We start from the raw sequence: 288,358 nt of genomic DNA, 5'->3' as shown, positions 1-288,358 counted from the left end.
CAATACAAAGTTACAAAATGTTAGTAATGAGGTTGCTTTAATTCAGTTTTATATTTAGATATCTAAACATAAGTAGAAAGAATCTTTCCCTGGATGTTCTCAAGGACACTCAATTTATCCATTTATAAAACACTCATTTCAAGAGAACTGAACCACTAAACAGCCAAAGCTAAGGCACAAACTGTATCTGTTATTTACAGCAACTGGAACTCATCCTGTGACACTGTCTTCGTTGACATAATCAACTGTGTCACTCACTTAATATCTAGTTGGGGAGGATGTTCATTTATTATTCTCATTATTCAAAATGTGTGATGTAAAGCCTAGTTTAATGTACACTTTTCAGACCCTGTTCCGGACACTAAGTTATTCATCTTATCAGAGACTGTTTTGTCTCTAGAGTCTCAAACACTGAACAACCAATATGTCTTCACTCCTGCCAAGCTGTGTTAATGGGATATTATATTACAGGTGAAGTCCAGCAGAACAAGAACATTATACTCAAATTTCCAATTTGAGGCAGCCAGGATCTGATTATTCAAAGTACTTGGCATTGTACATCTTGATATAGACCTGGGGAATTACAGGCCAGTCAGTCTAACTTCTGTGCCCAGCAGGATCATGGAGCAGATCCACCTGGAGACTATGGTAAGGCACATGGAAAATAAGGAAGTGATTGGTGACAACCAGCATGGTTTCACTAAGGGCAAGTCCTGCCTGACAAATTTGGTGGTCTTCTACTATGGGGTTACAGCACTGGTGGATAAGAGACGAGCAACTGATGTCATCTACCTGGAACTGTGCAAAGCTTTTGAGACTGTCGTGCATGATGTTCTTGTCTCTAAATTGGAGAGACATGGATTTGATGGATGGATCACTTGGTGGATAAGGAATTGGTCACACTCGAGGAGTTGTGGCCAATAGCTCAGTCTCCAAGTGGAGACCAGTGATTAGTGGTGTTCCTCAGGGGTCGATGCTGGGGCCACTGCTGTTTAATATCTTTGTTGGTAACATGGACAGTGAGATTGAGTGCACTCTCAGCAAGTTTGCTGATGACACCAAGCTGTGTGGTGTGGTTGACATGCTGGAGGGAAGGGATGTGCCATCCAGAGGGACCTGGGCAGAATTGAAAGGTGGGCCCATGCAAACCTCAAAAAATTCAGCAAGGTCTAGTGCAAGGTCCTGCACATGGGTCGAGGCAATCCCAATCACAAATACAGGCTGGGCAGAGAATGGATTGAGATCAGCCCTGACGAAAAGGACTTGAGGGTATTGGTGGACAAGAAGCTCAACATGACCTGGCAATGTGCGCTTGCAGCCCAGAAAGCCAACCTGATCCTGGGCTGCATCAAGAAAAAGGTGACCAGCAGGTCGAGGGAGGTGATTCTGCCCCTCTTCTCTGCTCTTGTGAGACCCCACCTGCAGTGCTGTGTCCAGCTCTGGGGCCCCCAACATAAGAAGGACACAGACCTGTTAGAGCAAGTCCAGAGGAGGGCCATGAAGATGATCAGGGGGCTGGAGTGCCTACCCTATGAGGACACGCTGAGAGAGTTGGGGTTGTTCAGCCTGGAGAAGAGAAGGCTCCAGGGAGACCTTAAGAAGTTGTGGATGCTTCCTCCCTGGAATTGTTCAAGGCCAGGTTGGATGGGGCTTTGAGCAACCTGATCTAGTGGAAGTTGTCCGAGCCCATGGCAGGGGGTTTGGAACTAAATGTTCCTTAAGGTTCCTTCCAACCCAAACCATTCTATGATTCTGTGATTAAACTTTTGTTTTATGAATTCAGACCACAGCTTCCAGACCTTCTGCAAATCAGACACAGATATTGAATCAGATATGCAAAAGTGAGGCAAGAGATGCTACAGCCTAGGATGATTGAGTTTTGCCAGGATAATTTCAGAGATTTATTCAGTGGCCATAATAGAAAATGCAGAAGTAGGCTAACATCACAATCTACATCTTCTTACTCAAAATGTTGCTTTAATGAGAAGTTAAAATCTCTATTTTCCATTCATTATCATAGAGTCCACTTTTAACAGAAGTTCAAAAATAACTTTTGCTTTCCTAAACTGTAAGAATTGTTCAAATTCTCCCCAGCTTGAGGTTGGGACCAAAACTGTCTGTTTCCTGCATAAGTAGCAGCACACTATTATGAAGAAAGCAGTAATCATCAGTTCATTTTTAAGTGAAAATGTCTGTATTTTGTGCAGTCATAATTGTTATGCATGTATATTAGGTATTCTCAGGACATACCTGAAAGACTTATCTACACTTACTCTTCACTTATACATCCCAAATGGGTTTAGGTGAGCACTACATAGATGCTCAGGTCAGCCAAGACAGTGGCAGTTCCAGATGTTTTCCACAGCAGGACTAAGGTGAATAAGGGTATTTTGTAGAAGAAATGAGGACTCTCGGGCTAGTTTTACTGTTTTAAATTTAGATATCTAAAGATGCACTTTCCAGATGAACAAGGAACTGCAGCAGCAGACTTCTCCAGGAGAGGATAACAGCAGGGAGCCAGGGATGACCCTAGGGCATGTAGTGCTCTCACTGATGTGATGCAGTTCTACAGGGCCTAGGCACAGTGGGCAGAGCTGGAGGCTAGTAACAACAAAGGTCCATCAACAACTCCCAACATGGCAAGCAACACATTACGTCCAGAACACATCCACAGGATCCCATCAGTGGCAGCAAGACAGAGGGACAGAGACAGTGCCTGAAGCAAACTGAAGAATACATCCAAAGGATCCATCTACAAGACAAGATACCTACAGTATAGGCACGAGATCCATTCAGGAGACAGGGCTAGAGACAGGTACCTCTATAATGTAGCCCAAGCAGTGTCTGCAGACCCAAGGCTGATCTGGAAATTAGGTCCTGGGCCTGTGGTCAGAGCACCTGTGGAGCGGCCAGGTGAAGCTGCTCCAGGCTGTTCAATCCTATTAGTGCACCCATGACACAAATTTAATATTTAAGATAATTCTGTGCTGGTTTTGTCCTCCCTCTAGCAAACTTACTTCTTTCCACTATGCTTTATGTGATTTTTTTTTCTGAGTTCTGGTAATTGATGCCTTTCTTCTACATGCTTTCATTCTGCAATAATGTTTCTGAGAGGTGGTAATTTGCACAGCATTCACTAGGTAAGGCCACAATACTTATTTATGGAAATGCTTCATAGCTTTTACCATATTAATTATTTCTTACACTATTCCTCCAAACACCTTCATAACTTTTTTGATCCAAGTATTTCATTTTATTTACAGAGATGCCCAGGTCTTAGGAGTTCCTGAGTTCCAGCTGAGACTCAAACAGATCCCAAGCCATAGAGAATGTGCTGCAGCACATTCTTCCCATTTCCACCAGTATAGCCTCTGTCTCCCACCCCTTTCCATGATGGTATCTGAGCCCTCTAGGAATGCATCAACTTAAAACCAACTTAACAATTGGTTTAGGTAGTTTTGAAACAATTATCATCTGTGAATCCAGAAACTGTAAAACTAGATAGCAGGTAGTTTTCCTTTGCTAATATTCTTTAGAGTATCTTCTGGTATTGATTGACAACTTTGTGTCATCTTTCTACCTCACTGCACAATCCTCTCTTACAGATCATTAATAAAATGTATTAAAAAGCGTAGAGTTTAATGTGAAACCTTAAAGCACCCCTCTGTTAATGTGCTGGCATTTTTTAAAATCCTCCTGTTTTCTGTTTCTTAGTCAATTCTGTCAGTTTTATCTCCCTTACTCTATCTTTAATATTAAAAATAATTTGTGCTACATCTATCACCTATAATTCTCCAAGCTTTTCTTTTTTTTTTTTTCTCTTTGAAACCTCTTTCACCTGGTTTAATAGAGGCAGCTACAGTAGTCTAGATGTTGATATTGATCGAATCAATGAGAAGGTGCTAAGCAGCCTCGTATTACTGATGCCTCATGTTGGAAAAAATTGCATGAAAAGAGGTGGTGTAAGTGTAAGTGACATATAATAAATACTGTCTGTGCCAATGAATCTTGAGTTTCTTCCTGATCAGCATCAACAGTAAGAATGTCTGTACCAATATTTCAGATAGACTATATCCCATTAGTTAAGGACTTTGGGGTGGATTATGACAGAATTGTGTTAGAAAGCTACTAGACTTGAAAGAATTTGAGCCCACATGTCTTGTCTCTTAGGGAAAGGAAGTGTACTACTGTTTAGTCCATTATAAACTAAGACTGGGGCTCTGACAGCAGCTTTTGGGATGAAACTGATCCTGATGGGATGTGTTACTTGTGCTCTTTAGAAAGATTCTGAACTGAACCTTTTCTGGAACATAATAGGAAAGACATCTAACACCTGAATCCCAGCTCCAAGGTGTGATGATTTTTTTCAGCCACATTGAAACTGTTCTGTTTTAACACAGAGAATCTAAAGCTTAGGAGTCTGACTTGTTTTCTGTGGGCTTCTATATCTCCTCAACTTATAAAGAGGATACCTAAGGTGAGTAGGTGCTTAATTTTGATGTTGAGGCAGGCAGGATGAACCTGTTCCTAGATAAACAGGAGAGTTCGTCATCTAGCATCTATGGATGTTGTGTCACCTCCGAAATCAGATGCAAACTGAACTGTGATTACATTTTTATTATCTAAACTTTCATTGATGTCCCACTTTAGGCACTTCAGTTGGTTTGGATATGTCCAGGTGAGACTATAGGAGAAAACCTAAGCTGAAGTCAGCTGGTGCAACTGAACCAGATAATGGAAATAATCCCAGTTCTTCTAGCAACTAAAGTTCAATCTATTCCCTTCACAAGTAGCAGTGCACCAAAAGAATCCTGAATATAGTTTTAAATAGCAAATTTGAAACTAGAAAATCTAGTTTTCTTGTTGACCTCGATGCTGTGAGGGAGGTTTACAGAGGCCTATCACTGTTGTTCTGCTTCGTTTCCCTTCAGTTTCTTCAATTATCCTGCAAGGTCTTCCTCCAATATTGCTTTGTAAACTACCTCCCTTTTTGACATAGAAATTATATATTTCAAGACATAACTGAATACATTTTTAGCAGGCATTTTTAGGAAAGATTCAAAAGCCTAGGAATCCTTCCTCCTTGTCTGTGGTACACCCCTTTTCATGTGACCTATGAGGGACTCCCAGAGTGCTTGGTGCCTTCAAGACCATAAATTTGTTTTCTTTGATTATATCATTCTTCATTAACATAGGTTCAGAAGTTCAGCACATCAATTCTTTTGATATTTTGCAAAAGATCCAAAGTAGCTTATTAAAAACACTAATAGTTTGGATAAACTATTATGAGGGTATCTATATTACAAAATTATAGAGTTTGTTAAAATGTTATTATATGTCTAAATTAAAATCTGCAGCCTATGTTTATGAACAGTTTTGACTGACTGTAATGTGTGTCACTCGTCTTTCTCATCCCTGATTTATGCACAGCCTTAAACACTTGGATTTATTTCAGTCTGAGAGTCACTTAATGTTAAGTGACCCAGCCTCAGATTGGTTGGGTTGTCTCCTCCAGCTTTTCCAGCTGCAGATCTGGCCAAATGTATCTAGGAAAGCCAAAAAAAAAAAAAAAAAAAAAAAAAAAAGATAAAAATAGACAAAAATAGTAAAAAAGAGCAACACAGCATAATATTATCTTAATTATATATTTAGTGAATTAATGTCATCAGAAGAAGCTAACTGCAACCCGAGATGAAATTAATTTTATTGTTCTCTCTGAACATTTGTATTCTTACCTTGATTGTACAGGTTATATTGTAATATCTGTAACGGTCCTCAGAATCAGTTTTATATGAGATTAAGATACCTATATGTTTTTGAGAGTTGAGCCATACTCTCCTCTAACACTTCTTTCTGCTTTCTTCCAACAAAAAAAGTAGAAGTCATAAAAATTATTTCTTGATGTCCCTAGGTTCATACACACTTCTTTTTTACCACATAAGAGCTGCCCTTTCCACCTGGGCTCGTGATCACTACTTATGGGACTCTTCTGAACTTGTATAATAGCACACTCAAAAGATGTTAGCAGTTTGTCAACATAATAGCTTAGGGTAAAAATGCTCTGGGTAAAAAAATATATAAGAACTTATCAGAAGTGGATGAAACCAACTGATTTGCCTACATATTATAGAATATTGAATGCCCCATTGCTGGTTTTTCTTTTCATTATGGTGTTATAAGTATTTCGGCACTGAGATCAGTTTTGCTTCTCCTTTGTAGAACCAGTTTCACTGAATCTGTATCAGAACACTCATTCCCCATCTTTCCACCTCACAAATAAAACCAGACCAAACCTTTTAAGCTGTGTGACTTATGAACACAAAAACCAGAATGTCATTATCTACATGCCTCATTGTAGCCCAGGTTATTTAAATCAGGAGACTGAGAAAAAGATAACATACAGTTGTGTCCAATGAAGAACTAATCGCTGTGAAAGGTACATGTTCAAATCTAACATCTTAGTTATGTTATAATCTTCTCATAAGTAATGTTAGAGCAGAGAGACTTAACAGCCTACTTTGTTGAAGAGATGGCTTCTTCTCATCAAGAAATGTCCGTAACTACACTTAAACAGAAAAATGGAAATCAGGTTATGTGACTTGTGAGAGTGATTTTGGTGCTGTGTTATATAAACTGAGATTTTTTCGGGTAGATTTTTACTGTGGACATAATTGTTACTTTAACTGTCTTAGATCACTATTATGATTTACCCTGACAGCTGTTTTACTGCACTGATATGATAAAATTGTAGAATTAATTACTTGTTTATTTTATTTTATTTTAGTCATGCAACTGGCTGAAAATCTATGCCAATCATTTGGACAAAGTCTAAAACACTACAAAAATATCTGCTCTGAATTAAGGACAGATTACAATAACTAATCTGGTTGTGTGCTTCCTTTTAGCTAAATCTAGATTTCAAAACAAGCAAAGAGATCAGCCCAACTCATAATTCTTTTTAAGACAGTTCTTTGCTATGTGGGGGTTTGAGATTGTGGCTTTGAAATATGAAGTTGGAAAAAAAAAGATGTTAAATGCTTGAAAGCCATAAACTGTAAAGACAGAAGCTCATATCTAATTTAGAAGGTTTGGCAAGTGTTGTATCCATTGATTTTTATGGTTAATTTCTGTCCTTTTCTTTAAAGTTAAAATGTCACATGGAGTGCTGTAAAGCATTACACAGGTTCTTTCTGTTCTCTGGTGTGGATATATTCTGCTTTTGGGGCATCCTTTCACTGTCAATACTTACATCTGTTGCTTAAAATGCTATTCCTGGTACAATTGTTTTTTAAATGCAAACCCATATGTGTGATCTCAAGAGAAACTGGTAAATTTTAGCAAATGGGCATCCCTAAATTACATGCCATCTGCAGCTAGTGATGAGAGGACTAAACCCAGTCAGCTGTGATCTTCCACCACTGCATCTATCATTTTGATTGGCTCTAGGGAAATCAACAGCTTTTGGCTTGAACTTTTCCAACCCCAACAGGTTATTATGGACTGGTTGAGATGTACTGGCTAAAGAATGATCTCTTTTATGTGCAGCTAGGCCTCAAACTGTTTTCGAGTGGAAATCATCAGCAAAACTGCAAAATTCAGCAAAGCAAATGTAGGAGCATACTCTAGCATTGATTCAGATTTTATGAGGTGTAAGTGTGCAGCCTTAGTAATTCAGAAAGACTTTTGAAATATGTAAATTCTGAAAGAAAAATTTAAGAAACATTATTATTGCCTATGTAATCATAAATTAATAGTACTAGAAAAAACAATGAACTTTTCAGAACAGCATATTCACATTCTGAAGGGATAATTGCCACAGTGGGAATTACTTTATTATAGCATGTGAGACTTTAGGATCATGTTAGAGAGAGAGAAAAAAAAATTAGGAAAATAATACATAGATGCTACCTTACTGAGGAAAAGTGCTTCTGAAATCCCTTTTATATCGCTGATCTTCCACTATTAAGTGTCCCACCCTACAATCCTACCTTACAGCATATTTCTTTGAAGTAATAAAAGTTACTGTGAAGTAACTAAAACTGCAGTTTAGAAATCTAAGTGAAAATATACTGAGATGCACGTTGCTCTTACTAACAAAAGGCTTGGCAAATGTAAGTACTTAAACCTCATGAGCCTAACTGAACACTTGATAATTTGTTTTTATTTACTCCCTAACTAGATGTACTAATAAAGTCAGAAAACAAGATCTGAGAGCCAGCTCTGAAAAAAAGCAACAAATGCCACCCCAAAACCAACCATATCATTGCTGCTCTTCTACAGAGCTCCAAATGCTAAATATAGCATGAATTCATGTTCACCCATAAACTTGCTGTAGTATTTAAATGGTTTGTAGGAATGAAAGGCATAACATCCAGCATGTTAGGGAGCAGGATGAATGAGGTACACCCTGGGAGACACTGGAAGAAGGGAACATCTGCAATCCCACTTCTCTTTTGATCTGAAAGATGTGTGTGTCACTGGGATTCAAGATTCTGAATCGTTTTTGAAAGACAGTTGTAGGTATCTGTGTGCAGAAGAGCAATCTGGGTAAGCATCTCCAGTACAGACACCACCTCAGAGCCATGAAACTGATCAGGTCCTTGTAACAGAGAGGATGACAAATCATCTTGTTTATCTGTTGGCTATTTTCATGTGGCATCATATTAGACAAACAAGATGCTAGAAAGATTGCACTCCATCTGACTACAATTGCTTTGGTGGGATTTAGATACCTCTTCGTGAATTAGGCATCAAAAATTTAAGGCATCCAAATTCCCAGTGTTAAATTAATCTTTTGGTCTTTCAGCTATGTTTGTTTTCAATTTCTGTCCTCTATGCTAGAATTTTAATATGCACATTTGGCATGCTCTGACGGTGTCTGTAAGATCAAATCCCCCAGGGAATTTAAACAAAAGAATGGCTGGTGTCTCTAAATAGTTTTATTTAATGGATAAGTGCTGTATTCACAGAATCATAGAATCATTCCAGTTGGAAAAGACCCTTGGGATCATCGTGTCCAACCATCAGCCCTACTCTACAAAGTTCTCCCCTACACCATATCCCCCAGCATCTCATCTAAATGACCCTTAAACACATCCAGGGATGGTGACTCCACCACCTCCCTGGGCAGCCTATTCCCCTGTCTCACTGTCTAGCACTGTGTTCCTCAAGCCTGTTAGAGTTTAGGTGCCTAAAGTACATGTGCTACAATTCAGCTGTTACCTAAGGAGATTTTTTTAAGGTCTCAAAGTAATATCATTGGAATTTGGGAACTTCTAAGATACACTGAATGGGAGTCCTAAGGACAACAATTTGTGGACTTTTATTTCCAAATTACATGTGTATTCAAAGTTAGATGCCTGGATTATATTTTTGGCCTATTCATTAGCTTCTCAATGCTTTAGTTTCCCATGTGTGAAATGTAAAAGATATCTTCCATAGCAGAGGACTGTGAAAAAAAATACTTTAAGGACTATATACTCTCATCTCCTATAAGAGCCTAGTTGGTAGGATCTCTGATAAATACTTAAAGTTTGAGATAAGATAACGTTTAAGATTTTGACATATATTATGAAAGAAAAGAGAACAAAACAATAAGATGGAACTAACAAGATAAATAAACCGGGAGATAAGGCATCATGAAAATATTTTTTTCTGGAGTTTTATGGTCCTCTTGTTCACTGATTTTCTTAAAAACTTCTGCGCAAAAACTTAAAGGTAATTCAGCACTAATCATCTTTCCGTTCCACTTGATGTCTTAGGAAATTAGATGCCTAAGTAACTTTTAATTTTTTTTTTCTCCCATAAGTGTCTAAAGATTCAAAATTGAGAGTTTCTGAACTTGCTTTTGTAAAATGCTTTGCATAACATTTTCCCGCTGAAGCCAATACACAATGTCAGTTGTCTCACTTCACCTGATTGCTCAGTGGTGTAGCGTCAGTCGCCATATCATTATAAGCATTAATGTTTTAACAAACATGTAATTTTGGGGGAAAAAGAAAAACCAATTGCAACCAAAATTATAAAAGAAACAAATAAAATTTGTTATTATGCTAGACTAACTTACTGTATAAAATTCTTTCATTATTGTAACAATTACAGCCAGAACAAAACCCCAAAATTAATATTGTGAGGCAAGAGAAAGCAGAGTTACTAGCAGAGAGCAACAAACTCATTTGTAGTAGTTTATGCATAGTTTGCTATCACCAGTGTAGTTTACTAAAAATATATGAACTGATGGCAGACTCTGACTATAAAATCCATCCAGCATTTGATGTAAGTGCTTAAACATGACTCTGCAAACAGCAGAAAACAAGAAAAGGCCTTTGGATTTTGAAAAATCTGCTTTAAAATAAGGCATATTATTTTATTCCCCCACTTGAAAGAGCCACAGGACTGTCATGGTGACTTTTCCAAATTATATACTTTCTCTCCAAAGTATTGTTCACTTAGATGTCTGAAGAAAGGCAAGACCTTTCTATTGATTTTTTCAAGTGTTTTTGATGGTGTGCATTCCTCAAGACTAATGTTAGGACCCTCTCACAGCTTTGCACCGTTACCTGTATTTATTACATTTACCAGAAACGTTTCCTCTTTGATGTCCACTACTCAAAATTCTGAATAGCTGTGACAGCTGGAAAAAGATCAACACTCTAGTACTACCACCTGAAGCTTGCAATAGGTGACATGAAATCATTCTCTAAGTCAATGCTGAGAAATGTTTATTAGTATCTATTTTTATATAAAGAAGAGATATGAATGGTAGAAATGTTGAGTGATTTTCAGTTTCATATTGTCAAAGGACAAAAATATCCCCCTGTGATGTCAACAAGGACTTTTGTTATTGACTTTGGTGAAGACAGGATTTCACTCAGAATAATTTTGTTTCATAAGGAGAGATGTAGGGAAAAGAGTGAGAAGGGAGGCTTTCAATTATATTTTATTTGAACTTTCTGCAGTTGGTGAATCCATAAAACTTGCCTACGCATGCAAAGGATGAAGGCTGGTTCCTAACTGAACAGGAAATGACATCCAATCTATCAGAGAAGATGGGTAGGATGGCAAATTTTAGCTAAATGAAAAATTTCAGCTTATGAAAAATCCCTTTGTGGCCCCAGTGTTCATGCAGAGAAGCCAGGAGCTGTTAGGGTTTCACATCATAGTCCCATAGCCCCACACTACATGAAACTCAGATATACTTGAGAGAGATGATGGATGAATTGACACTGCAAGCACTTGAACAATGATCTGGAAGGAATTTGAGTATTTTAAACTCTCATTTATTGCATCATTTTTCTGCCTTACAAGCCCGACTATACTTAAGATAAGTATTTACCTTTCAGCTTCTATTTGAAGTCAATTCAACAAACCTACTTGTTTTGTAGGTAAATGCTAGAAACTACAGGGAAATGGTGCTTTCAAGACTGTATGGAGATGTACTTCTTGGCCCTAGTACCCTTCCTATCAGTATGAATATCCTGTTTCTGAGCTTTTATAGTATTTTATTGTGACAACTTAGAGTGAAATCTTTCCTTTATCTGTATTTTTGAAAAAGGTATTGAAGAACAATGGTTTTCTCTATATATCTTTTTCTTTCCTCTTCTAATTGTGTATCTGCCAGAGAAAAAGATTAAAATATGGAAAAGAAAGGGAACAACTTTCACAAAAGTAAAAACTACAGTTTTGTTTTCTCTAAAATTTGAAACACCAGAGAATGGGGGTGTATGATTTTATGAAAAGTATGATTATGATTTTTTTGTTTGCTTGTCACTGAAGTTTTTTCTCTTTCCTTTGGTGGCACATCAGGTAAAATCTAATTTGCATAGTTTATTGTGTGTGTACATAGAAAATACATACAGAACCTGTAGTTGTTTCCATACATGTGGTGCATTACACCCAGGCTGCTCTTCTGAGATAGGAAAACTTGCCTTGTCTCCCTAACCTACCATCAAAGAAGACATCATTATTCAGATTCTGGTTTTCGGGACACACACAGAAGGGGTGCAGTGTGAGCTATGGAGCGTGGAAATCCTTTTCCACTCACTTTCACACAGAAGATGGAGACCCATTTATAGAGTGACTGAAGTGAAGAGCCAGCAGAGTGAATACATAGCACAGAGAATATAAGAAATAAAACTGCAGGGGGAGGTGGGGGGCAGAAAGAGACACTGGCTGACAACTCCTCTGCTTTGCCTTCACTCTCTCAACTTTGCCCACTATAATCTGGATTTTGCTTTTATTCTTGTCATTGAATATACCTTTTGGAGTGACCCAATCACAGTGACTCTTTTGGAGTCTGCAAGCACAGCAGACGCCGGCTTGTGCTGCATACATTCTCATTGTTGCATTCTAAAGACACTGCTCTTGCTGGTTCAGATAAAATGAGAACCAAACATAGTCTTCACTTATGCCTTCATCCAAATGAAATAATATTGTCACTGTTTGATTAATTTTCCATAATGTAGCCTCATCTCTGATTTTTCTGGTTATCTACACTCATAAAGTGTGTTCAAGTGCATTCATAGCCATTGCAAGCAAATCAATTGTGAATTGTTCAGGAAAAGTGCTAGATGGAGAAGACCAAACATGCCAGAGAATCTTTTAAAATTTAGTACTGTAGATGACAATGACCAGCACCCAGACATATTACCAGATAGACACAAAAAGACTGGGATAGACATAGTCACTGGTTCCCCTTCTAACAGTTCTGACCTGTGATGAGAAGTTACCTCCCTGGAAAATTTTTTTTTTACCTGTTAATATCAATTCTAAGTATGAAATCTGTGATCTTTTTCCCAGCCCAGATAGAATATGGTGAGGCACCATATCAGCAACATCTAAAAATAAAGGAATAGCCTTTGACTGAATTAACTTTTGGTCTTGAAGCACTTTATAGCTTCAAAACATGTAGGAATCACCTTATCCACCCTCAGATATTTACAATATGAATATGTACATGTGAGCTACTATCTGCAAATTTCTTCAGTGACAAAGGAGAGAAATAGGCACACTCTTCAGATGTGCTTTAACTGCCCAATTTTAGCTGTCTGCTGCAGGCTGACTGGACTCAAGCCCTAAAAGTGTCTGCTTCTTTTTTACTGACTATAAGGGTAGACTATTTCAGACACAGCAGCAAGCTAAGGTGCAATTTACTGATTGAAGAGACAGATACAGCTAAAGCACAGTCTGATTAACTCCCTCTGCCTTGAAGAAAAGGCTTACTGAGAAGTAGGAAACTAGCACAGGTGAAGAAATCTGCCTTTGGTCAGATGAATCCTACACTCGGTAAGACTTACTGACTTGGAATGTATGATTCCTCCTAAAAACAAAGAAACAAAAGCCCTAAAAAAAAAAATCAAATGTTTTTTGTATTTTGAGTAGGTAAATTCACTTTCACAGTGGTTTCACAGAGTTTATGCTGTGGGGTTGCCATGCTGATTCAGCTGTGATTGCACTTTCCACACTCACTAGAGCAGAATGAAGCAGGTTTTGTCCTTATTTAGTCCAAATTGTATCTGTTCATATAGTCTAGTCATGTTGTCCTTGTTTTGAAAAAGGTTTCACCTCCATCTGGAAATGTTTCTCCCATACCTTTTTGCAACTCTTTTTAGAAACCTCAAGGGAATACTTCCAGGTCTTGGAGTTCCGTTAAGCTTCAGATGTTATAATTCCTTAATCACCTGTTCTGGCTGAATCTTACCTCCTTCGATATTTTTTCTTGTTCTCCTGGGAAATTTATGTCTGTTTCTGACATCTGTCCCCAAACCTTCTGTGTGAACACAGAGGCAAAGAATTCATTTGATTGTGCTTTAGTTATGTCTGTCTCTTCAGTCAGTAAATTACCCAGGCCGACTCTTAGAATTTCCACTGTCTCTTCCAATGACCTCTTGTTCAATATGTTCTTGAAAAAAAGAAAACTTTGTTATTTATCTTAGCCTCTTCTGCAATTTTCCTTTCATTTCACATCTTTACTATTCCTAGCAGATTGCTATGTTTTCTACTGTATTATGTCATCTCTTCAGTTATCCTCATTCTTTTAATACTTTGCATCAGCCTCTTTTGTGCTGAGTCCTTCAACTTTTACTTTCAGAGGCTGGTATATTGGTTGGATAATTCTGACAATGATAGAGCACACAGTTTGGGTACTGTGTGCAGTTCTGGGGCTCACAATTTAAGAAGGATGTGAAGGTCCTTAAATGTGTCCAGAGGAGAGCAACAAAGCTGGTGAAGGGGCTGGAAGGCATGTCCTATGAGGAGTGGCTAAGGACTTTGGCCTTGTCTAATTTGGAGAAAAGGAGACTAAGGGGCAACCTCATTGCTCTCTACAGCTTCCTGAGGAGGGGAACTGGAGAGGAAGGTGCTGAGCTCTTCTCCCTGGGATCCAGTGACAGGATGGAAGGGAATGGTTCACAGCTACAGCAGAGGAGGTTTAGACTGGACATTAGGATTCATTTCATTACTGAGAGGGTAGCCAAACACTGGCAACAGGCTTCCTAGAGAGGTGGTTGATGCCCCAAGCCTCTCAGTGTTTAAAAGGCTTTTGGATAATGCCCTTAATAACATGATTTAGATTTTGGTCTGCCATGAATTGGTCAGTCAGTTGGACTGGATGATCATTGTTGTTCCTTTCCAACTGAAATAGTCTTTATTCTATTCTATTCTATTCTATTCTATTCTATTCTATTCTATTCTATTCTATTCTATTCTATTCTATTCTATTCTATTCTATATTTACTCATCAGTGGTTTCCACTTCCACACTGTGGTTTTTGGTTTTTTCTTTTTTTTTTCTATTATTTTATTTAATTGGATTACACAAAAACACACTAGCAATCTTAAAATGTGTATGGTGGAAACAGTAAGATGCTATTTCCATCTTTACCACTGAGTTGCTGTGACCTCAGAAGAAAGTCCTGAGAGCTAGACATAAGCTAGATGATATATCTGTGAGTGGCAAAGTGGTAAAAGTGAGAGAGTGGGCTGGCAGACCTTGGTCACATAAAATGGTAGTTTGTGGCAGTCATTGCACCTCATTCTCTCAGATCCATGGGATGAAGTGCTATAATCCTCAACAGAGGAACATAATATATAGGATGTTTTATAAAACTGTCTCACTTTTCTGAAGGATGCTTCCCAGGCGCTCTGGAGGTATTTAGGGTGGGTCACTATAATCCTGTTCAGCACCACCACTGGTCTCCAACTATAAAACTATAAGGAAATTTTCTAATAACTTAAATAACTATCTGGAGGTTATACTTACAAGAAACTGAAAAATGGTTCTGTGTATGAAATAGAGGCTCCACACCTGGTTTGTCACTTTTGTTCTTATAAAGCATAGTCAGAGATGCCCAAGAGCCTCCTAGAGCTTCATTCTGAGGAAGGGGGGAACTTGGAGCACAACAGAAGATACAGTTTGAACACCAAGCACTCTTCACATAATAGAAATGGAGAATGAGAGATTACATATATGGCTTCCACCAAAATCTAAAGCAACATTTTTGAAGGGATATTTTTTGTTTCGAGACAAAAGTTTTTAGTTAGGAGTCTTTTTCAGTTTTTAAATTTTCAGAGAAAAGTCAGCATTTTCCACAGGGAAAGAAACAATATAACATAATCTTCCAACTAGTTTTGGTTGTAACAAATGTATGTTTTCATAAAGTGCTTTTAGACCATCAGATAAAGGTCACTGGGGAAGTGGAAAATGTCATTAAGAAATTCACTGACTTGATTTTCCACAGGTTTAGGCTTCATTTGCCAGCTAAATACTACACTTCTTTGTCTACAGTGAAGTCTGTACAAGATTCAAAATGAAATTAGATTGCATATTCTAGTTCTCTGTTGGTATTAAGGTCACACCAAACTACATCTATAAATTACCCAGGCACAGGCATGTCTTAATGCAGCCCCTAAGGACACTCCAGTGCAGTCGCATGAAGAGAGGATTTCTTTGGTTTAGCATTACGCATATTCATTCCAGGCTACACTTTCCCTCGAGCAGTTTTACAATACCCCTAAATTGAGGACAATCCACCTGATGCAATTCTTCTAAGACCCTGACTTGCTACAAGTCTTGACAAACCCAGCCTGCTTCCTTGCCCTCCCCCGATTGTTCTCAGGCTGTTTGTACCCCCTCAACCCTCTGAAGCTCCTCTGAAACAAGCCCTTTACACTGGTCATTCTCTTTCCTACACCGGAGATAAACCCACCTGATGAACATGGGTGGTATAGATCACTAGTACCCACTAAGGAGTGAACGATTTGAAAACATTTACTACTACATCATTTCTGAAGGTCTGGCAAATGTTGTCAATCCCTGTTAGATATGGAGGAATTTGGTTATGGGGGACATACTCTCAGGGGTAGAAGCTAAATGAGACCTTGAACAGGGAATTAACTCAAAGCAGCCTGGAGGGCATTCTGGCACTGACAGTAGAAACATTAGGTTATTTTGATCTTGAAACTGCCCTGAGAAGCTCTGAATAGTATAGCAAATGGATCTAGAAAGGTTGGATTTAGCAGTCAGACACGTAAATACTTCTTAAGAGCATTTCTGAGAAATTCACTGATGATAGTATATGAAGTAGAGCAGGAATCTGAAACCTAAGCTAGTGCTGTAAATGCTGAGGTATTCCACAAACAACTGATGTATTCTTTATGAATAGTCCTTGATGCTGCATGTCACATGTTCTTGCTTAATGTTCTGAAGAAAAATACACTAGGAGTTTCACAGTGAAAAAAGCTTTCATTAAAAAATGTCAATTTATGAAACTCTTCTAGTGCAGACTGGATTTTATGATGAAATAGAGATTAACCTTAAAAAGTCCAATAATCAAAGTATCTGGGCATTTATCTACAATGTAGAAATTCAAGTTAAAGCAATTTTTTTCTGCGTTTTTTCCACAGGGCAGTGAACACCTTAGTCAAATTCTTATTAGCTATTTTGGGGTCACTATCCTCTGTTCATTTATACTAGCTTGTTCCTTTCTGTATGGATAATTAAATAATCATTGGAATGGAACTACAGTTTTGGCAATACAGAGCTTTCTGAAAATTCACTGACAAATTCCACCCAGCTCTGATAAATAGTCCCAGTGTATTAAATTGGCCAACAGTTACAGCTCAGGTGCAAATTTGGACCAGGCTGGGGCCTGTTCTGTGTTGGTCCTGGTGAATACTGGAGTAGATTGGAATCAGTTTCTTACGTGCAATCATCTTTGTTTCAGCCTTGGGATTTTCCTGATTGCTTGATTTATTTTACAGTACAGGAAGTCTTCTTATTTTTATGCTGTTTGTTTAATTCATCACTGGGATAATCAATAGTAAATTTCTAACACCAGTTTTCTCCCTTCATTATCTTCAAAATACTTCATTGTTGGCAGATCAGATTTAACCCAGCTTCATCTCTGTTAAGGTTCTCTGTGCCTTTTTCTTTTCAGTTACACTTAGGGAAAATGCCAAGCACTCTTAACTACTGTGTTCACTTGGAAATTATTTCACTGGCACTTGTCTGGGAACACAGAAGAGACACAACATAATTGATCCATAAAGGTGAAAATAAGACCTGTGTAATTCAAAATATATTTTTATGGTCAAAGGAATTGGAAATGCAAAACACACTCAAAGTCAGAAGAAGGAAGAATATGCTTTTGCTAAAAAAACTAAGGCTGATATTTAAAGTCCAGAAAATAAGGAAAATCAAAATGATAGGTGACAGCCACTTTCCTACTGTCCCTTAGATAAAGTCTTCAACTTACCCCAGGTGATCCAAAGAGTTACAATGTCTGGAGCTTAATAATGGAAAGAGGTTATATATATAGTACTGTAAATAATTAATACGAAACTTGTCTTACAAAGTCCAGCGGAATGGTTAGAATCCTTATTCCTCCAGCCTTGTAATTGCATTAAAATAACTGTTCCTATTGCAATACAGAGGCAGAATTTATTTGCAAAAGTCAAATTTATTAATCTTGCTGATGAGTTATTGATGACTGTTAAAGCACAGATCACACAGTGGCTCTCTGGAACCCACACCCACCAGCTAACACAAGCCAGAATTACATAGGACAGGGACTACAATCATGCAAAAAGCCCATTGAAACTTGTAATGAGGAAAAGAATCCTTTTTATGAGGAATCAGTGGTGTATTGACACTACACAAGAGACAAAATGGATGGTATTACTGACAAGATGGAGTGGAAAAATACATGAAGCAAGTCCAGACCTCTGAACTTGTCAGACCTTTACTCTCAGTTCACCATTTTGAGTATTTTGACAATATAGTGCTAAGCATCCATTTGCCATAACAACAAAAATCCCCTCAAACCAATTTTTCAGCTATTTTCTCCTTTTTTTTCCCACTAGCTTATGGATAGCTGTATTGGCAAAGTGTTGGCAGCACGGCTGCAGGGGTGGCCTCTGTGAGGAGAGGCTGGGGTTGCCCCGTGCCGGACACAGCCGGTTCCAGCCGGCTCCAACCCACCCACCGCAGGGCACGGCTGAGCCCCTCAGTCATGGTGGTGATAGCTCAGGGAAAGTGTGTTTAAGAAAGGGCAAAACACTTCACAGTGGTGTGAGGAGTGAGTAAAAAAGTGTGAGAAACAGCCCTGTAGACACCAAGGTGAAAGAAGGAGAGGAGGAGGTGCTCCAGGTGCTGGAGCAGAGTTTATCCCTGCAGCCCCTGGAAGAGGCCATGGTGATCCAGGTTGTCTGCCTGCAGCCCAAGGAGAAGACCATGTCGGAGCAGATATCCCCACTGCAGCCTGTAGATGACTCACCAGAGCAGATGGATATTCCCTGAAGGAACTGCAGCTCATGGAGAGCCCACTCAGGAGCAGGGGAAAAGTGTGAGGAGCAGCAGAGAGAAACTGTTATGGACTGACTCATTTCTCATCCTCCACTGCTCATAGGGGAAGAAGGTAGAGGGGTCAGGAAGGAAGGACTGAGGTTGAGTCTGGGAAAAGGGGAGCAAGGCTGACAGAGAGGTCTTTTATTTTCTGTCTTTGTTTCTCACCATCCAACTCTGTTTTTAATTGGCAATAAATTAAATTTGTTTTCCCCAAGTCGAGTCTCTTTTGGTTGTGACGGTAATTAGTGAGTGGTCTCCCTGTCCTCATCTCAACCCACAAGCTTTTAAATCTTATTTTCTCCTCTTGAAGAAGGGAAGTGAGAGAGCAGCTGGGTGGGCATCTGTCAGCCAGCCCAGGTCAACCCACCACAATAACATATTAAACAATCTGTAATAATATACTTTGTCTTTCTTGCACCTTCATTGCTAAATATGTGTCTCAGGAAAATGTGAAGTATTCAGGTGGTAATGTGACCCTGGAATCTTCAGTGCCACTGGAACACGAATCTACATCTTGGGATGTCACCCAACATAATATTATTTGGGAATTTAACTTAATTTATTAGATTTGTCTCCTCTCAATTACTCATTTTATATCTGTGCTAATCTCTTCTTTTTTAACCAAGGTTATTAAAATTATTCCAATTATATTTCAGTACCATAAAAAGTGGTACTGACATGACTGAAGGAATGGTAAATAGCAGTGAGAAAGCAGGAACAAGCTGCTGAAGGTGGGGAAATCTTAAGCTCACCTTTACCACAGCAACAAATGTATGTGGAATAGGACCTGGATCTCTGTGGCAACCTTGAGTTCCCTCATGTAGTTATTGTAGGTTGACTCTCTGTAACAGCATTCTGTGTAATTGAAATTGTTAATGACCATGAAATCTGCCCTCATCCTTTCAACCTGGAAGATCATCCTGGGTGTGAAATATACATGTTACCAGTTGAAGAGTAGTAATATTCTTCTTTATAAATTCCTACACTAGCAAACAATATAAAGTGTCAGAAGGTTCTTTAAACTAATGGAGAAATTCTTAACAAGAACCAAAGCCTCAAGGTAACACTAGAAACATTAATGTAAAAAAAAAAGAAAGTTTAAACATTTCAACAGTTCTGCCACATGTTGTTCAATACTAAAAAGCCTGTTTCTGGGAATCTATACTAGATAAACTTCAGTAATAGCAGCCCCAGTCCTCACCAAGAAAAGTAGGAAGACAGAGTAGCATATTTGGGGTTTTTTTTCAAGAGGAGAACTATTTGTTTATCCACCAGAAATGACAGTCCTGCATTCAAGAAACCAAGCTTTTCTGGAAAGAAAAAGCTAATAGTAAAATAAAAGCAAACCAGTAAAAAATTAATAGAAATGGACAGTAGGCAAGGGTATCACCTGTGTTTTATCTCAGTGTGGTGGTTTAGTCCCTGCCAGGGTCTGAGACCACGCGGCCACTGTCCCTTCCCCACAAAGGCAGTGAAATACAAAGCCCCATGTCTGAGATAAGGAGAGGTTTAATACAACAGTACAACAGCAACAAAACAAACAACAACAATAACAATAATAATAACAGTAATAACAATGAACAGAGCAAGGTATGTACTGATACAGCAGTGAGAGGACCGGCTGTACAAACCCACGAACTCACCGATTCTTCCCGCGCTATGGCACCAGGATGTGACTTCAGCATGGTATATGAATAACCCGGCTAGAGCTTCCCCCCACTGCTGGGGAAACTTAACCCTATCCTAGCTAAACCAGGACACTCGGCAACAATATGTCTAGTGAGAACAAGGTACTCAGCTGCTGATCTTTCCTGCTGGTGAGATCTCTTTCTCTGCTGAGTATCCAGGTCATGAGGACACTGTGCAACTATTGGGTCCGCTCATCTGTTCTCACTATGAGAGCACCTCTCAGAGGTTTCTTCCCCTCCTAGGAAAGGAAATATCTATGGGCATACGAAGAGAGCTGATGTTCTGTATGGATGCTGCTGATGTAGGGCCTGGCCTAAGCTCCTTGTTTTTGCTGTTTCTGCTCAAGTTTTCATTGCCAAAACTGCCTCCGTGCTGCATTCACTCTTGCTCAGATAACCAACTCATATTTTTCAACAGTACTTCTTGTAACTACTGCACTGCAAGATACAGTGCTTCCATTCCTGTATTTATCTGAAAGAAGTTTCTGAGTGCACCTGGGAGAGGAATCATATGGCACTAGAATTGAGTCCTTATCACTAACATCTTATCACTCCATTCCTGAATGGAGACATTTGGTTTTTTCCTTGCCTTTCCTCATCTCAGTGTCATGGATTACTATATTGACATGGGTTGCAGCATTCTGGGAAGGAACAACGCTCCTACATTTCATCATATTTTGACCAAGATGTCCCAGACTACAACCTGTCATACAACACTTATATAAATATGACCTATCACAGCTTAGCTTCCCTCACTTGATAAAAGATGCTGACAGACTGTCCCCTTCCCTAGGAACACTTCTGTCTGCCTGAAGTTCTCAGAGAGCTCTGAGTTGCTCTCATCCCTGTAGATAATTCTCCCAAGACTTGTCAAGTGACAACTTTTGAAGATGCTTACATCAGAATAAACTCCAAAGGTGAGATCTCCAACTCTTTTTATTCCGACATCAAAAAAACACATTCCTTTCTGAAAAAGACAGACTAGACAAATGTATGTTTTAGTATCTGTACAAGAATATTAAATTCTGTGTGTTGCATAGGGATAAGAGGCCAAATATTTTTCTGGACAAAACTATGAAAAATGTATGTACATTTATGAAAAAATGTACAAATTACTCCGGAGAAAAGAAGGCTGAGGGGAGACCTTATCACTCTCTACAACTACCTGAAAGGAAGTTGTAGCAAGGTGGGTGTCAGTCTCTTTTCCCAAGTAATAAGTGATAGGACAAGAGGAAATGGCCTCAAATTGCACCAGGGGAGGTTTAGATAAGATATTAGAAAAAATTCCTTCACCATAAGGGTTGCCAAGCATTGGAACAGGCTGCCCATGGAAGTGGTTGAGTCACCATCCCTGGAGGTATTTAAAAGATGTGTAGACATGGTGCTTAGGACTTGGTAGTGTTAACTGTTGAACTCAATGATCTTAAGGGTCTTTTCCAACCTAAATGTTTCTATGATTCTGTGGCTCTAAATCACACTTTCCACACTTTCTCTTCCCTTTCTATAGGAAATTTTAAAAGTTTCCTATTTTTCAAAGTTTCCTGGTATTACACAAAATATTCTTTCAGCAAGAAACCATAGATATGATGTTTTCTTGTCTTGCATACCTGTGCATCAAGAGACATATCTATAATGGATTTGAAATAAGTATGCCTTTCTAGATACTACAGCACATGCTTGATGGACAAGTCTGTGGATTCACACCTCTGTTGGACAGAATAGCAATGCATATAGTTGTTTTCAGAGCTACCTCAGAGATGTATATGTGTCTGATTCCACACAAAATATATATCCTCTAATCATATCCTTGTCCGTACTGACTTTGCTCTGCGTATAGATGCCTGCAAAACAAATCAACCAGACGTCAAGGCAAGACAACAAGAAGAGAAGTAAGAATACTTTGTGACTAGCAACCACAGAAGTACCCCAAGGAAAATGAAAAAGTCTCTCAGAAAACCTTTAGTGTAGAAGTCAAATTAAATATAATGCTCTGGATTTGCTTAATAATGACATTGACCACGATGACAAATACACTAAATGAGATTCTTCTGTTTATTTACCAAGGCGAAGATTCTTTGACTGAAGTGGCATAGATGTAACTGAGGACAAATTTTTGTTGAATAACTCCTATAGAATGCATACTGCCATATAATATAGTCATGTATAAATAGCTCCGGAAGAGTGTAACATGTTACAAATGAGTGGGAATGATTAAAAATGACCTGGTATACAGTGGCTATGGAAAAACACTTTTCTTTGAATGAAAATGATGAACAGTTCATTTTTGCCTGGCTGCTCACATAGAAATAAATTAGACAGAAAAGAGCAGTATTTTAAACTGAAATACAATATTTGAATAAAGTTTAGTTGTTATGAACACATCTGCAGTCATAAGTGCAGCCTTTCTAACCGTTCAATACAAAGATTCTGTAGGTATCGACACGTAATAACTGCTTTAACATATTTTTAATTTCTTTAATTGTCCATAAGATATATTTGATACTTTCTTTACATTTTTTTAATCTTTGTATTCACAGCAAGTGTGTTGCTTAAGGCTTGACCACACAGGGACACATCCTGAGGTTAGAGTTTGCAGACCCAGCATGAAGAAGGTGAAATGATGAAAATGCATCAGGCCTACTCTACATGTACCACACAGCTGTGTCGAGTGTCCATCAAGAAATTCCTCATCATTCTCATTGCAGTTGTTTCAGTGCTCTGTCTGTTGCTTAGTAATCCTCTGCAATGGGCTTACATGACATCTGTTCTGCTTAGTTTAAATTTCTTTTACCATGATCAACCTCTGACAAATCCATAGCAAAATCACTGGGGAGTTTTCCTGAAACACAGCTCTACACTGCTTTATGAAACCCTTTGTGCTCACATCATTTTAATAGTCTGTGAGTTTAAATGATAACCCCTTCCTTAAAATGGAAGGACATGTCATGTGTGCCCCTGCTTTCATACTTCTGCTTTCATACAGTGCACAACCTATAGCTCCAGGGCCTGATCCTATGAGCTCATTCATGCCTTGGGCAGAACCAGTTTCATGAACCTAGTGTCTAGTTTAGAGAGGTAATCCGACAAGGCTCCCTACAGTACCAGTGAAGAGAGATTAGTTCCTCCAGAACAACTGAGATAAACTGCTCTGATTTTTCCTCAGGAAAAGCACATTTTCAACTGCAAGAGAATCATTACTGTATTTACCTTGAGTTACTTTTAGTTGTATACTTAGAATTACCATAGTACTTACCTATAGTCTGAACATACTGAATCCCTGAAGATGTAAAATCACTGAGAGAGTAATGAAAATGCAGGTTTGATGGCTTCGTTTCCCTAATATGCTAAAATATCTTCAAATAAACACTTAGAGAAAATGTGTTCTAAACATATTTATCCAGAGAGCTGCATGGTCAGAAGGCCTCCTTTAAGCTTTTTTTCCCCCATGTATTCACATAGTTTATTTCTCAGAAGCTCTGGGGTAACACAGAAGAATTAATAGGAGTAAAAAAAGGTATTTTTATTCCACTGCTGCAACTGAAGAGAAAGAACAAATGATGTTGAGAAAGTGAAGGCAGAATCAGAGATTAGATGGTGAACATTCAGGATATGGGAAGCCAGGAAAGAGAAGGAAATAGACCAGATGGGAGTGAGAGATTAAACAATGAACAGAATCAGACAGTATGACTAACTTGTTCCATAAGGACAAAACACTTACATCTCAGTTGCATATGAGCTTGGTTAACATGCTTTACCCCTGTAAGCAATTTCTACAGTTGTCCTAGAGTTGTTATTGATCACAGCTAAGGAAAGTGTCTATTAGAAAATCATCTTCTGAAAATACAGTCCACATGTTGGAAAAATTTGAAGACCTTTGCTATTGATAAAATAATGGGCTCAGAAACTACACTACAGTGAGGAAAACAGGAATAGCTGTAAATAAAAAGAAGCACAGATGGCTCTTCTGAAGATGGGGATCTCTACAAGATTCCTCTCACAGGGTTTTCTCTGAATCAGTTTGTCACAAGGATGGGAAAATTGCATTTTTTCTCTATCACACTTTTCTCAACATCTCCATTCTTTCCCAGAAATAAATGACCAAACTTTTGATCAATAGATCTACAGGTTTAGCATGTCTCTCAGCAGTCATACACTTTTTTGTACTCAGCTGGTTCATTGTGAATGCCCTTATCTCAATGGTAAAGAATTTTTTGGAGTTAGACAGTTAGGATGTGCTTTTGATAGAATCTTTTCTTGGAGTGGTGAGAAGGAACATTATCAGAAAGACTGTGTATATGCAAAACTTCTGAAAGTTTAAGTTTAAACCCAAATACTTTGACTGAAACATAAGACTTTTCAAACTGTTTAAAAAGCAAATTAAGATTAAAGAAAATAACAGGTTTTTCAATGCTTGAATTCTTACTAGACATAGAGATTCTCTATGTCCCTGCGGCTCTTGTTACATGAAGAAAAAAGAAACTGTCAGAATCAGTTGAGGGGGTATAACTGGGGAGTCCGCTTTGAGTGGACGGGTCCCTTTGACATCTCAATTTGGGTCCTGTATCTCTTTCTACTCCACAATATTGAGAAAGAGTTCACATCAGGGCAATAGATAGGGCCAGAGAGAACAGAAGTCCTTTGGGACCTTTAAACATGGTTTGTTCAAAAGTCTGCCACCAAAAGCAAAGGCAAAACTAATCAACTGTATTTGACTCTTGAGTAGTATAGTAGAGGACAAAGACATTCTGATTCCACATGTTGATTTTCTGTATTTTTTTATTTCCATGTCACAATTATTCTTTACTTTTCTGTGGTTTACTGGTGTGACTAGATCAATGGACTGTCTTTTATTACTAGTCAGATTACTAGTATGCTTAAATTAAATTAAATATGAAAGTAACACTGATGGGATAAAATCTCTTCCCAGGAATTTTTTAACTGTGGTATACAAATAAAACTCTAGGCAAAAGTAGCTTTAAATGAGCAGTGGGGTTTTTTTTATTTTTAAGAAAAACATTTTCAGTTCTATATCTTGCTTTATAGCTTTTTGCAAAGCTCTCCTGACAATTTATCTATATAAGTATATACAGAGAAATTTGCTACAAGACACATTTCTGTACTGTTATATAGTGAATCCCCATCTGTAAAATAAGTATTTGCAAGTTCTAGCAGTGATCCTCTACCTAAGCAAGTCACTGTGACTCTGAATGCAGCAATCATTCTTCTAGACTGTGTTTCTCAACCTGCCAAAAGCTATTGAGAAGTCTTTCACAGAAGTTAGTGGTAAGTCTGACAAACTAAAGATAAACATACACCCAAATCCACAAAACTGATTTCTAGTTGTCTAAGAGCTTGTAACCAGGTGAGAGAAAACCCAGTTAATAAACATGAAGGGTCACAGTTAAAGTTTCTGCAGAAACTTCTGTTCTCAGTTTCCTTTGGGTTTAAGTTTCCCCCATCTGGTTGCAGTGAGGCTGGAAAGAAGACTAAAAAAATAGTAGGAAATGAAGCTATTTTCATCCCTATCAATGTGCAGGGTACTGATGCGCATGTATGGAACAGAGAAGATTTGGGGTAATTTGAGGGGCAGAACTGAGAATAATAGCTTCAGATATTTCTAAAATCCAGAATCATTTGTTGTTTCATAAATGCTTGAACATTTAACTCAAAGAATTTTTCAAGCCTCTCTGCACACATAAAAGAATTGTCTCCTGCTCTGGTACATTTGACTCAACATGCATTCTCAATTTTGTTGCAGTTGTTATATAAACAACTTCCATTTTGTTTTGATGTCTCTGTGGCTTTGCATAACACATTTATTTTTGTTTATGTTTTTACGGTGAGCTATTAAAAAAAAAAAAACCTAACATAAAAGCATTACACTAAAATCTGGAGAAAAAACATATTTCTCTGTGAGGGTCTGGCATTCACTTTTCTGACCAGCTACTGCCAGTTGAAATACAGGTGTCTCAAGCTGTCATTCACTCCTATTTTTATTGCATCTTCAGTTTTGCTTCATCTTATCTTCGCCTTTTCCTATTGTAGCTTTAGACAATAAAGTGGCCATGGGAATGCAATGGGGCAGTATAGCCAAGCCAAAAGGGAAAAATGCAGCTTTGTGATATCTGAATTATTTCAGTGGCTCAAAACTCTGATTTAGTGTTTAAATATATTTGAATTAAACACTTCAATCAGCCAAGCATTTTCATTTTTCAGATAAAGTATTTGTATTTTTCAATTATAAAAATTAAATTTTCAGCTCCAGAGTCAATCTAGCACATTTCTGGTGTTCTATCTGAGCTGTAAGAGGCCAGGCTAGCTACTGCAGGTACAGCACTATTCTGCTTTGGGGACCCAATTTGGCATTTCTGTCTTCTGCAGCTCTGCACTGTGTGGACTTCCAGACACTCTGGAAGCTGCTTTGGAATTATCTGCATTGCACTCAGTTGCATGTTGTAGCCAGATTTTGATACAAAAGTATTAAAAAACTTTACTTCTAATGCAGATATGTGAATCTTAGACAGAATTACACTGTCCTTCCTATTGCATTATGCTGTCAACAGTTGGACAGCATTGTCTCGTAAGCATCAAGTTAAAATCTCTGTGAATTTTTAGTCTTTCCAATGCCTTTGGGAGGGCTCTTTATGTGCAGCGTATACATTGTATTTTGTGGTTTTTTCTTCTGTGTTCTTTGAGGTTGTCTGTGTCAAACCAGTAAAAAATTATCACTTCCTTTCATCCTTCTCAGTGATCAGAAAAGGGCACAGCTCTCTATAGAGCTCCTATATAAAGGTGTCTAAAGTTAAAAGTTGCTAAAAAGAACAGGAGGTAGAATTCCTGCTACTAATTCCTGCTACATCACTTTTTTTTTAAGATGTTAGTAGCAATGGTCAGTTCAAGCAGGAAGTTTTACCTTGTTCTTCTGGTCAATTTCCATTTTTTAGTTTTTCTTTTTAACTATAATTTATACATGTCTACATTAGAATATCTATAGCAGTTGACAATTGATTTCTAACACTGACATCATCACAAAATCAGATGTATTGTATAGAATAATTGATAGCAATTTTATCACGGTCCATTTTCAACTATAGCTTGTACTTCCTATGATACAATGATTTCTTTGTAGGTTAATTTATTCATGTGTTATAGAAGGAATGCACTTAGACTTCTGTACTATATTCAGAAATAGAAAGGGGAAAAAAAACCCCTTTATTACAAAGACATATGAGTGGAAAAAATAGCTACACCAGAAATTAATTTAATTTCCTGTAACTAATTTCAAAAAACCACTATGAGCAATCTTTTACATTTTTAATACAAAAGCAAGTTTAATGCAACAAAAATAAATTTATTTGTGAACAACATTATAAGAATGGAAAAACTAAATTCTGCTTCTGAATTCTAGTTTCATTTTTACACCAGTGTAAATTCATTAATCTATAACAATTATTCCTAGCTATTGAGCAGAAAGTCAGAACTTCTCTTTCACATCTGTTTAAATAATTATACAGATGTACAAATTTGTCTAGTTAGGAGTCTGAGCTCAGTTTATGTGCTCACAGCTAATTTGAACTATGAAACGGCTGGGTATTTAGTTAAAAGTAGTCATCTAGCTTTGTCACAGCCGATGAAGAGAGGTGCCTTTCTAATCTCTTAGATGTCTCTCATATTGGGAATTGTTCTCTGAAAAAGCTGTGAGAAAACTGATTATGCAATGCAGAAATATATACACGTATGTATATACACAAAGAGACAGAGAGATATTTTTATACATACACACATTCACATGCACTTGCAAAGTAGAATATAAGTTGACATATACATCCTAACATTCTTCACAATCTGGTATTGCCACCTTGAAAATGAAAATTGCTACAGTATTGTATAAAAGGTAGTCTAGTTTAATATTTCACATCAGTGTGATGTCTAGAATTGTGTGGACCAGACTCTCCCTCTGGGTGTCCTTGTTCTACTGTTTCTTTCCCTTCAGCTGTCTTTCCTCCTCTTGTACATTTACCTGTCCCGTTCCTCCAGGTACCTTTTTCTTTTATCTTGAACTTTCTAAAGCACAACAAGACAAACTGTGGTTTTGCTCAGTTGGCTATTGCTCACTATATCATGCACTCCCTTTCCACTGTTGAATCAACAGCACAATATAAAACTATTTGGATGATAGAACTACAGCCCTGAAGTTATGAGAAGCTGACAATGTATTACCCATTTGCAGAGCTAATGAACATGTCCAAAGGTGTTTCCTCTCCCATGAAAATCCATCCTTCACCCAGGTTGAGCTGTGCAGGCCAGTGCTTTCCTAGGCTGCATAACTTGGTGAGGGCTGCACAGATCTACCAGTATTGATAGGAATTGTATCAGCCTGATGTTAACAGCTCTCACAGTTCATGAATCAGCCTCATCATACCACAAACTCTGCCAGAAGCAAAAACACTGAAGTATTTAAAAAAAAAAAATTCAGAATTTGGCAATTCTGCAGAAAGAATTGTAATGAGTATGTATGAGTGCTTGCATATGTGTTGCACTGAAAAAAATGACAATGGTTTTTGTTAGTCTGCAACAGCCTGAGAATGTTTTGTGGTTAATACTGTAGTCTGTGGTAAATAGATATACAAATATTTCCTAAAAAGTTATTTGTAGGTTGAATTCAGTCTTAGAAACTTGACTGAATTAGTATATGCTGTTTGAAATTGTTAAACAGAGGTTTCTCAGTTCAGAATGGGTAGTATTTTTCATTGTCCCACTGAAAGCATTATACTGAACATACTTTTCCTTTTATGCAAGTATGAGGGTCAGAATTTTCTCTTCTGCTGGGAATTATATTCATACGATTTCATATTGAGATTACATTCAATCTGTGAGTATTATGATATGATCTTATTTCCATGTTGCCCTCAGCAACCTCTCTGCTCAAATTCCTATTTCTTCCATCTTGTGATGCTTCTGAGATATCTATATTCTGTTTTTTATCACATGGAGTGTTTATGTCCTTGAACACTTACCTTCTCATGAAGCTTCATGGACAGACAAAGATTTCACCACTTTATGTGAAACTAGAATGTTTTATCTATAAGAAAAGTAATACTTTATTAGCGGATGAAACACTGTTCTTAGGACAGTTTTCCATGTATGGCTGCAAATATTTGTGCCATGGACCATAGCACTTCCTAGTATCCAAATAAAATTAGCCCACTGATTTAACAAAAAGAGGTTTCCTAAATTTATATCATTTCAGTAAAACCACAGGTATCTTTTCGCCTTGTAAAAAAATTGCTCATATAATACTCAAAGAAAGAAGAAAATGCCCTTTGAAATCAGAATCTGAACACTATCATTCAAAACACACTGAAACTAAAATTGTTAACCCCTGAGGGAAGTGGTTGAATGGATGAAGACTACTTGGCACAGCAAGTGCTTCATGAATACATGAAGCATGAAAACATGACATGGTATTAATTAGAGGGACAACACCAACTAGTCAAAAGCACAACAATGGTATTGAATTGCTGATTTGTTATCTTGTGTTTATTAATTAGCATTACGAATGTTCAGGATTTCATGTTGCTTTGTTTCTCTTAATTATGTAAAAAAGAATGCCAGATATGCTTAAAAGCATTTGCTTTACAAAATAGAAGACTGCCTGTGCTCTAGCTCTGACATTCATGCCCCTAGGAATACATTAGTGCTGGATTTAGGCACTATTTGTTGACATGGGTTGTAAACTACTATATTATTGTTGCAGACTATTTGATGTGTAATGTATTTTTCTTGGAGGTGGTGAGCCAGATATCATGCAATATTAATATTTTCACATACAGGAAAACTATGCAAACTGGATGAGAAATACCAAGCACAGAAGCACATAAGGCAGAACTTTTTTTTTCACATATTTATATAAAAAAAAATCTTCCTGTTTATGGCAGAAAGTATCAGTGCCTTTTGGATAAACATCTGCAGTAAGTTATATATATAATAGTGATGATAATGTCAATAATTATTAGCAGTACCAATAGTTTTCATAAAGCATAACCTTACCCCTGATACATTTCCTATGTATTTATATAGGAAATATAAAAGCATTTTTCAAAAAATACAATAATTTATCAAAAACTATCATAAAACCACCCTTATAAAGCACCCTAAATAGATGGAGGGGACACATTAATAAAAGAAATGGGGCAGAACAAAAGCAATAATCATTTAGGTCAACAGTGGCTGTTCTAAAAATATTTATTAGAAAATGAACAGAAAAGATGGGGTAAATAAACTTAGATTAATGTCAGAGGAGAATAGGTCAATCACAAAAAGTATCTAATTGCCTTCTCAGCTGAAATACACCAATGGAGTCATAAGAAACAATTCGTAACTACACATAGACACCCGTCAAGAGAAGGTTCAAAATAAAGCACTCAGCAAGTATGAATCAGCAAAAAAATGCATAAGATGCATCTTTATTTTGCAAGAGCAGACAGAACTCTGACTAATTCATTAGACAAAAAAGTCACACTAACTTTGGTGTTGAATGATTGAAATACTTTTATTTTGATAAACTTTGCTTTCACTTACATGCAGATAAACCCATTAAATTAATTGGAATTTGTATGACAGGTCATGCCAGAAATGGCCCAGTCACCAGTTTTTTTCACCAAGAAAAAAGGAAAGCCACAACATTCTCTTCTTGTAAAGTTAAAAGTTCTTGTTCAGACACTTTTGATGATTGGTATTCTTTTAATCTTAAATACATTGCATAATAAAATATTTTAATTTATTAGGTGAAGAACATTCTCTTCGTTATGTGCTGTTGCATTTAGAGATAGCAGAAGGCCTTCCAAAGAAAAGTTGCACCATTATTTGTCTTCCAAATATAACCCAAATTAGAACATTTATTATAAACAATAGACTTCCATGTGATTCCATGTGAGGATTTGATTAACATCAGTACTAAGACTTTGAGGAAGCATCTGAAGGTCACCAGGAAGAAACCAGATACAGATTTTGTATTTTAAATGTTTTTTTTCTTCTGTGTAATAGAGGACATCTGGGAATCCACAGTGAGAAGAGCTGGAATACAAAGTCTTTTACAAAACAGAAATAAGCCATGTTGGTAGGCTTGCACTGGGAGCTTGTACAGTGCCTGTTTGCATTATGTCTGTCTTTAACCTGTGCTGCTCTTTCTACAGGATTTTAAAGCAGGACTTTATCTGACATTTCATCCAAAGTCCAATGTCTGTCCTTGGAAGAGTGAGCTGACCCTAGGAAGCAGCAGACCTCAGGGTTATTGCAGATTCTGAGTCACAGTTGTTGATCTATAGGATCAGTTTCTAATCCTTCCCACTCACTGTGACAAAGAATCAACCAAGGTTCACAAAATATTGTGTAGCAGATCATCTCTTCTCTGAGCAGTGCTTCTGGACACCAGCATCCTTCACTGAAGGTGAGAAATCAGTGACTGTGAATGGCTTGCTTGTTCCACTTCTATCTTTTTCTCTCCTTGCTAAACTATACTGACCTACAGGAATTGTTAACTTAGCTTTCAACCACTTGCTGGATGACCTACAAAACTATTTTGAAAAATGGAAATTAGGTTATAAACTCTGGCTCTTATCACAGTGTGTCATGCTGGTAATTTATTACAGGATGGAACAGACAGTATGCTGGAATTTCTCTGTGGAAATAGCTTCAGGGTTTTCAGTCCTGTGTCCAAACTTCAGTTTTATCATTATTGGTTCTCTGGAGAATTATTCATTTATAATTGAGAAAACTTTCCTTTCCCTCTAATCACAACAACAACAACAACAATAATAATACAAAATGTAATTTAATAAAAGGAAGCATGTGAGATTTATTGCTCAAAGTACTGAAATAGGATTCAGACTCATGAACTCAAACCATAGGTCTGTATTGATTTGCTGCACTAATTTGTTTGTGGCATTGAGCAAATTAATTGTTATTTTTGTGCCTCAGTTTTGTCATTTGTAGAACAGGAATAATAAAACTATTTACTTCATAAGAACTTTTTGGAAGGTTTAATTACGAATCTTAATGGCCCTTAGGTGCCTTGGATGGTAGATGTTGTGTAAGTTGCAACACACTATTGTTCCCATTTGTCTTCTCTGTCATGGGAGTTTCTCTGCTTTCAAAGTCTTACAAATGTGAATTATCCTTAACAGTAACCAGGCCCTTACATTGGATGCAGTCTGAGGAAATATACTGTAACAGTTGTTTCCGAGAGCTATATATTATGTCACTAGATAGATTTAGATCTAGAAATCTGGAATAAACCCAAAAGTTTTCTCCATAACAGAATAAAAATGGTGAAAACTGTATTTTATTTCTGCAGGTGTGAGAAACTGGCTGTAATAATATAGCATTCTGTAGCATAGCCATATACTCATAGAAATGGAAGAATGTAATTTATGGTATTCAGCTCAAGATAAAGTATCATCTAGATATGTCATTGAGGTAATTTTTACAAAATGGTTTTATGTTAAATATTCTGAAGGCCAAAGCCATTAAATCTGCAATCTTAATTATCTTGTCCAGTACTGGTGTAGATCTCTTCTGAGATCATTAACTAATGTTTATAATGCACTATTGAACATTATAAACAGTTTTATTTTTCAAGGGATGACTCATTTTCCCTTCTTTTTCATGAATGAATCATCTTGCAAATCCTATGTATTTGTTCATTGGGAGACACATTAAATGGGCATACGGGTGCAGTCAGTTGCCTCTGTAACATTAGAAAAATCTAGCAATCCTAACAAATCATTTTCATGTGTTGCAGGTGCTGCCTATTAGAAGAAAAGATGTACTTTAATGTTCTTTAATTAAAGTTTCCATTTCTTTAGTTATTATTCTGAAAAGAACTGAATTAGAAATTCTGCTACTGAGTGGGAAGTTGGAAAGTATTGATGGCCACTAGGTCAGTGCTACTAATATCTGTACATGCACACAAGTGATACATGAGTGTCTTGTGCTGTGTTGTAAGCCAAATATCACATTTTACAAAGCTCAGAACATCTTCTTTAGGTAAGCCTTTTCTTCTCTTTCTGCTTAATCTTCTTTCTTTCCCTTGTTGATTCTGTCTTGCTTTGTGCATTATGAGCTATTTCAATAGACTGAAATGACCTGTGAGAATAAGTTTAAATTAGTTAAACACTTCCACAGACAACACACTCAATTTTGTGTCCATCTTCTGAAGAATGAAATTGGTATTGTTACCCCTCCTTGTTCATGGATAATACAGGGACTTAAAATTTCAATGTCAAAAATAAGCGAAGTGAACACCTTCACAGCAAGTGTGTAAATATATTAGTATTACAAAAGGGTATTAGATTGCTCTAAATTCATACTGGCAAAAAAGCTAGGAGTAAATGACTTGTAATAAATCAGGGTTAGCATGGAAAGCGTTTTTATATTTGGGGCTTATTAACACCTAAGTTTTGGTACACCAGTGTAGTTTCCATACTAGTTTCTCATTCATATAATTATAGAATCATAGAATATCTCAAGTTGGAAGGGATCCATAAGGATCATCAAGTCCAATTCCTTGCTCCTCACAGGACTACCTAAAAATAAATCATATGACTAAGAGAGTTGTCCAGATACTCTTTGAGCTCTGGCAGGCTTGGTGTTCTGACCACTTCCCTGGGGAGCCTGTTCCAGTGACCAACTACCCTCTCAGTGAAGACCCTTTTCCTAATGTCCAGCCTGAACTTCCCTGATGCAGCTTCATTCCATTTCCTCGTGTCCTATCCCTGGTCATCAGAGAGACATCAGCACCTCCCCCCCAGCTGCCTCCTCAAGGAAGTTGTTGACTGTGATGAGGTCACCTCTCAGCCTTCTCTTCTCCAAGCTGAACAAACCAGGTGATCTCAGTCACTCCTCATAAGTCTTACCCTCGAGGCCTTTCACCATCTTGGTCACCCTGCTCTGGACACACTCAAACAGTTTGATGTCCTTATATTGAGGCACCCAAAACTGCACACAATACTGGAGATGGGGACACACCAGTTCAGTGTAGAGTGGGACAATCACCTCCCTCGACCAGCTAGGTATGTGATGCACCCCAGGACATGGTTGGCCCTTTTGGCTATCAGGGCACACTGTTGACTTATACTCAACTTGCCATCAGGCCAAACCCCCCTATCTCTTTCCACGGGGCTGCTCGCCAGCCTCTTGTCCCCCACTTTCTATGTATAAGCAGGATTGCCCCATCCCAGGTACAAAATCCTGCACTTGCTTTGTTAATTTTCATATGGTGGGTGGTTCCCTAGCTCTCTAGTCTATCCAGACCTCTCTGTAAGGCCTCTCTACCCTCAACAGAGTCCACAGCTCCTCCTAATTTAATATCATCAGCAAATTTAATGTAACATTCGATACTGCATCCAGATCATTTGTAAAGACATTAAAGAGCACTGTCCTTAAAATCGAGCCCTGGGGAATCCCACTGGTGATCTAACCCCATTCACTGTAACTCTTTGAGTCCAACCCATCAGCCAATTTCTCACCCAATATATTATGAATCTATGCTGGACATTTTGTCCAGAAGGCTACTGTGAGAGACAGTATCAAAAACTTTGCTAAAATTAAAAAAATCCACATCAACTAGCTTCCATTGGTCAACTAGATGAGTGACCTTGTCATAAAAGGAAATTAAGTTGGTTAAACAGGACTTTCCCTTTGTGAACCATGTTGGTTATTACCAACGACTGCATTGTCTCTCATGTTTTTCAGCACCTTCCAGGTTAACCTTCTCTATAATTTTACCAGGCACTGAAGTGGGACTGACAAGCGTGTAATTACCAGGGTCTTCCTTCTTACCCTTCTTGAAAATTGGAACAACATTTGCCAGCTTCCAGTTGACTGGGACCTCTCCAGACTCTCTCAAGACTGTTACAAATTAACAGAGAGAGGTCCCACAATAAACATTAGCCAGCTCTTTCAGTACCGTTGGATGAATCCCATCAGGCCCCATAAATTTATGTGCATCCAGCTGAAGCAGTAAGTCTTGAACAAGTTCAGAGTTGGCTGGGAGTTTATCATCCCTCCAGTCATGGTCTTCCAACACAGGGCTCCGGGAGTCCCAGAGCCCATCATCAGTGTTAAAGACAGAGGCAAAGAAGGCATTAAGCATCTCTGCGTCGTCTATGTCCTTATTTGTGAGGTGATCGACCTCATCAAGTAACAGTTCAATTTGCCTCTGATCCTCCTTGAGCTGTTAACATATTAACAATTCTTGGAAGAATTCTTGAAAGAAAATAGGAAATTGGATTACTTTCCATTATTGCTTTGCTAATTGGTAGCTGCAAATATTCACATTAAATTGTCAGTTCAATGAAGGGATTTAGGGGCTTATTTGTTCTTTTACAAGGCAAAATCCAACCCATAGGAACATCTGACATCCCCATAACATTTATGCAGCTACAGCCCAACTTCCAGTTGAACTGTGTCCACCTCCATTCTCATAAGCATTTTTGGTACAGAAAATCTGTTTTCAGGTTCTTGTTCTGCAGCAGCTTTAGCAGCAACTATAAGAAGATTCCTTCTCTGCTGGGTAAACTGCAGCTGAAATGAGGGTCCTGGGCCATGGGCAGGGTGGGGGGAAACACTGATGGGCTCTGGGCACAGACAGTAAGACCTGTCAGCACCTTCAAGGCTCTGACGCTTTCTCTTCTATGAAATCGATGGAAAGTCTCAGGAATTATTTTGGCCAATTGACACTATCCCATATATTTTCACCATGTTGAAAAATTACAGTGGGCCAAGGGTTACAGGTTGTTTGAATGTGCCAACCTGTTTAGAAAGCAACACAGTAGTTATATGGATAATAGCTTAAAAACTATAGTTGTCCCATGCCAGTTGCCTCAGTGCCAGACTCAGAGACATATCAGTGTAGATAAAGCACAGCTGTGTTAGGACAAGTCTGAACCAGTGCTGGCAGTGCTCTGTACAGGCAGTGATGCTCTTTCAGGTGCTGAAAGCAGTTCAGCTGAAACACAATGAGGCCAGCTAACTCTTAACATGGTTTTATCAAGCTAAAGGCCTTTATCTCTCCCCTTCCCACTAAAACCGTCCAGTATAGAGTAAATACTTCTGATTTTGTGGTGTTTTAGTGGTCTCACAACAGTGCTCCTTTCCACACAGCTGGACTGGATTGACCCTGCAGTGGACCTTATCATTTAAAAGTACTGATAGGTTGATGGTGTGGATGAGATTCATCTGGCCTGATGAATACATCTGCATCCAGAGCAGTCACCTTCAACTTCATTTGTAGTCACTAGAAGGAAATAGAAACTCCTGGACTCAATTCATCTCACAGTAAAGTAATTGTCTAAAATAGGTCAGGAGAATATTGCTCAGTAAATTCTTTTATTTCCCTCTCGATATATGTAAAAGACCCAAATGTAAATAGTTCAGAAGTAAATGTACAAAGCAGCTATCTAAACTTTGGTTAGATGGCTTTCAAACCATTTTTTTTCTGTTGGCTTATTCCTAAGTCCCTATTTTTAAATGAAACTCATATTACCTGATGAGTTCTAAAATAGATCTGCATTGCTGTAATAAATATCATTATTATGATAATTATTTGCAATCTCCAATAAAGTTAGAATGCTGTATAATAATGCAAGGAGAGAGGAGGTCACCAGCTGTCTATGCTTCTGAAAACAGGAAGAATTCACTCACTTCCATGCTGAAGGATCTTCCGGAGTGTTATGAAACTATAGCAGCAACTGAAATATATTCTGGGCTGTTCCTCTACACCGGGAGACCATTATAATGATAATTTAACACCTGTATCACTGATTTTTGGTAGTGCAACCTGTAATCAGAGTCTGAAGCGATCCCTGAAGCAGTTATAATTTAGATTACAGTTTAATATACAACAGTGTTAGTTCTGAGCATTTGGATCACAGAATGTGGAACACCTCACTAAGCAATGATTGCATTAAGTAGGATTCACCATGAAGGAGGGCAATCTAATAATTCTATAGTCTTGGAATGTAGCCAGGTTTGACTGAGCTTGTATCTTGAGCAGGATGGCCTATTTTTTTGGCAGTGTGATACCATACAGGATGCTTTCATGAGGCATCTTTCTGGTAGTTTTGTTTAAAGTAGGCCCAGTAGACACTGCTAATTTACCTCCAGGCCGTGATTTTGAAAGGCAGTCAGTATAACTCAGGAAATAGAAGAGTGCCAGGAAAAGAAAGTTTTATCAATGCGACATCTCAGGTATTACACGTGGGGAGAAATAACACAGCCAAGCAGAGCTGTCAACACTCTGCTGTGTACCTTCCACCTCTACTGTCTCACCCAAACTGACAGAGTCTAGAGGACAGTAGGAACAGCATAGATGCCCATAAAGCATTCTGTCACAAGAGATAAGGAGGGAGAAGGTATCTAAGCTATTCTCCCTGCGTATTCCTTCGGAGCTGATTAGGAAAGGAAAATTAAATCATATCTCCCAAAATGATTATTTGTTGTCTGTGCTGACAACGTTATGAGCAATGTAGGTTTTGGTGCTGCTAGAATATGATCTATGCTCTTATTTTAAACAAAATACTACTGTTTTTTTTTTTTTTCTTTCCTCCTTAGGGAAACTGCAGCCTATGTAAATTTTGCAGGTCCATAAGGCTCTGGGACTGGCTAGAGGGTCTGGCAGCTGAACTATGAGTTAGGTTCAGGTGAAAAAAAGTCTTGGTCATTGCACTTATTCATTGTGATAGGTTCCAGGCCAACCATCATGTAACATCTCCACATCAAAATAATACAAGAGGAAAGATAAACAGATCTTTTTTTTTTTTTTTTTTTTTTTTTTTTTTCCTGGACAGGACTGAATGCTTGAAATGGAAACACTGTGTGAAAATTTATTTATTTTGACCTTCCTGCTTGACTTTTGAACAGCTTAGGAAGGTGATAAGGATAGTAGCCACATTTACGTAACCCTGGTACTCAGATCCCCTGGGTGAAGGTTTCAGGTATCACTGTCATTGTTCAAAGGTGCTTCTGCCACACTGCAAATCCTCCAGCACATCTGACACATGATTCTCACTGCGACCAATGACATCGAGATGCCTAAATAGTTGGAACGTTCTGGATCTTAATGACTTGTCTTAGCTCTCTTCCATTGCTCAGTGAAGTCAGTGTAAATTTGTCACTGAAATTTAATAATGGTTCAGATACATACTTGAGGAGGAAGTTCTAAACTTGCATGGCTGGACAATGGCCCAAGGCTTAGTATGGAGAGGGGCCATATAGGTATAGCAGATCTTTAGAGTAGTGTCATACTGCTGGATTTCTTTAAGTAGAACATAAAGAGTAGTAATACAAAACTTTCTAAAACTCTTATATAACATTTTCAGTTACAGCTAAGAGATTTCACTATCACTTGAATACCTTCAAATCTCTTTCCACAAAATTCCTGTTCACCAATGACTGTAGCTGACGTGTCTTATTGCCTAGTTTTCTAGTGATAACACTCACTGCAGAATCAAGTTTGTGCTAAAGCTGTGTGGATTCAACTAACCATGTCCTGACATTACTGAGACATTCTGAGCTGAAGTTCATACTGCAGCTCAGAGGCAAGTTTCATGCTAATTATTTTGCTTCCAACAGAGTCTGCTGTGATTGATACACTGAAAGAAAATACTGCCTGCGCTATTAGGCTTCACAAAAAAGCTCTGAAGAAGGAGGGATGTTGAGCATTCATTTGTGATATAAGTGTCCCATGATTAAATCTCTCATTTGTCTAAAAGAGATAAAAATGACATAAGAGCCTGATACCTTCACTGACAGAGGGTTTCAGGGAAGCTGTGTTGAAATCATAACCTTAAATGATGCAGTTGAGGGATGTTCTAAGCATCTCTAAATGCTGGATCACTGGATGTGGAACTAGTGTCATTCTTGGTCCAACATTAATTTTCAGACCGAATCCATTCACTCAACTTAGTAAGAATCTTGGACTGTGTCAATCCCACTGTGGTCACTGCACTCAATGTTTTTCACAACATTAGAAGTCTGGCAATAGAAGTTTGTACTGACAAAAAAATTATCTAGACAGTTTAGGCAGTATACCTCCAAAATTAGGTGGTAGCTGATACGAGGTTAGTAAATTATGAAGAGTCTGAACTAAGGTCCCTAAAGTCCTACAGTTTGTGGATCTGACAGCTTATGTGTCTGCCTCCCATAATTCTTGTCATGTCATTTCAAAGGAGAATAAACAGAAACAACAATGGTTTCATAAATATTTTGTTATTTGTACGTTACGAGATATCAGTGTCTTGCCCAAATAGGAAAAGCACTCCTTTTGTAATTTCTACTGATAAGCAGCTTGAACCCATCTCTTATGAATGCAGAAAAGAGCTGTTTTGTGTATCATATTATCAGTAGTAGCAGTAGCAAATGGCCCAGTTTTATTTTATTTTTCAGACTTTTCCAAATCAATCCTAAAATAAATATTTTGGAGTTTGAAATTACTTTAACAAAGCTTGACATGGTAATAATGGCTCACACTTGTGTTAGTTATTCCCCAGCCAGGCCCTTAGCCATATTATTTGCATTTTGTCTTTGCTCACAACTATCCTTCTTATGTTCTTGTCAAAGCTATTAAACTTGCTGTTGCAAAGAAAGGAGACTATCCGTATTCCCAATATTCTGGGACAGAATAAAGGAGCAAACACTTCTGCACAAAGCTCCTTTGAGCTATTTAATTTACTTTCTGACAAAAGGAAAGATGACATTGAGCACTCAACAAAGAACAAAAATTATTTCTTAAAACATGAAATACAAATGATAATTCAATCATTAGGAGAAATTTATTACATTCAGGAAAATTCTATTATGCCTTCTTCATTACAGATTGTGAGCTAGCCACTGTTGTAGTGGGGTCCAAAAGTTACATTTGATTTTGGTTTTGGTGTTTCTTTGCCTACTGACAAAAAAAATCTACTTAAAAAAGTAGATGAAAACTTTCCTTCTTCTATTTTTTTAACAATAATTAGAAAAAGCCCTCGGCTCAGGAACAAATGGGACATTTTCAGTGGGAATATAACAGAATAAAGCTGTTATTCCCTCTCTACAGAATGCTTGTATCCTCCTTTTATTTATATATATTTTAATAAACCATTACTTCCTTTTAATAAAGATAATACCATATTGAAAGAAAGTAAGTTAAAACCATGAGTGACAACTAACAATAGCCTGGAGGGTCTGGCTTTTGATATCCTTCAAATCCAAATTTTTTATAAATGCAGTCACACTTGGTGCTATTTGTTGGAAAAAAAAAATGTAGCTGCAGGTTTTAGTCAACCTGAAGTCTGAGGATGGACAATTTGGAATTACAAGAGCAGCGAAGAGACCAGGCAGATCACACAGTGACATATTACAACAGGTAAGCTTAGATGTTGCTTTAATGTTTGCAGTTACATGAGATTTGAACAACAGATTTGTAAAATACAAAGCTGAAATATTCTACTAACATTTTTATGCTGATCACATAAAGGTTTAAAGCAAACATATGGAGAATCTCAGTTATCAATTCCTTACAACATCACTTAACAGAATTAATAGGTAATTATATCAACATCTGTATTTAAAAAAAAATAGAAAAAGAAAAAAATATAATCTCTCAACATAAGTGCAACCTCAGTGGTCACAAACTACACAGATTATATTGCACACACATAGACTGAATTATCTGAAAGGTTTCTCTCCTGACAGATATTACTACATGAAATAGGTGACCCATGACCTTCACCTGTATTAATTTGAACCTGTCCTTTCATAGAAACAGGAGGAAAGAAAAACTGGAGAGTGAGGAAGGCTATTGTGTGATGTTATACTTCAGCATCTTATTGAGTGGAAATCTAATTTGAGATACACATGAAATAGTTTCAAAAAATTTTCATACATATAAATTCTTGTTTGGTGGGGAGAGTGTCACTATAAATAAAACAGATCCCACCCATTGCAGAGTGAATGGAATAGAAGATTGCTTTTGCTAACATTTCTTTTTTATTAGCTAGAATTAGAGAGAGACTTCCTTGTAATAGACAATTCCCTGTAACATTTAGATGCACATTAATATGTTCTTTTATTAAATTGCATGAAAGACCACAAGTAAAAGTGATCAGTCCTCACTCATATGACAGGTGTGTCCTCTATGTACTGGTGATTGTGGCACTCATGCACCATTACACCCTCCTGTTGTAAAATTTCTAGGAAATGCTTCCGATATTCCAGTCCAAAATAGTTCTATCTTGACTTAATTTTGCAGACACAGCACTTGATGTGTAACTATTATACACCAGCTAAAACATTATTCTGATGAGTGTCCTTAACTTTGCAATAGTTGTGCAACATGCTCACCTAGCATAGCATTTATTTAACTAATGTATACTGTAAGTCAGCAGTAAATACAGCTAAAATGTTTAGAGTGGGTGACCAGGACATGAGAATTTTCTTTATTGAGAGGATTTAGAGACAGAAGAGCAGATGAACTGGAGCTGAGAGTATGGGACTAGAAGAAGGGAAGCTGTGAGTCTGTGAAGGTGACTGGAAGACTAGGTAGCAAGGCAGATGAAATGCTGGAGGGGAAGGCATCTCTAACCTTCATCATCCCCGTGTTTTGGGATTTCAGATCCTGTCTGTCTTGAGAAATAAGTCCCTTCTGCTCTTCCATGCAAACCGATATCCAAGGAGTTTGTTACATCCTCCTTGTCTCATATGTCCCCAGGGTATCATGCATGTTTTCTGTGGCACTCTGTCCCCTATATATATTGGAATACTTGTGTCTCAGAGAGCAGCACTTGTAAGGTGAGGGAGGTTACCATTTGTGAAAAAGTGGTGGTGATCAGGTTGTCTTCATATACTGGGAAATGATGGATGGGAGAAACAGAGAGAGTCGGTAACTCTCTTTAAGTGTCTGAATCATCCCTCTTGTTTTCTAGGTGGGATAACATCAAGGTAAGTCTCTAGACTGCTTGTTGATACCAGCAAGATAGCTTCAGTCCACATGACAGGTTCTCTACGCTTAGCTACGGAGAGACAGGCATGGATGAAACAGTTTTCCTATGTTCTGTCCTCATTACTGGGATGCTTTCATACAGACTTCATCCACTTGGACTGTCTTTATTTAGTATTATTCAAAAGGATTCAGTGATCCACATCTGGCTTAATTTAAAGACGTCTGGGTTTTTAAAGACTTCTATGTTTTTAAAGACATAAGTCCAGTCTGTGTTTTCTTTGCATCATTCTTGAAATTATACAAAATAAAGTATATTTTTTTCATTTGACAAACAGAAACTAATGTTTAAGGTTTTTTGAGGTACAGAGTGTGAGAAGAAAGAATACCTGAGTTCCCAAAACTTGAGAACTGGAGTTCAAGGGAGAAACATTTTGTTCCTATGTTTTTTTTTTCTGCTTAAATACAGGTTCTGATATAAATACATGCCCTGCCTAGTTAGTGTTAACAGAAACCTAATCTCCTCACATGCCCCTCTCTTTCTTCCTCATCCTACATGAACTAGAGTATTTTCTGTAGAAACTCTGTGTGTGGAATTCAGTCTAGATTAAGACAGCTATGCTTAAGTGTATATGTAGATGTCTGAACTAGGTGTCTACGCCATCATTGTGGTAGGTGAAGACCTAGAGTGGGACTTGCTTGTCCAAACATAGACACTTAGTTCTTCTGAGACGTACTAGGGTTATCTGAGACATCCTGAATGGGCTGGTGGAGATGACGTATGACCTAAGGAAGATACATCCTTCCATACCCTTGTGACTTTAGACGACTCATTCTCTTGACTTAATTAATTGTATTTAGCAAGAGAAAGTGTCTTAACCTTGAAAGGAATGACACCTTCAAACTCTTGATTTAGTAGCCCAGTCTATATACAAGTACCATCTGAGAGGATATATTGGAGATGTAGGACCTTCTGGAAAAACACATGGAGGCCAGACAGTGTATCTTACACATTCTTAAGTGGCATTTATCAGGATGACTAATTGGATACATTTTTTTTGAAGTTAAACTTCCCTGCAGTATCTTGTCATTTCAGAATATTACAGAAGTATTTTGAAAAATAAAACTAAACATAGTGAAAAAACTGGCATAACTCTAGCTCTGCTTTATTCAAACTATGTCCCAACATGCCCCACACAAGTGTATGCACATTCTGCTCTTGTACCGAACAAGGGTTACTAGTACTTGTGCAGAATACACATTTGGCTAACAATGTTAATGAAATCTGATAATGTTTGCAAGCTGAAACCTGCTTTTATAATCACTCCATTCGGTTTCACTGGTACAACGCTCTCACCCATCACTAAACCTATAGCCACATTTGTCTCACTCAAAACTGGTACTTTTCTCCATAGAAAGATCTACAATTCCCTTCCCTGTTCTTTCCTTACTGAACTGCATATCATTCCAAGGACAAAGATTTCAAATGGAAATATGGAAAAAAGACAAAAGGTCTTTTCCCTGCTCTGGGACTCTGTCACGTCTCTTCCAAAGCACTCCAGTGAATCTCATTGCCATTTAACTCTTGAATACCCTTAGGTTATTTACAGTTAATTTACTACTCCAGGGGCGTAAGGTGGTGGAGAGACCACTACAGGTAAGGTGGTCTGAGTACACACTATGAATACATTCAGGTGACTGGAAGAACTTAGATCACCCTTTTCTATTTTCAGAGGTATTAATGTTTCTGAACCCATATGCATAGTACAGATTCATGTCAGTGAAGTTATATCTAATCAATATTGTATGTATTAGAAATATTTTAAGTACCTTACCTAGAAACCAGAGGTTTATTTTCTATCTCATTGTCTTTTTCAACTTGATGGCTAGGCTGTTTCTTTTTTTCGTTTTTTTTTCTTTTTTTTTTTTTTCCAGAATAAGTTGTCGGCATTTCTGAAGGTAATGTGATTTCAGTTCTTGGAGCAGTGAGTCCCACAGCTGAAGCACAATAATTGAGAGAGTTAATTCTGCTGTACTCATGAATCGTCCTCTTTGGTTAACATGGGAGGCTCACATCCCATTTTCCATAGGAATTCATCTGTCACAACAGAGTAAGTCAAGAAAATTACAACAGTATTTGAAACAGTGATCCAAGATTGTCCTCAGCAAGGCAGAACAATTGAATATGAGGCAATATTTACTTAATGATCTGAAAATATAGTAATTTTAAATTGCATTATTGTAAAATTTTACTTAGAAACCTTGTAAATATTTCAGTTGTTTTAAGTATAAGGACCTGGGCAGTCATATCAAATGCCAGTACCATGGTACTGCAAACTCAGTAGTTACTCCAGTGACATAACAAGTTACATTTCTTAAATAAGTGTAAGAAGTTCTTAAATAACATTTGCATTGCATTTTCTTCAAGGACTCTTTAAGGAGTCACAAACAGTGCAGAACCATTTTCTCCCCTATATCTTTTGTGAACAACATGAAAGCTGTAAGTCTTTCAAAACCATGTCCATATGCTAACTGTATACATTTTGTATTTATTTTTACTGTGATGGTATAGGAAACAATGATGTGGTGGGCAATAAGTGCAGTATGTGGAAATAAACAAGTAGAAGCTCTGAAGCTCTGTTACTGGGGAGATTAAATGGTAATTGATACTTTTATCTTTCTCATTCTTTAATATAACATTTTGATCGTGTTTAATGGTCTACGAAAGAGTTATATAGGATTATTGTCAGTCTTTGAAAAGTCTATTTAGGGCCTATAATTAAGAAGGTGGAGGGAAGGCCACCACTGAAAGAGTGACTTTTTTTTTTTTTTTTTTTGTGATTGTATTTAAACTTTTCAAATGCTGGATACTATTTTGACTAGCACTATAAATTATATACAGCTTGATAGTGCTCAGAAGGAATTAATTAAAAACTTTGGATTCATTTTGGTTTAGAAGTTTTGTTATCAAAACAGATGTTAATGACAAAAGAAGTTATTTGTTTTATCAAATGACAGAGTCAGCTTCAATTAATTTTGGACTACTGAAAAAGCATGTTTTATAAAACGACCATATTACAAAAAGATTCTCTTCCTTCGCTGTTTCTTTTCTACACTCCACTGTTAAAATGAGGCTGAACTTCTACAAGCCTGGTTATAGGGAGGTCTCAACTTCTCGTTGGAAAACCACATCACTGTATTAACAGGGCATTGTCTTCTAGTTAATAAACAGAGGCTTTCAGAAATGGTTTCCATACAGAGACCTTTTGCTGTATCAAAGTAAAATGTCACTTGTTGTATCAATATGGCAACTAAATTTATTCACAGTTTAACTTTAGTAACATGAATAGAGAAGTGAATTTTGCAAAGTATTTTGTACACATTTCTCTGCTTCATAGCCTTTTCCTATTTTCTGATATATAATTTATAATTTTAAAAATTTAGTGACTTTTTAAAAATATATTTTCACCCTTATTATCCACTGTCTTAAATTTCGGTTACTCATGCACAGACTGCTCACAAATTGTAACCAACCAAACTATGAAGTTATTTTTCATCCACTTTTCAGATACGTAAACGACCTTAGATAGCAGAAGGCAAAGGAAAACTTGATCTCACTGTGAAATATCCTTTCCTTTGAGAAGGAAAAAAACCAAAACCAGGATATGTCGTCCATGCAAAATAAAAACCAAACCCAAACAAAACCAACCCTTCCAAAACAAAACAAAACAAAACAAAACAAAACAAAATCAAAAAATGGTGAAGAATTCTACCTCATTTTTTCACCTGAAGACTTATATGAGTAAAATGAAAATGGCAGTTAGTGTTTTTGATTTTTTTTCCATTCTCTGAAAGGAAACATTCACTTTGACAAAATCACTGGTGTTTACTCCAACATAAGAAGATTTTTTTAATGTGCTATTTCTGTATACTTGAGGAACTTCAGACTGTCAGGTAAGGGACAGCCCAAGACTTCAATCTCACTGAATATAATTCCATATTGACAGAAACCTGTGGAATTTGTCCTTTACAGCAGTTTTCTGTAAAAGCTGTTATAAAGAATAACATCTTTAATGTCTCTTGTTCTGGCTATGATAATCATATAACCATTTTATGTTTGTTGACTTTTGCCTACAGCAGTACGGATTTCAGAAAGCTTCAGAGGTGACTAGAGATTTTGCAACCGTAAGTTTTTTTAGGAATTCCACATAAGGCATCTGTGGAGACACTGAACATTGAGACTTCAACAATTCTTTTAAAACCAGATTGTATTAAAGGAGTTTGTGTTGGCAACCTATGGTGGGTTTACACTTTGCTAATTAGTAATACCTTGGTGAAAATTGTCTGTGCAATCCTCCAGCTCCCCACAAAGTGGGGAAAAAGGAGACACATAGCAGTGTTTCATCCGTATCATCCTGTATCAGCTCAGTGTTTTACTAGCCAATCTGCCTAGAACCAAAGAACATCAAATGCAATCCCCAGACACGTGGATTGTATTAGGGATGGAATAAGAAGCCTTAACTCTGTAGTTCCAGGCTTTTGTTGGATTATTTTTACACAGCTTTTGTATTTAGGGAGGATTATGACACACATGGTCAATAAGATCACACAGTCTTTTTAGACCCTTATAATACTTCAAGGTGCAATGAAATGAGTTAAATATGGAGAGAAAAGCCAGTTTGAGTCTCATGGATTTTGAAATTTTAAATGAAAACTTGTTGTGCATTTTAACAAGGATCTTTCCATAATTTTTAACATTAACAGAAAAAAAAATGTAGAAGAGAATAAAGAAGACCTCATACTAAAAGACATGGTCTGATTATAGTGACAATTATTCTTCATTTCATCCATGGTGATCATAGGAGACCCTTTAGAGCTATTATGATTTTGGTTGAAGTGCATGGGACACTGCTACGTAATTTCCATGAGATCTTAATGTAATTGTTATGATTCCTCCTTCAAAAAGCATAATCATGCATTCTACAGTTGTCATGGTGTATTGTGCCAATAAATACTACTAAGGAAATTCTTCATGCACAGCTCATTGACATAATAGACCATAATGATTTTTTTTAGTGCTGCTATGGTCTACTGTATCAATGCCTACTGAGGGAGACTTTAAAGCACTCATCCAAGCACATAGGGTAACTATACATAATAAAAATCTTTATGAAGGTTTTGGAAATAAGCAATTATTCTGCACTGCATTGTTCATTTTATTTATAAGTGCCAAAATCATTAGCATACACAAGGGACTGATGTGGTATTCAAATTTTCCCTTAAAGACTGAAATAACTTCACTTTCACAGGCTTCAAGAACCTTCAAGAAAGTATTTTTTTTGTGTTGTCTTTCATTTTTCGTAATGTCAAAGTGCAAAAATACAAAGGAAAAACTTAACTCTCTCTCACTTAATGATCTCATGCTTCTCTATAATTTTGTAAGAAAAGGTTATAGTTGCCTCATCTTCCTATCTGAGAGCTATGCCTCTAATCTAAAACCCTGTCTAAGTATTCTATCTATGACATGGACAGAGAGAAGTGCCTCCAGAGAACAATTCGGAGGAACATTCATAAACTAGGTACCTAAAATGAGTGGGATGAAAGACTCATGGAAAGATTTAGCCCAGTTTCATAAAATTTTTAGACCTTGATTCAAGACTACAGGAAAACCAGGTGAAATATATCTCAGCTCTGATGTAGAAAATACAGACACTGTTTTTAGAATTTCAACTAATCTAGATGAAAAGGGATTAATTTAGGACAATATAAAGGACCTCTCATTCTAAATAGGATGCAGTGCTGAATAACTACCACTTTCTGACATGAATACCAAGAGACTCAACAGGAAGTTCAAGAAACTATGCGACTGTCACTGATACATTAACTTTGCTAGAGGGCTGTGAGGAAAGTTTAACCACCTCCCAGAGATGTACTAAAGTGTGCTCTAAATCATCAAAAAACTCTTTTTTCTTTATTTTTATAGAATATTGTGGTGGGTTGACCTTGGTTAGTCGCCAGGTCCCTACCAAACCACTTTATCACTCCCCTTCCATCAACAGGACAGAGGAAGTAAATATGATGAAACTCTTGTGCATTGAGATAAGGACAGGGAGATCACTCAGCATTAACTGTCATGGGCAAAACAGACTTGAGAAAATTAATTTAATTTATTGACAATTAAACAGAGTAGGATAGTAAAAAATAAGAACAAATCCAAAAACACCTTCTACCCCATCTCTCCCTGCTTTCCCAGGCTCAACTTCACTTCTGACTCTTCTACCTGCTCCCTTTGAGCAATGTAGGTGGATGGGGAATGGGGTCTGCAGTCAGTCCATAACACTTTGTCTCTGCTACTCCTTCCTCATGCTCTTCCGCTGCTCCAGCTTGGGGTCCCTCCCACAAGGTAAAGTCCTTCACAAAATTCTTCTTTTCCTTCTATGATAAGGTCACCTGCCTAGTGAATGAAGGGAAGGTGCTGGATGTAGTTTTTCTAGATTTTAGTAAAGCTTTTGATATTGTCCCTTACAGCATCCTTCTGGACAGGTTGTCCAACTGTGGAATGATCAGGTTCACAGTGAGATGGGTGAGGAACTGGTTGAAGGGCAGAGCTCAATGTGTTGTAATGAATGGGGCTACAGCTGGTTGGTGACGAGTCACCAGCAGTGCTCCTCAGGGTTCCATTCTAGGGCCAGTTCTGTTCAATATATTTATCAACAATCTGGAGGCAGGAGTTGAATGCACCATTAACAAGTTTGCTGATGATACCAAACTGGGAGGTGCTGTTGACTCTCTTGAGGGACAAGAGGCCTTGCAGAGGGATTTAGATGTATTGGAACATTGGGCTATGATTAATGAGTTGAAATTTAACAAGTCCAAATGCCAGATTCTGCATCTAGGATGGAGTAACACTGGGCACAAGCATAAACTGGGAGACGAGTGGCTGGAGAACAGCCCTCCAGAAAGGCAACTGGGAGTGCTGGTCGACAGCAGTCTCAATATAAGTCAACAGTGTGCCCTGGCAGCCAAGAGGGTAAACTGCATCCTGGGGTGTGTGCAGTTCTGGGCCCACAATTTAAGAAGGATGTGAAGGTCCTTTGATGTGTCCAGAGGAGTACAACAGAGTTGGTGAAAGGGCTGGAAGGAATGTCCTATGAGGAGCAGCTAAGTATTTTGGGCTTGTCTAGTTTGGAGAAAAGGAGGCTGAAGGGCAACCTCATTGCTCTCTACAGTTTCCTGAAGAGGGGAAGTGGAGAGGGGGGTGCTGAGCTCTTCTCCCTGGGTTCCAGTGATAGGACACGTGGGAATGGCTTAAAGTTGCACCAAGGGAGGTTTAGACTGGACATTAGGAAACATTTCTTTATTGAGAGGTGGTCAAACAGTGGAGCAGGCTTCCTAGAGAGGTGGTCAATGGCCCTCAAACCTGTCAGTGTTCAAAAGGCATTTGGACAATGTCCTTAATAACATGCTTTAACTTGGTCAGCCTGTTGAATTGGTCAGTCAGTTGAACTAGATCGTTGTTGGTCCTTTCCAATTGAAATAGTCTATTCTCTAACATCGGCCGTTCCCACAGGCTGCAGCTCTTCAAGAACTGCTCCAGCATGGGTCCTTTCCACAGGATGCAGACCTTCAGGAACAGACTGCTCCAGCATGGGTCCCCCATGAGCCACAGTCCTGCCAGGAGCCTGCTCCACCATGGGCTCCCCATGGGCTGCAGATTCCTTCAGGACACATCCACCTGATCTGGCATAGGGTCCTCCACGGGCTGCAGAGGGACAACCTTAATAACCATGATGTTCACAAGCTGCAGGAGAATCTCTTTTCTGGCACTTGAAGTACCTACTCTCCCTCCTTCTTCAGTGACCTTGGTGTCTAGAGAGTTGTTTTTCTCACCTCATCTCACTTCTCTCCCAGCTGGTATTGCACAGTGTTTTTTGCCCTTTCTTAAATATGTTGTCACAGAGTTGTTACCAACATTTTTGACTGGCTCAGCTTTGGTCAGCTTCAGGTCCCTCTTGGAGCAAGGTGAAATTGACTCTGTCTGACATGGTGGAAGCTTCTGGCATCTTCTCACAGAAAACCTCCTGCAGCAACCCTCACCCCCTGCTCCCCACTACCAAAACTTGCCACATAAATTCAACACAAATATAAAGTAGATTTAAAAAAAAAAAAAAAAAGGATCTTTTCCTTTTTTTCTTGTCTTTTTTCTCCCTTTTCTCTTTCCTTTTACCTTTTTTCCCATCTCCTTCTCCTTCTCAGAATCAATCACAGAATCACAGAATCACAGAATCACAGAATCATCTAGGTTGGAAAGGACCTTGAAGATCATCTAGTCCAACCATTAATCTAACACTGACAGTTCCCAACTACACCGTATATCTAAGTGCTATGTCGACCCTACTCTTAAACATCTCCAGGGATGGAGACTCCACCGCCACCTCCCTGGGCAGCCCATTCCAACGCCTAACAACACGTTCTGTAAAGAAATACTTCCTAATATCTAGTCTAAAACTCCCCTGGTGCAACTTCAGGCCATTACCACTTGTCCTATTCCTTATTACTTGGTTAAAGAGGCTCATACCAAGTTCTCTGCAACCTCCTTTCAGGTAGCTATAGAGGGCGATAAGGTCTCCCCTCAGCCTCCTCTTCTCCAAACTAAACAAGCCCAGTTCCCTCAGCCGCTCCTCGTACAACATATGCTCCAGACACTTCACCAGCTTCGTTGCCCTTCTCTGGACACGCTCGAGTAATTCAATGTCCTTTTTGTAGTGAGGGGTCCAAAACTGAACACAGGAATCAAGGTGAAGCCTCACCAGTGCCGAGTACAGGGGTAAGATCACTTCCCTGTCCCTGCTGGCCACGCTATTTCTGATACAAGCCAGGATACCATTGGCCTTCTTGGCCACCTGGGCACACTGCTGGCTCATGTTCAGCCGGCTGTCAATCAACACCCCCAGGTCCCTCTCTGACTGGCAGCTCTCCAGCCACTCCTCCCCAAGCCTGTAGCGCTGCTGGGGGTTGTTGTGGCCAAAGTGCAGCACCCGGCATTTGACCTTATTGAAACTCCTACAGTTGGCCTTAGCCCATCGCTCCAGCCTGTCCAGATCTCTCTGCAGAGCCTCCCTACCCTCGAGCTGATCAACACTCCCACCCAACTTGGTGTCATCTGCAAACTTACTGAGGGTGCACTCGATCCCCTGGTCTAGATCATCAATAAAGATGTTAAACAGGAGAGGCCCCAAAAACGAGCCGGGGAGGACACCACTCGTGACTGGCCGCCAACTGGATTTAACTCCATTCACCACCACTCTTTGGGCCCGGCCATCCAGTCAGTTTTTTACCCAGAAAAGTGTGTGATCGTCCAAGCCTCGGGCAGCCAGTTTTGCCAGGAGAATGCTGTGGGAAACGGTGTCAAAGGCCCTCCTGAAGTCAAGGTAGACAACATCCCCAGCCTTTCCCACATCCAATAAGCAGGTCGCCCTGTTGTAGAAGGAGATTAGGTTTGTCAAGCAGGACCTGCCTTTCATAAACCCATGCTGACTGGGTCTGATCATCTGGTTGTCCCGCAGGTGTTCTATGATGGTACTCAGGATGAGCTGCTCCATCAGCTTCCCGGGCACCGAAGTCAAGCTGACAGGCCTGTAATTTCCCGGATCATCCTTCCCAACCTTCTTATAGATGGGCGTCACGTTGGCCAGTTTCCAATCTGCAGGACCTCCCTGGTCAGCCAGGACTGATGGTAAATAATGGAAAGCAGCTTGGCGAGCACTCCAGCCAGTTCCTTCAGCACTCTCCGGTGTATCCCATCCAGTCCCATAGACTTGTGTGTGTCCATCTGATGCAGCAGGTCACTGAGTGTCTCCTCCTGGATTGTGGGGGGGTCGTTCTCCCAGTCTCTGTCTTCTGGTTGAGGAGGCTGGATTCCCTCAGTACAACTAGTCTTGGTATTAAAGACTGAGGCAAAGAATACATTAAGCACCTCAGCCTTTTCCTCATCACTTGTTACCATGTTTCCTCCCGCGTCTATCAGGGGATGGAGACTCTCCCTGGTCTTTCTTTTGCTACTGACATACTTATAGAAACATTTCTTGTTGTCCTTGATTGCTGAAGCCAGATTAATTTCCAGATGGGCTTTAAACCTCCTGATTTCTGCCCTGCACAGCCTCACAGCATCTTTGTAATCACTGTGAGTCACTAGCCCCTTCTTCCAAAGGCCGTAAACTTTCCTTTTCTCACTGAGTTGGAGCCAAAGCTCCCTATTTAGCCAGGCTGGTCTTTTCTGTTGCCGGCTTCTCTTACAGCACCTGGGGACTGCCTGCTCCTGAACCATTAACACTTCCTTCTGGAAGAGCGCTCAGCCTTCCTGGACCCCTATACCCTTCAGGATCGTCTCCCAAGGGATCGTTTCAAGCAGGTGCCTAAAAAAGACAAAGTCAGCCCTTTGGAAGTCCAGGTTGTCAGTTCTGCTTAGCCCTCTCCTGGCCTCTCTAAGAATAGAGAACTCTATTATTTCATGATCGCTGCGCTCTAGTCGGCCTCCAACCGCCACATCATCCACCAGTCCTTCTCTGTTCACAAAGAGGAGATCCAGCAGGGCACCTTCTCTGGTCGGTTCACACACCAGCTGTGTCAGGAAGTTATCTGACACACACTCCAGGAATCTCTGGGACTGGTCCTGCTCTTTTGTGTTGTATTTCCATCAGATGTCTGGGAAGTTAAAGTCTCCCACAAGAACAAGGTCAAGCGATAGTGAGATTTCTCCTAAGTGCCTATAGAATATTTCATCCACCTCTCTCTCCTGGGTGGGTGGCCTATAGTAGACTCCTACGACAACATCTGCCCTGTTGGCCTTCCCCTGATTCTAATGCAAAGACACTCCACCCTGTCTTCACCACACTTGTACTCAAAACAATCATAACTCTCCCTAATATACAGCACCACCCCACCACCTCCCCTTCCTGTCTGTCCCTCCTAAAGAGCTTGTAGCCCTCAACAGGCACACTCCAGTCTTGGGAGACATCCCACCATGTTTCTGTAATAGCCACTACATCATAATTTTCCTGTTTCTTCATGGCTTCAAGCTCCTCCTGTTTGTTACCCATGCTGTGTGCATTGGTATACATGCACTTCAGATGGGCTGATGTTTTGCCCCCTTCCCCCTTCAAATCTAGTTTAAAGCTCTGTCAATGAGCCCAGCTAACTCCTGTCTCAAGATCCTTTTCCCCCTCTGGGACAGGTGCATTTCATCTAATGCCAAAAGGTCTGGTGCCCTGTATGCCAACCCATGATTGAAAAATCCAAAGCCCTGATGGTAACACCAGTCTTGGATACACAAGTTCATCTGTTGAGTTCTCCTGTTTTCTTCTTCATCCGTCCCCCCAACTGAAGGGATGGAGGAGAACACAATTTGTGCTCCCAACCCCTTAAGTAGTTTCCCCAAGGATCTGACATCTCTCTTCATTGCTTTAGGACTTCTCCTGGTAATATTGTTGCTACCTACCTGAAAAACCAGGGGAGAGTAGTAGTCCTTGGGTCTCACTAGAGCAGGGAGTTTAGCCATGAGGTCCTTGATGAGGGCCCCAGGGAGGTAGGAGACTTCCCTATGAAGCGGGTCTGGTCTGCATATTGGGCCTTCGACACCCTTCAGAATGGAGTCACCCACTACAATGACTCTTCTGGGGTTCTTTTTAGAACTCATTTTAATACTTGGTCTAGAATGACCCGGCCTTGGTGGACCTTGGTCTTCCTCCTTGTTTGTCTCTTTCTCTTCCTCCTTCTCTTCTTCACTCAAAAGTTCCAGGGCCCCGTGTCTATTGTTGAAGGGACACCATGGAGGGTGAGGGAGGTCAGGAGAGGATTTTCCTGCCTCCGTGAGCAGGGACCTGTTTCCAGCCTCCCCCATCTCTTAGGTCCCCTCCTTCTGCCTGGCAGCAAGAGGATGAGGGATTACCTTCCTCCTTTGGAGCCTCCATTTACTCCTGTTGCGGGGTGCTAGGGTATTACTCCACCTATCAATTTCCCTTTCACACCCCCTAATACTTCTTAATCTCTTGACCTCTTCTTTGAGTTCCTCCACCAGGCTGAGCAGGTCATCCAGCTGATCACAGCACACACAGATGTTGTCACTGCTGCCCTCCAACAGGATTGACAGGCTCAGGCACTCCCTGCAGCCTGGGACCCTGACCGCTGCATGTTTGCGTGGCAGCTCCGTCTGGGTCTCCATGTTCTTTCTGGTGGTGGTTTTGATGCGAGTGAAGACCATGGTTCAGTCTACTCATGGAGGACGACAACAGCTAGCTCAGATGAGATCTAGAGCCCGGAGAGGGACTGCGCCCTGTCCGCTCGCCCTGCCTGCGTGAACTGCTGCGCAAACTGATGCGCCTCACCCTTCTGACGTGCCACACCCTGTTTGCCCGCCCTGTTCGCCGCTCCCCTGGTCGCTCGCGCTCCCTGGGGGCTGCTCTCATACGTGATGGGCGTTGGGCGCCGTCACTCTCGTCTCCGCCCATTCTGAGTCCCCGCTGCCCTCCTTAGCAGCTCACTCTTCCCGCTCAGGTGGAGGCGGCTTGAGGCTCTCCCTCTTCCCTCGGCTTCTGCCTTCATGTCTTGCAGTTTTGCCGTGGGTTTTTGATGCTTTCAGGAGGGTCCCCCACCGCTGTTCTCCTCTTTGGAGCTCCTATCCTCAGCAACTGAGCTGAAAAGGCTCCTTCCCCGTCTTCCTTACCTTCTTTCTCCTTTCCTGATTTTAACCCTAAACAGTCTAACCCTGCTGTACAGTCAATGGTGACATGACATTGCTTAATTATGAGACAAAAAAGTGTGGTGTTTTTTTTTTTTTTCTTCAGTTGGCTGTGGAAATTGCAGCCTGAGGTAATTTGCTCACATTTCTTCTAGATTTCAGTACGGTTTTGGCCTGCATGATACAATCTAAAAGTTTGGAACTTGACATTTAGCAGCCATAAACATTAGTGTGATAGATTTTTGAAAGTGTCCTCACTAGTAAAACTTGAGTCCATAAGCATTCTCCAAAGGTAAATGAAAAAAGGATGCAAACTTTGCCAAAATAATAGTACAAGTTGAAGCAAATCTTAGTAGAAAATATTTACTTTATTTACAACAGATTTCTTTCCTAGGCCTAATGCCTAACATGTCCAAACCTGAAAAGGACCTGTAAGAAAAATGTGGACCATTTCTTAACTATTTTATTACAAGCAGAGACCCTGATTAATGCAAAAGAATTTCAACATGTTTCTATGGCCCACTTTGAAACAAAGGTCAAGCATTAGATTGTTTCATAATTAACTGAGCTTGCCGGTTATGTGATCCTTCAGAATAGATTCTTATCTATACTCAGGGTCTCTAGTCACTCCTAAATAATTTGAAGGTGCCTAACAGATGAATCACATAAAAAAATCTGAAATATAAGACTAGAAAGTATGGAAGCTGTAACATAAGTGATGACAATCCCCTCTATTTTTAAAACTCATGAAGATATGTCTTTCATCTTCTTCATTGAGAACATGGTCTGGTCATGGAGTGCTTTGCCACAGTCTTCAGTTGTAACATCTCAAAGTTTAGCCCTTGTTTTTCATGGCAAATCACTGCATCATTCTAGACCTTATTCTTTGAAAAATTCTAGGGATGATGTTGACATTTTGTATACTCATTTGGGTGTCTAAATAATGCTTTAAGAGTGGGATTCCTCTCATCTATGTTTAGCTATGAACTAATCATCTTTAGTTTCAGCTACTGTTAGAGGGGACACATGAGCACTTTTAGAGCAAGATTCAGCTGACCTCTTTTAAAATATATTTTAAAATCATACTCAAAGTATGTATTTGTTTCTACTGGTTACAAAAGAAGTCTATTACCTTGTTACATTGTATTTGGATGTCTTGACTGTTGAGCTGGTCACATGATTCCCTACTGCAAGAATTTCCCTGATTTTGGCTAATATCTGCACAGGTGCTTTGTAACCTATATCATACGGAGATAAACTATGCATGTGGCATCTGAACCTAACTCCCTTAAGCACTTGCTAAGTGGAGCTCTACTGGGAATTTCATTTTTAGATGAGACATGGGCATGTATTGGGCCACTTTCTCTTCTTGCTCCTTGTTTTATGTTTAAGGGAGTTGATGTATGTGCACTAGAACCTATGAGTGCACAGCAATGCAGACTGACTGTTCACTACAGACACAACCAAGAAGGATGTCACATGAAGAATTCAAACTCTAATGTACTTCTCAGTTTCCTTAGAATGTAGCAGTATTTATACCAGATGTTTGCTTTTGCTACAGAATATTTTATGTGAGAGAGGAGGAGTACTTAAATTAAGTCCATCCTTCCCAACAAAAAACATTTTTCTGCCAAAGACTTTCTATTAGCAATGAAGCTTTGGTCTCTTAGTGAAGTCTTTAGTGAAATAGGAATTTCCACCATTGAAGTGTTCAGTCCAGTTAGAAACAAAGCCAAAGCTATACTGCTGCAGATTGCATTTTAAACCAATGAATATACTGTATATTGGTGCAAAAATACCTGTAGAAAAAAATCCATGACATAGACAAACCTTCTTACAATATATTTTCTTGACCATTTGTCCTATAAAGATAACTCTCTAAACAAGCCTTTTGGCTCAATAACCAAACTAGAAGGGCGTAGTGATTGTTGTGTACTTCAGTCAATATTCCAGTTTCTGTGCAAAGTTACAGATATGGATTGTCTTCACACAAAATGTATTATCTTAGATCCAGTAAAATGTACAACAATCAGCATATAAATGCATGTATACAAAAGACCCAGACTAGTTCAGAGTTTGGGAAAAAAGCTCTAGCCAGTCAAAGTAAAGTTTAAAATAGAAATATACCTTTTGCTGTCAAATGAATCTAAATGAAAATGACAATTTATAAATATGTATTATATAATAAATTATATTGTTATGTGTGATAAATCATTACTTATAATAATAGATGATGTATAGTATATTGCTTGTAATATATTTTAACAACATTTTACTATAATTTATAATATATCTATTATATTTAATTTACTTCGCAATGTGTATAAGATAAAGTTTCTTTGGACATTTCAGTCAGCTGATAGCATAAGCAGTGGTTTTGTTATGGAGGTCCATAAAACACTAGTCACTATTTCTGAGTGATGAAACGAACATACTGAAGATCAGTGATAACTGCCCAAATGTTAAGTCCCCCTTTTTACCCAATATAGTAATCTTTCCCCATAAACCAAACAAATCTTCAGTAAATTCAAACAAAACATCAAACAAAAAGATTGACCAAAAGCCTAACCACATAAAAGTTCTATACAGCACACTGAAGTGAAACAGAGTTTCACTTGATCAGTTTATCAGCCAAACTCTGGAGAGTGAAATGCAAAAGCATCCTCTGGAAACCTCTGTAACTGAGAAGTAGGATTTATTCCCTGAGGCTGAACTCTGGGCTGATATGTTTACCTGTTACAGCTCCCAAATTAGTTAAAAGCTAGCTTGGGTATGTTGACAGTATAGAGTACTAACAGCAGCATAAATGATCCAAGGGACTTCTTACTTTTTGTCTTGTTCTACCTGAAAATGTTTTCAGCCACTTTCCAATCTTGTTGCATAGGCCTGTTCTGTTTCAAACTTGCTTGAGGCTTTAAAAATATTCAGGAGTAAGCTGATCTGTACATAATAGGTGACATGGAAACAGTGTAGAGGTTTACGCACAAGTGCTATTTGAACATGTCTTTTCTTTGTACCAGGGAAATCTGTAGCTGTTTGTGTTGAAATTTTCAGCCTTCACATGTAGCCTGAGAAGAGCCACTGCAACATCTTGATGTCTTAAAATGATAAGAATCATTATGAACTCCTATTTGAAAATCCAAGGCTGTCAATAGTAGCAGTAAGACCTCTGTAGCCAATGAGCTAGAGGTGAACATGCACTTCTCAAAGATATATGTATGTCAACACAACTTCAGGCAAGAGGTTTCTTACCTCAGCAAGTGTTTTGTCAATGAATCACATTTAGTTTGTTTTCACTCAGACTGTGCTCTGATTCACCTGTTTTGAATGTACTGAAACTCTGGAATCTAAATATAATGAAAAGGTAAACATAGACTGAACGATCTCAAGAGGGCTGATAGCATATGTAATGCCCAATCTTCTATAATTTGCCTCAAATTTGCTCACAGATATTCATTGGGACAAGCAGTGGTGATTTACTTGACAGCACTTCCTGTTCTTTTTCCCAGCAATATTAATCAGTCTAGACAAGATTTCATTAGGAGGGTTTTTCACATGAAAGAAATAGTGAAACTCAAGAGAAGTTCATCCCTGAGCAATAATTATTTAGAACTGAGAAGGAATTGGAAGGGTAGGTTCTGGTCTTTCTTTCAAAATCAAGTAAAATATACAATGATTATGAGTCTCTTAGACCATGACTGTATATTTTAGCCTCTGAACTGGAGAAGCATGCCAAAGAGAATGTATCAAAAAACCTGGATTTTAGAGTCCCGAGGTTTGATCATTTGCCTGAGATATGAAAGACAGACTGAAGACACATCCTTATGCAGCTTAACTTGGCCTTTCTGCTTCTCACTCCAACATCTAAACACAGAACTAGTGGCAAGTCTGCTTTGGATATATTGGTCTCTACCTCGAAGATATATCTCTTTGGTACATTGTTTAAAAATCTTAATTTTGTTCCAGCACTGAATTAAAATTAAACTTGGAAACCTTAAACTTTTCCAAAAAGGATTTATTTTTTTTAATTTCTGTTCATATCTTTAAGCATGAAACATTATGAGACTGAAATATCCTGCACTCTATGTGTGGGCTGTCATTAGTAGGATCACTGGTTATGAAACAGTTCTCTGAGATCCTTCTGGAGGTAAAAAATAGAGATCTGGGAAATACAGCCATCTCTGATAATGGTTTCCATTTCTTTGTCAGGAATTATCACACAGGGAAATATGATATGAAGGAACAGAATCTTTTCTGATGGCAAATTTGATATTTTCTTATCATGCTGAAGGTGGACTCTGAAACAACTGACAAAGAAAGAGATGAACCAGTTCGAGCACCTCAACAGCCTCTAAGAGAGAAATGTGTCAATAGGCTATGATATGTGCTCCTACTATTAACTTAAGATGCTGATTTTAATTTCTTTTCCTTCTTCCAGGGAAAGGCTGATGAGCAATATTCACAGGAAGTTCTCATCACAACAATGTTTAGTAATGTCTAAAATTCTCTGGAAAAATGGTCTGGGAATCTTAACTTCTGAGAAAGAACTGTCTGCTAGTCCTGTTTAGTTTATTTATATTTTCATGAAATTAGTTTCTTGCACAAATCTATATATAATTTCAAAGCACCAAGAATGTGTCCTATTAAGTTACATGCATGCATGAACATGTACAGACACACTCATACAAAACCATACTTTTTCCTACTGCATAAGGGCTTGCATAGTAATATGAAATTTTTTTAGATGCTTAAAAATAAATGATGCAGTGATAGGGACATTATAGTTATATAGAAGTGTAGATGCCCCCTCTTTACTTCATCTTGCTTGCTCTTAGTTTCACATGACATCACAACTGAAGTGATTGGCATTGATATTTTTAATGGTTATGTCTATAAGCAAAGACGGGATTAATCAAAGTTGGAATCTTTCAAATCCAAGGGCTTACAAAGAGGCCACCAATAGTCTATTCTATTAGGTTTGATAACACCAAACCTATGCAACATTATTTCTAGGAAATCATCAACAGACACTGTAAAGACAATATGTGATCCATTTATAATTTACAGATTGATATAAATTAAATCTATGGCATCCATATGTAACTGTCTGATTCCTGCATTGCTAAATTTATAAGATTTAAGAGGTTAAGCTCTTCTAGGATTTATTGATAAGATTACAATTGTCTGTGGCTTTTGGATCCATCACGGTAACAAGTATAAAAAGTGATGACACAAAGCTCTTATAGAAGTTTTTAAGTAATAAAGAGGGTCAAAACCACAGGGATCTTATTTATTTGTACCAAAGACTTATTATGTAACCATTGATATTTCCTAAAAACATTATAAATACTGTAGACTCTAATTCTAGCCCAAATGCTTCATTCAGCATCTGCACATAGCTCTCAATGCCACTAATTTTCATGTGTTGTTATAGTTATTAATTCTTAATATTTTATTAATTTTATTGCCTCTGTAAATATCTAGTCAATCAAACAGACAACACAGAAAACAGTCCCTATTATAAAAGAACATCTTCATGAAAATGAAAGTGTCAATAGGAAAGCCACAGATGAATGAAATGGTAAAACGGCACTTTCAGTAAAAGGATAACTTGAATATAAAACAATGTTTACTCAAGTAGCTTAAGAATAGAAGACAATAGAAGTAGAAGTTTCCAAATATTATAGATATTATTAAAACCAATAATGATTTAGCAGCCACAAAACCTCTTGTGAGGTGGAAAAGGGTTGTAGCCCATATTTTACAGATGGAGAAAATGATGCACAGTAATTTTATACGCCTCCATCTTGATGTGCCAAAGTTGAAGTACTTGTGCTTTGATTTTAGAGTTGGTGAACACCTACAGCTTTAAGTGAAGCTAATCATGAAACAGAGTAGTATCTGGAAGCACTATGAACACATTTTTTTCAATCAAGATTATTTTTATTTTAAAATATTTAAACTATTCTTCATCCACTTTTACATTTCCAAGATTAGACCTTGGCTTTTGTAGCGAAAGATGCTTTTTGTCACATTATGTTTGTTATTTTATCATTTCCACTACACTGCCTGGAAGGAACATTCAGCCTAAAAGTCTTTATTTAGTCTTTTGTCAGTCTCTGACTAACAACGTGCTTTTTATGTCTTCCTTTCTATTATGATTAATAGTTTACATTCGTGTTTGGAATGTTTCAAGCTACAGTCATAGCAATCCCTTTCACAATTTCCTTCTATGTCTTCTGACACTACATGAATATTTGTGTTTGATCATTTCTTCTTATGGGTATGAAGTGAAGGTAGTATGTAGGTGTAGTTTCTCAGTATATTTTATATCAAATGTTTTGCTTCTTTCAGGGGTGTGGAAATCTCTGCCAACATAGTACAGTGTGCTGGACTCAATGACTGGAAATGCTTTCAGACCTCACACTGGGAAATCACTCAGGAAAAAAAAAAAAAAAAATTGGGATTCTCCTATCCACAGGTTTTTTTTAATACTAGATCTATCGCACAGGTGTTACGACTGATCTAATCTAATTGGCCCACCAATCACCAGTCCACCCTTTGACACCAAAAACAAATAATTTTTTTAGCTAAACTTAATCTTTCAGAGGTAAGACTTCTGAATGTAAAACAAGGGTTCTGAGGAACTACAGTAATGGAATGGAGATAAAATCCTTCCCTGTAACAATATGTTGCATCAGCACAATTCATGCATGGCTCCTCTTTCAGAGTTTTCTGATGTAGCTTGCTGACACTGACATGTTAATGGTTAAAATATATAAAATAGTTCTTCTCTTAATGAAGACATTTTTTTAAAATGAAAAAAAGTTTAAAAAAAACATTTGTAAAGCAATGATAACTTTGGAAAAGGATTTACATACACTGTTAAAAATATAAACAGTAGCTTAGAAAAGTCAGTAGTTTTACCAAATACCATACAGAACAGTATCAGTGACTGTAGTTTTACAGTGCCTCTGAAACATAACACACCTTGAGAACATCCTTAATGGGATGAGTGACTTCCCCTCTGGACTTTCAAATAGAAGTCTCTGTGTAGGACAAAATTCTTTTTACCCTGAATGCTGATATCTCTATTTCTAAGAATATACTGTGACCAGGCTTTTTAAAATATTTAGAGACTAAACTCACCTTAAATTCCTTTGCCTAGTGAAAGGCAATAGAGAAGTCCTTTGAAGAGATTTCTGAAGAGCAATACAGAGGGCCTTAGAAAGAGGCTGACTGAGAACGAAGAAATGGATTTGAGTTAGCTCAATGTTAGGTGCAAGTTAAACTATCTAATATGGTCCTTTCCTAAAGTTACTGAGTAACATACAGACTTTTTCCTGTATGAGAATTCAGAAATTCTAATAAAAAAAGTGATAAACAAATCTTGCTCTTCCTAGAATCAGGAGCTCTGAAGGTTTATCATTACAATTGGAAAAAACAGTTGGATAAAGAAAGTGGAGCAGAAGTAAATTCTACGCAAAATTTCATCTTAGGGGACTAATGTATCTCACCTAACCTACCTGCACCTGCTCTGTTGTGTGTACTTATAGACAGAAGAATAATTCATTGTGTTATAATGGCAATTTATAAATTTTCTGTACAGTTAATTTCAGGACAAGTTGTATTGTAAAGTGTCTTAGTACTGGTAAATAAGACTTGTCTGTTGCTCTGTGCTGAGACTAATAATATATATCAATATCTGGAAATTTGGATGAAGCTTTTTAATATTGCCTTCATCTGTTGTATATTGTTGTGGTGGGTTAGCCTTGGCCAGCAACCCCACTCAGTCGCTCACTCGCTCCCCCTCCTTAATAGGACAGGGGCAGATAGTAGGAAAGACAAAGCTTATGGGTCAAGACAGAAAGGGAGATCACTCAACAATTACTGTCATGGGCTGAACAGACTCAACTCAGGGAAACTTAATTTAATTTATTGCCAATTAAAAATAGAGATGCATAGGGAGAAACAAAGACAAAAATTAAAACAATACATCCCAGACTCCCCTTGTGAGGCTCAAATTCATTCCTCACTCCCACATCCTCTCTCTCCCCAGCCCTGTCCACCTGAGGCTCCACGCACAGGGGGATGGGGAATGGCAGTTGGGGTCAATCCATAACAGTTCCTCTGTATGGCTCCTTCCTTCTCACACCTTTCCTCTTCTCCAGACTAGGCACTACAAAGGTTGCACCTTCATTTAAGTAATACATACCTGCTCTAGTGTGGGGACCTCCATGGGCTGCAGGTGGATATTTGCTCCTCTGTGGTCCTCCATGGGCTTCAGGGGGACAACCTGTATCACCATGGTCCTCACCATGGGCTGCCGGGGAATCTCTGCTCCAGAATGTGGAGAACCTCCTCCCCCTCCTCCTTCTCTCACCTTGCTGTCTGCAGGGCTCTTTTCTCACACTTTCTTCCTCTCTCATCATTGCCTGTATAGCATATACTTCCTAATATCCAGTCTAAACCTTCCCTGCCGCAACTTGAGGCCATTCCCTCTTGTCCTATCACTTGTTACTTCATTAAACAGACTCATCCCCAGTTCTCTGCAACCTCCTTTCAGGTAGTTGTAGAGGGCGATGAGGTCTCCCCTCAGCTTCCTCTTCTTCAGACTAAACAACCCCAGTTCCCTCAGCCGCTCCTCGTACGACATGTGCTCCAGACCCTTCACCAGCTTTGTTGCCCTTCTTTGGACATGCTCAAGTAATTCAATGTCCTTTTTGTAGTGAGGGGCCCAAAACTGAACACAGGAATCCAGGTGCAGCCTCACCAGTGCTGAGGACAGGGGTAAGATCTATTCCCTTTCCTTGCTGACCAGGGATATCAATGGTATCTGATACAAGCCAGGATACCATTGGCCTTCTTGACCACCTGGGCACACTGCTGGCTCATGTTCAGCCGGCTGTCAATCAACACCCCCAGGTCCCTCTCTGACTGGCAGCTCTCCAGCCACTCCTCCCCAAGCCTGTAGCGCTGCTGGGGGTTGTTGTGGCCAAAGTGCAGCACCCGGCATTTGGCCTTATTGAAACTCCTACAGTTGGCCTTAGCCCATTGCTCCAGCCTGTCCAGATCTCTCTGCAGAGCCTCCCTACCCTCGAGCAGATCAACACTCCCACCCAACTTGGTGTCATCTGCAAACTTACTGCAGGTGCACTCGATGTCCTGGTCTAGATCATCAATAAAGATGTTAAACAGGAGTGGCCCCAAAACCGAGCCGGGGAGGACACCACTCGTGACTGGCCATCAACTGGATTTAACTCCATTCACCACCACTCTTTGGGCCTGGCCATCCAGTCAGTTTTTTACCCAGAACAGTGTGTGATCGCCCAAGCCTCGGGCAGCCAGTTTTGCAAGGAGAATGCTGTGGGAAACGGTGTCAAAGGCCCTCCTGAAGTCAAGGTAGACAACATCCCCAGCCTTTCCCTCATCCAATAAGCAGGTCGCCCTGTTGTAGAAGGAGATCAGGTTTGTCAAGCAGGACCTGCCTTTCATAAACCCATGCTGACTGGGCCTGATCATCTGGTTGTCCCACATGTGTTGTGTGATGGTACTCAGGATGAGCTGCTCCATCAGCTTCCCGGGCAAAAAGTTATTGTCACAACTTTCTTTCCTTGAGCTTGGGCCATGTTATTATTGATAAAAGTTGTGTGGTTTTAAGTTGTAAGATAGTATTTCTCATGAGTGATGGGTGGACTTAACTTTTTACAACACTCATATGGTTTTTTCCCTCTGAAAGTGTTAACAAAACTAAGAATAATTAATATATTTTGCATATATGTAAAAATTCATTATAGTAAATAATAGTGATAGTAGAGATGCATAATTAAATTTTCATTACATCTTCCATTAGAAAATCTGTCTTCAGTTGTTTATAGCTTTTCTGAATTTGTATAATTGGTAAAACAGAGAACTCATGCAGAGTGCTTACACACCCAACAGTCTGCCATTTTTCTATCATTTGTATCAGTTGGTCTAATAAAATATTGCCTCCCTCTTATAAATACACCTGGTTTCTATTTTTAGACCACTGCCATGTTATACATTACATACTAATTCACTCGGCTTTATTTCTTTACTTTATTTCTCTACAGAATACAAGATGCAGAAAATCCCTTTCTGAGCTAGTCTCTCATCATGGCACTGAATTGTGCCTTGTTGATGAACTAGCTCTAACATTGCCCTGTTTGCCGAGTGCAAACATAACTCACTGATCAGTATCAGACTCTGGCACAGATCTGCTGTCTGAGCTTGTTAAAGCATTATCACTATCCACTATATGGTAATTTTTGCATAACAATAGAAAACAGATGTTTTGAATAAGTAATGAAATTACAATTCTGAAAAAAATAAGTGCAACATTTTTCAGCTTCATTGAAGTACTGTGAATGGATTTATCACACCTAATGTGTATATCTAGAAATTAGAATAAAATCCTTATTTGATGGCAGTATTGCCTTAAAGTATTGCTTGCCCCAATAGACCCATATCTTTTCTGCCTCAATCTGTACTGCACTCTACCCCCCTTGTTTACAGAAACATAAAAGGAACTGGATTGCGAAATTGTCTAAGTCAACAAATTACCAACTACATACTTCTGAAATCACAGATAATGTGTCTGAATTTTAATTCATTGTTTTAGTTCTACTTTATAGTCAATATAAGAAAGACGCATCCCTGAAAAGGTGATTTATCTCATCTTGAGGTGTTTATTTTTCCTCAGCGGTATAAAGGGATCCAGCTTTGACCTAGACAAGTATCTTAGACAGCTGAAGCTGGATGAGATGAATCACATGTTGCATGAACAGCTTCAGTATTGAAAATTAATCTGAGCTTTGCTACAGAAACTGTTGACATACCACTTACTCAGAATCACAGAATCATCTAGTTTGGAAAAGACCTTGAAGATCATCTAGTCCAACCATTAACCTAACACTGACAGTTCCCAACTACACCATATCCCTCAGCGCTATGTTGACCCTACTCTTAAACACATCCAGGGATGGGGACTCCACCACCTCCCTGGGCAGCCCATTCCAACGCCTAACAACCCGTTCTGTAAAGAAATGTTTCCTAATATCTAGTCTAAACCTTCCCTGGCGTAACTTGAGGCCATTCCCTCTTGTCCTATCGCTTATTACTTGGTTAAAGAGACTCATCCCCAGCTCTCTGCAACTCGTCCTTAATTCTTTTGAAATTGATTTGCAAGATCTATTAAAAATCCCACAACAGTTAAAATTTTTGGGTGCTGGAAAACTCTATTTGCATGGCTCATAAATTAGTATAAATTATTAAGACCTATTTGACTGTCAGTGTTCTTACTTTCTTTTTGAATGTAAAGGGTTTTTCCTTCTGTTACATGATACTAGTACCAGGGCTGTGCATGGATCAGAGGTTATCTGCTCTCTAACTTTCGTTTACTACTCTTGACATACGTGTTGAACCCTCCAGTTCAGCTGTTTTACCGTGTTCTATTTCTTATAACGACAACATCCCATAAAGAAAGGAGGAGATAATTCTCTCACAAATTTGCATGTGAACGCTAGCTACAAGACAAGGAAATGCACATTCACCATGAGCACAGTTTGTGGAGTGATGAGGACACAAAGAGCCTCAGAGGAAATGATTGTTTCACAACAAGGAGCTCATGCATTTCAAATTGCTCAGCACCTGGGCTTGAAATGAGTCCATGCTCCTGTTGCTTAATACTGTTGCACAGTAGTTTTGGCAACAAGACTGACAGCTTGAAGGGTTATTCTCAAAATCATACAGCATGTTAAATTCTGGTAATGTATTTTTTTCCCTTTCCTGGCAAGATTACAAGAAAAAATTGGCTGGGTCTTCATAGATGTGCATCTGGCTGAATGGCAAAGCCTGGCTATCAATTTTATCACTATTAATTTATTATTTTCTGGGTTTTGCACTTAGCCTACATAAAACTTTGAATCCCATTGTTGCCTTTAGAAAAACACTTTTTTCCCACATAAGGGCTGAATGTATGCGCTCATGATTTTCAGATATTGTCTCAATTAACTCCTGACTGCTTTGGTGGCATTGAGAATCTAAAATTTGTACAAATGTGAAAGCTGATAGCTACCTGTGAAGCCAGATGCTCTCTGTATGAATGCCCATAGAAGGTCAGACTGAGTGCCTGTTTAAATCGGTACGTCTTCACTGGAAATGATTTGTGGTAGACACATAGGGAAAGAATAAGAAACTAGGCAAATATAGTATTGTTCAGCCCTCATATTCTGTCCTGTCTTTAACTTGAGGTCTTTCTTAACCATTTGATATTGTAGAAGAATGGGGAAAGGTTTCAGGGTGGTAGGATGAATTAGACGAGTGTGGTGTTAACAAAGAGAGAGTTCCAGCACAAAGTCTGACCATGAATTCTTGCTTGGAACTTCCATACTGCTACACTTGCCATGTTCTTACACTTCCATGTAGTCAGCCACCATTAATCCCTGTTAGAAACAGGATACTGTACAAAGTGTACAGTACTTCAGGCAATCTGTACTTCAACATCAAACCAGCTTCAGTTATGAGATCAGACCAGGTTGCTTGTCTTTATCCAGCTGGGTCTTGAAAACCTCCAAGGATAGAAACTGCACAGTCTCTCTAGGAAACAGTCCCACCACTCAACTGTCCTCATAGTAAAAAGGTTTCTCCTTATAACCAGCATGTCATATTCAACTTATGTTTTTTACTCAATTTATGTCCATTGTTTCTTGTCCTCCCACCCTGCACCACTATGAAGAACCTGTCTCCACCTTCTTGATGAAGAAGCTGAACTCACTCCAGTTAATCAATGTTTTCCTTGTCCTTGACAGGGGTGAGGGAGAGATGGCAGAGACAAACTGGCCACAGTATTCTACATGTGGTCTAATGAGTAGCAGTTAGAGGGGAGGAATCACATCTTTTGTCCCGCTGGCCATGCTCTTGTTCATAGAGCTTAGGTTCATATTGACCATCTTGCTGCCAGAACACACTGCTGGCTCACATGGAGCTCGCGGTCCACTGGTGGCCTCATGTCTTTTTCAGCAGAGCTTCTCCCCAGCCAGTCAGTCCCCAACATGCAATGAGTTCTTCCTAGGTGCAGGACTTTGCATTTGTTTTTGTTGATTATCATAAGGTTGGCCCACTCCTCCATCCTGTGACTAGTGCCTTTGTACAGCAGCCCTGCCCTTGAGCATATTGATTGGTCCTCCACACTTTGGTGATATCTGCAAACTCTCAGCACACATTCTTTCATCTCCTGCAAGCCACTGAGAAAGATGTTAGACAGGACAGATAGGAGGATAGACCCATGCAGTATTTTGCTTGCTACCAGCCTCCAGGTAGAGTATAACAAATTATCCACAATGAGAAGAGGCTGCATGCATAGACTGAAGATGCCAATGTCTTTCGATGATCAAATATTTGGAAAACCTTCAAAAGGAAAAACATGGTGAGACTGCATGTTTGTACTGTAGCACTGTACTGTACTGCTGATAAACCACTTGCATGCTACTTTGTGCTAAAGAAGCAAAGAGTCAACAAATTAAGGCACCTTTCACAACTTCTGGTTATCTTTATTCTTTCCTGTACATACACAAACATATATTTATTTCACTTAGGGGTATATATAGCTTTTTTCGGTGTGTGGTGTTGAAAACAACAGAAAACATGAAAGAAAGATTAAAAAAATCAATATTGTTCTTTATTTGAAGACCAGTTGCTTCTAAGCATCTGGAATGTCTAATATACAACAAGTCATGTTTGTGTTTTATTGGGCTGAGCATAGAACTGTAAGTAGCACCCTAGTGCTGGTTTTGAGTATATCACATGATATTTTTTTTAATTTGGATTATTACCTTAATGAAAGAAATACTAAAATTTATATATTTGTGAAGACACAAGATACATGATTAAAAATCACAAAAATAGAAAATACTGTTTAACTATTTATTGTTACTATTTATTATTTATTTATTATAAACTACTTACAGGCCAGAAAAGTGTCCCAGCCTTTTTCAATATTTTGTATTAAATCATTAATATATTTTCTTTCAAGAAGCTACAGATTTCAAAAATACTGTACTTTGTGGAATTATATTTTTTTAACCAGCAGAAAGCTGAAAGTATTACAATATTCTTATTTCAAATTGTGATTGAAATGGAAACAAAATAATGTTATTGAGATATAAGTCTTTGATATCTCTTTTTGTTGTTATTTAGGATGGGGAAGTCCTGTTTTTCTGAGTGCATGTGCTAGATGAACAATGCTTTGCCAGAGTCTTGATAGCTAGCTAGGCTTTGGTTTTTCAGTTTTGAGGTCAGAGCATTAACACATTTGCATTATAAAAAGAAAGAAAACTTGTTGGGAATCCCTGTATATATTTCATCTGCTTTAAAACCTTAATCCTAGATTCTGAGTGTTGTGTGGTTTTAAGAGTATTAGTACAGATTTATACAAAATGGCTTGATACTGCATGTATCTGCAAACACTTTTCACCAACATCAGAAAGTTAAATAAAAAAAAGAAACCTAGATCAGGGTTAACAAGGTCTAACTGCTGGAGCCCTGGGAAGACCAGATGGTGGTGTGAAACTACTATATTGCTTTCTTGCTATTGTCCTGAAGATAGATTTTTAATCAAGGATCTTTGATCTTTATTTTTAATAAAAAGAATACAAAAATAATCTGGTCAAGTGTGTTTTAAAAGTTTCTAGTTTGTTGGGTTTGTTTTTAAACTTTCCATAGCAGTTGATACACCCTGAACAGCAGCCACTCTCTTACTTTTGTCCTTAGAGCCTACTTCTGCTACATGCCTATTTCAGGGCAGATGGGAATAGTTGGCACAGCAGCTGGCCAAAATTCAGATACTCTATTTTGTGTAATAAAACCTACATAATGATATTTCTATATTTGGTTTTGAACCAAATCATGCAGAAACCAAATTTGCTAAATTTCCCATGAACAGAAATTCTGAAGAAGAAAAAAAGGCATTTTCCCTTGTTGCCCTCTGTTCCCATCAGATAAAATAAATGCATTGGGACCTGCAGCTACTAAGTGAAAATCACATTCTTGAGGGGATCAAGAGGCTGGGGAATGAGTTGGCTCAGGAGTCCAGACATCTTAGAATCTTTGGCCAAAGGACAATCTGCCCAGTGGGGCTTCCTGTGGTCACACGCCATTGATCTCCAGCAGCTGTTACACTGGAATTAACATTCTTGTCAGGTTGACTGCTGCTGCTAGCCATGTGAAATTGTCACAACTGTCCATTTCAACATTTCCATGCCAAGAAACCTGGAAAACCCAAGAGCCCAGACTTCGTATGAAGCTCTCAAGTCTGCTAGTCCCTTCCTGCAGAGCCAAACACTGATCCCTTTTTAAAGGGGGAGCTCAGCAGTTGGGTTCAAAGAGTCTGAAAACCTTGCCACAACAAACTGTCCTGGCACCACGGATAATGAGATTTAATACATAGGGGAAAAACACATTGTATCTAAATTACTATACACTTTAGAGCCTTGGATTCTCAATCAGTAGTAGCAGGTTAGAATCTGTCAGGTTTTCCTCATAGAGTCTTGTCTTTGATTTGGTACATATTGTTTGAATTCAAGATCTTTAAAGAGAAATATTTTAGGTACAATGAAGAGGTGTTTTCTGACAAAGCTTCATTTTAGTGAAAAATTTCTGAATAGATTAAATTTGTTTTTTATTGAAATTAGAAGTTATAGCAAAAAAGTAACTTTATGCATCTATATACTGATTGGCATCCAGTAACCTGACACTTTTCATTCAGGATGTTGGAATTATGACCCATTCCAAGAAAATAAGAGCCCATTGCTCAGTATTGTTAAAACAAAACAAAAATTGTCCAATTGTTGGGAAATATTAAAACTGGAATAGGGAATTAAACTCAAATCATAATTATATCACTATTTCAACCTGTTGTTGACATCTTAAATACTCTGTAGTTCTTGTCTTCCCATCCCAGGAGAGTTATAGAAGAATGTGAAAAGTTCCGATAGCAACAAAGATGATCAAATTTTTGACAAAAAACTCCAAAGCTCATTAGTTTGCAAATTAAAAGATAGAGAAGGGAGGTGTAATAAACATGTACAAAATCCTTGGTGTCATGGTGTTGCAGGTGCACCTGTCCAATGAAAAAAATGCTTCTTGGTTGCTGAAGTGTAGGAGCTCCTGGCTGCCTTTGTTCTCAGGGCTTCGCGGTAATTGGGGCCTTTGGCCAATGGCAGCCACTGTTGACTACAGGTCAGATTGGGCCTGGGTATAAATTGAGGCCCCTGGGGAAGCCATTTTGAGCTCGTCCCCTGGAGCAGCATGCTGCAGTAGAGGACTCTCCCCTTGGCTCGGGATGCCGCCCAAGGAAACTCCTCGAGGTGACTTGGGTCAGGACGCTGCCCTCAGTAGGACCTTGAGGTTGAGAGCTCTTGCTTGTTAGGTGAGAGATAGAGCATTTTGGGTTGCCGTTAAACCCTAGGGAGTGGTGCTTTGTTCTGTGTTTTGGGTTGCTTAAACCCTAAGGAGTTGTGCTTTTTTCTGCGTTTCAGGTTGCCGTTAAACCCTAGGAAGTTGTTCTGTTCTCCTCTCACAGACATTTGAACCTGTAATTTATGGAGAGCTAGTTAATTGTGTTAAAAATAAATTTTTAAGTTTTGGTTGTTGGTCGTTTATTTGAGACCCTCTGTAACAAATTGGTGTAGTCTGCAGGATGTAGATAGAGGAGTTATTACAGAAGTATAGTTGTGTCCCTTCTCCCTCAGATGTACAATGGGTGAAGGAGAGGTGGTTTGATCCAGTGGCAGTTGTGAGAAAGTTGGAACAAAGCTGGGGAGGTTGGTGGAATAGTGGAAGTGAAGGAAAAATGTGTGCCATTTTAGGTGCCTGCTTGATTCAGGTGCAGGATTATTTTGTAGTAGTGGAGAAAGTTAACTTAAAGGAGCAATTAGAAATTGATCGTTTGAAGACAGAATTATTATGAGAAAGAGAAGGCAGTTATTAGGAAAAAAAATTGAAATTAAGTTGGCATGAGCAAGAAATCCTCCTAGTGTTGTTCAGATTCGAAAGTTAATTACCAGTGTAGATCTTGAGGAGTGGGATGGAGATATTTGGGGAGAGTCTGATGAAAGTGGCTTGGAGGAAATAGAGGAATTGGAGGAAAGACATGTGCGACCTCTCATTAAAACAGAAAGACATACAGGTCCATAAGGGGGGAACCCCCGAACCACCATCCAGACAACTCCCTGGGCAGGACCTGAGCTTAGTGAACTTCAGGTTAAATATTCACGTAAGCCGGGTGAAACTGAAACTGAGTATTTGTGGACAGCTTCTTTAAGGAGGGGGGGATCGAATTCTGTTGAGCGATGACGAGGCAGAAGGTTTCTGGGGTCACAGAGTGTTTTGAAGTGATGGACTAGTGGGTAACCAGTCGATAACATCTCGAGTGCCTTACTGGGCTGGTGGGTGGACCCTAAGAAGAGGGGAGAACCTGTTACCATTAAATTAAAGGGACTCTTGGAGCTGGTGGAGGGAGTACAAAAGGCAGCTTGCATTCAGGTGATGGATGAGACGGGGCAGTGCGGAATACCGCTTGCCGTGCCAGTGGATCCCAGCCACCTTAGACCTCTTATTAGAGGACTCCCGACTGCCTTAAAGATCCATGTCCAGTCCCTCAGAGAAAGGGTGCAAAGGGCTATTGAATGCAACCAGCGAAACCCCCCCAGCCTTCATGTACACGTGTTAATGTGGGCAGAAGTGTTACATGATCTGGTTACTTACGGGCGAGAAATGGGCTGGACTGACCCGCGTGGGGGTGAAGATGTAAGCCAGAGGGTTTGGCAAGTCAGTCGGACACTTCCCCCCGAGCAGCCTCCTCATAGAGAGTTTAAACCACCCCAGGATAAATCAGGTCAGTTTTATGATTCAGGAAGGAATCATCTTTGGCGGAAGGCGTTGGCACTGGGGGCACCCAGGGCAATATTACATGGGCAATCTACTGGTAACATCTCGAAGTTGGTGCAATTGCTGGAGGGCAGAACTTGAGAACAAAAGAAAAATATTAGAGTTTGATGTTTTGGCAGGTAAACAGTGGTGTTTACCACATGGCAGTGTGGAGTTTTGGAGTTAGGGGGACAGAAGTTACCTGTGTCTCTCAATATCCATTGACAACTGCTGCCAAACAGGGTATTTTTGAGGTGATTAATGATACTGGAAAAGGATTATAAATCATACATATTCCCATTACAATTCTCCAGTGTGGCCAGTCTGCAAACCAAACAAAAGGTGGCAATTAACAGTCGATTATGGGCAGCTGAATGCCATCCAGGCCTTTGTCAGCTGCAGGGCCTGGCTGGGCTGGGCTCAGTCCTGCAGGAGCCGCCGGCCAGGTCTGGGACTGGCTCTTTGTGGTGCCTTTGTCAGAAGCAAGAGATGGCTTTGCTCCCATGTGGGACGGTGCAGTTTACATTTGCATGTCTTGTCTGGGGATATCGGTACTCGCTGACAGTTGCTTGCTATGCACTGGCTCAAAAGCTCGCTAAAACCACACCGGGAGAAGGGGTTAATATCTCTGGAAAACTCCCAATCCTGTGGGAGTCGGCAGTGAGAAACTGCAAGGAAACACTATGTGCAGTGAGATCATTATTGCCACACACCACAGATAGAGAAGGAAACACCCAAATCAATTCAATCAGATAACAGGAGCCACTTTACTGCCGGGGTGGTCCAGGAGTGGGCACACAAGGAATAGAGTGGGTTTGCACACCCCATACTATCCTCAGGCTAATGGGCATTGTCGACATGCTTGGGAAGCCTTAGGGAAAGGTGGAAAAACTCACCCTATTAGTGCCCAATAGATAATTACTAATTTTTAACTTGATGCCCGGGTTCTGATCCGAGGCCTAGTTCTGTTTTTTTTTTTTTTGTTAGGATCTTGGTGGAACAGATGACTTCGACATCCTGATTGGCCATGGGGATCCATATGGACAATCAAGACTTGGATGACAACACGGTGGCGAATGAATCCTGTGAAATTGGCATCATTCAGAAGAATGTGATTGAACTTGGTGCTATTATGTTAATGCCTGTCCTGGTTTAACCAGGATAGGGTTAAGTTTCCCCAGCAGTAGAGGAGGAAGCTCTAGCCGGGTTATTCATATGCCATGCTGACGTCAAGTCCAGGCGCCAGAGCGCGGGAAGAATCGGTGATCGCGTGGGGTTGGCGCAGCCAGGTTTTTCTCTCACTGCTGTATTGGTAGATATTTTGCTCTGTTCATTGTTATTACTGTTATTCTTATTGTTATTGTTGTTGTTTGTTGTGTTACTATTGCACTGCTGTATTAAACCTGTCCTTATCTCAGACCGGGGCTTTGTATTTCACTCCCTTTGTGGGGGAGGGGCAGCGGCCGCGTGGTCTCAGACCCCGGCAGGGGCTAAACCATTACAATGCCATTTTAGGTCAAAAAATGAAGAAGGTGGCAAGAGACCAGGCAATTGTTGCTATATTAAGCTTTAATTTATTAATTGGATACGTTTGAATCTTCCTTGTTAGAATGGTTAATCAGCTTCCTTCAATTTTGATTGTAATACATTGTATGGTTGGAGGGTTGGGGTTTTTTTAGATTTGATTGTATAATCATTTAGGGATGACAATCCACAACAAGTATGGAGACTCACCAGGACCGCACTCCCTTTTAACCTTGGAGGCAAGAGGTGACTGCACCACCACTTCAAGGAAACCAGCCAAATCATGACTGTAGTCACGGGGTGGATTGTGTGGCAGGTGCACCTGCCCAATGAAAACAGAGCTTCTTGGCTGCTGAAGTATAGCAGCTACTGACTGTCTTTGTTCAGGGCTTCATGGTAATTGGGGCCTTTGGTCAAGGGCAGCTGCTATTGACTACAGGTCAGATTGGGCCTGGGTATAAATGGAGGCCCCTGGGGGAGCCATTTTGAGCTCGTCCCCTGGAGCAGCACACTGCGGTAGAGGACTCTCCCCTTGGCTCGGGATGCCGCCCAAGGAAACTCCTCGAGGTGACTTGGGTCGGGACACTGCCCTCAGTAGGACCTTGAGGTTGAGAGCCCTCACTTGTAAGGTGAGTGATAGAGCATTTTGGGGAGTGGTGCTTTGTTCTGTGTTTTGGGTTGCTTAAACCCTAAGGAGTTGTGCTTTTTTCTGCATTTCAGGTTGCCATTAAACCCTAGGAAGTTGTTCTGTTCTCCTCTCACAGACATTCGGACCTGTGATTTACGGAGAGCTAGTTAATTCTGTTAATAATAAATTTTTAAATTTTCATGGTTAGTCATTTATTTGAGAACCTCCATAATACATGGAAAGGATAAAAAGTTGTTAAAGGCTGATTTTCCCCACGAGGATAAAAACAAAGGGGTAAAAGCTCAAGCTAGTTGGAGGCAGACCCAAAAGGGAAATCACATAATCAACATTTGGGTCAGAACTTTCTTCTAGAGGATACCGTGAATGCTCAAAGTTGCTGTGGGAACTAATGAAACTGAGTTTTGAAAGCAAAATCTACGGAAGGTGTTGTGAGAGTGCAGAGCAGGCTGATTGCTAAGGTTCTGGAGCCATGGGGACTTCCCCCAGGGTCCAGCTGGGCAGGACCCTGACAGGTTACTAAACACTCAGAAAAGTCCCAGATCTGTAAAAAGTTAGAGCCTGGAAAATACCAGCAAGAATTATTACATGTGATTTTCCTATTTTTATACTCTTCCTCAACATTCTTTTTGTCTGCTGACATAATGGCTTCCTCATCTCAAGTCATTTGTTCTGAACCAATACAACCATGCTTATGTTTTTACCCAATTTACACAAGAGTAGATAGATCATTAAATTCATGTCTAAATCATCATTCAGAAAAAGAAAATCTCTCTAGTTTTAGGTGTGTAGGTATTTGACAAGAATCTCTTTTAGTTTGTGTTGAGTACTATTTAGTTCCTGTTGAGATATTTGGTCAGAATGCCATCACAATCAATAATCTATGGGATTTGTTATTACTTGCACTTCCAAACACCCACTGTCATTATCTGGATCAATGAATATTTAATTATTCCATGGTGTTTCTACAGCGTGGAGTAAAAAAATTTCTTTCTTTCCATCTTTTTTTATCCCTCCCCATTACCATACATGAGTTTCCACAACCATAGTTACAATTGGCATCTGTAAGATAGAAAAACAGCTCTGGAGCTGTTTTAAGGTGTGCATCTCTGAGATGTGCACTATAGATCTCCACTCTATAGGGTGCCCACACCCAGTACTCAACACCTGCTGCATATCCACTGTGTAGTCGTTTTGCATGTTTGCTTATGACACTGACAGACCTACACACATGTAAAATGGATCAGGCAAGATCATGCTCCTGAAGATATAGCAAACTATTAAATACAGGTCTCCTGTATAACTTAATTTCTGAACTGTAATGCAAAAGGAATAAGAACCCATATCATTGTGTTTGTTGAACAAATGCTAACAAGGTCAAAATCCCTCCAGAAAAGAGATTAAGAGTTTCATTTGGAGTTACTTTTACCACCATTTTTAATTTAAGAAACATGTTTGAAAAAACAGTTCTTTCTTCTGTGTGCCATCTTGGAGAAAAAAAATAATATGAGCCCATGAAATCAATTTATTTTTATTCCTGAAAAATACAAAGGTATCTTGAACATACATTACAGATCTAAAAAAATAATTGTTTATTTACTTTTAGGAACAGACATCAAAATTTTATCTGAACTACCTACACAGATACATAGTCATGATAATCTAAGCAACCACAAAATAAGATTTATCTCTGTGAAATCCTCTAATATGATGACGTAAGCATTTATAATGCAAGAACGTTTCTTCATTTTTGGTCTACTCTCTGCTTAGCTTAGGAAGCAACCTAAAATTTAACAGCTGTAATCATGTAATAATAACACATGCAGAAGATTTCACCAGTTCTCCTCCTTAGTACAAAGCCTTGCTACTGGAGAGACAATGTAATTTTCAGACCTGAACTTTGATAACATTAAAAGGCTTTCATAGTTTCCTTAAGAACAAATCGTTAAATTCACTGGAGTTGTATATGTTACAGTTTCTGATCTTTTTCATTGTTTTTATCTGTGGACTGCATCATCTATAAAGTCTTTACTTACAGTAAAACATTTCCCCACATCTTTACTTTATTAAAACATATGTTTCATTAATATTTTCATTAAAACCTCCCAGATAATTTGCCTTAGGGGTTCAGCTTTATTTTATGAATGGTGAACAAGTTCAACATATAAGCAGTGGTATTATTCATTTTTAAGACATACGGGATTTTAATTGCATTGTAGAAAAGAAAATATTTCCTGTCACCTGCTCCAAATATTTACTTCTATTGTTCTTCTGAAAGGTCAATCTAGAATGTCACATTTGCAAGAACACCTGTGACCCCACTTGGCATAGAAGGTCTTGCAAGATGGAAGCAGGAAGACTGAAGAATGTTTCCCTGAGTATCCCAAATAGATTATTAAAAACTTATCCCAACAGTTGAGTTCCCTAAGGCATCAGTGTTATGTACACATATACACAGAATGTTTAGCATTTGAAAATACCAGGAAGCATTTCCAAATCAGTCCCAAATGACTCTTACAGCTTCTTTCCTTTGTTGCTGGCATGCTGGATCTTATGGTTTGGAGCTGGAGAGGGGGCTGCCTTTAATTATTAATATTTTAACTTTTTAGAATTCTTCAGAAACAAAAGAAATATGATTTATCTGAATATCAGTAGCCCTGGGAACTTTCTCTGATGAAAGAAACTGTCTATTTTATGTATAACTCATGTTTACAGCCCTCTTGTTTGTGAGTACTAATGGCATTCCTTAACTCTGGAGCTTATTGGGAAAAAAAACCAGCAAGGGCGATTTCTTTAGGGAACTCTGATATTTAACTACTTCCTTTTTCTTAAATAAGTTTCAAAACAAATACCCAGCAAAATAAGGAAACTTTTCACCAAATGAAAAAATAATTAAAATGGGAGCCTGGAAGAAACATAGCCTTTTCTTTTATGTTCACTAATCTTTGAGAGTTCAAATTCCTCAACCCCACCTGTTCTCTGTAAGTCTTGCTGATGGTCAGACTGTGTCTTTTCTCATGTATCATGGCCATTCAGTTCTCTGCAATGCAATTAAAACCCCATCTTTCTTCAAACTGATTACATCTTGCAACATCTGTAAGGAAAGAAAGGAAGGTATAAACATTCTCTTTTCCTTTACACAGATGGGAGGCACAGACCAACAGAATAAAAAATACTCAAGTGGTTGCTAAATGTTAAGTTCTATTCAAATAAAAAATGTTGGTTTGTGTTTTGCTGCTTTGAGTTCTAAGGGATTTGATTAACATCACTGATCAACTCACTGTTAAGAGCCGGAAAAAACACAGGTCTTTGGACTTCCAAGACTAAAGTGGATTATTCTACATACATTTAAAAAGATACAAGACAACAGTGAGATGAGCTGTAATTAAAGGGGCCAGATATTTTCTGGGAAAGAGTAGAAACCTCTTCCAGTTTAGGAAAAAGGTTTTCATAATCACCTATGCTGTAAATTAAGAAGACCAGATTGATGTTTCAAGCAAAACTAAAGAACAGGTATGAAAGAACACATGGAAATAGAATTTAAAACATTTTTTCTTCCTTCGTGCTAGTATGAATCACAGACCTAAAACTGTGTCAATTCCAGCAGTCACAAGAGACTTAGCTGCTATTTCATAAAGGTTTTATTTCAAAGAAAATATTATACTTTGGAGGGTGTGCCTTTTTATAAAAAGAGGGAAATATCAGTGAAAAGTCACCTGTGTTTTGCCAGAGAGCTATGGAAGTTTGACATCATGTGCTCTCTAAGTTTCACACAAAGGATGCCTTGCTCTCCTAGGTGAACAATTTTGTCGGGGTAAAAATCTTTTGTTACATACTGTTTAAACTCCAAACTTGCCTGGAAGGACAGAGTTTTAAAATTATCTTATTTTTTGTTGATTTTGAAAATGATTATATAAATTCTGTTCTTTAACCCATTCTAAGAAAGTAGTACTGGAAGATAGCACAAAAAGACTCATAGACTATCTCTTACAGGTTGAAACATATATTGAACTTAATAACTGTGGCAGGACTGCATTTTTCAGTCTCTGAGTCTCTTTAAGCTTTTTTCACTAACAAAAAGCAAAACACTTGACCCCATGAAACTTACAGAAAGCCAATCCTATAGTTTATTATTTCTCTTACTCTTAATTACCTGTGCTTTTTCACTGATACACATCTCATATTATTCTTTGGGTGAGTAAGGGACATTGGGCTCTTGTACATGCCTTTATACTTTGGTAATTAAATACTTGGTGCCCTTGTGAGGTCCATGCTCCTGATGTCATTGGAAAATGTAAGAGACAATTGCTGCTGTCTACAAAAATTTTAAGTGCACGCATTTCAGTAACATTCATTCTTGTTAGAGGAGAGAATTATTGTAGTGACACACCTCCAAGTGTGTAACGCAGCTGAAATTATATGATTTGATGTAAGGTTTTGTGTATAATGTTTCTGCCTCTATCTGCACTTCAGCCAGAAGCAGCTGGAACAATAACTTTGTCACATTAGATCCTTAAAGAAGCAAAGTTTCCTCTGGTTTACCTGTCTTAAAGATAAGGGTACAAATAAAAAATTTCCTCTAAACTTCATATTTTGCTCTCAGCATGATCCTGATGCAGTTCAAACAATATACATCAGATTTCTCTTTGAGATGACATGCTTTCAGATTTTCTTCACACACAGATATGTGTCCAGAATGAGGCTAAAAACTCTCTGCTTTTTGATGTATATGGTTGTTCATTGCACAAAAAAGATGAAACATGTAGAGCTGATTTAAATAACAATATTATAGTTTTCATTTAAATCTGGATATAACAAAAAGAGATCCATTATCTGTATCTCTGTCACAGAAGCATTATCTCCTGCAGAGTGCATGTGTCTTGCTTGAATGTTTGCTAAGCTTCTGTTTCAAGATATTTTTCCATGTAAATGATGGCTGTGTTTGCCAGAGGGATGTAGAGCAAATGAGAGAGGTGGTAGTATGTGCTTAAATTAGAGTTGCTTACACTCATAAAGAAAACAAGATCTTCCTTTAAAGTAATGAGGGTCAAACTTTTTCTTAATAAACATCATTATTAAAGGCAGAAACTGCTACATGGACAGTTCTTTTATAGTCAGGATTTTAAGCCCTACTTTTCTTCCTGTTTACTTTGATAAAGTCTCCTGATAAATGTGTCATTGCTAAATAAATTTTGCATGAGACAGATTTTATTTTTTGATATATTTTGCTGATATAAAACAGTTGAGATCTGACAATAATCAGAATCATGTACTAGAGAGTTCTTCACGAAACCCCACCAAGAAGGTGACTTATTGTGTTACAGTACCTAATTTTTTTAATTGATTTTTCATAGTGCCATACAATATTTTGATTGAAGATTTACCATTACTTGGAATTAAGAGGTCCACAGCATGTAATCTGAAAACTGTCTTTCCAAATAATCTTAAATGTAATTCTTGATGGATATATTTGCACTGTCAAATAATTCAGTCCCCCTCATCATTCCTATATCTAGTCTCCTGATTATACTGCATAGGTATTATTTAAACTTCTTTTGAAGAGAACAAAATAGCTCCTTCTGAAACACAGCCTAAAAGTGATTCTGGGAATAGCTTCTTTGACAGATAACTTCCAAAAGGCTGAAGGATTAAGACAACAGTAGGCTTGCTACCATGTGCTCTACACAATACTCCAATACTTTCTGAATATGCTCTTGATCCACAAATTCTTGAACATACCATGATACCAGGGCATGCAACACATTTCAAGCAATAAGAATATGGCTCTGACAGGCTGCAATAAAGCCTTCACATCATTAGTTACATTTTCAACAGAAAAGAAACCCCAGACCACAAAAATAGTAATTACATCTTTTGTTCAAATGATCACCATGTGAGAATAAAAACAAAGTCAGTGTCAAACTCTGCTTAGTGTGCATGCAGCTAGTTTACCCTAGATTAACCTTGAAGAACATGGATGTGAACCACCCCACAAAACTTGATCTGGAGACCAAAGCTTACTGCATAGGATAAATATATTAAATGGACAATATGTGCAGCCAGAGATAGGTATCAGTGGAGTAGTAGGGAGAGTCTTATTAGGACCAAATTGAAGTCCATTCCTGTGTCTATGATAACAATGTAAAAATATTTATTAGCAAGTTTTGCAGATGACAGGCTTTGGTGGTATAATAAATGAGAAAAAGGAGAGGTTATTTCTGTGCAATTAGCATAATCTGGGTGAATGACCAGAGTGGGACCCATTCACCAAGCCTGACTATAGTCTAGTGTGGCTAATCTCCCCCTCTGAGATTAATTAATCTCCTACTCTGAGCTGTTCTCTGGAGGATACTATCATACTATCTTCCTCTACTGACTACAAGGGACTCTAGGGAAATTAGCCTTTATAGACAAAAATTAGCCTTTGGAAATACATTCCCCTTCCCTGGTCTGACAAATATCTACATATCTGGGATGTGAATAATGCATAAGCCTTTAGAGTTTCTTGCAAAATACTGCTTGGGAAAAAAAAAAAAAAAAAAAAAAGATTCTGTTGACTGCTGTTGCACACAAAATATGCCTGTTTTGGAATAAGTGAGAAGCACAGCTACTCTTCAGTCTAAGGCATAACTGTGAAACCCTCTGAAAAGGGAAATCAACAGGATGAATAAGCCAAGGAAAACTTTATCACAAGAAAATGCTGCTCATTGATGTTCCCTTACTACTTGTGCTTGGACAAAGTCTGTTTGTGAATTCCTAGATCTGCACAGTTTTTCCTGCCTATAAAAGAACTAAAACATAACTAAGTCTACGTAGTCACAACCTGTATGAACTTTTTCACTATAAAACCCCTTTGTCAGAGACCCTGTCTCTTTAACAAGGATATTAATAGGCATTGTATTTCCAGAAAAATCAAGAGCCATCATCTTTTGGTTCTGTGGCTAATAGATGCAGTAATCCCAGATTATTCCACAGAACAAATGAGTGTTTATTTCTTTTACAGAGAGCATGCTACAGTCATTTCAGAATTTACTTTTTTCCTAACAGATATAAGAACATTAAATTGTGAATCATTCTGAAACAAGACAGTGCAGATTCCAACATACTTCCCTACCAAAGACTGATTCTTTGCATTTGGAGCATGGAAGAATGTTTTATCATGGATTTTCAGGGCTGGATGGGGACTTTGAACAACGTTGTCTAGTGAAAGGTGTCCCTGTCCGTGGCAGGGAGTTGGAACTAGATGATGTTTAAGGTCCCTTCCAACCCAAACCATTCTATGGTTCTATATTTTTAAAACCTTTGACAATAGGTAATTCAGGAGCAAGTGGCACCTAAACACTACATAGGTGATGTCAATGTCAAAATGTGAGGAAGCGAAGTCCTTTTTACTCATTGATATATTTAGGTAAATTGCAGCTTTCCTAAACCAAGCATGTAGGTCCTGAATCAAAATAAATAAAAAAATTCAAATTTAATGATGTGGTCATTCAGTGCATAGAATAGCGTAACACACCACTTGCAAAAGAAGTAACTTTCCTTTAAGCTTATTCCTCCAAGGTATATCTCCTGAAATAAAATCTGTCTGGTATTTTGTCAATAAATACAACACTAATTTATCTGCTTCACAAATGCAGGGATTTCCCAGGACAAAAAAAGGAAGACAACATACATGCAGACACACAAAACCTCCTTCTTATTATTTTATTGCTTATAAAAAGAATTATACAAATATCCTTATTTTGTTTTAAGATAAAATGTATAAGCATATTGTAAATATTTAGTAAAAATGTGACATACTTTGTCCTTCTCAAATGGAAGTACACAGGAATTTATTAAGTAGGAGGAGTGTGTTTGTGCTCTACATCATAACCCAGCCCAGACATATGGATGGTGCCTCTGTGATCATCAGACGTCTGTTTCTTCAGAAACTGTACTCTCCAGATTACACAGGCATTTCTGAAAAGTTCATAGAAAGAACAGATTTCATTTACTGATCTTTCTGAACATAATTAATAATGTAGTTTTATATTACTTAAACATAATGCCTAAAATAGAAGAGCATGTCTGCAGATGAATAACAATAGTTATAATTCCAGAGAAAGACCGTCTGCTAGGGTAATAAGTATGTTTTGGTTTCATCTTGACTAGATTTTAAATTACCTCATAGGAGTTCTTTGATGCACAGTAAATCTTAAAGCTAAATATTAATTTAGAAGCCTAAGCTTAGGATTTTGATTTTTAAAAATGTTGATCCCAGATACTTGAGTAAAACTTTCTGATATGGTAAGTGTTGACTGAAAGTTTCAAATCTTATTGTCTAATGTTTGTCAATTGTGTTAATAATTGTCTTTTCCCTCTATAGATTTTCTCCCATTGAATCAGAGTACAAAATTTAGAGACTCAGTGTAGAAGTTACAGATTTGATACCTGTGCTAAACCGGTCTAATTATGCAGCCCTTGATTTCACCAGCATATAAAAATGCAGAGGAAGAAGACAGCATCATAGACCCTCTGCTAATCTCTATTCTACAACTGGAGATTTCATGTGGTTAAAAACAACGTTATCAGAAGAACTGACAGGAAATGCCTTACATGGAAGCCTCACATATCTTTTTTTTCCCCTTAGAGTCCTGACATAGGTCAGCTCTTGTTATTCTCAAAAATCAGATCTCCTTACAAGCATCTAACTTAAGACTTCTCTTTTTACTGATCAAATTATAACATCTTAGTGGCTTTGCCTCCAGTGTGCTTAATTAGAAGTAGGACAAGAAATGTAAATGTGCAGCTGATGTAGTGTTGCTTTATTAATGTTAGAGAGGCGATGGTGACATCAGAAGCTGGACAGTTACTTTACTATATGAAAAAGCAAGTAACTGTAAATTCAGACTCACTTTTGTGGTAGTTCTGTGTTATATATTGCCATGGAGACTCATTCCTGTCCATCTTAAAGTCCAAAACTGTAAACAGTTAAGTTATTCTCTTCAATAATAACTGAGGGAATTAATCAGCTCACAGGTTCCTGTAAGGTATCTCTGTCTGGTATTTTTTTCCTCTGCTAGCTTCTGCATCAGTTAAACAAAGCAAAATTGAGTTTTGCAGAGGAAAACAAAATCTATGGATCAGAAAAAAAAGTAGCTACCCACCATAATCTTCAGTGTATAAAACAGGTTCATATAACTTGCGATCAGTGTAATGTCATGGCTTAATGTACCATTGAAAAAATAGTTCACATCCAACACAAATCACCTCTGTACAACTGTGTATTCAATTTCATGAAGCAAGCCAGAGACACAGCATGAGGTTAAACATATCTAAATATTAGTAAATTACACACATAATTAAGCACAGATTTGACTTCAATTACCCTTATTTTTTAAGACATACAGTACTCAAGAAAAAGTAATATTCATAAATAGGGAAAATAAGAAAAAAAACCCACCCCACAATGAAAAGAACAGGTTTTCTGATTTGAAGACCTTCCCCTTCAGAAACAATTATCTTGGAAATTTTGAGCGAGGCTATATCATTCAGTCTTTTTGTGGCATTGTCTGTTTAAAGAGATTCATGCTTATAAAACAATCTAAGTGAAACATATCAGGAATAGCCTTCAATAAATCATGATGCTTGCTCTCTATGGCCTTCCTGTACTTCAAATGGTTATAGTGTCTTCTCAATTTGCTAATACATGTTAAGGGGATTCTGGAAATGCCAAGGAAAAAGGAATATGTATTTTATGAGCTGACTGACTTGCCTTAAGAAAGTTTTATTTTGTGCAAAAGTAGGAAAGGACTGCACTGAAGATGTGAAGTGTTTTTGAGAATATTGATCCACTATTAACCAAACTTGCCCTTACTCTCTAGTCACATAGTCATAGCGTATTTCCATTTTGCAATGTGCTTCCACTGTCAGTGTTTTTATGTTGACATACATGGCTGTTTTTAAACAGAAGTTCCTATAATGGTCATTACAAAGAGAAAGAGATTAACTTTTTTCAGGTCTCAGATTTCAAGACTTCTATTCAGACCTGTTCACTGTTGTCATATGAAGTCTCTTCCCTTTCTACTTTTCTGTTTATATTTTCTGTATACACCCGTATGTTCATTCATGTTTTGTCTGTCTTTTCAAGATTATGAAACCATAATATCCCCTTAAGAAGAATTTTAAAGCCTGATTATGACAGCATAATTAAAACTAAAGACTTCATCGGAAATGCAATGGGTTTGATTTTAATGGGACTACTTACAAAGTAGTACCACTTCCTAAGTTGAGTAGTATGTTACACCATATATTGTTGGACTGAAATTGATGAAGATATAGGGGAAGTAAATGAGTACTTCTAAATCATTTTGACTCTTATTAAGAGAACCTGGCATCTGACAAGACCAGTATTCTTACTCAAGTCCTGGCAAAGAGAGACTGGAAAATGCTGAAAGGGAGGCTTTGAAGTGCAGTATTATTCTATCTGCATGTGTTAACTTAGTTTTGAAATCTCTAATTTAACTTTTATGCTGAAGTACAATTTATCTGTACCATTTGGCAGGATGAAGATGATGCTTGGACAGTAACTTCCAGAATTTGTCATTACAGCAGTTTAAGAATATGCATAAGGAGTACACATAGAACAGTGGTGCAAGCTTTCCACTCTGTAATTACTTCACTCTTTCTGCAAAAAGTCTTAACCTTACAGGGGATGCTTCCTCTTCCATAAGTATTGCTGACACATCAGAAAACAGCTGGGATTTTCTGTAAATATAAAACTCAGACAATTAACTCATGTACAACACACACGTCATCATATTCATTTGCCATTTTCATGGTGGCTTGTCCTTTCTACATTTTATTATTCATTTATGATAGCTATTATGTGCCTTTCAGAGTCTATCTGGCTCTCCTGAGGAATATTTATGACTATTATAGGGCTCTTATGAGAAGACCCAACGATAGTTATTGCAGAAACTCTGTGAAATGCTACATTAGTGCAGAGATATGCTGGTAGTAAAATACCTGAACTTGTTTCAAAGTATCCCTTGATGGAAATTAAAAGATAGGCTTCTTCTGGTGAGGTTCTGTATCTCCTCTAACCCTGTCACCTCAGAGAACTGAGTAGTTCTGATTGGAAGTTTAGTATTCAGTGGTTGCAGCTGGTGCCTGAAAGCAAGAGACTTTGGAAAAGATTCCAATGGAAAGAAACAAGAAAAAAAAAATGTAAAGGTATTTGCTGCAGCAGTAACACAGCAGAAATAAAAATTGAAAGAATATAGGTGAAAATAGAAGTCCTAAAGGTGCACCTTGTGACACTCAGGGACACCTCTATTATCCTTTACCCCTCTACCTCCTCCTATTTTAAAGAAGTAAGGATGCTGTCTTGAAGTGAATCTGAATACTGAAGTACTGCACCACCTTCTGGGAGGGAGAGAATCTGGAAAGAAGAGAAAGATATAGCTTTCACTAGTTTTTTTTTAATCAGTGTCTAATTTCATCCTTGTATCAACAAATAAGCATGAAGCAAACTACTGAATAATTTTTTTTTAATCCATGGCCATTAAAATATTTTCTATGTTTCTAGCCTATTTTGGCCTCTCTGTATAAAGAACAAGTAGCCATTTCAATTTAGAACTAGGAGAGTTTTCTGGCATGTAAGTGGTTGTTATAGAAGCAAATATGTTATGCTGTCAGGGAAGTAATTTGGGGAAACATCTTGAGTGGAAAATGAAAAAAGAGAATTTATCAGGCCAGAAAAATTAAAGAAGAAAAAAATTAAGATCAACAAAGTCAGAAAATTAAAAGAAATGTGAAAACAAAGGTTGATAATACATGGATAGAATATAAATATAAAACTTTCCAGTTTGGGTGCAAATATTAACTTCACCTTACATAGAACATAAATTCCTATGATGGGTTCATGTCCTGTGTATACAAGAAATAGATTCCATTACTCAGACGCATTATCACAGCTGCTTAATACATTTGTTCCAGTGAAATCTCTGGTACAAGTTACACAATATCCTTATTATCTTTTCAGAACACAATCAAAACTTAGTTTTTGTTCAGTGCCTGAAAATTTTTATTTATTTATGTTGCTTTAGCTTTAAGCAGTTTCTGGAAGAAAGCTGTGCATTGTTGTGGAATGTGGTTTAATGCCATCTTGGACTACTCCAGCATTTATCTTGTGTAGTCCTTTGGCTATCTGAGGGAAGTTGAAAAGAGGTATTTGCAAAGACTAATCTTACAACAGGAAAGCTAGTCTCTGCAGGTATCTTCTTTAATCAAAGGAGAGGAGAAGGTTCCACAAAGGAGATGTTTCTTAACAAGAGGCTTTTAATCATCACTGAAGGTGTCCTCTTCCACTGAGGATGCCTAGGAAGATTCTCCTTCATAGGTAAAAGTCAGTCTTTTTGACTAACCCTTCAAAGGTTTATCACACTTCATTACAAGAAGATCCTCTTAAAATATTTCTTAGCATGGAGCATGTTTTAGTGTTTAGGGCTCTACATTTCCACTTCTTTCTCCTTCGTGACATATTTTCCTCTACCTCCTACTCCCAGTTACAGGTCATTGCTTTTATTCAAATTATTAGTAAAAGATCTTCTTTTTTATACTAGGGTGAGCATCACACTGCAGGAACAAATTATTATCCCCACTTTCCTTCAGCTCTGACCGTAATCTGCCTGGAACAGGGATTGTTTTTTGCTTCAGATTCTTAGTCAAAACCCAGCAGATTGCCCATATTTAGACAACATCAAAGGAAAAAATACAAAACAAACCAAAATCCAAACCAAAACATGTACTGATTTAGCAAAAAAATTAATTGAAGTCAATATTGTCAGTTTACACTGGGTGAGGATCTGACCCTGAGTATTTGTTAAGTGTGGTATTAAGTGTAAATAAATCATATTGCACTGCTGGAGTGTATGGTAATTGGGTTATTTTGTTTCCTGTATTCCCTGTCTTTTGTTTTTCTGGTTTACTTTAATTAACAAACAGCATGAAGCATTTCAAACCTGTCCTTGATGTTCATTGAGGAAGAGGGAGACCAAATGCCAAACTTTAACCTACAATTCATCAGAAATAGTGAGATACCTTATAGGAGGTAGCAGAAAATATATTAATTCACATTTAAATTAAGTGTTGCAAATAATGATTTAATTGACGATTAATAAGCCAGTTATTGCAGGTTAATTAAATGCCACTTGATGATTAAAAACATATTATTTATTCAGATTAACAACTATCAGGCAGTAGTATAGCCCCACACCCTGCTGTGAGTTATTACTTTAAAAGACTCTGTCAAGGTGTTTCTCATTTTCAGGCTTGGCTTTTTTTACTCTGTTACTGTTTATAACAACACCTTGAAAACACTATAAGAAAATAATGCCAAAATTCTTGACATAAGATTGTTTTGCTCTAACATAGAGCATCTATATATTTTTGGCATGAATGTTTCTAAAAGTTCAGCTATAATAATTGTAAGGAAAATACCACTGAAATATCACAAGTACTACACATATACATATGTATATAAAACAAAGAGGAAATTGCAAAGAGTGAATACAAAATAACAGATATGAAGGAAGTCAAATATCAAATCTGTAAGCATCACAGAACTCCTTTGATTTACCTCATGGGCCATACCCAGTTAATTTTCAGTAGAGCTATACATCCATATATGCTACTTGCATTTGGATGTAATGTGTGAATACTGCCTTGTGGTGGTCAGGAATGGGTGTTGGAGAAATAAGCAGCACTAACTTGTTTGTCATCTATATTACAATCTTTCATTCTTTATCCACATATTCTTTTACGAAAGCCTTTTTAACAGTGCATTAATGCTTATGTTGTGCTGTGTTGATAGGTTATTTAGAATTCCTTGTAGATGAAAGATTACCATAATAGAGCAAACTTCTCATCCATATTAATACACAGTATGAGCACCATCTTTTCCTGTCGTAAATCCAAAACAACTTTAAATCAAAACAACTGTACAAATCAGTTTTGCATGCATGGCAGGAGAGCGGAGTTCACCCATCTTCAGTTTGGACGAGAAACTGCAGTCTGGCAGGTAGCCTGTTATAATTATTTCATTTTGGAAAGATTGCACAACTTCCATGAAGTGAAGGAAGTGACAGTCATGTATGTGTATATTGGTTCTTTGCCACTTTTGCTGATGTCATTCTCATCTTCTCAAATACCACCGCACAAAACCATTTTATACTACAGAACACAGGCACCGAGTTTCCTTCTGCCTCTTCACAACACCTCTTAGTGTTGTTACAAGACCTCTTTTTGCCTGTAGTAAAAGTTTTGTTTTTGTTTTTCCACACAACACACTTAAGAGAGATTCCAGTACCAATACATGCATATTTATTTAAATGATTTCTGGATCCAAATTTGATGTTAGGAATGCAGAAATTGGAAAAGAAATTCTCTGTATTATTTTTAGAAATCTAAAGGATATTATATACTTTTGGTTTTTTAGGGGTAGCTTCACCAAGACCTAGAATTTCTGTCCAGCAGCCCATAAGTGAGCTTGAGAAATACTGGACAGCATCTCCGTCATAGTCAGCTACCTTAATATACAATGTGAATCACAGAATCACAGAATCATCTAGGTTGGAAGAGACCTTGAAGATCATCTAGTCCAACCATTAACCTAACGCTGACAGTTCCCAACTACACCATATCCCTCAGCGCTATGTCAATGTGACTCTTAAACACCTCCAGGGATGGGGACTCCACCACTGCCCCTGGGCAGCTCATTCCAACGCCTAACAACCCGTTCTGTAAAGAAATGCTTCCTAATATCCAGTCTAAACCTTCCCTGGTGCAACTTGAGGCCATTACCTCTTGTCCTATCACTTGTTACTTGGTTAAAGAGACTCATTCCCATTTCTCTGCATTCTCCTTTCAGGTAGTTGTAGAGGGCGATGAGGTCTCCCCTCAGCCTCCTCTTCTCCAGAGTAAACAACCCCAGTTCTTTCTCCTGACCTCTCTAAGAATATAGAACTCTATTATTTCATGATCGCTGGGCCCTAGTTGGCCTCCAACCGCCACATCATCCACCAGTCTTTCTCTGTTCACAAAGAGGAGATCCAGCAGGGCACCTTCTCTGGTCGGTTCACTCACCAGCTGCATCAGGAAGTTATCTGCCACACATTCCAGGAATCTCTGGGACTGGTCCCGCTCTGCTGTGTTGTATTTCCAGCAGATGTCTGGGAAGTTAAAGTTTCCCACAAGAACAAGGGCAAACAATCGTGATATTTCTCCTAAGTGCCTACAGAATATTTCATCCACCTCTTTGTCCTGGTTGGGTGGCCTATAGTAGTAAATTTGCTTTATCCTTTCTTGACATGGAACACAGTTGCTTAGCCCAGATTAAGTTAAACAGAAGACAGGAACTAATCAAAATATTAATTTACTGTGATTCATATCAAAGTTCTTCACCCAAAGTGAGGCAGAGAAAAACTTTCTGTGAGCTGATTTACAACTACTGCTTAAAGTCATATGTGAAAAGCATAAAACACAGTTTCTTTTCACTGCTATCAACTGCATTGCCATTCCTATTCTGTAAAGCAAATAAATAAATAAATATGTAAACCCACATCATCAAAAACAGTAGAAATGGGGTCACATTGACTGGAAAACCTTTTACAGTATACACAGCTGTTATGACTTCTGAGAATACAACGAAACAAAAGAACCAAGTCCTCTTCCAATCTTCTTCTCTAAAGTCAAGGATGGCTTAATGACTAACATTTTGCTGGCACCAGTAGGTTTATAAACAGTCCTCTTAACAGTACAGTAGTTGAGTTTAAAGTTATTTTATAGAAACAAAATCTTTGTAATCTATCTCAGATATTAAGGGAAAGGCAAACTTACAAAGGAAAAAGTCTTGAGAAAAGAATCAATTACACTAGCTTATGTTTCCTAAAATTCACTGACTCTTAAGCTCGAAGAGGAGACAGTTAATAGGTTCATTTTCACAGCAGTTGGGTGTATAAGTGCTTTCTCCAGGGGTCAGGAAGACCAGTCTTTCTAAGTATAACAAGCAATAGAGAAAGTGTGAGCTAAAATGCAGAAGAAGACAGAGGACATTTTCTTGACACTTCTTTTGCTTTTCCTTCAGACTGCTCTAACAGACAGTTTCAGCAACTTCTCAGGTCTCTGGAGTACTCATAAAAGTGATGTAAGACATGCAGATGGCATGTATCAATAGGTGTCAGAATCTTTATATTGTTTGAGTTAAACAGCTGAAGATATTTTAATGTGAGGGTTTTTAAACATTTAAGGTATGTGCATTTCTAGACATAAAAGACCAGATACTCTTATAGTACCATTTGGTGTAGCTGTATGTGCCATACAGCTGTTGTGGTTCTGAATCTCTCGTGTTCTTCTTCAACTTTCCAAGACTCACTGCAAACTATAAATTACAACCAGGTTTCCAGCAGCTTGGTATACCTCAGAGCATCCTCTGCAAACCTCAGCTTGTCCTAAAACCACAGAAACAGACATTAAAATGAAGGAGCAATTAGTACACGTATCACTTGTAAAATGCATTGTCTCAGTTTTATTAAAATGTCAGTGGATAAGGATGGGGTGGTGGTGGAAATAAAGGACAGAAGTATTAAAATAATTGAAAACAGATTATCATATATTTTTTCTGTACCACTCTGGATCCGTACCATTAATGATTAAAATCAATGCTGTTTTGAAAGTTTTGAGATGGCCTAAAGATAAAAATAGCTTTCAGCCTTAAAGAAGCACATATTAAAACATGCTAAAACATCGATACCTTTTATTACTATTTAGTTCAAACACAATGATTGAATTTTACACATATTATACACTTTTTTATGTTGCCTTACCATTTTACATTTGTCTCAGTACAAAGGTAATTAACAATCAGTCACTTAGATTTTAATCATTCTTATTTTCTTGTTTTCACATAATTAAGATTCCAGTACATTCAGTGCTTCCAACACTTGAACAAAATACTGAAATTCAAAGGAAACAATTCATGTGGGTTTAGAATGGTTTTAATAACATGGATGTATTGATGACAGCTAATAAGCAAAGGAGAAATTTTACAGACTTCTGTAATTTCAAAAGTACTCCATTACACTGCATTCATAGGGTCTTTTTGCCTTCCTTTCTTCTGCTTTTTTCTTTGGAAACTGTTTCTACAGCTTTCTCTCAAATTTTCTCAAACTGTGCTACAACACAACAAAATCAACATGACTTGCATCATGCTGCGTACTAGGCACATCAGCACATCTGATGGGGAAGGTAAATCTTGTGATATGGAAGAAACAAAGCCATGGTAAAGTGTTACAATCTTTTGTTTTATTGAGTTCATTTTGAATATGAAGCCCTTCAAAACACACTCTTCCTCCATCTTGTCCAGTAAGAGTTATATCACAGATGACCAACTCACACATCTTGTCAGGAGCGTGAAAGACCCAGGAATTGGAATCAGTGTTGCAGGGCTGCATCTGTGTGAAATGTTGCCCTTCTACATGTTGCTAAGTGGGCTTGAAGACTTCACTGTGCTATAACTGCACCTGAAAGACTCTGATTAGTCAACCACAGAGATCAGAGGCAGATGGTCAGGAGATGAGCATCTCATCTCAGCATAGTAATAGTGAGAAGAACAAAATATCCAAAAATACGGGGAAGTTAATGTACAGGAGATAAAAGGTCTTTAGGGTCTGCAGAAGACAGGAATGACAGGGAATCTCTAACCACAATATATGGAGGGAATCAAGAACCTGCAGGTAGGTCTCCTTTGCTTTCTTAAAAGATGAACAGAGTGTGGGATGTAGTTGAGGATGTATGATAATAATTTCGCTTCAGTGGCGGAAAATGCAGAGGATGGATAATGGCTTTAGTACACATGAAAACTGTATGCAGGAAGGACAGAACTTCCCATAACAAGTACAGTTCCTTTTCATTTCACTGTAACCCTCACCCTACAGAGATTTTGGCAGAGACTGCAGAAACTGCATGAGAAGATAAGAAAATCCTGAGGGACAAAGTTGTGAATGCTTCTGTCACAGTCTTTCATTTTCATGACAGCTTATTTTTGTTAAACAGTAGGGCTATTCAAGATGTATGTGAAATGCAGTTGTTGTGATTTAAGCCCAGAGGGCAACTGAGCAGATGCTCCTTCACTCCTTACCCCTCAGTAATGGGAAGGAGAAAATAAAACAAAAGGCTCAAGGATTGAGATAAGGACAGACAGAGATGAATCACTAGTTATGGTCACGAGCAAAAGACAGACTCATTAGGGGAAAAAAAAGAACACCAATTTAGTTTAACAACCACCACCACTTAATTTTCCAATCAGAGTAGAACAGTGAGAAGTATAACCACATCTTAAAAAGCATCTTCCTGCTACCCCTCCCTTCCTCCCAGACTTAACTTTTCTCTACCTCCCAATTTTCTCTACCTCCTTCCCCACAGCGGCACAGGGGAGTAGGGGATGGGGGTTGTGGTCAGTTCATCACCAGTTGTTTCTGGTGAGGAATGTTCTGGGAGGACCCCTCACACTCTTCCCCTGCTCCAGTGTGGGGTTCCTCCTACAGTAGACAGTCCTCCCCAAACTTCTCCAACATGTGTCCTTCTCATGGGTTGCAGCTCTTCCCAAACTGCTTCAGTGTGGGTCCGTTCTGCATGTTGCAGTCCTCTCAGTGACGAGCTACAACAGCACGGGTTTCCCTCAGAGTTCCAGCCTTCTTTGGGCGCAGCCACCTGCTCCAGTGCGGGGTCCTCCACAGGCTGCAGGTGGGCATCTGCTCCACCATGGACCTCCATGTGCTGCAGGGGCACAGCCTGCCCTCTCACCGTGGGCTGCAGGGGAGTCTCTGCTCTGCCGCACCTTCGCCTGCTCCTCCTCCTCCTTTCTTCAACTGACCTCGGTGTTTGTATAGGCATGTCCCTCACAACTCCTTCTCCTCTCAGGTTCCCCTTCTTAAATACATTATCACAGACGTGCAGCCACTGTAGTCAATTGGCTCGGCTTTGGCCAGAGGCGGATCTGACTTGCAACCAGTGGAGCTTTGAGAAGCTTGTCACAGGGAGCCACTGCTGCAGCCCTTCCCCCACTACTAAAATCCCCACTACACATGAACACAACACAGCAGTTAAAACCCACCAACAGGCTGAATTACTGGTGTGACTGCGCTTGAAACAGGGACATAACCACAGCCACGTGCAGTGACCCCATACACCTTGGGCGTTACAAGCCAAGATAAAGAGGAAAGGATGAACTCCCAGTCCCCAGAGTGAATGCCATTCTATTATTATTATTATTATTAAATATTCAACAATAAGAAATGTTATGAGAGAGATCTACAGTAAAAGGGGTTTTTTTAATTGGAAAAATATACAAAAATTTCAATTTGCAACAAAAACAAATTTTCTTTTTAAATTGCTTCCATCAAAATTTGTTATATACAACAAGATTTTATTGAAAATATGTTTCTTGGAAGACACATTTTTCAGGGAGAATTTCACTATTCAAGACATTTCTGTCAGCTTTAGCGGACTTATTTCTATCAATATTTAGTTTGACATTTTGTGTAATCAATTTTTATCTAGCTTTTTGTTTAAGTTTTGAACAATTTAAGTATTGTTATTTGGAACTGATTAATTAGAGAGGCTTAAATTCTCCACTAAGACCACTAGAACAGTATATCAGTATTAAATCCCTAGTTGATTGTTTTTCAACATAAAGATTCAAAATTGTTCCTGTCCTCCTATGATCATTAAAATAGACTGGTAAAGTGTCCAATAGACCTATCTATCTGGAGTACAGCTCACAGGGAGGCTGCATGGTCAAACAAAAATATTCAAAGAAGGTGGCAATTCAAAAACTGTTGTTCAAAATGTTACTATATTCTTACAAAAAGATCTGCTACCAGCAAAATACTTTGACCCAGGGCAACAGATATTTTGCATATGTAGGCAAGAATACATTTTCTGTGTGAAGCATATCCTGTGACCTGACTGACATCTTCCAGTACAAATCCGTCCTCTCATTTTCCTACTGACACAGTTTTGTTCTTGAGCATAATTGAATCTCATCTCTTCAGCCTTGGCTGCTCTTCTGCTCCTTCAGACCTTTCTCTCCTGGCTCTAATTTTCTCTCTGCATACATTTTCTTACAACTCTCTGCACTTTCTCCTTCCCTGTGGCTCACCCTTTTCTCTCTGTAATTCTCCAGCTTCTACTCCATCAGAGGAGAAGTTCTTTAGCTGCTGTCCTCCAGTGCAGCAGCACAGTGGTGACCCCTTCTCACCCTTGCAGCACTTGACCATATTCATCTTCCTTGCAGTAGCATTTCAATCCACAGAAGAGCAAATTCTTATTGTATATGTCAATGAACTCTCATGAAGAAAAAAAATCACTGTAAAATAAACATTATACTTCAGTGTTTTTCAGATGAAACATTTTCATCTTTTAAAGCATTCTTCTTTAAAGATTTCCTTTGATTTAACTTCAGACTTACAAACTCAAAATAAAATCCTAAATTTTTGTGCTTTGTTTAATTCTTTTGTTTTAAGCTAACAATAATGCTCAACTTATCACTTTTTAGCACATTTTTAAATAGTAACAACTAATAATTGTGGTTTAAAAGCAGAAGTCTACTTCTTATTTATTTGTCACAATGGACAGAAACTTGAACACTTGAACACTGGATTTATGAGGTGAAAAAAGGGGCCATTGACTCTTCTAGCAGTCTGTTTGCCATTCCTTTTCTGTGGCCAAGAAAAGCGTAACTTGCTCGTACAGCTCCTACCATAATTTTGCTAATCTCAGGTGCCAGACTGAAGCTGACAGAAAGGATCAGTGCTGCTGTGCTATGAACATCAATAACTCTAGTGCTATGGCAAGGTCTGGGAAATTAATTAAAAAAGAACCCTCCCAGCTGGAAGGTTATATGAGCCAGGAGGTTCCTTAACTTACCTGGGTAAAGGGATAAGGGGTAGAAAAGGGGGATGCCCCATTAACATAGGTTGGCCATTGGAAGAAAATCATATACCTCCCTCTGTTGGACATCCATTGAGATCTTCATGTCAAAACTAAAGCTACACTTTGCAGATCCTTTTGATTTAACGTTGTTTTTATGGCTTTTTCCATGTATTTACGTGGCTGAGTTTGTTCTTCAGATTCACAGTATCTGTTTGTCATCACAATATCCCTTGCTTTACCCTTGACAGTTACAAACTTTCCCTGCTTATACCCAGAATGGCATTTCAGAGTCGTTTTTGTGTCCTGTTCCTTTGTCCATGACGCTAAGCTCTTTCATGGCCTTTCTCTTATCTGTCATGTTGTATATAAAATATTTTAAATTCTAGATTTACTTTTCAAGGATTTCTACATGTTATTTTCATTCTAGCTTTCAAATAGAGACCTTGAAATTTCTCTCTCATACTTGAATATTTTTCTTCTTAACATCTACAAAACTTAATCTCCATTCTTGCAGTTCTGCCTTCTAGTTCTTCATAATACCCTTGGCAAACTTCACAATGGTCAAACAGCTCTGAACAGTGCTCAGGTCTAATGACTAATACTGCCATGGTTTTCCCGTAGTTCCTTTATATCTGTTGCATTTTCGTGTCCCTTGTATTAGCCTTTGGTTTTAAGCTTTCAGGGAAACAGTACATCTATTCTGATTGAACAGTACCTAGAAGCAAAAAGTCCTTACAAGGGTTCCTAATTTGTGAACTAAAAATGCTAAGAAAACAACAGCTTCAAGTCAGAATGAATAAATCTAGAAAGTGAGAGAATTTCCAAAGTATTTACTCTTAATACTGCTTTTTAGTTAGTGTCTCATAAAACATATGACTTACATTACGTGGGACTAAAGATATCTGAATAACATCTTTGACCCATAGTGTCCCCAAGTTCTTAAGTTCCTTTCTATACAAGGATGCAGTTTTCAACATGTCTACCACTGTGGTTCAAGTAACTGACCCAAACTGACCCAAACTTAGTCTTATCGCAAACTTCCCTGACATATTTCTCTCTCTTCTGTTAGATTCTCAGAAAACTTTTCTTCAAATTCTTCTTGAAGGAACAGGGTATAAAATATTTTAATAGCTCCATGTAAATACATATACCACTGGCACATCATAACACTAATAATAGCGTTGGGTGTTTACAGCTCTTATCAGTGGCAGAGGGAGACAACACCACTGAGCAACATAAATGTTCAAATAGAGAATCCCTTTACTTATGCATGCCTGCTAAATATTGTTAAGGAAAAGTAGGTTGCAAAAAAGCCTTGTTACCATACGGTTATAACAGCCTGTATGAACCAGAACACACTCTCCTATTTATGAGATGTCTGCCTATATTTTTTCCTCTCCCTTTCAGTATTTGTTACATCTTATTTAAGTTTTCTAGTGTCACAGTCTCTTTTAGATCATCTTCTAGCTAAGGAAACTACTAGAGAATTGGTTTCTTTTAGTTTTACTCCATGCAGTTCTGACCTATTTTACCTTGTTACAGTGATGGAGGGTTTCCACATGGCTAAAATTCAGCTTACAAGACTTCTGTATTAGAAACAATGTGGAAGCTTCCCCTCCGTATTCCCTGTACACATAGGTATAATCAGAATGCTAGCTTGTAATCAGTGCAGCCATGCAACAGTTCTAGTCAGTTTGTTTTCTATTTAGCGTTTATTTAAAATTGAAAAGAACTATTCTATATCAATATAATGAAAAATGCCTTCTGGCAAAATAGTCACTAGCAAGCTTGTAGACAGATGATTCCTTAGTTTATATTTTCCCTTTCAACATCCCCTGCCTCAGAAAAATATTCTTTAGCTAAGGAGGCCATGTTCACTTTGTGGTGGGTTTTTTTGTGTTTGTTTTTTTTTTTTTTTTTCTCTTTCAAGTACCTGTAATTACTGAATGTTGGCCAATATACTCACTTAATCTTTTCAATGTGTTAACTGTTGCTTTATCTGTTCTAACAGATGAAAGGTGATTTTGCACTACTTTAATTTTGTAAATTGATGCTGCCAGGATCTGCTTTGCAAGTGCTATTGAACTTCCACTGTATAAGGTAAGTTAGATCTTTGTTAATTCCATAGAATAATTAATATTCCCTGTAAGTGGAAACCTTGGACAGGTATATGATGCTTAGAAGTACAAAAGCTGTTCAAGAATCATTATCATATCAATGCAGTACATTGATATAATTTTAAAATAGAAAAATGCCAGGAAACAGAGCAGCTATAAAATAGTCTGAGCTGTTTCAGCAAGATGCATGCTGACCTCGGACTATAGAAAATAATCTCCTGTTACTTACATGACATTTTCTTTCAGTGCAAATGTTTCACTCTGTGACCCACTTTTCCTACTTTATTAATTCAAAAATACAATATAGCATGTGAAAAAGAGCCAGTTTTGATGAATGTCATAGGCCCATTGCTTAGGTTGCCAGGGAAATTTTCCCTATTTTGAGCACATGTTCTGAAAACATTTTATGCTTCCATTTAATGATTGCATCCATTTGCTTTTTTTCTACGTGCTAGATAAAATCCACCTAAACCCAGCCTTACTTTATCTACCCTTTAACCACCTGAAACTCATCTTTCCCATGTAGTCATTCAACCTACTTAATTATTCTGATTATCTGCACATGTAGGTGCATAGATTTATTAGGTGTCTCCTTCTTCCCTAGGCAGCCACTTAAGCAATACCCATGCATGCTCATAAGTATGAATGGGTGCCTGTCTACTGATCTAGTGAAAATCGAGATATCTAACTTCTTCCTTAGTCCCTAGACTTGACTACAAAGTTGTTATAGGGTCATGTCTACTAGCTTTCTTTGAGATGGTAGATAGTTATTGATGATATTTATTCTTTGTATAATACTTCAATTGTTTATTGTAGGGAAGATAGAACTGGCATTCCAGACATATTTTCTGAGGGATCTGGATGATCAATTTATGCTTAAACTTATAAATCAGAGTAGATAAATGCTGGTAATCCTCCTCCCTTACTTATTTATTTCAATTTCCACCAACAAAAAGGGATTAATATCGTTTTGTTTTCTTTATCTCTTCATAGTTTATACATTTTTGTGTGATTACATTTTTTAATCACAGGACATAGAATTTGAAGTAGAGACATAATGCAAATATTAAATTATGGCAATGTTGTATTACTATTCATTTTTTAGTTCAAATTCAAAGGAAGCTCCTATAAGCATAACACTGCTTATGGAACTTAAATGAGAGAAAAAGATAGATTATTATGAAAATATAGATATATATCTAAAAGTTTTTTCCCCCAGAAGTAGGCCATGTAGTAGCTTGATTTTTATTGGTATGCTTAGTTGCCTCTTGGCTTCTCTGAAAGCAAGTTAGAGACACTCTATATGCTCTGGCTTTAGCCTGTCTAATCTTAGCATAGGCTAATGTGTATGATATAGTACATGCAAAACAATGTGGCGTAGATCTCTGTTATAGGAGTTCTTATTGTATTCATATGAATCAAAAATTTGCATTCAAAAGAGAGAATATTCTCATTAAAATGAAAGGCAAAATATGGTATTGGTAAAACAGTGATTTTGCATGTATGTTTAAATGTGTGTATAGGGGAGACTAAGAAAAATGGGTGGATATAAATTTAGGTCTTAGTATTCAAAATTATAGAGGGATTTTAAATACTTTAAAATGTAACGACATTCACACCTGGGATTCAGTCCTGAAATTTTGTTTCAATGAAGTTAAAATCTCCCTGAAGTTCCGTCGTCTTAACATTTGAACTTTTAACTTTTCAGCAGCCAGATAATTGGCAGACAGTTTAATTCTTTAGTTAGTGGGGAAAGAAATTCCAAAACATAACCACATGACATATAATTTCAAACATGAAAAATGGAATAAAGCCATATGAATTCCCAGTAAAAAGTAAAATGCATTTTTAGTATCCCATAGCAAGGAATTTTATTTAGACAGCAACATGCTGAAAATCAACTTCCTAAAGCAATTGTCATGAAATCTTTCTTTGATGATTTCAGTTAGAATTCTGGAATGCAAAGGGTCAAAGAATCCAAGAGATTTCATAATTTCTCATACATCAGTGAAAAAACCTTAGGGCTGACGCAAGCTGATGAACCAAGACTTAATGTAATATGGTCAATTCATTTTGTACTGATTACAGTCCAAGCAGCTGCATCCTGCCCTATCAGTTATACTTTTCAGAAGGCTGCACTATTTCTAGTGAAGAGTCAAACTATCAAATGGATTAAAATATATGCATTAGGACAGACAAAAAATAAGGATAAACTGGAAATGTTAAAAAGAAATAAAATTATTAAAACCCCCTGTCTAGTTGCTTACATTTACTAACAAAGAAAATGTTTTTAAAGACTTTTAGAGACTAGATCTACATTGAAGACAACTTTGTAGCTGTAAGAACATTTTTCAAAATTTGGTATGCTTTTAGTATTTATACATAAGACCTATAATATCAATAATGAATAATACAACATACTTTTAGAAGTATATATATGTGGTCTAACTCTGCTCCTAGTAGTCCAATGCTGATCTAATGTATTTTTTTAAACCTTCTATTCAGTGTTCATTCATCAAAATTCTGCTGTCCGTCTTGTCAGAGGAAGTTACTTTACTCCTTTAAGGATGAGTTTTGTAAAAGCTAGCCATTTTGTGATATTTTATTCAATCCATTATCTATTCAAAGGGATAGAAAAACAAAACAGGAATTAATTCTCAGAAATGAAAATGTAAAGAATTGGAGTGGAACCCTGAGGAGAAGATAAGTTAGAATACTTTTAAATGATTTAAACTGGGTCTATGATCGTCTCCATGCAAATCTCCCCAACCGATATCTGTTTGACTTAGATTGATAACAATACACATAACCCTTCAGTTATGGATTCCCTGCAGTGCAGATAAAGTGTTACCTTCTATCAAAATAAAAAGTAGATTTTGTTAGAACAGTAAATAGTAAGGAAGCTTTGGAATCAAGACTCACTTTCTCTTGTAGAAACACAGAACAATAAACACAGACTTGGGATAATAAATGACTGATTTTATATTCCCGATTTAAAAAAAAAATCTTCTGTTGTGTTCACTGAGATTATTTCCTCAAACATAAGTTCAAGATCAGGATTATTTTCTAGTCCGTTCTTTCTTTTTACAGGACTACAATGGTGTTGAATAGGGGCAATCATATAAAGAAAAAAAATCAGCAAATTATAAGGTCCCTTGAGAAAACTCGGTAATTTTAATTTTTTTTTTTCCTTTAGAACAGAATGCTCTGGTCAGGTCTCAGATAAACCTCAGCTAACTTAAATCTGTGGCCATTCTGAAAAGAGCCCTTGAAAGCTGTCAAGTGCATGTTTTTCACATTCAAATGACAAAACTCATTTTCTCTGTCACTTGACTGGGCTCTGGGTGTTCTCTGATTGAAGAAGTCATAATGAAGAAGACACACCATGAATCACTTTTTATTTTATGTAATACCTTCTGTATCTTGTGGTTAAGTCCAGGCTGTACAATCAGAGGGAAAGAATGTCAGTTTTAAAGGCATTTATTAAATTTGACAACTTATTTTATATTGATATATGTCAACTACTCACTGGTCAAGTCAACTTGTTTCCACATGGGGCCATTTGCGGTGGTTTTAAGTTTTGTTGAAGTAAATCTTTTCCCTCCAATGTGAATCACAAAGTTCAGTGAATGTATATTAAAGAACTAGGATCAAAACAGCTATTTTAATTTATGCCAGCTGGGCCACATAAGGTTCACTTCCTTTTCCATTTGTGACAATCTAACATGGCTGTCACTCTACACAGATGAGGTATTATGATAGCCTTAAATTCATAGGGTAAAAATCATGCAGAGGATTTTCATCCATTGTTCTGCTTCTTCACGTGCTACTTTAATGAACTTGGAATGCTTAGTTTACCATTTTAACATAGATAGGTTTCTGTTAAGGGTCATGAAACGTTTATTGTAAAATACCATCTTCTGAAGACAGGACATATTTATGGTCTTGACTGTGTGTGAATACAGATACACAGTTGTTTGTCCAATAAACTGTGTCATAATAATACTTTGTTTTCTTTAAACTAGGATAGGAACTAGTACTTTCTCATCTCTCAAGAAATGTATACCAATTTTTTTTTCCCATTCTTTGCTACAGCTCTGGTCAATGTTCTTGTGCAAGACAATGTCCTGGTACTGTCTTCCTTTCCATTGTTAATTATCACTACATAAAATTATTTGTTTACATGTTAAGAATAGATTATCACACAGAAAAAGCATGATCAAGACTGAAAATTAGAAGATTAATTTTTTTCATTTAACACAAATTTTTAAGAAGGTAGAGATTTACAAATAATAATTTATACTGATATATCTTTTAACATGTGCTATTGAAAGACACCTGTTGCTCTGCACTTTCACAGAGTAACATAGACCTTAAGTCAAAAGACTTAAATATATGCTTAAACTTCATCCTGCTGAGACTGGGACAAACCATCCTGCAGAATCTATCTATTGATAACATCAGGATTGGATCCAGCTTCAATATGGTCAGCACAACTGCTCAGCTGTAAGGTTACTGCCACATCACATCTCTGCACGCTGTCCAAGGACGTGTTGATGGGTTGGCTACAGCCCCAGAATCTTACCTTCACCTCAGCAAATCTGTCCTGTAGTGTCACTGAGAGTTGTTCATCAATATGTCCTTCTCTCCCTAATGACTAGTCCTCTGGCCAGATCTTTACAGTGATTTTATTAAGCAATCATGGTGTGTTTTGTAAGCAGTATTGAACTTTATCTGGCTGAAATTGGTTTTTCCTTTCTTAATTCCATAGAAATTATTTATATTATTGTAATCCTTGAGCTGGTGTTTTGGATGAAGTTAGTAAATAAAGTTCTTGAGTCATTAGTCAGCTAAATGCAGCATAACAATACAAGTAAATGTAGAAATATACGGTGCAACTAACCAAGCATAAAATAATTTGGTTTGCATCTAGGAAACTATCCACCTAACAAAGTATTCTGGCTGTACCTGCAGCAGACTGTTGATGACTTATTCACATTGTAAGCAGGCTTCCCTGAGCCCACTAGGAAAAGCTGTAATGCTCATTGCTAATCCATCTCAGAGTAGGTAATGGCTGAAAAACAGTCAGTAATTATTAAAGTGGTGCACTTCAGGCTACTACAATGACAACTGTCTGAAAACAAACAAATATGTAGCTATACATTCAAATGCTTAAACAAAATAGTTGATTACTCCTATATTCTTACATGTCATTCTGCTCTCTCCCCCTTAATTTTGACATGTTGGAGACATAAACACTGTAAAAGAGGAGTGGATAAAAAAAAAGCTGGATGAAGTACAAAATATATCCAGACAGATTTCAGAGGAAAAAGATAAAATTTAAAAGTGAGATGACGAAAAGACATGAGTATTCTAAATCACAAGTTGAGACCAAATTTTTGTGCCAAGATAAATGGGTTTAATCTAGCAAGATGATCAAGATTTTGGTAGATATTTCAGAAATAAAAATATGCTAAATAAGTATGCCTGTACCATAAACTCTATCTTTTTTTCCTTTTTTTCCCCCCGTTCTCTAGTCTGCCAGAGGGGGAAAAATTGAATTCTTTGGTCATGAAAAGAGTCAAATTGGTAGCGTCAAAATTTAGAACCAGAAATATAGAAACATATTTTGCACAACCCCATGCTTAAGATATATATCTAACCCACTGCTACCACATCTTTAAGTCAGAAGCCTGTCTTCACTCCCTTCTATTCATCAACATCTGAACTGGGATGGCCAACAAAGGATTTCAAGCTGTGGAAGTTGTGGAAACCGTTTTATGATGCTGGTATCCAACACATTGCTCCAACTCATAAACCACTGTTGAAAATAACTTATTGAAAAAGCAAACAAGCCTAGACTTCATTTCACAGCTGGATATTTTATGCATATGACTATCAATCAAACTATAACTGTGTCTATCACTTAAAAGGTAAAACTAGCTTTATTAAGTAGGGTCAATGAAGTTGTAGCAATGACATAACATGACTGAACAAAAAAATTAGCTGCACATTTTTAGAGAAAAAAAGTCTTCAATAGAAAATGTTGATTCATCAGATCTGAAATCTTAAACAACAGAGTTATGTTCAGCAGAAACTTCTCTGGTTTCCCCACAGATATTCCTCTCAGTTTTCTGGTGAAAATGATTCTCTATAGCTGTGAGGCAATTTCACAGTGTGGACTTTAGACAGATGCTTAAATCTTTTGGTATTCTGAAAAACACAGACTGAATCATTTCCATCTAACACAGGGTAAAAATCTTTATAAAATTCCCCTTACACTCCAACATAGTCTGGGATAAAAATAGTAAAAAAGTCATACAGATTTAATTTTGACATTTCCAAATGGAATGCTTCAAATCAATAGTGTTAAAAAACTCAACATTTTAAACTTTGTATTCTCATTTTTTTTAACTTTTTATTTCAAAATATCATTATTTTTTTAAAAATTGCACCAGATAAAGATGAAAATAGGTAAAGGTCAAACCAATGCAAAGCAAAATATTTTGTGGCAGATCAAACAGAAAGATTCTATTTGATAATTGTGACTTTAGCAATCTTTAGTGACTCCGTGAAAACTTGCCAAAATTCATTTTTTTGACCCAACTCAAGTATATTAATTACTTTTTTCTCCCAGTTTTCATAATTGAAAAAATAAATCCAGTACCTGTTCTATATATCGGGTATACACAGCAAGATTTGAGGGGAGTAGGAGCAGCATGGCAGGAGCATCCTCTGTGAAGAGGGGCCGGGGCTGCCCCGTGCCGGACACAGCCGGTTCCAGCTGGCTCCAACCGACCCACCACAGGGCACGGCTGAGCCCCGCAGACAAGGTGGTGGCACCTCTGGGAATGTGTATTTAATAAAGAGCAAAACACTGGGCAAGCAGAGGAGCAGTGGGGAAGAAAGGGTGAGAACAGCAGAGGAAAACCGAGATCAGAGAAGGAGGAGCGGGAGGAGGAGCTCCAGGCACCAGAGCAGAGATTCCTTGCAGCCCAGGGAAGACCCATGCAGGAGAAGGGGAAAAGTGTGAGGAGAAAGGAGTAGCAGAGAGAAGCTATTATGGACTGACTCAATCCCCAGTCCCCAACCCCTGCGTACGACTCAGAGTGAATGGGGGTCAGATAGAGGTCTGCAAGAAAGTAGGGAAGTTGAGCCTGAAAAAGCAAAGGGGAAAAGTGGTTTTTAGTGTTTGGTTTTGTTTGTCATCTTTAAAATCTATTTTACTTGGCAATATTATTTTTTTTTCTATCCAAGTTTTTTTTTTGCTGATGAGAGTAACTGCTATGCAATCTCCCTGTCTCTATTTTGACCCAAAACCTTTCTATTCAGATTTTCTCCTCATGTCCTGTTGAGGACATGGAGTAAATGAGCAGCTGCGTGGGCATTTAGCTGGTAGTTAAGGGTATCTCATTACACTCAGGTCCATTTAAAGGGTTCATTACTCTTCGAGAAAGTAAAACGAAAAAAAATATTTTTGATCTATTAATCAAGGAAGGGAAAATGAACTAAAATTTTAGTATATGTTGATTATTTAACTGATTTGGAGAATAAAGTTCAGATATCATGCAGAGTACATTCCCAACATGGGAAGCGGAGTGGAGCTACTTTGCATCCAAAAGAGTCGGGGCTTTTTGTCACTTCTCTGGAGCTGTCCAGTAAAATATCTATTCACAATATGTACCTATACTCAGGACCAGTCTGTGTACTATGCTGTGCATTCAGTCAATGCAACTAGCACAAAGAACTACTTTTCCCTTTTTTGCCTCCAGTACATGAATCTGGCAGCCACTTTAACAGGTATCCATCCCTCTTTTTTTCTCCACAGAGAAAGTCTTAAAAGCATAGGAAGATAATGACAGTGAAAAGGACTCGGTGCTCAACTGGTATAGTATTGGCATCCCTGGCTCTGAGCAAGAGGGTTAGAAAGGCAATAATGAACTAGATATCCTCTGCCTTTCTTTCACATTCCTTTGATTAGAAACTATGGCCAGAAATGTTCATAATTATTTGATATATAAATAAATAGCTTATGCCCTCTACTGTGAAAATCCAAGGTCTATCTTTTGAACTGGCTCACATATCTTCTTTGTGGGCCAGGTTCAGTGTTTGCACACAGTAACACAGTATAAATTATGCAGGGATAATGATTCAAGAACTCAGGAAGGACTTTAAAAAACTTACTGTCTGCAAGGAGCACCTGTGCTTCTTTACTTATTAATATGCATTTCTTTGTTTCTACATTTATATTTAGAACAGTGGAAAGGGCAGGTTGGGAGAGAATAGTTTTTGAAGATGCTACCATTAAAAGTTACAAAAATAAGTGGGAAAAGGTTTTAAAATAAGCACAAAACAAAATCTTCAAACAAAGCAATGCAAACCCAGAATTGAAAGTGGAAGTCTCTACAGTTATATAGACTCGAGACTTTGCTGAACAGCTATGAGTGCATTTTCTAAGGGAAGATGTATTTGCAAAAGGGAATGATGGGATTTCTGCATCTGAAATACTTTAAGCCTTACATGCATTTTTATGCATGTAGCAAAGAAATAGTGATTGTCGTAATCTGTAAGGAGAGATTCCTGCTCCTATACTTGAGTGGTTAGCAACAACCTGGCAAATAGTTTATAGATATTGCTGATATGGGAGGTTAAAGTTGTCTTGCCTTAGAGCTTAGGAGCTTTTGTTCATTTTTGATAAGAGTTAAGTCTGTTCACAGTGAGGAATTATGGAAATAAGGGGCAGGAAAAATTTTAGAAAGGGAAGACATTTCCTTTTGTACATATAAGCATTCATCCTGCCCAGAGAACTGCAGAATGTTGCAAGTGCAAGGTAAAATGTGTTGAACACAAGAGCCTGACTCTGCACTAATGAAACTGCCGGGCTGTTGAATTACTCCTGCCTAGGAATACTCTTTTGGGCACTGTAAAAATTATAAATGATAACCGCAGCAGAAGCGATACATATAAGGGAAACTCTGAGCTATGCACCACATTTGACATGCTGAGGATGGCATATTATCATGGCTTGCTAAACACCCTGAATCTCTGCCTACAGTTCTGCTTAACTACTGGCCACATGAAAAAGTAAGGAAGCAGTAACCTGGGGAATCTGAGTGCACAGGGTGCACAGAGCGGTACCCAGGTCTTCACCCTGTCAATACACATCACACTGAAATGGCACAGACCGATACATGACTCCTTCTGACCTTAAAGTAATTTCAGGAAAGAGTATAGTAATATTATATATTTGGATCTCCTTTATTCAAATACAGTTCAATGCCAGACAGCCAAGTTTATTTTCCTCTGGTAATCACCCTAAACTTTTGTTTGCTAGAAACCCTATTGTCCCAAATTTTCCTCACCTTATTTAATTGTAAGTTGTCTATTAAAAAAAGTATATATAAGAGACAGAAAAGCTCTAACATCTTCATGTCAGAAATTAGAAGATATATGCTAAAAATCTTAAATGCCAGTTAAAGAACTACAGACTACAGATTCAAAACCTGTTGCCTAACACTAGAAGTCCCTACATTTACATTTTGAAGTTGCTTAAGTGATTTAAATGTCTACTCAAAACTGCTTAGATCTAGGGAACACTGAACAGGTAAGGCTCTGGTTTATAGTTCAACTGTCAGTATGTAACAAGATAGTTTTCTATCCAAATTGCCTATTTGAGACCGATTCATCTGACTTCTCAAATCATGTCTATTGGGTTGAACCTGCTAGAAACTACTAGTGGAAGATGTTGTACTCCCTTTCACCCTCTCCAATTTTTACATAGGAATTTACTGGTTAGAGCATATACCTATGCCCCTGGAAGACCCTGTCTGAGTTTTCATGCTGCTGTAGGGAGCTGAACCTATATCACTGGAACCATCTGTTAACCAAAAGGCTATTTGGTATTCAAACCAGGTCTTCTCAAGTTCATCTGTTTAAAAATGTTCTGCTTATAAAAATTTTTTGCAATATTTATGGAACAAGGATTGGAATTTCATTCTCTCTCACTCTTGCTTACTAATTACCACCAGCCTATGACTAAATTCAGCATTTCATACTGAAGAGGCAGTTCTGCTTGCTCAGCATGTCTTAACACATCAAGTTTATGCTCTTTATTAAGCATCCAAATATCTAGAAATCTGAGCATAAAACACCTGAGATGGAACTTGTGACCAAACACAGGCAGCTAAGCTCTCTTTATTGTCAGAAAGAAATACAAGCTTTCAGTTGAAGGATCCTACCTTTAGGTGACCGTCTATATTTGGTCAGAAGAATTACACCCTAAAAGAACCTCTTTCTCCTTTCTCGAACTGTAAAGAGTATCTGGAATGATCAGTTCAGCTGTAGGTGACTGATTTGTAGATGTCTAAAGTTCAATGGGGTGAATTCTACCACTTTTATTGTCCATATTTTTTCTGGATCTAATGGTAACACCTGTATGGAAAGTTTTTTCCTGAATTATTTGAACAGCTGTAAAAATTGATCAAACCATTGGTTTTGGGAGCAGATTTTCCTTTAACAGGTAGATAGAAGTTTCTTCATTAATTTTGTCTTACACAAGAAAGGACAGCTGTTATTCTTTTCCTTATTAAGATTAATGCATTAGTGCCTGAGATGTAAGTTTTCCCTCTGTATTAGGTTTAGGTGCCCTGGTTTTAGTACCATGGGTGGGTGTGTGGGTGGTCTATGTGAAGAGAGGCCAGGAGCTTCTCTGTGTCAGACACAGCTGGTTCCAGATGTCTCCAATACACCCACTGGCAGGGCACAGATGGGCCTCTCAGCCAAGATGGTGGCACCTCTCTATTAAGAAATACAGAGAGCTGGGGATGAGTCTCTTTAACCAAGTAACAAGCGATAGGACAAGAGGGAATGGCCTCAAGTTGCGCCAGGGAAAGTTTAGACTGGATATTAGGAAGCATTTCTTTACAGAACGGGTTGTTAGGTGTTGGAATGGGCTGCCCAGGGAGGTGGTGGATTCCCCATCCCTGGAGGTGTTTAAGAGTCACGTTGACATAGCGCTTAGGGATATGGTGTAGTTGAGAGCGGTCAGTGTTAGGTTAATGGTTGGACTAGATGATCTTCAAGGTCTTTTCCAACCTAGATGATTCTGTGATTCTGTGAAAGGGAAAAGTGCTGCGCACCAGTGTGAGGAGTGATGAAAAACGTGTGAGAAACAGCCTTGCAGACACTAAGATGAAAGAAGAAGGAGGAGGTACTCCAGGCACCAGAGCAGAGTTTCCTTTACAGCCTGTGGAGAAGACCATGGTGGAACAGGTTGTCCCCCTGCAGCCCATGAAAGACTATGGGGGAGCAGATATTCACACTGCAAACCGTGGAGGACCCTATGCAAGAGCAGGTAAAAAGGTCCTAAAGGATGCTTCAGTCTGTGAGAGGATCCCAGGCTAAAGAAGGTTTTCTGGCAGGAGCTGCAGTCTGTGTAGGACCCGCACTGGATCAGTCTGTTCCTGATGGACTATACCCCACAGAGAGGACCCATGCTGGAGCAGTTCATGAAGGACTATATCCCATGGGAGGGACCTCACGCTGGAGTAGGGGAAGAGTATGAGGAGGAAGGAGATGTAGAGGTCAAATATCATGAACTGACCACAACCCCAATTCCTCATTCCCCTGTACTGCCCAAGTTAGAGAGGAAGGGATAGAGGAGTTGAGATTGAAGGAATAAGGTTGAGCCTTGGAAGAAGGGTGTAGGCGAAATTTGTTTTAGTTTTTGTCTTTGCTCCTCACCATCCTACTCTATTTTTAATTGGCAGTAAGTTAAATTATTTTTACCCAAGATGAATCTGTTTTCCTGTGATGGTAATTTGTGAGTGATCTGTATCTCAACCAATGAGCATTTTTGTCTTGATTTGTACTTGTCCTGTTGAAGAGGAGTGAGAGAGCAGTTGGGTGGCTGTCTGGCAGCCAGCCGAGGTCAACTCACCACACACTCAAAATATGTAAGGAGAGGGAGTATCTTTCTGTATTCTCCCAAACAAAGTAATGAGATGTTTTTGTTTGAAAGATGGAGTATAGAGAGATGCATGGATATATCTACATTGTCTGTTGAGTATCATTTGGAATCTGTTTGCTGTTGGGACAGAGTTGTCTTTGCTTTTGTAGATTGCCAGATATTTATAGGGGAGGCAGGTCAACCATGGGCTACTGTCTTAAGAGCAGTGTAGACTTAGCCTGAGAGATATAGGCTCAAATCATCAAACTAATCAGGGCAGCGATTTCACACTCTTTTTTTTGTTTTTTTCAGAGGAACATTAATAGCTTTCCACTAACTGCAATACAATGACAATAACTTATAGGTATGATTGGATTTTGTGGTTGTAAGCAATCCTCCAAATGTGCATTTACAATACTGATGAATATTTATAAGAAATGATAATAAAAATAATACTAAGGTAGACACTAGAATCTGATATGTTTTTCTTCTAAAGTGTGTTCAGTGCTGGTTTTCTCCCTTCATTTTGATTTCTGTTTTTTTTTTTTAAAAAAAAGGAAAAAAGAAATTGTAACTGAATGTGGTTTCCCTTCCTTACTTTTCTTCTCTGCTTACTTGAGAGCTGAGCTAAGAGGAAAATCCTACCTAAATGTGTCTGCTTCTTCACAGAGCTGAACTCCCAAAGAACTGATAAATTAGCTATTTAAATACAGTTGATAGGATGGCACAATTAAGTATAAAGCTTAATGACTTAACACAATTGTGAAAGAGGCCTGGCTCACTGTCAAAATACTTACAGTCAGATCTTCAGCTGGTGGAAATCAACAGCGTTGTGTTGGATTCAGTGGAGCAATGCCAATTTTCACCAGCTGAAGCTCTAGTTCTTTATATTTACCTAAAGATTTACTTTAATATGGTTCCTTTGTCATGCTCACTGGCATGCGTACTCATGCCTGATGTGGGCACTGCTGCATAAAGGATGTGTTGCACCATTCAATGAAATCTTTAAATGAACCACCTGCAGCCCATCGCTAGTTAGCAATGCAGGTGGAAGTACAGAATCGCACAAGGAAGGCTGCCCAGCTTTTCCGTCCCTCAGCAAAACGGGTTCTAATATGTAGGTTTCTGTGTAACCATTGCTGAGCTATTGTTTACACAGTCACTGCACAGTCAGTGCTTCTGATAATTCAGAATTGCAAACTGCTTTGGGGGTACTTAGAGCCGACGAAGGGTGCAATATAAAACCAAATTCTCTTCTATTCAGTTTGTGAAACTATGAGTTATACTTGACAGTGTAGAAGAAAATATTTTTGTATGTCTTTGAACTAACTCCTGTGGGCAGTTTTTGTGCTGTTTCAAAGTAATTTAGCTCTGGGGAGGGAACAGAAGCAATGATCATCCATCCAGGATAAGAATTAACAGGGCCAGTATTGATCAACCACAGCTCTTTACACAGAGCTCTGGTCAGAGTCAAATGTAACATTTCTTCACATCTGCCTTTGATTTTTCTCTAGAGAATTTCATCTAAAGATGTGCCAGTTGCAGGATGCTAGTCATCTAATTCTATCCATCACTAAAAGGAAAAAAAAGAAGAGAAAAAAAACCCCAACCACCTAAAATCAGCTAGATAACTAAAACTACTGTGGGTGAAAGGAAAACATCTGTTTACATGTAAAAGTCAAAAGGGGAAGGTCTGGTACTCTCCATTCATAAAGACACATGCACTCTTTCCTTGGCACCCTTTCTAAGAAAGAAACAATTGAAAGACGAAGTACAAATTCCAAACCCATCCAGTTATCACTATTGGCCCAGGAATTGTTTCATAATCACACCAATGTTACTGAACAAGGATTTGTTTTTTTATTTTTATTATATGAATAAGTGAAAGTAGTTGTTACAAGGTACTCCTGATGTCCTGGAAATGATCTTGCATGTGCAGCATTGGAATTAATAGCCAGTTAAAAGTGTCTTCCCATTTCCTAGAAGTCAAATTGAGTTTTGACAATGGTTTCACTGGAGGCAGTACCAGATCCGGAATAAACCATAAGGGAACATAAGAAAATAAGTAAGACATAAGGGGTTCACTGTCATTCTGTCTAGCCCAATAATTTCTTTTAAATGGTGGGAAATAAAAGATGTTTATGGAAGGCGAAAAACCCAGGGTCTTTTTATGGTGAAATTATTCAAAAATCCTCTCCCAGTACCTTGCAGCTGGAAAGGCAGAAATTCCTTATTTGAGTCAGAATTGATTTCATGGACATATTTAAAAGTGCAAACAAAGATAGACTAGACTGTGCAGAGGTCTGGAGCTGTTATTCATCTCTGATTTCAACTGAAGGCTCAAGGAACTGAAAAAAATTTTGTGACATCATTTCAAATTCGCTTAAAGTCTCCTAGAAGAAGCACTGCTCTTCAGAATGGTTTCATCTGGAGTTATCAGTAGACCAAGACAGGGATAACAGGGGTGTTGGCTTGTCTGGATAAGAAGACATTGGTAGAGTTTGTTTAGTGGAAAACTTCATAGCAGATTTCTGTTTTGTTAGCACTATGTTCATTTGTATGGGAAGATAAGGAAAAACAGGCTGAACTCAGCTCAAGCTGAAGAGTTTACGTATGAAGTATAGGTGGAAAGATTAAAAAATATCTTGCTTACTTTGCTGTGAGTCAAGGAGGCAAGACTGGTTCTCAGGAAGAAATTTAAGGGGTTGTCACACCAGTTTCAATGGGCTAACACAACTGCTATGGCTCAGCACCATATGTTGTGCAGTGAAATGGGCCAACAGCACTGACCTGCAGTCTAGACATATATTGCTAATGGCCATCCTGTCTGCTGCAGGGCTTAGGGAATCACACTGCTGTTAGAAATGTAAGTTTTTTAGCCAGAATCCACTAACAGATGAACAAAAACCCATATGTATCCTTGAGAATCTGACTTTGAACATTCAGTGTGAACAATGCTGTCAGACAGCATAGAGATAGCATAGAATCATAGAATCAATCATAGAATGGTTTGGGTTGGAAGGGACCTTAAAGATCATCTGGTTCCAACCCCCCTGCATTGGGCTGGGACACTTTTGTCATGTTCCATTCAGACGAGGGAGACAAGTGATTTAGATTAGTAAATCCCCAGTGGAGTGGACAACAGTGAAACAAGTCTGAAAGTCCGGACATTTATTAACTTCCCACAATGTACTAATTGGACACATGATAATTGGTTAAGTGTATAACAAGTTATGGCAAGCAATACAGTAAGCCTGGCATTAGTTAATGGTAGTGAAGGAAAAGGGGAGCAAGGAAAGGAGGGACATAGAGAGAACAGAGAAATAGAGATCACCTGTCTGGGTTCCTGCGCCGATCCTGCCAGCAAGAGTTCAAGGAGGCATCTGTCTTCTTCGCTTCACTTCACTCTCTGAACCACCCCGCCTCCCTACCCCCCCTCAATTTATGCACACTTTCCTTGGGTCCGTCCCCTGGGTCGACCCACATACCTATGTATCCCGTGTATGGGGAGGGGTAAGGTGTTTCATGGGATGATCTAATTAGCATGATCTTGTTAGTCTTCATTAGCATATTGAGGGGTGTTAACTTTAATATACATTTCGTGGATAATGAAGCAAAGGTCATTCACTGGACAGATGGCCCTTGAAATTTGGCCAGGTGCACCAGAGCAGAGCTGTCCTGTCTCCACAAGGCTCCCCCCTCCAGCTGCATCCCGTGTTATTCGGGCAGCTTTACCAGCTTCAGCCTCCACACTATCCACCCCGTGACTATAGTTTCATTACTTATGAGTGTTTGAGACATTCCTTAGCTTGGAGGACCTCCACTGCCCCTGCTATCCTTTATCTCTTTCTCAGGCTGTTTTTCTCAGTCTTTGTTTCTCACAGGCCTGTTTCTTTCAGGATCTGTTTTTACAAGTCATCTCTCACAGCCTTCCACTAGATCAGGTTGCTCAAAGCCCCATCCAACCTGGCCTTGAACACTTCCAGGGAGGGGGCATCCAAAACTTCTCCAGGCAGCCTGTGCCAGTGTCTCACCACGTGAATAGTAAATAATTTCTTCCTTATAGGTAATCTAAATCTACCTTCTTTCAGTTTAAAACCCTTACCCCTCATCCTATCACTACACTCCCTGATAAAGGGTCCCTCCCCATCTTTTCTGTAGGATCCCTTTAGGTACTGAAAGGTTGCTATAAGGTCTCCCTGGAGCCTTCTCTTCTCCAGGCTGAAAAATCCCAACTCTCTTGGCCTGTGCTCATAGGGGAGATGTTTTAGACCCCTGATCATCTTCATGGCCCTCCTCTGGACTTGCTTCAACAAGTCCATGACCTTCTTATGTTGGGGACCCCAGAGCTGGACACAGCACTCCAGATGGGGTCTCATGAGAGCGGAGTAGAGTAGCAGAATCACCTCCATCGGCTGCTGGCCACACTTCTCTTGATGTAGCCCAAGATACAGTTGGCTTTCTGGGCCGCAACACGTTGTTGACCTATATCAATAAACGTAAGTTTGTGAATGACCTCACATAAGTAACTGGTTAAAATAAGTGGTGTCAATAACTCCATAAAGATAAAGGTAAGAAACACTAATTATTAACACAAGGTCAGTTAAGAGCAGATCACCAAGTAACTAAGAAAGAAACAAGCATCTCTGCTTTACTGTTGGGAAAAAAAAAAAGTGCTATTGGCATAATGGTAAATAAGAGTGTTGGTACAGAAACATGGTATTTTATTGAAACCCTGGTAAATATATATTAATGTGTCTTGCAAAGTAAAGCAAGTAAATTCTATTTACCTACTTCTATCCAGGATTGTACTACTTGAAAGACATTAATAAGTTTGAGTTACATACTGAGGCACTTCAAGGTATGTTAATACCTCTTAATTCCATTTAAGTGTTCAGCTGAGATCAGAGTCTAGTCTCTGGACTTCTCACCTACTCTAGTCAGAGTAAGTAAGAGCCAAGTGTTGTCCTTAAAGGTGTAAATAATGCCTTCATGTTAGAATTAAAGCGTTGGAAGAGGTAGGATCTGAGCACTGGGTGTTATTTAAAACTCTATGTGAATTGCAGTTCTCATGCATCAGCAGATGCCCAAACGTGCAGGAAAACTGCATACTCTGGGAAGGGTGCAGGGGGTGGCTGCTACAGGAATTACTCTTTTAACAATTTTCTGGTTATCAAAATCAGACAATTCTAGGCAGAAGGAATCATTCCCCCCCTGCCTTTTTTTCTGAGAAAGAGAGTGATTGTAATATCTTTAGCTCTATTATGGCTTGTGTCTGATTGAGAATTTTCTTAGCTGAATTTCAAATGTCTAGTGAAATATACCCAGGCCTACTAATAACAGTCACCAAGGATACACAGAGATTTAATGCAGTGTTTGCAGAGCGGGGAGTAATGGCTGTCAGACTGAGCTAGTGGAGTTACAGTACTTCATTAGCTCATTTGGAAGAGCCATGATTTTAGAGCAGAAGTATCTAAACTGTAAACACCTCCCAAATCTTTCCACCACCTCACCTTTTTTTTTTTTTTCAGGTACAATAAGACTTATTAAAGAGACAACAGCCAAATAGAGAACTTTTACAATGAGATGTATATTTATTATGTGTAAAAGGAAAACATTCACCTTCAAATCCCTTTGAAAAAATGTATCTGTATATACAGGAAATATGATTGTTTCTGTATTTTATTGGTGCTTAGCACTTACTGTAACATTAAGGAAGATCAGCTGAATTCTTTGCATGGAAGTACTAAGAAAAAAGAGTAAAGGGAAAGCACTGCAATTTTGTGAAGTACTGTGGCTTTCTTTCACTGAGATTTACACATTTCTTTCCCCTTACTTGAAAAATTAGGTTTTGGGACATTTGTCAGTTTGCACTGTGTTTTGGTGAAACCTGTGTAGCTACAGAGGGTAATTTGTTGGAATGCACTAATGCAGCACCGTGTAGCTCAGATGCTCTTTATAACAGAACAGTTATTTGCCACCTGGGCCTTTACAGGTAGTAAGTAAAAAAGCCTATAGCAGGTGTTTTACATAGCTTTTAATTTTTATTTACAGTGTTTTGCTTTTCGAAGGAGACAGAAAGGTACAGAAGCAAATTAAATATACCAGTCTTGATAATCGTGAGGGACTGCCTCTTTTTACCTCCTGCACTAACAGCACAAGAGTGGGTTTGTTTTCTGCGTCTGGTGCAGTGATGCAGCAGTACCAGGAGTGCATGACCAAAGTGATTTAAGCTGCCCCACCCTGCCCATGAGTTCTCATTCTGGGTATAGGCAGAAGTGATCTTAACACCAGGGACTGCTGGGGAATCAGAGCTTGCTAGGATCAAACTGGATAATAAGACACAGAAAGAAAAAGTAGAAGAGTGTTCCAGGGTCTCAATACTGGGTTTCCTGCACAAGGAAGACTTATGGGAAACAGCTTGTCTGCCCTCCTCACAGGTGCCATCTAAGTGTCCTCAGCCACATATGAGGATACAGCAATGGATAGTATATTTTCTGCTGTGGATCAGAGAAGATAGAATAATACATTGGTTACATATATAAAGTTTGTGTTATAACATTTCACTTACTTCCACTAATTACTGTTGGGCAAAACTTAAAAGGTTTGGTCAAATGATTTCATCAAGGTCATTCACTGATTCCCTAAACCCTGACAAGCCCCTTAGCATTCCCTCATCTATTCTCAAGTCCTTTACTGCTTTTCAGTGCTTGATCTCCCCAAAAGACACTAAAACTAAGGATTATATCACTTCTGCATTTACCTTCACAGTGATACAGCTCCTAAAGCACAGAGTAAGTAGGACTGAGCTCAGAGAAGGAACTTCTGTTCGTGTGATTTCAGGATAACCAGTCATGGGTTTATGCACAAATATTCTCACTGCCCTCTTGTTCTTCCTGTCACTGGCTGCTAGCATCACTATACTTCCCTTACTGTACAGTAAAACTGGGAATCACACAGATTAAAAACTATTGCTTTCAAGTCTTGATATCCCACTCATTTCCTGTCAGCCTGCTGATATAACTGATCCAGAAGGCACTTTTCATTAAGTTACAGTAAGAAAATCTCTTAACACTGGATTTGAATTTTCATGGTAAGCACTGGATTGGGTAACCTCCATTACATGCTACCCAGCAGGGAAAATATGCTGTAGTTGTGTCTTAGCAGATGTCTCGTGACAAGTAGCACTCATCTCTGTGGCAATCTTCTTGTGTTAGCCTTCTTGAGACCACAGAAGAGATTAGGATTTAGAACAAAACACTTTTTCAATCTAGTTTGTAGGCAGACTTCCACATAGGTCCTTCCAGATATTCCTTTATTCAGCTGTTTGTTGCTTTTAAGTAATTTTAAAAAGTAATGATAAGGATTTGTCTATCCCCTCCCCTTCTTATGGTGACTTTAAGAAGCTTGAAAAGCTTTGATTTGAGTAAACAGATCAGGTTTTAAAATGCATAGCAAGAACAGACATTTTAATTGTGATCTTGAAGTCAAGTTATTTGTACAAAGAATATAAAGATTGTCAGAGAAACCTCTACCAATGGCTTCTTGAGGACTTTTCAGTCTAGGTCTCCATTTCTGCTGAAGTTAATTGAAAAAAGACTTCAGAACTTTACTCCTATCTTTTCATTAGATGCTACTAAATTTGGCATCCCTAGCTTGAGGGCCTTTCTTCATTATTTATAGATCTGGTAGCTTTGCAGAGATTGGATGGATGGCCTTCCATATGCATAACTCTTTCATTCCCACCATCCCCTTTTCAAGCTACATTATAAAATTTTATATTTCAGAAAGAACACTTAAAAGTAAAGTACCAGATCCTTAGTAGGGGAAATTGAAAGTAATTCTGTATTGTGTTCATGGATGTTATTATCAATGCCATGAATCTTGTGTTTATTCTGTGCATAGTAGCACAAAGAAAAAGCACAGCATTGCAAAACATAAATGGTCATGTTTTACAGTTTGACATTCACCAATGTAAAAACCAGTTTATGGTATGAAGTTAAGGAAAATTAGGTGCTTCTTATTTTCGAAAATTTTTGGCTGCATTCTTAACCAGTGCAAATTTCTATGGTTCTTTTGACTTCAGTGCATTTTTTCCAGGTTCTTATGTTCTGAGCTCATCACCTACCACTTCTGAGATATTGGTAAGACACAAAGAACTTGTTCAATTTCGAATATACTTCTTGTATAAGACACATCTGATTGTGCACTGCCTCTCTCATTTAAGCAGAGTTTACAAATCTTTACAGTGCATTAGAAATAATTAAAATATTACTAGTGATCTTTAGTAACATAGCCTATTTTTTGTGAAAGCAAAAACCTAAAGATAAGTAATACTGGTGGTGCTCATATAACATCACAGAATTTCTTTTTTTTTCCCTCTTTTTTTTTTTTTTTTTTTTTTTTCTTCCAGTAATCCTCTTTATGGGCTTAACGAAAAAAAAGATAATATCAAGGTCTTTGGTGGCTCTAGGACATTGATTGCCAAACCAAACCATTCTTCCAAATATCAGTAAACTAGGAGCAGCAGACTGCTGTGAGCTATTTTTCAGCCAAAAGGATTAGATTTGTCTCTGAGACGGGTCTGACATCTAATATAGATTTCCAATGGGTTGAGTTTCGCCAGTCATAGTTGTGACTTTGTGAGAAGACTTTAAGCTTTCTGAGGGTGGAGTATGTCCCCTGCTGGGGAACCGAAGCATGTACCTCAGCCCTGGCACAGCAAATCTTCTGTATTATGTTTTTAAGAAACCTTCAGTTGAGCTGTGGGGAGATACCCATGTGGTCAAATCTTCTGGAACAATTTCTGTTACAGCTACACAGCACAGTGGCTTCTGGATTCAAATAATAAGGCAGCTATGGTTGTTTAGGGCTTGCAAAGAAATAGGAAGAAAAAAAGGAGGAAAAAATGAAGTATTACATCCTAGGCAGTTACATGATTTTAGCATTTGTTCCAGGGACATACTGCAAAGAGATATTGTCTCAGGGACTCGTACTACCGTTTGTATGCAGAAGCACAGAAGAAGGACTGTAAAATATTTAAGGGAAAGTAACAAGCTGCACTTGTTAATGAAATTCAATTTTTATTTATTTTCATAAAAGTACCAGCATTATTTATGTAAACAATACAAACTGCATCTGCTATTTAGCTTTGTGTGAGATTTTCCATATCACTGAGGTTTAGGGAATATCACTTAGGGAGAAAAGCAATTTTAAGGTTATCATGTGAGTGACAAAGACATTAATCTGACAAGATATGCTCAAGAGACCCAAGATGCAATTGTAGAATTCTTTTTGGCTCTCTCACCTATAATTTCACGGAGCTCAGTGTAATTAACACACTTCATGGGATTTAAGTAACATTTGTTGCTTCTCCATCAGAATGCAAATTTGAGAATGATATGGATCTGTACAGGAGACAGCAACAACTGTTCCCTAGGTAATAACTGGTGCACTGTTTCCCACTGCAAAAAATAAGGAAAAAAAAAAAAAGGTGACAGATAAAGCATTACTCAGGTTTTATTAGGAAGTTAACATATGTTTTATAACTGCTGCAAATGCAGAAACCAGATATGTCATAAAATTAATGAAAATTAAATGGTTTATTGTCAGTTTGAAAATTTTAGGCCTTGTTTTCTTAAAAGGCGTATGAAATAATGAAATCTTCAGACTGCATGTGTGTATGTGTGTGCATGTATAAGTGGGTTTGCAATCAGCTAACAAAAAAATCAGTAGGTCAGCAGCATCTGTTAATTCTTAACCAGGAAGAAAGAATTTTAACTAAAGAGAGGGCAGTAATTATAGGTGTACATCTGTGTGCATGCATGCATATGTTTACAGTACAGAAATACATTCAAGCATTCAAATCAAGAATCTTTTATCTTCAGTAATAGTTTAGTGTACAATAAAAGAATAGATTAAAAGACTTGTTACTTCCCTGTCCTACATTCCACCTCAGAATACAAAGAATAATCCAAGTCTATACCATGTAAGGAGAGGTCATATGGTCTTGATTACTTATATTTTTCATCAGGAAATTGAAAAAATAAAAATAAATTTCATTCCACATGCAGCCTATTAGTAAAGAAAGAGCAAATTATGCATATAATTAATTACCTGCTCCTACATTTCTCTAGAAATAACCCTATGAGATAGGAAAGAATATCTGGATTTTACACTTCTTTTAGCTAATCATATTTGAGTACAAAGTGAACAAATGCACAAATGCGTAATGCTTGCAGAACATATAAGTTGAATAAATGAAGTGGGGCATACAGTACACATTAGTTTATTAATGCTTCAGGTTTTTCTTGATGTCCTTCAGGCACATTATCAGCTGCCTTAAGGATGATCAGATTTATCCTCATCTGCTCTTATTTTTTTCCCCTACAGATGAAATAATAAATAAATAAATAAACCCATACAATGAAGTTTTCCTTAGTGCATTTGGCATTGGCAGGACACTAACCTGAGAAAACTCTTAAGCTGTCAACAGAGTGGGAGATACAATTAATTTATCTCATATGTCTCTTACTTTTATCCAACCAGAATCTGAAATGGTTTTGGTTTCTAGAATGGATTTAAGGTACTACTGCTCCTTTATGTTTGTAGTTGAAAACAAATTATAAGAAAACCTTAATTACTAAGCTGGCTAAAACTGAATGTGAAATCAAAGTCCTATTATCATACAAAGTAGAAAAAAAAAAAAAGAAAATGAGATGCAAGAGTGCCATTGGTGCTTGTGATTTCTAAGATCTACCATATATTTATGGCTAGAGAAAAATTGATATATCTGCTAGAAAGAACAAGAAATGAACTTCAAATGTTTTAAGAAAGATTTCTTGTTCATAGGCAGATGGAGGCACTCGGATGAGCAGTGAAGCATCACCACTGACGTGAGCACAGAAATAAACAGGAGAGGCAGACTAAAAGAGACTCAAGATATGGGTTTATCCCAATGGGAGAGATATGACACATATGTGCTGTAAATAAAAATACTCTGTTCTCAGTTCAGCCCGATTTTCATGCAATCGGACTGAAAGGAACACTTTCTAGTGCCTCTTTACTGATGGTCTATTTATGCCTTTGACGTTTTTTCCTCACAACCTTTTCCTGGGCCCTGTGGTTGTCTGCCTCTAACCTTCTCTCCACTCTGCCCTGAATCTTATCTAAAAGTGAAATTATAGTAATTAATTCATCACACATGCAGTTCAGCTTGTTGGCTACAGCTAGATTCATGCAGTGTGTTCCTAGTGCAATGCTAAATGCCTCATCTCTATAGATTTTCAGGCCAAGGGTTGTATTGCGCATCTATTTTGTGTATTAGTGGTCTGCTATATCATGTGAAATCACCTATTGCTAGGCGCTCAATGTAGATAATTCTGAGAAATGTAATTTAATTGTGAGACATAAGATGATATCTAGGATTTAATGCCTATCCATATCTTTATAACCTTCTGAAACCCACTCCTGAAACTCTGAACAGCTCAATTTTCATTTGCACATTTATATGGCTTTCTGACACCTGCTGCCCAATAACTGGTGCCATAAGCAATTCATTCTTAATTTATGTAACTAAAACAGGGATTTCTACATCCTTAATTTGATGTGCTGTTTTGTCAAAACAACACTGTGCTATCTTTTTTGAAGAGCCTAAGACATTACAATAATCATGATCATATGAAACAAATGTCATGCAGCTAGGTATTCTTGTGGTTGAGGGAGTGAAGTCTTCATGAAATATGCAATTTAAGTGTTTTTAAATGTATGATGTGGTTTAAAATAGATGAAGCTTTAAATTATTTTCTTTATGAAAGATCAGTTCTAAGAAGCTCAGTTTGTCAATTCTTTTCTCAAATAGAATAAATATTTATCTTAAGTTCTTATTCTGCAGCAACTGTATTTTTCTGGTAGACAACTTATTTTATTCTTCCTAAAATTTAGGCACATTAAGTTTCTGTATCTGCTTGCCCTAGAATTAAAATGGCACAATTGCTACTTTAAAAAGTTACAAATAAGAAGTTTTATCAAGATGAAACTCAGATCCCCCAAAGGTATGAACATATTTTGCTCATTTATAGTATAAAAAGTTAAGGCCAGGTACATAGCCTTACTCTGCGCTTTAAGTTAAAATCAGTGGTTTGTGTACAAATGGAGAACGAAATTCCAGTATCAGTAGCCCTTAGTCTCAGGTCAATAGTCGTTCTCTAAGCTCTAACACCATTTCCTAGATGCACAAGTAGGCTTCCAGGAATTAACTTGCTGATTTCAACTCTTTCAGATGTGTTCATGACCAGAAGTGATGTCTAAGCTATCCAGAACTCAAATTACAAAGAACTTCAAAGGTCAGCATTACCACCTCCAACTAAGGTCAGAAATTAATAGGAAATTCATGGGACTGAAACTGTTTCTTTTGTCTGGCTCTGACAAGACACCATGTTGGTAAATTTTGTATCTACTAAACCCTCTGAGGCTCTCTTCATGCTAGTCCTAAAAATCCACTAGTGGAATACTGCATGTTGTATGCTTTGCACAGTAGGATTTTTAGGTGCATTCAGGACTGGTCTAAATCCAAGGTTTTTGAACCTGATAGATGTTTTAATACCCCGTGAAGTGCTTTGGAAGATTCTTCCTGGAATTTTCTGTGCTGTGGTCTTTTAAATTCCGTGCAAAGCAGTCAGTTTCACTGGTATAAATGAAAATATGACATTCTAATAAGTATAAATCACTTGGAGATGACTGATGCATAAGTAACAAAGGCAAATCCCTTATATGAAAAGATACAGATTTTCCCATTCAGGAAAAGCTGTCATGCCCATTAACAGAAGCTGCAGGTACTGCATCAAGAAAATCCGAGGAACTCAGAAGCTATTCACCATTTCAATGTTTGGGAATTGGGCACACATGATTCATAGAAAGATTTGTGTACTGTTCAGGTTTCTGGAAGGCTCTTATCTTGCATATATCCCTTGAAGGGTTGAAATATTTCCCTTGAGTATATCTCCCGAAAGAATGAAAACACTTCTCCCAACACATGAAAACTGACTTTGAGCCAACCATACCAGAACTTCCCTTTCCTTTTCTGAGGTTGTCTTATCTCCAGAGAATGAAAGTTGCTTTGGAATTTCAGTCTGTGGAGACCAGCATGAAGAATTGTAACTTAAGAACTCACTGGAAGTCTTTTACTTTTCATGAAATTCTCTCAGAAGCAAATAATAATCTGCTAAAAATAAATATTAACTTCCTATAATAAACCCATTTCCCATAGCCCACCTTGGTTCCATGCTTCTACGGATATTCTTCTCTAGTAGTCTGTGGTGGTTTAGGCCCTGCCGGGACCCGAGACCACGCTGCTGCTGCCCCTCCCCCACCCTTGTACCGGACGGGGCAGGGAGTGAAATACAAACCCCGGGGGTGAGATAAGGAGAGTTTTAATACAACAGTGCAACAACAACAAACCAAACAACAATAACAATAACAATAATGAACAGAACAAGAGGTGTACCTCATGGATACAGCAGTGAGGGGACCGAACTGCACAAAAGCCGTCCCTGCTCTTTCCCTGCTCTTCCCGTGCTTGGGCGCCCGGACCTGACGTCAGCATGGTATTGAATAACCCGGCTAGAGCTCCCTCCCCACCGCTGGGGAAACTTAACCCTATCCTAGCTGAACCAGGACGTAATCCACCCCTTTATTCTATGCCATCTACGTCATGCCCAGCTGCCATTTAGCAATTAACAATAACCAAAAAACAAACAACAAAAGCACAATATAAGCACAACCCCGTAGTCTGAGATTTTTTTAAATTTTTTTTTGTCAGACAAGAATGTCTTGGAAATGAGCTGGATCACAAAAGAGCTCAGGTTTTCCTCAAAATATTTAATTCCATAAAGTTAAAAAAAAAAAAGATTCTTCATCTCATACAAATGCATGATAAACTTCATCCAACTGGATTTACTTATTTCTGCCTAGTTGATATTATTCATTGTGTTAAGCTTGCATTTACTTTTTAATTCTGCTTATGTTGCTTACAGCAACTAAAACTTTAATATAGATTTCATCAGGCAAGAAAACTAAAGGCAGTAATTATTTCTAAAATCTTTTTGGCTTTAATTCTAGTTAAAACTTGATTTTTTCCTAGACCATTGGCCTAAGAAATAGTAGTAATTCCCTTATTACTATGTAGCATTTGTAGGCATCAACAGTAAGTCTGCTTATGCACAGTTATTCTATACCTACAGGACAGAAGAATGGTTTATCTGAGTTGTGTGTGGTTTCATAATGATTACTGAATAATTCCTTAGGTTCTTCATATACTTGTTCAAGTCATGCTGTGAAACATGCAAGAACTGATTATATATATGTTTGTATTTATATTTATGCTTATATTTGTGTTTATATTATTTACATTTACATTAACATTATGACTTATGTTAGGATTTATATCTGTATTTTTATACCTTTACATACTGTCTGAAGTCCAAATCAAAAGCTTTGCTGTAGAAAAGGATATGCCTCAAATAAGCACTTTGGACAGGTCTGTACATAGTTTAAACCAAGATAACACACTGACTTCAGTATGATACTGATTTATGCTGCCTGAACAGCTGACTCCATATATTGGAAGAATGATTTTTTTTTTAACATTCTGGTGTCACAGGAATAGAAGATTGAAGAAGAGTGGCTCTTCTGGGTTGGATCATAGGTCCAAACCCAGTCTTATCATGCTTTCTCTAAGACAAGTTTTGACTACTTAAGGTAATAATAAAATGTTTAAAATTATATAAAAAGAAAGTAAGCACATGGCAGCGTACGCCTCAGGATACTTCTCCAGTTTTGTGTGACTTAGGGAAATTCCTAAACTAGAGCTTGTATCTCAATGTTTAACATCCTTTGATAAATTTCCATCTATTTGTCTAATTGGTTTTTGAACTCACTTAAATTTTTGGCATCCAGACTATCCTGTGACAATGTGTTCCAAAGTTTAGTCATATGTTAAATTATTAATTTTTTTTTAAATTGTTTAAAATCTATTACCTTACAACTTCATCTAATGGCTCTGATAATTATTTTGCTATGTAGAAGAGTGTCTTGTTCTGTTTTTCTTCCCCAGTAATTCTTAGGGGTTTGTGTTTTGTTGCTTGGTTTGGTTTTGTTTATCAGTGAACACTGAACTGACATTTTCATAGGTGCATCCAGAGTAGTTGCAAATATCTTTTCTGGGTCACCAATGCCTAGTTTAGAGCCTTTCACTGTTTATAAACAGTGAGAATTTCCATTTGTCTTTTTCTCATATGCATAACTTTCTATGTGTTGCCTCTGCCTTTTTATCATCCAGTTAGTTTTGTGAGGAGTTTTCACAATCTTTCACAAAGAGTGAGACTTTAATTGTTAAAACTGATCATTTTATCATGGTATTGTTTCCTGTCCTTTAGATAATTATTTTCTCCTATCCTTCAGGTATTTATAAATCCACAGGTAGACATTCCTTTTTATAATCTATGACTGTTTAGTTTATTTAAGGACCTTTTATAAAGGACCTTCTCCAAATTTTTTGAAAATCCAGGAACAGCATATCAAACATACAGATCACCTTTGATCATATGTTCATTTATTCTAAGAACTTTTAAAAGCCAGAATTTTCACTACAAAATTTTTTATGCCTCCTCATTTTATTGCAGTTATCTATGTGTCTATGCCTCCTATTCTACCAATCCACCTGTAAAGAATCAGACATACAACCTCTTAATTTTCTGCATCTCCCCTGCATTTCCCCTTCCAAGTTTCTATAAAGATCCTTTCTAAAAAAAATGGCATAAAGTTTGCTAACCTCTATTCTCCTCATACAGAAGCTGACTTAAGCAATAGTGTAAGATCTATGATCAAATGACAACGTCATATTTGAGTTATTTAAGAACCCCTGGGTGTATACCATCTTGTCTTGGCAATTTTTTACTCTTCATTTATCTATTTGGTCTAAAATCACTTCTATTGACACTTTAATTTAAGATAGTTCCTCCAGTTCATCTTTTGCAAAGAAAACGTCCACTGTGGGAACGTTCCTAAACTCTTCAGTGGTGAGTATCAATGTGAAGAACTCATTTCATTTTTCTACCATGGTCTTATCTCCTTTGAGTTCTCTTATTACACCTCCATCATCTATCAGCTCTGCAGACTCTCTGGCAGACATTCTGCTTCTGATGGGTTGGTAAAAAACCTTATTATTAGTTTTCATGCCTTTCACAATCTTGTCCTCTAAACCTTTTTTTGGTCTTAACTTGATTCTACATTAAAGTTTTCAGAGGTCATGATATTCAGATTTCCCTACATGGCTATAAATTCCACTTTCTGAGAGTAAGCTTTTAATTTGAAGAGTTGTTTTTTTTTTTTTTTTTCCTGCTGTTTATCAATACCATAATTTTGTTTATTGCCATGAACTTTACAAAATTTCCATTACACATTTAATAATTTTACCCTTTAAGAGTTTCCTTTTAATTTCTTGTATTTTTTTCTAGTATCACTCTTTTTGTAGTGGTCCCCTTTTTTACATACATGTATGTGTGTGTATGTGGTTTTTTTTTTTTTTTTTCATTCCTATAGGGAAGAAGAATTTAAATGTACTATAGTCAGGACTTCAGAATGGGTATTCAGTATTAAAAATTTCAGTAAGTTCTTATGCTCTGCTCAGAATTATATAAAAAATAGCTGCTCCAAGAAGTAATCATTATAGCATCTAAAATTAGTTTTTAGAACATGTCCCAAAATTTCTTTTTATCAGTCTGCATGGGAATAATTGAGTTCTCCATTATTACTGAGTTTTCTGCCATTGTAATCTCTCTCAACTCCCTTAGCATGTCCCAATCAATATACCTATCCAATTCAGGTGATTAATAACACAACCTTCCTACAATATTCTTTCTATTTATATATGAAATATTCAAATCAGAGGGAATGTTTCTTGTTGATACAGTTAATTTTTTTCCCTTGTTTGACTTTATCTGCACCTATACCACTGAACAACCTTGGGCCTCAAGTCAGAATATGCAGAGGACTGTGACCACACTGCTTAAAGTTAGTCCTCTTTGGAGAAAGATGCATATGTTTACAAGGTTTACAACTTGGCCAAGGCCTCTTCTAATCCCTGTGTTCTGGTCTTAAAATGCAATTTTTATTTTCATGCACGATTTTACAGTTCAAAGTACCCGAGAGAGAGAAAGAGAGTGATGGCTACACTGCAGTACATCCGAGTGGGGGTTAGAAGGCAACACAGTGTGGCTGGATGCATCAGGGTATTGCTGGAACACATGTACTCTCATGCCCTTGGATTTAATCTAAATCCAGATACTACAATTTGTTTCACTTGAAAAAAACACCTGGTAGTTGACACTGCACATGAAGAGCGCATAAACTCTTCAATGAACTTGGGAGCGAGGAGGTTGTACAGAGTAGATATATCTCTATATCTCTATAAGTTAAGGTATAGTAACACCCACTCGTCAGTACAGTCTGACCTATCAGTCCTGTCTAATTTGTAACCTGATATTGCAGTATCTCACATAGTATCTTCACGTCCATGAGGTTCTTTTATATACCTCTTAATTCTAAACTTGAGAGAAAAACATACATTTGACTAGGACCCGATTGGTCATTTTAAGTTGTCCTGACTAAATACGACTTCATTTAATTGGGGTTCTTCGCAATTTCTTACCTATATCTTCTCCATATATAAGCCCTCCAAAAAATCAACCCCTGCCAAGATCACCCTATTTTACTGTAAAGAAATAAGCTAATTGAATTCAATATAGGGTAAATGTTCAAAAGGTAATTTCAACTTCCCAAATTTTTCCACATAGATCTACCAGAGGCCATCATACAATTTGTCACAAATGACCACAACTTGAACCCAGTGTTTCCAGGTGTTCTTGCAGCATGTTTAAAAGTGTTCTTTGTTATTTGCAAAATGTCAGTTTTTCCTTTTCATATATATTTTCAGTATAAAGACTATCTTTGCTATGTGGCTAAGAATAGGGTTGTTCCAATGGGAAACTTCAGCTGCTCATTAACAATTAGTTTCTCCCAGACACTTGGATAGCTGCTTCACTGACATGCAGAAGCACCTAAAAGAGTTTCAGATAACATGTAGGTGTTAATTCTGACCTAGAAATCCTTAAATGATTTTGTGCCTTGTTACCTGAGAAACCGACTTTCTCCTGTTGTGTTTCCACCATTAGAAATAGCTTAAGAGCTTTATTTCTCACGTGCTAAGTTCACAGGGTGACAAGGCATTAGTGCCCAGTCTTCAGACATACATACTGAAACATACTTTCTAGGTAGTACACTAACACCTAGATTTCCAATCTGGATATTCAAGGAATACCCAGAAAATTAATTTAATTTCCAACCTTTCTTGTGTCTTATGGGATTCGCTGGGAGAGATCTAGGAAGGCTATATGTAAAGTTCATGGTTCAATTTCATTTCAAATGATCTTCTTTTCTGCAATCTCTTTTTTTCTTTTTTTTTTTTTTTTATTTTTTTGGTACAATATGTAAGTTGTGGAAAGTATATAAAAATACATATTCAGATATAATTTGAAAATGTATGCAAATCTGGTTTCTCATAGTGGCCAGGAAATTTGGGTTAAAAGAGATGTGAATTCAGTTATTATGTGGTATTGGATGAAGTTAGGGTAGCACAAAAGGAAATTATATAAACCAGTTTTGGTTTTAAGTTGAAAAAACCAAAAATCTCAGATTGGGAGCCAAGCACTGTCAAAGCGATTTTTCTTTGGAAAAAATGCTTTTGTTATACAACATCCAGTGATAGTGGACATAGTAGCAAGGATATAACAGCAGCTAACACATACTTACATGTATTTTCTTTGGCTCAATGAACATTAGAGTGTTTATGGGATCAGCATGTGTCTCCATACGCTTTTCTTCAGTGGGCATTTTCCTTTTTTACATTTCAGAGTTTTGTTCTATACCTGTAACCAATAGTGAGGATGCATGAGAGATAAGTCTTTAATGAAATAAAACCACATACACACAGAAAAAGCAACCATCCTTATATTAGCTGGATTAAGAAAAAATAAGATTTTCACTTAAACGAATATAACTACTTCTGCCGTGATTTACATTAAAGAGACAATATTGGAACCTACAGAACAACTGGCAGAAAATCCCAGAACTGTTTCACTCACATCTGACTTCTGCCCATCTCTTCATTTACTGACTCTAACAAAGACACTTCGCTTTTAAGACTGTGAGTGTTTCTATGGGAGTTATCATTAAATTATACTGTCATCTTCCTCTTACTAAAACTGTATGATTAAGAATAGAGAGGAATCTTCCTGTACTCTTTTATATAGCTGTTAAAACATGATACTGAAGACATACTGCTGTAGAGCTAAATAACTTAAAATAAAATTAAAGACTAAAACAAATAAAACTGGGAAAGTAAACTGTAAATGTAGACTTACTGAAATGCATGTGCTAAATAGTAAAACAATATCTCACACAAAATTATATTAAAAGATGCCCTGCTAGCAGCCTTATAGCTAAGAATACATTATAAAACAATCTTAAACCAGAAATATTCTGTTTTTCTCCAAAGCTAAAAGTCTTTTTTCTTTCTCTCTCTTTTTTTTTTTTTTTTTTTTCTTTGTATGAACTAACTCTGGACTAATTCTTCAGTATTAGCAGTTCTGGCTAATACCTGGTTAGAATTTTAGGATTTGTATCCAACAGAGACTTTTCTTCTTAAAATATCTGCCTGTTGTGGTACTGCATCTCCTCAAATGACCAGTGCTTTAATAAAATTTGATGGAGAGGAACATCAGAAGGAATCTAATGCAGCTTATAGATTTACTTCAAAAATAGATTTTGGAACTTTTTGGTGTAAATATTTATCTTCTGCAAGCCCCCAGGACAGTCTGTGGTAAATATAAAGACTTTTTCTCATCCACCTGACAAAAGAACTCTATGGTTCACATAAAGACTATCCCAGCCATTCTAGACAAGATCAGTGAAAAGGAAATAGCAGAAACAGCTGTGATTAAACAGCCATTGGTAATTTAACAGCATTTATGACTAATTTATTCTAGAACTATATGTACCCATGTGGTTATTATCTACCTGAATAAATTTGTGCTTTGCAGAATTTCAATTTTTGTTATTTTTCCATTCTTTCCAGTCCCTTTTTCCTTATTTCTTATATACTATTTCCTTTATCCCTTTATTTTTTCCTCACTACCTTCTATTCCTTTTTTGGTTTCTTCTCTTTTTAAGAGCGCTTGATCTTCTCCTATACTTTTTTTCTTGCTCAGAATAACATTGTCACTTAATCAGCTGCACCCAAGCACACACATTCACATTTTTTGCTCTCTCTTTCCTCCTTATCCACCAACATTGGGTCTAAAAAAATATAGTTAAAAGGACTCTGTGAAAGTTAGAATATCTGCCCCTTCCTCAACCACTTTGCAAAAAAAGGAAAATTTTTGACTTGTTGCTTTGTCTTCCTCACAAAATGTTTGCAAAGATCTACATTGTCTATAAGAAGAGAATACAAGGTTTAAACACCTAACTCAGATGTCTCAGGTAGCTGAAGATGAGTGAGTGTTATCTGGCCTACATATGCCAACATTTGCACTGTAGCAGAAATGCCCACAGATCACTTGTTAATTCAGAAATGATGAACTCAATCAATGGGGCTCTAATTCTCCATCCTCTAAGAGACGGATGGTGATATTACTTTCTTAACCCAGCATGTCTATTCAGACATCTGCTGCTTAGGTGGCAAATCATACTACCTCCTATCAGTATTTATTCAGGAAAGAAACCTCTGAAAGCACTATTACTCCTCAGGGGATAATTACTGTCTGGTGTTTAAAATGCCTGTGTATGTGCATAGCCCTCTGAATGTGTATGGAACTGATAAAACCATACTGCAGCTGGCCTTCCACAAACTCAGTGTTACTTGTTTTGTGCATCTCACATCAATAGGTGAAGTCTTTTCTTATGACAACTTTCCAGACCATGGAGATAGTGGCATTGGTAAAGTTGCATGTATATAATTGAAGAAAAAAAAAAATGGTTGTATATAAGTAAATTAAATTTATATAATTGATAAGCTGTACAAGAACTGACTTGTTTGTAAATGATTTGTAAAGTTATATAGTTGAAGCAACTGATAAATTTATATAATTGAACCTTTGTATATTCTATCTTGTCTAACATTTATTCTAATCTTTCCTTGTTAATTTAACCCATTAGTTTTTATGTTATCTTTTTCAATTAATAAATGTTCCTGTTATCCTAATATTTCTTAATATATTTCTAGATTATAGTTGGTTTCCCCTCTGACATTTTCCATTTTTTCTTTCTTTTTTTAAAAGTGGAACCCAAAACTGAATGCAATACTCTGTCTAAAGCTTGATCAGTATCAAGCAGTTAATTATCTAATTACTTGCTTATTGTATATACAGTACTACTTTGCAACATTCATGGGTTTGTAATGTTATCAGACAATTCATTTACATTTAGTTAATCATGGGCCAGGCTTTCCTTTGTGCTGGTAATGTTGACAAAATATATAATTTTTACTTTTTTCTGTGATTTTTCTTACTTATACAAACCAGTCTAAAATTGACATAACTAAAGATTAAAAAAGACCATTTCAGATTTTTTGGAACCCACCCCATTCCTAGCAATATTAATTATATACTATAACCTCAGCAGGTCAGAAAAACAAGTGCATCTCTGCATCTCTGTGCATTCTGCCCCAGAAGACTCTCAGAAGGCCAGTAATGATTATGGGCGTTGATCCCAATCTGGTTACATCCCAGGATCTACTTCAGTGTGACTATCATTGCTTCACAAACAACCTTTTGAGTTTCTGATCCAACCCAAACTTTGTATGGAAGATTCTTGCGTGGGGAAGTAAGCCATCCTGACTGATCCAGCCCAGGGAAAATGTGCTTTCCTTCTTATGATATTGCTGACACTTCAAAGAGTGGGCAAAGCTTTTGCAGGGATTTGTGTTGTCTCTTCTGTTTTGTTTTAAAAGCTTTTTGGCACTATTTGTAGGCATCCAAGAAAGTGTAACTTATTATTTTCTGTTTTTTTGATTAGCATGATTTCTACTTTTTTTCCAAGCACACAGTGAAAATATTAAGCAGAGTTGGCTTCATAACCCAGAACAGACCTCTGTAGACCACACTTCATACTTCTTCCTAACCTGACACTGAACCATTAATAATTGCTCTGTTGGTTGTTTTTTTTATTTGTTGTTACTGTGTGTTTTTTTTCTTTCCAGCATTGTATTTATTTAGCAGTGATTGCATTTAATCAACATTTCTCTAGTTTCTTTATGAGAATGTCATGTGGAACTGTATCAAATTCTTTATTAAAATCAAGATGTAGTATGTCCACAGCATTTCCTTTATCCACTAAGCTTGTTATCCTATCAGTGAAAGAAATTAGGTTAGTTCAGCATGATTTGTTTTTGATGAGCCCATGTTGCCTACTATTTACAAGTTATTTTCCTCCAGGTGCTTATGAATTACCTGCTTTATTAATTGTTCTAGCAATTTATATCAAGTATTGAGTTTATACTTATCAGTCAGTGAGGTTTTATCAAATAGCATGAAGATAACTGACCATCTTGAACATATTGTAAATATGGATTGTGGTGGTGCAATCCTTACCCCCCCCTGCCCCTCTTTGTTGGGCTGCTTGGTGCTAGGTGCGATTCCACCCACATCCCCCGAGCTATACACCAGTCTGTGGAGATAAGGACTGACAATGTTAACGAGCCTGGCTCCTGCCCCTCCCAATTGCTCGGAAATGGTTAAAATGGCCCATCAACTCCTAAGGGCCTGGCACACCTGTGCCTGGGATGTGGTCAAATGGGAACAATAACAGAGTCGCACATTAATCAAATTCTTTTGTAACTGCTGGAAGGCACCAGAAGGCATTTGACAAAAGTCAATTATCTTGGACCCTATAAATGGCGACCACCAGGGAGACCCTTTGAGCTCTCCTGGATCGCAGTGGGCCTGTGACCAGCATCTCCCCTGAGCTGGGATGCCTCTCAGGTACCAAACCCTTAAGGTGTCGTCTGCTCCAGACGTAAGGCCAGGGCGAAGTCCCCCGCTTGAGTCTCAATTATCGCCCGTTGAGGAATGCCAGGGCATTGTGAGTATTTGCTCTAAACTCAAGAGGGAAATTTTCTTTGAGCTAGCTTCTCTTTACTCTGTGTGTGTGTGTGTGTGTGTGTGTGTGTACGTACCCTTGTTTCTGTGTGTGTATGTCTGTTCTGTGTCCATTCTACTGAATCCAAACACCTTTGTTTCTGTATGTTTGTCCATTTTGTTATGTGCATGCATGTGTATATATGTATATATAGGTACCGTTAAGTAAGTTAGTGTGAATCTTGTCATTTTAGAATCTGAATAAGTCGCTTTTCTTTCTCTTAGTATCTCTGAATTATTTTATAATAATAAATTGCTGTTAGTTATTAATAAACCTAGATTTCTTACTAAATATTACCGTGTCAATACTTTCATCCGCGACATGGATTTATAAAAATGCTCTGCTGTTTAATTCTTTATCTAGATTAATAGGATTTTCTTTACTTTCAAAGTTGGGGATGATTTTAGACTAAAAAGATATTTTTTACCTATATGTAATAATGTAATAGAAAAACATCTGTCACAGAAAAGAACACTAAGCTAAATCTTACTGTAATACCTTGACCCCACCACACACCTTCCATATGAAGACCTGCATGTCAGCTACTACTTCATTGCCCTACCCTTTTGCTGAATTTTCTGCGACACCTGAGCTATGACCCACAGAAATTACTATCAGATATCAGAATATTCATCAGGGAAATCACTGATGTTTAAGGCCTATAGTAGACACAAACTTCAGCCTGAGGTAAACTGTGACCTAGAATGCCCTGCATTGATTATGAAGGGACCCAGCCTGACCTAGTCAGATGTGAACATTTACCTTTGTTCTCTTTCTGAATTTCTAGTCTCTCCACTCAAAAGCTGAATCAACTTTCACATGGGGAGATTTCTCCTGTGGAACTCAGACATGAGACAGAGAGTTAGCTTTGCAGCTGTGCTTTTCTCCTTCATTGATCCCAGAATACTGGGAACCCAGATGTGTAATGGATGCACCCCTTGTTGGCAGTCAGATGGAATGTTGTAGTTTCTATCAGTAATCAAAAATCCATTATTAAAGAGAACTGGGATTATTTCCTTAATTCCACTGTTATCAACTGCTTGATGAGAACTCTAGGCCCTGATTTAAGTAACATTTAATTAGCACTGTTGCAGAGAGGTAAAGCATTTCTGAAGTAAATTAAATTACATCCGTTCAAACTACCAGTGATTTTGTCTTTGTCTAGATTTTCTTAGTATAATTAGTCAAAGCTGGTTTTAACCATCAGATTTGCAAGAAGTGCTTCTGTACTATTGGTAAAATAGAGCGAGTGACATTTTTGCTTCCCCCGCTAGATATTTAGCAAGATTTGACAAACAAAACATTGCTCTCCCTTTATCCAAGGAATCCCTTGTGAGAGAGAACTGCTGGAAAACAGTTAAGTGTTAAAAGCAGAGATCTTCAATCTTTTGGACTACAAAGACTTAAGAAATATGAAAAAGCAAGTATGGCCCATTAGAAAACCAAGTCATTGATTTAGAGTAGTAAAAAGAGCCTCAGCATTTTGGAAGCAAGACCTGTCAAGGTGAAGAAAAATGTAGGGTTTGAGGATGAAACATTCACAGAAAACCATATTTATTTCCACTCTTTCAGGTAAAAACAAGGCACGCCTTCCTTTTGTTCTCTTTTTTCTTCCCCCCCCCCCCCCGCCCCAGAACAAGCAGAGAACAATGGTAAGAACACCACCATTAGATTTTAAGGCAGCTAACTTCAGCTAATATGATCAGGCTGTCATATTCCTCATATGGTGAGAAAACTATTCTGGTGGTGATGCCCTTGTTAAGAAATTTTAGTCATCATTTGTATGATGGAGTACATGTACAGAACATAGACATATTTGGAAAAGTGTCTAATGATACTTCGTTCAGCATGTGGGAAGCAAAGATGCATACTTAACAAAAATGTAAACACCTCTTCCTGGAAAACAAAAGAGCACACTAAAAATCACCTTCCAAATACCAAATCCCCTTTCGAAAACAAGACGTCATTATAGTTTCTCAAGTAACTGGTTTCTTCACAGGTTATAGTTTGTTTTGGTTTGGGTTTTTTTGCATTATCATACAATTTAGTAAAAAGTTTTACAGACAAAGTATATTCCAATTTATTTCTTGGAAGAATCTAAAGTATTTTTGGTAATGGTTTCCAAATTATCCTGAAGCTCACCATAAAATGTCAGCTTGAACTCTTGAAAGTTTAGTAAAGTTATGTAAAAAGGTTTTAAAAGAGACAATGTGGCCGAAACTTTGGATCATTAGTTTTGCTTCAAACAATACAGAGAAAAAACTTGGTTTTATCCGAGTAAAATGCCTGAAGTGGGACTCAGTTGGAATACAAATCCTTAATTCCAGGAATGTAAAGCTTATAGCCTACAGGAGTTATCGTTTCAGCAATACAGTTCCCTAGGTTCCTTTATCTTGATTATCCCCTGAACTGTAGCTACAATGGAAAAGCAGACCCACTTGGTGCCTGTCTCAAGTCTAAGTACATTCAAAAACTCAAACTAGACTTTCTTCTGACAAAATGACCTTCTCACTGGTATGATCACAAAGTCAAGATGAGGCACACTGCCAGAGGATTGAACAGTAAACTAAAACCAAAGAAAAATAAATCCACAAGTTTTCTGTGTTTTCTCAGACAAATTGAAATGCATGGTAGCCTTTCGTCTTCAAGTTCTGGCTTACAATGGCAACAATATTTCAATCTATGCCTTATGCAGTCCTATTCTGTCCTCTATTTCAATTGTTTTGCTACAATTTTAATTTGTAATACTTGTAAAAAGTTTTATGATCTTTGGATCTATTGTGTATATATGGGCCTACAGACACACATACAGAATTTAAGCATCCACTACTCATCTAGATTTATATTTACTATCCAGAGAGACAAGAGGATGTAAAAGACAGAGGAACTAACTAGCAAAATTACTGAAATGACAACTGACATTCTTATGAAGTCACAGAACAAGTATCCCAATTCCACTTTTCAATAATAAAAATACAGTATTATGAATTAAAATTGAATTGTAAACTACGAAGGTTTCTGTGCCCCATTCAAATTATTTTTAAATTTAAAAAAAATCCTATAGACTTTTTCAATATTGAAAGAATTCTTTTTGCCATTACCATAAAAGAGATTTAGGCAGGATACCTGTGTTCTTTTGTTGACAGGCAGTTTCAGCTTGCGCTAATGTTTGCAGCTCACGCAGGATGTGTTCCATGATCTTTGCCTGTAACTCTGGGACAACTGTGTCCATATTTATGTTGAGGAATGGTTTGTGGTTTTTTTTTTTTCTTTGTCATTTTTAGTATTTGAGCCCCATTCGGAATCGTTTGTTCCTTCAGTATGAAAACCTAGTAAAATACGAATGGTGAAAAGTGGGGTTTGAATGCAAACTTAGCATGAAAATTTTAATTCAGAGTTTTTCATCAGTAGAGGTGAAAGTAAACTCTTCCCAAGCTTGTCTTCTCCCTTGTTTTACTTTCTCTGTCTGTTTTTCTCCTGAGGACAAAAGAGAGGGAGAAGAAATCATGGCAGTTCTGTGTACATTCCCAATCCATCTGCTTCTGACATGCATTAAAGAACAGACAAGAATCCAGGTGCAAATGTGTCATAAAGCTACCTTCAATTTCCATCAGCTCCTTTACCAAGACAAGCTCCATCCGAGAGCTGAGCTCAGCTTGTGGAATAGCTTTTTCTGTTTTATTTTTACCCCTGTATCCAGCTTGTATTTAGTAGGTTTCCTCTCCTTCTACTAGTAAGCACTGATACTGCTGCTTACTTACCAAGATAAAAAGAGTTCTAATCTGTTTCTTAAGAGACCTGATTCTCCTCTCTTCTGCATCACATTGGTAACTTCCATTTCCAGAAAGAGGGTGTAAAACGCTACCAAGTAAAAATTAAGTTACTGGCAGAGTGCATCTATGACCTTTAGGATTGGAGCTCTCCAAAGATGAAATGATTGTTTGTCAAGACTGCTTTGTAACAAAAGAAAGAGAAAATAGTATAGCAATCAACAAATTAAGTTAGAAGAAATAAAATGTGAAAAACAAAAGAAAATACTAATCTAATATACAGGAACTAAGGATGATTTAAATTTTATCTAGACTCAGCAAGGTTTCACTCCTTATTAGATACTTGGGATCCACTATTAGAAATGTGATCTTTTTGTCATTCTGTCTAGTAGTCTCAGGCAATTTACAACGTCTTCTCATGTTGATAGATGTCTAGATATTTAAAGCCAGCAATGCATAAAATTTACCTACAGATGTTGATGCATCATAAATCCTTTAACGTATACATTTCTCTGTAACAATTTTGAGGTTATAAGAAAGAGGATATATCAGCATATCACTTAAAAATTTGCTGGGATGAAGAGTTGTTTGCTGCTGGATACAAAAGAAATAAAACACAATATGGTTTGGGCTCTAGAAAACTTGCAATACTATAGAATGGAAAGAAAAGCACACACACTTTATTCAGGCAAAAATTTAATTGACTTCCATGTATTTTAATGATTGTGCAGTAAACTGTTTAAACTTCAATTATTGTTATGTCAGTCTCTGAAATGGGAAGATTAATATGACAAGATACATGCATATACATAGGGATCACCTCATGAAGCCTTTACAATCAATGCAGAGGACTAGAAACTTTCAAATCAATCAGTAGAATCATAGAGCAGCCCAAACTGGAAGGAATCTTGAAAGATCACCTGGTCCAACCTTAGAGATGCATTTCCTCTCATCTTAAACCAGATATGTAAAATAACTCCGATATTACCAGGAGAAGTCCTAACTCAATGAAAAGAGATTTCAGGGCCTTGGGGAAACTGGTTAGGGGGTCAGGGACACAAATTGTGTTCTTCTCCATCCCTTCAGTTGCAGGGATGGATGAAGAAGATTACAGGAGAAGCCAACACATGAACCTGTAGCTCCAACACAGATGTTACCAGCAGTGCTTTGGATTATTCAACATGGGTTAGTATACAGGATGCCAGAACTTTTGGCATCAGATGGGATGCACCTGTTCCAGAGGGGGAAAAGGATCTTGGGGCAGGAGTTACCTGGGCTCATTGAGAGAGCTTTAAACTAGATTTGAAGGGGGAAGGGGACAAAACTGGAACTCCAACACATATGACCCAGGGTAAATTACCACAGTTTGTGCACTGATGTGCCAGCGACGACCCTCACCCTGCTATCCCAGTGGAGGCAAGGGATGGAGAAAAGTGGCACAACAAAGATGCAAGGAATGTTGATAGATCAGTAACCTGTGAAAGGTCAGGCCGGACTTAGGACCTCTAAATGCAAAAAGGTGCTGGGGACATCAGCCCATCTGAAGTGCATGTATACCAGTGCACACAGCATGGGTAACAAACAGGAGGAGCTTGAAGCCATGATGAAACAGGAAAGTTATGATGTAGTGTCTATTACAGAAGCACAGTGGGATGTCTCCCATGACTGGAGTGCGCCAGTTGATGGCTACAAGCTCTTTAGGAGGGATGGACAAGGAAGGAGAGGTGGTGGGGTGGTGCTGTATGTTAGGGACTGTTATGATGGCTTTGAGCACAAGTGTAGTAAAGACAGGGTGGAGTGTCTTTGTGTTAGAATCAGGGGGATGACCAACAGGGCAGATGTTGTAGTAGGAGTCTACTATAGGCCATCCAATCAAGACACAGAGGTGGATGAAATATTCTATAGGCACTTAGGAGAAATCTCACGATCGCTTGCCCTTGTTCTTGTGGGAGACGTTAACTTCCCAGACATCTGCTGGAAATACAACACAGCAGAGAGGGACCAGTCCCAGAGATTCCTGGAGTGTGTGGGAGATAACTTCCTACACAGCTGGTGTGTGAACCGACCAGAGAAGGTGCCCTGCTGGATCTCCTCTTTGTGAACAGAGAAGGAATGGTGGATGATATGGCGGTTGGAGGCTGACTAGGGCACAGCGATCATGAAATAATAGAGTTCTCTATTCTTAGAGAGGCCGGGAGAGGGCTAAGCAGAACTGACAACCTGGACTTAGAAAGAGCTCCCTTTGTCTTGTTTAGGAACCTGCTTGACAGAATGCCTTGGGAGATAGTCCTGAAGGGTATAGGGGTCCAGGAAGGCTGGAAATGCTTTAAGAAGGAAGTGTTAATGGCTCAGGAGCAGGCAGCCCCCAGGTGATGTAAGAGAAGCCAGTGACAAAGAAGCCCACCCTGGCTAAACAGGGAGCTTTGGCTGCAACTCAGGTAGAAAGGAAAAGATTACAGCCTTTGGAAGAAGGGGCTAGCGACTCACAATGATTACAAAGATGCTGTGAGGCTATGCATGGCAGAAATCAGGAGGTCTAAAGCCCATCTGGAAATTAATCTGGCTTCAACAATCAAGGACAACAAGAAATGTTTCTATAAGTATGTCAGTAGCAAAAGAAAGACCAGGGAGAGCCTCCACCCGCTGCTAGACACAGGAAGAAACATGGTAACAAGTGATGAGGAGAAGGCTGAGGTGCTTAATGCCTTCTTTGCCTCAGTCTTTGATACCAAGACTAGTTATATTGAGGGAATCCAGCCTCCTCAGCCAGAAGACAGACACTGGGAGAACAACCCAGCAGATAGTCAGTGACCTGCTGCATCACATAGACATACACAAGTCTATGCGACCGGATAGGATACACCTGAGGGTGCTGAAGGAGCTGGCTGGGGTGCTCACCAAACCACCTTCCATCATTTACCAGCAGTCCTGGCTGACTGGGCAGGTCCCGACAGATTGGAAACTGGCCAGCGTGATGCCCATATATAAGAAGGGCTGGAGGGATGATCCAGGAAGTTACAGTCCTGTCAGCTTGACATTGGTGCCCGGGAAGCTGATGGAGCTCATCCTGAGTATCATCATATAACACATGTGGGACAACCAGATGATCAGGCCCAGTCAGCATGAGTTTTGAAAGGCAGGTCCTGCTTGACAAACCTGATCTCCTTCTACGACAGGGTGACCTGCTTATTGGATGAGGGAAAGGCTGTGGATGTTGTTTACCTTGACTTCAGGAAGGCCTTTGACACTGTTTCCCACAGCATTCTCCTGGAAAAACTGGCTGCTCATGGCTTGGATGATCGTACAGTTTTCTGGGTAAAAAACTGGCTGGATGGGTGGGCCCAAAGAGTTGTGGTGAACGGAGTTAAATCTGATTGGCAGCCCGTCACGAGTGGTGTCCCCCAGGGCTCGGTTTTGGGGCCACTCCTGTTTAACATCTTTATTGATGATCTAGACCAGGGGATTGAGTGCACCCTCAGTAAGTTTGCAGATGACACCAAGTTGGGTGGGAGTGTTGATCTGCCCGAGGGTAGGGAGGCTCTGCAGAGAGATGTGGACAGGCTGGAGCGATGGGCTAAGGCCAACTGTAGGAGTTTCAATAAGGTCAAATGCCAGGTGCTGCACTTCAGCCACAACAACCCCCAGCAGCGCTACAGGCTTAGGGAGGAGTGGCTGGAGAGCTGCCAGTCAGAGAGGGACCTGGGGCTGTTGATTGATAGCTGGCTGGACATGAGCCAGCAGTGTGCCCAGGTGTCCAAGAAGGCCAATAGTATCCTGGCTTGTTTCAGAAATTACGTGGCCAGCAGGGACAGAGAAGTGATCTTACCCCTGTACTCGGCACTGGTGAGGCTGCATCTCAATTACTGTGTTCAGTTTTGGGCCCCTCACTACAAAAAGGACATTGAATTACTCGAGCGTGTCCAGAGAACGGCAACAAAGCTGGTGAAGGGTCTGGAGCACATGTCATATGAGGAGCAGCTAAGGGAACTGGAGTTGTTTAGTCTGGAGAAGAGGAGGCTGAGGGGAGACCTCATCGCCCTCTACAACTACCTGAAAGAAGGTTGCAGAGAACTGGGGAAGAGTCTTTTTAATGAAGTAATAAGCAATAGGACAGGAAGGAATGACCTCACGTCACAGCAGAGAAGGTTTATACTGGATATTAGGAAGTGTTTCTTTCTGGAATGGGTTGTTAGGCGTTGGAATGAGCTGCCCAGGGAAGTGGTGGAGTCCCCATCCCTGGAGGTGTTTAAGAGTCACTTTGACATCGTAAATAGCGATATGGTGTATTTGAGAACTGTCAATGTTAGGTTAATGGTTGTACTAGATGACCTTCAAGGTCCTTTCCAACGTTGATGATTCTGTGATTCTGTGAACCACAGCCTAAAAATGTGTCTTGTTCTGCACTGCACTACTGGATACCAGCAAACCTGGTACCTACACCCTAAGATCAATGTATTTTTAATACTACTGAAAAAAGAGTTCAACTGCAGAAGCTTATAGTCTATTTGTATTACCTTAGATTTACATAATTAATGCCTCTCTAAACTTAACTGAAAGGTAATTTTTTTTTTCAATGTTTTAGAAATGTTTAGAAAAAATTGTTAAATGCAACAGTGGGTAGCTGTGCTACAAATTCTTCTCAAAACAGGAAGTCCCCATGGCAATTTTTAAAGCATTAAAACTTCATTTTCCCTGTGAAAAGCCTATTTGAGTATTTTTTAGTGCTATAATAAGTTTTCCCAACAGAAAATGAAGCTTTTAAGACCTACTAAAACATTAACGGTTGCTTTCTACTCAGGGATATGAAGTCCAAACTTCAGATAGAAGAGTTTGATTCTCCATGGCCTTGTATGTTAAACCTCACTTACAGTTCCAGTGGAGTACCTTTACACTTTTCAGGTAGTGCAATTATGTTTCAAAAATATTCTTCAAGGCCACTTGTCACAGCCAAAAAAACCCAAACAAATGTGTTTTTTATGTAGCTCAGACCCAAGCTTTTTGCTGTAATCACTTATTATTGTCTAAGTCAGTGTAAAATATTACCAAGGACAAATGCACCATTTCATAGTGTCTTTGAACTTCTTTGAAAAAGTACAGAAGATACAGAGTAGAAAACAATGAGGTCCTAAGCCAGTAAATTTGCATCTTGCTTCACTTGTATCGCTGGTCTTAGCAGAAATACTCTTTCCTTGCATAAGTGCAGCTGAGAGGAAATTCATACCTTTTAATACCAACCAGAAAAACACCAGATCTGTGAAGGTGTTTACTACTGCAAATGCACAGCCAGCCTTTTAATTATGGTAGATTACTAAAGAATTGCACCAGGAAGATGAAAAAGATTATTTCATTAGTCATTCTATTCTCATTGCTGCCCTACACTAGAATCTGTGTAAGAGGAAGTAATGTTTTCAGCAGTGTGTATCAGAGTTTTCTACTTGTGGTCCATTATCTATGGTGGTCCTGGAGATGCTTCTAAGGGAACTAAGATAAAAGGCTGGAAAGAACAGCTGCATATCCTCTACAGCAAATAAAATATATTTCTAAAGTGATCTGTATTACCCAGAAATCACAAACGCTTGATAATACCTGACATATAACCATGTTCAGCAAGGTTATGACTAGTGGTACTGCTGTGTGCATTCCTACAGTTTATGTGGTATGCTCTTTCCTAAATCCGAGTCCTAATCAGTCACAATGCCTAAAGTTGATACATCCTCAGGCTCTATTTTGACACTTGCATACTGTGTCTATTAATAAAACAAAATTAAGTGTAGAAGTCATGTGTAGTTCATGCCATGTCCTTACGAGATATGGCTACTAAAATGCAGTGCCCCAAAGGGTCCGCTTCATACTGCAACACTGAGCTTGCAAAGGGTGCACAGTACTTGGCTTAGGAACTCAGGTGTTCACAGTGGTGCAGTATGGCACCAGCAGCAAGTGTGATTCAATGCACAAATCTTAAACTGGACTAACATGATGTGTGAAAAGACTTGAGCTTGTCGGATGCCCTTTTTATTCTGATTTATTCATGCAGCTAGTACTAATATAATTAGCTAGGTTTTCTAGGTAGAAGTCAGAAAGTATAAGTTTAGTGTCTAGTTAAATAATTATTTGTCTGGTTCACCATCTAGGTTTTGAAACACTGAGTAACAGACTAATATTGCCTTCAAAATTACATTTATCACATCGCACAACCAGAATGACAGTCTAGAATCATTAAAGAAAACCAGCAAGACTGTAGCTTGCCACTAGGTCAAGTAGCTCTTTTTTTTGAACAGTTCCCATCTAAGTAATTTATCTTTCTGACCCAAAGATGTGAAGCTCCTTATGAAGACTGAGAAAGGCCAGTAGGGAGTAAGCAACTGATCAGTAAAATGAAATAAATCCCTTTAAAAAATGATTTTTTTTGTTGCTTTTCATATTAGGAAACTATGCAAACTACTTTAGAGCCCATTTTTCTCTCCAGTAAACAGGAGAATTCACACTGACTTTGGAAAGCATAACTTTGTCTCAGCTCCTTTTTTTTAAAGAATAAAAGCATTCATTTCTTTGCATATCTGTTGTTTTCCAGTGGGATAAGTCTTTATTATGGAAAGTTTTGAAATTAGCTTCTTTCTATGAGACTTGTGATGAATATACATATCTGTATGCCTAATGGCTAACTCTCAGAAGAAGTATTTGATTCTTCACTCCTTTACATCAAATGGTACAAAAAGGAAACTTTGTTGAAATAAACAGCATTGTGACAACAAAAACTGATACAGTAGAGAATCATAATCTCTTGGGCTTTAATGGATAGCCACTTACTCTGCTAAGGAACTGTAAAATGTTGCGATCATGATTTATGAGCCTTTTCCACCTTGTTTTGTACTGGTGCAAATGGCAAAAGAGTGAAGCGCAAAGCAGACTGAGGACATGGTCTAGTGAGCACCTCTCCTGTTTTTATCCATTTCTTGCTGTTTAAACTTCCCAGTTTGCACACAGTGCACATGCCAGAGACTGTTCATCACTGTTCCTCACACAGTGGAAAGTTCAGTGATTCTTGCTAGTGGACAGTGCATACCACCTCCTGATTAGTATTTAGTGAGCATTGCATCTTAAAATTACTACACAGTAAAACTGTTCAACTTTAGGTAGTCTGGAGGACAAAACTTTCATCACCTCTGGAGGTGACCTGAACAAAGAAACTTCAAAATCAAAGTTAGGTCAGGTTTCTCTGGGTCTTGTCCAGATGAGTGTTGAAAGAGGGAAGGTACCACAGACTCTGTGGGCAACCTGTTACAGTGCTTAGTCACAGTCACCGTGACAATTATATCCATTATATTCAGTCAGAATCTCCCTTGCAGTAGCTTCTGACTGTTACCTTTTTTTCTGTGCACCTTCAAAGAACTCTTGCACTTTCACTGCTCTATAGCCATCCTTTATGTTGTTGAAGAGAGCAAGTCAAATCCTTTTCTCTCTCCTCCCCTTCTCTGTAAGTTGTCTGCTTCATGCTTCTTCATCTTCAAGACATATTCCATGTGTTCCAGCCCCCTGCGCACCTTAGTACCCTCATGTGGACTCTATTTTGTCACTCTCTCTTAGTTTGTTGAGCCCAAAATTGGACACAATATTCCAGATATGGTCTCAGAAGGGTTGAGAAGAGAAGAATAAGCAATTCTTTCAACTTGTCTGCTGCACTAACCAGCACTACAAGAACACATTACTGGTTGTTGTCCAATGGACATTTTTCAGGTTGTTGACCATCAGACACCCAGATTCCCATCTTTTACTGCAAAGTCTCTTTCTATCTAATTAACCCCAGATTGTTCAGTTGCAACATGTAATTCTGTCACAAATGCAGGAATTTGCATTTTCTTTTACTGACCTTCATGAGGTTTCTGTCAGCCTATTTCTACAGTCTTTCAAGATCCTTTTGACTCCTGGACCCTAACCTTTAGCTTGCTCTCTGATCTTTCTAGTTTAGAATCTTTGGAGAATTCACTAAGATGCCTAGTCTTCTGTGGCAGAGGTCCCCAGTGAAGACTCTAGACAGTACCAGGCCCACAGTTGACTCTGGGAAACACCACTCACAACTGGCTGCCAATTAGACTTGGAACAGTTGACGGCTCCACTTTGAGGACCATTAGTTTTTCACTCATTTTGGGTGCAAGTCCATATTGCCTCATCTCGGCTATCAAAATGCAATAACAAGATGTCGAATGTCTTGTTAAAGTCAAGGTAAACAACAATAATTATCTTCTTGTCTGGCCATTTCATGACCATTCAGACTGGTCAAGCATGATTTTTCCTTTGATAAATGCATGCTGGCTGTTCCAAGCCATCTTCTTGCACTTCATGTGCCTGGAATGGCTTCCAGAAGGATTCGGTCCATAAATATATTATACTGACCAGCCTGTGGTCCTCTAAATCCTCCTAGTGCCCATTTTGAAGATGAATATGATGAACATTTTTTCAGGCATCAGGGCCTCTCTTCAATTACCACAGTGATGTCCGTCAGCTTCCTCAGCATGCTTGAATATATCCCATCTATCCCCATGGACTTGTGAATGTCCAGTTTTCTTAAGAATCCATCATCTGATATTCTTCTTCTATTAATGCTACTACTTCTCTTCTCTAAACTTCCCAGATAAGCACAGGAAACTGTGAGGCCTGAGAGAAGCCTTTGCCAGCAAAAACTGAGGCAAAGAAAACATCTCAACTTTTTTAGTGACCCTCATTATTAAGTTGTCCCATCCATTCAGCAGAAGACCCACAGTATGCCTGGATTTCCTTTTCCTGATGATGTACTTACAGAAGTCCTTTTCTTTCACAGACCCTTTCTAGCTTCAGTTACAGCTGAAATTTGGCTTTTCCTAATTCCATCACTGCCTGTATGGACAATGCTTCCATATTCATCTGAGGCATTGTGGTTTAAGCCCAGAGGGCAACTGAGCACCATGCAGCCATTTTCTCACTCTATCCCTCCCCAATGGGATAGGGAAGAGAAAATATAACAAAAGGCTTGAGGACTGAGACAAGGACAGGGAGGGATGATTCATCAATTATGGTCACGGGTAAAAGACAGACTCCTTAGGGGAAGAAAAACAACATCAATTTAATTTAAGCACCAATATCACCACCAGTTAATTTTCCAATCTAACAGAGCAGGGGAGTAAGAAGTATACCCACATTTTAAAAACACCTTCCCCTTCACTCTTGCCTTCTTCCTGGGCCCAACTTTGTTCCCAATTTCTCTACCTCCTCCCACCCAGCAACACAGGGAGGCAGGGGATGGGGGTTGTGGTCATTTTATCACCTGTTGTCTCTGTCACTCCTTTCTCCTCAAGGGGAGGACTCCTCAAACTCTTCTTCTGCTCCAACATGTGGTCCCTCCCTTGGGGGACAGTCCTCCATGAACTTCTCTAATGTGGGTCCTTCCCATGGGCTGCAGCTCTTCACAAACTGCTCCAGCATGGGTCCATTCCATGGACTGCAGTCCTCCCAGAAACAGACTGCTCCAGCGTGGGCTTCCATCACAGTCATGAACTTCTTCAGGTGCAGCCATTTGCTCCGGCATGGGGTCCTCCACAGGCAGGTGGAATGCCACATGCAGGTGGGCATCTACTCCACCATGGATCTCCATGGGCTGCAGAGGGACAACCTGCCCTCTCACCATGGGCTGCAGGGGAATCTGTGCTCGGGCACACCTTCCCCTGCTCCGCCTTTCTTCCACTGACCTTGGTGTTTGCATAGGTATTTCCCTCACTCTTCCTCCTCCTCTCAGGTCCCCCTTCTTAAATATGTTATCACAGAGTTGCAATCACCATCACTAATTGGCTTGGTCTTGGTACAGAGACGAGTCCAACTTTAGCAGGGGGAGCTTCTCACAGGAGCCACCTCTGTAGCCCCCCCCCTCTACCAAAACCCTGCCACACACAAACCCAATACAGGTATCTTGTCCCCATTTTCACCTTTCATAAGCTTCCTTTCTTGTTTCTTAACCCTGTCTGGAGTTTCTTGTTCAGCAAAGCTGGTCTTTTGTTGTGAAATATCAGTGCACTGAATTAATCTTTCTGATCCAGATCTCCCAGTCCTTCGTCTTACAAATCTTTCTTTTTGTTGGACCTTATCTCTGATTCTCTCTCACACCTGCCACCATTGGTATCAACCTCAATACCTCACATGCCAACTTCAGGAGAATTCAGTGGAATATGAGTTAAAGATCTCATTCAAGACCTGGAAATCCCTTTTTTCCTGCAACATTATAAGTTATTAGCTAAGTAAAAGGCAGCAATTGCTGTGATCATAATTTTTATTTTATTTTTTTATTATGTCACATGAGAGTTCTAGCTCTAGATGAGTAACCAAATTACCTCACTGTGATAACCCACCCATTCTGTCACAGCCTTTGTCACTTGCCTTGTCTATTACTCAGAAAGTCACATTTCAAAACTGTTCAAACTCCTCAGTTCAGGGATCACTTCTATTAATTTTTATGGTGCTTTCCACAGAAAAAGAGAGGGATTATTCTGAAGGAAAAGCTGTGACAGCAAAAGTCTATTGACAAATGATCTGTCAATAGAATTGCTGGGCACCCTCAAATTCCTTATAGGATGGTTAAATAAATATTCACTAAGGGTAGTTTTCTTACACTTCACTTTTTGACATTTCTTTGTCTGAAAAGTAGACATCTGACCCAAGTGGGATGACTCAGTGTGACACTGTCTTATAGACAATTTGTCCTTTCATAAAAATACTCAGAGGAATAAAAATGGACTGGCTGGATAAGTTGTTTGGTCTTGAGGAAGAAAGGCTTCCCCCACCCCCCAATTTCTGGGACAGAGGAAGAAATTATAAGATGTTTCTTTGAAAAAAAACTTATCTGTTAGATTTAACATTTCTAAGTTTTAAAAAACCTATTGTGTAAATGAAATTTCAAGATAAGCGATCTGTGGAAACTTTATATGATGTGTGCATCCCACAGAGGAATGCTGTGAAAAGCAAGAATACCTTAATGTACTCTGTATCAACTACATGCAGCCAATGTACTGACAGGTACTACTGACAACAGCAAGGACAGTGGTGGTATTGTCATCATGATTATTATTGTGGTCTTAGTTATTTAGTCACACAAAGTGAGAATATATTTGTAACTGTTTCCCTGTGTACAGGTAAATGATGGTCTAGTGTATTTGTTCAGAAAATATAAAAATAAATCTGTTTGGATGTTGAGATCCACCTCTCAAGATAGCATTAGTAAGACAGTTGATTAGTGACTTTGTTGTTAGATCTAGTATGCAATAAAAAAACCCCAAAACAACCTACACAAATATTCCCCTTTTCCAAGTAAGATGGGATCTGTAACAGATGGAATACAATGTGTAGGAACTTCTACATAACTTCTTAGATACATTACCAAAACCTGAAGATTTCAAAATGGGCTACAGAAGAAGTACTGATGTAGTTTATGTGAAAACTTAGGTTGCATTCTAGGCTCTTTCAGTACCCAGCTGCAGAGAAAGGAATAGGGGTACCTTTTTCCCTGTAGTTAACAGTTTGCAGAATCCGTTGCAGGAAGAAAGAATGCCATAGTTCAGTAATCACCAACTGCAGAGAATAGGAAAACAGTAAAATCATTGAAGGGGAAGAGAAATGAAGAACACAGTAGTAGTGACCTCTTCATTAGAAAATCTTGACAAAAGCAATAAGATTTAAAGAGCATTGCTTCTATAATATATTGTTCAGTGCATTAACAATAACTGAAAAATCTGAACTACTCAAGGCATTTTCTATATTTGACTGCTTATTATCACTCTTGTCTTATTACATCTCATTTATGACTGCTTTTTTTTCATCTTAAAATAACTCAGTGGGACTGTCTTGCACAAAATGTCCTTGCAGGTTTCCTCTTTTTTCTTTTTATTTTTCTAGAGATTTTAATTTGATGGTTTACTTTTTGTTTATTCCCTAGGTTGATGACACATCATCACTTATTTCTACATTAGACACACGTTTAGGGGCAAGAGAGAAGCCTGGGAGCGGCCCATCAATGTTTGGGGGACGGTGTGCTAGCAAGGTCCTTCAGTCTGCCATCTCAGTGGTGGTAGGGGATAGAGATCCACGTGGCAGCACAGATGCAAGGGTTATTGATGTGTTAGAAACCATGGATGCATCTGAGAATGGCCACATAGGAACTAGGACCTCTACCTCAAAAAAAGTGGAGGGATCAACAGCCCAACTGAAGTGCATCTACATCAATGCATGCATCATGGGCAACAAACAGGAGGAGCTGGAAGCCCTTGTGCAACATTATGATATAGCTGCCATCAGGGAAATATGGTGGAATGAGGCACACAACTGGAGTGCTGCAATGGATGGATATAAACTCTTCAAAAGGGATAGGTAAGGAAGGAGAGGTGTTGGAGTAGCCCTGTGTGTCATAGAGTAGTTTGATTGTCTAGAGCTTGATGATGGTGACGATAAGGTTGTGTGTTTATGGGTAAGAATCAGAGGGAAGGCCAACACGACAGGTATCATGGTGGGAGTCTGTTACAGACCACCCAACCAGGATGAAGAGGCAGACAAAATATTCTATAAGCAGCTGGGAGAAGTCTCACAATCGCTAGCTCTTGTTCTCATGGGGGACTTCAACTTGCCAGATGTCTGCTGGAAATACGATACAGCAGAGAGGAAACAGTATAGGAGGTTTCTGGAATGTGTGGAAGACACCTTCCTGACACAGCTGGTGAGGGAGCCAACTAGTGAAGGCGCCCCACTGGACCTGTTGTTTGCAAACAGAGAAGGACTTGTGGGTGATGTGATGGTTAGAGGCTGTCTTGGGCCCAGAAATCGCAAAATGATAGAGTTTTTGATTCTTGGATAAGTAAGGAGGGGATAAGCAGAACTGCTACCTTGGACTTCTGGAGGGAAGACCTTGGCCTGTTTATGGGCCTGGTTTCCAGAGTACCTTGGGAGGCAGTCCTGAAGGGCAAAGGAGTCCAGGAAGGCTCGACATTCTTCAAGAAGGAAATCTCAAAGACACAGGAGCAGTCTGTCCCCATCTGCTGAAAGACGATCCGTCGGGGAAGAAGATGGCCTGGCTGAACACATAGCTTTGGCTGAAACTCAGGAAAAAAAAGAGAGTTTATGACCTTTGGAAGGAGGGGCTGGCAACTCAGGAGGACTACAAAGATGTTGTGAGGTTATGCAGGGAGAAAATTAGAAAGGCCAAAGCGCAACTAGAACTTGATCCGGCTACTACTATAAAAGACAACAAGAAATGTTTCTACAAATATATTTGTAGAATATATTATAAACAAAAGGAGGTCTGAGGAGAATCTCCATCCTTTATTGTTTATGGGGTGGAAACATAGTGACAATGCCTTCTTTGCCTCAGATTTTCATAGCAAGATTGATTGTTCTCAAGGTACCCAGCCCCCTGAGCTGGAGGACAGGGAGAGTGAGCAGAATGAAGCCCCCATAATCTGAAGGGAAATGGCTAGCAACTTGCTACACCACTTAGACACACACAAGTCTATGGGCCCAGATGGGATCCACCCAAGGGTACTGAGGGAGATGGTGGAAGTGCTCACCAAGACACTTTTCATCATTTGTGTGCAGTCCTGGCTAGTCAGGGAGGTCCCAGTTCACTGGAGGTTAAAAAATGTGATGCCCATCTGCAAGAAGGGCCAGAGGGAGGATCTGGGGAATTACAGGCCTGTCAGCCTGACCCTGGTGCTAGTGAAGGTTATGGAGCAGATTGTATTAAGTGTCATCACACAACATGTACAGAAAAAACAAGTGATCAGGCCCAGTCAGCACGGGTTTGTGAAAGGCAAGTCCTTAGAGAAGGTTTATCTCCTTGTATGACAAGGTGACCTGCTAAGTGGATGAGGGAAAGGCTGTGGATGTTGTCTACCTAGACTTTAGTAAAGTCTTTGACACCATTTTCCACAGCATTCTTCTAGAGAAACTAGCTGCTCATGGCTTGGACAGGTGTACTCTTTGCTGGGTAAAAAACTGGCTGGATGGCCAAGCCCAAAGAGTTGTGGTGAATGGAGTTAAATCCGCTCAGTGGCCAGTCACAAATGGTGTTCCCCAGGGCCCAGTATTGTAGCCAGTTCTGTTTAATATCTTTATCGATGATCTGGATGAGGAAAGAAGTGCATCTTCAGTAAGTTTGCAGACCAGGCCAAGTTGGGTGGGAGTGTTGATCTGCTTGAGGGTAAGAAGGCTCTACAGAGAGATCTGGACAGGTTGGATTGATGGGCTGAGGCCAATTGTATAAGGTTCAATAAGGTTAAGTGTCAGGTCCTGCACTTGGGTCACAACAACCCCTAAAGGCTTGGGGAAGAGTGGCTGGAAAGCTGCCTGGTGGAAAAGGATCTAGGAATGTTGGTCAACAGCCAGATGAATATGAGCCAGCAGTGTGCCCAGGTGACCAAGAAGGGCAATAGCATCCTGTCTCGTATCAGAAATAGTGTGGCCAGCAGGACTAAGCAAGTGATTGTCCCCCTGGACTCATTACTTTTGAGGCCACACTTCTAATACTGTGTTCAGTTTTGGGCCCCTCATACAAGAAAGACATTGAGGTGCTGGAGCATGTCCAAAGAAGAGCACCAAAGCTGGTGAAGGGTCTAGATCACAAGTCCTATGAGAAGCAGATGTGGGAACTGGGGTTGTTTATCCTGGAGAAAAGGACACTGAGGGGAGACCTTGTCACTCTCTACAACTACCTGAAAGGAGGTTGCAGCAAGGTGGATGTTGGTCTCTTCTCCCAAGTAACAAGTGATATGATGAGAGGAAAGAGCCTCAAGCTGTACCAGGGAAGGTTTAGATTAGATATTAGGAAAAATCTCTTCACTGAAAGGGTTGTCAAGCATTGACACTTGGAAGAGGCTGCCCAGGGAAGTGGTAGAGTCATGATCCCCGGAGGTATTTAAAAGATGTGTACATGTGGCACTTTGGGACATGGTTTAGTGGTGGACTTGGCAGTGTTAGGTTAACAGTTGGACTCAATGATCTTAAAGGTTCTTTCCAACCTAAATTATTCTATAATTCTATGATTTACTTTTTAAACAAGAAATACATTGACTTCTCAATCATTTAGGAAAATTTAAGTGATAACACAGGACAACGTATATCTATTCTAATGGTTTATGAGAAATAATCTTTTATGATAAACTAGTTTAGTTGTACATTGCAATAATAGATAGTCTTTTTTTCACAAAACAATAGAGGACACAAAGAGTATGAAGAAAACATCCCATTTAGAAATCACAATTATGTTTAAAGTAGGGCAGCAATTTTATAGCATAATAGAACCATTTTACAGGGCACTTTGTCTTCAAGACCAATTCCTTTAAGAGCTTGTTACCACAGAGGCCAAATTTTGACTTCAGACACCCATGTGCTTTTCCTACTGATTTGTGAAAAATCATGAACAATTTTGAGGGCTCTATTGGCCGAAATAAATGAATCTTTACAATCTCTTGTTGATAATCACAGAATCACAGAATCATCTAGGTTGGAAAGGACCTTGAAGATCATCTAGTCCAACTATTAACCTAGCTCTGACAGTTCCCAACTACAACATATCACTAAGTGCTATGTCAATGTGACTCTTAAACACCTCCAGGGAAAGGGATTCCACCACCTCCCTGGGCATCCCATTCCAACGCCTAACAACACGTTCTGTAAAGAAATACTTCCTAATATCTAGTCTAAACCTTCCCTGATGTAATTGAGGCCATAACCTCTTGTCCTATCGCTTATTACTTGGTAAAAGAGACTCATCCCCAGGTTCTCTGCAACCTCTTTTCAGGTAGTTGTAGAGGGCGATGAGGTCTCCCCTCAGCCTCCTCTTCTCCAGACTAAACAACCCCAGTTCCCTCAGCCGCTCCTCATCAGACCTGTGCTCCAGACCCTTCACCAGCTTCGTTGCCCTTCTCTGGACACTCTCGAGTAATTCAATGTCCTTTTTGTAGTGAGGGGCCCAAAACTGAACACAGTAATTGAGGTGCAGCCTCACCAGTGCCAAGTACAGGGGTAAGATCACTTCCCTGTCCCTGCTGGCCACGTAATTTCTGATACAAGCCAGGATGCCATTGGCCTTCTTGACCACCTGGGCACACTGTTGGCTCATGTTCAGCCAGCTGTCAATCAACAGCCCCAGGTCCCTCTCTGACTGGCAGCTCTCCAGCCATTCCTTCCCAAGCCTGTAGCGCTGTTGAGGGTTGTTGTGGCTGAAGTGCAGCACCTGGCATTTGGCCTTATTGAAACTCCTACAGCTGGCCTTAGCCCATCGCTCCAGCCTGTCCACATCTCTCTGCAGAGCCTCCCTACCCTCGGGCAGATCAACACTCCCACCCAACTTGGTGTCATCTGCAAACTTACTGAGGGTGCACTCGATCCCCTCATCTAGATCATCAATAAAGATGTTAAACAGGAGTGGCCCCAAAACCGAGCCCTGGGGGACACCACTCGTGACGGGCTGCCAACCAGATTTAACTCCGTTCACCACAACTCTTTGGGCCCACCCATCCAGCCAGTTTTTTACCGAGAAAAGCATGTGCCCATCCAAGCCACGAGCAGCCAGTTTTTCCAGGAGAATGCTGTGGGAAACGGTGTCAAAGGCCTTCCTGAAGTCAAGGTAAACAACATCCACAGCCTTTCCCTCATCCAATAAGCAGGTCACCCTGTCGTAGAAGGAGATCAGGTTTGTCAAGCAGGACCTGCCTTTCATAAACCCATGCTGACTGGGCCTTATCGTCTGGTTGTCCCACATGTGTTGTTTGATGGTACTCAGGATGAGCTGCTCCATCAGCTTCCCGGGCACCAAAGTCAAGCTGACAGGCCTGTAATTTCCCAGATCATCCTTCGAACCCTTCTTATATATGGGTGTCACATTGGCTGATTTCCAATTTGTCGGGACCTCCCCAGTCAGCCAGGACTGCTGGTAAATGATGGAAAGTGGTTTGGCGAGCACCCCAGCCAGCTCCTTCAGCACCTTTGGATGTATTCCATCCGGTCCCATAGACTTGTGTGTGTCTATGTGATGCAGTAGGTCACTGACTATCTCCTACTGGATTGCGGGGTGGGGGGGTCATTCTCTAAGGAGGCCTGATTCCCTCAGTACAACTAGTCTTGTTGTTAAAGACTGAGGCAAAGAAGGCATTAAGCACCTCAGCCTTCTCCTCATCACTTGTTACCATGTTTCTTCCTGTGTCTAGCAGCGGGTGGAGGCTCTCCCTGGTCTTTCTTTTGCTACTGACATACTTATAGAAACATTTCTTGTTGTCCTTGATTGCTGAAGCCAGATTAATTTCCAGATGGGCTTTAGACCTCCTGATTTCTGTCCTGCATAGCCTCACAGCATCTTTGTAATCATTGTGAGTCGCTAGCCCCTTCTTCCAAAGGCTGTAATCTTTGCTTTTCTCCCTGAGTTGTAGCCAAAGCTCCCTGTTTAGCCAGGGTGGGCTTCTTTGTCACTGGCTTCTCTTACATCACCTGGGGGCTGCCTGCTCCTGAGCCATTAACACTTCCTTCTTAAAGAGCGCCCAGCCTTCCTGGTCCCCTATACCCTTCAGGACTATCTCCCAAGGCATTCTGTCAAGCAGGTGCCCAAATAAGACAAAGTCAGCCCTTTGGAAATCCAGGATGTCAGTTCTGCTGCCCCCTCTCCTGGCCTCTCTAAGCACAGAGAACTCCATTATTTCATGATTGCTCTGTCCTAGTTGGCCTCCAACCACCACATCATCTACTATTCCTTCTCTGTTCACAAAGAGGAGGTCCAGCAGGGCACCTTCTCTGATCAGTTCAGTCACCAGCTTCATCAGGAAGTTATCTGTCACACATTCCAGGAATCTCCGGGACTGGTCCTGCTCTGCTGTGTTGTATTTCCATCAGATGTCTGGGAAGTTAACGTCTCCCACAAGAACAAGGGCAAGCGATCATGAGATTTCTCCTAAGTGCCTATAGAATATTTCATCCACCTCTCTCTCCTGGGTGGGTGGTCTATAATGTGTCAACATGGACGCAAAACATTATATTTTTGTGAGCTGTGAATAAATAATATTGAAGGCTTTCAGGTTACATGTTGTTACTTTTGGAATGTCTTCAGATCTTTTCCTAAATCTGCTCACTGAAAAGAGAAATAATAATGCCCAAAAATAGATTAGGGAGATGACCTTAAGAATAAACTATATCTAATGAATATGTGTATTTCTGCAGTATGATAGAAACCAAGATCTTATATATTTGTGTAGTCATGTCACTTATTTGCATTTTCCTCCTTCTTTTTTTCACTTTTCTAAAATACTCTGTGAAGAATTATCATGAGAGAGCCTCAAAGCTACATTATAAATTTCCCTGAGACCAAATTTCCACTAAATATAATTGACAAGAATTGGTTTGCATGAGTGATAGAATCTACAGAATCTATTTTTTCTTATAAAACAAACATTTTAGCATACCAATATAAAGGAAGCTGTTATTTAGAACCAGACAAGACATTTAACAAAAGGAAAGTAACAATAGGATTGTATTTGGTCTGATTAAAAACAAAACAAAACAAAACAAAACAAAACAAACAAACAGGTACCTTTTAACTTCTATCTGTACTTAAGCTTCTGTATTTTTCAAGTGTATTGATCAATCCTCCTAATATTATTATGGTTGTCATCACTGATATGGGAATTTCAGCTTCAAAGGTTTTTTTCCCTTTCCATTTGCTCTGCTGGTTGCTGTTACTACATAGTATTCCTTATGAACCTCATCACTTTGCTACATCTTTTCTCAAGATAAGACAATCATAAGACATGACATAATGAACATGCTCCTTCTGCCATGATATTATATGATTAGCTAATGGTTGGATTATTTGGTGGTTTGATACGTTTCTGATCACCTTTATATCTGGCTTCTCAATACCTCAACTTGATGACTTCTGCTTATCATTCATTTTTTCTGTTAAGTCCAGCATGTACGTTAACTGCTCTAAATTTATTCAAAAATATTTCTTCTTTTTTACCTGTTGCCTATATTTTGTTATATTGCACTCACAATGGTTTTATTGTACATCATTAGGGCTTATTCATATTACTCCAATCTAATAGTGTTGCTTAGCAGCACAGCTGGGATTATAATGAAATTGGTTCCACAATTTAGTTACAATCAAACTAACTATATCTCTGAAAACATAGTTGAAAATACAGTTGTTGAATGACTGGAAGTGTTCTGTAGTTAAGTGGTTTTGAATCTGCTAAAGTTGTGCTGCAGATGCCCTCTTCACTGAAAGTTTCTCAGTCCCCAAATGTACCTGAAAACTAATGTTTTCAGATTAGTTTCTTCAAAGGTTTATGTGAAAATACAGTCTTTTTTTTCCCCATCTGCTTGCCTACCATCAATAAGTTCAAGAAAATCTAACAGAGGATAACATATTCTGAAAGGTAAGATTTTCCCTGTAAATACCTTAAAGATGGGCTTCCAAAACAGAGAAGAAGTACCCACTGAGGGGCAGGCTACAGCACTAATTTTATACCAAACTTGTTTATTTATCCAATTCACATATTTGCATCTCTAGACGAGAAAACACATATTACCAATTACAGACATGGGAGCAAGATAGGGAAACTGTTTTAGACTCTGTTCCTGGAATGTTTGGAGAAAACAGAGACTGAGGAAAGGACAGTATATGAAACATGGGGAATATACGAAATTATTGTACTGTTGACTATGGAGTTACAGAGGAGGAAAGGAGAAACAAAACAAATTGTGATGAATATGCAGGAGAAACATGGGTGGGATTTGGTCTGTTACACAGATAATGTGTGGGGCACATAGGATCGAAAACCAGATTTCATCAATTCAATGCCTCACTGAATCAATTCCACTGGTCACTGTGTCAGCCTTGTGTACTTGTAACATCTGAACACACAATAGCTTTGTTTCTCACTGTTCTAAAGAAAAAAAAAATACAAAACCTTTATTTCTGTCCATGACATTTTTTTCTTAATTCATGTTTAATTCACAGTAAACTCTGGATCAGGTTTTCTCCTTTCTTGTGTTTTCTATGTTTTTAGTCCTGAATTTCATGTTATCAGACTGTGTGTTTGTCTGCATTAGTGTTCTTGCGTTGTTCCTTTACCTCTTTGGTTTAGATGCCCTTGCTATCTGTATACTTTATGTAGTACTAGATTGTTGTGAGAAACAGATATGTCCTGTCACAGTGACATCAGATGTCTCAGCATTTTTTCTTCAGAATATAGCTAAATTCTAGAATTCTAAATCAGAAATTTGAGTATTTAATTCTCATTTTTCTATGTGAATTAAAAAAAAAAAACAACAAAACTACACTTGAATCTCAGTGAGAGAAAAACTTTTTAAATGCCTTTGTCATCTGCTTGAACGTTTCAGAACTTTAGTCTCACTCAATTCTTCTCCTTATTTTCTTCCCATTGACAGTTCTGTGAAGAGACTGAATTCTTACATTCATTGCTTCCAGGCATAGGTATGGTTTCTTGTCTGCAAAGTCCATATTGTTATTGGTATGGATCCCTTGGTCCGGTTTTGTCTGCTATTTTTCTGTATCTTATGGGTCAGGGAGGATCCCACCAGCTTGACTACTGTCACCGTGTTTCATCTACCAACTGCTGTGCTACAAAATGAAAAGCATCCATGCTTGTAAAAATAAATTGTTTCCTTATTAAGGGATGTTGTGTATTGTATTCTGCTATGACAGTCTAGCCAATTCCATGAGCCATTTTAGAGTTCCCATGAGCTGGACACTTGGATATTTGAGAAGTGTCAATGTATAAACAGTTCCAGTCAAGTGCCCTTATGAAATATAATTACCTAAATAAATTGATACAGACATTTCCCCGTCCATTTTCAAGTTCTGATTTCTATACCACTTTCAAAAAATTATCCTTTGTGCTTGTTGAGAAATCAGTTTAGAAATGTTTCTAGAGGTAATATCTCACCAGGTTTTTTTCACATGCTTCTTTTTTTGTTTTTGTTTCTCTTATAAGGGAAGAAATTATTTTTTTCTTCTAGCATCTTCCATTTCTACCACACCCTAAGCCTGAGATCAGAAGTTTTTAAGTTATTTGGACTGGAACATTGTGGTGGTGCAATTCTACCCCCCTACACTCTCTATTGCTGTGCTGCTTGGTGCTTGGTGTGTTCCCAACCCTCTTCTGGGTCATACCAACCTGAGGAGGTAGAGACTATTAATAGTCGGGAACCAGAACATTACACTGTGCTTTTGGTGAGTCTGGCTCCTGCTTTCCTTTGAAGTAGTTACAACACTCCATCACTTCCTGACAACATAGTACTTATGTACCTGAGTTTGCGGTTGAAGGAAAACAATAACAGAATTGCACATCCATCAAGCTCTTGTGTACCTGGTAAGAACACCAGAACATCTCATTGTCTGAACTAGGCCAAAGTGATACGTTGTGAGAGACTGAAATGTCAAATGATTGTCTCAAAGCTTGCTTGTGTGTGTGCTTTGAGTCACTGGGTGGTGTCAGTAATGCCTCAAACATTCATCAAGGACCAGCTGTGGCCTTTGTAATTAATCTAAGGAATGTCACCCAAGGAAGCAGAAGTATATCGAAGGATGCACGCTCCCACTCCCTTGCAGTTATTGAAAAATACTTAGATAAATCCTGAAAGAGGGAGGAAAGTGGACTGAGTGAAACCAGGTGTTTCTCATCAAGCAGAAGGACTGCTGATCACTAGCTCCATTGTATTATCTTGACACTTTGTGGCTCTATTGTGTATGCCAGATGCCATGTGTGCCTTGCAAACAACTTTGTGACTTCACCAGTGAGGAGGTGATAAGAACTGATAAGAGGTGATCATTTTTTATTTTGTGAAAAGAGAAGGACTAGTGGATGATGTGGCGGCTGGAGGCTGACTAGAGCACAGCGATCACGGAATAATAGAATTCTCTATTCCTAGAGAGGCCAGGAAAGGGGGCAGCAGAACTGACATCCTGGACTTAGAAAGAGCTCACTTTGTCTTGTTTAGGAACCTGCTTGACAGAATCCCTTGGGAGATGGTCCTGAAGGTAGAGGGGTCCAGGAAGGCTGGGCGCTCTTTAAGAAGGAAGTGTTAATGGCTCAGGAGCAGGTTGTACCCAGGTGTTGTAAGAGAAGCCGGCAACAGAGGGCTAAACAGGGAACTCTGGTTGTAACTAAGGGAGAAAAAGACAGTTTACAGATTTTGGAAGAAGGGGTTACTGATTCACAATGATTAAAAAGATGCTGTGAGGCTATGCAGGACAGAAATCAGGAGGTCTAAAGCCCAGCTGGAAAATAATCTGGCTTCAGCAATCAAGGACAACAAGAAATGTTTCTATAAGTATGTGAGCAGCAAAAGAAAGACCAGAGAGAGCCTCCATCCCCTGCTAGACACAGGAGGAAACATGGTAACAAGTGATGAGGAAAAGGCTGAGGTGCTTAATGTATTCTTTGCCTCAGTCTTTAATAACAAGACTAGTTGTACTGAGGGAATCCAGCCTCCTCAGCCAGAAGACAGAGACCGGGAAAACAACTGCCCTGCAATCCAGTAGGAGATAGTCAGTGACCTACTGCATCACATAGACACACACAAGTCTATGGGACCGGATGGAATACATCTAAAGGTGCTGAAGGAGCTGGCTGGGGTGCTCGCCAAACCACTTTGCATCATTTACCAGCAGTCCTGGCTGACTGGGGAGGTCCCGACAAATTGGAAATCAGCCAATGTGACACCCATATATAAGAAGGGCTCGAAGGATGATCTGGGAAATTACAGGCCTGTCAGCTTGACTTTGGTGCCCGGGAAGCTGATGGAGCAGCTCATCCTGAGTACCATCAAACAACACATGTGGGACAACCAGACGATAAGGCCCAGTCAGCATGGGTTTATGAAAGGCAGGTCCTGCTTGACAAACCTGATCTCCTTCTACGACAGGGTGACCTGCTTATTGGATGAGGGAAAGGCTGTGGATGTTGTTTACCTTGACTTCAGGAAGGCCTTTGACACCGTTTCCCACAGCATTCTCCTGGAAAAACTGGCTGCTCGTGGCTTGGATGGGCACATGCTTTTCTCGGTAAAAAACTGGCTGGATGGGTGGGCCCAAAGAGTTGTGGTGAACGGAGTTAAATCTGGTTGGCAGCCCGTCACGAGTGGTGTCCCCCAGGGCTCGGTTTTGGGGCCACTCCTGTTTAACATCTTTATTGATGATCTAGACCAGGGGATTGAGTGCACCCTCAGTAAGTTTGCAGATGACACCAAGTTGCGTGGGAGTGTTGATCTGCCCGAGGGTAGGGAGGCTCTGCAGAGAGATGTGGACAGGCTGGAGCGATGGGCTAAGGCCAGCTGTAGGAGTTTCAATAAGGCCAAATGCCGGGTGCTGCCCTTCAGCCACAACAACCCTCAACAGCGCTACAGGCTTAGGGAGGAATGGCTGGAGAGTTGTCAGTCAGAGGGGGACCTGGGGGTGTTGATTGATAGCCGGCTGGACATGAGCCAGCAGTGTGCCCAGGTGGCCAAGAAGGTCAATGGTATCCTGGCTTGTATCAGAAATAGCGTGGCCAGCAGGGACAGGGAAGTGATCTTACCCCTGTACTCGGCACTGGTGAGGCTGCACCTCAATTACTGTGTTCAGTTTTGGGCCCCTCACTACAAAAAAGACATTGAATTACTCGAGCGTGTCCAAAGAAGGGCAACGAAGCTGGTGAAGGGTCTGGAGCACAGGTCTTATGAGAAGTGGTTGAAGGAACTGGAATTGTTTAGTGTGGAGAAGAGGAGGCTGAGGGGAGACCTCATCGCCCTCTACAACTACCTGAAAGGAGGTTTCAGAGAACTGGGGATGAGTCTCTTTTACCAAGTAATAAGCGATAGGACAAGAGGTAATGGCCTCGATTTGCACCAGGGAAGGTTTAGAATGGATATTAGGAAGCATTTCTTCACAGAACAGGTTGTTAGGTGTTGAAAGAACTGTCCAGGGAGGTCGTGGAATCCCCATCCCTGGAGGTGTTTAAGAGTCACGTTGACATAGAGCTTAGGGATATGGTGTAGTTGAATCTGTCAGTGTTAGGTTAATAGTTGGACTGGATGATCTTCAAGGTCTTTTCCAACCTTGATGATTCTGTGATTTTTTCCTCAAAAGCCATATGATTGCTCAAAAGCATGAAGTCAACAAATGCGTGGGAACTGAGACAAAAACAAATGTGTGTAGGGCGAGCACGACCACTGACTGAATTATTCATGGAAATGAGCTCGAGAAATACCTTCCTCTATTTGTCTAGTATGCAGATCAGCTGATATGATGAGCTTAAAAGCTCTCTCAAACAGAGAACTTTGCTAGGGGTGCACCCACCACTGAAAAACTGAAGATTGAGGACCAGCGGTATGCTGATTGATCCATGGTGGTGACTATTCTTGCAATTCTATTTCAGATGCTTGCTTGATTTCTGTCTTTTCCTTCCATTCTGCCCTAGCACTACTACTCTTAATAATAAAAATTGTTTTGGGTGTATTGCATTTGACCTTGTTTGTGTCTTTATCTCGCTCTTGGGATCATATTGAAACCTATCCCAACATTGGATCGGGACATATGTATCTGACAAAAGTCAATTATCTTGGACCCTGTAAATTGTGACCCCAAGTGAGACACTTTGAGCTCTCCTAAATTGCAGAGGGCCTGTGACCAGCATCTCCCCTGAGCTGAGACACCTCTCAGATATTAAACCTTAAGGTATTAAGTCTTCCAGAGCCAACAGGAAGCCAGGGCAAAGTCGACCCGCTCAAGTCTCAACCATCTCCCATTGAGGTATGCCGGTGCATTGTGAGTATTTCACTCTAAACTCAAGAAGAGGGAAATTTTAAGTTTGAGCTAGCTTCACTTTCACCCTCTATCTCTCTCTATTTGCTAATGTGTTTGGGCATACATGGTTATTTTCACTAGCGTGAGTACGTACTTATTTTACTGGATCCAAGTATTTTTGCCTATGTGCTTTGTGTTTGTGAATATTCATGCATGTATATATTTATTTAGAGTACCATATAATAAGTTAGAGTGAATCTTGTCATCTTTAATCTGTAGTTAAATCACTATTTTATTTATAATATGTTTTATTAAATTATTTTGTAAACCTTTGAAGTGGTTAATGATTAAGTGCTGCTAGTCATTAACAAATCTTGATTTGCTGCTAAAACCATTACTGTGTTAATACTTTCATCCACGACAAACATGTACCTCCACTGTGGATGACCCTATCTCAGAATGTGTTCCTGTTCATGTATGCTGAATTATAAACAGAAAAAATACATCATCACAGATGGAGAAGTTAAAGAAAAAATAATTCAGGAAAATGGCAGTGTGCTCTTGAACTGAAATAATAATGTAATTGTTTAGTTCATACAGCTCATGTATGTATTGTATGGATGAATTTGAATTCTCTTTTCTCTGCTCTGCTTCCTAATGCAGGACATTCTTTGAAAAAAACCAATAAAAAACCCAACACAAAACATTAAACAAAAAATATATATTCTTTTTTTTTTTGAACAAGTAAATGTTGAAAGAGTTGTGTTTCTGAAGACAAACATTATACTTTCCCTTCAATAAAGGTTAAGAGATGTGAAATTTAAAAAATATGTATTTTTATAGGTACATAGAAAATCACGAGCTTCTATTACTGAGACAGCTTTTAAAAATTTATTTTATGTTGCAAACACCAAACAGACAGTTTTCAAAATGATCTGTTTTCAAATCTCCAGTTTTCTGCTCCAAACAGATATAAGAATTCTATAAAGTAGTATATCTTTTAAATTTCACCTGCACTGCGAGCAGCTTCATCTTTTCTATTCTGCAGTAAGAAAATAGGATAATTATCTTTCTTTACCTTGTAATTCTTTGCAATAATTAAGAACCAGAACTATTAACCCATCTTTGGAGAGGTTAGCTGTTCCTCAAAATGAAAGGTAAGACAAATGAAATTAACATATGAGTATTAGGTATACAATGAGTAATACATAATTTGTGTCTCTCCTTGCAGCTTCATGGTAAAAGGTTTCTAAGGATTAGTGGTGGATTAGCCATGCTGAAAACTAGAACATTTTTCAGCTGAAAAATCCAAATAACCATACAAAGAATGGATTATCCCCCCAGTCTAGATGGGGGAATCTGGTTGATGATGGCTTTCCTTAGAGGTCTAAGCATGTTCCATGAGGAAAATAAACATTGTGATACAGTATTTAAAAAAAAAAAAAAATCGAAAGAAGCATTTAAACATGAAGGTTTTATCCCCGAAATACCGAAGAAAGTATGAGTAATTCAGTGTCAGTGTAAAAAATAACTAATTTTTTAAAACCAATGAACAATAGTCTTTATTTTCTAACCCAGTGAGATAGAATTGATAAAATCTGAAAATATTACAGTCCATTGTGTAGTAGTAAATAACCAAACAGAAGTGCTTATCACCTGTTCTTTAAAAACTAAATCGAGTGCAGCCTTTTCTAGGACATCACTGAAGCTACCAAGATTCCTACTGATGTTCATGGGGATGCTCCAGAAATATGTTAAGTTATCCTACAGGACCAACAACTAGAAGGTAACTGTCATATTCCTACACCAAGTTCAACTGTAGAGGTAACAAACAAAATTTCATCTCATTATGACTAGCCACATTCCTATCACTAGTGATTATGAGTGTTGTATGATGACTAGTTGTCTGACTCTTCTCTTTGGAAGGGAAATGTTCTTTTGAATTTCACATTTAAAGGTTACACATATAAAAGAGATTGCCATATAGCACTGTGAAAAGCAGTCCTCTGCATCTTAGCTGTAGGTCGGTGTTTTAACAGTCCTTCATTCCACTGTAACTGACAGGCCAGGATGCAAGCTTTAGCAGTCATAGGAACAACATAAATATTGGGCAAGGAGCTCATCACTGTGTAAACATTTTTTAGGCTACCTACAAATGATACAGCTTTCCTGTTCAAATGAGGCAGAAGATTATAAAAAGACTTTAGTCATAGAGCTGTATTTTAGTTTACATAGACCTCAATGCTGAGTAAAATCAAGAAGCCTATGGAAAGCTCTGATAATCACTGACCTTTGAAAAGCAGTTTATACAAACAACAGCTTCCAGAACTTCCCAAAATCTACTTTTTTCCAACTTTTCCAGTAATGTCCCAGGTGACTAGGAAGAACCACTTTTTAGCTAGTCTTTTACTAGAAACCTGTCTGATCTAAGAGGAAAGAAAGGAAGATGTCTTAAATAGGTCTGTATTGTAAAGAACACTTTTTCCCCAAAAATTAACAATCATTTTTGTAGCAATAGTGTTTGTGTACTTGAAAACAGACAAGTGTATGGAACAATTAAATAAAAAATAATAATTTTATTCAAGAAATAATGCAAAGTATCCATTTCCTTTCCTTTGAGTAACGAGATTTAGTGAGATAGATACCCAGTTAAAAAAAACAATCAGCACTGATGAGTGATTCCAGCTGTCTCTATTTTAGGAACTCAATCCACAGGCAATAATTGTTCTGTAAAATAGATGACTAGCTGTATAGTTTGGGTATATGGCCAGGCTCTTGACATGGATTTAAGATGCAGCCATATCACATCCTGAACTTCTGTTTCCAGGAAAAGGAAACCATGTGGGCTGAAAGACAGAAGGCAGCTGTGCAGTTCTTTGAACCAGGACTGCAGGATACACAATGTAGTATCTCTATAGTGTAGTCAGGACATAAACCCTCTGGTGTGATGGGAATATTAAGTCAGCTTTAAAAGATAAAGATTTTTAGTGCATTTGATTAATAATTTTGACTTATGACTTCTGCCAAAAATGGGCAAAACCCAACATCTTTCTTTTTATGTAAGAGAAACATAAGAGAAACATATGAGAATATAACCCAAACTGCCGAAGTTAGTTCCAAGGAGATCTAAAAAAGAGGCTGCTAGATAAAGAGGGAAGATTGAGATCATCTTGTTTAGATACCTACATATAATAGAAAAATTAATATTTATGGTGAACTTAGGAAGTCTAATTTCAGCCATAGTTTAAATAAGAAAAATCATCCCTGCAAAATTCATCTTGAACTAAAAAATATTCTTGAGCAAAAAAGATTTTCCCTAATAAACCTCACACCCAAGTACATTCTGTCCCTTTAGACTCAAAACATTTCAATTACTGTATTAATTACTTATTATTATATCATAGTCTTTCCTTCTGTAAAATTTTCTACTATAAAAGTTTCCTTTTGTACATGTTCTCTAGATTTTGTTTATCAATTCACCCAGACACCGGCACTATCTCAGAAATCAAGAGAAGGAAACAAAACAAACTAAAAAAAAAAAAAAAAAAAAAATCAAACAAAATAAAAGTAGAAGTATAAAGATGTAAAACCAGCAAACATACAAAATTGTAGCTAACTTTAAATACATGAAAAAAAGAAAAGACTGAAAGAGTTATAATAAGGCTGAAAGTTAAAAAGAGCAAAGATGTGGGAGTGGAATCTCAAAATGCGACAAAAGAAAGAAAAAGAAAGGCCAAACAACAAAAGTAAATTATCATAATGAAAACTAAAAGCCTCCTTTTATCTGTTGTAAAAATAGATACCATTGTTTTCCAGATTAACTTTGGTTTTGTAATTATGGATTTATGGAGAAATGAATGTTGGTGAACTAAACTGCTCACTTAGAGAATGTAGCTAAATCCATGGCATAGCAGGAACAGCTGTTGCCCATTATGTTTTGCGTTTTGATGATAAGTGGTAAGAAAGGTTGGGAAAAGGTGACCATTCAGCACTTTTTATTATGAGGTAATGGCTCCAATGATGTTAGCAAAATAATTAAATATCATCAGTCCTATTCTCTGTGAAGACACCTAATGTTGTTTCCATCTCTCCGTGCTGTCCTAAAATGTATTCACATATGCAGCAATATTGGAGGTTAGGGTAAAAAGAAGATTTTGTGCATTACATACACAGTCTTAATCCAAATTGGGTAATTCAGTGTTCCTACACTACGTATTTAAATTGAAACTATTACTCTTGTTCTCATGAAAGTAACAGTAAACCTTGCTCTCTGTTATGTCTTTGACTGGAAAGCTTTTTCTGTATGTTATTCACAAATGACATATGCATTTTCACATGGATGTCTCCAACTTTATTTGTCTTCTTAGTCATCCCATATGCAAGAAGAACCTGATGTGTCATCCTAATAATGAATACACTTATATTTTCGTGCTGAGTTACCCTTAGCAGCCAAACTTCCACTCAGCCACTCACTCACTCTGCCACCCGCCATGCAGGACAAGGAGAGAAAATAAGAACAGGAATGAGAAATCTCATGGGTCGAGGTAAAGATATGGAGATTGTTTACCAAATACTGTCATGGGCAAAAAAGACTAGACTTGGGAAAAATTAATTTAATTTACTGCCAAGTAGAACAAATATTTTTGGGTAGTGGGAAACATAAAAGCAAACATCAAAACATCACCATTCCTCCCCCTTTCCCAGACTCAACCTCAGTCATTCTCTCCTGACTCCTCTACCTCTTCCTCACCGAGCAGTGCAGGGAGATGGGGAATGGGAGCTGCAGTCAGTTCATAACAGTTTGTCTCCGCCACTACTTCCTCCTCACACTTTTCCTCTCTTTCAAAATGGGTCCTTCAGGAAAAATTGCTGTAGTGTGGACTCTCCACAGACTACAGGGATTATCTCTTCCTCCACAGAGCACCTCCTCCTCCTCCTTCTCTGACCTTTGTGTTCCCTCTGTTGTTTCTCATTCTTCCCCCCCCCCCCCCTCCTTCTCTGCTTGTCCAGCATTTTCTGTCCTTTCTTAAATATGCTTTCCATCTTAAATATGCCACGATCTTGAATGGTGGGTTCACCTGTACCCTGTGGTGGGTCCTTTGGAGCCAGCTGGAACGGGCCATGTCCAGCACAGCCTCTCCTCACAGAGGCAATCTGTACAGTCTCCCAGCTGACAACATGTTGACACCTGCACCCAATGCAAACTTGTACTCAACCCCACCAGATGTTTGGAATAATGGAAACCTTAAAAGAGAAAACTTGCACATAAAGAGCCGATTTACTTAAGTTATTCAGTACCGCAGCCATTGATAAAAAGACTTGAAGAATGGCATGGAGATCTATCCAGAATCAACAGATAGGTTGGGTTCAACAAAGGATCAGTTATTTGCATTAAATCAACTGTTTCAGTTAATTTAGAACCAGTTTCAGTTAATTTAGAACTAGTTCAGGAAAACATTTTTTTCCACACAACTAGCTGAGTTGCCTCATTTATTTTTATAACCGAGGTGATAATGTTTATTTTTTCTCACTTGGAATCAGCCATTTCCAAGGATCCCAATGATTTATGCTGGCTTCCATTAAAAGCCTAGAAATGTCAAAACCTATTTCTAGAGCTAGCTGTTCAGATATGTCCCCATGTTTGATTTTTTGCACATAGCACTCTATGAGAAGAATGGAAGAATCAGACCTTTCTAAACCTACAAGGTGTTCTGGACAACAAGTGAGGCATCATGCAACAATATTTCCCTTTAAATTTCTTTCTTCAGGTGACACGACAGCAAAGAGGTATTATGACCAGAGAGGAAATTTCCTTTTTCTTAATTGCACTTCAGAATAAGATTAATAAGCATCTTATGGGCTTCACTCATACTTCAGAAAAAAATATACTTTTTGCACCTAAAAGCAGATGATGTTCTCATCTTATCAAGTGGGCTTTAATTGAAACACACCATACCATACATGGCATAAGATAGAAAATAGAATTTCCACCCATTGGGCAGAAGACTTGACAAATCCTAAATGCAGATTATAGAACTGAGCTTTTGGTCATGATAAAAAGTCTTTTGCTTTTATTCAAGATTTTGGACTGTCGAATCACTTTATGGGTTTTAATAAATAGTAAAAAAGTTGCTACTTGCTTGGGCAGATGGAAGAGAGATAAACAAGACATATGTTCATTCAGCCATCAATCCTTAAAAATAATTTAAAACTGAAATTGTAGTTTGTTTTAACTCCTTTCTTGGATGGGTGGTTAGCATAAATGGCCCTCCTCTGTGTTGAATATATCCTAGGTCTAGGACAAAAAAAAAAAAAACCCAAAACAAACAAAACACAACACCCAATAAATAAATAAATATACAGTATGAAATAAGAAAATTACATAAACTATTTTCAGAATTGTTGGATGGAAATGTACGTGTACATTCCTAAAATGAAGATTTAAACATACTGATCAGATAAAGTCTCAGGCTCCCTAAACTGCAATGTAGATGACCCAGACAACCTAGGAATATCAGTAAGAGAGAAATAGAGTATTTACATCATAGAGTTGATCAAGTTTTTGTCCGTAGCATATGTGGACTAATTTACTAGTTAGAAGCAAAGAAGATCTATAGACGATCAATATGAACAGGGAGACAATTGGGGTATACCAGATCTCCCTTTTCAGGTTCTCAAAAATTTCTATGGATATTGAGCATACAGGGAATAGAGGCTGTTATTTTAGACCTACTGGATTACATTCTCTTCTTATCATGAGTCATAAGCCTTAGGTATCAGTGAAGTGATTCCTGAAATCAATAGATTATATTCCAGCCAGCAATGCAATGCAAACTGACAAATCTTAACCCACTTGTCACATTAAAATGTATGCATGATAAATCAATAAACATAAATGTGCTTAGTGTGAAATAGTTGTTCTAGACTCATTTTACAACTTGTAACAGTATTAGATTGCTTAATCCCCATAGGGAAATAATTCTATTATCTTGCTGTAGCCTGAAAGAAGATAGGTAGACTTTTCAAGTAAACAATTTGGATGGGAAATAGCTATTTTTCATATATTAAATTTATAGCTTAAAAATATTTGAAGCAATGAAGAAACTAGTCTTCTCTAAATAAAAAAAGTAGTAATGAAAAATTAGACTGAGAGTGTAGCTAGACCTGAGTGCTTTATACTGGAACAACTGAGTAACTACTATTTGAAAGGTCACTATGAAAGCATTAACATTTAATTAAAAGTAAGAACATAGGTTTTTTTCTCATAAAATTAAAACTAACTAGGGAAATCAGGTGTTCTTCCTCAAATCCTTGATATGAGTAAAAGGGAAAACACCATATATGTGTAGCCAATAATTTACTGTTAGTATAGTTGAGGTCTTAACCTTGCAACCAAAATGCAGGTGATAATTCTTAGTCCAATTACAATGGATGCTAAAAATTCTAGACCAAATTATCTAGTCACTTCCTCAAGAATTGTCCTATGAAAGCATTATACATGAAATTCCTGCTATCTATCTACCTTCCCAATATTTCTCCGGATTGACAGTTTTAGGTTTCGCCAATAAAATGTAAGGGAGCATTACGAGAGATCACCACCACAGTGTCCATGATGCATTGACACTGATAGCTGGGAACCCTTTTTTCTCAGTTTTGGGGTCTGCTTAGGCTTATTTTCATATGTTTCCTTAATACTGGTATTCTTTTCATTGACTCACAGATGAAGTTTGAAAGTTGCACACTAAGTTATAAAGATAAATACTACTGCTGTACTCAGAAAGAATATGTGTACTTTCATACATAATAAGACAGAATAATTAAATGACACGTTAGAATTTGGAATATATATAGAGAGAAACATAACAATCTTTTTTTTTTTTTTTTACTCTCTGTCAACTGACGGCCTCAGTTAATGATAAAGGACTAAAATAAAGGGTCATTTTTTGTTGTAGAGTGACTGCCAGGGTTTGTCAAATCTCTACAATAGGTAGCATTTAAAGAGTTAAGCAGAAATATGTTAGCCAGTAGTCAAGTTGTCACTTGACCATCAGACAATTGCTATAACAGCTAAAACCAGCTTAGGCCAAGACAAGATGAGATAACTGCTGAGACCGTGCAGTGTTGGGTCAATACATCTCCTGTGGTCTTTTTGTAATTCTAGTAATTGCACAGGTCATATTTACTGGTCTACATGTATATCGACAAAAAGAAAAGGAAATGCTATCCTTTTTCTTGAAATAATTCTTATGCAGCCAAGAAAATTTATTTACTAGTGAAAGTTTCTGTATTTTTCATCCATACGTAAATCTTTTATCTCACCACCTGTTCATAAAAATCAAAGATCCAGCTGCCTCTGTAATGCATGGAGTACTGGATAGGGCTTCATCTCGTTCCAAAATATATATTCACCTCCATTCCCACTGCAAAGTTCAGCAATGCAAAAAGCAGGGAAAGTTTTGAATGTTCAGTCAAAATACATGAGGAAATAAAAAATGACCAACATGACAATATGATATCCATAAATTCACAGTTGATGTAAATAGAAAGGGAAATCTGGTTGAGCCCTAGATACTACAGATGCTCGGTAAGCAAAACCCAAAATATTACTGAAAAAAATTTAAAGTAAACAGTATATAATGATTTATTTGTGCAGTATGTATATTCCAGGATGACAGTGACAAAAAATCTCAGAACAGACGAAATTATATTAAAATTATAGAGACTATTTCCCCATAGAGACCACAAAATCACAGAATCACAGAATGGTTGAAGTTATAAGGGATCTCTGGAAATCATCCATTCCAATCCCTCTGCTCAAGCAGGGCCACCCAGAGCTGGTTGTCCAGGACCATCCATGTCCAGAAAGCTTTTGAATATCTCCAAGCATGGAAACCACACAGCCTCCTTAGGTAACCTGTGCCAGCACTCAGTCACTTTCACAGTGAAAAAGTGTTTCCTGATGTTCAGATGGAACCTCCCGCATTTCAGTCTGTGCCCGTTGCTTCTGGTGCTGTCACTGTGTCCTGGTTTCGGCCAGGATAGAGTTACCTTTCCTTAACCTGAGAGGGAGCACAGCTAGAGGGCTGAACCCAGATTGGTCATTGGAGTATTCCATATCATGTGATGTCATGCTCAGTATATAGGTGGATGCGAGCTCTCACACCTTGGTTTTTTGGTTCCAGTTTCCCAGTCGGCGCGGGATTTCTTGTGTGGTCAGTATTGCTGCTGGGGGCGGGCTGCGTAGCAGTCGCCGGTTGGTAAGCCACTGCTGTATTTTAACCCGTTTGGACTTACTATTGTTACTGTTGTTTTGTTACTACTACTAAATTTTTGTTCTTATTCAACCTATGAATTTCTTTTTTGTCCCTCCCCTATTTCACCGGGGATGGGGTGGGGGGGGTGGGGGGGAAGTAAACAACTGGCCACGTGGTGATTGGCTACCGGCTGAGTTCAAACCACGACAATATTTTGGCACCCAATGTGAGGCCTGAGGTTTGAGATAATGACAGAACGGGTCATAATGTTTATTGCTTGGCTCCTTAAGATTTTATCACCTCACTTGCTGTATGTATTTCCCATGTTGTTGCTCACAGTTCATGAGAGTTGGGTTAAGATTTTGTTTTTGCTGTACTATGTGATGCTGATCTATGATAGGGTGACGTCATCGGCCCTGGGGCTATTTACAATTGTGTTTGAGAAATTCAGGAATTTCAAATATCCTTGGAATGTTGACATTGGTCGCCTTGCTGCTAGGAGCTAGTGTGTTCCTGCACGTGGTTCAGGTTTTGTTCAGGGTTAAGTAACTATTTAAGGGTATCACCTGGAAATCTACCTCAAGATCGGAGATTTATGAGTGGCTGGGGGTGTGGAGTAGCATGGACAAGTACCTAGAACAGTGGGCACCCCGGGTGTATTGGAACTTCACTCCTGCACAGGTGCAGAATCCTGAAGAACTAGTAAAATATTTGGAGAAAGTATGTTGTCACCCAGGTAATTCCAGAGAGGCACAGCTCACTGCAACATGCTGGGGCATAGCCCACGCCTACCGAGTGCTATTAAACACTGTTCAGCACCCTCAAGAGGAAGAGAAGGGCTCTGGATCTGGTAACAAAGTAACAGAAACTGCAGCCACTACAACCCCGAGGACAGGCGCTGCAGCTGAACCAGAGAACCAACCCATGATGGTGTCAGTTGCTCCCTACATAAGAAGAAACACACAAGAAAATCACCTTGCAGTGTACAGGGTGTCAATGAACCAGGCCCATCACAAAAACACGGGGAGGAGGCAGAGCCAGTCTTAGTCACCCGATCCTTATCCCTGAGCGAGTTGAGAGACATGCGAAAATATTTCAGCCACCACCCAGCTGAGCAACTTGTTACCTGGCTGCTCTGGTGCTGGGATAGTGGGTCCAGTAGCATGGAACTAGAGGGTAGGGAGGCCAGGCAGCTGGGATCCCTGTCTAGGGAAGGGGGCATTGACAAAGCCATTGGAAAGAAGACACAAAATCTCAGACTCTAGAGGTGACTCCTGTCAAGTGTGAGGGAGAGGTATCCCTTCAAGGAAGATTTTGTATGTCATCCAAGTAAGTGGACCACTATGGAGAGAGATGTTCAATACTTGAGGGAGCTAGCTGTGTGGGAGATGGTTTACTATGACCGAGATAATGCACAGCTACCCAGGTGAATCCAGGTGAAGTCCAGTGCACCCAGCCCATGTTGAGGAAGTTTGTATGGAGCACACCATCATCATACACCAATGCATTAGCAGTAATGGACTGGAGAGACGAAGAGATACCAACAGTGAATGAACTAGCTTGCTGACTACAACAATATGAAGAAAGTCTATTACCCCCTTGTCGAGGCTGTGAAGAAATTATCTCAAGAATTCTAGCAATTTAAAGAGGACATGTCCTACTCCCCACCTGCACTGACTAGGATCTTGGCTATTAGGAGCAGTCATTTCTCTACTCGAGATAACCAGTACACACCACAGGGGAATCTGTGTCATCACCTGCATGACTATAGAGAAGACATGAAGAAATGGGATGGAAAACCTACCTACCTTCTAGAAGAGTGGGTATGTGAGTTGGAAGGAGGAACAAGTACAGAACAGGGTTCTTTTAGGAGAAATGCTGCTCTGGTTTCCAGTAATCAAGTGTCCAAACAGAGCAGAAAGGCTGACTTTGTTCACAATCCTATGAGAAGAACTTCTGATTTGTATTCACAAGAAGTGAGTGATCAAGATGAGACTGAAACCCGTGCACACCATACTAAACTATTTGTGATTAGCAGGTATTATGACCAACATTAGAGGGGCCCTGCCTCCAGCCAGGCGGAGGACAGGGACAATCGAGTTTATTGGCCCATGTGGATTCGATGGCCTGGCACATCTGACCCCCAGCAGTATAAGGCTCTAGTGGACACTGGTGCGCAATGCACCCTAATGCCGTCAAATTTCAAAGGGGCAGAACCCATTTGTATTAGAGTTGAAGGCAGCCAAGTGGTACATCACGATTGATATTGTTAACGTATTTTTCTCCATCCCTCTGGCAGCAGAATGCAGGCCACAGTTTGCTTTTACCTGGAGGGGTGTCCAATACACGTGGAATCGACTGCCCCAGGGGTGGAAACACAGCCCCACCGTTTGCCATGGACTGATCCAGACTGCACTGGAACAGGGTGAAACACTGGAACACTTACAGTACATTGATGATACCTTTATATGGGGTAATACAGCAGAAGAAGTTTTTGAGAAAGGGGAGAAAATAATCCAAATCCTTCTGAGAGCTGGTTTTGCCATAAAGCGTGGTAAGGTTAAGTGACCTGCAGAAGAGATTCAGTTTTTAGGAGTAAAGTGGCAAGATGGACATCGTCAGATTCCAATGGAGGTGATTAATAAAATAACAGCTATGTCCCCACCGACTAATAGAAAAAAAACGAAATCTTTCTTAGGTGTTATGGGTTTCTGGAGACTGCACATTCCAAATTACAGTCAGATTGTAAGCCATCCCTATCACCTGATCTGGAAAAAGAATGATTTTATATGGGGTCTGGAGAAACAACAAGCTTTTGAACAAATTAAGCAGGAAATAGTTCATGCAGTAGCCCTCGAGCCAGTTCAGACAGGACAAGATGTTAAAAACGTGCTCTACACTGCAGCCAGGAAGGATGGCCCTACCTGGAGTCTCTGGCAGAGAGCACCAGGGGATACTCAGGGTCGACCCCTGGGGTTTTGGAGTCGGGGATACAGAGGATCTGAGGACCGCCATACTCTGACCGAAAAGGAGATATTGGCAACATATGAAGGGGTCTGAGCTGCTTCAGAGGTGATCAAGACTGAAGCACAACTCCTCTTGGCACACCGACTGCCAGTGCTGGGCTGGATGTTCAAAGGGAGTGTCCCCTCTACACATCATGCAGCCGATGCCACATGGAGTAAATGGGTCACATTAATCACACAGCAGGCTTAAATAGGGAGCCCCAGTCATCCAGGAATACTGGAAGTGATCACAAATTGGCCAGAAAGCAAAGATTTTGGAATGGTGTCAGAGGAAGAGGTAACACGTGCTGAGGAGGCCCCACCATATAATAAACTACTGGATAATGAGAAGCAATATGTCCTGTTTATTGATGGGTCCTGTCGCATTGTGGGGAAACATCGAAGGTGGAAAGAAGCTGTGTGGAGCCCCACACAACGGGTCGCTGAAGCTGCTGAAGGAGAAGTTGAATCAAGTCAGTTCACAGAGGTGAAAGGCATCCAGTTGGCCTTGAATATTGCTGAGCGAGAAAAGTGGCCGGTGCTCTACCTTTATACTGACTCACGAATGGTGACAAATGGTCTACGGGGGTGGTTACAGCAGTGGAAATGGAGCAACTGGCAGTGCAGAGGCAAACCCATCTGGGCTGCTGAATTATGGCAAGATATTGATGCTCGAGTAGAGAATCTGGCTGTTAAAGTACGCCATGTAGACGCTCATGTACCCAAGAGCTGGGCCACTGAAGAACATCAGAACAACCAACAAGTGGATCAAGCTGCTAAGATTAAGGTGCCTCACATAGATCTGGACTGGCAACATAAGGGTGAACAATTTATGGCTCACTGGGCCCATGACTCCTCAGGCCATCAGGGAAGAGATGCAACATATAGATGGGTTTGTGACTGAGGGGTGGACTTAACCATGGATGCTATTGCACAGGTAATCCATGAATGTGAGACATGTGCTATGATCAAGCAAGCCAAACGGTTAAAGCCCATTTGATATGGAGGACAATGGTTAAAATCTAAATATGAGGAGGCCTGGCAGATTGATTACATCACGGTCCCAAAAATTTGGCATGGCAAACACTATGTGCTTACAATGGTGGAAGCAGCCACCGGATGGTTGGAAACACGCCATGCCCCATGCCACTGCCCGGAACACCATTGTAAGCCTTGAGGAGAAAGTCTTATGGCAGCATGGCACACCAGAAAGGATTGAGTCAGATAATGGGACACATTTCCGAAACAATCTTATAGATGCTTGGGCCAAAGAACATGACATTGAGTGGATATATTGCATTCCCTACCATGAACAAGCCTCTGGGAAAATTGAGCGATACAATGGGTTGCTAAAAACTACACTGAGAGCAATGGGTGGTGGAACTTTCAAACACTGGGACATGCATTTAGCAAAACCCACCTTGTTAGTCAATACAAGCTGGCCCTGCTCAATCAAACCTCCTACATACTGTAGATGGGGCTAAAGCCCCCATAGTGTGCATTAAAAATATGCTGGGGAAGACCATCTAGGTTATTCCTGCATCGGGTAAAGGTAAACCCATGCGTGGGATTACTTTTGCACAAGGACCCGGGTGCACTTGGTGGGTAATGCAGAATAACAGAGAAGTCCCATGTGTGCCTCAAGGAGATTTAACTTTAGGTGAAAACAGCCAGGGAATCGATAATTATCCCTTTTATTGCAATTGGTGGCTCACAACATCCTCCTGCCACATCCAAAGACTCCTGCTCCGCCAACTGAGCCCACTCCAAGTCACTCCTCCAGACTTAAGACTGTCATAAGAGATGGAACCCAAAGTAATGAACCAAATGAACTCAGTAGACATTTTGGAAGGATGGCCAACAGACTAAGGGAATGATATCTGTGAGACCCAGGAAAAGAGGTGGTGATTCCTTAGAGTGTATTTGGAACCTGAGCGTAATATAAATGGTAAGGAATGAGGGGTGAAGACTGTTCTGGTTTCATCCAGGATAGAGTAAACTTTCCATGGGCTGAGAGGGAACACAGCAAGAGGGCCGGGCCCGAATTGGACATTGAAGCATTCCATAACATGTGACATCATGTTCATTATATAGGCAGACATGTGCTCTCTCACACCTCGTTTTTGCGATTTCGGTTTCCCAGTTGGCGCAGCGGGATTTCTGGTGTGATCAGAATCATTGCAGGGGGCGGGCTGCATACCAATCATTGGTCGGTAAGCCACTAGTATTTTTACCTGTTTGGACTTAATATGATTACTGTTTCCTGCATCATATAAACATACACAAGTCTATGAGACCGGATGGGATACTCCGGAGGGTGATGAAGGAGCTGGCTGGAGTGCTCGCCAAGCCGCTTTCCATTATTTACCAGCAGTCCTGACTGACTGGGAAGGTCCTGACAGATTGGAAATCGGCCAATGTGATGTCCATATATAAGAAGGGTCAGAAGGATGATATGGAAAATTACAGGCCTGTCAGCTTGACCTCGGTGCCCGGGAAGCTGATGGAGCAGCTCATCCTGAGTACCATCATACAACACATGCGGAATAACCAGATGATAAGGCCCAGTCAGCATGGGTTTATGAAAGGCAGGTCCTGCTTGACAAACCTGATCTCCTTCTACGAAAGGGTGACCTGCTTATTGGATGAGGGAAAGGCTGTGGATGTTGTTTACCTTGACTTCAGGAAGGTCTTTGACACCGTTTCCCACAGCATTCTCCTGGCGAAACTGGCTGCTCACGGCTTGGATGGGCACAAGCTTTGCTGGGTAAAAAACTGTCTGGATGGGTGGGCCCAAAGAGTTGTGGTGAACGGAGTTAAATCCAGTTAGCGGCTGGTCATGAGGGGTGTCCCCCATGGCTCAGTTTTGGGGCCACTCCTGTTTAACACCTTTACTGATGATCTAGACCAGGGCATTGACTTTAGCTTCTCCCTGGGTGCTTGGACAGTGTTTCTGTATTCCTTCTAGGTGACCTGCCCTTGCTTCCACCCTCTGTATGCTTCTCTTTTGTGTTTGAGTTTAGCCAGCACCTCCTTGTACATTCATGCAGGCCTCCTGGCATTTTGGCCTGACTTCTTATTCTTTGGGATCTAGCTCTCTTGAGCTTGGAGGAGGTGATATTAACCAGCTTTCTTGCACCCTTCTTCCCTCCAGGGACTAATCCCATTTGACTCTTCCAAGCAGATCTTTGAAGAGGCCAGACTCTGTTCTTTTGAAGTCCAGAGCTGTGAGCTTGCTTTTGACCCTCCTCCCTCAGGATCCTGAACTTCCACATCTTGTGGTCACTGCAGCCAAGGCAGCCTTTGATCTTCACATCCCCAGTGAGCTCCTCCTTGTTGGTCAGTATAAGGTCCAGCATAGCACTTCTCCTCAATTCCTCCTCCATCACTTGGTGGAGGGAGACATCACCAATGTGTTCCAGGAACCTCCTGGATTGCTCCTGCCCTGCTGTGTTGTCCCTCCAGCAGATATCAGGGTGCTTGAAGTCCCCCATGAGGACCAGGGTCTGTGAATGTGAGGCTGTTTCTATCTTTCTGTTGAGAGCCTCATCCACTTGTTCTTCCTGGTTGGGTGGCCTGTAGCAGACACCTACTCTAACGTCACCTTTGTCTGTCCTCTCTTTAATCGCAACCCATAAAGTCTCAGGTGATTCCTCACCCATCCCCGCGTAGAGCTCCATGCATGCCAGTTGCTCTCTGACATAAAGGGCAGCTCCCCTCCACATCTTCCCTTCCTGTCCTTCCTAAAGAACCCATATCCCACCACTGCAATACTCTATTCATGGGAGCCATCCCACCATGTCTCCATGTCCCCAACAAGATCGTAGCCCTGCAACTGCACACAAGTCTCTAACTCGGCATGTTTATTCCCATTTCTGCATACTTGAGTGTACAGGAACTTTAAAGGAGGCACCCAGTATGTTGAGTTCCTGGAGAGGCTTTGGGTGATTTCTCTATAATGGTGCCATGTAGGCACTTCTTGTTCTCACTTTAAAGCTCTCCTTTTGAGCTCAGCCATCCCATTGGAAAAAATTAACATTGCCTTGCTTCCATCTGACCTCTCCCGAATAGATGCTGATCTGCAAACAGGATCCCATGGTCATAGAACACAAAACCTTTTTACCAACAGCAGTTCTACAGTCAATTATTGACTTGTCCTGTTAATGCATTCGCCTTATACCCTTTCCCTTCACTGACAGGGTTGAGGAGAATACCACCTGGACCTACACACCCATGATTACCACCCTCAGAACTCTGTAGTCACTTTTGATACTTCCCAGGTTTCCCTTGTCAGTATGATTTATGTCCACAGGGAATTAGGGAAGCATGTGTAGTAGTCAGAGGATCAGCTGAGTTTTGACAATCTCTCTACAACATCAGGATTCCTGGTCCCTGGCAGACAGCAAGGCTCTCACGATGATGACTGGTCGTGTTGGCAGATGGGTGCCTCTGACTTGCTATTTATTCCACATAGGCTTGTACCAGATTCTTTGCTTGTAGTCATATCTGGCTCCTCTTCAGCTTGAGGGTGGTGAACCTATTTTGCAGCTGTAAGCAGTTAAGTGGGGTAGTAGTCTTCCTGTTCATGGCAGAAGTCATCAATTTCCATCGTTCCCTTTCTCCAGAGGTTTTGCTTATCTTCATAGTGAGTGTAGACGCTGCCCGCTCCTCTACTGCAGGTGGGCACAGAGGCTGTTCAAGCTGCTGAGTCTTACAGAACATCCTGACTGTATGTCTCACATGCAGATGGTTGTTTTTCTTCTCTGACTTGTTTTAAGGTATAATGGACAGAAGTAGCTCTGTCTTGGAAAACAGGCAACATTCACCCATATGTACCAATCTGAGAAATTCAGTGGGCAAAGGCTCTTGTTCAGTTGTGGCAGGGAGTAGGTGGTGCTTTGCGAGCTCTGTAACAGACAAGAAGGCTGGTTGGAGTTCCAAGGATCCCAAAACCAGTAAAATATCTTTATATCTGTGTTCTACTTGTATCAGTTCCACATTCTTCAATAGGTGACACACAGAAAAAAAACCCCACTCAATTATGTTTCACTTTATGTATATTTCTGATTCTAACAGGCTATTTAATTATTCTGTCTTGTTATGTATGAAAGTATCCATTTCCTTTTTTTGTGTAAAACAGTAGTACTTATAAATTAATTAAGTGATGAAGGGCAGATGGCTGGAGGGCTAGGTAAAGTGAAATCACCCTGAATTTGTTCTAAACATATATTAATTTATTTTATACAGTCTTGCTTTGGTCTGGTACTTTGGGATGAATGGAATGGGTTGTCTTTATCTTTTATCATTCTAAATAAAATTGACTCCTTACTTTTTTCATTCTGCATTATCTAGAGGCTCAAATCTCAATATAGTACACCAAATACCAAAAAAATCTGTGATTTTGAATTACAATGAAAACTTTGTGTAAAGTTAGTGTGTAAAACATATGGTATGATGAGGGTAGACTGCAGTCTTATTTGGATATGGTGCTTCTCAGGAGAAGTATCCCACTGCATATTGATATGGAAAGTATGTAACAACAATTCTATAAACAACCCTTTAAAAAACAATTCTGCTACTACTGCAATTTCATCTGGAGTAGAGACATGAAGTTCTTTTAACGCTTAGATGAAGCTTGCAAGATAGCAGACAGCCTCATTTCCATAGCAGCCAAATTTTATGAAGCCCTAAGCCAATTATTTAATTAGCTAATTTGCTCAGTCACAAATAATTTGCACGTAGCTCTAAATGTCAGATTTGAAAACACTGGGGAGAGTTAGTCCTAGTGGAAAATATATTATTGAGAACAGAATTCCCTTACAAGGTTTTTCCAGGAAGTCTCAACAGGTTTGAGGGATGAAGGTCAGTTTGTATTCATGATTGTGTTAAGAAGTGGGGAAGAAAGAGGTGAAAAGAGTAGTATGAATCTTAATAGATGCTAGAGGATGACCTTGGTTGCCTAAATAATTCTTATAGAGATACTATACCTCTCTAATATCTCATTTTAACTCTAAATAATTTTTGGGCGTATGCATGTTTATGAGAAAATAGATTTGTCTACCTTCCCACTGATATTAGGAAAAGGAATTTTAGAAGAAGAATATTAACATTTTCCTCTATCCCATATTCTTTCTATGAGTTTATTCTGTTGGAATCTCCAGATCCTTCTGGTCATTAAATCCTTTTGCCTGCATAGTGACATTTTTTAAATAGCTCTGCCTTCCTGTATCTTCATCTATACTCTTTCCATGATTCTTCCCATTTTCCAGGACAGGAAGAAAACAGAAGCAAAAGAATTTTAAAACTCTTGCCCTGTCTTTTGCCCCCTTGCCAATGTACTGTATCAGTAAGAGAACTGGCAAATTCAATTGCCAGTTTCTTCAAAGGTCCTTTTGCTTACCTGCTGAGTGAGTGAGAACAGTCAATCTCAAGAATTTTCTTCTAAGACTTCCCCCCACCCCTACAATCAAGTAATTTGCAAGAGATTCCTGAGTGTTGGCCACACTGGCATTATGGGGAGGTGAGCACAGAGAAAGCAGCTTTAGAAAAATTCCAATGGGTTAGCATTATGTTTTTCTCCCCATTAGTTTTCATTCCCAAAAATATATACAAAATATTTTTTGCAGCAGCTCCTCTCCCCCACTTTTCACAATCTCTCCTTTGCATATGTCTAGATAGATGTCATTTTCCTTAAAAATACTATTAGTTTTTGTTTTTGTTTTTTTTTTCTCTTAGCAGCTGTGATGCTTCTCTCTCCCCACAAATACTTTTGGTCTCCTCTATGAAGATTATAGCTGCTGAGTTTTCAGGAGGAAAAAAAGAAATCCTACTCACAAGTAGGAAGACAAGGGTAAATCAAAGTTTTCAGCATTTCTTAAACAGATTTTTAAGCCACAAACATATTTTTTTGGATGGTCTGAAAACCTGCTTTCTGAATACTGAGTGATTGCACAGAGAGAACTAGAGGGTTCTGTTCCTGACCTTTTTATTCTTTCCTTAATGTGCTTCTCTGTGTGACCTGTCAGCTTAACAGGTACACTCAATGAAGTATGATTTGAAGTCTTCAGACATGAAGGATTTCATGTACTGGGGAATATTGTGCTAAAAGTCATGTATAAGCAAACTGTGTTGATTTCAATTTTACATTTGAAAATGGTCGATTGAAACACAACACTGTGGAGAAAGCAAGAAAGGTTTTTCTGACCCTGTTTTCTGTATGTTCGAAACAATGCCAATAATCCAGCTACATGGATACATATACATAAACCAGACTACCTCAGCTAGTATGTGTCATGTAATGATTTATATTGTAATTTCCTCTCTCTCACACAAGCACACACACTCACACATATGCACACATAAATATTCCTCAGTCATTATCTCAGAAATATTTGGATTCTGCTTCACAAATACAGAAAACAGGCTGCAAAGCTACTGTTATTAGCTCTATTCTCTGTCTTACTATGTTTATCTCTTCTAGCGACAAAAGGAGAATTAAACCACCTCTGTTATATTGTCAAAAAGCTAATTAAAGGAAGTTAAAAATAATATCAACAAATAAAAGTTTATAATAAAAAAACACTCAAGGCCAAACAAGCAGATGCCCAGCAATCCTTAATCTCTTTTAGTTTTACACATAATTCAACCCTTATATAAATGCTAAGGGTAATATTGACTCTGAAAACATAGATGTTTATCCCCAGGCCATCAGTAATAAAACTGGCTTCATGTGGCATGATAAGTAAATGCAGATACATATTAAGGTATTATTGGTTTACTACCTTATTTCCTTTACGTTGTAGGCAAAAGCTTCCATCTGTTGTTGTACAATATTAAGCTCCCTTGTTTAATCTCCTTATTGTTTAATTTTCTCTTTTTTCCTTTTTGTTTTCCAAAGACCAGTTTTTATTTTTTAATCATTTACTGTAACATTATTTTTTCAACATTGCCTACATTGTTTTCTTGTTGTCTGTTCAATTGCTTATGTCTGAACCCAGCTGAAATACGACAGGAAAAGAATGAGTCATAAATAAAATAAGCCACAATATTTTCTCTCAATACTGCATAGGTGTTCTGTAGTTGAAGGAGGGCAAGAGACAGGCCCCAAGGAGACATCAGAAACTGATATACTAATATTACATAAAAATACAGGATTCTCCAGATATATTGCTTTATCTTGAATCCATGCAAATGTTCTGTATTTGAACTCCCCAGTTAAAAATAACAAGAAAAAAATTTCTTTTCATATAAGGGTTTGGACAGTAGAAATTATCTAATTTGGCTGCTGCTTCATGTGATAGATACAGACCAATTCATTATCTTTTGTTTTGTTTTGCTTTTAATTCTGGACACTGTTATAAAATAAAAATGATTTAACTTCTTGCCATACAAAAGGGAACAACCGCTTGCAATTTAACATCTGGGCACATTTTGTAAAAATATTTTCCTTACTAATTTATCACCTTGATTGAAAGAATGACAACAATACTACTGTCAGCTGTATCCCAAAGTTAAAAATTTTGATTTAAAATGACAGGTAGACTTGAATGATCTCCCAATCCAGATTTGATTAAGAAGTCCATAATGACATGACATAGCAAGTTATGGGACACAGTGAAAACTGTCTTTTTTCCTACTGTGACACAACTGTCTGGTGACTCAAGTACTTTTCTCATAATGGTTCCAGAAAGTAGCAGAATTATAATTATGACACTGGCAAGAATATACCCTTTTATTGGTGTTTTTTCTTATAACTGCTATATTGAACTGTTTTGATCACTCTAATTCGTGTTGGTGGCAAATTGCATTGTGGTATTTTGGAGTTTCTTTTTGTATCTCATTTTTGCAGGAATTTGTGACTCTGTTTCTCCTTTCCTTGATTTATCTTTAAGCTTATTTTTAATGGGAAAAAAAAAAAAAAAGTACAGCTATGAATATTTTTTAAAATTCTATAGCATTAATTAAGAAGAATCATAAAGTAAGTGGACAAGTACGTAAACCCACATTGCCTTCATTAAGGAGATCTATAAAATAGGGAGAGAAATACACAATCAAGCTCTGTTCTCTATCATTTGTCAGTGTAAGCATAGAGGATTCCCACTAAAATGAGACACTCAGAATTTGTTATAGCTGACCAAGATTTGGTGTAAAAATCATGATGTTTGTCATATTTATTTCTAAGCTGCAATAAGAGGACAACACCTTTGGTTGAAAGAATATAAATTCTCTACATGCACTACATTTTTTAAAATATATTTCATTTAGTATAAGATAGTCAGTAAGTAAAGACACGATTGGTACTAGGTTCCTTCAAGGATTATTCTTTAGTAATTTGAGTAGTAAAGATATTTGTTTAAGCAGATGGAGCCTCATCACTTCAGTTGTCATAAATAAAATTGCATATTAGAACTTTAAAAACTCAAGTGCTGAATCAGGGGAATATTGTTATTTTAGTATTTGTGGTATTGAAATAAATGTTCCTATCAGAATACCAGGGGAGAAGTTGTTTGTATACCTCAGCAGAACATATATCACTAAATTGTGAATTTTATGAAATGCGCATGGCAGAGCTTCATAACTTCTTGCTGTATTATGAAATCACAGACAAAAATCTCTGGGGACTGTGAAGTCAAATGACTTCTGGGGAGGAAAAGGGAAGGGGGCTGCCCATGCAAAATTGCTGAGTTTCAGTTTGGATTCTCATCCTGTTATGCAGTCACATTAGAGCATCATATTTGTCACTTCAAGCTTCAGAATCTATTAATTTATAAAATTAAATAATTAAAAGAAACCAGTTTGGCTAGCAGAGCAGTAATGCATCAGAATGAATCAGTGAAGTTAGCTGAAGGCCAAAAAACAGAGCCTGAGACTGACCCCACAGTTAACATGCCGATGTGATAGCCCTCTGGACTGCCATAAACCAATCACTCCCATCAAAGGCGTTTTCCTGAAATCTTGTAAATATTCACAGGAGAGATATAGGTGAAGAGCCTAGGAAATCTATTTGCATCCCATATTCATACAGACATTTTGAAAGGTATAATCAAAAGGAAATTTTCCTACTGCAGGGGGTAGTGAATATCAAAATGAAAGGGATAATAATAAAGAGTCACAAGCATAAAGAAGCTGTCAGCCCTCTCTGATGCAGAAAGGATGGTAAGTTTAAGGATGTGTAAACAAATTAAGGTCAGTCTTTTACTCCACCTGAAAATGATTTGGACAAGTTTACTTCAGAGTAAAAGTAGAATGGCTTGTGTTAAGGGTATTCTCATCTCACTCGTGTTAGTTTCCCCGAGGCGATAATAAACACAACTTTTAGTTTGTTTGCTTGTCTTCTTCTCAGGAGTGAACACAAGCCCTTAGAAGACAGGATGATGAGGAAATGTATATGAAAACAGTAATTTGACAGCCTCATATTTTCTAAGGTGTTTTAATTAACTTCATAGAAAGGGATTCATCTCACATACCTTCAGACATCTAAAAAGTAATTATCTATGTCTATGCTAGTCACCTCATTTCCCTTTGTTGGAAGAGAAATAGGTGCCTGCATTCCCTTCTAAAACAAGTACCTAAAATCACCTTCAGAGATGTCAGTATCCCTCCGGTGACTATATATAAGGGCCCTCTGAGTACCAGCTTAGATTTATATGACTTAATGATGTCTAAAATTAAATTAAATGAATGGCTTCCATTCCTCCTTTGCAACAGTTTATTTTTCCCAAAACCAAGGCAACCCTGAAATATCAGTATAGTAACACTATTTGACTGTTTTTTCTTCTGTTAAATAGTACTACTTTGTATTTATACATACTGTACAATAGACTAGTGTATTACCAGTCTGCAGAGAATGATGCTATGAACTCTCTGAATTCTTTGGGTATTTTTGTAAAAACACAGATGTTCATGACAAGAATTTTTCCAAATACTCACAAAAGTAGAAATGTATGCTTTCTTAGTTCTCATACCAGTTCCAGACAATTGTGTACTATTCACTGCACAGTAACATCCACAGAATGATATTGAAATTATGTGTCATTATGATGACATAATGGACACAAGACCTTGTCTCTTCTGAATCATGGTTGTATTGATGTCAATGGGATTATTGCCACTGACTTCCACAAGACTAGAATTTGGACTCTTGTTCTATCAGACTATGTTGGATCTGAGCAAGATGTTCTGAATTAAACTTGACACCAGCCAACACCTTACATGGAAGATCAAGGCTTACCTTGGCTGTCTAAGTGGTAGCAGGAGGGACTTTTCTGTCCCAGTGAAAATAATAGTTACTCCCATTGATGGTCCCTTTGATTTCAGTGAAATTGGTGGGGTTCAGCATACAAGATATTGCATGAGTGAGCCTTAATGTGGCCTGTGTGTGCTTCAGATGGTAAAGTCAGGTGAGGATTTCTAAGACTCATACAAAGCTGGGGAGAACCCTCTTTCTGACAAGATTTTACAAGCCACAGCTTTGTCCAGATAGAATTGGCCAGGCCTCTAATTTGACTCAGAATATGTTTCTTTTGAACAGAGCTGATCAGACACAGTATAAATGAAGAAGATACCAAATCTAGGTCCCACTGATGTCATCATTAGATCTACTCCCACCATCAATGGGACCAGGATTTGACCCAAAGTCAAAAGATGAGCAATTATGGGAAAGAAAGCAAAACAGTAAGAGAAGATTTTATCCAAAACAGGCTTCTCACACGCAGACAGAATTTTGACACAGGATATTACAAAATAAGAGCTAGTATGTAGCTGAAATCCATTTACAAAGAGTTTTTCATTTTCGTAGTTGATTACCTACAGCTTAAAGTTCAGTGTGACTTTAGGTATCTAATGATAGGCACCTGAGTTTAGAGGTAAGAACATTAAGTAGTCAAAAACAAATATTGGAAATTTAGATACATAAGAGAGGTAAAACTGTACGCTGTCTTTTCCCATCCAGGTATAACTTTTGAGGTTCTCGTTAATAATAACCGTGTCTGGTTTTAAGTTCAGAAAAACTATTTTGCATAGGTAGGTATGTGTAACCCACTTCAGAAAGTTATTAAACTGAGTTATTTTCAAGATAATGAAATCATATGAGCATAGATTTTTTAAACTCCTACTTAATAGACAAAGAATGCACATAATGATCAGTACCCAGAGGCACAACTATTAAAATGTATCAGAAGTTATGAAATGAAGACAAAGCTAACAGATGCATGAAGAAGATTCTAAAACTGAATCATAAAAACACAAATACTAAAAGAGAGATTATGAATTATCAACCAATAATGCCTGCCAACTTGATAATAAAAATGTTTAATAAATGAGTAAAGGTTTAAGAAGTGGAAGATAAAATAAAAAATAAATTTTCCCTCATCAGGCCATTGTGTTGTATATTGGCTGCATGTATTCTGGAAAAGGTGGTGTCACATAATCCTTCATTCCACAGACCTTCATAACAGCATGGTTGCCTTTGACCAGGATTCAGGAGGAAAAAAAATGGTAAGGATAATTGTTACAGATTTTAACATGGCCCTGAAATTAAGATTCTGTTCCATTATTTTATTTGCTGGTATTTTCTGCAGAGACATCTCTGCAGAGGTGATAGAGAGCAGCCTAATCTGTTATCTGGAGTGCAGCTTCTATTGTTGTTGGCTTTTACACTCTGAAAATGCAAAAAGAGAAGGCCAAATCATAGGAAGCTGACACTAGCAGTAACAGCAGTAGCCACAGGATGAAAGGAGTGTGAGGTCCACAGTGGGTGGCTGAGGGGGTTTCTGGGCCCTGGGAAACGTTGGGATGTGTGTGTGGAGGGACTAGCCAGGTCTCCGAAGAGGTGCAGGTAAGAGGTGGACAGTGCTGGCTGTGTCCACTGCCATTTCAAGCCATGGGAAGCCACATATAACCAGTCCCAAGGGAGCACTACAAACAGGGTGCACAAACAGGGAGCAGTGTCAGCAGTTTGTATGGCAGTATGTTGGAAGGGTGCTTGGGAAGGGTGGCACACTCTGCCAGTTGTCAGGCTGCTGCCTGCTCTGTTCACCTGCAGGCTTACGCTGCAGCCCTGAAAGTCCGTGCAAGCTTATGCTGCTCGAGGTCTCCAAGGAATTAGAAGGGCTTGTTAGGCAGTGCTTTGAGGTTGATAGAAGCATGGTGGTAGAGAGCAGGTGACAGTTGTACTCTGCAGCAGACAGGAATCACCTACCCAGCCAGGCTAGCCTAGGATGCATGGAGGCAGCCACCCTTCTTATCATGAAAGCTGCTGTCCAGGTGGCGGTCTGCAGAGACTCACCCCTGCCTCCTGCATGGAGGAGGATGGAAGCTCCATCTGCACAAAGGTGTGCTCTGATGGAGTCACTCAGACAGAGGGTGGAGGAGCTGCAGAAGGAAGTTAGCAGGCTACACAGTATTAAAGATGGTGAACAAGAGAATATTATTCAAGACTTTGCAAGAAGAAATATTAAGGCCTCACGGTAGTGACCTCCAAGGACTACCACTACTTCGCTTCAACAGCGAACAGACAGCACCTTGGAGAAGGAGGCACCATGGTCTCTGGTGACCCTTGGGAACAAGGTACCACTTCACTCCCCTTCCTCACATGTACCAACCAGCAACAGATATGAAGCCTTGGTAGCAGATGAAACCAATGGGCAAGATTCACAGGGAGAAATCACACCAACAGCATATACTAAAGTCTGTAAAAGGAAGCAGCCAGTGCTAGTAGTGGAAGAATCTCTTCTGAGAGGCACTGAGGCACTCATCTGCCAGCCTGATGTACAGTCAAGGGAAGTTGGCTTCTTACTGGAAGCCAAGATCAGGAATGTCACAGAGAGACTGACACAACTGGTTAAAAGCACAGATTAATAACCCTTACTTCTTTTCCATGTGGGCATCAATGACACAATAAAGCAAAACCTGGGCAAGATCAAGCAGGACTTCAGAGTTCTGGGAGCTCAAGTGAAAGGGATAGGTGCCCAAGTAATCTTCTCCTCTGTCTTGTCAATCAGAGTGAGGGGTGTAGGCAGAAGTCAATGCATCATGCAGATCAATACCTGACTTCGTGTTTGGTGTCATCTCCAGGGGTTTGTTTTCTATGATCACAGAATGTTCTTCAAAGAATACAGCATGGGGAGATGGGATCAACTTATCTAGAAGAGACAGGAGAATCTTTGCTAGCAGATTGGCTTAGTGAATCATGCTTTAATCCATCAAACTTTGAGGGTAGCATCCAAAGCTATAACACTGTGACAAAGGTGCATATTCATAAGAAACACAGTGGATGAGGAATGCTCCCCAACCCTTTCCAAAGGCAAGACCCTAAGTCCAGTCACTTCAAGTGCACGTATACCAACTCATGTAGTCTGGGGCAACAAACAGGAGGAACTGGAGCTCTGTGTCCGCTTTGAGAGTTATAATGACATAGGAATAACAGAAACTTGGTAGGAAAGCTCACATGACTGAAAGACTACAATGGATAGCTACAAACTCTTTTGGAAAGATAGGAAGGGAAGAAGAGAAAGTGGAGTTGTACTTTATGTAAAACATAAATTTGAATGTGTGGAGGTGACCTATGGAGATCACGAAAATTCTTACCAAATGCCCTTAGACCAAGATTAGAGGGATTGACACCAAGGAGGATCTTATGTTAAACATCTGTTACCAACATCTCAATCAGGATAATGAGGCTGACAAAATCTTTTTATATCTGCTCAAGAAAGTTTCAGGCCAAAAGAACCTGATCCTCATGGTTGAGTTCAATTACCCAGACATTTGTTGGGAAAAAAAAAACAGCAGTGCATAAGTTGTCCATCAGGGTCTCGGAATTCTTCCTGCTACAGATGCTGGACATGCCAGCTAGGAACAGCGCTTTGCTAGATTTACTGCTTAAAAACTGAGACTTACTTGGCAACATAGCCACCAATGGTAGCCTTGAATATAGTGACCACAACATTGCAGAGTTTAAGATCCTGCTGAGCACACTGAAGACCAGTAGCAGGACAAAGACCCTGGATTTTGGAAGAGTCAACTTTAATGCACTCAGAGACCAGGGATTCTATGGGAAGCATCCATGGAGGGCAAATGATCTTGTGAGTGGTGGGAGTTATTCAACAACAGCCTCTTGTAAGGACAAGAACAGAAAAGGAAAGGAAGAAGGCAGAACAAGACACCATCCTAGCTTAATAATGAGCTTTTGGTTGTGCTTAAAAGCAAAACAATAAGCATACTGGTTATGCAAATGCAGACAAATAGCCATCAAGGACTATAAGAAACTTGCTAGGGCATGCAGAGATGCAGTCAGGAAGGCTAAGGCTCAGTTCAAGTTGAAATTGGCCATAAATGTCAAGAACAACAAGAAAGGGTTGTTCAGAAACATGAGCAGTAAGAAGAAACACAGTGAAGGCTTAGGCTTATTGTTAAACAGAGCAGGGAAGCTAGTTACTGATAATGCTAACATGGCAGAGGTTTTCAATGTCTTCTTTGTCTCTGTCTTTACTGGTGTAACAGGACCCCAGACCAGCATCAAGTATCTATGACAATGCATGTGTTGACTGACCAGAAAGAGAGGAAGGGCTGGTCAGTGGCTTCTTGTGGGCTCAACCCACATAAATCTATGCGCCTGGATGGAACACACTTCAAGGATAAACTTTCCACTAAAAGAAGAGGTAGATATCGTTGCAAGGACACTCTTTATAATATTTGAAAAGTCTTGGAGATCAGGGGATATCCCTGTCCCAATCCCATGTTGGGGGATGTTTTGATATGATCCCAAGAGTGAGATAAAGACACAAATGAGATCAAATGCCATACACCCAAAACGGGTTTTATTATTAAAGTGAAGAGTGGTAGAGATAGGACAGAATGGAAGGAAAAGACAGAAATCAAGCAAGCATCCGGAATAGAATAGCAAGTATAGTCACCACCATGGATCCAGCAGCATCAAATTGGTCCTCAGTCTTCAGTTCTTCAGTGGTGGGTGCACATGGATCTAGCAGCGTCCCATTCCTCAATCTTCAGTTCTTCGGTGGTGTGTACACCTGGATCTAGCTCTGGTGGTGGGTGCACACACAGCAAAGTTCTCTGTCGTCTATTAAGCTCATCGTATCAGTTGATTTGCATACTAGACAAAGAGAAGCAGGTATTCCATGAGCTCATTTCCATGAGCAATTGAATTAGTGGTCGTTCCTCCCCTGCCCACCTTTGTTTTTCACAGAATCAGAGAATAATCAAGGTTGGAAAAGACCTTGAAGATCACCTTGTCCAACCATTAACCAAATATTGACAGTTCTCAACTACACCGTATCCCTAAGCGATATGTCAACGTGACTCTTAAACACCTCCAGGGATGGGGACTCCACCACTGCCCTGGACATCCCATTCCAACGCCTAACAACTGTGCAAAGTTCAAGCTCAACAGAGTAAGAGCTAAGCTAAATGTGGCAGTCAGTGGGAAATTATCATTGAAGGGGGATGTCACAAATAGCACTCAAGAGGTTTTGAATCTCATGGGTTTTCTTTAGTTTTAATTTGAAAGAAATGTATAATTAATTCTAAAATGTGTGAATGACAAATGAGTGGAGTGGTAAACCATGTTGAGCATAAGTAAGCTATACAGAGTTATTGCAAGAATGTGTTAAGCTGGGCCCACTAAATGTGTATCACAGAATCACAGAATCGTCTAGGTTGGAAAAGACCTTGAAGATCATCCAGTCCAACCATTAACCTAACATTGACAGTTCCCAACTACACCATATCCCTCAGCGCTATGTCGACTCTACTCTTAAACACCTCCAGGGATGGGTACTCCACCACTTCCCTGGGCAGCTCATTCCAACGCCTAACAACCCGTTCCAGAAAGAAACACTTCCTAATATCCAGTATAAACCTTCTCTGCTGTGACGTGAGGTCATTCCTTCCTGTCCTATTGCTTATTACTTCATTAAAAAGACTCTTCCCCAGTTCTCTGCAACCTCCTTTCAGGTAGTTGTAGAGGGCGATGAGGTCTCCCCTCAGCCTCCTCTTCTCCCGACTAAACAACTCCAGTTTCCTTAGCTGCTCCTCATATGACATGTGCTCCAGACCCTTCACCAGCTTCATTGCCATTCTTTGGAAACGCTCAATTAATTCAATGTCTTTTTTGTAGTGAGGGGCCCAAAACTGAACACAGGAATCGAGGTGTGGCCTCACCAGTGCCGAGTACAGGGGTAAGATCATTTCCCTGTCCCTGCTGGCCAGGTTATTTCTGATGCAAGCCAGGATATCATTGGCCTTCTTGACCACCTGGGCACACTGCTGGCTCATGTTCAGCCGGCTGTCAATCAGCACCCCCAGGTCCCTCTCTGACTGGCAGCTCTCCAGCCACTCCTCCCCAAGCCTGTAGCACTGCTGGGGTTGTTGTGGCCAAAGTGCAGCACCCGGCATTTGACCTTATTGAAACTCCTACAGTTGGCCTTAGCCCATCGCTCCAACCTGTCCACATCTCTCTGCAGAGCCTCCCTATCCTCAAGCAGATCAACACTCCCACCCAACTTGGTGTCATCTGCAAACTTACTGAGGGTGCACTCAATGCCCTCGTCTAGATCATCAGTAAAGATGTTAAACAGGAGTGGCCCCAAAACTGAGCCCTGGGGGACACCACTCATGACCAGCCGCTAACTGGATTTAACTCCATTCACCACAACTCTTTGGGCCCACCCATCCAGACAGTTTTTTACCCAGCAAAGCTTGTGCCCATCCAAGCTGTGAGCAGCCAGTTTCGCCAGGAGAATGCTGTGGGAAACGGTGTCAAAGGCCTTCCTGAAGTCAAGGTAAACAACATCCACAGCCTTTCCCTCATCCAATAAGCAGGTCACCCTGTCGTAGAAGGAGATTCGGTTTGTCAAGCAGGACCTGTCTTTCATAAACCCATGCTGACTGGGCCTGATCATCTGGTTGTCCCACATGTGTTGTTTGATGGTACTCAGGATGAGCTGCTCCATCAGCTTCCCGGGCACCGAAGTCAAGCTGAAAGGCCTGTAATTTCCCAGATCATCCTTCGAACCCTTCTTATATATGGGTGTCACATTGGCTGATTTCCAATTTGTCGGGACCTCCCCAGTCAGCCAGGACTGCTGGTAAATGATGGAAAGTGGTTTGGCAAGCACCCCAGCCAGCTCCTTCATCACCCTCCGGTGTATCCCATCCGGTCCCATAGACTTGTGTGTGTCTATGTGATGCAGTAGGTCACTGACTATCTCCTACTGGATTGCAGGGCAGTTGTTTTCCCGGTCTCTGTCTTCTGGCTGAGGAGGCTGGATTCCCTCAGTACAACTAGTCTTGTTATTAAAGACTGAGGCAAAGAATACATTAAGCACCTCAGCCTTTTCCTCATCACTTGTTACCATGTTTCCTCCTGTGTCTAGCAGGGGATGGAGGCTCTCTCTGGTCTTTCTTTTGCTGCTCACATACTTATAGAAACATTTCTTGTTGTCCTTGATTGCTGAAGCCAGATTATTTTCCAGCTGGGCTTTAGACCTCCTGATTTCTGTCCTGCATAGCATCACAGCATCTTTTTAATCATTGTGAATCACTAGCTCCTTCTTCCAAAGGCTGTAAACTCTCCTTTTCTCCCTGAGTTGTAGCCAAAGCTCCCTGTTTAGCCAGGCTGTTCTTCTCTGGCGCCGATTTCTCTTACAGCACCTGGGAACAGCCTGCTCCTGTGCCATTAAGATTTTCTTCTGGAAGAGTGCCCAGCCTTCCTGGACCCCTGTACCTTCAGGACCATCTCCCAAGGTATTCTGTCAAGCAGGTGCCCAAACAAGACAAAGTCAGCCCTTTGTAAATCCAAGATGTCAGTTCTGCTTAGCCCTCTCCTGGCCTCTCTAAGAATAGAGAACTGTATTATTTCATGATCACTGTGCCCTAGTGTGAGAGACGAGAAACCGGGCCTATGAGAAACTAAGAAAAACAGTCTGAGAAAGCAAAATTTGAGTCTGATCTAAGGAATACCTCAAACACTCACAAGATGAAACTATGAGTCACAGGATGGATAGGGTGGAGGTCGAAGCCGATAAAGCTGCCCCAATAACACAGGATGCAGCTGGAGGGGGGAGCCCTGTGGAGACAGGACAGCTCTGCTCTGGTACACCTGGCCAAATTTCAAGGGCCATCTGTCCAGTGAATGACCTTTGCTTCATTATCCACGAAACGTATATTAAAGTTAACACCCCTCAATATGCTGACGAAGACTAACAAGATCATGCTAATTACATCATCCCATGAAGCACCTTACCCCTCCCCATACATGGGATACATAGGTATGTGGGTCGACCTAGGGCACGGACCCAAGGGAAGTGCGTATAAATCAAGGTGGGGGAAAAGAAGGGGGGGGCCTGGAGAGTGCAGTGAAGTGAAGAAGATGGATGCCTCTTGGAACCCTCACTGACGGGATGGATGCAGAAACCCAGACCGGTGATCGGTATTTCCCTATTCCCTTTCTCTCCCTCTTTTCCTTTTTCCATTAAGAAAAGCAAGGCATATTGTATTGTTTGCCACAACTTGCTATATACTTAGCCAATTATCGTGTGTTCAATTAGTACATTGTGCGTAGCTAATAAATGTTTGGACATTAAGACTTGTCTCACCGTTGTTCGCTTCATTGGGAAATTACGAATCTGAGTCACTTCTCTCCCTCACCTGAGCGGGATGTGACACCTAGTTGGCCTCCAACTGTCACATCATCCACCAGTCCTTCTCTGTTCAAAAAGAGGAGGTCCAGCAGGGCACCTTCTCTCGTCAGTTCACTCACTAGCTGTGTCAGGAAGCTATCGTCCATACGTTCCAGGAATCTTCAGGACTGGTCCCACTCTGCTGTGCTGTATTTCCAGCAGATGTCTGGGAAGTTAAAGTCTCCCACAAGAACAAGGGCAAGTGATCCTGAGATTTCTCCTAAGTGCCTATGGAATATTTCATCCACCTCTCTCTCCTGGGTGGGTGGCCTATAGTAGACTCCTACTACAACATCTGCCCTAAAGACACTCCACCCTGTCTTCACTATACTTGTGCTCAAAGCAATCATAACAGTCCCTTACATACAGTGCCACCCCACCACCTCTCCTTCCTTGTCTATCCCTCCTAAAGAGCTTGTAGCCATCAACTGGCTCACTCTAGTCATGGGAGACATCCCACCATGTTTCTGTAGTAGCCACTACATCGTAATTTTTCCTGTTTCATCTCGGCTTCAAGCTCCTCCTGTTTGTTACCCATGCTGTGTTTTTGCCTCAGTTCCCACGGATCTGTTGACTTCATGCTTCTTGAGCAATCATCTGGCTTCTGGGGCAAAAATTATCACCTCTTATCAGTTCTTATTACCTCCTCACTGGTGAAGTCACAAAGTCAAGTCGTTTGCAAGGCACACATGGCATCTGGCATACACAATAGAGCCACAAAGTATCAAGCTAACACAATGGAGCCAGTGATCAGCAGTCCTTCTGCTTGATGAGAAACACCTGGTTTCACTCAGTCCATGTTTCCCCCTCTGATGATTTACCTAAGGAGTTTGTCAATACAACTGCAAGGGAGTGGGAGGGTGTGTCATTTGATACACTTCTACTTCCTTGGGTGACATTCCTTAGATTAATTATAAAGGCCACAGCTGGTCCTTGATGAATGTTTGAGGTATTACTGACACCACCCAGTGACTCAAAGCACACACACAAGCAAGCTTTGAGACAATCATTTGACATTTCAGTCTCTCACAATCCATGGTAACTGGAAGAGGGCAAATGTCATACCCATCTACAAGAAAGACCGAAGAAAGGACCCAGGAAACTACAGGCTCATTTGTCTTACTTTAATCCCTGGGAAAGTAATGAAGCGAGTCCTCCTAGAAAATACTGCAAGCCAAATGGATCAGGTTATTGGGAAAAGACAGCACAGATTTACTAAAGTCAAATCTTGCCAGACTAACCTGTTCACCTTCTACGACTACATAACATCTTCTGTCGACAAGGGAAGAGCAGTGGATATTGTTTACCTGAACTTCAACAAATCATTTGACACAGTTTCCCGCAGCCTTCTGGATAAACTGACAAGATACAGATTGGATGGGTAGTCTGTGATATGGGAAATGTAGGAAATTGGCTAGCAGGTCATACTCAGAGTGTGGTGATCAATGGTTTTTACTAAGGCTGGCAGTCTGTCACAAGTGGGGTCACCCAGGGATCAATACTGGGGCCCATGTTGTTAAACATCGTCTTTATAAATGATCTGTATGATGGGATTGAAAACACCCTCACCAAGTTTACTGAAACCAGATTGAGTGGTGAGATGAACACATCAGGAGAGAGTGGTCTTACAGAGAGACCTGGACATTCTGGGAAGAGTGGCCTAGGCCACACAGTATGAAGTTTAACAAAGACAAGTGCAAAGTCCTGCACCTGGAATGAAATAACCGAAGACCCCAGTACAGGCTAGGATATGTGTGGCTGAGGAGCAGCCTTGCTGAAAGGGATCTTGAGGTCTTGGTAGACAACAAGCTGAACCAAGTCAACAGTGGATCCTAGGCAAATTGGATCCTGGGCTGTATTCACAGGGGCATTGCTAGCAGAGATAGAGAGGTGGTGATCCCACTCTACTCAGCATTTGTCAGGCCCCATCTGGAGTACTGTATTTAGTTCAATTCAAGACAGATGCAGAGACAAGAGAGAGTCCAAAGGAGGGCCATAAAAATTGTCAAAGTGCTGGAGAACCTATCCTATGAGGAAAGACTGAAGAAGCTAGGTCTTTTCTCCCTGGAGAAGAGAAGGCTTGGGGGGATCTTATCACAGTATTCCATTACTTAAAAGATGCCTGCAAAGAGGACAGAGGCGGTCTCTTCATGAGGAGTCATATGGAGTAGACAAGGGGCAACGGGTAAAAGTCGCACTGGAAGATCTTTCATCTCAACATAAGAAAGAAAACAATCATTCACTGGAACAACCACCCCATTGACGTGGTAGAGTCTGCCTCCCTGAAAGTTTTCAAGGTTCATTTGGACAGGGTGGTAGACCCACTGTCAGTGAAGGAAGAGTTGGTATGAGAACTATTATAGGAGCCTAACTCCTACAAATCAATGGGCCCTGACATTATCCACCCAAGGGTGTTAAGAGAGCTGTCTGATGTCATTACAAGGCTGCTCTCCATAATCTTTGAGAAGTCATGGAGATCGGGGGATGTCCCAGAAGACTGGAAGAAGGTTAATGTCAGAAGGCTAGTGTCAGAAGAGCTTAAAGGAGAATCCAGGAAATTATAGATCCATCAGTCTTACTTCAATCACTGGAAAAGTTATGGAATGAATCCTCCTGGGGGCTATCACAAGTCAAATGAAGCAAGCGGTTGGGAAAAGCCAGCACAGATTCATCAAGGGCAAATTGTGCTCAACAAACCTGATTGCCTTCTATGACAAAGTAACCTGCTCATTTGATGTGGGTCAAACAATAGACATTGCCTCCCTGGATTTCTCCAAGGTTTTTGATGCAGTTCTTAACAGTCTCCTCCTAGAGAAACTGACACAGTCTAGACAAGTGGTCTGTGTAGTGGGTGGGGAACTGGTTGACAGGCCGTACCCAGAGGGTGGTAGTAAATACCTCCTTATCAAACTGGCAACCTGTCACAAGTGGGGTCCTCCATGGATCAATATTGGGCCCAACGCTGTTTAATATCTTCATAAGTAATCTGGATGATGGGATCAAGTGTACCCTGATGAAGTTTGCTGATGATACCAAACTGAGTGGGGAAGTGGACACTTTGGAAGGGAAAGCCACTCTGCAGGAAGACCTGGATAGGCTGGAGGAGTGGGCTAACAAGAACCTTATGAAGCTCAACAAGGACAAGTGTAAGGTCTTGAACTGGGAAAACATAATCCAGGAGTGCAGCACAGAATGGGATCTACCTGTCTGGGAAGCAGCTCTGTGGAAAGGGACCTGGGTGTTCTGGTAACCAACAAGCTCAATATGAGTGAACAGTGTGCTGCAGTGGCAAAGAAAGCCAACAGGGTGCTGGGTTACATCAACAAGGGCATCACCAGCAGAGATAAAGAAGTCATTATGCTACTCTGCACAGCACTTGTCAGGTCACACCTGGAATACTGTGTTCAGTTTTGGCCCCCACTATACAGAAAAGATGAGTACAAACTGGAGAAGATCCAGAGGAGGGCCACAAAGATGATCAAGGAGCTGGGAAGCCTGCCATATGAGGAAAGGTTGAGAGAATTGGGTTTGTTCAGCCTTGAGAAGAGAAGGCTTAGGAGAGACCTCATCCCATGTTCCAGTTTTTAAAGGGTGGCTACAAAGAAGACAGAGACTCTTTTCTTACAAGGACTCACATGGGAAAGAGGAGGGGTAATAGGTGCAAGTTGCTCCTGGAGAGATTCCAACTGGACACAAGAGGAAAGTTTTTCATGAACAGAACAATCAGCCACTGGAATAATCTCCCCAGGGAAGTGATGGATTCCCCAACATTGAACACTTGTAAGATTCAGCTGCACAGGGTGCTGGGCCATCTTGTCTAGACTGTGCTTTTGCCAAGAATGTTTGGACCAGATGATCTTTTGAGGGCCCTTCCAACGTGAGCTGTTCTATGATTCTAAATTTTCCATTCAGGATATTGTATTACCTCATTTTATCCCTACAAGGAGGGTAAAGGTCAAGGTGATATCAGAAATTGAGCAACCTTTTTTTACCTGCTCTTTGTACAAGCATCCATGAGCCTGTGGAACAGAGAACTGTGACTCTGGGCTACAGAGGATTTGCTTTCCGTAAGGTCTCTACTGCACATTGCATTTGTTTTTTCATTGACAGTGATCTTCCACTTTGCATATTTAATTTGAACTAGTCTTAGTTGTTGCTGTTATCAAAGTACAAAAACCTATAGAGGGGCCCAAGAACTCTACCCTATGTAGGGCAGAGTTCTGTACTTACCGTGATAGCTATGTCTGAAGTACTTATTTTATCCTGCTAAGTTTAAAATCTTACTAAATGGTTTAAAATGGACCTGAATGTTTGCAATTGTTGTGGATTAACTCCAATACGGAGTTCAGCCCCACACAGCTGCTCATTTACTCCCCCCATAATGGGATGGGGGGGAGAATTGAAAGGGCAAAAGTAAGAAAACTTGTGGGTTCAGATAAAGACACTTTAATAGGTAAAGGAAAAGCTGCGCATGCAAGCGAAGTAAAAGAGGGAATTCATTCAGTACTTCCCATTGGCAGGCAGGTGTTATTCCATTTCCAGGAATGCAGGGCTCCATCATGCTTAACGCCTACTTGCGAAGACAAATGTCATGATATCAAATGTGTGTCATAACACCAAATGTGTGTCATAACACCCTTTCCTCCTTCTTCCCCCATCTTTTGTTGCTAGGCACAACATCATATGTCTGTGATATCCCTTTGGTCAGCTGGGGTCAGCTGTCTCATTTGTGTCCCCTCTCAACTTCTTGTGTACCCTCAGCTTACTTGCTGGTGGGGCAGAGTGAGAAACAAAAAAAACCCCTCGATGTCGTGTAAACACTGCTGAGCGATAACTAAAATATCAGTGTGTTATCAACACTATTTTCATCACAAATCCAAAACATAGCATTGTACAAGTTACTATGAAGAAAATTATCCCAGACAAAACTAGTACAGCAGTGAATGATTGCAATGTTTGTGATTTAAAAAGCCATGAGTTCTTAATACCAAGTTTTGCTTGCTAAAAATAAACCAGAGCAGTCTTAAAGTTGTTCTAACTTATTAAGCAGACAAAATCAAGTAAGAGCGTAGAATTAATTGTTTATTCTACTGAGCAGGCCCTGAATAAATATTAGTTCCACCAAACAGAAAAACCTGGACTGCTGTGGTTTTTGTTCACAAAACAAGTTTAACTCATCAAACTGCACAAGCCAAAGTTAATAAGTAAATATGTAACATGTAACATGTAAATGAAACCTATATTAAAACTTGAGAAAGTAAATAGGATGCAGGAAGCCAAGGAATCTGTTGCTTTTCTTTGCTTGAAGAACAAATCTGCAGTCACCTGTCTGGGTGTGAGATAAATCTCATTTGACTTGTTTGGACTTGCATGACAAAGTTTGCCTGGGTGGTTGCAGGATGTCTGCGTATAGCTGTATTTTTTCCCTAATATTTGATTTATTACCCTCTCAAGTGAGTTTGACTTTGAAGATGCTATCATGGAAAACATAAAGTGTACATTATTCAGAAACAGAAAGATTGTACAGTCTGCCTCCATGTTTTTACCAAGGTTAAAGAGCTAAAATCTACTAAAAAGGTAATGAACTGTGTTTATACCTGGTGAGATTCCTTTGCTTCTTTTCCTTCACTGGCTTTGTACATTGGACAGTTTTGGCCAAAGAGTTTCACATATATTTTTAAATTATAGTTTTCTGAAGACACTTCATACTTTAGAAAGTAACTGGCACTTCAACAGCAGTCTCGGCAAAGGAAAAAAATGCTGAAAGTGCAGAGATTCATTCTCATTTCAGGAAGTAGCCACCTGAGGTCAAGACTAAGGAACATTGGCAAGTAGTCTGCAGATGCACTGCTTGTTCTGTACCTATTCTACAGATATAAAAGACTACTCTTTCCAGAATTGTCACAGTGGTAGATTACATAACCAATAAATTCATATTTTTCTGTAAGCTTCAAACTTTCATATGTATGAAATACAGTCTAGCATGTTGTGACAAAAATACTTTATCAGCATGCTATATTATTAACTGACAGTGAAGCCATAAAATAATTAGTCTTCCGGGTAATCTTTGCTAACATAACCATACTTACATCATCATGTCCTCTTCACATGCCCACTGAAAATCATTCTGAAAAATATCTGAGGATATTAAGGAAGTTAGCTGTAAGTAGCAATTGTTACTTACTCTCCACTGTAAAATTCTACATTCATTTATCTCAAGACAAGTATATGGGGTATAAGGGAGCCATAATGTTTAAAAGATTTTTCTGGAACATAATTTCAAAACTATTGTCAAAAGCAAACCCCACTGAATATACCTGAAAAGTGGGAATGCCTATATCCCAGTGGCATGAAACTCCTTTTTAAAGCCTTAATGGAAGACATAAAACCTTAAATTCATCATTCATGTCCCATTTAGACTGAAATTGTGCAGTCAGTATGAAAATGCATTCTGTATTTAAAGAAATGAGCAAAGTGTTTTGGGGAGAGTGTTTAAAATACCATAAATAATGTCGGCTTTTGGAAGCTACTGAGACATTGGAATGTCATAGCTAACCCTAAGGAAAACTAGAAGGCATGAAGCAAAAAGATTGGACAGTGTGCACCTAAAAACTGTGGAAGCATTTGGTAAGCATTATGAACTGCATGGTTCAGCTGTATTATGTTCCTATGATACCTTGGTATGATATATACATATACATACCATGCAGAGAGGGACCAGCTGTAGCTCTTAAGAGTTGAGGGCCCCTTCAATATTGTCCTAGTTTTGGCCAGGATAGAGTTAACTTTTCTTGGGTTGAGAGGGAGCACAGCTGAAGGGCTGGGTCTCGATAGGTCATTGGAACATTCCATGTCATGTGACGCCAGAGCTCAGCATATAGGTGGGCTCGTGCTCTCATGCTCATTGTTTTGTTTGCGGTTTCCGAATCAGCTGGGCAGAGTTTGTCTGGTGGGTCGAGATGGCTGCTGGGGACGAACTCTGTACTGGTCGCCATTCAGTGAGCCACTACTGCATTTTATATGTTTTGGACTACTATTATTACTGTTGGTTTTGCTAGTAAATTTTTTTATTATTATTATTTAACCTACAAATTTCTTCTTTTGTCCCTCCCCTATTTCACCAGTGGTGGGGGGGAGTAAACAACTGACCACGTGGCGATTTGCTACCTGCTGAGTTCAAACCAGAACAAAGAGACAGAAGAAGGAAGCACAGGCCTTGAGAAAAGTGCCTAGAGGCATTATACCTTTGAAAGCCATTTCTTTAACATTCAGCAGAATTGTTGCTATGGAGTTTCAGGTCAACATATTACCATAAGATACCATAACAGGGAAAATGTCTCATACTCAAGTCTATCTACCACCTTTCTGCACTTCTGCTACTGCAGAATGACTAATGCAAAGCAAAGAGAAGAAATTAATTGAGATGAAATGAAAACCATTCTATGGGTTACTTCAAGGATGAACCGTCGTGTATTTGGCATAAAACACTGTCTTCACTCACACTTGCAATAAGTTTTGATTTTCAGACTTCAGTGTAATTAGTTTGGGGTTTACATTAACAACTACTGTCATTTGTAATGTTAACATAACTAAGAGAATCCTGTTTGTCATTCTCCATGCCCTTGGCAAACATTTAAACAAACACACAAATTCATTTTCACGACAGTCGCAGCAAAACTAACAGGAAAGTCACTATTCCTCTTGCCAACTACTCCAAAATCCAAGCAAATAGACAACTCATATTTTAACTGTTTATTTTCTTCTATCTCAATTTCTCACATCCTTTAAAAAGTTTATTGACTTTAATCATCCCACTGTTATTTACCGTTGTATAATGTATGCCCCACTCCACATACAATATGATACAAAATAACATTTTTAAAATGGGCAAAGGTTCATTGTCCTGAAAATGTTTATACAAATGTATGTGATGATGATGATGACAGTGATGAAGGTATTAGGTCCTATAATCCCAATATTTCCCACATTTTTCTGATGGATCTTCTAAAATTTTATTGCATTAAAGCTATGGGGTTGCACCTACAGTTACTCTGAGAGCTGCTATAGCAGGATTGTTATGGAAACCTGTGGGGTTTGAGAGATTTTTTCTTTCTTTCTTTTCAAGCCTATTAGATGTGCAAGATTTTCTTTACATTGAATGAGTTAAAGGGATATTTCTTTATAAAGACTGTAGTATTACCTGAACTAATTGTACAGACAAAATGACATGCTTAGAAGTCATACTTAGAAGACATGTTTAGAAGACATGCTTAGAACTCATATACCAATATGACTAGAAATAGAAAAACCCATCTTATGATTGTGCTGTGAAGTCCTCACAACATAAAAAAAATGTTTTAGACCCAAACTCCAGACCAGTACAAAAAAACACTTGGAATATTTGGACAGTATTAAATATCTAAGGGTAAATGAGCCACTGTTATTTTTTGATGACACTAGTTGTAATAATAACAATGTTTTTTTGACTTCCACAACACTATTTATGAAGCTTATAGTGAGATTACTGAAAGATTATACTTACACCTGCATTTCATCTAATCTAAATAGGTCTCAGACGCTCTGTTTTGCAATTCCTTTCCACTATTTTCAAGATAAGTGGGCAAAGCTGGGTTTATTATTTTGGTATATGAGGTACTGTGGAACAATCATAAAATTTTTCCTCTGGGTTTTGCGTAACTAGAGTGAATATATAACATGCCTGTTCATATTAAAGAAGGAAACTGTTGTATACAATTTCCTATATAGATGTCAGTATTATGATGGTCAAAGGATTAAAAAGAGTTGCAATGAGATGTAAGTCAGAGTAAATCTCAGTAGAAAACATACCAAAATGTTGAAAACATAAGCTTTTGAAATTTGAAATCTGTGTCTGTATTTTCCCTGTAAAGTGAAGCCTGCTATTCATCTACCCCTTTCAATTAATCTTCTTTTGATTGGTTATGTTTGACCCTAGTAAGTTTACTATTCCTTTTAAAATCATCTTTAATAAGCATTTACAGTTGACTAGATTTGACTTAGAATCTTAGTTTCAGACTTCATCGGGGTTTAAGCAGTTCTGCTGTATAAAGATGAAACAGCAAATAAAAAACTTTGTGATGACATTTTTTTTTATTTTGTGCGTGAACCACTTTACTTGTAGAGATGACAAATGCTATCTTTAATTTGACTTGCACATCATTTAGACACTAGTTAGAGCAACACATTGTTTATTAAGGGTTGAGTGAGGTCTTCCAAATGTTCCACATTAAACCATTCATTTTATCTAAGCTGAAACGATGTGAAATCTTGCCAAAATAGCTAAAAATCTGAGGTGTTTTATTTTAGCACCTATGAAATACTTTGGACACATGCAAATAAAATCAGTTCTCCTACTTTTCATAATCATAATGCAAAAAGAGAAAAAATCCCATAGCCTTCAAGTGAAAATGTATTCCATCTTGATTAATAGCAAAAAAAGGCTGTTCTTCCCCACTTTCATCTATCCTTTCTCCTCTCTATCACCTCAAGAGTTAAAACGGCTATAACTGTATGTTTATTTGTTCAACAAATTATGAGTTTTCCACTTTCTTCTTAACTAATTTCTTTTTCATGGATATATATAGAGACCTTAAAGGTAAAGGGTTTATATGCTTTATATCACAAACTGACATTTTTCTTAACCTGTTTGTTCCCATAATTTGTATTTGACTAAAAGATTTTCTTCCAAATGGTTGTGCAGTTTCAGTAGGGTGACACAGCAAAAGTATTTGTTCACTCTTGATATTTTAGTACAATTGTTTTGTTAAAAAACACATTATAAACACTGTAATCAAACTACCTCTCCATATTCTTTTTGAAAAACTAAACAGATTAAACTCTTTTCAAAGTAAAGAATTCTTTATCTGCTCTCCAGGAACAATTGTTTACAGCTTTTCAAGGCTTTAAATGGTTCTTTCAAGATGAAACTCAGAAAAACTTTACTCATTATCTTTAAGATTACACATGCCAAACAACAGTGAAGGAGACACACTGTTGTCTTATTCCTGCTCACAGAAGTAGTACTCCTACAATTTATACACTCAAAGAGCATATTTGTCTTTCTGCCTTTGTGACCTCATCTGAGTTGCCTTTGTCTTAAAATTCTTTGGTCACTTTCAAAGTAACAACTTCCCCTGCTCAGTGGGAATGCATTCTTCTTTCCAAAAGAAACATATTTATCATGTCAAGATCATTATTAAAAATTAAGTATTCTTAGACATATATATTAAAAGGAAGGTCACTGCTCTGGTGCAGCCCTCTGATTACTACTCCTTGTTGGTTATCCAGGCAGGTAACGATAAGGTGGTAAAAAGAAGTCTTAAGTCATTTAAAAAGAACTTCAAGGCACTGGGGTGGCTACTTGAAGGCTCGGGAGCTCAGGTCGTGTTTTCATCAATCCCTCAAGTGGAAGGGAAAACCACTGAAAGAGGGTGGAAAACATATCTGATTAACACATGACTCAGAGACCGGTGCCACCGTCGGAATTTTGTGTTCTTTGATCATGGTGAGGTTTATAAGGCACCTGGTCTACTGGTGACAAATGAGACAGGTGGGATGCAACTGTCCCAGAGGGGGGAAAAGGATTCTGGGGCAGGAGTTAGCAGGGTTATTGACAGGGCTTTAAACTAGATATGAGGGGGGACGGGGAGATAACTGGCCCTGTTACAAACAAGCTCAAGGGAAGCATGCCAAAGCTTGAAGGATGGTGGACTGTGAGGGCTCTCCATCTGCCACTTCATTTGAGAGAAGGGAAAGATCTTTAGGAACCGTGGAAGCACCTGAGAAGGGTCTGGTAGGGAATGGGGCCCACACTCAGAAAAAGGTGTTGGATTCATTAGCTCATCTCAAGTGCATCTATACCAATGCACGCAGTATGAGCAACAAACAGGGGGAGCTTGAAGCCATGATGCAGCACGAGAACTATGACATAGTAGCTATAACAAAAACGTGCTGGGATGCCTCACACGACTGGAGTGCTGCAGTTGATGGCTACAAGCTCTTCAGGAGGGATAGACAGGGAAGGAGAGGTGGTGGAGTGGCCCTGTATGTTAGAGAATGCTATGACAGCTTGGAAATCAAGTATAGTGATAACAGGGTTGAGAGTGTTTGGATTAGGTTAAGGACCAATAAAGCAGATCTTGCTGTGGGAGTCTATTATAAATCTCCCAACCAAAGCAGTGAGGTGGATGAAGCTTTCTATAAACAGTTGGGGGAAATCTCGCGGTCACTCGCCGTTGTTCTTGTGGGGGACTTTAACCTCCCGGGTATCTGCTGCAATCACAGCACAGCAAAGAGGGAACAATCCAGGAGGTTCCTGGAATGTGTGGAGGATAACTTCCTCACACAGCTGGTGAGGGAGCCGACCAGGGAAGGTGCCCTCCTGGACCTGCTTCTTGTGAACAGGGAAGAGCTTGTGGGGGAAGTAAAGGTTGGAGGCCTTCTAGGGTGCAGTGACCATGAGATGGTTGAGTTTTCGATCCTTGGAGAAACAAAGAGAGGGGTTAGTAAAACTGCCACCTTAGACTTCCGGAGGGCTAACTCTGACCTGTTCAAAAGACTGATTAACAAAATCCCTTGGGAGGCTGCCTTGAAGGATATGGGAGTCCAGGAAGGCTGGACTTCTCTACTTCAGGAGAGAAGTCTTAAAGGCACAGGAGCAGGCTGTTCCTGTGTGCCGAAAAACAAGCAGGCGGGGAAGGAGACTGGCCTGGCTAAACAGGGACCTTTGGCTGGATCTCAAGAGTAAAAGGAGAATCTATTGCCTTTGGAAGAGGGGCCAAGTCTCTCATGAAGACTCTAAAGATGTAGGGAAGCTATGCAGGGAGAACATTAGGAGAGCCAAAACACAGCTAGAGCTCAACTTGGCTACAGCTGTTAAGGATAATAAAAAATGTTTCTATAAATTCATTAACAGCAAAAGGAGGATTAGGGAAAATCTCCCTCCTTTACTGGATGCAGAGGGAAACATGGTAACTAAGGATGAGGAAAAGGCTGAAGTGCTCAACGCCTACTATACCTCAATCTTTAGCAGTGGAACTGGCTGTTCCCTGGACACCCAACCTCATGAGCTGGGAGATAGGGAGGGGAAGCAGATTGAGGTCAGCACAGTGGAAGAGGAGGTGGTCAGAGACCTGCTACAACACTTGGATGCACACAAGTCTGTGGGACCGGATGGGTTACACCCAAGGGTGCTGAAAGAGTTGGCAGATGTGCTCGCCAAGCCGCTTTCCATGATTTACCTGAAATCTTGGCTAACTGGGGAGGTCCCACTGGACTGGAGGGTGGCAAATGTGACACCCATCTACAAGAAAGGCAGAAAGGATGATCCTGGAACCTATAGACCTGTCAGTCTGACCTCGGTGCCCGGGAAGGTCATGGAGCAGGTCATACTGAGTGCCATTAAAAGCCATATAATGGACAACCAGGGGATCAGGCCCAGTCAGCATGGGTTTATGAAAGGCAGGTCCTGCTTGACAAACCTGATCTTCTTCTACGACAGGGCAACCTGCTTATGGGATGAGGGAAAGGCTGTGGATGTTGTTTACCTTGACTTCAGGAAGGCCTTTGACACCGTTTCCCACAGCATTCTCCTGGCGAAAAAGGCTGCTCGTGGCTTGGATGGGCACACGCTTCGCTGGGTAAAAAACTGTCTGGATGGCTGGACCCAAAGAGTGGTGGTGAATGGAGTTAAATCCAGTTGGTGGCCGGTCACGAGTGGTGTCCCCCAGGGCTCGGTTTTGGGGCCACTCCTGTTTAACATCTTTATTGATGATCTAGACCAGGGGATTGAGTGCATCCTCAATAAATTTGCAGATGACACCAAGTTAGGTGGGAGTGTTGATCTGCTCGAGGGTAGGGAGGCTCTGCAGAGAGATGTGGACAGGCTGGAGCGATGGGCTAAGGCCAACTGTAGGAGTTTCAATAAGGCCAAATGCCAGGTGCTGCACTTCCGCCACAACAACCCCCAGCAGCGCTACAGGCTTGGGGAGGAGTGGCTGGAGAGCTGCCAGTCAGAGAGGGACCTGGGGGTGTTGATTGAAAGCTGACTGAACATGAGCCAGCAGTGTGCCCAGGTATCCAAGAAGGCCAATGGTATCCTGGCTTGTATCAGGATATATATAGTGTGGCCAGCAGGGACTGGGAAGTGATCTTACCCCTGTACTCGGCACTGGTGAGGCTACACCTCGATTCCTGTGTTCAGTTTTGGGCCCCTCACTACAAAAAGGACATTGAATTACTCGAGCGTGTCCAAAGAAGAGCAACGAAGCTGGTGAATGGTCTGGAGCACAGGTCTTATGAGAAGTGGTTGAAGGAACTGGAGTTGTTTAGTCGGGAGAAGAGGAGGCTGAGGGGAGACCTCATCACCTTCTACAACTACCTGAAAAGAGGTTGCAGAGAACTGGGTATAAGCCTCTTTTACCAAGTAATAAGCGATAGGACAAGAGGGAATGGCCTCAAGTTGCACCAGGGAAGGTTTAGACTAGATATTAGGAAGCATTTCTTTACAGAACGGGCTGTTAGGCATTGGAATGGGCTGCCCAGGGCAGTGGTGGAGTCCCCATCCCTGGAGGTGTTTAAGAGTAGAGTCGACATAGCGCTGAGGGATATGGTGTAGTTGGGAACTGTCAATGTTAGGTTAATGGTTGGACTGGATGATCTTCAAGGTCTTTTCCAACCTAGACGATTCTGTGATTCTGTGATACACATTTAGTGGGCCCAGCTTAACACATTCTTGCAATAACTCTGTATAGCTTACTTATGCTCAACATGGTTTACCACTCCACTCATTTGTCATTCACACATTTTAGAATTAATTATACATTTCTTTCAAATTAAAACTAAAGAAAACCCATGAGATTCAAAACCTGTTGAGTGCTATTTGTGACATCCCCCTTTAATGATAACTTCCCACTGACTGCCACATTTAGCTTAGCTCTTACTCTGTTGAGCTTGAACTTTGCACAGTGACTGGTGGTCTCTTCTGGCTCTGAAATCTGTGGCTTTCTGAAAATTATGGTTGAGTTCCTTTTTTTGAAGGGCTTTGGGGAACAAAAAGCACTCTCCTCGACACATCCCTAACACATGCAGTTTTGACTAAAGAAAAATTGCAGTCAAATTGCACATTCAACTATCTTCAGCCAGACGTATACTGGGGTTTGAAAGAATTCTTCATCTCTCTGCACAGAAGTGGTCATATCTGTTCCTGGTGTGTTTCACTTTCTTCTGCATTTATCTAAAATGGAGACCGATATCAATTGTTCTGGAGTGCTGAAAGGTATGCCTAATCTTAACCAAGGTCACTGAGCTCAATTTAAGAGTACTGGAACAGATATGAGACCCTGGGGGGAGGATGAATTAAATGATCAGATCATCCTTTCTGACTTCAAACTCTATGACATTTTTCATGCACCTGGTTTTGACTAGCATGTGGGGAAAAGTAGGCAATTCATCTTTCTGGTTAAAAAAGGAAGCATGACAACCTCCCTTTTGTTTTTTATTTGTAGTCATCTAAATTTTCAATTTGTTTCCTCATCTTGCTATATTCTCATGTCTGCACTATTCCTGCTTGGTTTTTGGCAGCCAATTTGGGGCTGCATTTCTTGAGAGTATATAAAACTAACATTGTTATGTGGCTCTTCTGACAGGCAAAGCACTCATGCAAAGCAAGATGAATGGGATGTCAGTTTTCCCTATCATGGGATCTGCATTTAGTGACCCAGATGAGAACTGAGAGAACTTGTCACAGAGGCGAGACACACCAGATATGGCTTTAAATGGGGCTCCAAATCCCATATAGTTTTGAAGCTACTGCTAGAACACTGAATTTGTCATAAAAGACTTGTCAGTTCAGAGTTCATTAAGGTAAAAGATGAGAGTGTTTTATCTGGACATTCTTGATCCCTCCTATGGTAGGGGAAGAGACTAGTTACAGTCCTTGAAAGGAAAAAAAAAATGTGCTTTTGCAGTGTTTTCTTCTAGCTTTCCTTTGGATTGAATCTCTGTGGAATAGCTCCTCCTGGCATATAAGTATTTCTTTTCCTTGTTTGTCTTTTTGTCTTCTTTGTTAAACTTGGAGGTGTGTTTACGATGTCAATTCAAAGTCCCTTGAGACTTGGCTGAGACTTGAGGTGAGGTGTTAAACTTCACAAGACTGAATTGGAACGGTTAAGGTGAGAGACAGGGTTTTAATCACTTGCACTGTGGCTGCCACACTAGAAACTTTGTGACCTCAGCTGAGTTTTCTTTTACTCAGAGTCCAAAATCAATAGAAGTATTCATGACTGGAGAAATGACTTGTGTTTGACTTTGGCCCCAAAGTTGGGAAACATCAAAAAGTGTATTTCTCAGATGTGCAGTTTACAAACTGTGACTCTGAAACTCTGAATTTTACTATTTTGAATTCCATGTTTTGTAAATAATTCAGAACTGCATCAACATTCTTGACAGAACACTTAATCCTCCTGCTTCACAGTCATATTTTCTTCACATCACAAAGATCTGATCTTTTACTAAGTTTACTGATGCACATTGACATTTTTGGCAGATAGCAAAATTATTATTTATTATTATTACTACGATTACTAGTATTATTATTACTAAGCTCCCAGGATTTGAGTGGATCACCTATAGTCTATCAAAGATTTTATTTTAGCACACTTATTGTAATGCTAAAAGAAATTGTCATAAAATATAAAAATCAATATAAAATATAAAATTGTACAGATGCTGGAAAAGAAAGCTTAAATTTACTAGGTAACATCTTTTTTTTTTTTTTAAATCTTGTTTTTTAAGTCCTGGTTAGCACAGTCATTGAATTCTTCACAGTACCATGTAAAACACATATTGATATTAAAGCTATGTTGAGAACTAGCTGGCTATGCTAAAAACATTAATTGGTTATATATGCACTGTAATAATTTATTTTTTTTCTTATGCTGTATGTATATCTTGGTGCTGGTAGTAAAATATTCAATATGGTGTACGAATAAACCCCTTGGATTGTGCTGCACACAATTCTGTTGCAATGACCCCAGCTGTACGTGGCAGTGACATTTGGAGTCTTTCACTCAGCATCTGTGTACATGAGCATCAATAATTTTGAAGCAGAAGAAAATGAACTATGACTAAAAGTAACACCACACACCTCCTGACAATTCTAGTCCTGCAATTGTATCTCATCTTATGATTTAAAAGAGCTTATGAACAGTAGCATGATTGTCAGACCCTCCAGATCTGTTTATGTCTTTCTGTTAACCAGCAAAGTATGTTGTAGATATATATCAGTAAAGAAAAAAAGAAAATCACCTTCTTCAGCGTTTTTATGGACTAATAATGTAAATTAAAAACACACCACTCATTATATAACAAATCTATGGAACTTGCTGCTTTAGAAGCTAGACTCAGTGGAAGAAAAGGAATAAGATGATACAGGTACAATGCTGTGCAGATCAGAAAATAATTTCCCACAGAAAATTAGTCCATGTCCAGCAATATTTCTTCAAGTAGCTATCACTAAGGAACACCAAATACAACAGCTGATGATCTGAGTTTGATCCAGTATAACAAGATTAAAGGGCAAGTGAAAAGTACTCCACTCATGTACAAACCATCAGCTGCACAAATATAAGATGGAAAACAACTGGCCAAATGAGGATGATCTGGGAATTATAGAGGATTGCTAACTGAGCATGAGTCAACTGTGTCATGTTGTTACAAAGAAAGCAAATATCAGACTGCTACGTACAAGCAAAACATTCTCTGCAAAACATATCCAGTAATCCTTCTGCTTATTCAGCACTGCTCAAGCCTTAGTTGAAATGCTGTGGCCAGCAACGTGCCCAGCAAGTTAGAGGTAGCACAACTGGAGAGGCAATTGTAGGAACTGAACTGTAGTTCAGATATACAGAAAACAATTTGTAACAGTAAGGACAGTGATGCATTAAGATAGGTTTCCTAAGGATCTCTTAAACACACTGTCTTTGGAAGCTTTTAAGATCTGACTGAGGAAGCATCAATCAGGAGTGATTTGGACTGAGGAATGGGCTGGATGATCTCTCAGAGTTTCTTCTAGCAACATTTTCTATGACTAATCACTCCCTTAATGTCCCCTTTTCCTAGACAGGTGAAGAAAATGGGTATCTCATTAGATTTGTAGTTAGACACAAAAAATTATTCTTTCTTCAAAAGAGATTTAGTAAAGCTCTTGAATGTAAAACCTTTCATTTCATTCTGACTGAAAGCAAGCTTTGTTCTTCTTTTGATCTGTAAAGAAGTATGCTTTCCAAAATAAGGTTCATCATGAGGCAAACTGAATGTTTCTCAAGTTGATTTAGTTTATTTTAGGTTTTGTTTGTATGTTTGTTTTTATTTAATGTAAATTATTTTCCTCTCTGAAGAACAGAAATCTACTCATAAACCTCTGCCATGCCTTTCAGTGAACACCAAAAAAAGTTCACTTTCACAAAGTTTGCAGATGTTACCTTTGATTAGTCAGAAAAACTATTTAAGTACAATCTTTTAGGAAGATTTAGCATGACTGATGGAGGTGTGTATCTACTTCATGCAATTTAGCAATCAGTGGAATCGGGACAAAGATCAAGGTGGGCTTTCTGACCAGCTGTCCCTTATAATTTGTTAGCCAGGCTTTGTTTATGTAGTAGCTGGAAATGTAAGGTAAAGGCTTTTTATTTTCATTTTCAGAAAGTCCAATGGGAACGGATTATTTAAAATATGATATATATTCTGGTTTATGCAGACATCATCACCGACTCCTCAACTTTTTTTTGCTAATGTGAAGTTCCTGCGAGAGATTTTATTTTCCAAGTCATGTCCTTCATTGAATATTTGTTGAAATTATGTCTATGGAGAGGAGAAAATATGATTAAATATTGTTTTCTCTTTTTTTTGAGTACTGGAAAAAATACTGTAAAAGTCAGTTTTAAATGATCAATTATAACATGAAAGTCAATGGAGGGAGAACCTTAAGATATCAGTGCATTTCCAGTCCTGCTGGATGACTTAGAAAGGTGTAAACATTAGTCAGAGAGAATCAAGACTTTAAATCAAAACTAGATGTCTTTCTAAAAGATATATTGTCCCTCAAGCAGAGATATGAACTTGATGCATGAATTATTTGTTCAGATTTTATGGCCTGTTACACAGGTGGTTGGAATAGATAATCATAATGGTTCTTTCCATCCATACAGTATATGAATCTGAATTCATCTTGAGCACATTGAGAGGTAAAGAATAACTCAATGAAAGCAACTAATATAAAAAACAGTAACTACAATAATAATAATAACCCCACAACAGCAAGAAATATCCCTTAATTTTTTATTCTCTTTAAGAGAGTAAAAAAAAAAAAAAGGTGTTACTTGCCATTTTCCCCATTCTCAACTTAATTCTTAATCAAGCAAAACAGTCATAAACAAAAAAGTAAATATCTGTGACTTTGAGAGGTGGCCTTACACTTCCTGCTTTCTTACCCACTATTGTGGTAATTGGCATGTTAGCCAGCTCAGTAGGATTTCTGAGATAAAATAAATGCAAGCTGGAAATTATGCTTTCTGGCTGAATGATATGGACTCAACAATAAGAAAACAAGTAACTAATTTGCTGGTGCTACGTGAATCAAGAAATAATTTAGTAGTGTTTCTATCACTACATTTGTTCTACTGTGCTAATGGTCATTGTAAAATTTTTCTGTAGTCATTAAAGTAGCAGATATAAGTGGAGGGAGCAGAAACACAGGGTAAGAAGTGGCCATTAAAGTCACAATCAGAAATATAACATTACCCTTTAACAACAAAGGTGTTAACAACACAACAGACTGCCCTCTCACCACATTGTTGTTTAAAGTGTTCATTTAAAATAGTCCTCAGTTGGCATGCTTGGAAATGCCATCCTTCAGTAACATGAGAACACAGCATATGGAACTGGAAAAGCATTTAATGGCTGTCTCTGTATTACTGAATCTGGAGTGCCTTTAAGTTAATGGTTGCTGGTACACTGTAGCTCTTTCCCTCCCTTTCAGAAATGCCCCTTCTGTCCTAGTTTTCATGTGAAGAAAACTTGCAGGTCAGACAAGGGGTTTAGCTTGCTTTAAAAATACCTGAGAGTCCTTATTGAAGTACCTCCCAGCAACCCATGGAACATTTAGTTCTGATCCCTGATATTGTAAGCAACTGTATCACACAACTTCATCCCAAATTTAGGAAGCTACAACTTAAAAATATGTTCTCACTCACCTGTGTTCTAATGACACAATTGCAATAGTGAAACACACAGATATTAAGAACCTTCTCGTAATTTAGGAACAAAATTATTAACTGACAATGTATATCCTTTTATTCTGCTGATATTTATTCTTTAGCCAAAACAGATCAATTTCCATTTTAACAGGCGAAGTTTTCTACAATACAAAAGTTTTTCCAAACTCTTGATCATATTATTAGTCAGTATGAACTCATATTTCTTGAACATGGTTATAACTGTGTATAGAATTCCAGACAGATACCACTACTGCCTTGTAAAATACATTAAAGCATTACTGTCTCTACTACAACCTCCTTCCTGATGGTTGCAAGGATTGTACTTATTTTGGGGGAACATAAACCAAGTGATGTTGAATAGTTTTTTCTACTGTTCTCATTTTCCATTTCCTCAAATAACTTTATGAGTACTAAAAACACTTTTATGAGGATCAGTACACGATTGGTTAGTTTTAGCAATTCATAGGAAAAAAGTAAAGGAAAATAAAGAGATCAAGTTGATTAAAAAAATTAAAATTACCATGGCTGAGTTAAAAAATAGTGCTCTGATGATATAAAATATAAAAATGTCAGGTGTGTTTCAATTTCTTTGACATTTCTAAGGGAAGATATTTTAATTTCAGTTATTGCATCTAGCATGTTATATATATTAATTACACTTAGAATTTAAAAGTATATTACAATGGTCTAATGTCATCTGAACAAAATATTTTGAAAGGTTATATCACTGTTTCCAAAGCAAATCATTTAAGTGCTTTGACTCCATAAACAACCTTGAAACATTTATTCTGATGGGAAATTACAGTTATTCAAAAAGTAGGAATTTCTCACTGGATATTAATTCCTGTTTTCTTACCAACTCTACTATATCTAAGTAATGATTCTGTGGCTTGATAAATTGCTTATCACCAGAGTATCTAAACATTTTCCAATTTAAATAGAGATAAACTGTATGTGTAAGGTAATATATTTAATATACTTGAAAAAAGATAGATGTTTGTCTTAAATTATAACTCAGTGTATTTTAAAAAATCAGATTCCATACTCAAGGAATTAAGTTATGGCTTAAATCAAGTGCTACAATTTCTGTAAATTACTTATTAGTGACTTACTAGTGACTTATTAGTGACTAAGTAAGCTCTTCCTACCCAACTCATTAACTATTAACAATTTTTTGTAATATGCATCCATGATCTTTGTTTGGGGGGTGTACTTTAGGACTGAAATCCAGGAAAGGGTCCTGGAATGACCTTTCATCTTATTTTCACAGTAGATTTCACCAGTATATGATGGGAATAACAACGGAAATATGTTTTGTTATATAAGCATTTTCAAGGAAATTTTAGAGGCATTTTTTGCACAATCACCGTGTTAGAAATCTTTAGTCTCACTGAGTGTAGGAATAATTTTCCTCAAAATCAACAGAACTATTGTGACTCCACTGTGCAAGAGAATTCACACAGACAAATGTTGTGACACAATATAAACCATAGTCTTCCTGACTTAGCAATGAACCTCAAAGGCAGGACTTTGCAAGCATGGAAAGATGTCCATGTGCCAGTACAGCACAGTGATGGTAACAGAAATGCTCTTGCAGCACTGCAAACCAAGCTGCAGTGGTACTAAATAGAAAGCAGCCATGTGAATGTGACTCTGGCTGTGCCACACAGATGATCAGAACTGTACGGAGGATTTAATCTCTTATATTCCCATGGAATGTTAGTTTCCTTAAGCTTTAAGCAGGGTGCAAGATTTTGGTCCCAAGAGCTTTGAAAGTTATACCTTGGTATATCTCATTCAAGAAGGCCATCAGATCTCAAATTGGCTTATAGTTTAGATGTGTGTAGAAAAAACTGAGGGGTGGAAAGACAAAGGAGTATGATCCCTGATAAAGCTGCTTTTTCAAAAAATCTCCCTCCAGTAATCAGAGAACTTCATGGATTTTCTGTTATTTTCAACAAGGTTCAGAACGGATGTCAAATGAATCAAAATCATAAGGAGAAAAGGCTTCATAATGCTGTTTCTCTGTTTTTTGTGCTTTTTGCAAAGCCATATCCATCACATATCACATTTTGTGTCATTGCATGGTTTTGTGAAGGCAAGCCAAATATAAACTAGAGACTTCATGAAGCAATGATCAATCACCCAAGACATTTGGATTTGCTATTCAGATAAATCTGGACACACAATATGACTAAAATAGCATGAGAAATTATTTTCTTGCATTATTTCTGTGCTCTGTACTTTTCATGCATGATAAGATTTGGATTTTTTCCAAACCATTTATCCAGACCTACTTTCTAACTGTGTGCTTTTAATACCCCTGAAATGAGTTTTTCGTGTGATCTCATGGAGAAACTGAAACTGCGGTGGAAAAGTGGACAGCACTATCAGCAGACAGTTCAGTAACTGCAGATGGAAAACACCACTGTGGTAAAACTCGCGTGATTAAGCCTTTGATTAAAAAGAAATTGTGCTCTCAAAGTAAGTTTACATTAATATTATGTAGGGACAGCAAACAGGAACATTCTTAGAACACTTAACTTTCCATCTTGTTGACTGACAAAACTGAATGCTTTACTATTCAGTATGTTTTCAACAGCAGAATTTATTTTCCCTGGTTTATAAGTTTTTTAAGCCCTTCTCTTTTTTCCTCCTATGCCAGAACCAAACATGAACATTTCTTTTAATGATAATATCATAATTTATTTTTAGCATTGAAATCAGTGAATTTGGAGCAGTTAAAGTAAAACCCAGAAAAAGTAGACTAGAAGGTATTATACACTACATGAGGTATTATACAGTACTGTTTCTTCATTGATGCTTTTGAGAAGTTTCCTTTTCCTTCGATTAGAGTACTGCTGTGAGGTGCCCCCACAGCCATCTCTTCTCCAGACTGCATGAGCCCTTGTCCCTTTCCCTCTTCTCACAGGGCAAGTGCTCCAGCCTGGACCATTGTGGTGACCCTCTATCGAACTCACTACAGCTTATCAACATCTTTCTCTTCATATGCTCAAAAAAAAAAAAAAAAAAAAGTTTTCTACACAAGTCACATTGCCATAGATCAAACACTTCATTTTTACGTAACAATTCCTATCTGCAAGGTTGGCAGTCAGGTTTATGAATAAGTGTTAGCACATACAGACAGATAAATGTTTCAGAAAATGATTGCTTACACAAGAAGTAGGCATTCCCAGCATGTTTAACAAAACCTCCACAAAAGAGCCTCAGTGCACTCCAGGAAATCAGTTGTATTGCCCCTGTGATGGTTCTACTAGGGCATCATCCATGGAAACGGAGATCCACCAGAGATGGTGCAACTAGAAACTGATGTCAAAATCCCTATTAACCTCCTTAACTTGCCAGGTAAAAAAGTGAGCTCATTTTCCATAATCCTGAGCATTTATGTTTTCAGTGGAATTGGAGGATAATCAAGACAATGCACAGACTAAGAATTTGATTTTAAAAAGGAGGATTTTAACTTAAAGGCAACTGCTATCACTAAATTCATAGACAAGAAAATTAGACTAAAATGTAGTCGGTAGACTGGGACAAACTCCTCCTGATGGTAATTTAGTGTACTCCTGAAAAAAACCCTAATTTTTTTCTTTTTTTTTTTTTCCTGAATCTCTTTCATTAACTTTTCAAAACTTATGTTCTTTTTATGGGAATTCTTCTTACAGTTGCAATCCAAAAGGAAAAACAGGAGAACAATCTCAGAAATCTGATATTAAAAAATAATTTTTAAAAAATCTGTATCTAAAACCTGGCCTAAGTAATCATTTTAAATATGTGAAATATTAGGTATGTGAATTAAAATGTTTTTGTGATTTAACATTCAGAATTACATATTAACATTACGCTCAGTAATTATGATGGAAAATGATATGTATTGTAGTTTGTATTAAAAGTAATCTCACTCCAAAAATTAAAGTTTAATGAATAATTAATTTAAACCCAAGAAAATGCAAAAATGAAAAAATGCAGTAAAATATTATTTATACAACAGAATCCAGGAAAGGGAAAGACCAGTGAAATCTGCAGTGACTGGTTATCTCAAAAGTAAAGAAAAATAGGATAAAATAAAATGCATCTTAATCATTAATGGATGAAAGCAGTGATTTATCTGAGGTGTTGGGATTGGTTTTAGGTGCTGTAAAGTCTTAATTTGGTACCAATGTGGATATAAGAACACAGCCTCTCCACTTGCTCTCTGCACAATCCTTCAGTTTCTTTTCCTCAGGCTTTTTATATTTCAACCCCTTCCTGCCCATCTTAAGAGAAAAACTTTCAACTAGCCCCAACAGTCACAGATTTTCTGAGTTTTTTTCTTCTCCACCTTACAAGGCTATAATTGTTGTGTCCCAGAACACTTCACTCCTGTCCATCATAATGAAAGATAAGCTGCCACCAGATACTGCTCACCTAGTAATAAGCAGGAGCAAAGTATTTGGCATTGTATAAGCATGAGGGCAGTCATCGTCAGAAAGAGACTCAGGAGTTTGCTAATGAAGATGACATATTGAAGCGACAGCTAGATAATGAGGATTATGAATAACAAAATCCATAGAGAAGGTGGCTAGAATCTGTGGTCGGGTGAGCCAGAAGTGTTGTGCATGAGGGGAAAAGAAAAAAAAGTATTTATTTCTATTGTGTGGTTACTTAGGTATTTAACATCCATGTTGAGGAGCACAGTATTTTTAACCAGTCAAACAGATTTTTAAATAAGAGGAAGAGACAATACAATGGAAAAGACAAATCACATACAGAATCTGAATTACTGTATTGAGTGAAATATGAATGGTATCAGTTTTACTCTGGAGGTGATTCTCTTCCCCCTGCCAACTATACACATTATCTTAAGTACACACCTAACTTAAAATGGCTAATGTTACTGAGATTTATTCCCTTCCAGTTAATTACATTAAAAAGTTTGTCAATACAGATGTCACAGTGTCCAGATCAAATTCTCAATAATGGCAAAACATATCAAAGTTGCAAGTCAACTTCATCATGTGTAGACTGATAGAGGACAAATTCTTCTCTTAAGACCATCATTTTAACTTTTCTTTAGTTCTGTCTTTTAATTGCTCTTCAGCCAAGTATTGATTTCAGATAAGTACTGTGATTTCTGAGAAACACTGGGGTTTAGGTTTTATATAACGCTGGTACTATGTCACCTGCGTAACACTGGCACTTCAGCTCTTGTTAGTCATTACTTCTCTTGACATCTTTACAGAACAGTTGAATAGAGACAGAGTTTTAGGGGACTGTGAAGCTTTGGACTTGGAGATGAAAACAGTAAAAGCCTAGATTGTACTTTAAATTCTGAATTTGATAACAGCAGAAACAAAAGAAAATAATTTCACTTACAATTTATGAGTGTTTTCTTTGCAAGGTGTAAGACCTAGAGACTGTCTCGGATTCTGGGTGCCAGCTGATAACTGTCAGAAACAAAAGCTATGCATTTTTTCCTTGTGAGTTTGATGTCTAAGAAAGTTGAAATTGAAAAGGAGTCACTAAGACTCTACTAAAAATAATTTCCTGTCTTTAAAATGAGTGGTTTGTAAATATTAAGATTGAATTTAAGGAATATATTAGTAAATCATGAGAATAAGATGATGGGGATTTTTTTTTTTTCAAAATTGGATGTGAAAAAACCAAAATTATTCTTTAAAATATAAAAAGAAAAAAAAATTAAGCAATAGATGATTGGTGACAATAAGGATGCAGTGTGTCTTGTTTTTTGCAAAAGTACTAGGAGTCAGCTGAAAAGTTATCCTGAAAGACACTGAGATTCCAAACATGTAACGATGAAGGCAAATAATGTGTTTTTTGGCATTAGAATACTAGCTAATCTGGATTCTGTATTTATGTCTTCAGTCAGAGGATGAGGTTTGACAAATGCACTCACCCACTTGCCAGTGATGAGAAGAAACTTCTCTTAGCATGTTGGGACTTACACATCAGTTACTGCAAAATTTAAAAGTCGTATTTAAAAATCAGCCAACCACAAACATGTACACAAGAAAGAAGTAGCAGGAGAAATCTTCTACTTTTATGTTTCTGAAGGAAATCTTCTACATGTTTCCACTGTTTCTCATGGCTGTGTGTAGTATGAAAAAACCATGAACCTATTTTTTTAATTCTCATTTTTTCTTGATGCCTGCAGAAGAGCATAGATTCATTGTAAAGACATTGGAGATGACTCCACTACCTCAGAAAAGTTGGAAATAAGAAAATGGTAATTTACAGCTGAAAGTCTCCATACATTTTAATGTAGATGGCATAATCATGGACATGGCAAAGGCTAAAATCTAATCCCTTCAATAAATATGGCTTCCAGTAACATTTTTTGGATGGATGAATGAAACAGATTAGTTTCAAACTGAATTGTCTATAATCAGTATGGATAAGCAAACAACAACATAAAAACTTTTCCCACTATGCTTAGGAGGACTTCAGCTGGGATATCTCTATACAAGTGTTTAATTAAAAGATACAGTCATAGGACAAGCAGAAATAGACATTCAATGAATGCATTGGTTTCAGAACAAATATGGTACATGAAAAATTTAAATGAGAAATGTAAAGTAAAACATGTTAGAAGATTAAGATAACTATGTCATAAGACCAAGAGAATCGGAAAGAACATGTAACTTTAGCAGTGTAGTCTCTGAAATAAAAAACAATTTATAATTTCTTGCATATTTAGTCTACAGAACAGAAAATCCTTAAGATCTGAGATGAACTGAAGAACTACTGGTAATAACCAGAGGACTTGAATAGTAACAAATTGAGTCCAGAGAAATAGACTATTACTTGAGTGATTTACAAGTGTGCTCTGAATAAAAAGTGTATAAAAGAAAAAGATTTAAGAAAAAAAAAAAAAAAAAGCTACTATTGATATGGAGATGGACTGTCTCACAGTATAGATACCCAGCATTTGAGAAAACAATGACTTCTGTGAGAAAAGCATAGTACTTTTCTGAAGTGACAGACATGGAGTCATTATTAGTAATTACTCTAAGCCACAAGATTATTTTTAATAAATATAAATGGTAGAGATCTCAAAGCCCAGAAGTCAAAAATGAGTATGCAATGAAGAGAAAGCTGGTGAACAAGGCAGCAGAAATAAAACAATTTTTTCCACTTCATGTAAATAAATAGGTACATTTTCTTCCTTCCTTCCCTCTCTTTTAAGAGTTAACACTTTCTAAGATAAATCACGTAAACAGATATATAGATTCAGAAACATCAGTAGCTGTTAAAGCAAAGAGGAAGAGAATCACACACTAACACATAAAATATCAGATTTTATCCATATGGTGTAAAAAGTCCACTAGATGAGAAACATTTATCTGTGACTTCAAGAGAAGATAAAAAACATGAGCAACCAAAAAAACTCAACTCAACAAACCCACAAAAAACCTCAACCACTCCCAACAGTTGTTGAAGTGTTGGTTCAAGAAAACAATTGCCTTTTTCAAGGAGATGTTGAGCAAAAAGACAGGACTGCACTTAGATAAAACAGTATCTCCTGTATTACAAAAGCTTAGAATACTGTATCTTGGTAGATCACAGACAGAAGAAGAGCTACTGTAACACATATAAAAAAACCCAACCCAAACCAAACCAAACCAAAAGCAACAAGACACTATCAAAAAGGAAGCACTGGGATACATTTATACTACCAAGTATTAGTGACAAATATAAGATACTGATAGGCATTAATACCATACAGAAAGACTGATGTGTATCAATAATTTATACTGCATTCCATATATTTTAAATAGAAGAAATGTTTCCTTTCATAAATGTGATATTAAAAAGTTTTAATAAAACGCATTTTAGAGAGATTCAAGGTCCAAAAGCTACAGAGAATAATCAGTGAGATTTTGGAAGATAACACTTAGAGAGCTAGTTCCTGCATAGGATTTTTCTTTTAAGTGGTATTCTGGTTTATTAAAGGATGTGCAGAAGCAGAAGTGATTCTATAAAAATATTTGAACTCCTAAATTTTCAGTTTATTATAACTAAGCATGGATAACTATTATGTGCCACCTAAAATTACTGGCCCTGAGGCTGTATTTTCCTAATCCTGTCCTAAGAAAGTTCTTACAACTAAGGATGCACAGAAACTAATGTCTGACTGGCAGCCAATTCTAGACATGGAAAGTTCGAATGCTGGGTTTATTAGGCCTTATTGTTACCAAAATGAACCTTTGAGAAATTTGACTGAATGAGACAACATTTCAGGAGAACAAAATGTATGAGACAGCATTTCAGAACTTTAGCTGAATGACTCTGCAAACGTGTCCTCCCCCATTTTCACTCAGCAGGATAAACAAAAACTGTAGATCACTGCCAGCTGCACATTCAGTCAGGCTAACAACTTTAAAAACGCAGAAAACACATATGTATTTCATATGCAGGTTGGATATTTGCAAGTTAGAGTTGTAAAAAAACCTTCAGCTTTAGTTTGGAGGTATATACATTTTCAAATGTACATCTGCAGAGCTCATTTTTTAGTACAGTTTTTGCAGAAGCCCAAGCTTTGACTTTGTTATTTGAAACCTGAAGATAAAACAGCAAGAAAAAACAGAAAGATAGGGACTGAGATAACAAGATTAGGATTTAAAAATAGTATTTAAACCTGTGAAGGACAAAAATTCAGCAGATTATTTGTCTAGACAATAACTTTTTAATGTCAGAAATAAACTTTCTAGAACACTGAAAATATCAGCCACAGTTATGACTACAATTAAAACTGAAAAACACTGTAGTTGTGAGACCTATTTTCATAGTATGGATGTGACCATTAGTGGGGTGCTTTGTAAACTGGAAACTTTTTCTGCTACCTCTGGGATCTGGAGTCTCTGAGAGCTCTCTTCTTGCCCATTGTCCTTTACTTTCTGAGTCTTGTATCTGCTTGCAGGGGCTTTCGCTAGTGTATCTTCAACAAACGCTTCAAAAAGACCTGTATTCTTTCAAAGTCACATACCTCATTTTAGGCAGATCATTAATCTCTCAAAATCTGGATGACTAAACCAGACTCATAATCCTCCATTTCTGAACTGTCTAAAGCTTTCCTTTAAAGTTTTCATGCTACTAATTTCCGTCACCTAGAACCAGAAGCCTCTTTTGACACTCTCCATCCCCTTCTCCTACAACTTCCATATCATAACCAAATCCTTTAATGACTTGCTCCATGTTTTAAAAATTTCCTGCATACATCTACCCACTCATATGTTTGTCATTTTCTTCTGAAATCTGTCAGTCAAAATAACTCCTCCACATCAGGCTTAAGAAAACACATTTTAGTGTTCCTCTAACATTAATATGTGTAGTTTATATGTTTTACATATAAATACATTTATATATATGTAAGTATACATAAATATATGCACACATGAGTATATCAATGAAAGAATACAAACAATATCGAACAAAGAGTGGACAATTTGTTCCACATATATATGTCATGTGTAAGTCACCTAAAAGAACTATGAAACTTTATATTGGTTGAAAATTTGACCACACATCTATCCCTTTTACCTAATTAATCTGCATAATCTTAGGTTTTTCTTCATTCTTCCACTATCATTTAAGTTTCTATTCACTCTATTTAATAAAGACTTCTAGTATAGAGATTAGTCCTCTTCCATAAAGCATCTAGAAAACTTGCAGCTTTTACAGGTTAAAAGATACAGCTGAACTTGAAGTCTCTATTTATTGGAAATTCTCTCTAATAAAAAGAAAGAAAGTAGTATAACAGAAAAGAGTAGGACGTCTACTCTCAAGCTAGCTCTTAAGGCAAAATGAAATGAAGACCCTGGAAACTTCCGTGGAGCTGAGATGATTCACTGTGAATTGTTTGTTCACTTCTAATCTCCAACTGTTGAACCTTTTTCACAAACAACAGCAAATACTTTTTCTTTTTTTTTTTTTTTTTTTTTTTTTTTGCTATTTTCTAAACTCTCTGCAGGCTCTTATATCAAAGCACAGTTGTCTAAACTCCAACTTCATGTTTTTTCTTTTCGTCAACATTCAGTTGACTTCAATTTTCTTAAAAACAATCATCTCTTGTAACACAAATGCAGAAGACATTTCAGGTGAATCATCTAAATTAGACAGCAATTGTATATCTAAATCAAATTCATATAGGAGCACTAGATACAACTTTAGTAGCATTCAGAGCTAAATAGAAATTAAATATCACCAAACAGTATAATTATCCATTAAAAAAATCCTTTCAAATGGCTGAAATCGCCTCTTCCTCTTCAAATACATGAAATTAATAATAACAGCTGGTTTGGATACAGCTCTGTTTATATTTGTATGATGTCCCATTATTGTGAATGGGGTCTGGCTTCCTGCCAGATCCTGACGTGGCCACAAGCTGTTTCAAGTACCAGCTAGTACTAAATCTGTGAATCAAATATGTTTCCTCTCTCACCATTATGGTATTCTATGAAATATCAGAACAAGATGCTGCACTTGCATCTGCTCTAGCATGAGATTCAGTGTATCACCCAGGTAAGGAGCCACATCCTTTCGAGTGCAGTGCCCATGGGTATGTTAACATCAGGACCGTTCTTCAGAGGCTAACTTTCCACTGGGTAATTTGGAATTTTATCAAAAGCTCACTGAAGTCAAAGGAAATATTACAACTGATCTCAGAAGGCTTTGATCAGGCCCATGGTGAGCATGTACTTTAGCAGTCTTTTAGTGCTCTTGTAACATGCACAGCCAAATGAATGCTTTTAATCTTTTGAGTAAAAATATCATGGAAGTCAGCACAGTCCAGCTGACCAGAGTCAGAAATCAGAAAAGGACTTATCAAGTGGAATTTGGCACCTGAAAGCCTTTTTAGTCACCAATGTTCAACCTTTAGTCGATCAGGAATATTCATAATAGCCTTTGCCTAGCTGCTGTTGATGTCTTAAGTCTGTCAGTTCCAGTGCTTCTGTTGGTAAGCTCCCCAGGACAATTCCTTTTAAATTATTGCTGTGGCACAAAGCTGTAATGCAAAGACATCTTCTGGTGCCAAGGTGCTTTTTGCTAGTTCTCACCTAAAACCTACAGATGTTAATGAAATAAATGTTTTCTACCAAGCATAGAGATGTTTCTTAATGTGTGTTCATATCATGGTTAATCCTTCCCCATGCTTTTCTGTGCCTTATCAATGCACTTCACATGTGCAAATCAGGAGTGAAAAATCTTTGTTGGAGAATTTTTACATGTGGGCTTTCCCACTGTTGCTGTTTTAAACTCTGGCATTTAACTAGAGAGGGATTTAAACGTCACCCACTCTGCTTGGAGGTTTTAGTTTAGTTCTAATTATTGGATTATTGTGAAGAATGGGCAGAGGCAGTCCTTTCCTGTCCATGCTTCACAGAGAATGTACTGTTCATCTCCTAGACATCCCAAGGGATTTTCCTCCCAGCGAAATGCTGTTTACTTGAGGGAATCCTCTCTCCTTCAAAAGTATTTCAGTGAACATCTAACTCAGATTGCTGATCTCTGTGAATCTCTTTTCAAAGAAGAAATGACATGTGTGGGAAGAGATGAATTTGGCAGTAAGGTGTGAGGAAAATGCTGCAACAGATGTCAGTGTTGTGGGTGTACGTTGGGCTTGCCTTAGCTCCTATACCTTTAAAGCTACACTCTTTGGAAGAGATCCCTTACCTAAAATTCAAGGGCTACAAAGTTTAGAGTTATGTGACCCACCGCAGACCCAGAAGAGATGTTTGGTCTCCTAGCAAGTTCTGTGTTTAACATTATTTTTATAAACAAAATTATTTCAGAATTACACTGATATCAAACTTCTCTGAAAACAGAAGTGGGAATTCATGCCTCTAGCTGGAGTAGACTTTAATCTCTTTTTAATGCAGTGACCTAGTAAGGAAAATCTAAATGAATACTAGGAATATGCTGGTAAGATACAGTAACACTGGCTCCCCTACTGAAGCATTTTGCAAAGTAATGCTCACAGATTCAGCCGTTTAGTGATATTGCTGGGTATCTAAAGTGGAAGGAAATTTATAACTTTTATACCTATGCTTCTGAAAGACATTTTTTTTTTTTTTTCCCAAGATTCCATGTCTATAACTAGTTACTGATTTCTTACTTAGAAACTGCAAGATGTAGCCTGGCTTTCAGAACAAAAATCAGTGGTGTACACAACTCCAAAAATCAAGTCAGTAGCACATTATGTTTGAATACTAACAAAGTGCTTAGGAATGCATATACTAAGGTCAGTGGTTTAGAGTTGTCATGAAAATAGAGAAAACTGAGGAACAAAGTAACTGATGGGTGTTTGTCTTGTTATCACAAGAAAAGACTTAATTTCTACAACAGGTCATTGCTCACTTATTGTAGTTAGTCATGGACACAAGCCCCTATGATTTTTGAACTTTTTTTTTGCTAGTCTTGTATTCAAAGAGATGAAGGAGAAACATTTCAAAAGCATCAAAGACTTAGAGGCCTGAAGGAGACATTTCAAATGTGGTTCATGCATACTGTGTTTCTGAGGTCCCTAAAGTGATGGACAAGCATCACACAGAGCTTTTAGAAGTGCTTAAACCCAACCAAGAAACCTGAGACTAAAAGGGTAACTTTGGCTACAACATAATGTTTCAAAATGTGTCTAGAGCTCATAATTCACTCTGGTGAATTTTAAAGTGTTACCTATAGTCTTTTTTCCTCTAAACTTAAAGTTGTGTCTCTGTGTGTGTAACTTTGAAGAGCTCACTGTTTGGGAAATAACTCTTACTTCAAAGAGTTGAAATTGGTGAAAGTTTTGACAAGGGCTGTTCTTAGGAGGAAAAAAAGCTTTGAAAAGGGCCATAGGTAGAGAAAAAAAAAAACTTAAAAGAAGCCTGTGATTTGGAGAACAAACTTTAAAATGATCTGTTATGGTGGAAGAGAGCTTTAATTGGTTCTGCTTTCTCAGACTGCTGTTTATTTTTCTGTTTTTTTATGACCAGGTATTTTGTCTCCAGCTTGGTTTGTGTTTTGGCTTGTTTCCGTATGTTGTTGTTTTTTTTTCACAGATCATGGGCTGTGACATTTTAGAGGCTTCTACACAAATTTTAGCTATTAGAATATTTGGAAATCTGTGATAGCGTCAGAAACCTGGTATAAGACAGTGGAGCTCTACTTACTGGTATTTACCGTGGAAACAGAGGGATAGACAGCTGTGTCAATGTTGCCATGGTGAATAAGGTGGGAGTACTATGTGGCTGGCAAACAAGAGCAGGCATGTTCCAGACTGGTAATGTTTTACTCACTTCTTACCTGAAGGAATATGAGTTTTATATGGTAAAAAATTGGTCCTTTTAGCAGTAGAAGTGCATTTGTACAAAATCTGTGACTCTGTGCACCACTGGAAAATCTACAGATGAAATTTCCGAGTGTTCCAGTGCCATAGATTGTTCTTTGCACTTCATGGGTTTGGGGCCAGGTGAGCTTCGAGGGTTTTGTTGTTTATTAGGGGGGAGGGGCTGTATTGATCTTGTGGCCATAGAAGGTGATAAAATATTTGCCCAAGTGACTAGCTTAATTCAATTTGATGTAAGAATTTACTATCCACTTTACAGTCAGCATTTCATCCATGATTCTTGTACTGAATGTGTAGTAAGGAATTGTGTGTATTCAGTTCTGATGATCATTGAGAACAGAAGTCTGGCTTCTCCTGCCACTGCTTCTGTAAAGAGAGTCACTAACAGTCACGCATGTTTCCATAAAAATATCTTTGTTCCAACACAGAAAACTTTATTCCATAAAGATGGACTTCTGACGTTCTGCTACAGCTGATCAGACATTGCAATATATTCATTAGTCATGGAGTCTAATCCACAGTCACAAAACAAAATAGAAATCATTTTATCCCCCAAGTGGTCAAACCTTTTTCAGTGTTAGACTGTGTTATTTATCTGTCTATTTGGGATCATGTCATTCTTTACTGCTCGGTGGGTTTGTGAGAAGAAGATATGTGTCTTTAAAAATTCTGGTAATGGATCACGAATTAGAGTACAAGGGCATCCTATGGGAGCAAGAATCTGTAGGTAGGATTATTCTTTTCTTAAGAAAAAATGCTACAGCTTGTCTAGAAAATTGGCAGCTAATTTTGCTGCCATCCACATCTGCAATCATTTTAGGCTATGCCTATTCTTTCCTCAGACATCATCAATGAATACTAAGAAAACAATGTAGTACTACAGTGAAATCCAGGGCTGAGGTGGCAGCAGGGTACTTTTCCAAGAAACCAACTGATGGAAGACACAGCTGCTCAGCAATACTAAGGTTAAGTCACTGATTCAAATGCCTGAACCATGTATTCAGGTGCTTAACCTTAAAATGTTGTTTCATACTGTGTATTTCACAAATGTACATTTAATAAAGCATCACTTTAATTCATTGAGGCTTCAAGTTCTGAAAAAAATATTGTCATTCATAAACACTACTGTCTGAAAAATACAGAAATTCTCCAATATTTTAAGGCTGATTAAAAGTATGAATTATCTGCACAGTAGTTCTGTATACCATTGCACTGCATAAATCCACTAAACCATAAAAATGATGTCCTTTTAAAGCTGAGCATTGAGAAAGACACACAATATAATAATCTCTTGAACTACCGTAATTTAGTCTGGGCACCGAGTTTATATTTTGAGCTGAGAAATACAGGTTTCTGAAAATCAACAGATCTACAAATGTGTAACAGGGTTCTTGCATGTTTTTCTTTTTTGTCACCACAGATGGTGCAGTTCACCTCATTGGAACTTTGATTTATATCTCTGAAAGCGATACAGTCAATATTGAATTCAGGCCCTCATTTACGTCACACAAAAATGAGACTATTTTTAATGTTAGACATGAAGTTTCTTTGCAAATAAAAAGTGAAAATAAGAAGCTAACAATTGCAAGCAGAAATAGCATTGGTAGCAATTGAGTAATCTATTCCTACATGCCAGAAATGTCTCCTTACCTTCTGCATTGTATCCATAGATTCAGATAACAAATGGTGAAATTTCTTGTTAAATTGTATCAAAATAGCACAGAAAACAGAACTCGAGATACTCTGTCAGAAAAAAAAATACATTCTGCAACCCTCAAAACTAGACACTTTACAAAGGCAGTCTTTGCTGAGGGAAACCTACAGTGCTAATACAAGATGATGTGAGCAGATGTGCAAAACCCATCTATATTATGTAAACCTACTACTTTCCTCTTTGGCTACTACCTTGGGGCAGATTTACATTTGCCTTTTTCTTGATCTTAATGTCAACTTAATGAATCACTGTTTCTTCTTGTCCTCTTCTCATTTCTATTCCAGCACTGATCCCTTAGCTGTATTGACACATAACGATTTGTACGGACATGCTGTGAGGAAGCTTAAGGAGCTACTCCACATTAAAAAAAACACAACCCTATTAAATATAATTTCATTTGTGTTTTGTATTTATATTTTTAATCCAAACTTCTAAGCATTTCTCAGGTCAGCCCCACAGCCATTTTTACTTGCACAACTGAGAGAGTGCTACACCACATGTGAAGAAAGGTCAGGAAAGAAAAAAATCTTAAACCAGTTTTGCCTCTAGGTTGTCTGGAAATGAAAACCCTGGTGTTGATTTTCATCTCAGATCAGTACAGGACATTACACTATATTTTCAGGTTATTTTACCAAGATTCCACATATCCACAGAACATAGAAAAACTTTTGAAAACTTATTAATGGTTCTAAATCAGTTCTGGGGAAAAAAATACAAATATAGGGAATTAAGGTCTTTTATTAAACATTAAAATAGAATTATTTCAATTACAAACCTATGCCAAGGTTAGAAATAGAAGCCTGAAATGAAAAGGGAACCATTATACATTTTGTAAAATAAAAACTGAATTAAGACAGAATTTCTTGCAAGTAATATGAAATAAACATTTCTGAACATTGTGGGAAATTTTAAAAAAATTATTACTCATGCAGCTTTTTTCCTTTTATTGGTGTTATATCTGTTCACATATAGCCTTCAGCAATATAACAGCTATAAGTAAATATGGTAACACATGTCTACAGAAGTTCATATGTAGAACTCCCTATAAAATGACAATAAGTAGTGGTGTTATGTCATTTGGATTGCCCAACGTTCAGACATTTGGTATCTGAATCCTTTCCAACCACTTCAGGATGCTATTGAGCACACAAACATTTCTGAGTATCCTGAATTTCAGCCTTGGGTGAATAGCTGATTTTTCTCCTCAGTTCCTCCAGAAGTCTGTAGTCCACATCTAAAATGATAGAGGTTTGGAGATCAACACTGATAATAGCTTTTCCTGTATGAGTTTGTCATTCTATAGGATACTATCTTTCCCCATAAGCCAAGCTTAGTCAGATATCTGTGTACACTATGGTATCTATAGAGACTTTCACATCAATAAGTTAAGCACCTGCTTTCCATCTGAGGAAAAGTCCCACTTTAAAGCACAGTTGTATCCATTGTTTTAAATTGCATAGGTTCTGGGAGATGACAAGCATGGTCCTCCATGGATAGCATGAAGTATATCAACATGGAGCACTCTGAACAGATAAAAGTCCTACTCCTGAGAAACCCCAGTCCCACCATATGCAGCGTACAACAAGCACTGGAGTTCAGATGGACAGCATTTCAGTGCCACAGAGACCACCAATTTGTACTAACTTCTGTGTTTATATTCCTCCTTCACTAAATCAAATTTTCCTAGATATTCAGGGGGCAGAGGAGAATGTACTGCCAAATGCTTTGCTCACAGTGAAAACTTCATATATGACATCAGAAACTAGGGATAAACATATCCAGTAACTGATTTACCAATGGCTAAAATACATTGCTTCTCTCCCTTTTCTAGGTAAAATGTCAAATTCTACAGGGAGCATGGGTAAATAACGTAGAAGTAGTAAGGTGATAAGAGGATGACAGCTAATATTTTAATAACACCTTTTCTTTATCTACAGCCTTTTCCTTCTCTTTTCCTTTCTTTTTTCTTTTTTTTACTTTCTCCAGCAATTTTGATGCTGTTTTTCACAATTTCTTGTTTTGCTTCACATTGTCAAAAAACTGAATAGAAAAGGGATGTAGTTTGATGGCCTAATTGGCTACATTTTAATTCCACTTGATTCCTGGTATTTGTTTATATGGTAACATTAAATACACTCCCTAATCATTTGGAGCCTTGTATATGCGTACTTGCCAAGACGTTGACCCAGTATTACAAATATAGTCTGCAGAAATAGTGACATTGTATGTTGCATTATCAATTGGAGTGTTCTACACCCAATTTAGACCTCAGCTACAAGAAGGGAAAATACAAAGCACAACATAACATCCCTCCAAATATATAAAAATATTATCCTTAAAAATATGTACCAAAGGCTATTATAAAAAATCATAGAAATTACTAAGGAAATAGATGTTACATTTTCAAGGAAAATAATCTATTAATTTTTGATGGACGTCCTGGACAGACTAATTTGCTGAGCTTGACTGCAATTCAGGGATAAGTTCTATTTGAAGTCTGTTTACTTTAAAACTAAAACAGGATCTTTGAGGTCCTGCCCTGGAAGACCCATGAAATCTGCCTTATTATTATTGAATTGCTGCTTCCTGGTAAGGGCGTTTCAGAACTACAACAATTAGTTGGGACTTGAAATTTCTGGGTTCAATTTTCAGCCATTTCACAGGCTTCATATGTCTGCTTCAACTTATGCACATATTAATTTTCCTCATCTAACTTTAAAGTTAGAAGATTTATCTGTATTTTCTATATAGTTTCCCATAATGATGGGCTTATCCCGTCCTAATATTTCAGGAATTGCCCTCTGGAAGTGCTTGTCCTCCTTTCTGTGATAAAGAAGTTTAGAAAGATTGATTTTCTGACATAGACACCTGAGCTGAAGACCCAAAATTAGGCAATATGAGTACATTCCTCAAAATATATTATTTATTGAGGAAACCTAGATTTTAACCTAGGCAAGGCATCTAAATTTTTTAAATCTAAAACTAGCTGAGAAGAGTACAAATCATAATGTCTTTGTGGCCTAGTTTTCAATTTGTAAATGTTTCTCTTCCAGCTATGTCTATTTTTCTTATTTAATATTATTATTTACACATACTATATATGAGCATTATTTTTATGTGTATGCCTTGTGTTTGTATTATTTATATCATTGGTAATTGTTTGTATTATTTTTTGTTCAACACCATCTGTCTGTCACTATCCATCTGCTGTCTCTTATTTTAGGCTTAGATTGCAAGCTTTTGGAGCATGATTCATCTTTTTTTTCCCTGGCCCATTACAAGTTACTCTTGGGTACTACAGTGCCTAGGACACCTAGTTTTGAAACAGAGCCCCACTGCAAAAAGTGGTCTACAAACAAGAAATAAAACAATAATCCATGCTCCAATGAGGTGGGATAACAAGTAAACACAGAAAGACAGATGGCAGAGTGCAGGAAGGCAATGAGACAAAGTTAGTCAGCATGATAGACAATGTATTACAACAACAGCCTTCTAATTTTCCATGTCGTTTGTAGACATGAGAAAAAAATGATATTACAGGAAACTCCTCTCAGTGAGGAGCATGTCTTGGCACTAGAAAAAAGGTGCTTGAAAATTCAGTGAGTTGGGGAGTGAACTTGAGATAAGAGACGAGAGTAAGAACATCATAGAAAATGCAAAAGGTCATGGAAAGCTTCTAAAATTGAAACAAGTAACTTAACTTGACTCCATAAAGGAGCACTAAAAAAATAATGCAAAGATGAGCAGGGAAATGACCAAAACAATGACACAGGAAAATTGTATTTGCAGCAGAATTTCAAATGGCTGTGAGCAGGGCAAACCAACAGGGACTGCAGTCAGAGAGGTGGAAGGTACAGTCACCGAGACAAGAGACAAAAGTAACTGGAAATGTTTCGGACATTTAATTATATTCTTAATGCACTCAACAAACTGTAGTTGCTGAAATAGCGGACACATGCAAACAGTAAGCAAGACAACCTTCCTGAAAATCTACATTATTGGTCACACTTAAGAACTGTTAATAGAAGACAATAGTTATTTAAGAATAATTCTGGTCTAAATGCAGGGTTTTGTTGCAGAAGTACATGGTAAGATACACAGCCCGTGAATGTCCCCAGCAGCCTGATGACCATGTCTTGATTCTAATTCTTTCATGGGCAGAGCAGACGAAAGTGTCAGTCTGAATTTCTCAGATTATTTTAGCTGTCCCAGTGTCTTCGGTAATTTATAACATTTTCCATCACTGCCATACATTATTTAAATCTGTGAATCATTCTGAGATAAAGACAGAAACTGAGTAAGAGGTTGGAGACAGATTTGGTAAAAAATACAGCTTCACTGTGTACTTACCTGACATGTCTGCTCTTCCTCACTACATTTATTTATGATAGAGAACATATGAGAATTGTTTCTGTAGGTCATAGATTCACTTAATCATGGCTCCCTCGTTCACATTCAGTTTGCTCCCTGAATAACTGCATCTGCAAAGGACAGAGTTCAGAGTAAGTTGACAATTCTTACATGTAGAAATGTTCATTAAACAATAATGAATAGCTACCGTCACCACATTCCAACTATTTTCTCATAATCCTGAAATAATTTTTTTTAACTCAATTTTATGTGGATTCCTAATGAAAAATGTGGCCAAGTGTACCCCAAAGAGATTGACTAAGGAATATATGTTGTTTTATATCTATAATGCACAATAAAGACCGAATGCATGTTTAAAAGCAGAAGACACAAGGTTAGGGACTTGATTATATTGAATCCATCTTCAGGACAAGGTATCTCTGAGCTATATAACAGAATCACAGAATGGCTGAAGTTGTAAGGGACCTCAAAAGGTCATTTCATGGAACACCTCCCTGCCCAAGCAGGGCCACCCAGAGCTGGTTGTCCAGGACCAGCCGTATCCAGAAAGCATTTGAATATCTCCAAGTATGGAGACTACATGAACTCCTTGGGAAACCTGTGCCAGCCCTCAGTTGCTTTCACAGTGAAAAAGTGTTTCCTGAAGTTCAGATGGAACCTCCTGCATTTCAGTCTGTGCCTCTGGTCCTGTCGCTGGGCACCACTGAAAACAACCTGGCTCCATTCTCTTTGCGCCCTCCTTTCAAGTATTTATATACTTTAATAAGAGCCTTAATGAGCCTCCTCCACTCTAGGCTAAACAGTCTCAGCCTTTCTTCACATGAGAGATGCTCCAGCCTCTTAATCACCTTCATGACCCTTCTCTGGACTCTCTCCACTATGTCCATGTCTCTCTTGTACTGAGCAGCCCAAAGCTGGACACAAAATTCCAGGTGTGGCCTCACCAGTGTAGAGTAGATGGGAAGGATCACCTCCCTTGCACTGCTGGCAACACTCCTAATGCAGCCCAGAGTACCATTAGTCTTCTTTGTGTCAAAGGCACATTTTTGGCTGATGTTCAAGTTGGTGTCCAGCAAGACTGCCAGGTCCTTTTCTGCCAAGCTGCTTTCCAGGTGGGTGGGCCCAGCTTGTACTGGTGCATGGAGTTGTTCCTCTCCAGGTGCAGGGCTTGTTGAACTACATGAGATTCCTGTCAGCCCATTTCTCCAGCCTGTCAAGGTCCCTCTGGAGGGCAGCACAACCCTCTGGCATATCCTCCCACCACGCTGCACCACCACCTGGATCATTACTGAAGATATTGAAGAGGATTAGACCCACTATTGACCTCTGGTGTACACCACTAGTTACTGGTCTCCAACTAGACTTTGGGATGCTGATTACTGTAGTCTGGGCTCAGCCATTCAGGCAGTTTTCCATCCACCTCACTCTCCACTCATTCAGCCCATACATCAACAGCTTCTCTATGAGAATCTTATGGGAGACAGTGTCAAAGGCCTTCCTGAAGCCCAGGTAGACAAATCCACTGCTCTCCCCTTGTCTACCAGGACATTCATTTCATTGTAGAAGTTACCAAGTTGTTAAGCATGACTTCCCCTTGGTGAGTCCATGCTGCCTAACCCTGACGATTTTCTTGTTGTTTGTGTGCCTGGAAATGGTTTTCAGGATTAGCTGCTCCATTACCTTCCCAGGGATCAAGGTGACCAGCCCGTCATTCCTTAGGTCCCTTCCGTCTTGCCCTTCTTGAAGACAGGAGTGATGTTTACTTTCCTTCAGTCCTCAGGGACTTCTCCCAATTGACATGATTGATCAAAGGTTGTCAAGAGTGTCCTCTCAATGACATCTGCCAGCTCCTTCAGCTTTGTGGGTGCATCCCATCAGGGCCCATGGATTTATGGATGTCCAGTGGCGTTTGTATTCCCTGACCTGATCCTCTGCCAACAAGACTACACCTTCCTTATACCAGCCTTTCCCTCTGGTCACTGAGACCTGAGATTCCTGAAGGCCAGTCTGGTTAGTGAAGACTGACGCAAAGGCAGCATTCAGTACCTCAGCTTTTTCCATGTCCTGTGTAACCAGGTCCCCCATCTCACTAAGCCATGGACCCACATTTTCCCTAGTCTTTCTTGTGTCACCTATGTACTTAAAGAAGCTCTCGTTGTTGCCTTTGACACCCCTGGACAGACCCTATTCCATTTGGACTTTAGCTTCTCCCTGGGTGCTTGGACAGTGTTTCTGTATTCCTTCTAGGTGACCTGCCCTTGCTTCCACCCTCTGTATGCTTCTCTTTTGTGTTTGAGTTTAGCCAGCACCTCCTTGTACATTCATGCAGGCCTCCTGGCATTTTGGCCTGACTTCTTATTCTTTGGGATCTAGCTCTCTTGAGCTTGGAGGAGGTGATATTAACCAGCTTTCTTGCACCCTTCTTCCCTCCAGGGACTAATCCCATTTGACTCTTCCAAGCAGATCTTTGAAGAGGCCAGACTCTGTTCTTTTGAAGTCCAGAGCTGTGAGCTTGCTTTTGACCCTCCTCCCTCAGGATCCTGAACTTCCACATCTTGTGGTCACTGCAGCCAAGGCAGCCTTTGATCTTCACATCCCCAGTGAGCTCCTCCTTGTTGGTCAGTATAAGGTCCAGCATAGCACTTCTCCTCAATTCCTCCTCCATCACTTGGTGGAGGGAGACATCACCAATGTGTTCCAGGAACCTCCTGGATTGCTCCTGCCCTGCTGTGTTGTCCCTCCAGCAGATATCAGGGTGCTTGAAGTCCCCCATGAGGACCAGGGTCTGTGAATGTGAGGCTGTTTCTATCTTTCTGTTGAGAGCCTCATCCACTTGTTCTTCCTGGTTGGGTGGCCTGTAGCAGACACCTACTCTAACGTCACCTTTGTCTGTCCTCTCTTTAATCGCAACCCATAAAGTCTCAGGTGATTCCTCACCCATCCCCGCGTAGAGCTCCATGCATGCCAGTTGCTCTCTGACATAAAGGGCAGCTCCCCTCCACATCTTCCCTTCCTGTCCTTCCTAAAGAACCCATATCCCACCACTGCAATACTCTATTCATGGGAGCCATCCCACCATGTCTCCATGTCCCCAACAAGATCGTAGCCCTGCAACTGCACACAAGTCTCTAACTCGGCATGTTTATTCCCATTTCTGCATACTTGAGTGTACAGGAACTTTAAAGGAGGCACCCAGCATGTTGAGTTCCTGGAGAGGCTTTGGGTGATTTCTCTATAATGGTGCCATGTAGGCACTTCCTAGCTCACATGTGAGTGCTGGAGGTGACCCCACCCAAGCCCCATTTTTTTTACCTTTGTGATTCCTTTCTATCACACTACCCCATGCCTTTTGCTCAGCAATCCTTTCTGTCAGTTCCTCACAGGACTTCTTGTCTCCCTCACTCTCATCCATCACTCTCAGTTTAAAGCCCTCCTTATGATGTCAGCCATCCCATTGCTGATCAACACTTTGCCCCACTTAGTGACCTGTAATGCAGCTCTCCCAAGCAGACACTGATCTGCGAACAGAGTCCCATGGTCATAGAACCCAAAACCCTGTCACCAACTGCCAATTATGGCAGTTCTGCAGCCAATTATTGGCTTGTCTTATTAGTGCCATTCACCTTATACCCTTTACCTTCACTGACAGTATTGAGGAGAACACCACCTGTGCCCGTATGCCCTTGATTATCACCCCAGAGTTCTGTAATCACTTTGGATACTGTCCAGGTTTCCCCTGGCAGTATAATTTGTGTCCACATGGAATAAGAGCAGAGAGTGTAGTAGTCAGAGGACCAGCTGAGTTCTGTCAAATCCTTCTACAATGTACTGGATCCTGGTCCCTGGCAGGTAGCAATCCTCTCCAGATGATTGGCTGGGTTGACAGATGAGTGTCTTCATCCCCCACAGCAGGAAGTAACCCATTTTGATAACTCGCCATTTTTTTGTCATAGTCTTACATAGTTTGCGGTTAGGTAGACCAGGTTCTTTGCTTGTAGGCACATCTGGCTCCTTTTCAACTTTGAAGACGGTGACCCTATTTTGCAGTTGTAAACAGTTAATTGGGGCAGGAGCCTTTCTCTTCATGCCAGAAGTTACCAGCTTCCATCCTTACCCTTTTCCAGAATTTTCACTTACATTTGTGGTGGGGATAGACACCACCTGCTTCTGTTCTACAGATGGGGTGTGAGGCTTTTCAAGATGCTGAGTCTCAGAGAATATCCTATCTACTTCCCTTTCATCTTGTATGATGCTCATTTTTTCCCATAACTCCTCCACTTGGTGGCACAGCTCCTCCAAGACAGCTCACCTCCTGCAGGCCAGAGGTGCACCTCTCTTGGCCTCAGATAGAGGCCCCAGGCACTTTCTCTAGCCTGGTAGTTGTAGGGCTGCATCTGCTGCCTGAGACTCAGTCTGTGTTGAACCTTCCACACTTGCAGGGACAGCTGCTTCAACCTCTATTGAGGAAACTGGCCTGTGCATGTTACTACCATGTATGAGACTATTATAGCAGCACAATTTCAGTTGAGGCCCCCACCAACGCCCCCTTCTTCGCACCCTTCTGCGCAAACTGCAGCGTCTGTTGGCTGCCTCTGTTAGTTGCACTCATAGCACATTAAACCTATATATTCCAAATCTGATGGCATCAAGGTTGTTCCAAGCATGACTTGGAATATAATTATATATTCTTAGAAACATTAACGAAACTCTTGCTGCTTATCTTCACATAAGTCTCTTTCTGTTTCCATTACTAGACCTTGTAAAAAGAGAGTCCCTTCTTCATGACTCTACATCTGAAAATCCATATAGGAAGTACTCAAATACTTTGGTGCCTAAAACATGGAAAAAAGTGAGTTTCACACCTATACATCATTAAGTTAGCAGGAAAGGTGAGAATTCCTTCATTCCAGTCTTTTTTAAACTTATTTAAAGAAATGCACAAAGGAAAACCTCAAGTAGAAATTTTGTTAAGGTGGAATTAAAGAAAAGAATACATGACAAAAGGCTAGTAAAAGAGACAGTAAAGGATAGTAAAAGAGGATACTAAAGTTAGTAAAATAAAAAAGAAAATTAAGGCAAAATAAAATCTCTTAAGAAACTGAGTTATGATAAAACCTACAAGAAAACTGAACATCTGGAAAGTTAAACAGACTCATCACCTAAACTAAGTTACCCTTGCTTCTGTAGATTTATGACTCGCTCACCTTCTTTGGTGCCAAATAAAACACAAAACGTGCTCACCAAAAAACACAGATTGTATGAATTGTTACTGATTTTTAAATCCAGGGATATTTTTCTTTATATAGCTAATAAAGCATACAAATAATTTTCTTCAGTTGAAGTGGAGGGACAGTCCTGAATTTTTCAGTGCTACCTCAAGATATGATAAGACACCAGCTTCCAGATCTTTTTCTTCCAATGGAATATTTATCACGCAGATGATCTCCAGCTTCAGTGCTGAAGGCATTGGTAGTGTGACATTTGCAAAATTTTGGCATAGATCATTTGGGTCACTCTGACTTCCTTCAGCCCTTTGCTTGGAGCATTGTATCGGGTCTGGCTGAGCCAGAATTGGTTTTCCCGTGTAGCAGCCCTCATGGTGCTGTGTTTTATGCTGGGACCTGGCAGGGTGTTGATAGCACACTGGTGTTGTGGCTACTGCTGAGTAGTGCTTACACAGCACCAAGGCTCTTTCTGACATTTCCACCCCACAGTGGGACGGGGTGGGCAAGATCTTGGGAGGGGACACAACCAGGACAGCTGACCCGAACTGACCAAAGGGATATTCCATACCATATGACGTCTGCTCAGTATAAAGCTGGGAGAAAGGAGGAAGGGGGTGGGGTCACCCTTGGTCCTCCGAGGCAACCACTACGCGTATTGGAGCCCAGCTTCCTGAGAAGGCCCGACATCGCCTGTTAATGGGAAGTAGAGAATAAATCTGTTTTCTTTTTTTTTGCTTCCGCGCGCGGACCTTTGCTTCGCTTTGCTTATATTAAAACTGCTGTTGTTTTACCCACAAGGGTTGTTTTGTTTTCCTATCTTATTTTCTTTCCCTTCTTTGCCCTATTGAGAAAAAAAGGGGAAAGGGGGGGGGGGAAGTGATAGAGCGACTTGGTGGGTACCTGGCATTTAGCCAAGGTCAAACCACCACAGTGTATTTTGGCGCCCAACGCGGGGCGGGACAACGGCAGTTTTATATTAATTGTGCTATAGCTATAGCAGTTAGTAAGCGACAAGCTCTTGTGCTGGTCACGGGTTTGTTTATTGCTCTGCTTATCTTTATTTTGCTAAGCTCAGGAACATGCTGGAAGAAATTGGGAACATCATGAGTGGTTTTATTCTGCAAGCTCCCGAAGTACTTATTAATCCTTATGTTAGCTCTTTGATACTGTTCATTAATGCTATTCACCTATTGTGGGCTGTGTGGAGCTCGTTAGGTTTTTGGTGTAAGAGAAAGCAAATTTTGGGTGAGAGAATACCAAAATGTGCCCTGAGGCGGCCTGTCCCTGGGTGGCAGGGGGAGTGGAAGGATTTGGGCAGATTCCTAGGACGGTTATCACCTCCTATAGCCTGGGATCTTACCCCTGAACAGGCAAGCAACCCCGCAAAACTGACACAACACCTGATAGAAGGGTGCCTTGTCTATCCCGATGAAAATCAGCAACTCCTAGCGCTGTACTGGGGCCTGGCCTATGCTTATCGAGCTGCAGTTCAGTGCTGTCAAAGGACTGTGGTGGAAACAGGAACTCAAACAAAAACAATAACAGCAGAGATTGCCCCAGTAGTAAAAAAGAAACAGTGGACAAGGAGAACAACAGGTCCATACCCTTGATTAATAAGGGACGAAAAAGAGGAGGAAGAAGCGGGTCCTTCAGCAAAGGGGTCAGAAGAGGGAATAACAGAACTCAAACAGGAGGCAGAAACTACCCGGTCCCTGACATCATCAGAACTGCGAGATCTGCGGAAAGACTATAGCCGCCAGCCGGGTGAGCGGATTGCTGCCTGGCTGCTTCGATGCTGGGATAATGGGGCTGATGCTCAACAGCTGGAAGGTAAGGAAGCCCAACAGCTGGGTTCCCTTGCTAGAGATCGAGGAATTGAAAGGGGAATTGGAAAAGAAACAGGAATTTGCAGTCTGTGGAGACGGCTCCTTTCAAGTGTTAAAGCAAGATATCCTTTCAAGGAAGATCTTACGGACAACTCCCCAGGGAAGTGGGCTACTGCGGATGAAGGTGTCCAGTACCTGAGAGAACTAGCAGTGCTGGAAGTCATCTATAGTGATCCAGATAATGATGAAGCCCCTAAAAATCCAGAGGATGTCCTGTGCACACGGGCCGTGTGGAGGAAGGTGATTAAAGGTGCACCATCCTCGTATTCTGCGGGCTTGGCTGCGATGTACTATCCAGAAATGGATATGGGAGAAGGACTAAGATGTACGCCAACTGTGGAGGCAGTCTCTTCCTGGCTTCAGAACTTTGAAGAGAGTCTTGGAACCTCCTCATCTCTACGGGCGAGTGCCTTAGATGTCAGGAGCACCCCAAGAAATCGGTTCTCTTCCACCCCAGTCAGAGGGAAAGGGAAACCTAGGCGCATGACACGTGGTGAACTTTGGTTCTTCCTGCGTGACCAGGGGGAGGACATGAGGAAGTGGGATGGTCAACCCACCTTCAAATTGGAAGCTCGTGTACATGAATTGCGAGGAAAGACACCTGCCAAGAAGAAGACATCCAAGAAGGTTGTTAATGTAGCTGGTGTGAAACCACAAGAAAGTAATCAGCGATCTCCCAGATACAGGAAGACTGAGATCACCTCCCTTGGCCCTGATGAAGGAGTTTCCGGCCTGGCACAGCAAGGGTCAGACAGTGAATACTCTGACCAAGAACAGGAATAGAGGGCCCCTGCCTCCAGCCAGGAGGAGGAAAGGGATGATCGGGTGTATTGGACAGTGTGGATTCGATGGCCTGGCACATCAAATCCACAGAAGTACCAGGCTTTAATCGATACCGGGGCACAGAGTACATTAATGCCATCAAGTTATAGAGGGGCAGAACCTATCTGGATCTCAGGAGTGACAGGCGGATGTCAAGAACTGTCAGTACTGGAGGCCGAGGTTAGCTTGACCGGGGATAAGTGGGAAAAACATCCCATTGTAACTGGCCCAGAAGCCCCTTGTATCTTGGGCATTGACTACCTCAAGAGGGGGTATTTCAAAGACCCAAAAGGATACCGATGGGCTTTTGGTGTGGCCAGTGTGAACACAGAGAAGGTCAAACAGTTGTCTAATCTGCCTGGCCTCTCAGGAGATCCTTTTGTTGTAGGACTGTTGCGAGTTAAAGAACAACAGGTGCCAATTGCTATGAGGACTGTGCACCGACGGCAGTATCGCACGAACTGAGACTCTCTGGCTCCCATCCAAGAACTGATCCGTCAACTGGAGACCCAAGGTGTCATCAGTAAGACACATTTGCCTTTTAATAGCCCAATATGGCCAGTGCGAAAGTCTGACGGAGGGTGGAGGTTGACAGTAGACTATCGTGGCCTGAACGAAGTGACGCCACCACTGAGTGCTGCTGTACCAGATATGTTAGAGCTCCAGTATGAACTAGAGTCAAAGGCAGCCAAGTGGTACGCCACAATCGACATCGCCAATGCATTCTTTTCAATTCCTTTGGCAGAAGAGTGCAGGCCACAGTTTGCTTTCACGTGGAAGGGTGTCCAATATACCTGGAATCGACTACCCCAGGGGTGGAAGCACAGCCCCACTATTTGTCATGGACTAATTCAAACTGCACTGGAAAAGGGTGATGCCCCTGAACATCTACAGTACATTGATGACATCATTGTGTGGAGCAACAAGGCAGAAGAAGTGTTCAAGAAAGGACAAAAAGTAATTGAGATTCTTCTGAGAGCTGGGTTTGCCATAAAGAAAAGCAAGGTCAAGGGACCAGCACAGGAGATTCAGTTCTTGGGAATAAAATGGCAAGATGGACGCCGCCATGTGCCTATGGAGGTTGTCAACAAGATAGCAGCTATGTCTCCACCGACCAACAAGAAGGAAACACAAGCTTTCTTAGGACTTGTGGGATTTTGGAGGATGCACATTCCAGGTTACAGTCAGCTGGTGAGCCCTCTCTATCAAGTAACCCGAAAGAAGAACAATTTTGAGTGGGGTCTTGAGCAACAACAAGCCTTTGAGCACATCAAACAGGAGATAGCTCGGGCGGTAGCTCTTGGGCCTGTTCGGACAGGACCAGATGTGCAAAATGTACTTTACACATCAACTGGGGAGCATGGCCTCACATGGAGCCTCTGGCAGAAGACACCAGGTGAAACTCGCGGTCGACCATTAGGATTTTGGAGCCGGGGATATCGAGGATCAGAAGCCCACTACACTCCAACTGAAAAGGAGATACTGGCAGCATATGAGGGGATTCGAGCCACTTCCGAAGTTGTTGGTACAGAAGCACAGCTCCTCTTGGCACCGCGATTGCCTGTACTACATTGGATGTTCAAAGGAAACATCCCTTCTACACACCATGCAACCAGTGCTACCTGGAGTAAATGGGTAGCGTTAATCATGCAACGAGCTCGACTGGGAAAACCCAACCGTCCAGGAATCCTGGAAGAGATCATGGACTGGCCAGAAGGTAGAGATTTTGGAGCACTGCCTGAGGAGGTGGCTCGTGCCCAAGAAGCACCACCATATAACGAATTACCAGAAAATGAAAGGCTGTATGCTATGTTTACTGATGGATCCTGTCGTGTGGTAGGAAACCATCGAAAGTGGAAAGCTGCTGTGTGGAGCCCCACAAGACAAGTCGTTGAGGCCACTGAAGGAGAGGGCGAGTCAAGTCAGTTTGCAGAAGTAAAAGCGATCCAACTAGCCCTAAAGATTGCTGAACGAGAAAAGTGGCCAGTACTATATCTCTACACTGACTCCTGGATGGTGGCTAATGCCCTGTGGGGGTGGCTACAGGAGTGGAAGAAGACCAATTGGCAGCGCAGAGGTAAACCCATCTGGGCTGCTGCACTGTGGCAGGACATCGCTGCCCGAGTGGAAAACGTGGCTCTAAAGGTACGTCATGTAGATGCCCACGTGCCCAAAAGCCGTGCCACCGAAGAACATCAAAACAATGAGCAAGTAGACAAGGCTGCTAAAATTGAAGTAGCTCAGCTGGACCTGGACTGGGAGCGCAAGGGTGAGCTATTTGTAGCTCGATGGGCCCATGAAACATCCGGGCATCTCGGGAGAGATGCAACGTACAGATGGGCTCGTGATCGAGGAGTGGACCTGACCATGGAGGCCATCTCACAGGTCACTCATGAATGCGAAACATGTGCTGCAATCAAGCGAGCCACACGAGTAAAGTCTCCCTGGAACAGAGGGCGATGGCTGAGTTTTCGATATGGTGAGGCCTGGCAAATTGACTATATTGGACCATTGCCACGAACACGCCAAGGCAAGCGCTACATACTCACCATGGTGGAAACAACTACTGGTTGGCTTGAGACGTACCCTGTAAATCATGCCACTGCCCGAAATACCATCTTAGGTCTTGAAAGGCAAATTTTATGGCGACATGGTACTCCTGAAAGAATCGAATCAGACTATGGAACCCATTTTCGAAATAATCTCATAAACTCCTGGGCAAAGAAACATGGCATTGAGTGGGTGTATCACTTCCCTTATTACCCACAAGCGTCTGGAAAGATTGAAAGATACAATGGACTGTTGAAGACTATGTGGAGAGCATTGGACAATGGGGGATGGAAACACTGGGATATAAATTTAGCAGAAGCCACTTGGCTAATTAATACCAGAGCTGAGCCAGAATTGGTTTTCCCGTGTAGCAGCCCTCATGGTGCTGTGTTTTATGCTGGGACCTGGCAGGGTGTTGATAGCACACTGGTGTTGTGGCTACTGCTGAGTAGTGCTTACACAGCACCAAGGCTCTTTCTGACATTTCCCCCCCACAGTGGGATGGGGTGGGCAAGATCTTGGGAGGGGACACAACCAGGACAGCTGACCCGAACTGACCAAAGGGATATTCCATACCATATGACGTCTGCTCAGTATAAAGCTGGGAGAAAGGAGGAAGGGGGTGGGGTCACCCTTGGTCCTCCGAGGCAACCACTACGCGTATTGGAGCCCGGCTTCCTGAGAAGGCCCGACATCGCCTGTTAATGGGAAGTAGAGAATAAATCTGTTTTCTTTTTTTTTTGCTTCCGCGCGCGGACCTTTGCTTCGCTTTGCTTATATTAAAACTGCTGTTGTTTTACCCACAAGGGTTGTTTTGTTTTCCTATCTTATTTTCTTTCCCCTCTTTGCCCTATTGAGAAAAAAAGGGGAAAGGGGGGGGGGGAAGTGATAGAGCGACTTGGTGGGTACCTGGCATTTAGCCAAGGTCAAACCACCACAAGCATGCTGATGGGGAGGACCTTCCCTGTGTTACAGAGCTGGCAGCTGTTATCATCGTCATCATGAGTCCCATTGTTACCTCCAATGCTGAGAAGACCAGTTCTCTGGATGACTTGCACAGCTGTTGCCAGGAAAGGAGATTAAGAAGACAGAAAGGCATTTGGAAACATGGCTGTGAAGACACAGGCTTCATCCTCCTAAGCAAGGGCATTATCAGTCTTCCTCACCTCACTCCCACCAGGAACAGGCTACTGGCCCCAAAGGCTGTAACAGAAGATATGTTCTGAAACATTGCATCAGATTTGTTAGACTTTTTTACTTTTAATTTTCCTTCTATTTTCTACACATTTTTTTCCATAAAATGCCTACTACTGACATACCTACCTTCTTCTACTGTTTTAACGAGAGTCTGTGCCCCTCTGAGGGTCAAATGGGAGGTTCAGATTTCCCCAGCTGGACAATTGGGTGGACATTTTTGTCTTGACACCACACAGGATCCAGAAAGTCCACACATGGAAATGGCTATAATAATGGCTTTACAGGAGTTTTACACCTTTGTGGACTGGCAGCTGGAGGGCAATTAGGTTAATTTGAAATAACTACAATGGCACTAAATGCCCATGTTCAAATAACTGAATTAAGCTGTAAAGTAGGAGAGAATTCAGTTGCAGCTGTAGGTTTTTACTGGTGGGGGTTTACAGGTAGATATCCTAAATTCCCATTATGATTCATCAAGAGAAAGGGATTCACCTTGACCATCAAGTGAGGCTGCTATCTGTATCAGTTGCCACTGGGCATCATAAGTTGAGCTCCTACTTCTGTTGAGGTGAACATGCATCTCAGCTCTCAGTTTCATCCCACTTAATTTTAAGAATGTTTTTAACTAACTCATGCACCAGAAGAGTAAAAGATAGGGATGGGGCATACACAGCTGGAAGTATGGAAAAGGAGTAACATAGAAAAACAGTGGTTAGGTAGCCTTGTGTATTGCCAAATAGGTGCACTTTGTTACCCTAAGTGCTTACAATTAGAGGGATAAATCTGGGTCAGTGTTGTGAACCTGGGTAATGACTGGCATATGGAATTGTAAACCTAAATCCTCTGGCACGCTGTGGGTATCTCTATACCAGTTAAGTCTTTTCTTCATGTCTTCAACACAGTTGCAATTGGTTCAGCTTCCACTTCTGCTTTTACAAAGTAATCTAATAAACCCTGTGATTCACTAGGGAACCAGGTGGACTACCTTCATGACATGAAATTACATGACATGGAGTCTTATGATCATTCTCATGTGGGATTTACCATAGCACAGAACCTCATTGCTGTAGGAGATTAATTAATTGCTGTCATGAAATAACTTTATCACACCAGGGGAAATAATATTAGTATAATTGACGTCTTCCTACTGAATATAGAATAATGATTGTTACAAAATATTGTCTAACAATTATCAAACCTGAAAAAAATGATCTTGTAATTTTATTTCCTATTGTTTTATTGGTAAGAATGGCATGAAATCAGTAGTTTTCCTCAGGTGCAGAAACTGACAGACAGTGAAAGTAAGAACTAGAGTTCAGTTGTTGTACATGATGGTAGCTGAAATCTAAAGCAATAGAGATTAAGAATCACTGGTAGTTTGTAAGGAGAAATTATGTGATTAGTGGAACAAACCCTTTAATAATTAATTTTATTCATTCTTTCCAGCATGTGGATGCATACTAAAGGCACACATATACTATTCTCCACAGAAATAAGGAATGTACTTGTGTGTGTGTGCATCCACGTGTGCATGCTTGTTTATATTTTATATATAAACATAATAATATAACATTTAATTACCTCTAAATGTATTATTTATACAATTATAAATGTATGTATTTAAATTTGTTATAAACATATGTGTATTTGTGTGTTATATAATGGAAAGATATTATGATGTCTCTTGGCTATGTGTTTATAATATATAAAGTTTAGTTTGATAGCAGTGATGGATCTCATCATGGCCTTACTGGCCTAAGGATTATGTAATATAAAAAGAGTAGAACCCATCCTGAAAGGCTTATGATCTCACTAGTCAAGGTAGATAAAGAAAAATTATAGCAAGCTAATAAGAATTTTTAAAGGGAAAAAAAAAGAAACAGTGTACCATGTGTTCTTGCTTACTTTTCACATGGTAACCTCACCACCCACTCTCCTTTGTCTTGCTGCCTCACCAAGTCTGCTGCACAGCCTTGATTTACGACAAGTTCTCTCCTGTTTTCTTACCAGATATGAAGAAACACTGCCTCTCTTTGGTGCTCCAAAAAAGTCAGAAATAAGCAGCTTACTGTATTTGTCCTACACCAAGTTCTCAGCCCTTTGTACACTTTAACAGTAGGAGACTTTCTCTTCTGCCCCTTACAGGACTCTTACATATAACTGCAGTTTTTTGTACCTATGTTCCTGGTCACATAGTGTTATTATTCTGCACAAATGGTAAGCCTACAAATCACATGATCCCAGTATGTTTTGCTATAAAATAGATTTATTAAATACAGACTATCCTCTTCTTTTCATTACTAGACATTTAGCCTGTGAAGCGGTCCTTGAAAGGGAAGAGAAAACATATGACAACTAGTAATTTGCAAGAGCTGGATCTGCTTCAGTGAACAATAGCATTACCTGAGATAGTCTCCAAGTCCAATAGTGAGCTCATAGGTCAGACAATACCAAACCTCCTACAAATAAGAGAATGGCTTCTCTCAGGCACTTTGTATTTCTGTAAAAGTCTACATGTCATCCTGCTCAAATAAGTAGAGAGAAGGCAGGAAATACAGAGAATGAGAAACCTGTGGAAAAATACAATAGAAGGAAAAGAAATAATTTCAATCTCTCTGGACGTAACAAATTATGAAGAGAAAAAGACTAATGTCTCCAGTTTAAGTAAATCATTAGTAATTTTCTGCACTAAGAGAAATAGTTGAGTTCCCAGAGATGTGATAAAGATTTAAGATCATAAGTGCCTGAGTGCAATGTAAGATATAGTGGGAAACATTCTTAAAAGGCAAATGCAGTGACAAAAGCTCCCTATTACATTTAATAGATAATAAATGGGATTCCTCTGAGTTAACCTTTCACCTGTAGATTTCAGGGAAATGGCAAGGATTTTTTTTCAGAAGACTTGGGTAGGGAGTGATAAGATCTAGAAGAATGATAGTTAAAATTGTTCAGCAAGGTATGACACGGATACAATGAAATACTATAGAGGGTTCTAACTTCACCATGCGGATATTTTGTGTATGTAACACAAAAGGTCAAGGGTCCTTTAACATTAAAACTAGGAAAAAATGAAGCAGACAGACTTGACTTGTGGCTCTTATAATGAAAATGCACCTGATATACCTTCATTGATTCAAGATTCCTTTATTAATACAGTAAGTACACTTAGTAGAAGCATGATTATAAGAAATGCGCTGTCATTGTTAATAAATTAATCAGAAAGAAAATGTAAACAGCACTAAACTGCCCTACAAAGACAGGTAAGTAGAAACCTACCTAGTTTGTATCGCACTTGAAGCATTTCTTGCAAACATCTGAAAGCTAACATGAGTACTCCTGAAAACTGATTCTTCTAAAAATAAGATATTTACTGAAAATGAATTTCAAATACTAGCTCTCTTTGTGCTATTTGTGATATTTTTGTGGATTATTTCTTACTATTTATTTTTCAATTCAGTCAAGGCAGAGAAGAATTCTACACGTTTTATGGACTCTGTCACCAGAGCACCAACTGGGTGTTTGCATTTCAAAATGTTTAGCAATTTGCAGATCAAATTTAATCACTGAGAAAAAAAAAAAAATCATATGGATTGTATTTCAATTTCCCAAACTGCTTTTGGACATCTTTGAAGCAAAACAAAAAAAAAACCACAAAATTTGGCATATCTGTTATCTGTAAGAATATTTTGCATAGCTATGTTTCTCAGCAAGCAGACAAACAACCCATTTCTCTAGTATAGGACATATGAGAAGTATTTTCATCTCCACATGGAAAGGACAAGATTTCAACAGCTTATATTTCCAGCCTGTTGCCTTATAATTTTGTAGGCCCTGATTTGGGCATGCACGTAAATTTATCTTTAAGCATCTGCCTTCATCTCATTAAGCACATGTTTAAGTCTTTTCTTGAAAAGGGATGCTTTCCGGAAAAGAGATCTTGAGTGATGCTATTCTCCGCTTCTGACACTGAATTTAGTCAATAAGTCTTGCAAGCTGCAATTTAGAAAAAAAGTTTCTTACTTTCAAATTAGCTTACTACATCTGGTGAATTTTCCCTCTCTTTTTTTTTTTTTTTTTTAAGGATGAAAGGAGTTCATGATATGTGCAATTGTATGTGTCACATGCTTCCTTCTCTATTTTCCTTATGTTCTTTGTTCTAATGCTTCCTCTAGTGTTCTCACACAGGGTTTGAATGTTATTGATTCCCTCAGATTTTAAATACATGAAGATGAGTTTAGTGAGAACAGCTAGATTTCTTCCTTATGTTATAAATACCCAGAATTCTGTTGCTTTTTATTGCAATTCTTTGAGTCATAACACCACCTCTTCTGGTGTAATCTTCACAAGAAGGAAAAGATGTCATATTTTAAATGAGAAGAAACTTTTCAAGTAGATGCTTTCACAGAATCACTGAATTGTCTAGGTTGGAAAAGACCTTGAATATCATCTAATCCAACCATTAACCTAACATTAACAGTTCCCAGCTACACCATATCCCTAAGCACTATGTCGACTTTACTCTTAAAACACCTTCCCAGGGATGGGGACTCCACCACTGCGCTGGGCAGCCCATTCCGACGCCTAACAACACGTTCTGTAAAGAAATGCTTCCTAATATACAGTCTAAACCTTCCCTGGTGCAACTTGAGGCCATTACGTCTTGTCCTTCACTTGTCACTTGCTTAAAGAGACTCATCCCCAGTTCTCTGCAACCTCCTTTCAGGTTGTAGAGGGTGATGAGGTCTCCCCTCAGCCTCCTCTTCTCCACACTAAACAACCCCAGTTCCCTCAGCCACTCCTCATCAGACCTGTGCTCCAGACCCTTCACCAGCTTTGTTGCTCTTCTCTGGACACACTCAAGTAATTCAGTGTCCTTTTTGTAGTGAGGGGCCCAAAACTGAACACAGTAATTGAGGTGCGGCCTCACCAGTGCTGAGTACAGGGGTAAGATCACTTCCCTGTCCCTGCTGGCCATGCTATTTCTGATGCAAGTCAGGATACCACTGGCCTTCATGGCCACCTGGGCACACTGCTGGTTCATGTTCAGCTGGCTGTCACACATTCCAGGAATCTCCAGGACTGGTCCCGCTCTGCTGTGCTGTATTCCCAGCAGATGTCTGGGAAGTTAACGTCTCCCACAAGAACAAGGGCAAGCGATCGTGAGATTTCTCCTAAGTGCCTATAGAATATTTCATCCACCTCTCTCTCCTGGGTGGGTGGCCTATAGTAGACTTCTGCTCGAACATCTGCCCTGTTGGCCTTTCCCCTGATTCTAACACAAAGACTCTCCACCCTGTCTTCACTACACTTGTACTCAAAACAATCATAACTGTCCCTAACATACAGCGCCACCCCACCACCTCCCCTTCCTTGTCTGTCCCTCCTAAAGAGCTTGTAGCCATCAACTGGCACACTCCAGTCATGGGAGACATCCCACCATGTTTCTGTAATAGCCACTACATCATAATTTTCCTGTTTCTTCATGGCTTCAAGCTCCTCCTGTTTGTTACCCATGCTGTGTGCACTGGTATACATGCACTTCAGATGGGCTGATGTTTTGCCCCCTTCCCCCTTCAAATCTAGTTTAAAGCTCTGTCAATGAGCCCACCTAACTCTTGCCCCAATATCCTTTTCCCCCTATGGGACAGGTGCATCCCATCTAATGCTAAAAATCTGGTGTGCTGTATACTAACTCATGACTGAAATATCCGAAGCCCTGATGGTAACACCAGTCATGGAGCCACAAGTTCATCTGTTGAGTTCTCCTGTCTCCTCCACAACTGAAGGGATGCTCCCGACCCCTTAAGTAGTTTCCCCAAGGACCTGAAATCTCTCTTCATTGCTTTAGGACTTCTCCTGGTAATATAGTTGCTACCTACCTGAAAAACCAGGAGAGGGTAGTAGTCCTTGGGTCTCACTAGAGTGGGGAGTTTTGCCGTGAGGTCCTTGACCCGAGCCCCAGGGAGGTAGGAGACTTCCCTATGAAGCGGGTCTGGTCTGCATATTGGGCCTTCGATACCCCTCAGAATGGAGTCACCCACTACAATGACTTCTGGGGTTCTTTTTAGAACTGGTTTTAATACCTGGTGTAGAACATCCCTGCCTTGGTGGACCTTGGTCTTCCTCCTTGTTTGACTCATTTTCTTCCTCCTTCTCTTCTTCATTCAAAAGTTCCAGGTAGAGGTAGTGTTATGGTAAACATCAGACCATTTGCAGCTGCTAGAAAGTTTAATAAGGTAGGAGCGCTCAGGCAATAGCAAGGAAAAAGACTTGTTCCAGTCTATCGAAATCCATGGCAGAACTGAAGATTGTAAGACTTCATTGACCAAATTCACTACTAGAAGTCCAGCTGCCTGTAATCACTAAAGGGATCTTTGGTATTAAGTCACCTTATTTGACAGCAGCAAAATTTTGAGAAATTTCTCATAGCATAAAATTTGAGAAGTATTAAGAAGAATAAGAAAGACTACGGATAGGATATTTCAGGTAAGTTTGACTTAAAAGTCTATTATTCTTAGAAGGAGGTTGTTATATTATTTCCTGTTGTAGGAGAAGAACAGATTCAAGATCACCTGAAGGACCTGAATGTACAAAAGTCCATGGGATCTGATGAGATGCACCGAGGGTACTGAGGGAATTTGCTGATGCAGTGGCCAAGCCACTCTCCATCATATTTGAAAAGCTGTGGCATTCAGGCAAAAACCCCAGTGACTAGGTAAAGGGAAATATCATACACAACTTTTAAAAGGGTAAAATAAAGGACTTTGGGAAATACCGATCAGTCAGCAACACTCCTGTGGACAGTAAGATCATGGAGCAAATCCTCATGGAAGACATGTCAAAACATATGGAAGACAGAGAGGTGATTAGACAGAGACAAGATGCCTGCACCAAGGAAAAATCATGCCTGAGTAATCTAGTGGTCTTCTACGATGGAGTGACTGCATCAGTGGACAAGGGAACATCTACATAAACATCTGTAAGACCTTTGATATGATCCTCCATAACAATCTTACCACTAAATTCCCCACCCAGGAGAGAGAGGTGGATGAAATATTCTATAGGCACTTAGGAGAAATCTCACGATCGCTTGCCCTTGTTCTTGTGGGAGACGTTAACTTCCCAGACATCTGCTGGGAATACAGCACAGCAGAGAGGGACCAGTCCCGGAGATTCCTGGAAAGTGTGGGCAATAACTTCCTGACACAGCTGGTGTGTGAACCGACCAGAGAAGGTGCCCTGCTGGACCTCCTCTTTGTGAACAGAGAAGGACTGGTGGATGACGTGGCAGTTGGAGGCCAATTAGGGCACAGTGATCATGAAATAATGGAGTTCTCTATTCCTAGAGAGGCCAGGAGAGGGGGCAGCAGAACTGACAACCTAGACTTCCAAAGGGCTGATTTTGTCTTGTTTAGGCACCTGCTTGACAGAATCCCTTGGGAGACGGTCCTGAAGGGTATAGGGGTCCAGGAAGGCTGGGCACTTCTTTTTAAGAAACAAGTCTTAATGGCACAGGAGCAGGCAGTCCCCAGGTGCTGTAAGAGAATCCGGCAACAGAGAAGCCCACCCTGGCTAAACAGGGAGGTTTGGCTGCAACTCAGGGAGAAAAGGAGAGTTTACAGCCTTTGGAAGAAGGGGCTAGCGACTCACAGTGATTACAAAGATGCTGAGAGGCTATGCAGGGCAGAAATCAGGAGGTCTAAAGCCCATCTGGAAATTAATCTGGCTTCAGCAATCAAGGACAACACGAAATGTTTCTATAAGTGTGTGAGCAGCAAAAGAAAGACCAGGGAGAGACTCATTCCCCCGCTAGACGCACGAGGAAGCATGGTAACAAGTGACGAGGAAAAGGCTGAGGTGCTTAATGCCTTCTTTGCCTCAGTCTTTAAGTTGTACTGAGGGAATCCAGCCTCCTTAGCCAGAAGACAGAGACTTGGAGAACGACCCCCCCGCAATCCAGGAGGAGATAGTCAGTGACCTGCTGCATCACATAGACACACACAGGTCTATGGGACCGGATGGGATACACCGGAGGGTGATGAAGGAGCTGGCTGGGGTGCTTGCCATGCCACTTTCCATCATTTACCAGCAGTCCTGGCTGACCGGGGAGGTCCCAACAGATTGGAAAATGGATAATGTGATGCCATATATAAGAAGTGTCGGAAGGATGATACAGAAAATTACAGGTCTGTCAGCTTGACTTCGGTGCCCGGGAAGCTGATGGAGCAGCTCATCCTGAGTACCATCAAACAACACATGCGGAATAAACAGATGATCAGGCCCAGTCAGCATGGGTTTATGAAAGGCAGGTCCTGCTTGACAGACCTCATCTCCTTCTGTGACAGAGCGACCTGCTTATTGGATGAGGGAAAGTCTGTGGATGTTGTTTACCTTGACTTTAGTAAGGCCTTTGACACTGTTTCCCACAGCACTCTCCTCACAAATCTGGCGGCTTGTGGCTTGGATGGGCACACGCTTTGCTGGGTAAAAAACTGTCTGGATGGCTGGGCCCAAAGAGTGGTGGTGAATGGAGTTAAATCCAGTTGGTGGCCGGTCACGAGTGGTGTCCCCCAGGGCTCGGTTTTGGGCCCACTCCTGTTTAACATCTTTGTTGATTATCTAGATGAGGGGATCAAGTGCACCCTCAGTAAGTTGGCAGATGACACCAAGTTGGGTGGGAGCGTTGATCGGCTCGAGGGTAGGGAGGCTCTGCAGAGAGATGTGGACAGGTTGGAGCGATGGGCTAAGGCCAACTGCATGAGTTTCAATAAGGCCAAATGCCAGGTGCTGCACTTGGGTCACAAAAACCCCCAGCAGCGCTACAGGTTTGGGGAGGAGTGGCTGGAGAGCAGCCAGTCAGAGAGGGACCTGGGGGTGTTGATTGACAGCCGGCTGAACATGAGCCAGCAGTGTGCCCAGGTGGCCAAGAAGGCCAATGGTATCCTGGCTTGCATGAGAAATAGTGTGGCCAGCAGGGACAGGGAATGGGTCTTACCCCTGTACTCGGCACTGGTGAGGCCGCAGCTCAATTACTGTGTTCAGTTTTGGGCCCCTCACTACAAAAAGGACATTGAATTACTCGAGTGTGTCCAAAGAAAGACAACAAAGTTGATGAAGGGTCTGGAGCACAGGTCTGATGAGGAGTGGCTGAGGGAACTGGGGTTGTTTAGTCTGGAGAAGAGGAGGCTGAGAGGACACCTCATCACCCTCTACAGCTACCTGAAAGGAGGTTGCAGAGAGATGGGGTTGAGTCTCTTTAACTAAGTAATAAGCGATAGGATAAGAGGGAATGGCCTCAAGTTGCACCAGGGAAGGTTTAGACTAGATATTAGGAATTATTTTTGTACAGAACTGGTTGTTAGGCATTGGAATGGGCTGCCCAGGGCAGTGGTGGAGTCCCCATACCTGGAGGTGTTTAAGAGTATGGTCGACTTAGCGCTTAGGGATATGGTATAGTTGGAACTGTTAATGTTGGATTTGTGGTTGGACTGGATGATCTTCAAGGTCTTTTCCAACCTAGACAATTCTGTGATTCTGTAAATTGGAGAGATAGGGGTTTTGCTGATGGACTGTTAGATGTATAAGGAAACGGTTGAATGGCCATGTCCAAAGAGTTATCGTCAATGGCTCAATACCCAGGTGGAAATTAGTAATAATTATGTCCCTCAGAGGTCCATATTGGGACCCGTAGTGTTTCATATCTTCATCAATGACATGGACCATGGACTTAGTGCACCCTAAGGAAATTTGCAGATTACACCAAGGTGAGTGGTGCAGCTGATTCGCTAGAGGAAAGGGATGCTATCCAGAGAGACCTTGACAAGTGTGAGGAGTGGTTCCATGTGAACCTCTGTGACAGGTGCCCCTGCCCAATGGAAATAGGGCTTCTTGGCTGCTGAAGTGTAGCAGCTCCTGATTGCCTTTGTTCTCAGGGCTTCGCGGTAATTGAGGCCTTTGACTAATTGGAACCGCTATTGACTACAGGTCAGATTTGGCCTGGATATAAATGGAGTCCCCTGGGGGACCCATTTTGAGCTCGTCCCCTGGAGCAGCACGCTACGGTAGAGGACTCTCCCCTTGGGTCGGGATGCTGCCCAAGGAAACTCCTCGAGCTGTCTTGGTTCGGGAAATTGCCCTGAGCAGGTCCTCGAGGTTGAGAGCCCTCACTTGTTAGGTGAGTGATAGAGTGTTTTGGGTTGCCGTTAAACCCTAGGGAGTGGGGCTTTGTGCTGTGTTTTGGGTTGCTTAAACCCTAAGGAATTGAGCTTTGTTCTGCGTTTCGGGTTGCCGTTAAACCTTAGGAAGTTGTTCTGTTCTCCTCTCACAGACATTTGAACCTGTAATTTACGGAGAGCTAATTAATTATGTTAATAAAAATAATTTAATTTTTGGTGGTTGCTGGTTTATTTGAGAGCCTCTGTAACAACCTCATAAATATCAACAATGTCAAGAGCAAGGTTCTACACCTGGGTTGGGATGAAGCCCAGTACCAGTACAGACTAGGGGATAAATGAATTAAGACCAACCTTGCAAGGAATGACTTGGGGAAAATGGCAGATGAAAAATTGGATGTGATCTTGCAGTGTGCTCAGAAAACCAACTGTATTGCAGGCTGCATAAAAAGAAACATGGCAAACAGTTTGAGGGAAGTGATTATCCCCCTCTGCTCTTCTCTGCTCTGCTCTGCTCTGCTCTCATGAGATCCTGGAGTACTGTATCAAGTTCTGTGGTCCCCAGTAAAAGTCATGAACCTGTTAGAGTGGGTCCAGAGGAGCGCCATGAAAATGGTCAGAGTGCTGGAACACCTCTCTTATGAAGAAAGACTAACATTTCATGTTGTTCAGCCTGGAAAAAAGGAGTCTCTGGGGAGGCCATATTGCAGCCTTTCAAGGTATAAAGGGGGCTTATAAGAAAGATGAAGACTTTTTACCAAGGCCTGTAGTGACAGGAAAAGGGGCAATAGTTTTAAGCTGAAAGAGGGTAGGCTTAGACTGAACATAAGGAAGAAATTTTTTTATGATGTGGGTGGTGAGACACGGGAACATGTTGCCCAAAGAAGTTGTGGATGCCCCATCACTGGATGTGTTCATGGTCAGGTTGGACAGAGCTTTGAGCAAACTGATCTAGTGAAAGATGTCTCTGTCCATGGCAGGGGAGTTGAATGAGGTGATCTTTAAAGGTCCCTTCCAACTCCAACCATTCTATGATTTTATGATTGTATTAAAATAAAATAATATATATTCTAAGAAGGGAACTTCTTACCAGTTCCATACGTACTACTTATATTGAATGCGAGTCTTAAGCATAAGAGTGATACCATGAACAAATCTCTTAATCCTTATTGATACAGAGCAACTTGAATCTTGACAGCACTAGCAATATCACAGGTTTTCAGAAGCACTGCATACATCAGTGCTACCCATCAAGGTACTAATACCTCTTCTTCCCTACTCTTGAAGGCATATTGTGCAGTGAAAGTAACATCATCTGGTAAAAAGCACTTTACCTGTATGAAACCATACTACATTAAAATAAAATTAATCCAAGCCCTGTAACACTATAAAATAGATGAAACATCTGGACAAATAGCTACAGTGGTGGTGTGGGAATATGAACCTATTTTCAGGATGGTCAAGATGAGCCTGGTTAAATGATAAAGGACACACATAAATGGAGCTCTAATCCTTATTTCACAAATCACACTTCAACACTCTTACTCATTTATTTATTTGCATTATCAATAATCTGGTTTAGTATTTTATCACGCTACTGCATTGCCTTTCAAGTCGATTACTTTGAATTACAATCTAATCAGGCAATACAATGCCTCATAGTGCACACGTTTCATCGATAGAGAATGAAGATGATGTCACTCTAAAGCCAAGCTCTCATCTGTATAATCTCTGCAGCTGGCAATCTCAGACCATTCAGGTAAGCTACTGATCTGTGTGCTTTCCTTCTGATTGAAGCATGCCTCAATATATTTGAAGTCCTCTGATTTTTTTAAAAGTTTATTTTGAGGTTTGGCTATGATCCAGTATGACTGCCTGAAATACAATGTGTGAAGATCAAATGGTCACATGAAAAGTAGATTTGTGAGCTTCTTCAAACAGTACTGATCCTGTGCTAATGTTGACATATTTGTTATTTCTGAAGAGGCTTGGTCCTCTTGGATTGGTTCCTTGCATAGACTACAAGTGAAAAATATGTATGCCAACCCTAAAAATGTTAATTCTTTAAAAAGGGGGAAGTGCAAGTCTGCATTTTCTTTTTTATTCTTGCAGTAAAATGGATATGCAAGTTTGTAATGAGAGCCATGCAGGAATTGTGAGCTACAGGAACTTCATTTTGCAAAAACACAGACCATTATCACCTACCTGGAAGGTATTGGTTCTTATAACCTATTCTTTATTAAACATAAGAAGTATTTCTGGGGTGTACATATTTTCAAAAAAATATAGCTACATATATTGATGAAATAATTTGATCATTGATTGTATATTATGTTGCTTCTTATAAATCATATTTATAAATAGTTAATAAACACATAATGGAGGTTATGCATATGTGTAAAAAATAAAATTTATTTTCTGCCATTCATGGATTTTATATATCTAAAAATTAGGACCTTAATTCATAGAAACATACAGAGGTTAGTTGGAAGGGTCCTTAAACATCAATTAGTTTCAAACGCCCTTGCTATGGGCAGGGACACCTTCCACTAGATCAGGTTGCTCAAAGCCTCATCTAACCCGACCTTGAACACTTCCAGGGAGGGGGCAGCCACAACTTCTCTGGGCAACCTGTTCCAGTGTCTCACCACCATCACAGTAAAGAATTTGTTCCTTCCATCTAATCTAAATCTACCCTTTTTGAGTATAAAAACATTACCCCTTGTCCTATCACTACACTCCCTGACAGAGTGTCGCTCCCCAGCTTTCCTGTAGGCCCCCTTTAAGTACTGGAAGGCTGCTCTGAGGTCTCCCTAGAGCCTTCTCTTCTCCAGGCTGAACAACCCCAGATCTCTGAGCCTGTCCTCGTAAGGGAGATGCTCTGTCCCCCTGGAGCCCCATATCTTCTTGGCCCTCCTCTAGACCCACTCCAGCAGGTCCATGTCCTTCTTCTACTGGGCGCCCCAGAGCTGGGCACATTACTCCAGGTGGGATCTCACGAGAGCAGAGTAGAGGAGCAGGATCGCCTCCCTTGACCTGCTGGCCACAGTTCTCTTGATGCAGTCCAGGTTACAGCTGGCTTTCTGGTTTGCAGCGCACATTACTGACTCAGTCAGTTTTCCATCTGCTAATACCTCCCAAGTCCTTCTCCATATGGCTGCTCTCAATCCACTCATTGCCCATCCTGAATTTGTGCTTGGGATTGCCCCAACTCATGTGCAGGACCTTACAATTGGCCTTGCTGTATTTCATGAGATTCGCATAGGCCCATCTCTCAAGCCTATCAAAGTTCCTCTGGATGGCACATCCCTTCCCTCCAGCATGTCAACCACACCACACAGCTTGGTGTCATTGGCAAACTTGTGAGGGTGCACTCAATCTCACTGTCCATTTCTTCAACAAAGATGTAAAACAACACTGGTCCCAACACCAACCACTGAGGAATGCCAGTCATTACTGTTCTCCACTTGGACATCAGGCCATTGACCACAACACTTTGAGCGTGACCATTCAACCAATTTCTGATCCACTGAGTGGTTCATCCATAAAATCCATATCTCCCCAATTTAGAGACAAGGATGTCATGTGGGACAGTGTCAAAACTTTGCACAAGTCCAGGTAGATGGCGCCAGTTGCTCTTCCTTTATCCACCAATGCTGTGACCCCATCGTAGAAAGCTACCACAGTTTTCTGGCAAGATTTGCCCTTAGTGAAGCCATGTTGTCTGTCACCAAGCACCTCCTTATTTTCCATGTGCCCTAGCATATTTTCCAGGAGGATCCACTCCATGATCTTGCCAGGCACAGAGGTGAGACTAACTAGCCTGTAGTTTCATGGGTCTTCCTTTCTTCCCCTTTATAAAAATGGGGGTTATATTTCCCCTTTTTCAACCAGTGGGAACTTCGCCGGGCCACCATGACTTCTCAAATATGATGGATAGTGTCTTAGCCATTTCATCCGCCAGTTCCCTCAGGACACGCAGATGCATTTCATCAGGTGCCATGGACCTGTGCACCTTCAGGTTCCTTAGATGGTCTCAAAGCTGATCTTCTCCTACAGTGAGCAGTTGTCCTTTCTCCCAGTCCCTGCCTTTGCCTTCTGCTACTTGGGCAGTGTGGTTGGAGCCCTTGCCAGCGAAGACTGAGGCAAAAGAGTTGTTGAGGACCTCAGTTTTCTCTATATCCCAGGAAACCAGGTCTCCTGTTTCCTTCTGGAGAGGGCACACATTTTCCCTAGTCTTCCATTTATCACCAGCATACCTGTAGAAGTTTTTTTTGTTGCTCTTGATGCCCCAGCCACATTTAACTCTGTCAGGGCTTTGGCCTTCCTAACCTGATCCCTGGCTACCTGGACAGTTTCTCTGTATTTCTCCCAGGTGATCTGTCCTTGCTTCGCCCTTCTGTAGGCTTCCTTTTTGTGTTTGAGCTTGTCCTTGTTCATCCATGCAGGCCTCTGGGTGGTTTTGCCAGACTTCCGCTTTATTGGGATGCATCACCCCTGAGCTTGGAGGACGTGATCCTTGAATATTAACCAGCTTTTGTGACCCCTCTTCCCTCCAGGGCTTTACCCCATGCTACCTTACCAAGCAGATCCCCGAAGAAACCAGAGTCTGCTCTCCTGAAGCCCAGGGTAGAGAGCTTGCTGTGCTCCCTCCTTGCTGCCCTAAGGATCTTGAACTCCACTATTTCATGGTCACTGCAGCCAAAGATGACCTTGAGTTTCACATTCCCCACCAGACCCTCATTGTTGGTGAGAACAAGGCCCAGCATAGCACCTCTCCTCATTGGCTCCTCTATCACTTGGAAAAGGAAGTTATCATCAACACATTCCAGGAACCTCACGGATTGCTTGTGCTCTGCTGTTTTGTCTCTCCAACAGGTATTGGGGTGGTTGAAGTCCCCCATGAGGACCAGGGCTTGTGAACATGAGGCTGTTCCTATCTGTGTATAGAGGGCCTCAACCCTTTGGTCTTCCTGGTTGAGTGCACTATAGCAGACCCCCACTATAATGTCACCTATACCTGCTCTCCTTTTAATCCTGACTCATAAGGTCTTGGCCAGTTCCTCATTCATCCTCTGGCAGGGCTCCATGCACTCCAGTATGGAGTTAACAGCCATGTTAATTAACCTCTTCACTGTTGTATTTGAGCATCTTTGTGTGTTCTGAATAGAAACAGAACGCTTCATGAAATTGCTGGTGCACTAATAATTCTGAGGTCTAAATCCTGGTAGGCTATTGTGTTTTTAAGTGCCATTATGTACTGGCTCAGGAAAAAAAAAATTCCCACTTGTGATATGAATTTTATTCTTCAGGGTTATTTACATTTTGGATGATGTAGCAAAAATTACTCATTGATTAAAAAATTCTTATTCATTTCTTAACCACCCTGACTGAAAAGGAGCAATAATCATACTTGCATGCACCAAGTGTTTCTTAGCCAGGCCAAATATTCTGACAACATCCTGGATTAAGTCAGCAACTGAGTATGCAGTAACACCTTAAATTATTACTTTTTACAAAAATTAATCTTATATGCAGGATTTGCTCCCTAAAACTGACCTGTAGAAATTCTTACTGATGGACTGTCTCAGTCTGCAATTAAAGATTTCTACAGGTTAGGTTTTAAGAAATCTTCTGTTAAACAGAGGGTGTAATATCAAGTGTCCATCATGAGTCATTTTTGATGACTCAGAATTTATGTTATTTCCTACAGCTTACTTCATACAATTGTCAATGTGAGAACTGTAATCTCCCCCAGGGAGTGCGAGTGACCAGGAGTGTGGCGAACAGGGCAGGCAAACAGGGTGTGACGCATCAGAAGAGTGTGGTGCATCAGTTTGCGTGGCAGTTCGCGCAGGCAGGGCGAGTGGACAGGGCGCAGTCTATCTGGGTCTAGAACTTATCTGAGCTAGTTTCATCTTATCGTCCTCCACGAGTGGACTGAACCATGGTCTCCACTCATGTAAAAACCACCACCAGAAAGAACGTGGTGACCCAGATAGAGCTGTCACACAAACATGCAGCGGTCAGGGTCCCAGGCTGCAGGGAGTGCCTGAGCCTGTCAATCCTGTCGGAGGGCAGCAGTGACAACACCTGTGTGTCCTGTGATCAGCTGGATGACCTGCTCAACCTGGTGGCGGAAGTCAAAGAAGAGGTCAAAAGATTAAGAAGTATTAGGGAGTGTGAAAGGGAAATTGGTTCATAGAGTAGCACCTTGGCACCCATGAAGCAACAGGAGCAAATGGAGGTTCCAAACAAGGCACGCAATCCCTCATCCTCTTGCTACCAGGCAGAAGGAGGGGACCTAAGAGATGGGGGAGGCTGGAAACAAGTCCCTGCTCACGGAGGCAGGAAAATCCTCTCCAAACATCCCTCACCCTCCATGGTGTCCCTTCGCAATAGATTTGGGGCCCTGGAACTTTTGAGTGAAGAAGAGAAGGGGGAAGAGAATGAGTCAAACAAGGAGGAAGACCAAGGTCCACCAAGGCAGGGTCGCTCTAGACCAGGTATTAAAACCAATTCTAAAAAGAACCCCAGAAGTCATTGTAGTGGGTGACTCCATTCTGAGGGGTATCGAAGGCCCAATATGCAGACCAGACCCGCTTCATAGGGAAGTCTCCTACCTCCCTGGGGCTCGGGTCAAGGACCTCACGGCAAAACTCCCCACTCTAGTGAGACCCAAGGACTACTACCCTCTCCTGGTTTTTCAGGTAGGTAGCAACTATATTACCAGGAGAAGTCCTAAAGCAATGAAGAGAGATTTCAGGTCCTTGGGGAAACTACTTAAGGGGTCGGGAGCATCCCTTCAGTTGTGGAGGAGACAGGAGAACTCAACAGATGAACTTGTGGCTCCATGACTGGTGTTACCATCAGGGCTTCGGATATTTCAGTCATGAGTTAGTATACAGCACACCAGATTTTTAGCATTAGATGGGATGCACCTGTCCCATAGGGGGAAAAGGATATTGGGGCAAGAGTTAGGTGGGCTCATTGACAGAGCTTTAAACTAGATTTGAAGGGGGAAGGGGGCAAAACATCAGCCCATCTGAAGTGCATGTATACCAGTGCACACAGCATGGGTAACAAACAGGAGGAGCTTGAAGCCATGAAGAAACAGGAAAATTATGATGTAGTGGCTATTACAGAAACATGGTGGGATGTCTCCCATGACTGGAGTGTGCCAGTTGATGGCTACAAGCTCTTTAGGAGGGACAGACAAGGAAGGGGAGGTGGTGGGGTGGCGCTGTATGTTAGGGACAGTTATGATTGTTTTGAGTACAAGTGTAGTGAAGACAGGGTGGAGAGTCTTTGTGTTAGAATCAGGGGAAAGGCCAACAGGGCAGATGTTCGAGCAGAAGTCTACTATAGGCCACCCACCCAGGAGAGAGAGGTGGATGAAATATTCTATAGGCACTTAGGAGAAATCTCACGATCGCTTGCCCTTGTTCTTGTGGGAGACGTTAACTTCCCAGACATCTGCTGGGAATACAGCACAGCAGAGCGGGACCAGTCCCGGAGATTCCTGGAACGTGTGGGCAATAACTTCCTGACACAGCTGGTGTGTGAACCGACCAGAGAAGGTGCCCTGCTGGACCTCCTCTTTGTGAACAGAGAAGGACTGGTGGATGACGTGGCAGTTGGAGGCCAATTAGGGCACAGTGATCATGAAATAATGGAGTTCTCTATTCCTAGAGAGGCCAGGAGAGGGGGCAGCAGAACTGACAACCTGGACTTCCAAAGGGCTGATTTTGTCTTGTTTAGGCACCTGCTTGACAGAATCCCTTGGGAGATGGTCCTGAAGGGTATAGGGGTCCAGGAAGGCTGAGCACTTCTTTTTAAGAAATAAGTCTTAATGGCACAGGAGCAGGCAGTCCCCAGGTGCTGTAAGAGAATTCAGCAACGGAGAAGACCAGCCTGGCTAAACAGGGAGCTTTGGCTGCAACTCAGGGAGAAAAGGAGAGTTTACAAAGATGCTGTGAAGCTATGCAGGGTGGAAATCATGAGGTCTAAAGCCCATCTGGAAATTAATCTGGCTTCAGCAATCAAGGACAACACGAAATGTTTCTATAAGTGTGTGAGCAGCAAAAGAAAGACCAGGGAGAGACTCATTCCCCTGCTAGATGCAGGAGGAAACATGATAACAGGTGATAAGAAGAAGGCTGAAGTACTTAATGCCTTCTTTGACTCAGTCTTTAATAACAAGACCAGTTGTACTGAGGGAATCCAGCCTCCTTAGCCAGAAGACAGAGACTCGGAGAACGACCCCCCCACATTGCAGGAGGAGAGAGTCAGTGACCTACTGCAGTACATAGACACAAACAAGTCTATGGGACCAGATGGGAGACAATGGAGGGTGATGAAGGAGCTGGCTGGGGTGCTTGCCAAGCCACTTTCCATCATTTACCAGCAGTCCTGGCTGACCGGGAAGGTCCCGACAAATTAGAAATCAGCCAATGTGATGCTCATATATAAGAAGGCTCGGTGGGATGATCCAGGAAATTATAAGCCTGTCAGCTTGACTTCGATGCCCGGAAAGCTGATGGAGCAGCTCATCCTGAGTACCATCATACAACACATGCGGGACAACAGGATGATCAGGCCCAGTCAGCATGGGTTTATGAAAGGCAGGTCCTGCTTGACAAACCTTATCTCTTTCTACGACAGGGAGACCTGCTTATTGGATGAGGGAAAGCTGTGGATGTTGTTTACCTTTATTAAGGCCTTTGACACCATTTCCCACAGCGTTCTCCTCGCAAAACTGGCTGCTCATGGCTTGGATGGGCACACGCTTTGTTGGGTAAAAAACTGGCTGTATAGCCTGGCCCAAAGAGTGGTGGTGAATGGAGTTAAATCCGGTTGGTGGCTGGTCACGAGTGGTGTCCCCCAGGGCTTGGTTTTGGGGCCACTCCTGTTTAACATCTTTATTCATGATCTAGACCAGGGCATTGAGTGCAACCTCAGTAAGTTGGCAGATGGCACCAAGCTGGGTGGGAGTGTTGATCTGCTCGAGGGTAGGGAGGCTCTGCAGAGAGATGTGGACAGGCTGGAGCGATGGGCTAAGGCCAACTGTAGGAGTTTCAATAAGGCCAAATGCCAGGTGCTGCACTTGGGTCACAAAAACCCCCAGCAGCGCTACAGGCTTGGGGAGGAGTGGCTGGAGAACAGCCAGTCAGAGAGGGACCTGGGGGTGTTGATTGACAGCCGGCTGAACATGAGCCAGCAGTGTGCCCAGGTGGCCAAGAAGGTCAATGGTATCCTGGCTTGTATCAGAAATAGTGTGGCCAGCAGGGACAGGGAAGTGATCTTACCCCTGTACTTGGCACTGGTGAGGCCGCACCTCGATTACTGTGTTCAGTTTTGGGGCCCCTCACTACAAAAAGGACATTGAATTACTCGAGCGTGTCCAAAGAAGAGCAACGAAGCTGGTGAAGGGTCTGGAGCACAGGTCTGATGAGGAGTGGCTGAGGGAACTGGGGTTGTTTAGCGTGGAGAAGAGGAGGCTGAGGGGAGACCTCATCGCCCTCTACAGCTACCTGAAAGGAGGTTGCAGAGAGATGGGGATGAGTCTCTTTAACCAAGTAATAAGCGATAGGACAAGAGGGAATGGCCTCAAGTTGCACCAGGGAAAGTGTAGACTGTATATTAGGAAGCATTTCTTTACAGAACGTGTTGTTAGGCGTCGGAATGGTCTGCCCAGGGCAGTGGTGGAGTCCCCATCCCTGGAGGTGTTTAAGAGTCGGGTTGACATAGCACTTAGGGATATGGTGTAGTTGGGAACTGTCAATGTTAGGTTAATGGTTGGACTGGATGATCTTCAAGGTCTTTTCCAACCTAGACGATTCTGTGATTCTGTGATTCTGTGTCAATTTTATTTGGCAAACTTCTTTTTTAACTTTATCCAAAAGTAATATAAACCTATTCTGAAGTTATGAATTTTCCTCCAGTTTTAAAAGAGACTTAAATCCTAGCTGGAGTTATATTAGAAGAGCAAATTGATCTCTAGCCAGGATGTTGTAAAGGAGTATTCTTTATTTTAGATCAGCCCAAAATGAATTCATTCTAACCAATCATTAAATGCCTAGCTAGTGCTAACTTACACAAGTATAAAACTTTGAATTTAAGATGTTGCAGCCTCAAAACAATACAGATTTGGATGCAGTACTATGTTCATGTTCACAAAGTGAGAAATACATATGCACTGCAGAACTAAATATTTAACTGAATTGTATAAATTAATTTCTTGTTTATCTTTACTGCCTTGTCTGTTCTGCTCCTGGTGTCCCATCAAACCCAAGTTTTTTCAACATTCTGAGTCCGTAAATTGCTTCAAACTGATTCTTTTTGTTGTTGTTGTTGTTGTTAAATCAAATTGCCATAAAAACGTTTCCTCCTTCTCCTTACAGTTTTGACATTTATTCTGTGAAGCAATTGGGCTAGAGTCCAAAGCTGTAGAAGAATCAGTCCTGGATAAGTAACAAGCTTTTATACACAAACACACTGTGATTTTAAAATCTATTATCATATTTCTATACAGAGCTAGAAAGCTTCCTTTCCTGGAAATGAGAAATTCCCATTTTCTCATTGGGGTGCCCAGCCCATACGTAAAATTCCAAAAAGGCACAGGAAAACAGATGTTTAAAACCATTATATCTTTTTTTTTTTTATGAAGAAAAAAGGGCTTCATAATATGAAAATTTTAAAAACATTTATCATATTTTATGACCCAAAAGTGGATCTTCAACATATAAATATTTTTATTCAAAATCCCTGCATGAAACCCCATAGTATCCTTGTTCAACAGTTTCTGTATCAATATAGAATAAAATGTATGTTTAGATTTCTTTATATAGTTTTCCGTTTTGATGAGAGAAGTGCAGATTTCAAGACAGTTACTACTGCAACACAATCTGACTAGATATTTTTGCCCACAAAGTAGAAGAATGATGCTTCTGAAGTATGCTTCCATGAGGCATATTTCATTGACGAAAACATTTAGTTTTTTTCATGAGAATATTTTGATTCTAGACATGACATGATACAAAACTTCCTTTTTTGCAGAAAATTGAACTTTTTTTTTGTCATAAGTTTCAGTTAACAGATAATTCAATATTCCAGTAGGGATGTTGGTGGTAATCTAGAAAACATTTTAATCATCCCTCATCACTATCCAGTTATTTTTATTACTACTGGAGATTTCAGTAGTGACCATACACCTGGGAAATGGAAGAAAACTTCAGTCTCTTGAAACTTGACAAAGGACAGCTGCAGTTTTCCAGAACTGATTATGGTGTGCTATGGGTTAATGCCATTTATGTTTTCATTTTGTTTTGCTATGAAAAAAGGATTTTATATGGAAAACATATGTATGTTTATGTTGCTATAAAACAGACAAGATTTGTAGTGTAGCTGACAATGTTGGTACAGAAAATAGACACTTTGCTTTTCCTAACTTTCTCAGCCAAGTTATACTAGTTTACATTACATTAACATAGCTTTTCATGTTTAATATCCTTGTGGGGGAGGCTGAATGAAAAGAAGGAAAAATTGCCCATGCTTAATAATATTAGCATTTAAGTTGTCCCATTAGAGTTTAAAATTTGCAACTCATTAGAGCAAAGATTGTGCTTGAAGGACAGATTGCAAGAAGGTAGGAGAGGGAGAAACTATGAACACACCTTATGGAGGCAAATGGGGTAAGACAGCTGAATTTTGCTCTTTAGAGTCTGAGTTTTGAAAAATATTTGTTCAGTTTGCATCCCACAAAGCAAGAATGAGCTTTGAAATGGATCCTGACACCTCATTAAAAGACAACCATGTTTAAGTGCTTAGTTTAAGCATTCATGGTTTTGAGTGATGATTTCCAGCATGGTTGAATTAAAAGGACATCAGTATTTTTATTAATAGTGTGATAGTTAAGAGATTAATAAAATAAAGAAGGTATAGTTGATATTTAACTGAAACAACTTGAATTCCATTTGATAATTAATCTAAATGCTTTTATGGGGACTCCCTCTAAAAAATCTCACAGTAGTACTTAATATTATCACATCACCGTCCCAGACAACTGTAGGTAGTCAGAACCCAAAAGCCTGATCATTTTTAGTGAGACATCTAAATACAGAGTTTTGAACATAAAGCAAGCATAAAGAAATAGATTGAGTTTTTTTGTGGTTTTTTTTTTCAGATGTGTACTTGATTTGCTTGCCTAGGCATGAAGTACCCTACAGTATTTGAGACACTCATATGAGGCTATCAGCCAGAATCATGCCTTGTCCTCATGAAGTGGCCAAAAATACCAACTGACACTACATTTCTGTGTGTAACCAACTGAAACAAATCCTTAGTGTCTTCCAGTAAAGTCCAGTAAAGATTTTAAAAATATTTATTATTAACTCTTCACACCAATAAGGATTCAATTTTGTGCCTGAGTTAGGTGTGGACTGATTGTCAGATGAGCAGTGGTCATTTAAAGCAAAGTCTCAGTAATGTATGGGCTGGTTGTACATCACTGTGCCTCTATAGGATTGTCTTCCCCTTTCTCTATTCACTTAGTAAATATGAATTAGACTTAAGTTATTTGGATGATTAATACATCATCCCTTTTATAACTTATGCATCAGCTCATGCTCTAAAATGGCCTGAGCTTTTGACTCCTTGCTAACTACACTATTAATTTATCCATCTGTTACACCCTTGTTACAGGAAGGGTATAGTCAAATGGAGAACCAGCTGGCATATTGTCTTCCTATTCCAAACAGACAGAGTGCAGATAAATACTTAGCAGTTAATACTACTTCTAACTCTGAGACATGGTTCAAAGCCAAGTATTCATGCACTAATTCTGCTGTTTCAGAAAAGCTTACCTCCTGGAAGCCACTGTCTATTCACTGGAGTGGTTAAATAAACACAGTCTGTATGATCTGGCTCCTCCGACTAAATTATGTCTTTTGGATGCTTTGACTACTTGACCAATCCATCCATTTAAAAACAAACAAACAAACAGAACATGACAGTATGGACTCTGTTGGGCAGAGAAATGGGTCCACTTTAGAATGAAATTCTTGGAAAACCAAAGTAGAAAGAATACTTGGTCCTGTGTCATTTCTCTATCTTGTGGTGTCTATTTGAGAAAAACAGCTGTTTGCAAACTCCTCTCAGCAACACCACTGGGAGGGATGAAAAACCATAAAGAAACTCTGCATTTTGCTATTTGGAAAAGAGGTACCAGAAGAAGGAATGGATTTAATCTCTTTTCACTGATGTATTGGGTGTTTTTTCAGTTTTTTTCTGACTTCATAGCGAGTAAATAGAGAGGATCTTTACAGATTTTGTAAATTGGAGAGCTAGGGACATAAAAGTTTTCTACAAGTCATTGTGATTAATTATTTTTGATTTATGTGTTTTATCAGGTTCTTGTATTCTTATTATGATTGTACAATAATGCTGGATGCGTGTTATACCTAGCAGAGTGCTCCTAGGAGAGCTTCCCTAGAAGTACTTCCTAATTCCCAGGATGGTCTATGATGTACTGATAAAAGTTCATTCTGCCTTACAGATGACCATTATTTAAGTCATCTAGCTATATTTCCACCAGGTAATAATGACAGGATGGTACTGGGCAAGGGATTTAGTCATAGTATGAATAAGTAGACCTTGAGGAAACTTCTACTTGCTGGTCTACACTGACAATTTTTTGTTAGGAATATTTCCAGCCAGTTCAGAGCCAGCCCCCAAAACACTTTTAGAGATAAAAAATGTTTATAGTAGCTCTTGTATCCTTTGAATCATCACTGCAGTTCAGTTCATGCGGCAGCATAGGAGCAGCCAACATGCTGATTTAAAACAAGATATAAACAAGTGTTCTGAAAATACCCTTACTATATTATATTTTTCAAATAGCTTTTTGTAAATCACAAGGGATCAACTCATCTCTCATTAAAGTGAAAGGACTCAATGAATTGATGTTACTCTAATTATATAGCACATATTTCACAGGACCAACATAATGCATGGATCTCTCATGCTCTCTTTCACGACCTCTTTGGTAAACTAGACACTCACTAAGAAGATGTCAAATAAGAATACATAAACTCTGAATTCAGATACTTTTATTCTGTTAAAAATATGTCAGAACTTCATTTTATCTTTTTAGTATGTGACCCATGGATAACTGAATAATCTATTCCTTCTGGGTTGGAATTAATACTGGAAGAAATGTGAAAATAAACATTTTCTTTGAAGATGTTCATATGATTAGAGCAAAGAAGTTTTATCTCAGTTATTAGGACACACGACACATTCATATTCCCTCATTTCCAGAATTAATTATCCTGGAAAAGAAGTCACTCAAGTCACCTGTATGGTTAAACTTAAGTGGTTCCTCCTCTTTTGCCTGAAATGATGGCCACATTTAAGATTTGGGAGAGAAATGAACTCCCTTCTTAAGGACTGATAGGAAATGACTGTGTTCCCTGTAGTTATATAAAATCTATCTGGTACTAACACAGATCAGACAACAGAAGAAAATGTATTATGAAAGGTATTCTTAGTATACTTTCCTCATTGGTTTTCTAGTGACTGATCTTGCTAAATCAATATTCACTTCTGCAGGCAATCCTTTGACATTTTTTACTGCCTTTGGACCAAATCCTACCTTCATTTTTATCTGTGTGGCAATGCAAGGAGAACAGATCTACACACATACATATAAAAGAGGAATTTGATCCAGTAAGACCTAGTGAATGCCTACAGTTTGATAACTTTTTAGCAATGTTCTATTGATTACCTTTAAGAAAAAGAAAAGAAAGATTTTGGGCAATGACAAGGACTGTGTTTTATTTCCTGCAATAAATCAGGATATGGCTAGAGACAAACAATAGATAATACTTCTATCAAGCAAGAAAGGGGGCAAAAGAAGCAGAAATAAAGCCGATTGCTACACAAAATTGTATATGAAAAAGAAAGTTTTAATAAGAAATGTAAATAAACTAAAAAGAGCAAAAATCCCATCTTAATGTGTCAAAGAAATCCTAACTATAATATCCACAGGGAACTCATCTTCCAAAGAGACAGTCCCTGCAGAAAGAAGGAAATCTCCTGATGACTTGGAGATTTCAAAAACTCTCTTTCAAAGACAATGCACAAGGAGGCAGGAATCTCACCAACAATGAGGGTCTGGTGGGGAATGTGAAACTCAAGGTCATCTTTGGCTGCAGTGACCATGAAATAGTGGAGTTCAAGATCCTTAGGACAGCAAGGAGGGAGCACAGCAAGCTCTCTACCCTGGGCTTCAGGAGAGCAGATTCTGGTTTCTTCGGGGATCTGCTTGGTAAGGTAGCATGGGGTAAAGCCCTGGAGGGAAGAGGGGTCACAAAAGCTGGTTAATATTCAAGGATCACCTCCTCCAAGCTCAGGGATGATGGAGAAGGACTTGGGGGGCTGTTAGCAGATAGAAAACTGACTGAGTCAGTAATGTGCGCTGCAAACCAGAAAGCCAGCTGTAACCTGGACTGCATCAAGAGAACTGTGGCCAGCAGGTCAAGGGAGGCGATCCTGCTCCTCTACTCTGCTCTCGTGAGATCCCACCTGGAGTAATGTGCCCAGCTCTGGGGCGCCCAGTAGAAGAAGGACATGGACCTGCTGGAGTGGGTCTAGAGGAGGGCCAAGAAGATATGGGGCTCCAGGGGGACAGAGCATCTCCCTTACGAGGACAGGCTCAGAGATCTGGGGTTGTTCAGCCTGGAGAAGAGAAGGCTCTAGGGAGACCTCAGAGCAGCCTTCCAGTACTTAAAGGGGGCCTACAGGAAAGCTGGGGAGCGACACTCTGTCAGGGAGTGTAGTGATAGGACAAGGGGTAATGTTTTTATACTCAAAAAGGGTAGATTTAGATTAGATGGAAGGAACAAATTCTTTACTGTGATGGTGGTGAGACACTGGAACAGGTTGCCCAGAGAAGTTGTGGCTGCCCCCTCCCTGGAAGTGTTCAAGGTCGGGTTAGATGAGGCTTTGAGCAACCTGATCTAGTGGAAGGTGTCCCTGCCCATAGCAAGGGCGTTTGAAACTAATTGATGTTTAAGGTCCCTTCCAACTTTAAGCTCTCTATGATTCTCTGATTCTCTGAATCCCTTCCCAGTGCTTCCAAAACAAGCTCTTTGCTCCTCAGATACCAAAAGAAAAGCAGCTGTATATGTCCTCTAATGACTTGGACATTATTGAATAAGATTCCTTACATAAATATATCTGCTACCTTTAAATTTTTCTGCAGGTTTACTATGGTATCTTCTTTTTTTTTTTTTTTTCCTTCATTTGGAAAAGTTAGTGTCATCCCTGAAGTTCTGATCTATGTATATTCAAGCATTCTCCTCTTCAAGTCTATGGATATCTTCAATACACAAGAAATATGAGATTATACTCACTGGTTGGTTAGTTATCTAATTATTTTAGAACTCCTCAACTCATACTATATCACTATTGTAATCTTGGATATGCCAAAATTTAATTTCTGAAAACAAATTTCCATTAGAAAAAATTGCATTCGGAAGAGATTATTGAATGCTTTATTCTCTTAGCACATTTTGTCATGGTTGATGTATCTTTTTAGAATGATCTGCCTTAGAGTTATCAGGGGAAGCAATCCTCCCCCCCAGCTGATCAGCATATAGGTGGTCCTTTCATGAATTTTTATTTGACACATTTTCCATTTTTCCGTCATGTTCTTACTGTGTAAAGAGAAAGGCTTTTACAGTTCAGAGAAAAGTTTCAATGACAAGTACAAAAGACTAACAAGAGGAAAAATATCCTGCATATAACAATCCAAAGAAACCCCTCATAGCATAATGTCCACAGTGATGTCAGCTTCAAAACATCCTCCATTCTGATGAGAGAAAAAAGCCAATTAGACAAGTTATCCCAAAGCAATGTCAAAAGCCTACAAATTACAGTAGCTATAAAACCCAATCCCAACAGACTTCTACAAACATGTAAATTAATGCCATTGAAAAGCAATGCAATCAGGTCTCATTTATCATTATAATATCTTCTGATATTATAATATCTGCTGAGACCCGATAGCAATTTATGTACATCAGACAGTTTATTTAAAGAGGTAACAACTGCTACTCAAGAAGCTCTGAAAACAGCTGTTTTATTTGCCCCAAAAGTAAGCAGGGAAACTGAAATTCAAAAAGTGACCTATTGCACTATTTGCTCAGGCTAAACTAGAATCAACTGCATTAATTTCCAAGGTGTGTGTAATAGACTAAAGAGCAAGAAGCTTTGCTTTTCAAAAATTACAACAGGTTTTAAATCTCTTCTGAATCTAACTTAATAAAAGAAACACCTGCAAACTTACAGATACTGTTCTTCAAATATTTTTGAGGCCAGAGATAATAAATTAAAGATTACTTTGCACTTCAGTGTGGGCACACTCTTGCACTATGCTAAAACCATTACTTCTGATTGCCTTCAACAGTTACGCTCTTTCTGGACCATTTACGATAGATAAAGAAGTAATCATTGTTATTTTTGGCTGTAACAATCTTTATGTCCTAAGAGCTCTTTAAGGGTGAAACAATATTATGTTGTTTCAAAACTATTTCAAAATAAGTGTTGAAAGAAAAGCCTGAACTATCTGAATGAATTCAAAAAGACTGAGCTGTCAGAGTCTTTACTGTATTTTTCTGCTAATTCCCTACTTCCTGTGTATAAGTTTCAAAAAACAGACAACACTGTCTTACTGCAAGTGACTGTCAATGAAGAGCATGGAGTAAAGCAGAAGAGAAATAAGAATGACTCATTTTAGCTCTCTCTCCAGTAGACTTTGCTTCCTTACTGGTAAACAAAGCAGAATCAATTTAATCTCTCCCTTTAAAACATTCAGAAAATATTTTTCCTTATGAAGCATTTGGATCTGCATGTTTTTCTTCTGTGGAAATCATTGATAGCAAAGATATGTGTCTTAATTTTCAGGGCTCTGTCAGATAAGCACTCAGCGTAGCTCATCCACACTTCTTCTAGAGATTTCCATCCTGCATGCATAGGTACCTGTGCCTAAGTCTGTGTTTCTGCAGTTTGCTGGATGGCATGTTAAAGCAAACCCATTTTCACTGATAAAACAAGTTTGAATACTGGATCAGAAACTGAAATAGTTAATGTGCCAGGGCAAAGAGCAGTAGGGAGAATATCTGGGGGCAATTCCAGTGCTGGCAAACCTGGATTTGCCAGAGTCATCCTTGAGAGTATTGGTCAAAATTATAATTAGTACGTTATTCCAGACTAAATATGTATATGCATCTTAAGATAAGACTTCACAAGAAGTATGAGAGAAAGAGATGAACAAAGTTTTATATAAACATAAAACAATGACAATTCGATTTTTAAAAGCTGGATCCTGCAAATACAGGAGATTCAAAAATCTGTAGAGATTTCTTTTAAAGACAGCAAAAATATTTGGGATTCATCTTATGTTGCTGGTTTAGAACAAATGTGTTGGAAACTTGTTTTCCAGAACACTATCTGGTCTGGTTTAATTCAGTGCCAGTTGGTGCAAGGTAAACCAGGCTCAAATTGGTCATTTCAACTTTTCCTATTCCAAACCCAAACTTGTATTGCAGATTTAGTATTCAAAATTTTATCTTACTGTAGCTTTCTCAGAATAATCTGATTGGAGTTTTAAGCCTTGGCACAAACATTCTCTGAGAGCAGTGAAGAGATGGAACATATGCTTCCAAAAATACCTTAGGAATAGACAGAACATGTTAAGGGGCCATAATTACTCACAGCCAGAAATCTTTGCCTCTGGGGAAAATAGGCTTCCTGAATCTCATTCAGTGACAAATATTGACAAGCTCTGTGCCACACTGTGTTTTTCTAACACAGTTTTGTCTAGAAGGTAGAACAGAGTAACATCAAATCAAGGGCAGCTTGCATAATGTTGTGGTTCAGGAAGGAAAATCTTTCATTAAGTTCCTAGTAAATGAGAGACAAGTGCAATGTACATCATCTTGTAGACAGCTTAGTCAGCCTCTGTCAGTGTACCTGGTACTCTCTTCTACCCCTCTAAAACATAGTTCATTAAAAAAAAAAAAAAAAAAAAAAAAGAAGGAGCACAACTATGGATGCAATTTGTACTGCTTCTTGTGTAAGAAGAACAGTGGGGCAAGGCTTCCTGCACCCTCTTTGACCATCCCTCACCATCCTTGAACACTCTCTCCTGCCTTGCATGCTTGGTTAGTTTCTTTGAAAGGCATCCTGCTGGTCAGGGCTCACATCTGGTGTGTGCAGAGAGGAAGAGCGAGACAGCACAGGGAGTGAGGAGGAGAGGGCAAAGGACCATCAGCTGTGGGGAGGGAAATGATCATAGTTCTTGGTACGCAAAGTGGAAAAACATGCTGGGATCCAAAGCTTTCTGAAAGACATTTACCCCCATTGAAAGCTATGAATATCTGTCCCTTTAGAATTAAAACATTTTAGCAGTACTAGACTAAGACTGGGTTTCTCTGATGGTTCATGGGTATTTTTAGGCTGCATAAATTGGCGATCATTGTTTTGTCAACTGAACTAGACACCCCAAGACATACAGGGTAACTTTGGACAAGTCACTTCATCTTTCTGTGCTTGTAATGCCTTGTTTGCCTTGTCTAGCCAGATTGCAAGTTCTGTGTATACCCGTATATATATACATATCTGGGTTCTTCATATTATCAGAGTGCAGTCCTCATTGGCATTTCTACAAACTAGCCAAATACAAATAATTCCTGACTGTTTATTTCCTAAACTTTTTCCCAGACACAAGGTCTTAGGGTCTTTTTCCAGTTCATCCTTAATCATAAAATCATAAAATCATATAATAGTTTGTGTTAGAAGGGACCTTTAAAGGTCATCTAGTCCAACCCCCTTGCAGTGAGCAGGGACAAATTCATTTTACTTATATTAAGCTGCCAAGTGGTCCAAGAATTAGAGGTTTCTGATTTTGTTTTACTTTATTCAGCAGAGATGGCCTTGGGTTTAACTTCCCTATTCCCAGGAGGCAGCATAATCTTACTCCATGTAGGTGAAGATCTCTAAGTCAAAAAGAACTATGTTTTTCCACCTACCTATATATCTGGCTATATAAAACCTTGCTAAAATTTACTACATCTATCAGCCAGTGAATATTCCTGGCAGTGTGTCAGCTGCAAGTAAAGCCACTTTGATATGGATGAATTAAACCACTTTCTCTAATCTGGCATTTTGTATTTTACTTGTTGGGTCAACCTCCTGAGATACAATACGTGGTTTTCATTAAGGCCCAAAGATTTTGATAGCTTTTGGTTTGGTTTGGTTTGGTTTGGGTTTTTTTTTCTCAAAACATATTAAAATCTTATTCAGTAACAGGATATTTATGAACCACATATCAGAAATGGTTATTTTTTTATTAATAAAGAAATAACAGCAAATCCTATGCAATTTGGAAGAGCTTCATTCTTGAGTCATGGTTATAAGTACTCAGTAATCTGAGATATAAAATGTCTTTAAATATTTTATAATATTTGGCTGAAAATCCATCTGATCCTGGTGCCTGCCTCAAGCTCAAAGATAGAATTTCTTCTATTTCTGATATGACTGCATGTAGACTCTGTATTTTCAGCTGAGTGTTTGTGTGTGTATGCATTTGTGAGTGAGACAGAGACTGACAGAGAAGACATTTAAAGGCACAGTATATACATGTTATATATACATGTATGTATATGCACTTTAAGATGTACAGTACTAACACAATTCTGATTCAAAATATGAGGATCAGGAATACTGGCTCACATTGATAGCTATCCAATCTTCTCAATCTGTGTCTCCCTATATGAAACAGATGGTTTGATATTTTGTAGTGATATAGTAAGCATTCCCTCATCCCAAGCCAAATCTGCCATCGGCAAATTTGTTCCTGCTGTAAATTATAACTCAGTTGTCAAATTAAGAATGTGACGTTATAAGAGACCTTGTAGCACTAAGCAATAATTTACTCATCCCTATGATTGTATCCTACTAATTTTTGCTGTGTCCTTCAGAGAGATGCCTTTCCCATGCTGTGAGGTTAAGAGACATACTTCTCTCTGCTCCCATTTCTTCCTTGTCACTAAGTTGATTTACTCCTCCCTGGATTTATCTGTTCTCTAGGCATGTTTGCTCAACCCCACTGAGAGTAACATCTTTCTGCCCTTGGACTTAAGAAAAGCTGCTGAACTTCTACTTCACAAGCAAAAAGAGAAATACATGATCTTGTTAAGATATCCAAATGGTTCTAATACATTATTTTTTACTTTTCAAAGACTATTGCTTTTTATGCATATAAAAATGAAGCATGTCTCTTTTCTAACAACAGCTATTAAACTAAAAGAATATCGTAGGTACAACACTTAAATGTCAGCCTACATCTGCAGATGGGAGAAGACATATACGTGGTTATACCTTGTGAGAAAGAAAGGGTTTGGGCATTCTTTTTCTTTTTTTCCTCATTTACATTCTCAAAAAAAATAAATGTGGGATTTACAAACGGTAAGTCTGTTCAGATGGAAAATTTTATACTAACTCCCTGCTTTCCCAATAATCTACAAAACATTCAAAGTCTGCTATTGTCAGAATCAGGGAATAAGAAATAATAAAAAAAAAATATTCAAAATCTGTAAAGTAAAATGAGACGACAACATGTAAAGTAAAATGATAAATTCTTGCCAATAAACTGTTCAATCAGAAACTATTTTGCAGTTTTAATGCTGAAATCTTCTGTGCCTTTGGTAGTAATAGTACATAGGCATAAACAATGCTTTACACATGTAGTGAAAACCTATGATGATATCCTACTTTCAAAGAAGACAATGAGAATTTGGTCTTAGGGAGTTATTACTCATGGTTCCTGATCAAAAGTTATTAAAAAGTGATTTATGGGATGGAAAACATACAAATAACAGTAACATTTATATGATGTGTTCTCCAGAAATTCAAATACCTCACATGATTATCTGTGTTTATATACGGTGGGAAGGGTCTAGCCTGGACTTGGCAAGAGAATATGAATAAAAGGTACATGGTTTTCAGACTCACCTAGCACCAAATATTACCTCACAACCACATTAGTATGATTCTATCACAGTACCATATTAGAAGCTCACACTGAATATTTTTTTCTGTTGTGGCCTTTCATCCTCCATCTGCTTCTCACCGTGAGTAGTTTCTACTCCCCTACCAAACAACAGCAGCCTTCTTCCAACTGTCTTGGGAGGCCGCTCATATGGGATCCCACTCCCAAAAGACAGTGTGGATAATGCACACTGATGTTAGTTTCTCTACCCTACTGTGTTAAAAACCTACTTAAAAGAATACATTCTCAAGCACCCATAACCTATATCACATGGAGTACTAATCCTCAGTTACCTACTATAAAATCTCCACGCTTGAAAGCCACAATAGACCCACACATTACTTCAAAAAAATTAACATAATTATTTCTCTTATGATTCATGAGAACTTTAGTATTAAGCGTGAATAGTCTGCACAGTTTGCACATGGCCAGTTTCCTCCAGAGGGGGATAATGTTAAACAGTGTGAATTTTATTACTCTGTGACACCTGTCTTCAAAATCTTAGGTCGATGCCCAGCTTTCTTTTATGAATAACACTGACGTAGCTTGCGTAGTCACAAAGTTGTGTGGTAGAAGTGCTTCCTTCCCCACAACAAAGATGCAAAATGAAGGGGAGGTGCCTCGCAGTGCCAACAACCAATCCTACAGCTTTCAATCTCAAACGCCTCCTGCTCCATACATCGTATTCTCATCTCTTCCTAATCCAAAGCTTCCATTTGGCCAATCCTTTTTTCCCAAACCCATAAATTTCCCTCATTTTTTCCTCAACATGGAGTTCTGGGGCAGAGGTGATGCTCTTTTATCTCTGTGTCAGCTGAATCACTCATGACATGTGAAACCAGGAGAAAGATCCAAACAAGGATATGGCATTGCGTTTCAGCACTTAGGGAACTGGGTGAGATCATGTTCGCTTAGTAACCAGTAGGAAGATTGCCCTTTGCTTGCAGACTTGACTTTTCATGTTGTGTTTGGAAACGTGTCTTTCATAGGCTTCATTTCTGTGTGGAGCACAGTACGCTTCAGCAGGTGAGTGCCTATGGCAGAGACAGATTTAAGAGTATACTTGGTTTGGACACCCAGGAATGAAAGGTTTGTGTGAGTGGTATCTGACCCCTGAGGTATCCATTTCCCTCACAGCTTTTTTACCTTAAATACGTAAATGAAACAGGAAGGAAAACACGGTCAAAAGCACAGGCACAGCATGGAGAGCAGTTCTGCAATATTCTCCTCATAGGTTAAGCAGCAGGATGGCAATACCATAGTGACGTGTTTGAGTTTTATGAAACCTTTGCATCTTGTTTTGGTTTGTTTGATTTTAGTTTTGGACTTAACAAAACTACTGGGACTTTCATGAGACTTTCTGTTTCTCCTCAATTTAAGCCATTGATTCTTCAAAGGAATTGTAATAAAAAATGTGCATTTCTAACTAAATGAAAGCCTATCCTATGCAAATAATAATGATTCTACCTTGAAAGTAATGCTTTCTCGGCTTTTATGGTTACCAGAAGAATAAAATTTAAAAAGAAACAAACAAACAAAAAAAATCCAGGACTACCACCCAGCTGAGAACTCAAATTTCATCAGGACTCAAATAGAACTAGTATGTTGGAAGTTTTGGATTCTGAGTCTAGGCATACTTAAGGTTGAATAATAAAATACTGTATTTCACTATTCATTCAGCAATAGTCCCGGACTACTGACCTCAAAGCAATATTTATCAGCTGTTTCTTTTATAGAAGGGCTGCATTTAGATCACTATGATTAAAATTAAGATATTTCTTTCTTTATTTTTAGTATTAGAGTCACTCTTTTATTATTTGTTAATAAAGATGTTAGTTTGGGGATTTTTAAAATTAGAATTAAATCAGGATTTTTTATTTCATACCATTTGAAATAAATACTAAACAAAAACATATGCTTGAAATGTGTTTTTCACAGTGTGGAGGACAGACAGAGGAAGCTGAATAGCACCTTAAAACCATGGGCATGGAAAGCAAACCACAATACCAGAGACCTAAAACAGACCAGCATCTGCAGCTCATAGTCTGAATTAGACATGGAGTTTGTTAGAATAGGCAAAAACAGTCAAGGTGATGGACAGACAAAAACAGCTCCAGTGTAAATTTCCTCACTTACCTTAATTGAGCACTCTCACAGGATAGAGTGGATGACCGTTTGCAAGATTTTTGTCTTCCCATTGACAACTGAGGAAACCTAGATAACTTTCTTAGGCTCAATTTTACTTTTTAATACCTAGGTAAATATTGTAAATCCCATTTTATTTTAAATGAATTGTCTGGATTCCCTCTGTTATCCAGAATGTAAACATTTCAGCATATTTGGAACAGGAGCTGCTGATGGCGAGTTCAATAAGACATTTTAAAACTTCAAATTTTATTTGCATTCCAAATTCAGGTATGGAAAGAGCTACCTCTTAGGTAAAACACAGCATGAAAAGCATAATTTTGCTTTCTAACCTTCTTTTCATGTCAACAATAAGTAACAGATATAATGTGCTCATTATGATCTACTAAGATTGGTAGAGTGCAGATTGAAGCTGTACAAAATGACCTCCATTCTGCCTCATTTTAGTGTATTATCTCCCGTTACATTAAGCCATCTTTCTAAAGTAAATGCTGACATTGTCCATATGCGAAAAAGGATGCATTTGAAGGTATCTCCCAAGCGGGTAAGTCTGTCTGCCTTTTTTTAGGTGTTTCTACAAGGAAGCAACCAGCATCATCCACAATTGTTAGAGGAACATCAAACTGAATAGCCCTTGGCTTCTGAAGTAGAAATTGTTTAGCCCTGGCTTTAGCAAAGAATATAAAATCAGATGTTGATTCCTAAGTAGCTCATTTCAGTTCAAATGTACTTATCGCTGTGACAAACTCTGCCACTCATGCTGAAGTGTAATAATAAAGAGCAAACAAACCTAAAGACCTTGATGTCTGCCAGAGGTAGAGGGAACACGTCAAATATCTACTCATGATAAGATTTTCTGAAATACTGATGTGCCCATGATAACAATTGGAGATAAAATATTCCCATTTTCCTCCAAGATAGCAAAGGCTGCACTTTCCCCTCTTCCCTGTCTTAAAAATCACAGCTTCATGGCACATCATTTTAGCAGTACATAGTCAATGTCCTGTCTCATTTGTTGCATCTAATCTTCTGAAAAGCTCATGAGATTTTCAGATTTGTCCAAGCATTTTCTGAAAGTGTCTAATATTGTCTTGATGGAAATATAATTTCTTAGTTCTCTAATACAACCATTCACTTTAGCCATTCTTTCTCTAATTTTAAAGATTATGTCTTCTTCTGATCTCATTATTATTACACTTGTCATTCAAAATGAGAGGAGGAGGGAAAGAATTGGAATTATGACTCCCTGATGAATTCCATCTGTGCTTATGGAAATCAGGGATGTGATGTTCATTTTGAAGTGTCACCACAGCAAAAATAGAAGCCAGTTCAAGAGCAATAAAATATCCAAGTTTGGAAGGCCAACACCATAACAATGAAAAGCATATATTTTCCTTATTATCTACAGGTACTACTATAACACCTAAGAATCATAGTCACAGCAAAACCACAGGGAAAGCAAGATTAAAAATACAGAAAAAACCCCAAACAGCAACAAGCAACATAAATTTTTTCCTATTTCTTATTTCTTTCACACAACTGCATATAATTTTCACTATCAGTTACACCATTTTCAAAGGATTATGAATTTTATAGATCCTATCTGTGCCACAGAATAGGATATTGCACCCAATACAATACAGCTAACTCTTCAAACAATGAGAATTTACACCATAATAAGTCACATCAAGATGAAGAGTTTTTAGTTAGTTCTCAGAGCAAGGGGAATTCAGAAAACCTATTCGTCTTTCCCATGTCTTCTGAGTTGTGAAGTTCAATCCATCTACATAGAAGGTCTTGGTTCTTACCATGGTATTTGAAGACCAAAAGCAAAGTCTGTCAGTAACCAATCCATTTGGTATCCTCCAGTGAGCAAAGAGCTTTGATTTCTGTAATAATTTAATTCACTGAGAGAGAAGGGACTTTTTTTTTTTTAGCTTCCCTATCTTAGGAACTCACTCAGACATGTGCACACACGTATACACACAGGAAAAAGAAATTTAACAACAAGAAATATGGCACATATGTCCCAATAGCTATATGCCTAAGGCCTTAAGCATAGATTTTCTCTAGCCCATTTCTTTTTTGAATAGGTATTTCCAAATCATTAAATATAAAACCTGACTTTAAAATAATAATAATAAAAATAAGTTTCTGGAAGTCATCTGTTTAGTACTGTGAGAATTGAGGCCCAGTAAAACAGGAAGAAGAGTTGTTTTAAGCTTCTATTTAGGAAAAGCAGAAAGTCAGTACTGGATCCAGCTATATGATAATGAATGTACAAGTGTATGGTCATAATATTCATAGTAAAACAAGGTTGGATGGAGCTGCAGAGCTCTCTTCTGACTCCAGTTCAGAAATAAACTCTAGGTCAATAATACTATCAGCCATAGGTCTTTAGCCACTTGGTCCATAAAATTTCTTAATCTTGAATTTTATTGTCTACCTCTGGAAAAAAATAGAACAGTTATCTAAATAGTAGTGTTTTACAAAAAGCAATGAAAGAAGCATAGTAGGGCCAACTGCATAGAAACTTTAGGAAGGATCACTACCATGAGGATTATGGTAACATATAATTTGAACTGCTATTTCCTTCTAATTTACAATGTGTGATATCAATCTCTATCTTTGACTTTTACTTTGGCCCCATTTGCTTTTGGGACAATGCACCTATGTAGTCCTTTCCTTATGAATTTTCTTATGGATACATATACCAATTCATAAAGAAAATCTATCTTAAATACATGGCTAATCAGGTTACAAGTAGAATGAAAATTTGTAAATCACTGTTTGCCTCTCCATGATTTGACAGAGCCACTATGAAGATCTGGATTTCATGAGCTCTGATCACACATCAGTTAGGACAAACAATTACATTACACGTAGACATGGCAGAGCTGGGCTTTGTTAGCCATCAGCAACACAAAAGGATCAACAGCACAGTAGGCAAGACAAAAACGGCAGGCCTATGCTATCACAAGTTCACTGTTACCCAAGTCAAAACTACCTTGAAGCATGTCAAGACATATACTGCAAACTCATTTTTGCCTGCTGAATAAACATGCCTGTGTACACATTTTGAAAACCAGGTTCAGCAATCTGAGAAGTTTTTGGAAGAAGCAGATGTCAGAAAAACAGTTGGAAAAGTGAAAGATTATATATGTTATCTGTTGCATATATTAAAAATGTTTTCCCTGTGTTACCAGTATATTAGGATACTGAGGTTGAAAGGATGCTATTTAAGTTTCTTGTTCATTTTCTGCCTTACCCTCAGCACAAACAAAGAAAATACACTACTCAGTTGCAGTTTTGTTTACAGGCACTTACTTGCATTCAATGAGACTGCAATCAGTTGCTAAGCTATCACACATCTCTTGTTTTGGAATTACATTTCTTTTTTGTTATGTAAATAACTGCAAGGTAGATATATCAAGTGAGTGGCTTTTGTAATCTCACGGGTACACCAGATACAAAGTGCATTTCTGTAAACTTCTCAGTCTTCTTATGTTAATGAGGAATGCCAGTGTGTTGCATAACCTATAAAATGCCAACAAAAAAACTGCATTGCTGGACTAGGGAATGAGCACTGCAGGAAGACTTAACTCAAACTGCCTTAATCTATTGGTAATATTTAAAAACACAGTTCTATACAGGTTGACAGCCTAACCAGAGGAAAAGAGCAAAATAAGTTATTGTTCTTCCATACAGAAATATTAAAAAAAAAAAAAAAAAAAAAAAACCAACAACCAAAAACAAAACCAAAAACAAACCAGTGCTCTTGTTTGTTTTCATGGTTGTTTCACCATACCCACTTTCCTCTGGTTAGAAGTACAAGGCACTACTTAAGAGAAAGAGGAAAATCCAAGCATCTGGATCTCTGCTCTGGCATGCCACAGTGGACAGTTGAAGAACAGCAAGGGAATCAGAAAGCCAGACACAAGTACAAAGACCCAAATCATTCCTTAGGAAATGTACTTAACAAGAACATATTTCAAAGACATTCTTAAATATTTTCATCTAATGGGTGTTGTTACAGCCCTGAAGATTGAGACATATTGTCCTGGTTTCGACCAGGGTGGAGTTAATTTTCATTGGAGTATTTCATACCATGTGATGTCATGCCCAGGGGGCCAGGCTCGGACTCTCTCTCTCTCTCTCTTGCACGAGCTTGTCATCTGCTCGTCAGGCGGTATTGGTGCTGTGGGGGGCGTTTGCTGCGTTTGGTAAGCCACTGTTGCATTTTACCCGTTTTCTTTTTGAACTCACTATTGTTACTGTTGTTCTCCTGTTATATTTAGTAAATTCTTTCTTTTTATTCAACCCACGAATTCTCTTCTTTTGTCCCTCCCCTATCTTACCAGAAGGGGAGGAGGAGGTGAACGGCCGGCCACGTGGTGTCTGGCTGCCGGCTGAGTTCAAACCTCCACAGTTTTTGGTGCCCAACATGGGGCACAGAGGCTTTTATTTTGTTTGAGATAACAACAAAATGGGTAAAATGTGGATTGCTTGGCTCCTTAAGATCCTATCACCTCATATGCAATACGTGTTTCCCATGCTGTTGCTCACCTTCAGTGAGAGGTGGGTTCAGGTTTTGTTTCTGTTGTACTATGTGATGCTCATCTATGATAGCGTGCAGTCATCGGTCCTGGGGTTATTTACAGCTGTGTTTGAGAAATTTGGGGGGTTCAAATATCTGTGGAACGTTGACCTAAACATAGTTACTGTGCTGTTAGGAGTTAGTGTTTTCCTGCATGTGGTTCAGGTTTTGTTTATGGTTAAGCTACTATCCAAGAGTAACCAAGCAACAGAGACTGCAGCCACTACAAGCCCAGAGACAGGCGCTGCAGCTGAACCAGGAAACCAACCCACGACAGTGTCAGTTGCTCCCATACAGAAGAAGAAATACACAAAAAAATCCCCTTGCAGTGTACAGGGTGATGATGAACCAGGCCCATCACGAGAACAGGAGGAGGAGGAGGCAGAGCCAGTGATAGTCACCCAATCCTTGTCCTTGGGTGCGTTGTGAAACATAAGAAAAGATTACAGCCACCAGCCAGCTGAGCAACTCGTTACCTGGCTGCTGCGGTGCTGGGATAGCGGGGCCAGTAGCATGGAACTAGAAGGCAGGGAGGCGAGGCAGCTGGGATCCCTGTCTAAGGAAGTGTAGGAGTCTGGGCCGCGCTGGGAGAAAGTTAGTGCAGACAGAAGAATGCAAGGACGAAGAAAAGGCCAGCAAAATAAGGCTGGCAAAAACACACAAGATAGCAGATAAGTGAGAAACACCTGTGGTCAGCAAAAGCACACAAGTCTGAGCAAAACAGGGTATGAGATAAGGGAGTTTTGGCAAGTTTTGGGCTTTACGTGCTAATTGCAATTAACCAATGCAAATGCTTGTAGAGGCGCGTGAACAGCGCGTGTAGATGACCTGTAGCCTATTAGAAGATAGATGAGTGCGTGTACGGAACTTAGTAGAGTATAAATGTAACCAGAAAAGGCATAGAATAGATAATAAGAATAATAATAAAAAAGATGGACAACCTGATCATCACATTGGTGTTGTGTCGTTTCTGTTCCTGCACAGAGAAATAAGGACCCTGGCTAATGGTGACTCCGACAAGGAAGGGGGCATTGACAAAGCCATTGGAAAGGAGACGCAAAATCTTAGTCTCTGGAAGCGACTTGTCTCAAGAGTGAGGGAGGGGTATCCCTTCAAGGACGACTTGACATGTCGACCAAGTAAGTGGACCACTATGGAAAGAGGCATTCAATACCTGAGGGAGCTAGCTGTGCGGGAGGTAGTTTACTATGACCCATATAATGCACAGCTACCCACAGATCCAGATGAAGTCCAATGCACACGGCCCATGTGGAGGACTTTTGTACGGAGCACACCCTCGTCATACACCAGTGCAATAGCACTAATGGACTGGAGAGACGGAAAGAGACCAACAGTGAATGAACTGGCTCACCAACTATGACAATATGAAGAAAGTGTCTCTTCCCCCATCATCGCGGCTCTGAAACAATTGTCTCAAGATGTCCAGCAACTTAAGGAGAACATGTCCTACTCCCCACCTGCACGGACCAGAATCTCGACTATTAGGAGCAATCGTTTCTCTACTCGAGAGAACCGGTACACACCACGGGGGAAGCTGTGGCGTTGCCTGCGTGACCATGGAGAAGTCATGAAGAAATGAGATGGAAAACCTACCTACCTCCTAGAAAAGCAGGTGTGTGAGCTGGAAGGAAGAACAAGTACAGAACATCGTCCTTTCAGGAGAAATGCTGCTCTGGTTTCCAGTAATCAAGATGAGGCTGAAACCCGTGCACACCACACTAACCCATTTATCGTTAGCGAGTATTATGATCAATATTAGAGGGGCCCTGCCTCCAGCCGCGTAGAGGACAGGGACAACTGAGTTTACTGTACTGTGTGGATTCGATGGCCTGGCACATCTGACCCCCAGCAGTATAAGGCTCTAGTGGACACTGGTGCTCAATGCACCCTAATGCCATCAAATTTTAAAGGAGCAGAACACGTATGTATTTCAGGAGTGACAGGGGGGTCTCAACAGCTGACTGTATTGGAGGCCAAGGTGAGCCTCAGTGGAGAAGAGTGGGAAAAACACCCCATTGTGACTGGCCCAGATGCTCCATACATTCTTGGCATAGATTATCTCAGAAGAGGGTATTTTAGGGACCCAAAAGGGTATCGGTGGGCTTTTGGTATAAATGCCTTGGAAGCAGAAGGAATTAAACAGCTGTCTGTGTTGCCTGGTCTATCGGAGGATCCTTCTGTTGTGGGATTGCTGAGGGTTGAAGAACAACGGGTGCCAACTGCGGGTGCCAACTGCCACTACAACCATGCACCGACGGCAATATCGCACCAATTGAGACTCTGTAATCCCTATTCATAAACTGATTCGTCAGCTAGAGAGTCAAGGAGTCATCAGCAAGACGCGCTCCCTTTTTAACAGCCCCATATGGCCAGTGCAGGCGTCTAATGGAGAGTGGAGATTGACAGTGGACTATCGTGGCCTGAATGAAGTCATGCCACTGCTGAGTGCTGTCGTGCCAGACATGTTGGAACTGCAATATGAACTAGAGTCGAAGGTGGCCAAGTGGTATGCCACGATTGATATTGCTAATGCATTTTTCTCCATCCCTCTGGCAGCAGAATGCAGGCCACAGTTTGCTTTTACCTGGAGGGGTGTCCAATACACCTGGAATTGACCGCCCAGGGGTGGAAACACAGCCCCACCATTTACCATGGACTGATTCATGCTGCACTGGAACAGGGTGAAGCCCCAGAACATTTACAGTACATTGATGACATCATTATATGGGGTAATACAGCAGAAGAAGTTTTTGAGAAAGGGGAGAAAATAATCCAAATCCTTCTGAGAGCCGGTTTTGCCATAAAGCGTGGTAAGGTCAAGGGGCCTGCACAAGAGTTCAGTTTTTAAGAGTAAAATGGCAAGATGGACATCGTCAGATTCCAATGGAGGTGATTAATAAAATAACAGCTATGTCCCCACTAACTAACAAAAAGGAAACGCAAGCTTTCTTGGGTGTTGTGGGTTTCTGGAGACTGCACATTCCAAATTACAGTCAGATTGTCAGCCCTCTCTATCAAGTGACTCGGAAAAAGAATGATTTTTGTATGGGGCCTGGAGCAGCGACAGGCTTTTAAGCAAATTAAGCAGGAAATAGTTCATGCAGTAGCCCTTGGGCCAGTTCGAACAGGGCAAGATGTTAAAAATGTGCTCTACACTGCAGCCAGGAAGAATGGCCCTACCTGGAGTCTCTGGCACAGAGCACCAGGGGATACTCAGGGTTGACCCCTGGGGTTTTGGAGTCGGGGATACAGAGGATCAGAAGACCACTATACTCCAACTGAAAAGGAGATACTGGCAGCATATGAAGGGGTCCGAGCTGCTTCAGAGGTGATTGGGACTGAAGCACAGCTCCTCCTGGCTCCCCGATTGCCAGTGCTGGGCTGGATGTTCAAAGGGAGTGTCCCCTCTACACACCATGCAACTGATGCCACGTGGAGTAAATGGGTCACATTAATCACACAACGGGCTCGAATAGGGAGACCTAGCCATCCAGGAATACTGGAAGTGATCACAAATTGGCCAGAAAGCAAAGATTTTGGAGCGGCGTCAGAGGAAGAGGTAGCACGTGTTGAAGAGGCCCTACTATATACTGAGCTACCGGATAATGAGAAGCAATATGCCCTGTTTACCGACGGATCCTGTCGCATTGTGGGAAAACATTGGAAAGTAGCTGTATGGAGCCCCACACGACGGGTTTCTGAAGCTGCTGAAGGAGAAGGTGAATCAAGTCAGTTCGCAGAGGTGAAAGATGTCCGGCTGGCCTTGGATATCACTGAGCGAGAAAAGTGGCCAGTGCTCTACCTCTATATTGACTCACAGATGGTGGCAAATGCGCTGTGGGGGTGGTTACAGCAGTGGAAATGGAGCAAGTGGCAGCACAGAGGCACACCCATCTGGGCTGCTGAATTATGGGAAGATATTCCTGCTCAAGTAGACAATCTGGCTGTGAAAGTACACCATGTAGACGCTCATGTACCCAAGAGCTGGGACACTGAAGAACATCAGAACAACCAACAGGCGGATCAGGCTGCCAAGATTAAGGTGTCTCAAGTGGATCTGGACTGACAACATAAGGGTGAACAATTCATGGCTCACTGGGCCCATGACTCCTCAGGCCATCAGGGAAGAGATGCAACATATAGATGGGCTCGTGACCAAGGGGTGGATTTAACCATGGATGCTATTGCACAGGTAATCCATGAATGTGAGACATGTGCTACTATCAAGCAAGCCAAACGGTTAAAAACTATTTGATATGGAGGATGATGGTCAAAGTATAAATATGGGGAGGCCTGGCAGATTGATTATATCATGCTCCCAAAAATTCGGTATGGCAAACACGATGTGCTTACAATGGTGGAAGCAGCCACCGGATGGTTGGAAACTTATGCCGTGCCCCATGCCACTGCCCAGAACACCATTGTAGGCCTTGAGGAGAAAGTCTTATGGCAGCATGGCACGCCAGAAAGGATTGAGTCAGATAATGGGACACATTTCCAAAACAATCTTATAGATGCCTGGGCCAAAGAACATGACATTGAGTGGATATATCACATTCCCTACCATGCACCAGCCTCTGGAAAAATTGAGCGATACAATGGATTGCTGAAAACTACACTGAGAGCAATGGGTGGTGGAACTTTCATACACTGGGACGTGCATTTAGCAAAAGCCACCTGGTTAGTCAATACCAGAGGATCTGTCAAGC

This window comes from Strix uralensis, chromosome 2 (genome assembly GCF_047716275.1).
Source record: "Strix uralensis isolate ZFMK-TIS-50842 chromosome 2, bStrUra1, whole genome shotgun sequence".
Taxonomy (NCBI): Eukaryota; Metazoa; Chordata; class Aves; order Strigiformes; family Strigidae; genus Strix; species Strix uralensis.
This window is presented reverse-complemented; position numbering follows the sequence as displayed.